This window comes from Myxocyprinus asiaticus, chromosome 19, assembly GCF_019703515.2.
Source record: "Myxocyprinus asiaticus isolate MX2 ecotype Aquarium Trade chromosome 19, UBuf_Myxa_2, whole genome shotgun sequence".
Classification (NCBI taxonomy): domain Eukaryota; kingdom Metazoa; phylum Chordata; class Actinopteri; order Cypriniformes; family Catostomidae; genus Myxocyprinus; species Myxocyprinus asiaticus.
Window position 1 is genome coordinate 17,122,473 of NC_059362.1, and position 288,358 is coordinate 17,410,830.

General features: G+C 39.0%; 5 protein-coding genes, 1 long non-coding RNA gene and 1 pseudogene across 6 annotated transcripts; 3 read left to right on the forward strand and 4 right to left on the reverse strand.

Moving 5' to 3' along the window:
* The first annotated feature begins 20,339 nt into the window (after window positions 1-20,339).
* LOC127410370 (ubiquitin carboxyl-terminal hydrolase 24-like) lies at window positions 20,340-190,067 on the forward strand. Its single transcript, XM_051645590.1, has 68 exons — window positions 20,340-20,406; window positions 45,978-46,211; window positions 86,238-86,712; window positions 100,916-101,084; window positions 106,629-106,696; window positions 106,822-106,965; window positions 107,586-107,708; window positions 111,856-111,891; window positions 112,159-112,224; window positions 115,867-115,932; window positions 116,163-116,237; window positions 118,509-118,667; window positions 118,756-118,870; window positions 122,770-122,873; window positions 126,193-126,300; window positions 126,391-126,486; window positions 126,832-126,993; window positions 129,673-129,780; window positions 129,890-130,039; window positions 132,890-133,021; window positions 134,553-134,664; window positions 134,909-134,985; window positions 136,126-136,266; window positions 136,377-136,430; window positions 136,514-136,629; window positions 139,790-139,856; window positions 141,326-141,436; window positions 141,777-141,875; window positions 147,608-147,781; window positions 148,334-148,419; window positions 148,920-149,028; window positions 149,446-149,604; window positions 150,409-150,506; window positions 150,896-150,991; window positions 151,367-151,595; window positions 151,683-151,845; window positions 152,430-152,585; window positions 153,161-153,231; window positions 153,377-153,537; window positions 155,976-156,037; window positions 157,408-157,599; window positions 157,692-157,806; window positions 157,919-158,063; window positions 158,156-158,275; window positions 158,424-158,549; window positions 159,614-159,712; window positions 159,807-159,889; window positions 160,162-160,303; window positions 160,392-160,511; window positions 160,624-160,844; window positions 161,353-161,477; window positions 164,358-164,499; window positions 164,587-164,737; window positions 169,161-169,256; window positions 169,388-169,491; window positions 170,217-170,330; window positions 178,615-178,825; window positions 179,039-179,128; window positions 179,249-179,351; window positions 181,919-182,040; window positions 182,129-182,242; window positions 183,190-183,255; window positions 183,341-183,407; window positions 184,500-184,578; window positions 185,295-185,370; window positions 185,815-185,901; window positions 186,012-186,122; window positions 186,831-190,067. The coding sequence occupies exons 3-68, from the start codon at window positions 86,431-86,433 to the stop codon at window positions 186,891-186,893; spliced, it is 7,788 nt and encodes a 2,595-aa protein (XP_051501550.1). The 5' UTR covers window positions 20,340-20,406; window positions 45,978-46,211; window positions 86,238-86,430; the 3' UTR covers window positions 186,894-190,067.
* LOC127410421 (uncharacterized) lies at window positions 78,472-80,546 on the reverse strand. The gene is made up of 2 exons (XR_007892119.1): window positions 79,690-80,546; window positions 78,472-79,437 (listed from the first exon to the last, which is right to left on the reverse strand). It is a non-coding gene; the product is annotated as an uncharacterized LOC127410421 (long non-coding RNA).
* LOC127410416 (biogenesis of lysosome-related organelles complex 1 subunit 2-like) lies at window positions 80,613-85,170 on the reverse strand. The gene is made up of 5 exons (XM_051645673.1): window positions 84,975-85,170; window positions 83,957-84,073; window positions 81,964-82,083; window positions 81,562-81,666; window positions 80,613-80,942 (listed from the first exon to the last, which is right to left on the reverse strand). Exons 1-5 carry the CDS (start codon window positions 85,120-85,122, stop codon window positions 80,911-80,913), a joined length of 522 nt encoding a protein of 173 aa, XP_051501633.1. The 5' UTR covers window positions 85,123-85,170; the 3' UTR covers window positions 80,613-80,910.
* Window positions 190,068-194,295: 4,228 nt separating the features above from the next.
* Window positions 194,296-202,210, reverse strand: LOC127410482 (proprotein convertase subtilisin/kexin type 9-like; annotated as a pseudogene).
* A 4,142-nt stretch (window positions 202,211-206,352) lies between these two features.
* LOC127410415 (barttin-like) lies at window positions 206,353-217,895 on the reverse strand. Its single transcript, XM_051645671.1, has 3 exons — window positions 217,719-217,895; window positions 217,344-217,426; window positions 206,353-207,084 (listed from the first exon to the last, which is right to left on the reverse strand). Exons 1-3 carry the CDS (start codon window positions 217,893-217,895, stop codon window positions 206,814-206,816), a joined length of 531 nt encoding a protein of 176 aa, XP_051501631.1. The 3' UTR covers window positions 206,353-206,813.
* A 27,767-nt stretch (window positions 217,896-245,662) lies between these two features.
* Window positions 245,663-262,257, forward strand: LOC127410387 (delta(24)-sterol reductase-like). The gene is made up of 9 exons (XM_051645633.1): window positions 245,663-246,139; window positions 246,388-246,543; window positions 246,739-246,844; window positions 253,571-253,689; window positions 254,661-254,924; window positions 257,713-257,856; window positions 258,962-259,159; window positions 260,938-261,116; window positions 261,291-262,257. The coding sequence occupies exons 1-9, from the start codon at window positions 245,909-245,911 to the stop codon at window positions 261,442-261,444; spliced, it is 1,551 nt and encodes a 516-aa protein (XP_051501593.1). The 5' UTR covers window positions 245,663-245,908; the 3' UTR covers window positions 261,445-262,257.
* Window positions 262,258-269,106: 6,849 nt separating this feature from the next.
* On the forward strand, window positions 269,107-280,795 carry LOC127410412 (transmembrane protein 205-like). Its single transcript, XM_051645669.1, has 4 exons — window positions 269,107-269,243; window positions 270,527-270,676; window positions 270,826-270,989; window positions 275,960-280,795. Exons 2-4 carry the CDS (start codon window positions 270,571-270,573, stop codon window positions 276,260-276,262), a joined length of 573 nt encoding a protein of 190 aa, XP_051501629.1. The 5' UTR covers window positions 269,107-269,243; window positions 270,527-270,570; the 3' UTR covers window positions 276,263-280,795.
* Window positions 280,796-288,358: the final 7,563 nt, after the last annotated feature.

The window sequence follows — 288,358 nt, forward strand, 5'->3', positions numbered from 1 at the left end:
AAAAGGACACAAAAGTATAATTCAGAAGTCTGATAAATTATTCCACGAGACTCCATGACATTGTTATGAAAGGATACGATAAGGTTTGGTATGAAACAAACTGAAATCTGATGTATTATTTAGTAAAAATGTTCACTGACCATTGGTCTCCTGTGTAGTAAAAACCTGAAAATTCCACCAGCGGTGAGGTCTTAAAAAAAAAAAAAAAAAAAAGAAAATTATGTCATTATTTCATATTTCATCCTCATGCAGAAAATGATCACACATTGAAAATAAAAGATATATAAATACAATAGAGTGTATTGTAAAGATAAATGAAAATTAATAATTGTAGCAAATATTTTTCATATTAAAAGACCATAGCTCTGCCATTTGTACAAATATAATATTCCTAGAATTAGGAATGGGATTCCTGCTGCTGACATTGTTAATAATTTTCCTCTGAACACATGGTTCAGTGAAAGAGAAAAAGTACTGGAGTTACAGGAATCAAATAGAGTTACTTGCCATTTGGCTGAGAAACTTCAGCATAAGACATGGTTTAATTTGTTTTGTTAGAATGATAATCTGATTATGCTTGCTGACGCTTCAAGAGACGTCACAAATCAAATGGCATTAACAGTCGAAACTTCTATTGCGACTCATGTCTTTGTACAAATTTTACCTCAATGGAAAATATACCTTCATAAATTGATCCAGGATGAATAAAGAATTTTCCAGAACTCCATGTGGCAGCATATATGTGGAAAATCTGAAAATATGTCATGATAAATCACAATGTGTCGTCTTGTTTTTGTGATGCTGTGGGTTTAAACAAATATAAGCTACACATGAGTCCAAATGAGTCTGCCAGACTGAATTGAAGGCTATTGATCATTGGTGAAGTGCTCCTATACCTCAAATGTAATGAATTTTGATAATATAACACTACGACAACACCTAAAAAACTTCAAATAAATGGCCAAAGTGTAGTGTTCTGCTGTAGTGTATCCATGCTGTATAAGTGATTTATTAATCCTATTTATTCTTTACTTTGCTATTGTTAATGTAGGCTATGTATACAATATGTAATATGGGGAGCACCGTCTCATAAATTTTGAGGAGGGGCTTATTGAACAGATTCAAATTGTATTCATTATTTAGTGATAAACTTCTCTTCCAGTTAGCTGTTGATCCTCTTATGGAATCTGAACATACAAAAAAATTGGTCTTGATTCGATAAGCCTAAGTGGTCGTAAAAAAAGAAAAAAGACACCTTTGGTATTCATAGTCAAAACTGATCGATCATTGAAAATGAATGGGAAAGACCAAAAAAAAAAAAAAAAAAACAACAAAAAAAAAACATTTAACCATCAAATACAATCAATAAATCAGCCACAAAGCAGAAAAAAAAAGAAAAAAACAGACAGAAATTACAGGGTGAGACTCTAAAACATCCTAAGTGCAAAACATACACACCCACTTACACACACAGACAGAAATTACAGGGTGAGACTCTAAAACATCCTCAGTGCAAAACATACACACACGCACACACTCGCACACACAAATAAACTGGTGAGACTTTAACACAATGCTGTTTTTTTTTTTTTTACATTTGTCAAATAAAAACCAATAAGTCAGCTACAATGGTAAACATACACACTCAGAAATTAAGGGTTGATATGATAAGACAATCACAATGCATAACACACATACACACAGAACCAGGGCATCAATAAATGGAGCTCTACAGCAATCATTTGGTCATTGTTGGCATTACAAGTCATCTGTTGTTTGGTTGCTGATGACAGAAATCTGACACACTAACATGCATACACACACACACACACACACACACTCACACACATGTTTGCAAAATATTTTTACTATAGAAAGTTTGAAATTACAAAATGTTTACTCTGATTCTTCTGTTTTATACTCAAATTGAATTTTCAGAATTTTCGAGTTAATTTCTGTTTCTCTACATTATTATGCATTTACTTTTAGTTATTACATTTTTATAATTTTTTATAATTTAACATAATTTTTTACATTTTACAATATTTTATAAATAAATTATTGGTAGAAAAATGCTTTTTCAGCATCTTCTCTTTGTAACACCATGGTCAGGTTTGATGACAAGCATAATGACAAAAACTGTCACTTCAAATTAATTTTAAAAAGCTAAACTTTGACAAATAATTGAATGTTAATGTCTAAATATATATCCAAATGCAAATCTGGTGATAAAATATAAAATTAGGTTACAACAAGTCATCAGACTACACAGTAGGTGGCTACAGCCATGATATTTATATTTTGTTCACCAGATGGCAGCAATCTGCCTCCAATTTGTCACATTCTCATATTTTCTTCATGTTTCAACTTATAGAAGTGTAGGTTCTGAATTTTTTTTAAATAAAATCAAAAAATGTGCTTATGTGTATATGCAAATGAATGGTGAAATTTGAAATTTATGTACATGTAAATAAGATCAAAATATCATAAAATCTCAAAAGAAATGCATACTTTTGTTTTTTTTTTACTTCAGGGAAGAAAACATTGTTTAAAAAAGGGTTACACATCTAAACCTTCCAGTCATAAATGATCATGAAAGCCAAAGGAAAGTGCAGTTTTTGAATACCACAGGAGGGTTAACCACTGCAACCAGATCAGTGAGTCTAAAATATTAAATATAAGTCTAAATATAAGTAGCTGTTAACCACTGCAACTGGATTAAATGTGAGAAACCAGATCAGTCTGATTCATGAACAAACCATTCAGACTAGTTTTGTGAACTAGATGAACTGATTCATTGAACAAATCTGACTCAAAAGAAAGATTCGTTCATGAATCAGACATTGCTACTTCTCTTATGAACTCTCACAAATGTGCCGGCTAGGGCAGATACTTGGAATATAATGCATGAGTCATACTGTATGGAATCCTTTTATGATACTTTTATAGTGCTTTTCATTTTGGGTCTTAACAGCTCCAGTTTTCATTTATCTTCATAGAAAAGAGTGGCCAGGATATTAATCAAAAATTCACTTTTTGTGTCCCATGGAACAAAGTCAGTAATACGAGTTTGGACCAACATGAGGGTGAATAAATGAAAAGAGAATTTTCATTTTTCCACCTGTTGATGGGAAGGTTTTACAGAACAAGACATAAGGAAAGATGTGTGAATGTACTAATTGCATCTTACATTTTTCCACTACCCTTTCTTCAAAGAACTTCACTCTCAGAGTGTGGAAGTCTGGACCAGGTCCTGCCAGAAACAAATCCATGTAGAGCTCTGGACGTCAGAGCTGTTCCAACTTCTGAGGGTCACTTGCCGCCGTTGTATTGTTCTGCTTTTACTTTCTGGAAACTTCTAATTCACCTGGAAAGCACTAACATCCTTGCTGCTAAACTGAAATCCATCTGGCATCAGGTCACTGCCAGATTAGAGAGACTATAAACCAGTTATTTATTAAGAAATCAAGAACTGCAGCAAGTTCATTACATATTACAACCAGCCTATGCAAATATTACATCATGTTGTTTATGAGGAGCTCTAACTGTGAGCCATTCCCACGGGAGCATTTAAAGGGTATTAAGTGAAAAGGTTATATTACACGGTGGATACGACCTCCATGATTTCCACATACCCAGATAACAACTGGAATATGAGATGCTATGAAACTGGATCTTCCATAATTAAAACAGCGGAAGACATTGGTCGACCCTCTGAGCATTCCAATTTTCATCCGCACAGGTTCCTGTTTTGTTTACTAATTTTAAAGACAAATCTATAATTGTGGAAAGGCATGGGCAATGAAAGGAAGCTGCGCTGTTGAGTGAACTCTCAAACAAAACAGCAATTTTAGAACGTTCCTCCTCATCCAACAGACAATGGCAGGAAAACAGAGAACGTCACACTGGGGATAGACAGGGTCAGCTCAAGGCAACGACACACCCTCAGTTTCTCGTCCTCTCTCTATTTGTATATACATACAGTACATGGCCCTGAAAAACTGTCTGCAAGAGCACTGAGTGCATTCATGACATGGTGCTAGTCTCTTATCCTGGGAACACAGCTGACTGAGTGTGTTTATGAATTAAATGTGTTTGTCTTAATGTCTATATAGATAGACATGTCTTGCAGCTGTGTATTTGACTTTGCCTCCATCTTATAAAGTGAGATGTTTCAGAAATCAGCTTGTATACGCTAACACGTGTCATATTAAAAAAGATAGTTCACCAAAAATGAGTATTAAAAAATTTAATTATTTACTCACCTTTATGTCATTCCAAACCCATATGACTTTCTTTCATCCTTGGAACAACAAAGGATAAGTTGTATGATAAAGTTGGTTTCTCCTTTAACTAAAGGAGAAATGTCTGAGCTGATCCTTTCCATGCAATGAAAGTTGAAGGGGACTAGGGGCTGTAAATCTCCAAATAGCACAAAAAAGGACCATACAAGCATCATAAAATAGTCTATATGACTTGTGTGCTATATACCAAGTCTTCTGAAGCCGAATGATATTCATTTTTTTCTTGTGTGTGTGCATGTATGCATGTGTGTTGGAAAGAGAGAGACAGAGAGACCTCAAGTTGCCTACTTTTCAAAAGAATTTGATGACAGGATGTACCAGCTTCGCCATGACTGACTACACTTAACCTCGGGTCTAGTGGGGTCAAAGATCTTTTCTTTTCTTTAGTACACCCTGATCTGTTAGTGTAGTATTTACTTTAAAATTACATAATTTCATTATTGTTTGTTTTCCACAACAAAACTGACAAGATGTCGAGATGTGTAATTATTGGTCGAATTTAACTGGAGAAAGTTCAGTTTGTACTTGTGACTTCCTGTTTTGAATTTGAAGACACATGTCGATCACAGATCGAACATGTATGGCACGTAGGCCTCGGAATGTTGCTATGCTGTTTAATGTTTCCAGTGACCAAAAACAGCTTTACTCCACCTTTTTACTCTTTTTTCGTACCTCTGAACTGAATCTGTTTAATAGGGATCTTAGGGGGGAAACTCAAATCTTGCCATCCTTCTCTGGAAAGAAAGAGTCTGAACCAACAAAATGAGAAACACTTTATAATTGTTTGTTGACCCTTTACAACAAGGTTCCATAATATTAGATAATGCATTAGGCAACATGAACTAACAATCAACAATATTGTTTTACAGCAGTTATTAATCTTTGTTAATGTTTGTTAATAAAAATACAATTGTTCATTTTTAGTTCATGTTAGTTCATAGTGCATTAAAACCTGTTGATGCCCATTGACCCCACCCATGGGTTTGACTTTACTTTGCTTAAATGTTAACATATACAAATTTTGATTAAAAAATGCTTTAAAGGTATTGTTCATTGTAACTTTATATAAACTAATGTAATCAAATGGAACCTTATTTTGTTTAGTGTTATCAGTTGTTTATACTCTGAATGACTTAACATCTATCCTTAATTCTTTAATAAATTGCACATACTGCATGAAGGGGAGACCAAAGGCCGTTGTATTATTTAGATTTTCTTTTATAACTTACAGACTTCTACAAATCGTCCTAGAATGTTTTAGTACAAGAAAAAATATTGTGTCAAAGTAACTGTACCATTAATAGACTTTAAATGAGAATGACTAGATCATAATATCTAATTTAATAGTCACTGTGTTACAATTGAGCCTGTTACAGCAATTCTGTAGGGAGAAATTGTGAAAAAAATAAAAATGAAATTGTGCTCAGTGATGTCACACAATGGCAGTTTATGGTGACTACATCTTCAAGCGTCAAAAGGACACAAAAGTATAATTCAGAAGTCTGATAAATTATTCCACGAGACTCCATGAGATTGTTATGAAAGCATACGATAAGGTTTGGTATGAAACAAACCAAAATCTAATGTATTATTTAGTAAAAATGTTCACTGACCACTGGTCTCTTGTGCGCGTTGAGTCCACATGAGTCTGCACGCAAGCTTTAGAGCTGTTTGCACGAGAGCAACAGTAGTTACGCAGCATGAGCAAGATGGGGCTTTCAAGCGAAAACTTTTTGTTTCACTTCAACAGGACCACCGGTGACATTAACAACAGAAAACACAACATAGCTGAACAAAAACCTGAGAACAGAACTTGCAAATATGTCTGAAGAGTTTGTAGTGGAACAATAGATGCATTTCAATGTCCAGTCCTCAATCAAAAAGTGTGATGGAGGAGGCTGAAGGTATGGCTACCAGTACTGCCGCTCCCTACATGCATATTACACAGTCTGAGTAGGCCACCAACTCCCTAGGGGGGCACCATCTTACTTGAAGGGCAACCAGAAACTCCACCGGCTGCCCTTACTCGCACATTATAATTTATTCAAGGACCCGAAAGCAGTCATGGAACACAGACAACCGCCTTGCGCTCGCAACACGCATCACATTTTGGACCGGCAACAAATATAGAAACCAAGCCAATTCCTGTTTCTCCTCGCAGCTGTTTAGGACTAAAAACTCTGATTAACATAGAAAAGATAACTTTTATTGCATGTCTTTTGGTGTAGGACATGGTGTGACTGCTGCTACCTTTAGCCCCATCTCTCTGTTTGATGGGGACTGCAGTTCAAACAAATAAGGCTAGACATTGAAAAGCATCTATTTTTTCACTACAAACACTTCAGACATGTTTGTAAGTTTTGTTCTCTGGTTTGTGTGCAGCTATGTTGTGTTTTCTGTTGTTAATATCGCTGGTGGTCCCGTTGAAGTGAAACAAAATGAGTTTTCATTTGAACGCCCCATCTAGCGTGTGCTGCATAACTACTGATGCTCTCGTGCAAAGAGCTGCAGACTCATGAACATGCACAGGAGAATAACGGTCAGTAAATATTTTTTTACTAAATAATAGATTAGATTTCAGTTTGTTTTGTACCAAAACTTATCGTATGCTTTCATAACAATCATGAGTCTCATGGAATAATTTATTAGTCTTCTGAATTACACTTTTGTGTCCTTTTGAGGCTTGAAGAGGTGGTCACCATAAACTGCCATTGAATGACATCACTGAGAGCTAAACATTTTCACAATTTCTCACCATTTTTTAGAACCCTAACCCTACCCTACCCAAGGACGGATTAAGAACTGAGAGGCCCATGGGCCGGTACACCATGGAGGCCCCCATGACGTGTCACTACGTTCACCTTATATAAATGACGCATGCCAGATTTGGTTGGATTTTTCAAATTGACAGAAGAAAGTTTGGAGCAATGTCTTACATGGCCAATCCAAAATCTTGCGTTATTAACAGGGACGTGCACGGTATTCTAATACCAAAACCACTATTCGGTTATTCTGCACGTGTTTAGAGGTCTTCAACCTGATCTGCGTCCGATGGTAACCAACAAACCTACAGGTTTTGGTCCAGGTTTGGGTCAGTTTTTCAAGTAGGCTATAGGGCGAGTTACAGGCTGTTCACATGTGCGTCGAGGCCATGTAAACACACATTGGACAGACGTCTTTGATCGTTGTGCTACAACTCACTGTTAAGTTTAAAATAACTTAATATTTATAAACGCATCTCAAGACACTTGCATTCTGTTTTACAATTTGTTGTGCAGGACCGTTGCATTTTTTTAAACACTGTTAACTTAAAAAGAATTTCAATAATTATTAACACATCTCGAGACACCTGTATTATGTTTAACCATTTGTTGCACTGCATCAAGCTTTTTCAGCGCTGGTGTCACAAATCGACATTCTGATGAAGTTCAGGTTGCAAAGAGGACTTAATGTGACTGATACACATGATTCCAGATTGTTTTTCACCTGGCGAAGTTTCAACGCTTGATAAACGATGAGTGTTTTCCCCCTTTTGCTCTGGTGTGCAGACAGTAAATACACAAGTTAAATGCTGAATCATTTAAAAATCAAAGCATCCCGAAGGAGTCCTATAATCCATAGTGTTCGCTGCCTCATGGAAAGTGAACCTGCCATTACGCATTTTCCATTGATGAAGAATAGGCCTACTATGTTGCAGGCAGTGACAGAGATTATTTTTGTTCGACTTTAATTTGATTTTATCATTTGAAAATCTATGTATTGTGCTATATAGGCTCATAGCTCATTGTGCACTTTATTCCCTGCTATCTGAGTTTGTGTTTGATGCATCCATGGCAATAAACTTAATTCTCGAGTCCCGACAAATAACAGAAACAGAACTCTCGCAGCTAACCAAATATTTCAAAAGGTTACTGTGCACATAGTTAGGGTATTAATGCACCTTTCTCTTTATCATCATTGAACATTAAATGCATGCAGGACTTAAACATTTTAAAGTCCTCTAAACGGTTGCACAAATTCTGTCGCTTATATGAATTTACACCATCAGCTTTGTACACAGCCATGGGAAACTGCACCTTATCTTTGTGTTTGGAAGCGTTTTGTAAATCAGACGCTGATCTCTGTAGTCCTTCAAATAATTGCTCTGCACCTATGAGACGCAGATTCCCTGAGCGTGCACACGAGTGCCTGTGCTCACGCTGCTGTTGTCCAGCACGTATTCGACCGAACAAATGGTATTTCACATAAGGCTGACATTTACATGGATTTATAATAGATATCTCAAAATAAGTCAATAATTGATTTAGAGCTCTGGGCCCTTTGGGTTTAGAGGCCCCTGGGCAACGGCCCAATCGGCCCGGCAGTTAATCCATCCCTGACCCTTCCTCGTGAATCTTGTAAGAATTTTGCAGAACAACATGTAGTTACACAATAAGTACAAGATTTTGTATGCATTTTAATGTTAGTACATACAGTAGCAAGAAAATATGTGAACCCTTTGGAATTAGCTGGTTTTCTGCATTAATTGGTCATAAAATGTGATCTCATCTTGATCTCAGTCACAAGTATATACAAACACAATGTGCTTAAGCTAACAACACACAAACAATTATAATCTTTCGTGACTTTATTGAAAACATCCCATTAAATATTCACAGTGCTGTGGAAAAAGTAAGTGAACCCTTGTATTTAATAACTGTTCGATCCTCCTTTGGCAGCAATAACCTCAACCAAGCATAGCTCTGGATTAGACCTGCGCAACATTCAGAAGGAGTTTTGGACCATTCTTCTTTACAGAACTGCTTCAGCTCAGCCATATTCCTGGGATGTCTGGTGTAAACGGCTCTCTTGGGGTCATTCCACAGCATCTGTATTGGGTTAATGTCTAGGCTCTGACTGGGCCACTCCAAAAGATGGATTTTCTTTTTTTGAAGCCATTCTGAGGTGGATTTACTTCAATGTTTAGGGTCATTGTCCTGCTGCATCATCCAACTTCTACTGAGCTTCAGCTGGTGCACAGCCACTCTGACATTATCCTATATTTTGATAAACTTAAGAATTCATTTTTCCCTTGATGATGGCAAGCGTCCAGGCCCCAAAGCAGCAAAGCAGCCCCAAACCATGATGCTCCCTCCACCGTAATTTACACTTGGGATGATGTCATGTAGGTATGCGGTGCCCTTTTTATGCCATGCGTATTGCTGTGTGTTCAACCCCAAAAAATTCAACCTTAGTTTCATCAGTCCACAAAAAATTTTCCCAGTAGTGTTGTGGAGTGTCAAGGTGGTCTTTGGCAAACTTCAGGCTCGCAGCAATGTTTTTGTTCGAAAGCAGCGGCTTTCTTCGTGGTTTCCTGCCATGGACACCATGCCTGTTTTATGTTTTCTGTATAGTAGACTCATGAACAGAGATCTTAACCAGTTTCAAAGATCTTAGCTGTCACTCTAGGGTTCTTTTTGACCTCATTGAGCATTCTGCCCTTTGAGTCATCTTGGCTGGACTGCCACTTCTTGTGAGAGTAGCCACAGCACTAAATTGTCTCCATTTATAGACAATTTGTCTAAATGTGGACATATGAATATCTAAATGCTTCGAGATAACTTTGTAATCCTTTCCAGCCTTCTGCAAATCAACAATTCTTGATTGTATGTCTTTTGAGATCTCTTTTTTGCAAAACATGGTCCACGTCAGCAGATGCTTCTTGTAAATAGCAGACTCAAAATGTTTTAGTGCTTTTTATAAGTCAAAGTAGCTCAAACCTACACCTCCAATCTCATTACATTAATTGGATGGCAGGTTTGCCAACTCCTGACTGTAATTAGCTTTTTTTTTTATGTCATTAGGTTTGGGGTTCACATGGGGTTTTTCCAACCTACACTGTGAATGTTTGAATAATGTATACAATATGTACAAGAACAATACAATAATTTGTGTACAGATTCTGTTTGTTTCCTATTGTAAGTTAGATGAAGGTCAAACCAGATTTTAAGACAAATTTATACATAAATGCAGGTAATTCTAAAGGGTTCACATACTTTTTCTTGCCACTGTAGTAGTTAAAGGTACCTCATATAAAGTGGGACCAAATATTTTAATGATTTAATGATCATACATATTTTTAAGAATCACTTAGGTTTATTTTACTTGTATCATGCTTAAAAACTGTAATCTGCATACTCTAAAGGAACTTTCACAAGATTAGCATCAGCGTTGCCAAATACATTGAACTCTGTGGAGTGAAGTGTCAGCTTTTGTGTTACCCCTTTGTGGTGCGTTACGTTTCTGTCAAGCATTGTAACGCAACACTCAAAGTAAAAAAAAATTCACCTTTGACCCTGTTGCCGCAAATGATTACCGGGCAATTTGCATTTACTGTATGCAAAGTCTGTCTTTGCAATGAAAGGTCCAACTCGAACATAGCGATTTTCACAAAAACATTTTCCTCAATAATCATGTCTTTTAGAGTACAAGGCAACAAGAACATTTTTAAAAACTGTCAAACTGTCAATGTCTTTTTATTCATAAATATTTACCCATTGCTTAAGAACATCTAGAGAACTCAGTTCTTCAGTTCAGAACTAATTTAAATTTACCCAAAACATCTGAAGACCTTAGGATAAACAAGTCTTCTTATTCTCTTTCTGCAATGAATGTATCAAATCAATTGTCAGGACTTTTTCTCCTCTAAGTACGAAAACATGTCTCCATGTTTTCTGTACACACCTTCTGCTTTTTTGCCTTGCAAACTTAAAAGCGCCACTTGACGATGTTTTTGAGTGGTGCACTGACGCCCTGACGCATGGGAAGCCCTTTAATGTGTGACACAAAATGCTTTTTTTCATTCTCTTAGACCAAAAATGATCTAACCTAGTAAAATTACTGTTGTAAAAATGAAAGTTTACACTCATTAATAGACACACGTCTTATTCTATGCTTTTAAAGTCAGGTGTGTAAACAGATTTGACATCATGGCATATATTTGATGATTGAATTAGTAACTTTTACAGTTTTGGCCCACCAAATTATGATGTTAGGTCCATTTTTTAAGATTAAACTTTTTATGAGTTTCCTTCAATGAAGTGGTTAATACTTACATTCTTATTAAGTAAGCCATCAGAATTATATGCATTTCTTTTAAAATTACATCAGCTACTACCTCTTATTACATCAGTGGTGACTTAGACCATGCCCTCTCTGTTTAACAACTTCCAAAAGCTCCAGAGTTGAGTGGAATCAGACCTTGCAGCTTTATGGGCCCTGCATGGAGCCTATGTAAGCACATATTTGCGTGTGTATGTTTTACTGTAATTCTCTTGAATGATAGCATAGGCTAACCAAAGAAACTTTGTAAAAGTCATTAGACTGCTTAGAACCTAAAGAAATGTCTACTTTCTTGCAGCGACCCCACTGTATAATAGCATATAACAAATATAACCATAACCAGTTGTGTGAGTTTGGGGCAGGACTATCTGTTTTTAACTAATAGCAGAAATTTGCAATTTGCAGGTCTTTTTTTTTTTATGCTAATGATGCAGAAATTAACTTTTAAGTGTGTTACATTAAAGAAAATATACAGTTACTCTGTTTCAGATACTGTGATTTTTTGACCAGCTTCACATGAAAGGATACAACATTGGGTAATAAAATATTCTGCACATGACTTGTGTGTCGGTCTCTTTCACATAATCTTATCTAAACTGTGACCCAAATATGTAGAGTGCAGCTTTAAACACAAGCAGATCTATCCCATGTCTCAAAATTATCAGCTGTTTTCTCACTCCTCTCCTCTGTGGAATCCAGAAAGCCCCTGAGTCGAGCAGCCAATGACGTCTGTTTAGTGTTTGGAGCAGGTTCTTCAACCACCAGGAAGAACAGTCAAAACAAAAGCATGTACCAACACAAACAGATCAATCTCAATGACGTAGTGCCAGCAAAATGCCTCACTGCTGTTCGTTGGGCTCTGAGATATTGCTAAATAGAATTTAATAACATGGGAGTGGTCCATTCAAATGTTAAACAACTGATTAATTTTCTTTACTTTATGCCCGAGAAGTGCTGCTTCATCTAATCAAGAAATTTTCTGACAGAATTGAGAAATGCCATTTATAAATATTCAACTGTTTTGCATTGGATTGGCAAATAGGCATGGTGAATATCCTGCAATAACAGTGTTGAGACAGATGTACATGTAAAACATCAACTAATATGGCATTAAAATGTGTCATCAATAACTACATGACTCATTCTATGAGTAGAATTGTATTTTATTATGACTTTGATACTACTGCAAAGATGGGTGAATAATAGGGTGCCTGACAGATGTAAATGAGCAGAATACAGACAAATGAATGATGTTTAAAGACATACTGTATCTCTAATGTGAACGTGTAAATGGCTTCGGCTGCAGATGGCACATGTACTGTATGAATCAGCACATCAAACAACAACATGAATGGGCACTTAAGAGTATGTGACAAAATTTGGTTCCTTTTATAGACTAATTAAAATAAAATCACACAACATTGTCTTGGAAAATGCATCTACACAAACGATCATACAGGTGTAGGTTAGTTTACACAAGCTTTGAATGCCATTGTGTTCATGTTGACTGATCTTACAGTAAGTAGCCCTAGCCCTGGTCTACGCTGTCAACCATAATCTCAGTACAGAGTTTGATGTTCAACCCATAACTCCAGAAATCCTTTATAACATAGGAAATCCATCAGGCCGTCATTTATGACTTGTTTAACCTTTCCATGCCATCACCTGTTCGAGTGATAAGATCAGGTCATAAAATGGTACATGAACAAGTACAGCTGAACATGCAAGAATGTTTTTCATCGCTGCTACATTATAAAGTGACTAATGATGGTGTCAGTTTATATGGAGAACATTCCATTCTACTGTATATGCATTAAAAAGTTTGTTTGGGTCAGAAATAAAAGGTCTAAATTTTATCTAAAAGTCTAAAAGTTTCAGAGACAATAAGAATGTTCCCTTAGCACGTTACTTTGTTAGAATATTGAGACATATTTTGAAAATATGGACTGTGTTTTTGCTGTGCGTGCATCATGTATTAATATTAGCTCATTATAACACTCAGTAAGCATCCGTCAGCAGTCCACACTTAATCAACTATCAGTTACACTATGTGCCCTTAAGCTGGTATTTGATACAGTCATTGGATAGACCATCCCTTTGATTTCCATGCCAAGGGTTTCAGGTCTCATCCTATGCATTACACCTGCCTAAGATGACCACCTATCATGTGGCATTTTATATCCCTGTTTGAAAAAAGTGTGGTGTGTTGAAATGTCTTTCCTAAGTTGTTTAAATTGTTTAACACATTGCGTTTGCTTAAATAGTTGTGGAAAGTCTCCAAATTCATCCAGATATAGCATGACCTTTGCTCATATTCTGCAAACATTTAAACCACTGCTCGTTACACTTTAATTGGATGTAATCTAAATGTAGTACCCTGCATTTTTTCCTGAGGACTTATTAGTATTTTAGAGAATTCGAAGTTTGATGAGAATATTGCAACTTAAAAAGATTACATATTTTCTGCAAATCTACGTCAACATTGTGGTGCATTGAAGATGAGATGTAAACTTTAGAAATTCACTGTTTACTTTTGCATGTTTGAGTCTTGTAGTACAAGAGTCGGTGGTGTTAAGCAAAGCAATGTAGCAATACCACAGCTTACGTCACGAAAGCAATGTCCTACATTTCCCTAAACCTCAATAGCTATTTTCAAAATTTGCTATGCCATTGTAAATCTGTATAGGTACCCTGGGATATATAATGTAGGCCTTCAATTTAAAAACTTAAGTGAAATATACTGGCACATTTTATACTCTGTGATTGTTTTCAAATATTTCTAATGCTTGCATATGTTTAAATTCTCACTATTCATATCTATCTATCTATCTATCTATCTATCTATCTATCTGTCTGTCTGTCTGTCTGTCTGTCTATTTATTTATCCATACATCCATCTATCCGTCCATCCATCCATCCATCTATCTATATAAAATGTATGTCTGTCTATCTGGCTTTCTGGCAATTAATTCATTCATTTATTTGTCCGGCATACTTATATAAGCTTTTTGGCTGAATTAACCCTTAAATTAATGGGAATTTCACCAAACCCTCTTACTGTACATATTCAGGGCCTTTAGAAACCAAGCACACATATCTATCATAAATGGATCTACGAAATGCCCAGGTAGTGTCAAATTTTCTGAATATTTTCAAAACAATTACACTGTAAAAAATGTCTGTAATTTTAACAGTAAAAGACTGTAAAAATGCTGCAGAAAAAAACAATAATTGATTAACGAATATTTACTGTAAAATATACAGTAAAAATTTTAAATATATTTTAAAAGACAATACAGTGTTTACAATAAAATGTTGTAAAAATAAAAACATTTGATGTAAAAAGTATGATTTTCCTGTATAATTAATGGTAAAAATGTACATTATGTTTAACAAGAGAGTACATGTATTTTTCTACAGTAAATTATTGTTAAAATTAATAATCTGGCGTTCCTACGATTCCTTGCATGATCCATCAGATTTCATTATATTTTATGGGAATAGTTATGTTTCTTCTTATTTTTAATATCGGTTACATACATTGGGGTGTTCTGTGTTATATTTGATATAATTTAGTTAATGGTTATTGCATTATTTTAATTTCACATGTGCTACCCTGATGGTGTTTAGTGTTTGTGTGAGTGACACTGAGCACTGTCTTTACATGTTTATTGGTCATTGCTCCTGGAAGAGCCACTGTTGGTGAACTTCATGTCATCATGTGCTCTTCTGAAATTACTATGGTGATTAACAATACATTATAAAGTAAAAAGCTGATTTTTACAGTTTCAGAAAGTTAATATCAAATTTATGATGTTTTTTTTTACATGATACGCAACATGCTGTCAAACACATATTGAGCAACACATAACACATAATCTACACATAAAATACACATATGTATTTTCTCAGGCACTTTTTGAGTCTAAATAGATGCACAACTTAGTAAACCCAAATGACAATAGCCACATACTATCCATGTGTTACACATGTTATAGTTTATTTCCATGTTGTTTCTTTATTAAATAGCAATGTCAAATGTTAATCAAGTCAATCACTAAAACAACAGTGTCACCTTAAGTAAGAAATAGCATGTATATTATGTATGTGTACACACATATGGAATACTGGTAATTCACTATAGATAATTCACTGTTGCACAGAAAATCAATGAGATATAGTATTTATTTGTATAAATAAAGTTCAAATAATTATTGAAATAATAAAAGAAATAGATTTCCTGTGATAGTAAACTTATATAGATATTACAGTAAATTATCATAAAAATATAATTTATGGAAGTGAAAAAAACTACACTCTTACATAACTACAGTATGGTCTCTACTTTTGGTACTTAATCCATTATAATAATTTTTTTTGTGTGTGTGTGTGTGTGTGTGTGCTACACTATTTATCAGGGAAAGATTGAGGAATACCAAAGTGTTGTGGGCGTAACTCCAAAAAATGGATGTGGTACAGGGGGTGAGGTCCTGGATCACTAAAGACCCAAGGGTTAAAGGTAAAAAACTCTAGAAGGGTCATTTTCTACCATGTTTCTTATGCAGTGGGTAAAGTTGTAACACAATGTTACATCTGTCCCACGCTAACCACCTTGCATCTTTGCATGATTTTCTCAGTAACCTTGCATCCTAGCATGTCTCAAAATATGTTAATTTTAAGTAGACAAATCAATTATTACAACAAGCAAAGTGTTTTTCATGGTCAATCAGGACTAATGTTTTCTTCAAATAAAAATAAAAAAATGAAAAGGTAATAAGAAAAGTACACTCAGTTGTAGGATTTGAAATGTTAGGATTTTACTACCAAACACCAGTGTTTAAAATGAGATTAACCTGTAAAAGTTGTTTACATAAATCTCAGAGTAATATTTTTAAATGAATTTATTTGATTTTTGTGGGCGCTTAATCTCAACAAATGTATTTAAGGTATTGTAAAGAAATATTCCAAAACAGTAAGTCAAAACAGTGCATGAAGACTATGTCTTGAGATTCATCAGATAATATTATTTCCTTCTTGAAATGTTGTCTTCAGTACAAGCAGAAATTTCTTTTTCCTGTTTTAAATTTCACTCTGCATGGGGCCTGCTTAGGGTTTTCAGCCAGCTCTGAGACAGCTCTCAGGGATTTTTTTTTTTTTTTTTGGTAAGTATAGGGCTGCCAACATCATTGAACAAACAGTCCAGAAATATGTCCCTTATATTTCAGTTCTCATGACAAAGGTAGCCTTAGTTGGTTCTACAGGGTGAGCCTCTCTATTATAATGTCACAGTGGCACCCTCCTTAATCTGTGTCCTGCAGGGCATATGCAGTTTGAAACCCCTCCCCAGGTCAAGCTTCATTCCTAAATCGAATGTGTTCACTGCTCTTACACATCACATTCATTGTTGGAGAACACAACAAGAAACATGTGCGTGGCTACAAATGCCACTCCCCCTAGACATAAGTGATTGGTGAGATATGAGCCCAATTAAAAACAGGCTGTTTCAAGACTACAGGGCAAGTGGACTTACCCCAGGTCGGGGCTCAGTTTTGGGGGTTTAAGACTTAAGACGAAGGCATGCATCTGGTTCAGGTTAGTGTTGCTGTATTTATGGCTGGTGTGCCATGTCTGAGGTAGAAAAAATCAAGTTATCCATCAGGAATAGGAGGCTTCATCTTAAACCCGAGTCCTTCAATGTCACCCTCTATGTGAGCCCACAGGTATCTGGGATCGTATGATATCCAAGAAATTCTGTTTTGATTGCATAACGATTCCCTCATCTATTCCCTTTGGACTGAGACTGGCTGGAGAAGACAATCTGTAAGACAATCTGTAAGGCAGAATTAGCTTGTCTCTCTGAAAGAAAGTCATATGGGTTTGGAATGACATATGGGTGAATAAATTATGACAGAATTTTCATTTTTTGGTGAACTATTACTTTAATAATAAAAGTTTGAAAAAATAATATTGCATACATAGTTTGCTTATTGTTGCAACACAAAGTCAAGAGTATCTGAGGTGAGAACAATGAAATGAGGTAAACACAAATGTAAAAAAACAACAAAAAAACATCTTCATTCACCCATTCATTGAGTCATTCAAGTCCTGGTGATTGTTTTTCAACACACACACAATACATGCGGTATGCCAAGTGTTTACTCTGATTCTGCCCCTCTCCCTGGGAGACCCTGTACTCTACCATGCCAGCGTGCTGCAGGCTTTAAATTCAGACGGCTCAATCACATGTCTGCTCTCACCCACCATCACTCCTATAATTATTAGTTTATATTATTTGTTTGCTTTATTGTGACATTAATTGAATTCCGATCATGTTGGCTTTAATACATGATTCTAAATTGTAATTCCCTGCTCCTGCTGCTCTGGCAAAGTTTGGCCAACAAAATAGATACTGAAACAAACATGATTACACAAGAAAATGACAGTTTGCTTCTGAAAATACCCTGAAATCAACTTCATACTGCTGATTAGCGAGACCGAGACAGGTTTTGGTCCCAGGAGAAACATGGGAGTAATCGTGTTCGCTTAAGCAAGCGTTCACTTGAACAGGTTACATTTTCTCTCTAAAATTAAATTTTTACACCACTGATGGTTAAGCTTAGAGTTGGGGTTTGGGTTAGAGGGTAAAGTAGATAAAATATGCATTCCTGATGACTGTATAACATCATTTGCAACTAAAAATACAACTCGCTTCTGGCACCACTCTATGGACATTTTACCCAGAAACTGGAGCTCACACATGCCCTTACATTTAACAATTCCAGCTTCAGCCACTGAGTGGCAGTGATTAGAATTTTGTTAAACAGACCAGATTTAGCAGTAAATCTTTTGACATGCTATCACCAAATTCACTCTGTAATCAGTCTGATTTAAACTTGCCTTCACTTTGTCCGCTTGGCTACACTTGGTTTCACTAAGTGTGTTGTAGCTTATTTGCATGTGCTGTCTGCTTTGATTTAGCACCCAATTTATCAACAGAATTATGCAAATTTTATCCATGTCTTTTAAAGCGATCCAATCAATTTTGGGTGAGAACAGACCAAAATGTAACTATTTTTTCACTGTACATCTTGCCATTGCAGTCTCTAGGCACAATCATGATTTTAAGCTCGATACACTTTTTAGTGTTTGACGCATGCACAGAGTGCTAGATGGCGCTTTGAAGATTAATCGAGCTTGAAATCATGATCGCCAAGGAGGCTGAAAATGTCAAGATTTATAGTATAATTGATTTACATTTTGGTCTGTTCTCACTCAAAACCGATTAGATTGCTTCAGAAGACATGGATTAAACCACTGGAGTCTTATGGATTACTTTTATGCTGAATTGATGTGCTTTTTGGAGCTTCAAAGTTTTGGACCCCATTCACTTGCATTGTGTGGACCTACAGAGCTGAAATATTCTTCTAAAAAACGTTGTTTGTGTTCTGCAGAAGAAAGAAAGTTACATATCTGGGATGGCATGAGGGTAAGTAAATGATGAGAGAATTTTCATTTTTGGGTGAACTATTCCTATAACTATGAAATATGACAAAGAATATCTTTTAAATTAAATGTCACACATCATATTATTAAACCAAAGATATAAATGGTGAAATTGAACATTTCTCTGTTATGTTTTCTCCAGATAGCTCACAAGCTAATTGATCAGCCTTTTAGCTTAGCATCTTCTTCTACTCTTCATTTTCATCATGTTTCTCCACACTGTCACCACCTAGTGATATTTTGCGTAGCGGTATATTTAATGATTATGCAAAATGTCATTTTTTAAATCTTTGTGTTTAGGATTAGAGGTAGGGATAGGTATTGTGTAGGGTTGCTACAGGACTCCAAATAAACACAACAAACACACTATGAATATGACATCCAACTGTCGCAAGACTGCAGCATTTCGCTGGTCATTTGAAGGGGGTGTAACTTGTAGTGGGCGTGTCTTGTAGTAGCCTTGCAGGATGCAGACAGACCCTTCTCGATTTAATTGTGCCAGGCAAATGGAACAGAGTTTTGTGAATAATCTATAATGAGCATTATTTACAAATAAAGGAGCCTTGTTTGCAGAGAAGAGAATGACAATGCCTTAATTTGAACACTAATTGAAAAAAGCAACACTAATTCAGCACATTCAGTGGCTGGTTAAACTGGATTGCGAGTGCTTAGTGAATGCAACACAAGTTTTTGCCCTTAAATACCACACATAAAAGTGGTGCAACTTCAGTGAACTCACCTCTTACCTCTTGCCAGCCTGTTCCCAACCCTGCAAACTCTTACATGTGTGTCATGGCCAATTTCCTTGAGCTTCAGTGGTTGGGCGAGAGCCAAGCATGTGTGTATCCCAGAGTTCCATTGCCAGGACGAAGCAGGTACACCTTTGTTGATCCTTCCCTGCTAATAATGTCAAATATTATTCCAGCCTTTCCTCATCTCTTTCCTCGTCCCTGTTGTCTCTTTCGTAACCCTTTACTGCTCTTTTTTAAAGAGAGGTATGTGTGTGTGTGTGTGTGTGTGTGTGTGTGTGTGTGTGTGGCGGGTTTGGGTGGTTTACGAGGACATTTTTGTTAGGTTACAAACTGGTAATTACAAGGGTATTATGCTATAAATGTGGTTTGTGAGGACATTTCTAGTGTCCCCATAATTCAAATCGCTTAAATAAAACATACTAAACAATGTTTTTTTTTTTTTAAATGTAAAAATGCAGAAAGTTTTTTGAGAGGGTTAGGTTTAGGGGTAGGGGATAGAATCTATAGTTCATACAGTACAAAAATAATTATGTCTATGGAGAGTCCTCATAATGATAGCTGCACCAACATGTGTGTGTGTGTGTGTGTGTGTGTGTGTGTGTGTGTGTGTGTGTGTGTGTGTGTGTGTGTGTGTGTGTGTGTGTGTGTGTAATTAGGTAACTATACACCAGCAGGATGTATCAGTCTTGTTATTCTTGAGAATGGGCTGAGAGGGAGAAAGATTGTGGCATGTGACTCATGTTTAAGTAAGCGGTTTTCTTTTGTTTACTTTGGATGAAAGGACTAAATATGCAATATATATAGTTTATGTCTGTCAATTATTATTATACAACAGTTAGTTAAGATTGTAATCTGGTTGGACAAGCTGTGTTCCAAGAGCGCTGCTGTTTAGTATACTGTAACATCACTGGGATGCTTCACTGTTTGTATCACTTAGTTTGTCTGTGCTTGTAGCATTTCAGACAGGCTGTCAGTCAGCAAATTACTAGGCAACACAACATTGTAGATCCTGCTTTGGCCTCTTTTGGAACTATTTTTGTTGCTGAGCAAAAAATTTGAAAAATTGAAAAAATAAAATTAGTCTTAAATGTACTGTATGTTACTCGATATTAACCTCGTTTATAGAACTGTTGTATAAAAGCAATATCACACTCACAAAGATGCTGTTGTACTGAATATTAGCAACTAGAAATCAAGAGAAAGTGATTTCAATATTCTTGGTGCTTTGTTAATGGAACAAAACTATCCTTGGCCTTGCAAGGCATTTTTACTAGACTAGGCTGAAAGCATTACTTTAAAGTGACACTTTCTTGTTAAATAAAATGAAACCAATCATTATGGTGTATAAATATCTATGCTGGTGTCAGTAACAAAATGCCATTGTGCATGTGTCTGTGTGTTCTTTAAAACTTGAGAGGTGTTGAAATATTCCGGGCTTGCCTAACAGTATGAGTAATAGTGCTGGGGTGCAGAGGCCCTGCTGTTTGTGTCTGTCATGCCAATATGCTGGCTTTTAGATTTGGTGGTGGGGGGTTGGCCCTCGGGTAGCTCCAAAGTCATATCCAAAGGCATTCTGAAGTGATCCAAAAGCTCTTTTGGGATTGTACATTGTACAGAAAAGGGATTTAGAACCAGTTTGGCAATTTCATGGGCTTCATATGCAACTGAGAAGCATATGTCCTGATATAAACATTCCCTGTCCCCATAGTCCATTGTTGACATGCAGCACTATTGAGGGCAATTAGCAGTTATCAAGGAATATTGTCTTCATTATTTTTTCCTCAAAGACTCCAACACAGGGCTACATAATGTGCATCTATCAAGCCTTGAAAGTCAATTAGCTCTCCTAAGACAGAATGATAAAGGAATAGTTCACAAACAGATGATCATTTTGTCATCAATTATTCAGCTTTATGTTGTCCTAAACATGCAAGACTGACTTTCTTCCATGGAACACAAAAGAAAATGTCCAAGCTGCTCGTTTCCATACAATAAAAGTGAAAGGGGATTGAAGCTGTTGAGCTCCAAAAAAAGTACTATAAAAGTAGACCATATGATTTGTGCACTATATGCCAAGCCTTCTGAAGCCATACAATAGCTTTGTGTAAGGAACAGTCTGAAATTTAAGTTGTTATTTACTAATAATTTTACCTTCCGCTGTAGCTCTCAAGTTTCATGTGTGCTTGCCGAGTTGGCGCACCAGGTTTGATGTCATTGCTTCTCAACTTCAGTAGACTTAGAAAATAGTGCACAAGTTGTATAGACTGCCTTTATGGTAAATATGATGCTTCTTTGAGCTCGACAGCCTCTGTCCCTATTCACTTTCACTGTATGTAGAAGTAGATTTCTCAAAATCTGTGTTTATTTTCTTTGTTTCAGTCCCTCAGCTTCTACACAACCCATGGAACACTTATCCAAAGTCAGACAGGCTCTTAATTAGGCTTGGGATCTATGTATTTTTCATGAATCGATAATCGGAAGATTTTCCTGATGATTATCGATACATATCAAGATTTTTTACAGTTTTAAATTGGGCTGCTCATTGCACAATAGTTTTTGTCTTTTCAAACATATTTCTTAACACAATATTTCTCTACAAAGGTACGTACACACCACCAACGTTCCACGTCAAAATTCTGCCGTGCCACGGAGCGCAACTTAGTTTTCCATTAAATTCAACCAAAATGATTATCAAAGGACAAAGATTATTTACTCTAGCTATCACTGGAAATATATTGTGTAAATGTATCTTTCATATAGCCTACACAATGTATTATCAGTTACAAGTATGTTTTTTTGTGGTTTGGCAGCTTGAATGAAAGACCTATTCAAGGCTACATTCAGAGAAATTGCATGTTTGCACAGTTACACAAGTTTCATACATTAACCTGCAAACTCATCAATGACACTTTGTTCATTCTTGAAGAAGTACCAAAACCTTCGTAACTTTGGACTGCCATCTGTTCTGCTGCATCAGCTCATCTTCTATGTTGTGATACCTGTGCCTTTCCTGACCGCAACCGGCTTCAGTAAATGTTATATCACCCTCTTGTGGTATCCTAACACTATTACGCCAGACTGTTAAACAGAAGGCCAACTGAGTAAATTGGAAAGCACACAAATTGGGCTTCTAATTAATTGTAATATATCAATGTCACAAAAATATAGCGATGAAATAACGTGCCAATCAATAATCAATTTATTGCTATTTTATGACATCACTACTCTTTATAGAAGCCCAAAAGACCATAACTATAAAGCTGGGCCCCTGTATTGAGTGTCTTTGGTGTTTGTGTGTAATAATGTGTTTGATGTTGTGAATAATTGGCTTATAGACTAGATGCCAACGTTTGTCTATTCAAACACAGAAAGAAGCTTTAGTGCTGTTTCAAGAATGAGTGACCAGCTCTAAACTCCCTGAAACTGCTCAAATTTCATAATTTGCTTGTTGTTGTTTGTTTACCTGTTTCATGCAGTATGAGTTTGCATCTCATTATGATTGAATGCAAGTTAATGGTCTACATCTTTTAATTTAACAGAAAAAAATGACCTCACCCTGGTGCCTTATCAAGTCTCTTTTATTTTTTTAGCGGTAAAACACTGCAGGAAACAAATAATATTTGGCTTCTTACGGTTTCCTTTGGCAATCGTTTTCCTGTAGTGCAAACATGCACAAAGGGAAAAAGTTCCCTTGATGTTTCATTTTGCAGCCCATGGTGTGTGTTTGTGTGTGGGAGTTTGTCCTGGGGCATTTTGGATTCACCTAGTGGTCGGAGTCCTTGGGACCTCTTTAAACACGGTGTGAAGACAAAAGAGACGCCTTACATCAAAGACGCATTCCTGGTGTGTGCTTGGAGTAGACATCATACCAAACATCCTCAGCCAAACAGCATCACATGTAGCCCAGCAGCCTTCTGTCTCTGAACTAAGATGAATACTAACAAGAGAAGGGACTCTTAAAGAGGTACCATAAGATGTAGGGTTTTTGTGTGACCTCCACTGACATTAGGTCATCTTGGTCACGTTGTGGATGTAATAAGAGGCCAAATGAACAAGTTTTGAAGCATTTTCTTTAAAGTTTATGAAGGCGAATATGTAATGAGGTCAGAAGTTATTTGAGTTCACTTGTTTTAGTGGAATATGAGAATATGGTTGAAATAAAAATTGTCATCATTTACACACCTTCATGTGATTCCAGACCCATATGACTTTCTTCTGTGGAACATAAAAGGAGAAATGTTAAAGAATGGACTTTCTGAATCCATTTAAATATGGTTTGAGGTTTGACATGGACTACTTTGATGGAAATGTAATGGTGCTTTTTTTTCAGTCCCCATTCACTTTCATTAAATGGAAAAGTGTGGTTACTACATTCTTCAACATTTCTCCTTTTGTGTGTCACACAGGAAAAAGTAATAAGGGCCTGGAATGATACGAGGGTAAATAGATGATAGCAGAATTTAGATTTTGGGGCAAACTGTTGCTTTAATTCGTCCATGTGAAAATACCATGTCAAGACTTAATTGCAAAAAGCTGGTTAATCAAATGACTTCACCAATTACCCATATGGAGTCACCCATGACTGCAACACAGTGCTAATCAAAGAACAATGCAGAGCATTGCAATTAGTTCTCATAAACAGACAAACAATGTTTGTGCAAAGTATGTTAAATGTCATTATCAGGAATGCACACTGGTTTAAATCAAACACTGGTGTTGAATGGGTTTTAGTGAACTTAATATCCCTGTCCCTGTTTTTCCTGTGATCCACTTAACAGATTTAATATGCTCTCCAAGCTTTTGCTATACAAGACACTATTTGTGTTTATCATGAAATGCCTATGCTGATTTTTCTGTGTTGTATGACACACATGCAAATTCTTTGGAAAAATGAATTTCTGACAATATGTTTGGATTTAAGCATTACAACTGATGAAGAACATTTAGTTGTAATTTAAATTATATTGACAGATTGGAGTAGGGGATTGGGGGGTAAGGATTGTGTTTAATCTGTGGATGTTACAAGACAATGTGCAAAGGGGTTTTATCATAGCCAAAAATGCTTTTGCGTTTTGCTGTTTCAGCACTGGTAAGAGAGAAATGTGGTATGGCATTGTGCCTCTGGAAACACAATAGAGACATGATTGATGAGACAAGTCCTTCGTTTTAGCTTGCAGGCAAGGCAGAAGCAGAAGAAGTCTTAATCCAAATGGATTCTGTAAATTGTACAATTGTTCTTATGTATGATATCGTCAAGCAAACAAGAGCTTTAAAATTATCATTGACAACAATTATTGGCAGGTTTACAAGGTCTAAAATGGTTGGCAATTGTCTGAATATGACTTTGAAAAAATAGAAGTCTCTGAGGCCTTCAACGGCTAGTGTTTCGACAGTGATTGTTACACAATATGCAATTGTGTTGAGCTGTTGAGGCATGAGTGGACAGACCTTGAATGTGGTCTCTGCAGGCTGAGGGGAACTTTGGCACAGGGAACCAACCAGAGGAACTGGAGTCAGGCTTTCAGGCTGGCATTATATCCCCCCTTGCTTCTCTACTGTCTTCTCATATATCTCTGCTACCTCATTGCTGGACTGGACTGTTGCAGATTTTTCATGACTCTAGGGGCCCACATGTCCAGGGGGAATTTCAAGTTGGAATGAAGCAGGTCTCCAAAAATAAAAGCATTCAAAAAACTTAATGAAATTGAGGAAAACCTTTCCACACAATTAAATTAATAAAAAAATAAAAAAAATAAAGAAAATTACAAAAAGAAATAAAGAGAACAGGTTTGTTCTAGTAAATTGAATGGAAAAGAGAAGTTCACCCGTTGAGTAAGACATGTTTATCAGGAAAGAAACAAAGAACTGCTCACCATAAAAGCAATAAAGGAAGGTTTTTAAGAAAGGTGAGTTTATCGAACAAGTCATATTAACCCTTTAAGCTCGGAATTTGTTTTAAAAGATTTTCTGTTTCAGTGGCATGCCCAAAATTAAAGGCTTATAGCACCACAGAAAAAGAAAAAAAAAAGGCAAAAGAGGGTCAACTGTTTGATATCATTTTAAAGAAAACTTAAATAATAATAATGAAAAAGACTATGATACATGTTGAGACTCTCAGCCTAAGAAACTGCTGAAAAATCAAGAAATTTTTTTTCTTTTTCTTTTTCTTTTTATGATTTGACATATTTATCTGGGTGTAAATAAGGTGGCTCAGAAAAACTGCTTTTGTTTTGTTCCTAATTAAGTTAACTGCAACTGAGAAATGTTTTGTTTTGACACAAAAAAGCAATACAAAATTATAGCATTACATATATATTTTATCCTAGTGTCAAAAATCATCTCCAAGTGTCCAAAAGCCTCTCCAAACAAATAAAACATGATAACTGTACACAACAACTAATTACACTTTAAATAAAACAATGACTAAAGATATGCTCTCTCTCCCCATACCTAAGAAGGGACGTTCAAACATTTTAAACGACTATAGGGCCATTGCATTGACTTTTCACATAATGAAAACTCTGGAAAGGATTGTGTTGGGTCGCCTCAGACCTATGGTGAGAGGCAAAGTGGATCTCTTACCAAGAAAACATTGGTGTGGAGGATGCCATAATTTATCTATTGCACCGGGTCTATACTCATTTGGATAAGGCTGGAAACTTGGTGAGGATTACTTTCTTTGACTTTTCAAGCGCTTTTAATACCATAAAGCCAAAGCTACTGGGGAATAAACTGAAGACACTGCAGATTGACTGTTCCCTGATAAGTCTGATTTATGATTATCTCACTGGCAGGCCACAGCATTTTCGGCTGCATGACTGTGTGTCAGAACAGGTAGTCAGTAATACTGGGGCTCCACAGGGGATGGTCCTGTCTCCCTTCCTATTTCACTTTACACATCAGTGATTGTAATGTGTGAAAGGGGGTGAAGATGGAGAGTACAAAGGAGTAATTAGTGATTTTATTGACTGGTGTGAGCAGAATAATTTAAGGTTAAATTGAAAAACAAAGGAGATGGTGCTAGATTTTAGGAGAAAGAAGGAACTTCGCATGCCAGTTTCCATTAGGGGAGAGGAGGTTCACATGATACAGTCATAAAAGTACCTTGGAGTTTACCTCGACAACAGGCTCGACTCGACTATTAACACACAGAACATATATAAGAAAGGCTTTCATGTATTTGCCCTTTTATTTTTATTTTTTATTTTTTTGATGCCTTGTATCTTCTAATTTGTTGTATTGTCTAAACTGCTTGCCCTTTTTATTTTTCTACATATTGTCATTGCTGCAAGTGCAAATAAAAACTAAAGTAAGTGCACATGACTGCGTCATAAAGGATTCCACCTCTATGGACACACAACTAGTTTTCTGACATTTTTTTTTTATTATTTATAATTTTGAGATAGGACATATTTAGAATTTTTTGAAGTATATGGGTTTTCTAAACAAAGTATAATATCACATGGTTCTAAGTATATGGTTTGCCATGCACACTTACTAGACCGTCTCATTCTAGCGCTGAATGCTGAGGATGATTCTAGCCTACAGCATCAGAAGGACTGGTCTTATCAGGACACAGCCTTACTAGGCTGCAGCCTTCCATTTGAGAAGCGCCAGAGATATCATTAATTTCCATTCTGTGTCATTTGAGCAATCATTGAGTCCATCATGGCCCATGATTTTCTCTGCTGTGCAACTACCATTCCTCACGTCCATTTTTCACCAATCTCTGTCTTTGCTTGTCTTTCTTACTCCCACTGCTCTCTGTTTCCTCCATCTCAGTCTATTCCTATTTTTCTTTTATGTGATCTCCCTATATATGCCTTTAGGTGCATGTAAAGCATGTGCTGTATTTTGTTTGGTTATTCTGAGAGCACCCAATCTTTCTTTTCACTTACCATAACTACATTATTATCAGATTGGCACTGAGCACAGACACAAACACAAACACAGTCAACAGACAGCATATTCTGTTGTTCCATTTTAAATAGATGGGATTCAAAGTCTTTCATCTAGCACTAGAACCACTTACCGTTTGATCCAGCAGTAAAATTATATTGTCTTAGACCAACATCCTCTAACAAGCAGCTCAGGAGCATTTAATCAAAGAACATTCAACTACTAAAAACCTCAAAAGACAGACACTGTAGCGTAATATGGTTTGCATTATATGCGAGTAGGGATGGAAATCGTAGGAATTTAACAATTATTGTTCTGATTACAATTCTAGTCATTTTGAAAACGGTTCTGGTCCCTAAACATTTCAATTAGGATTGCTTTTTCTTGATAACATCACACGCGACTATTGCTTTACGGAGAGCTTGTGACCAACTAGCTAAGTCTTGCATTAAGAACAGGTGGTGTAACCAAATTAAGCACTGACTTATTTACAAACTAACTAGTAGTTACTAAGCCCTTAGTGTGAACTTTACGCCCAAACCTAAGTGAGACCTTATGCACTGCCCTTGCAACCCTACCCTGATCCATCACAGAAGGGACAGTTCATTCCTCGACAAGCTTTTCAGTTTACAGAGATCTCATTGTCTATATTTACTTATCTCTGTGTCCTCAACTGGATTTGTCATTCACAGTGGGTGTACTGTATGTAAGAGAGGTATTGTTGGATGTACATTATAAAAAGCCCACAGGAAGAAGCGTTGGTGAAGCAGCCATAATGATAAGCCAATACTTCACCACCATCTGGCTTTATAATGGCAGTTGAATGTGAAGTTTGTATAAAGTTCTTTGTTATAAGATCACCATCTGGAAGAAATGAATAAATCTAAAGCATAAAAGAACTTGTTTGTTGTCATCCCCAGCTGAGCAATCTTTCAGTGAACGTGTTTAGTGTATTGTATAACAGAGCTGGACAATATTGTGGGTGCTACGCTGGATTGTTCAGGTTCCGCAGAAACTGAAAAATGCCAGAGACCCTGGAAATATGGACAGCAGAACCAGATGTATGACTATAAATCATGTATAATTCAAGGAAAATGGACGCTCATATTGGGAACACATATACATTGTAGGTGGTTGTGGTTTTGAATATATGGTGGCTCATAAAGGAATTGTGATTTAACCTCCTGAGACCCGAGCGTGATTGCTGTGTGCATTTTCCATTTCCCTTTTTGATTTGTAACTAGTTGCACCTAATAAACATGCAAAAAAAAAGTTTTATATTTTTCTAGAGCAAATCGTTTTTTCTAAAACTGTATGGCCAGATTTGTGGACAGCGGGACTAAGTTGTGAAATTTTAAATAATACCAAGCTGTAGAAAGTTCGATGTGTTTTTTTCCAGGAGTGTTAGTTATTCATGTTTTTGAGACATTACAGACATTAAATCAGAAATTAACATAATTAATTCTGATTCAAAGTACTGGCCAGCACAATCCAATTACTGCCAACCATGTTAAAATAAAATTATTCATTATAAATTCTAAATCCATGTACTGATTACCATTGTCCCATGTCTGCCAAACATGTTGTGTAGTCCAAACATCATCTGCAGCCTGAAACTGAACTTTTGATAGGAAGTTTGGAATGAATGTACTTAGCTGCATAGAGAGCTATAGGATGCTTCCTTGATCCCTACTTAGTGAATGACTTAACCTCCAGTGTTTGTCTGTCTGTACTGGTCTCAGAACAGTTCGTAAGAAAGCAAGTCACCCCAGCAGTTCCCTGCGCCGGTCCTTCTACCTACGGGTTTGAGGCAGCGTCGGTTAGCACTGGAGGCGATTTGGGGACCTCAATGGGACCACCTCCGCCAGGTATCCCCCCACAGACCTCCCATTCCCCAGCACGCTCGCTTGCCCCGATTGCGTGCTCGGACAAGACCGCCGGCTCGTCTCAGGGCGAGTTCGACCTCTCGTTCCGAGCCCGGGAAGTGGATGAGTTATCGAACTCAGCATCGGAGAGCGGGCTCATCCAGTCAGATGCGGAGGCTTTGACTGCCCTTCGGGGATGGTCGCCCAGTCCCAGGCCGATGCGGAAATGACGGACATGCTTTCCAGCCATGAGCATCGGGCTAGAATGGGACCCTCCACTCCCCCCTGAATCCTCGCGGCTCAACGATTTGTTCCTGGGCTCAGGGTGCCGCCCACTGCCACACCCCTCCCCCATTCCTTTCTTCCTGGAAGTGCATGAGGAGCTGACGAGATCGTGGGAGGCACCTTTTACTGCCCGGTCCCGATCTTTCAGCTCCCCCGCTCTCGCTATCCTCGATGGCGGAGCGGCCAGGGGGTATTCGGTGATCCCCCAGGTGGGCCTGTTTGGCGACACAATTGAGGACTTTGCCCAGCAGTTTTTGACAATGAAAAAAGGGATGGAGGCCTTTCAACATATCCTGCCCCGGTGCGGCTTAAGACTCCGCACCCCGTCTGCTTGTCGCCAAGGGCATCACCCTGCAGCAGCAATAACACCGGCTCCGCCGAAGCCCGCTCCTGTGGCCTGGCTCCGGCGTGGAGCCCTCTGCAGGAAACAGACGCCACCCGTCTCGCGGCCGGCCACTAAGAACCCGAGAAAGACTTCGAAGCACCCCTGAGACGGGCAACCCAGGGGCGAGGAGACCCACTTCTCTAGAATTGGTGAACAGACCACTCCATCCCCCACTGGAGGGGCGGGAGGAGAATATTTTGTCATTGCACGCCCCAGAGACTGCAGTACCCAGAAGTTTGACAAAAGAGTGGTTTTCTCATTTCCTGGGTCACAGGTCTGGTGCGCACGCCCATCGTCACGACCACCATCTACCGTCCCGCTTTTGCAGGTATGGCGCTCCAGCGGCGGACCCCCCGCCCCTGTGCACCCAGCTGTGGCACAAACACGCCCACACAGGGTTGGTTCCGGTGGACTACGGAGATGAGGTTCCTCCTCCCCCCTCGGCCAATCTTATGGTGGGCGGCAGGAGCCAGGTAAGTGCTTCGATGTCCCTGGACTCAGCACGGCCACGGGGCTCGAATCCCCTCGATGTGACACCTCGAGCTCCAACCCGTCGCGATGGCTGGTCCGGACCATCCGACTCGGCTACGTGATTCAGTTCACCAGGAGCCCACCCAGGTTCAGTGGCATCCGCTTCACCTCAGTGAAGGGCGAGAACGCTGCTACCTTGCATGCGGAGATCGCTACCCTTCTGCGCAAGGGCACGATAGAGCCTGTCCCGAGATGAAGAAAGGGTTCTACAACCCTTACTTCATCGTAACAAAGAAAGGCGGTGGGTTGCGACAAATTCTGTACCTGTGAGTACTGAACCAGGCTTTGCACAGACTCCCGTTTAAGATGCTGACACAAAAACGCATTCTAGCAAGCGTCCGGCATCAAGACTGGTTCACGGCAGTAGACCTGAAGGACGCGTACTTCCACGTCTCGGTCTTACCTCGACACAGACCCTTCCTGCGGTTTACCTTCCAAGGCCAGGCGTACCAGCACAAGGTCCTGTCCCTGTCCCCTCGCATCTTCACGAAGGTCACAGAGGCAGCCCTTGCCCCACTAAGGGAAGTGGGCATCCGCAACCTCAACTATCTCAATGACTGGCTGATCCTAGCTCACTCTCGAGAGTTACTGTGCGCACACAGGGACCACGTGCTTCGGCACCTCAGCCGATTGGGGCTTCGGGTTAACTGGGAAAAGAGCAAGCTCTCCCCGATTTGGAGCATCTCTTTTCTCGGTTTGGAGTTGGACTCAGTCTCGATGACAGCACGCCTCACAAACGAGCGTGCACAGTCGGTGCTGAACTGTCTGAAGGTGTTCAGACAGAGAACAGCGGTACCACTGAAACACTTTCAGAGGCTCCTGGAGCATATGGCATCCTCAGCAGTGGCCACACCACTCGGGTTGATGCATATGAGACCACTTCAGCACTGGCTTTGGACTCGAGTCCCTAGCATTTTTACAGGCAGGAATTCCCCTAGAGAAGGCCTCCAGGTGCATCATGGTTACAACAGCTTTCAGAGACTTTATATGGAGTTAGGATAAAAATAAGCCGTTGATCCAGGGCAAGCACATGTTGGTCCGAACGAACAACACAGCGATGGTAGCATACATCAACCACCAAGTCGGTCTACGCTCCCATTGCATGTCACAACTCGCCCGCCATCTCCTCTCTGGAGTCAGCCATAGCGGCCATGTACACCCTCAAGGTGGGGGGGACAGCCACCCCACCAGCCTCTCCTGCAGGAAAGAAAGCACTGACCCAACTGCGCACCTCTGGGGGTCTTCACATCGGGAAGAACACCAGTTAGCAAACAGACACCACTGCAAGGCATACAGGCACCTCGTAGAGGGAGCCCTAGCCTGAGTGATCATGTCTACGGGGATGGTAGGCCACTTAGGTCTTCCGCATCGCATCCAAGGGCCAGACATGAACATTCCAGAAGTCTGGTCGCGGGTGCCAGATGATGCCCCATCCCTGAGAAAAGAGAACCCTCCTCAGGGGAATTCGCCAGGGAGGGGCTGTTGCGAGGAGTGTGAGGTCTGAGACCCAAGTCTGGGTGGGCCAGTAGGGTGCCACTAGGATGACCTGCTCCTCGTCCTCCCTTACCTTGCACAGGGTCGGTCTGCTGACTCCAGAGGAGGAGACAGCGGGCGGGTTGCGACATGTGACGCGAGTGCCAGCCACCTTGGCGACTACCGTATGCTACCATCACTGTGTTGTCCGTCTGGACCAACACGTGCTTGCCCTGGATCAACGGCTGAAGCCTCCGCAGGGCTAGCAACACTGCCAGCAAATCGAGGCAGTTGATATGCCAACGCAGTCAGTTGTCTCTGTCCCATTGCACACGGCACCCCAGCCATGCTCGGAGGCGTCTGTCATAACCACAACGCACCTGGGGTACTTGCACTAAGGGGACTCCTGCCTGCAGGAATGCAAGGCCCGTCCAAGTGCTGAACAGGTAGCGGCAGATCGGCGTGATGACCACGCGATGTGTGCTGCGGTGCCATGCCCATCTCGTGACTCAAGTCTGATGCCAGTTCTGAAGCGGTCTCATATGCATCGACCCGAGCGGCGTGACCACCGTCGAGGAAGCCATATGCCCCAGGAGCCTCTGAAAATGCTTCAGTGGGACCGCCGTGCTCCGCCTGAACTACTTCAGGCAGTTCAGCACTGACTGTGTGCACTCGCTTGTGAGGTCATAGAGACTGAGTCTAACTCCAACCCGAAAAAAGAGATGCTCTGTACCGGGGAGACCTGCTCTTTCCCCAGTTGACCTGAAGCCCCAACCGGCTGAGGTGCCTGTGCACCAGGTCCCTGTGCACACACAACAAGTATCGAGAGTGAGCTAGAGCCAGCCAGTCGTCGAGACAGTTGAGGATGCAGATGCCCACTTCCCTTAGCAGGGCAAGGGCTGCCTTTGTGACTTCTGTGAAGATGTGAGGCAATAGGGACCGACCGAAAGGGAGGGCCTTGTACTGGACGTTGAAGTACGTGTCCTTCAGGTCTACCGCCACAAACAAATCCTGATGCCAGACGCTCGCTAAAATGCGTTTCTGCGTCAGCATCTTGAACGGGAGTCTGTGCAAGTCCCGGTTCAGAACTCGCAGGTCCCGAAATTGTGGCCATGCTGAGTCTGGGGACATCGAAGCAATTACCTGGCTCCGGGTACCCACCATAGGACCAGTCAGTGACAGGGGAGGAGAGAACCGTCCTCTTAATCCATCACATCCACCCGGGCCCACCTCCACAGCCTCGTGCCTGCCATAAATGTGCAGTGTCCGGTGACCCCAATAATGATAGCCGTAAACAACGGCTGTGTGACCCAGGAAATGAGGAAACCGCTCCTTTTCTGAACATGTGGGTACCGCAGCCTTTTGGGCATGCGGCGAATCAAAGAAAAAACAACAAAAGATTCTACTCCAGGCGCTGCACCGGGGGATGGAGTGGTCTGCTTACCATCTCTAGGCCTGCAGCAGGTCTCCATGTGCTAGAGTCGCCCATCTCAGGAGCGGCTAGAAGCCTTCCTCGGGTTCTTGGCGGTGGGTCCAGGCTGCAGCAGAGCTGGTGTCATCGCCGCAGATGGGGTGCGGGATCATGATCCACGCTGGGGCAGGATATGCTGAATAGCCTCTGTCTGCTTCTTAACCACCGAGAACTGCTGGGCAAAGTCGCCTTGGCTCGGTGCACCTGCAGGAGACCCATGACGTGCAGGGCAGAGGCGGCCTGTCGCCAGAGATGACGTAAACATACAGGCACTGGACGGGTGTCTCGGGAGTTTCCGCTAAAAGTGGCGGCATTTTGCGGGTAGAGGTGCACTGCAACCGCCTTATCCACCTGAGGAATCGCTGAGTACCCCCTGGCAGCCCCACCGTCGAGGGTAGTGAGAGCGGAGGAGTACAGAGACCGGGTCCGGGCAGTGAAACGTGCCCGCCGTGACCTCGTGAGCTCCTCATGCACCTGCAAACCCAGGAACCAATCGTCAAGCCGCGAGGGTTCAGGGGGGAGTGGAGGGTTCCACTCTAGCCCAACGCTCGCAGCCGCCCCGCCTGTGACTGGGCGACCGCACACAGTCAAGTCCTCGGTGTCAGACTGGACCAGCCCGCTCTCCGATGCTGTGATCGAGAGCTTATCCACATCACGAGTGCCGAATGAGATCACGAACTCGCTCTGAGACGAGCCGTTGGTCTCATCAAAGTGAGGCGAATGAGCGTACTTGGAAATGGGAGGTCCATGGGGGGTTACCCAGCGGAGCGGCTCCCATTGGGGTCCCCAAATCACCCCCAGTGCTAACCGACATGGCCTCAAACCCGTAGGTAGAAGGACTGAGGCGGGGAGCCACTGGGGTGGCTTTCCCTCTAACGAAGGAAAGCCGCGGCCGCAACATTGCCATGGTCATGCTCTCGCAGTGAGAACATAACCCATCCACGAACGTTGTCTCCACATGGGCAGCGCCCAAGCACGTAAGACAGTGATCGTGGCCATCGGAAGCGGAGAGGTAATGACCGCAACCAGGAAATAAACACAGACAGAGAGACAACTTTAAAAAGACGGTCTCTGTCAGTGCCACTCTTTTAGTAGGGAAAATATACTCTTTTATTGCAAGAATATATACTCTTTTAGACTGTCGAAGCGCCCAGGGGCATTTTCTGCACTCCACCAGTGCGTGAGGGGGAGAAGCTTCTGTAATGCGCTGTAAATCCAACAGCTTTTGTAGAGGTGAATGGATCTGCGGAGGAATTAAGCTCGCTGAAATACAACCACTCGGCTCCGAAGAGAAAATCTGAATGAGTGGTTGCAAGCCAGCTCCTTTTATACCCGTATGTCCGGGGGAGTGGCATGCAAATTCCATGCGCCAATTCCCATTGGCCTTTTTTCAAAGATCAGAGGTTTTTCGGGCTCCGAAGAGTGACCGCTAGTGTCACTACATCGACACAACATCAAGTGAGTGACAGATAGGGAACATTAGTTAATGCACATGAACTAACATGAACTAACAATTAACAATATTATTTTTGTTAACGAACATTAACAATGTTAATGCTTATTACATAAATGATGTAAAAAAATATTGTTAATTGCTTGTTCATGATACATAATGCTTTAATGTTAACAAATGGAACCTTACTGTAAATGTTACCATTTCTTTTTCAACAGTTTATGCAGACCATGATGTGTGTTTGCAGTGAATTATTGGCTTAGAGCATAAAACCATCAAATGAATTATTAGCTGCTGAGAGCACAATATTGTGTAGTTAATACATTTAAATGTTTGTTTGTTTTACTTTTGTATGATAAACTATTTAGGGACTGTGTTGGGTCACCACTTGATGTACAATGTTAAATCTTCATCCTGAAGCAAAACCAGTTTAGAACAACTGATTTAAAGTTTGAATTATATTTTAATCTATTTTTTCTTTTATTTTTCCTTGTTTATCTCACAACTGGTCTCCACTGTAAACCAGCACTGCTGAATCATGCACTGGTCTGCTGTGTTTGAGTGTGAGAACACAGCTGTGTAGGCATTACTGGGTCAGCTGGACATGCCCTCTCTCTGCCCAGGTTTTTAAGTTGTTTTGTGTTTCCTCAGGTGTTTTCCTGCTTTGATGGTTGAGGATAAATGACTTATAACATCAATAAACTCTGAGAGCAAGCACTGAATCAGCCTCATCATCATGTTGAACAAGTGTGAACTGTGAATCCAAAAAAAAAAAAAAAAAAAAATTATTTACTTGCAACTGTTTCATGAATATTGCAGATTATTCTCAACCAAAGTTCTTTTCCTGCATATGATGGAGTGCACAGTTGACAAGGTTAGGGAGAAGAAACAGAATCTCTTGAACACGAGTGCAGCTGAAAATTTGCAAGTAATACGAACCACATGTATGAAATTTTTATTTAAGTGGTAATACATGAGAAAGCTTAAGCTTCACCTTTTCCTGCAGGCTGTCTGTAACTCAACCTCTCCACAGCTACTCTTCAGGCAGGAGAGGTGGATGTTCTGGGGGATGTGATGAGGTCAGTCTCTTGCTGAAAATAAAGACTGTACTCAGGTACAGCTGACAGAACTCATGCCATTACAACATTTCCTTCTCAATGTCTGGATCATGACAATGTGATCTCATTCGTATTTGTACGTAAAATTTGTACGTCATGTATTCAGATAGAAGACAAAGGCAGGCCTAACACAGTTGTAAAACCTAACTAAGGTGCCCACATAACAAGTCATAAATCTTACTGATAAAACCATGCCAAAATCAAACAAAGGGAGTCCAAAACAGACTACAAACCCATGAAGCCTTGCTCAATAAAGGATCGAACTCTCAACTCCTATTGGATGAGGCACACGACAGAACGCACCTCAACCATGACATCATCAGGAGTAGAAATACCTCTGATTTGCTTCCAGCAACTGTGCTCGGCGTGTGAAGATGCAGCTCATCGCTGCTCTCAGGTGCAGCCTCGTGGCACAAGGAAGTAACGTCCGACTTGAAACTGTGGCCATACAATCTCCATCTCGCTGGACGAGTTGAGATTACTCTGTGTTCCACCGAACACTCTAACGGATCCGCAGGAGACTGCCGAGCAATCCGCATCTTCATCTGTTTGCCTGCAGAAGTGAAGAAAGAAAAGATTTCTCTTCCATCTTCAATCAAGTCGACGTTGCTGATTTCTCTGCCAGCCCGCCGAGAATCAGCAGCTGTACCGCCCGCCGACAGAGCGAGGAAACGGCCTCCCGTCATCACCCAAGCCTCGAGGAACCGAGTCGGAGTTAAAGGACAGATGAACACACATTCTGCGTCCTCACGCGATTCAAGTAAGAGGTTTACGTCTGGGCAGAGATAGAATATTATAGTGTGTTATTCTTGTGTATCAAGGTTATTGCTTGTACAGTTTACGGACCGCCATGTCCACTCATTGCTAATACTCATGGTATTATTTATCACGAATTTGATTTGCTGTATTGTAGTCCAACCACATTAGACTGTTGTGCATGTCTGCAATCACGGGTGAGACCGGCAAACTGAGTTTATCCATTAAAGAATCAAAGACCGCGGGACGGTTTACGAGCCGTCCACTGCGTCTCTGAGTGATAAACTAACAGCTGCTTTCTCTCCGACGATCACGAAACCGGCTTTGGGGCCATCACTTAATTCTCTCTCTCTAACCACACACACTAACCACACACACACACACGTGACCCCTCACAAACATTCTCGCACACATTTTGGCTAGTAGATAGCTTCGTGATAAAGCTCAACTTTGTCCCTAAGCTATCGTACAAGCAGATACACGCGGTAACTGGTAGACACCATTGACTGGTTTCTCTCCACCCACATTCGCAGCCATATTCTCTGGCCGGAAGTCTCGCGTGACATACTCTCCACGAGAGTCACGTCCGCCATTTTGTGCACGTCCCTCCTTACACACATACACACATAAACACACACACACACACACACACACACTCGCTTTCACACACACACACACACCCTCATGTGTTATAGGATTATTTGGATTTCCATATCTAATCATATCACTGTTTAGTTTGTAGTTGTAAGTCGGAAATTTATTGACTGCATTGTATTAATTATTAATTGATATTACTGCATAAATAAACTTTGTTATATTACAAAGAGAAGTGTTTTGGTTTGTTTTGCATACACTGTCATGCTGACGGGATGTCAGTGCTCTGATTCAAGCCTTCATTCATTGTTTTTTTCCCGAAAATCGATATTCTTCGGATGTCGATTTTCCTCAGAAAACAATCTAATATTGAGACTGTTATACTATCTGGTTATTAGTCCCTGATTCCAGGGTGGTGCCCCGTCAATATTAATCCTTGTTAATATTCTATTGATTTTTGACAATTGATAATTATCTTTGATGATTGTTGAATTTGAATGATCAATATGCTAGTGTTAATTTTCATCATTGTTCTATTGATTTTAATAATTAATCATTATCTTTGATAATTATTAGTTATTGCTAATAACCAAACCCGCTCCTAAACGTAGCACACTACATTTACTGGAGCCCCATATGAGGTTTTAATGAGTTAGATTCAATTAATTAATTTAAATATTAATTAATAACTAAAGAAATAATTACCAATTATTTCTGATAGTAGCACCGATCTAAACAACCAGTAAAGCCCTACAATATTTTACATATAAAGTCCTACGAATATGAATTAGATCAACCTGGCTACAGAGATCATTCTGATGGAATACTGTATAGTAGCTCAAATGATAAATTTGACAAAAATATTGTGCTTATTTTTTCTTCAAAATTTTAATCCACATGATGATATATTTTATAGTACATGTTATTTTGTTTAAATAACTTTGTTTCAATGGCAAAAGTTTTTAATAGTTTCTGTAATCTGAAACTGCTTCTCAGACTTTGATTGATCAAAGCATAAAACTTTGATCTACATATTGGCCATAGCGCCAACTTTTAATACAGACTGGTTAGTTGCTGATTATGAGTTATTGCTTTGGAGAGTACCCATTGGACATGGCATTAAATCAGTGTTCCCCAGCTTTCCACAGCACCATTAGTAATGCTCAAGAACCCCTTAATCGACACAAAATACAAAGATGTTTACAAAAGACTACATATCATTTAACATTATCATAAATACTGAATACTATTAGTGCTGTCAGTCGATTATTATTTTATTTTTTTTATCGTGATTAATCACTGAATTTTTTGTAGTTAGTCACGATTAATCGCAGATTTGGAAAGTGCTGAAATTTGAAACTATATATACTTTTCCTGTAAAGATGCATTTATTTCCATCTTAGGAAAGAAAAGAAAATAATATGTAACAATATAATGCTTTATTAAAATTTTCCAAACAAAGGCTTCCACAATATTAAGATAGAAATGCACTAAAATAGCACCAATTCAACTAAAATGTTTCCCAAAGTCTAATTGAGAGGTTGACTACTTGAAAGAACTAGTCCCAACATAGATTGCATATTTGTTGCAATAGGCATTAAATCTCTTAAACTCTCATCCTACACAATATTAATCTGCCGGTAGTCTGTGACTATGCGCTTTGCTACATCATGAATCATGAAGCTGCGTTCATGATTCGCGTAGGCCATTACACAAGAAACAACATGAGCCCAGTTTAAATTCTGTTTGGTCCAACTGCATCTTAATTATACAATAGAGTGTTGCCAGGGCACTGCTCAATGAGGTGAGGTAAAATAGGTGCGGAATATTTCTTTCACATATTGTAAATTAAAAAAGCTTAACATGTTAATTTTTCTTAATTGCGATTAACGCATTTACCGTTCATTCTGACAGCTCTAATTATTTTGATCACTCAGTATTGGTTTAATCTATTGACATCCTTATTACGGATGGGTATTGATCAAGATTTCCCAATTTGATTCCAATTCACATGCTCTCGATTTGTTTCGATACTGATTTTAATTAATTTGGGTATATTTCCGATATAATGTCCATATTCTCTCTCAGCTAATGCTTTTATTTATACAGGGAACAGGAGCTTGGTACATAACATTAGTTTATCATCATTTTGGTCCCATTTTAGCTACAAATTCCATGTCTTCCGTATATAAATTTTATGTCTTTGTATTGCATATATACATATTGTTAGAAGTTTATTGCTTATATGCATAATCTGTACTATTTACAAGTACAGCAATGTTATGCACATGAAGTGCAAAAATGGTACTGTCTCTTAAGAACTGTGGCAGTTTACTTAACATCAGAAGTGTTTTGTTTGAGCATAAGACTGAAATAACAACATCTGCGTTTTTACCATAGGAGAGAGTGTAACAGTCAACTAGCATGTTACTACAGTAAGTCACCATTTGAGGATACCATAAAAAAATGGGTTGAGCTGTAAACTGAAACCTTGTCTACCTGTCGCAATACTTTCAGTGTCTTCTCTTATAAAACAAACACTGGCCAAAAGTTTGGAATAATGTACAGATTTTGCTGTTTTGGAAGGAAATTGGTACTTTAATTCACTAAAATGGCATTCAACTGATCACAAAGTATAGTCAGGACATTACTGATGTAAAAAAACAGCACCATCACTATTTGAAAAAAGTCATTTTTGATCAAATCTAGACAGGCCCCATTTCCAGCAGCCATCACTCCAACACCTTATCCTTGAGTAATCATGCTAAATTGCTAATTTGGAACTAGAAAATCACTTGCCATTATATCAAACACAGTTGAAAGCTATTTGGTTCGTTAAATTAAGCTTAACATTGTCTTTGTGTTTGTTTTTGAGTTGCCACAGTATGCAATAGACTGGCGTGTCTTAAGATCAATATTAGGTCAAAAATGGCAAAAAAGAAATAGCTTTCTCTAGAAACTCATCAGTCAATCATTGTTTTGAGGAATGAAGGCTATACAATGCTTGAAATTGCCAAAAACCTGTAGATTTCATACAAAGGTGTACACTACAGTCTTCAAAGACAAAGGACAACTGGCTCTAACAAGGACAGAAAGAGATGTGGAAGGCCAGATGTACAACTAAACAAGAGGATAAGTACATCAGAGTCACTAGTTTGAGAAACAGATGCCTCACATGTCCTCAGCTGACAGCTTCATTGAATTCTACCTGCTCAACACCAGTTTCATGTACAACAGTAAAGAGAAGACTCAGGGATGCAGGCCTTATGGGAAGAATTGTAAAGAAAAAGACATTTTGAAACAGAAAAAAAAAGGTTATAGTGGGCAAAGAAACAGACATTGGATAACAGATAATTGGAAAAGAGTGTTATGGATCTTAACCCCATTGAGCTTTTGTGGGATCAGCTAGACTGTAAGGTGCGTGAGAAGTGCCCGACAAGACAGCCACATCTATGGCAAGTGCTACAGGAAGCGTGGGGTGAAATGTAACCTGAGTATCTGGACAAACTGACAGCTAGAATACCAAGGATCTGCAAAGCTGTCAAATTGGATTTTTTGATGAGAACTCTTTAAAGTAGTTTAAGAAGTTCTGAACATTTGTTTCAAATTGTAATAGCAATTTTTCACATTTTAATGTCCTGACTATACATTGTGATCAGTTGAATGCCACTTTTGCTGAATAAAAGTACCCATTTCTTTCCATAAGAGCAAAATCTGTACATTATTCCAAACTTTTGGCCACCAGTGTACATTTTACTCAGCACACTGAAGCATCCTCTCCATAGATATCCATTCAAAAAATGGCCTCTGGTCTCCTCGCCAGTGTACCACCCACTGAATGTCTATGGGACCACCAAGTTAGGCATTATGTTGCTAACCTTGTAGGCTCCCCTTAGTAGAAGGGCACTAGTAAAGCGCAGTTGCATGGCTTCTTTTACGCATCCGTGCTACATGCTGTATGTGTAATTACAATTAAATGCTTTAAGCACATTTTAAAGCCTGCAATATATACAAGCCAAGAATGTTTGAAAACTGAACTGAATAAAACATCTTACATATCTGCCCTAAAGGTGTAGTCAAAGCTGGAAGTTTATGCTAAATGAACAACAGTGTATGAAAACAGATGACATAATTTATCTTAAATGTTTTCCTCATGAAATAATCATTTGACCTACCATCTTATCTTAAATGCACATGTTGTTACAATGTAATAGCACATATATAAGCTGTCTATTGCAACACAATTGTAAATAATGGGTGCAAAACTTCAAGTTAATGAGCTTATGTAAGTGGTTGCCTCATAACTCTACCTTACAAAATTTCTTGCCACCAGAGAATTGTCTTCAGGTACATTTCACTGTTGGTGAGTGGCCTCTGGCCTTGTGAGGTAAATATTTGATCAGAAAAGCAAAATCAATCCAGGTTTTTGGTCAGTTTTTAATACCCTGTTTCTGTGACCCTGGCTATGCAGTGAGTCTAGCAGGCTTTACTGGAAATCTCCCCTTTGGTTAAAATCAGTGGGAGCCAATCAACTGACACTGAAGTCTATTACTCAACATTATAAATTATTAATGTCATATTTCTCCCCCTGAAAACATCAATTTAAAGTGGTTTTTGTTTATTTTTTTATAGATTTTCCTCTGTGGGGTAGGTGCTCTCCAATCTGAACAAATCTGAGCAGTTACACACTATTTCACACTGTTTTGATTTTGCACAAACTTGTGGAATCATGTTTGTCATTAAAGCAAAAAAGTGAGGCACACCAAAGACTAAGAGATTCTTGTATTAATTTACAGTTTTGGAGAATATTGTAATGAATTGTAATGGAAAAATATTGTATTAAATGTAAGTAAAATAATAGCATTATTAGTAGTCTCAAGACATTTAGGCCCAAGTTGCTATACAAATGCAAACATTCAATAAATATTCTCACTTTTGCCCTGTGTGTAAGACACACAATTTATCCTCATCAATATACTTTTGTGTCTATTCACAAATTTACACGTAACTACATCAGTAAGCTCCTTAAGCTCCTTGTTTTTCCACATCTCTTACATTAACACACCTAATCACCTTTGTCCTCATGCCCTAAAACTACAAAAACTCTGAACTCTTTTGGTAATTTTTATCATGCAGCAATGTGCAAAGTTGATACTTTCGGTTGGAGGGGTCAGTAGAAATGTAGATGTTGCATTACAGGTTCTGCTGTACTGTTACATAGAGAACTACAATTTATGTCAAGAAGGCCATGGTCAGGTACCCCTTTTCTTGGAATGGTAAGGCATAAACACATCACTCTTCAGTTGACTATCTAAGAGCTCAGTGCCCCGGAATTTCATCGTTCAGGATTGTGGGAACAGCATACAAGACTGGGAAGACAAGCCTGGGAATGCTGTGATGGGTGGCCTCATCCAAGGAATTTGTGCTTAAGAAATTGGCTTGAATCCCCAAGGGATGTTTGTGGAATATGATTAACATACACAGAACTGTCTCATATTGCACAAGATTGCAACTGGATTCTCATTTACACTCTAAAAAATGCTAGGTTATTTTTTCAACCCAAATGCTGGGTTGGGCCTGGTGGGACATTTTATTGGGTTATTTTCTCTCTGTTGGGTAGTTTTGGGTTGTTTTGGTGTAACCCAGCTATATTCAACCCAGTTGAAACTATACACCCCACCCCCGATGCGACAAGTCAAGTCATTTTTATTTGTATAGCGCTTTTCACAACACACATCGTCTCAAAGCAGCTTTACAGAAAATAATGCTTTAACAGACTATGAAACTGTAACATCTATAAAGTCTTACAGTCATCATTGTGTAGTTTGATTAAATATGATTGTAAATTGTGTATAAAAATAAATCATTAAATAATTAAATAATAATTGTATTTAGAACCCCAGTGAGCAAGCCGAAGGTGACTGTGGCAAGGAACACAAAACTCCTTAAGATGTTGGTTAATGGAGAAAAATAACCTTGGGAGAAACCAGGTTCACTGTGGGGCCAGATCCCCTCTGGCTAATCAGCATGAATATAATGCCAATATTAGTTATTTGTGTGCAGTGCAAGTCTTGATTTAAAATATGTAAACTAAGTAAGTGTTAAGGTCCAGTGTTTAAACAAAGATTTGTATGAACTTTAAGATTAATGTCTTTGAAGTCCATCCTGGATGAACTGCAGAAGTTCACATTGATGCGTTGTCCTTTGTTAGTTGGCTGATGAAAGCTTTTGTTGGCAATTAACCCTTACCAGCCGGAGCATTCAAATTTGGGAACAATTATTCCCATGGTTCCTGTCTCAGTATCTTCGCCGTCCAATCACCGATTTTATTTCTGAAAACTGCCAGATACTCATGACAATATAAGCTAAAAGCACATATGATTGGTTAAGGGGTTACTGGGCGTGAATAGTAAATGTGTCATCATCAGGGTCATCCTCCATTTGCCTGAGCGAAGCCAGAGAGGATATGCCGGGAGATTAACTCCAGTGTTGGACTTACTGCTTCAAATTTAAAACTGAGGCGATCTTTCGAGGTAAGGCAAGTTACACTATATTGCCAAAAGTATTCGCTCACCTGCCTTTAGACGCATATGAACTTAAGTGACATCCCATTCTTAATCCATAGGGTTTAATATGATGTCGGCCCACCCTTTGCAGCTATAACAGCTTCAACTATTATGGGAAGGCTTTCCACAAGGTTTAGGAGTGTGTTTATGGGAATGTTTGACCATTCTTCCAGAAGCGCATTTGTGAGGTCAGACACTGATGTTGGACGAGAAGGCCTGGCTCACAGTCTTCGCTCAAATTTATCCCAAAGGTGCTCTATCGGGTTGAGGTCAGGACTCTGTGCAGGCCAGTCAAGTTCTTCCACACCAAACTCGCTCATCCATGTCTTTATGGACCTTGCTTTGTGCACTGGTGTGCAGTCATGTTGGAACAGGAAGGGGCCATCCCCAAACTGTTCCCACAAAGTTGGGAGCATGGAATTGTCCAAAATCTCTTGGTATGCTGAAGCATTCAGAGTTCCTTTCACTGGAACTAAGGGGCCAAGCCCAGCTCCTGAAAAACAACCCCACACCATAATCCCTCCTCCACCAAACTTCACAGTTGGCACAATGCAGTCAGACAAGTACCGTTCTCCTGTTAACCGCCAAACCCAGACTCGTCCATCAGATTGCCAGATGGAGAAGCGTGATTCGTCACTCCAGAGAACGCGTCTCCACTGCTCTAGAGTCCAGTGGCGGCGTGCTTTACACCACTGCATCCGACGCTTTGCATTGCACTTGGTGATGTATGGCTTGGATGCAGCTGCTCAGCCATGGAAACCCATTCCATGAAGCTCTCTACGCACTGTTCTTGAGCTAATCTGAAGGCCACATGAACTTTGGAGGTCTGTAGCGATTGACTCTGCAGAAAGTTGGCGACCTCTGCGCACTATGCGCCTCAGCATCCGCTGACCCTGCTCTGTCATTTTACGTGGCCTACCACTTCGTGGCTGAGTTGCTGTCATTCCCAATCGCTTCCACTTTGTTATAATACCACTGACAGTTGACTGTGGAATATTTAGTAGCGAGGAAATTTCACGACTGGACTTGTTGCACAGGTGGCATCCTATCACAGTACCACGCTGGAATTCACTGAGCTCCTGAGAGCGGCCCATTCTTTCACAAATGTTTGTAGAAGCAGTCTGCATGCCTAGGTGCTTCATTTTATACACCTGTGGCCATGGAAGTGATTGGAACACCTGAATTCAATTATTTGGATGGGTGAGCGAATACTTTTGGCAATATAGTGTATTTAACATGTGTTGTCAATATTTTCTATTGAAAGTCAAAACGTTTTAGTTACGAAGCATTTGTTTTTAGGAGTAATGCTAGTTATTTCTGGAAAAAATGACATGACCATCAGCGTTTATCGGACAGGCAGCAAGCCTCTATTTTTAAGCAAATTTCTGTGAAACTTGCTAAATAAACATTAGCTAGCAATACTATGTACAATTTTAGCTAAATATCAATAACTTGTTTGGCCAATTTTGTCGCTTGTGGAAGATGGTCAAATCTTTTTAGTTACAAAGCATTTATTTGTAGGAGTAGCGCTAGCTAGTTTTTTTCTGGAAAAATTGACGTGACCATCATCGGCGAGACTCTTTTTATATCAACCTTTTTTCGCCAGTTTTTTTTTTTTTTTTGATGTTCAGACCTGCCTGGAAACTGGCCTGCTAGTTAGATAAGTTATCTAGCTTGTTGATTTTCCCATGTAATAAAAAAAATGGTAGACATCTTTCTATAATTTAGCAGATAGCCTTACCCATCCATCACACAGACATGATTTTAGACTGTGTGTAACTTCCTGTTCACATGGAAAGTGTGAGAGGGCTGTCAGTTGGACATTCTGCTTAGTCTGCAAGCCTTTGGTGACTATTCAGTGTATGGATTTGTGAAGAACACACTGCTGGCTACCAATTGTTGTACTTTTTTTCTGTTGTAGAGATGGATAGAGACTATGGCTCACTGCTCAGCACCATCAAGAGGAGGAGGCAGCTGACTGCTGATAAGCTTAGGTTCATAGCAGAGGAGGACATGGCTTATGAGGGCATGAGCACACAGGAGGAAGATCTGCTGGACCAGCAACTACTGCAGGAAGACCCGGAGCATGAGGGGATGGAGGATGAGATGGAACCTGATCCCCAGCCAAGACCATCAACTGGATATGTACAAATGTGTATGTATTGTTTGTTTCTATTTCTCATATGACTGATACTCACAGTAACACTAACACTGTTACTCTTATTATTTTGAGTATGGCTAGCCATTCTCGCACAGGTCCCAATTCAGCTAGAAAGCGTAAATGCTTCCCTGACTCTGTTTCTTATCCCTTGTATTCTCCGGTCAACCTCCAATTTGATGTTGCGAGAAATTGACTTTTTCATGCTGTTTTTTACTTAGGCTGTAGTTGCTGAGATATGCAGCTTTACAAACTGTCAGGGGTGGGAGCTTGTCCTAAACTGTCCATCATATTCCAGCTACCAAGGAGCTTGGATGGAGGTGACCCCCGATGAATTTGACAAATTTCTTGGGTTGCTCATTTACATGGAGTTTTCAATTCTCCCTGATTCCCATCGTCATTGGGGAACCAAGTCACTTCAGGGCTCGTGGGCGAGGGGATTTATGTTGCGCGAAAGCTACAAGGCTCTGTTAGCAGCTCTACATGTTGTAGACCCTACCACAGAGGATAATCAGGATCACCTTAGGAAGTTGCATTATCTTATGGACCACCTCAAACCAAAATGCCAGCAGCTCTTTCAGCCTAACCAAAATCTAGCAATAGATGAAGTATGGACAAGTCTAAAGCTTGGTCAGGATTTAAACAATACATGAAGGGCAAGCCTACTCGGTGGGGTTTTAAATTATGGGTAATTGCAACATCAGACTTGGGGTATACTCTCGACTTTAATGTTTACACAGGTAGTCATGATGGGCGTGTCACTGACTTGGCCACCAAAGTAGTTGAATCGTTACTGCAGCCATTCAAAGACCAGGGCCACAATGTTTGGTTTGACAACTTTTACACATCCCCAGCTCTTATGGTTAAATTGTTAGAAATGGGAACTAATGCCTGTGGGACATGCAGAGTGAATCGTAAACTGTTTCCTGCAGAATTTAAAGACATCAAGAGATGGGAATGCAAGACAGCATATGAGGTGGTGTAGGATTGAGGGGAATATACTTGTAATTCAGTGGAAGGACACGTGTGCAGTTACATGCTACTCCAATTTCCACAATGCGAATGGCTCAACCGAAATTACTAGGTTTGTAAAAAATGATGGCGACTGGACAAAAGAAGTAGCCCCCCAGCCCACTGTCATCAGCGATTATAACAAAAACATGGGCAGTGTTGATAGGTCAGACCAAATGATTAAATCTTACGATGTCCTACAAAAAACTCAGAAGTGGTGTAAGACTCTTTTTTCCACTTCATAGACATTGCCGTCTTCAATAGTTTCATATTGTTTAAGGAATGGCAACACATTCATGCGGCACCAGGGGATGAGCGTAGACCTGTGAACTTAACCCAGATAGATTACAGAGAAAACCTGGCTCGTCAGCTGGGAGGTATTGATATTCACACAAGTTTCCCTTTGCATACACTAAAGCCTGTAGTCCCTCCTTCGTCATCACTCCACACAGACCATGACCCTAAATTTGAAGAGTCCTCTAAGAGATGTTGGCTATGCTATCGGAAAAGTAGGACTGAAAACATATATAAAATAATAATGTTGCATGCCGGAATGTAATGGCAAAAGACTTTGCTTGGTTCACGATAGAAACTGTTTTCAGTCTTGCCACTCAGCTGAGTGTGACCAGTTACGCGAAGAGGCCTAGGTTGGGCTGTGTTTACTGGTGTTGTTGTCCTCCACCTCCCCTCTTTTCTCTCTCTCTTCTCTCCACAGGTATTGCAGTTGTTGAGTATTTATGAATTTATATATATTCTGTTCCTGCACTCTTTATTAAAAATGTATTTACTGTAGATATTTCGTAAGTTTGCTGTGTAATTCGTGTGTAATTCTAATGTTCAAATTAAATAAAGCGTCCTGATTACTTGCGTAACCTCCGTTCCCTGATGGAGGGAATGAGACGTTGTGTCGATGTAGTGACACTAGGGGTCACTCTTGGGAGCCTGAGACACCTCTGGTCTTTGATAAAAGGCCAATGAAAATTGGCGAGTGGTATTTGCATGCCACTCCCCCGGACATACGGGTATAAAAGGAGCTGGTATGCAACCACTCATTCAGGTTTTGTGCTGAGGAGCAAGGACAAGGTCCGTCCATTTCAGCGGGTAGTTCAGCATTGTGGCAGGAGGAACACAATGTCTCGTTCCCTCCATCAGGGAACGGAGGTTACGCAAGTAACCAGGATGTTCCCTATCTGTCACTCACTCGACGTTGTGTCGATGTAGTGACACTAGGGGTCCCTATACGAAATGCCACAACTGGCTGAACTGTGTTATGTGAACTGGGGTTGTGTGACGGGCAGACCACTGTGTGCCTCATAGCCAGCACACCAGGTCGACACGTAACCTCCCCCAACATAGTTATGAGTGTCGAACGGCCCTTTGGGCAAAAGTCGACTACCCAAAAGATAGAGACAGGCTAACCCAGTCGTGGCCTCTTTTCCCCTTCTTTTTTTCCACTCCCTAAAAAGAAGGGGGATTATCTGACTGGGCCACCAGGTCTAGTCGGGGGGTGTCCCAACCAAAAGGGGAGGACACTGCGGAGACCACACCTCGCCCAAAGAGAGGGGGGGATATTTAAGTGGAAAAATACGTCACATAGTCTTTCCGACTATGTGGAGAGTCTTCAAGGTAGATCCTACCCAACGGGGGAGGAGTTACTACAAACATGGAGACTGGGGCAGAGGGGATCTGCCCAAGGAAGACACAGTTTGCCAACAGGGAAACGAATTAGCGGAAGATATACATCGCATGGGGTTTCCCTTACAAGGAACCGCAACATGCTGAGCACCTACCCAGAACAGGACTCTTAGTTAGCACGTGTACTGGGCCGGCAGCAAGTCTCTCCGAAAACTCAACTGCCACAGGGCTCGGAGGGAGTCAACCAGGGAACATAGTTTGTGAACACTACTGGGAATCAATGGCGCACATCTTCAGCTCAAAAGAGGTGGAAGGCGCTATGTGCAAGCGATACACCCAGCCGCTTATCCACTTGTATTGCGTGCCACTACCTGGGACGAAACCGGTTCCATCCGGAGGTTGTGTTGCCCAGCCTGCTGCTCTGCAAATGTCTGTTAGAGAGGCACCCCTGGCCAGGGCCCAGGAACCCACTACACTCCTGGTAGAATGGGCTCGTAGCCCTACCGGGGCAATGAGCCATTGGGCAATCCTCTGCTTGGAGACAGCGCTTCCTTTCCGCTGTGCACCAAAGCAGACAAAGAGCTGCTCAAAGATCCTAAAGCTCTGCGTGCGATCCAAATAGATGCGTAAAGCGTGCACCGGACACAGAAAGGACAGGGCTGGGTCTGCCTCCTCCTGGGGCAGCGCTTGCAGGTTCACCACCTGGTCCCTAAAAGGGGTGGTGGGAACCTTGAGCACATAGCCCGGTCGAGGTCTCAGGATCACGTGAGAGTAGCCCGGACCAAACTCCAGGCATGTTTCGCTGACAGAGAACACTTGCAGGTCTCCCACCCTCTTGATGGAAGTGAGCGCAGTCAGGAGGGCAGTCTTCAAGGAGAGTGCCTTAAGCTCAGCTGACTTCAAAGGCTCAAAGGGGGCTCTCCGTAGACCCTGAAGAACTACAGAGAGGTCCCATGAGGGAGCGAGATGCGGTCTTGAGGGATTCAGCCTCCTGGCACCTCTCAGGAACCTGATGATCAGGTCGTGCTTCCCTAAGGACTTACTGTCGACTGCGTCGTGGTGTGCTGCTATGGCAGCAACGTACACCTTCAAGGTGGAAGGGGACAGCCTCCCTTCCAACCTCTCCTGCAGGAAGGAAAGCACTGATCTGACTGCACATCTCTGGGGGTCTTCCCATCGGGAAGAACACCACATAGCGAACAGACACCACTTAAAGGCATACAGGCGCCTCATAGAGGGGACCCTAGCCTGAGTGATCGTGTCTACCACCGCGGGTGTAAGACTGACACAGAATTGTTTGCATCACTTCCGGGAAAGTCAAAGAAGTCACAAAACTCTCACACAGAGGAGCATCTCCACCTGAGAAAACACACCTACTGATTGGGGACCATAAAACGCAAATCACACTCACATCTGCTCTCTCTCTCTCTCTCTCTCCCTCTCTCTCTCTCCCTCTCTCTCTCTCTCACCTCAGGTCACTTTAAGGACACTAAAAACTAAGTTATGACTTATCCTGTTCTGTAATGTAAAAGGTTTTCTGATCATACATGTTTGGTATCATTCAAGAGGTCTCAGTGCAACTGGTAAAATAGTCTCATTCCATTTCAGCAAAGTCAAATCACAAGTAAGATTTAAAAACTTAATAAAATACAGTATTCTATCCGGGGCATGCCCCTCCCAAGTCTCACACAGAGACCAGATGCTGTATGCAGATTAGGTGTATTCTTTGTAAACATCAAACAACCTACTCAATCAAAGGTCGACTTACAACTCCCTAAATTGGAAACCAAATCCTAAATAACATCAAACATGCACATCTGAAATAACAATGGAATTGTTTGGTACTTAAGGAAGGATGGCAGAGAAGCTCCGGGAATCAGTAAATCAGATTTCCCATGCTTAGTCGTTTGCACGTAGTTTTTTCACTACCAGGTAATTGCAATTTGTATTTCTTATGTTTGGTAAATGTTTGAATGGAATACAACTTTAATTATATTATTATGCTTGGTTCACTGATAGCTTTGAGTTTGATTTATTATTTTAATTGGAATTTTTGAATGTATTACTATTACCTGGTAAATAAATTGTTATTATGATTCATTCTAAAGGACTGTTTTCTAGTATATTTCTTGTTAACTACAAATCTATGGTCAGAGTTGGCTTAATTAAGCTACTTCAGAAGTAACCCATTAGTTAAGTATGTAAAAGGCTAAATGGTAAACCGAGAATCTATAATAGAACTTAGCCAAGTAGAATTAAATGGGAATACTAAGGGTAGGACTGAGAATCTGTAAAACAGAACTTAATTGACTGGGACTAAACGGTAAACCGAGAATCTATTATAGAACTTAGCCAAGTAGAATTAAACGGGAATACTAAGGGTAGGACCGAGAATCTGTAAAACAGAACTTAATTGACTGGGGCTAAACGGTAAACCGAGAATCTATTATAGAACTTAGCCAAGTAGAATTAAACGGGAATACTGAGGTAGGACCGAGAATCTATAAAACAGAATTTAATTGACTGGGGCTAAACGGTAAACCGAGAATCTATTATAGCACTTAGCCAAGTAGAATTAAACGGGAATACTAAAGGTAGGACCGAGAATCTGTAAAACAGAACTTAATTGACTGGGGCTAAACGGTAAACTGAGAATCTATAATAGAACTTAACCAAATAAGACTAAACGGATAAAGCCGAGAACCTATAAGGACTTAGTCTAAAGCTTCCTAATATCTGAAACTGATGAATTTGTAGTTAAAGGACTTGTGTCCGGCCAGCACAGGACCCAAATAACATTGAAATAACAAATGCAGTCTAGAAGAGAGAATTACTAAAATTCAGAGCATTGATACATCAACGAGGTTTTTCATAATTGGAGTCAGATGAAATAAAGAAAATAATTAATGATAAGATTAATAAAACATGGAACTCAAATTAAATAATCAAAGTATTATTTAATGTCGCGCATGATAAGACAGAACACGCAGGAGACCTTCAGCCACGCCATTGGATACCGTCCTTGGACCAGTGGGTGACTTCCCCCTTACAGGGCCAGACATGGAGATTCCAGAGGTCTGGTCGCGGGTCCCAGATGGTGCCCCGTCCCTGAGAAAGAAGGTCCTTCCTCCAGGGGGGGTTGTCGCAAGGAGCGTGAGGTCCAAGAACCATGTCTGGGTGGGCCAGTAGGGTGCTACCAGGATGACCTGCTCCTCATCTTCCCTGACCTTGCACAGGGTCTGTGCAAGTAGGCTTACTGGGGGAAACGCATATTTGTGCAGGCCAGGGGGCCAGCTGTGTGCCAGCATGCCTATGCTGAGGGGGGCCTCGGTCAGGGCGTACCAGAGCGGGCAGTGGGAGGATTCTTGGGAGGCAAACAGGTCCACCTGTGCCCGTACGAATCGACTCCAAATCAGCTGGACCACCTGAGGGTGGAGTCTCCACTCTCCCCTGAGTGTAACCTGCCGTGACAGCGCGTCCACTGTAGTGTTGACGTTGCCCGGGATGTGAGTGGCTCGCAGCGACTTGAAGTGCTGCTGACTCCAGAGGAGAAGATGGCGGGTGAGTTGTGACATACAACGAGAGCGCAGACCGCCTTGGTGTTTGACATATGCTACAATTGCCGTGTTGTCTGTCCAAACTAACACGTGCTTGTCCTGGATCAATGGCCAAAACCTCCGCAGGGCGAGCAGAATTGCGAACAACTCGAGGCAGTTGATATGCCAATGCATTCGCGGGCCCGTCCACAGGCCGGCGGCTGTGTGCCCATTGTAAACAGCGCCCCAGCCCATTTTGGAGGTGTCTGTCATGACCACGACGCGCCTGAAGACCAGTTCTAGGGGAACACCTGCCCATAGAAATGAGAGGTTGGTCCAAGGGCTGAAAAGACGGTGACAGACTGGCATGATGACCACACAGTGTGTCCCGTGGCACCATGCCCATCTCGGGACTCGAGTCTGAAGCCAGTGCTGAAGCGGTGTCATATGCATCAACCTGAGCGGGGCGGCTACCGCTGAGGATGCCATATGCCCCAGGAGCCTCTGAAAAAGTTTCAGTGGGACCACTGTTTTCTGTTTGAATGCCTTCAAAGAGGCCAGCACCGACTGGGCGCGCTCGTTCGTGAGGCGCGCTGTCAAAGAGTCCAACTCCAAACCGAGGATAGAGATGCTCTGAACCAGGAGGAGCTTGCTCTTTTCCCAGTTGATCCGAAGCCCTAGTCGGCTGTGGTGTGAGAGCACCAAGTACCTGTGTGCGCACAACATGTCCCGAGAGTGAGCTAGGATTAGCCAGTCGTCGAGATAGTTGAGAATGCGAATGCCCACCTCCCTTAACGGGGCAAGGGCTGTCTCTGTGACCTTCGTGAAGACGCGAGGAGACAGGGACAGGCCGAAATGGAGGACCTTGTACTGATACGCCTGACCCTTGAATGCAAACCGCAGGAAGGGTCTGTGTCGAGGAAGGATCAAGACATGGAAGTACGCGTCCTTCAGGTCTACTGCCACGAACCAATCTTGATGCCGGACGCTCGCCAGAATGTGTTTCTGTGTCAGCGTCTTGAACGGGAGTCTGTGTAAGGCCCGGTTCAGTACTCGCAGGTCCAAGATTGGCCGCAACCCACCGCCTTTTTTCGGTACGATGGAGTAGGGGTTGTAAAACCCCTTCTTCATCTCGGCCGGAGGGACAGGTTCTATCGCACCCTTCCGTAGGAGGGTAGCGATCTCCACACGCAAGGTAGCAGCATTTTCGTCCTTGACCAAGGTGAAGTGAATACCGCTGAACCGGGGCGGGTGCCTGGCGAACTGAATCGCATAGCCGAGTCGGACGGTCCGGATCAGCCATTGTGACAGATTGGAAAGCGCAAGCCACGCATCCAAGTTCCACGCAAGGAGGACAAAGGGGACAATGTCCTTGGACGTACCGGCAGGTGGGACCTCGCAGCGGGGCAGAGCTCGAGGTGCTACACCACGTTGTGGCCATGCTGAGTCTAGGGACATCGAAGCACTTACCTGGCTCCTTGTGACCAGCCCCAGAACAGCCTGGGATGGGGGAGGAAGAGGCCTGTCCTCGTAACCCATAGAGACTGCCACATCGGGGGCAGCTGTGTGCCACAGTTGGGCGCTCAGGGGCGGGAGGACCACCGCTGGAGCGCCAATCCTGCAAGGAAAAACCCATGGACGGTAATCGTGATGACAACCGTGCACACCCGGTATATGACCCAGGGAAGAAGGAAACCGCTCTTTTGCTGAACTGTTGGGTACCGCAGTCACTTGGGCATGCGGCGAAATCAAACAAAAAGGCAAAAAAAGATTCTCCACCCGGCCCTCCACCGGGGGATGGAGTGGTCTTCTTACCAGCTCCAGGTGAGTGAGTTTCTTCGTCCCTGGGTCACCCATCTCAGGGGTGCTTTGACGACCTCCGTGGGTTCTTAGCGGCCGACTGTGAGACGGGTGGTGTCTGCTTGGTGATGAGCAGACGGGGTGCGGGATCTTGGATATGCCGATAGCCTCCGTCTGCTGCTTCACCACCGAGAACTGCTGGGCAAAGTCCTCGACGGTGTCGCCGAATAGGCCAGCCTGGGAAATGGGGGAATCAAGGAAACGTGTCTTGTCGGCCTCACCCATCTCAACCAGGTTGAGCCAAAGGTGGCGCTCCTGGACCACTAATGTGGCCATCGTCCGCCCGAGAGACCGCGCCGTGACCTTTGTCGGTCGCCGAGAGCAGTTCCTGCATCAAATCTGGGGCGGAACTACCCCCGTGCAGTTCTTTCAACGCCTTGGCTTGGTGGACCTGCAGGAGAGCCATGGCGTGCAGGGCAGAGGCGGCTTGTTCAGCAGCGCTGTAGGCTTTAGCTGTCAGGGATGATGTGAACCTACAGGGCTTGGACGGGAGCTTAGGGCGTCCACGCCAGGTGGCGGAGCTCTGCGGGCATAGGTGCACCATGAGTGCCTTATCCACCAGGGGAATCGCCGTAAAGCCCCTAGCCCCGCCAATGAGGGTAGTGAGGGTGGGGAAACTGCAGAATCGGGGCCGGGCAGTAAAAGGTGTCCCCCACGATTTCATCAGCTCCTCGTGCACTTCTGGGAAGAAAGGCACTGGAGTGGGGTGTGGCTGCTTTGAGCGGCGAAGCGAGCCTAGGAACCAATCATCGAGCCGTGAGGGTTCAGGGGAGAGTGGAGGGTTCCACTCTAACCCAACGCTCGCGGCCACCCGGGAAAGCATGTCCATCATTTCTGCATCAGCCTGTGACTGGGCAATCATCCCCGAGGGGGGGAGCCCAGCTGAGGCTTCTGCGTCCGACTGGACAAGCCCGCTGTCCGATGCTGCGCTCGAGAGCTCATCATCTTCGCGGGCTCCAAACAAGAGGCCAGACTCGCCGTGAGACAAGCCGGCGGACTCATCCAGAAGCCCGACTGGGGCAGACGAGCGTGCTGGGGAATGGGAGGTCCAGATTGCTTTTCTTACGAAAGCAATCTGTGACCGCAACGTTGCCATAGTCATGTTCTCGCAGTGAGAACATGAACCACCCACGAACGCTGCCTCCGTGTGGGTCGCGCCCAGACACAACAGACAGCAATCATGACCATCCGAAGTTGAGAGATAATGACCACAACCAGGAATAACACACAATCGGAAAGGCATCTTTAAAAAGACGCATCTTTAAAAAGACGTTCTGTGTGTGCCGCTCTTTTAGAGAAGTATACTCTTTTAGAGAAGTAAACTCTTTCAGAAAATATACTCTCTTTTTTGTGCCGAAGAGCCCAGGGGCGTTCTCTGCAGTGCACCAGTGCAGAGGAGGGAGAAGCCGCTGAAATGCGCCATCAGATCCAGCAGAGGTGAATGATAAGTAGAAGTTCAGCTTAGTGAGCATGACCGTTCGGCTCCGAAGAGAAAATCTGAATGAGTGGTTGCATACCAGCTCCTTTTATACCCGTATGTCCGGGGGAGTGGCATGCAAATACCACTCGCCAATTTTCATTGGCCTTTTATCAAAGACCAGATGTGTTTCGGGCTCCCAAGAGTGACCCCTAGTGTCACTACATCGACACAACGTCGAGTGAGTGACAGATAGGGAATGTGTGTTTTATTGAACACATAAAATGTATATTTCAGTGTTTGTGTCCTTCAATTTCAGATGCAATCTCAATTTATTATTACAGGTGCTCAAAGGAGTATTTGAGGAGTGGTAATGTGAAATGTATCTTAACATTCTAATGTTTGTTTTATTCCATTTTCCCACTAATCACTAGAATGATCATAACTTTTAAACAATAGATTATATTTCTAATCTGTCTGCTATTCTACATTGCCCACAAAATTATTTATATCCCATACACTCTAAGTTTCCCTCTAGCTTGTAATTAAAATGGTTGAAAATGCAATTGTCTGATGAAGTATGGTGGCCGGAGAAGATTTTTTAAAAATTGCTGTGTGAAATCTTATTGATAAAGGATGATTAGCTTTAAATAATCATACATATATTTATATCATTTGAAAGACCTAGTTCTTCTCTTCAATATGGTATATACAATTCAGGTGTGTGATATTTTATGAATATGAATGTAATATGAATATGGATATGAATATCATATTCTGGCACAGAATGGAATTTTCGGAATTTTGGGCTCAGGCTTTAAAGGGTTAATTGATAGTCTATGTATTCCATTTCAAGAGTGTAGTCCATCACTAGACCAAGGTGATGCAGGCAGAGATCAATGAGGTGCATCGCAGTTCAACCGGCAGGTCATTTTGGTGAGGTTCAGTGGGGTCCATTCTAAGTATAAGTTTCAGGCAGTGGCATATTAAGTATCCGATCTCTTACAGATGGAGTTGGCATCAGATCATCCTCTGAAGTCCATCATAAAAGACTGAAGTGATGTCTGGCTAGCACTGGCTGTAGTTTGTCGTTGTCACTCAGTGACACGTAGCAGTGGAGTATGACACCAAGCAAGAATGGAGCTGGATCTGGCCGGCTCTGGTAACCTCGGGATATGAATCCCGAGGTTGAGACAGGGAAACAAATAGAATAATATTAGCATAGATGAGATTCAATTTATTGCAGAGTTATAGATTATGAGAAATGTTTCTGGTTCCGACAGACCTAACTAAAGCAGCCTAATTGTGAGTTGATGGAAAAATGAGGTATATGCCTGGCTAAATAGATGAGTCTTTTGTCTAGACTTAAACTGAGTGTGTCTGCATCCCAAACAGTGTTAGGGAGACTATTCCATAGTTTAGGAGCCAAATAGGAAAAGGATCTACCTCCTTTTGTGGATTTTGATATTCTAGGAACTATTTACAGGCCAGAATTTTGTGATCGAAATGAACATGATTGGAATATAGCATGACAGAAGGTCACTTAAGTACTGTGGAGCTAGACCATTCAAAGCTTTGTATGTAGTTAACAGAATTTAAAAATTAATATGAAATTTAACAGGTAGCCAATGTAACGACGAAAGAATGGGGCTAATATTTCTTGGTTCTAGTCAGCACGCTGCATTTTGAACTAATTGAAGTTTATTTATTGAACTTGCAGTACATCCTCCCAGTAATGCACAAACAAAGGACAGATTGGTATCAAATATAAAACCTAAGTTCTTCGCTGTAGAAAACAATGTAACAGTACATCCATCGAGAGTTAAATTATATTTTAGCAGCTTATTTTTATTGGCTTTTGGTCCAATAATGATTACTTCTGTTTTGTCGGAATTGAGTAGAAGGAAATTTCTGGCCATCCAATCTTTGATTTCATTGATACACTCTGTTAATTTGGAGAATTGTACAATTTCATCAGGTTTAGAAAAAATATAAAGTTGGGATCCTCAGCATAACAGTGGAAACTTATTCCACGATTCCTGATAATATCTCACAGGGGAAGCATATATAAGGAGAAAAGCAGAGGCCCTAAAACTGTCCTAAAGATAGTGAGGAGTTAATAAAATTAAGAAGAGGTTCTGAGATTACAGGGAATACCTCTTTTAAGAGCTTGGATCTAACATACATGTTGTGGCTTTTGATCTTTTGATTAGTTGTGTTAGCTCTTCTTGACCTATGACCTAAGTTTTATTTTATACGTAAAGAAATTCATGAAATCATTATTATTGTGCTGCGATAGAATATCTGGTTCAGTCGATGCTTTATTCCTAACCAATTTAGTCACAGTACTGAATAAACACCTAGGATTGTTGTGGTTATTTTCTATGAGTTTGCTATAATATGCTGACGTGGTAGCTTTTAGTGCCTGTCTGTAGCAACAAACACTATCCTTCCATGCACCGTGAAATAACTCTAATTTTGTATTCTTCCACTTGCACTCCATTTTCTGAACTGCCCTCTTGAGAGCATAAGTGTGATCATTGTACCATGGTGCAGGGCTTTTTTCTTTAATTTCCTTTAATTAAAATGGGGGCGACACTATCAAGAGTGCTAGAGAAGACAGTATTTATATTTTTTGTTATTACACCAAGTTCTTCCAGACTTTTTGGCTTACTGAGTATGTGAGACAATTTTGGAAGATTATTAGTGAAGCTATCTTTAGTGGTCGAAAGAATAGTTCTACCGGAGCGATTGCATGGTGTAGATTGAGTGAAATTAGCTGACTGCAGCAAACAAGAGACGAGGTAACAATCCGAGATGTCATCGCTCTGTGGTAGAATTTTTATAGTATCAACATCAACTCCATATGACAAAATTAAATCTAGCGTATGATTATGGCAATGAGTTGGTCCTGTCACGTTGACTTTTTGGATCATCTTCAGGAGTAAGCAGTTCTCAGCGTGGACATATTGGAGGATTTATTCGGTGAAATAAGGTTTGTGTCAGTGTTTTTAAAAATAATATCATTACTGTACACCACTTTCGTCGAACGTCATGCCTGACGACTCAGCCCATTCGTATCTCAGAGTGAGTTTTCGTTTATATGCAGTGTAAACTTTTCACACAAAAACACGGTTAAACGCCATGTGGTCCTGTGCTCAAAGATTCAGCCTGTTCATTTTGCATAGGGAGTTCTTTTAAAATTCAGTAAATGTCATTTTCACTAGAATCAAGTGTTCTACCCTCGAATGCTGTGCGGGCACACGCCTGTAGATTCACCCGCTCGCAACACTGGGCAAGCTCAGTAAAATACAGCATAAACCATCCTCATATGAATCGTATGCACTGAACGCAGTACGGTCCCGCACTCGAGGATTCAGCCCGTTCATATCGCAAAAAAGGGGGAGGGCTCTCACTTTAGAGCAGCTTTAATCACTTCATTTGAATGCAGCATGGGCTCTCCCATTCAAATAAAGTGAAATTCACCACGTCCAGGCCATGGGCTCTCCCATTAGAATTGCAGTATAGGTCTCCCGTTCAAACACAGTATGACTCTCCCATTCAAACGCAGTATGGCTCTCCTGTTTGAATCGCAGTATGGCTCTCCCATTCAAATGCAGTACGGCTCTTCCATTCAAACGCAGTATGGCTATCCTGTTCAAACGTAGCATGGGCTCTCCCATTCAAATCGCAGTAAGAGCTCTCCCATTCTAATGCAGCGAGAGTCACCACATCCAGGCCGTGTGCTCTCCCATTCTAATCGCAGTGAGGGCTCTTCCGTTCGAATGCGGGAGGACCCCCATCCGAATGCAGGCTGAGCCATGTGAACCTTACTTCAGTAGGATGCAGGATACACAGCAGAGTAAATCATTTACACGAATCAGATCAACAAAAGAGGCCATTCAATTTACATTTTCAACCTGCCGAATTAGTCCGGAAGCCCTCCTGTTCATACCGCTGTGAAGGCCCTCCCACTTACGTGCATTCAAGGGCTCTCCTGTTCAAAACGCAGTGAGGGTTCTTCCGTGCGAATGCTGTGTGAGCTAACTCACTTTTATTTGTATCGTGGGCTCTCCCATTTGTATCGCTGTGAGGACGCCCCCATTTGATCGCAGGATCCGTGGGGTTAGCCCGTTCGCTGCACGGGCCCCTCCCATTGAATAACTTGCATAAAGTTGAGTCCGGGACAGGGCGGGCCTGGCTAAGGTGGCAGGGGCCCGCTCCCCTTCCTCCAGAGGTGCTGGGGGGTGGCCTTCCAGCCACGGGCATTGCGGAGTCCTCCAGCACAACAGCAGCTCCGGTGAGAGCTCATTTCCATGTGGCAGCAACCGCTGCCACATGGAAATGTTTCTGCAACTGTTTCTGTAGTGTTTCCGCCTATTTTCACTCTATTCATTCTCTACCTATCCTGTAGCTCCCAGTTTCCTATCCCCCAAGCAGACCCTACCATGAGGCTGCCTCCACAAGTGGCAACTGCTTGTCGTATCATCTGTGGTACTTCTGCCCCTCTCAGACACAGGCTTACATCCATGCTGCGATGATTTCTCCAGCATCCCCCCAACACCCCAACTCCTCCAATCTATTCATTAAAAACTCAACAAGTCCAGGAGGGAGCCTCGAGCCCTCCTCCAGGGATAGCGAGCCAAACACGTTTACACTATCCTCATGGTAGGATTACATTAACTTGCGAAATACTGAATACTATTTGAACAACAGTTGATCTTTCTGAGCAACTCTTAAAGTTGTCATTTCTGTGGCACTAATGTCACCAATTGGAATTTAAAAAATTATGTTTTTAAACATGTTTCCCCCGAACATCTGCCATTGGTCAGAAAACAGATTTTCCCACCCCAGACTCACACCATTGGTTAAGCCAATGTGTTTACGCTTTCAGTCAGGGTTGGGGAGTAACGAAATACATGTAATGGGATTATGTATTTAAAATACAAAATATAAGTAACTGTATTCCACTACAGTTGCAATTTAAATAGTTGGTAATTAGAATACAGTTACATTCAAAAAGTATTTTGATTACTGAAGAGATTACTTTGCATTTTATTGTCATTTGTTTCATTTAATATTTAGTCCTTTCAGATGGAAAACATTTATACATATAAATGATGCGATCCAAAGTGCATTTGAACAGCAGTGAAACACTTTCTTATGATGTGTTACATTCATACGAGCAGACAGAGAAGTACGTTTGAAGTAAGTTTGGAGCAGAAGAAATAGAAATAAACCTTGTGTAAATTGTCAGCTTTACGCTAAGCTAAAATGCTATTTCTAGCCATTTTACATGCACATGTTACCAGGCACGATTGTATTTTTTTATCAAGAGAATTCATGTTAATCATAATTTCTTTTTTCTAGTAAGACCTTTGATATTAGGGCAAAAATTTTATTCTTTATAATAATTTTTATATTGTTTTCCTGTAAAAATATCTATAAATCCTTAAAACAAGATCAATTTGATTGATCTTGTTTTAGAAACAACACTGCATATGATATTTAGGTTTTTCAGAGAATGTATTTTTAACATGTGTATTTTGTCTTACTGTACTGGCAGAGTTTTTATAGTCAAAACATGTGAAAAAATCTACCAGTGCTGAAGAAGTAATCAAAAGTATTTAGAATACATTACTGACCTTGAGTAATCCAACAGAATACATTGCAAATTACATTTTACAGCATGTATTCTGTAATCTGTAGTGGAATACATTTAAAAAGTAACCCTCCCAACCCTGCTTTCAGTGGCTTAATTATAGTTGTCACTGCATATAAAGATGGCATAGGATTAAATATTTTTACATTAAACAATTACAGAAATCACCTTTAAGGATTGTTTATATAAAAAAAAAAAAATTCTTCTACTGTGTCTTATTCTTTTCATATCAATTTTCTACATTTGTTCCCAGTTGTTTCTGTATGTTTTTGCAGAATCAAGGCTCTCAGCTGGTAGAAATGTGACATGTGGCTTTAATGTCGCTATAACAGCAGATAAACAAATGATCACAAATAGTGATCAGTGTGTTTGTTGGGATGATTTGGACAGCTGGTATCCACAATGAGCTAATAAAGCATCAATTAGTGGTCTGCCTCAGTCATGGTGATTTCCATAAAACTAAAATCCTTCTTTCTCCCAGACTGCTTTGTGATACATTTGACCATAATCCCTTTGCTGTATGTTGTTGTGAGGTCTGGGAGATGGGGTCCTGGTGCTGTTATTCAGTCAAATGTACTTCATTAAAGTCTTTTGCAGCAATTTTTTTTGTTTGTTTTTTTAATTATTATTATTATTTACATGACGTTGTTGCAGTTATACAAAATACATGCATGTAAGGGATAATCCAACCAGTCATTATCGAAAAACATCCTGAATGGATGATCGGGGCCCCAACTGATATTATAACCGACACTTATTATACAGCTACTAACCAAATAAATAAATACATGGGCATGAATTATTGATTAGAATTAAAAGTATTTTATTATTTTGTAGATTAGTTTAAAACCTCTGCTAAAAAAAAGTAGGCCATTTCACCATAGGAAACAATTGGCCTAGCAACAAGATGAACACTGCAACAATATTGCAATATTTCTTTATTATTATTATTATTATTATTATTATTATTATTATTATTATTATTACATTACAATTTATTTGAAATCTGAGTACATTTTTCTATGGACTAGTTAGCTAACATTTCCAGGTACAATAGTAACTGTTACACTAAATGTTCTCTCTCATTCACCTCTTTGTGTCTCGGTTACCGGTTCTTTGTTCTTCCAAGCAATATTTTCATTCTCTTGCTTTAATTGGGGACTCTTGGGCTTCTAGCCAATTATTGAAGGTTTTATGCTCATCATATACATTCCATAAGTATGACATCCCGCATTAAGCCTATTCTAAATTGTTGAATAGGCTAACCCATTGTTGTTTTAAGCTTATATTACACAAATCATTTGCCTATACCATTAGGTGCCCCTCAGCATTATTTAATATTATTTGGCAATTAAAAACAATTGCAAAACGAATCATATGACAAAGTGTTTGACATTACTCTGTTACTGGAAAAAAAATTATATATATTATTTGCAAAAATATTAAACATAGTTCTGGTAAATATGCAGATGCCCGGTAGGCCCGTTTGTTAATCGTCCATGAGCACTGGTATTTTGCCATGGACTACAGTCAAATATATAGTTTAGGGGGCATTTTAGAAAAAAACATATTTGACCGAATCAAAGCATGCTAGAGAGCTGTTTAATAAGCTTCATGAAATATATGGGGTACTGCATGATTAATACTCTATGCTAGTTGTGTGCATGTGTGTTTAAATACAGTGTGTGCCACATTGCTCCTTAGTGTTTCACATTACCAAAATCAGCAATTAAAACCTGGCCTTGACAGTGGCACACAAATCAAAAGCTTGTATGATAAAGTCATGCAATCCATACCTCTGGTGAGCAGCCCCTTCTAAGATTCTGTTTTCCTGGGAGACCTTCTTTCAGCCAGACACAGTGGAACTTGCACTGAGAAAGAAACCAGATACTCAACAAATCTCTCGAACACCTCTCGCTTGGTCTTTGCTCTCAGCTACATGCCTGCCAGCCTTATATTTACTGATTTCTTAGAAGAATGATCTCAGTTTTTGTCTTTACTTTTCTGTTTTACGTTTTTGATCATGTCAAAAGATGTGAGACAGAACATTCACTATAATTTAACAGAGCTTACATCCATATCCTGAACCACATTTTCCATGTGTATAAAAGGGGCATGTCACATTCAACATGGATGCAGTTTATGCACACAGTAATGTACAGTAAGTCCATATTTCTATTCATCTAATTCATTGCATACAGTCCATTTACACTACTAACGTCTTATGAAAGTGCTATCTTTGTTTATATTGCTGGTGCTTGAAGGAATGGACTATGTAATAGGATGCAGATGCTGCAATAACTGGAAAAGAACCTCAGGATTAAATTAAACTTGACCCAGTCGAGTAGAGCCTTGCGCGTGCAATATCGCCAAACTCACTTGCACTTATGACTTATGGCATAGTGCTGTGCTTAGCTCTAGTGCTCTTAAAATAGGGTCCACTGACTGTCAACGCAGGCTTTCTGAACAAAAACTCAATGCCACCCACTGGCTTGAATGAAAATCTCGGCCCATAGCTCTCTGCACGTTGTTTCATTTCAGTTTGAAATGCCACAAACATAAGCAAAGTGATACAAACAGTAAAGCGTCCCAGTGCCGTTGGACTCCTATATCAGCACTCTTGGAATGCCTCTTATCTAATCAGATTTGAGGACTGGAACTAACTGTTGTATAATAAACTTCAGTTCTGGTCCTCAAATCTGATTGGACGAGAGCATTCCAAGAGTGCTGATAAAGGAGTCTGTAGAGCCGAGGAGGGCGGGGCTGGGCTGGAATGAGACACACCCGGTCCCCAGTCAGCCTGATGGGGCGCGCGAGGGATAAAGGCAGCTGGGGACGACAGTTCGAGAGAGAGAGAGAATTACAGACAGCTGTGCTGTGTGTTTTTGGTTGTGTGTTTTGTTTGGATTGTTTATTAAATTATTATTTATATTATTAAGCCGGTTCTCGCCTCCTCCTTTCCACCGAACCCCCTTACAGAGTCATAACAGCATTGGGACCCTTTACTGTTTGTATCACTCCGCTTGTGTTTGTGACATTCAAAACTAAAGTATAAGAATGTGCAGAGAGCTAGAGGCCGAGATTTTCATTTTCATTTTTTTTTTTTTTTTAGCTTTTCTGTCCCTTGGTACTGTCCGCTTTCATTGAATGGAAAAGAGCAGCATTAATATTATTTGCTTTTTGTCCTCCACTGAAGAAACAAAGTAACATGTTTTTGGAACAGCATAAAGGAAAGTAATGACAGAATTAGGCTGGTACTAAAATGTCTCAGGATGTCTTAAGGGCTGCTGTGTCTATTTGAGAGATAGCTTGATAGAAGTGCCTCAGTAAGAATCTCACTATCCTTTAGAGAAGGGTTGCTCAATCCTGTGCCTGGAGGTCCTAAAGCCTTGAGGCTTTCTGAGGTTCCTGAAGACTTTAGTTCCATCCTTGGTCTACTCTGTCTAACCTGCAAGTGCTTGATTTGCTGGTTCAGGTGTGTTTGATTATGGTTGAAGCTAAACTCTGCAGTAAGTTGAATCTCTAGGGCCTAAAGGGGTCTTTTAAACTCAAGGCCATCAAGGTACAAGGCGGTTAGCAAAACCACTTTGTGCTTGCAGTAGATTTGGACACATACATTAAGACCGAATGTAAAAATTTGGATGCCCTTACAAAAAATCGAGAGTTCTGACAAACTTGCTGCAAATTTCCCACTAATTTTTTGCACATGTGAATGAACTTCCGATTCACCATAAATGTTTTACCAGATATTTGAAGCTCTTCACCGGTAGTGGTGAACCTACAGCAAACCTTTGGCGACAATGCAGATTGTTCCGCAATGCTCATTTGCGTGTGAAAAAAATTAGTGACGAATTTGCAGCAAGTTTGCAATTGTGGGTCCCTCTTGATTCACTCATGATGAGAATTCTGGGACATTTCAGTGTGCAGAATCGCACTGACTGCAACATACATTTTGTTGTTTAGGATCATGCCATCATGTATTATTACATGCATCATATATGATTACACCCCATACCCTCCGTTATATCAACTTTATATATTTACATAATGACTTTCCAAGGTTTCTAGCAACAGGTTTTTTGCAAACCATCCTTTGCCTAGTGAGAGCAATGGCTTCCAGATGTCTTTATTGTAAAGATAAAGTACCTGCTTGAATGCCTCTCATCTTCAAAGCAGATTGCAGAAGGAGGCCAGTTCAGGCAGATGCTCAGGGCATTACTGAGTGTTCTCCTCTCATATGGGCTCATCTACATAGGTAAACAACCTGGGTGGTTTGTTTATATGGGAACAGAGCAGCTTGCCACAATGGTTCACTGAACGCCCATGGCTGTTTCTCTGAAGACCTGATTTACAGCCCATTAAAATAGTTGTGCATTGAGCGAAAGAATAAAATGGAGAAAGATAAAGGGGCAATTCTGTGCCCTAAGAAATCAGCTTGCATCTCCCCTCTGAGACACATTTGTCACGGTGCCCATTGTGTAAGGAGATTTACAGGCTGCTCTATATTTGTTAGCACCAAAACACAATGATCTCTGGATCTCTGAAGATCAATTGAATGGATAACAGAAGCAGGCTGACCAGCTGCTCAGTGGAGGAATCTGCCATGAAGGGCATTATCAGGTATCACACAATGCACTTTGATGAATTAGTGTGAATAGTTTTTGACAAAACCACAACTCTGGCCTGAGATGATCATATCTCTAACTATTTTCCCACATTCTTGTTGCCATCATCTTTATTGTTTTGTTGAAGCATGGTAAGATGTTGATGGTTTGAGACTGTATTCAACTGTGTCTTAAACTGTGTATCTGTGATTAAAGCTACAGTATCTCTTCCATATAAATCTGATATTTTTTCCTAATCTTACTATTCATGGACAAGTGATGAGTGAAAGGACATTTTGTAAATTGTTTGGTTTCCATTTTTTTTCTCGCTGTATCATGCCGGGCAGCCCTACGCAAATCTCATTGCTCCAAAAATAAGGGTTTCATAAAAAATCAAATATCTTCTTGGCGGTACAAACAAATGGATTAATTTCTGATTATTTTACTCTGGATAGGGGCACCTGGCAGGGTTGTCCTCTTTCCCCATTATTGTTCTGTCTTGCCCTGGAACCATTAGCAGCCGCGATAAGAAAGGAGGATGATTTTCCATGGGTGGTGGTGGGAGGTGTGGCACATAAGCTTTTGCTTTACGCAGATGATATTTTATTATTTGTCTCCGACCCTACTAGATCTATGCCTTGCCTCCACAGAATTAATAATTCCTTTTCTAAGTTCTCAGGACAGAGTGAATTGGTCTAAATCCGAAGCTTTGGCTCTGACAGCGTACTGCCCGGTAACGGCTTTTCAGCCGGGTGCCTTCCAGTGGCCCAAACAGGGCATTAAGTATTTGGGTATTTTATTCCCAGCAAATTTGTCTGATTTAGTTAGAGTTAATTTTGATCCCTTAATAAAAGGTTTTTCGAGCGATGTGGGCATGTGCGCTTCATTACATTTATCTATGACTGGGAAGTTGAATGTTATTAAAATGAATTGTATTCCAAAATTCAACTGCCTGCTACAGTCTCTCCCTACAGATGTCCCCATCTCTTATTTCAAGTAATTTGATAGCATAGTGAAGTCTTTCATTTGGATTAGTAAACGTCCCAGATTACACTTCGATATGTTACATAGGCCGATTGACAAAGGTGGGCTAGGCCTACCCAAGATTTTGTTTTATTATTATGCATTTGGTCTCAGATATTTGGCTCATTGGTCACTTCCACCTCAGAGAGCCCCTCCCTGGTTTTGTATTGAACAGGACGTTCTTGCCCCTATTTCGCCATTGCAAAGCCTTTCTATCAAACTAACCAGAGAAATTAAGTTACACCCTGTTATCTCACATTTGCGCTCGGTATGGACAAAAGTGTCCAGAGTGTTTAATTCTGACATTTATTTAAATGTTGCTTTGAGCATATGGCTGAACCAAAAATTATGTATTAATAAGTCTGTCCTGCTGGACAGAGTGGATTGTGAGGGAAGTTAATACACTCTATGACCTATATGAGAGTGGAGTGTTGAAGTCTTTTGAAAATATGGTTCAACATTTTGGGATTCCCAGATCTCAATTCTTTAGGTATTTACAGCTGCGTCACCTGCTCTGTACTATTTTTGGGAGTAGCATACACCCCCTTAAAGTGGCAGATACTCTGGGAGTGGTGAATACTGCTTTTGGAAAAGGTCATGAGGCATCAGTGTATTACTCCCTGCTAATTCAGAGTCTGAGGGGCAGAGATCAACGTCTCTCAAGAGATTATGGGAGAAAGATTTAAACTTAGTATTGGAGGAGGGAGTGTGGGCTAGGATTCTAAAAAAGTCTACATCTAGAGATGCAAGTGTGCAACTTATGCAATTTACAATTTTACATCGATTCTATTGGAGCCCCTCTAGATTGTATAGGCTTGGTCTTAAAGACACACCCACCTGCTGGCGATGCCAATCAGAAGATGGAGACACAACCCAAGTTTTTTGGTGGTGTGTTAAGATCCAAGATTTTTGGTTGAGGGTTCAGAGATTTATGTGTGACGTATCGGACACTCAAATTTCGTTTTGCCATTAATATAGTCAAGCGGTCATTAATATAGGGGATAAATATATAAAAAATTGGGTCCTAGCCAGTGTTATGATCGGCAGGCAGGTCATCCTTTGGGGATGGAAGTCGGCTGGAGCACCCTCATTTCAGGAGTGGTGCATAAAGATGGGCAGGGTGGCGGTATAGAAATGTCATATAGAAGGCAGGGAAACTTGGAGCAATTTAATAAAAAATGGGGCAGCTATTTGGCATTTTTGGAAGGCAATCGGGGAGGGGACGTGGAGAGAGATGTCTAGTTTTAAACGTGTGTGTGTGCGTGTATATATATATATATATATATATATATATATATATATATATATATATATATATAATTTTTTTGTGTGTGTGTGTGTATTATCAAGTTGTATCACAGGGAAATTTGTTGAGGGTCAGAGTGGGGTTGATTATTGGGAGGGCGAAAGGGAATTATGGGGGTTAAAAGTTGATTCGGTGTATATTTGTTTGCTTTTCTGTTTCATGTGTTTGAATCAATAAAAGTGTTAATCAGAAAAAAAAACAAAAAAAAAAACAAGATGAGCGTGAATTAGAGGTTACATTTTTGCTCTAAAATTTTATTTTTACTGCACTGATGGTTAGGTTTAGGGTTGGGGTTTGGGCTAGGGCCTATGGTTAATATAATGTTCATTCCTTATGACTTTATTATATTATTTACAACTATAATTAGCTTTTGGCGCCACTCTGTGGACATTTCACCCTGAACCTGGAGCTCACAGTGCCCATATATTAAACATCTCCAGCTTCAAGCACTGTTCAAGCACCGACCGATTTCAGCAGCAGAACTTTCGACCTGCTGTTGCTGAATTCACAGTGCGATCCAATGGGCCAACATAGATAAGTGTTAGTAACAGCATGCTATGTCCAGTTTTACACTGAGGTTACGGGAACATACAGTATCTAGGTCAACCAAAAACAGTGTAATCATTACCCTTTGTATGAATGCTTGCATGTACTGTGTGTGTGAGTCTCTTCCAATTGCTATCACCCATGAATGGGCCCCACTCCACGTTCTCTTACCCTGAGGCTTAAGAAACATGCTCATTCATTTATCAGTAATATGTGTGGTGGAAAAAAACTGAGTATTTCATATCACCCTCAGAAAACTGATGGACAGACTGATTCAAGATAATAATAAAAAAAGAGAGAAAAAAAGCTAATAAGGCACAAACATAAATAATGGTCTTGCACTGGTAGGGGGATCCCAGCTTATCACAGCAGATGTGTTTGATTATGCTGGCCTGGTGGGAGGGATGCATTATAACCCCCTTGCGCGCCTGTATCCCCAACACTGTACATCTAATGGGATGAAGTCAGGCTTGGTTGTGTGCTTGTGCGTGATGGGGAAAGGCAGGGGTAGAATTGGTCTGGTGAAGAACTACAGGACTGTCTGCTTCTTATTAGGGTGAAAAGTAGTTTGGTTCTGGTCTAAAGGATCCCAATATCCTCTCTTATAATCCATTCTCTCCTGCCGAAGGGTTCCAGCTGTGGGTCAGTGCTGGGAGAGGGCTACTCTGTGACCTTTAAAATCACAAATGTAATTTAGTGCAAGGAGCTATATAATGGCATTGCAGACATAATGTATTTAAATAAAACTGTTATTTAAATACATTATAATAATATTTATAAATATTATTTGTAGTATTTTAGTAAGTCATTTTAGTTATATTACTATGTATTTACTTAAGTACCGTGCTAAGCAAAGAAAATCATTGAGTTACACCAATGAACTACATGCATTTAATTCATACTTAAGGCCTGTTCACACCAAGTCCGGTTTTTCGGTGTGATTATTCATTCTGACCGAGCTTTTGAATGGGAACAATGGATTCCTATGGCGCTATTCACATTGGGTCTGACAAATCGTCCACTGACAATCTGAAGGTTTTTGTTGTTTTTTTCCGGAGAGTGGTCAGATTTTTTTATTTATTTTTTTTCAGTCAGTCTGCGATGAAAACTGTCTGACCAATGTGATACAAGCTTTTTATCATTTTTTCAGAGTCGCTGCAGCTGCTCAATCCAGCATGGTGCTAATCAACTGCCAAACACACCCTGAAAATTATTTACTTAAAAATAAATAGTTGCAGTTCATGAACGCTTCGTACTGCAAACATAAACACGGTCTGTTTTTGAAAGTCTGCTTATGGTGTTTTGTCTTAATGTACATTATTTAGTATATTACTGTGCATGTTATATTCTCATGGCATTAAAATAGCAGCGAGGTTCGGCAATTGGTTTGCACTACGTTTATGATGGTTTATTATCCTGGCATTAATCCACACATTATAAAAAGAGAAGTTGGCTTCGGGCGTCCGTTTGGAATATACTCGCAGAAAATACATGTGCAAATAAATATGCAACAACGCTCTATACTCATCTCAGTCCTCAAAATGCATCAACACCATGGAAAGAAATTAGGTAAATAAATACTTTAACAGCATTCAATATATTAATCTCTAGCATTGACAGCTGGGCAGGGCAGGAGATTGGGAGAAATGTTTGTAGAACAGCGACAGCGCTGCCTATGGTACAGTGGGTGAAATAATTTTTTGTTTAATTTCTTAAGGACTCTGTGTGTGTAGACCTTTCGTCAGAAGCTCCTGTCACAAAATCGTCAAGGATTTGGTGTGAACATGCTTTTAGTTTTGAGCTACTTGTCACATAGTCATTAGTGTTGCTTTTTCTTTGGCAAGCATTACTATTGCTATTGCTCATCCTTATAAAGTTAGGAACAAACTTAAGTGTAAATAGAAAGTACATGCCCAATCGGATAGCAATTGGAAGCATCCTAAAATTCAAAACCATTGTTTTCAATGGTGTCCATCAATGACAGCCATTCCTAAGAGCAACTGAGTGCCACTCACATAGTTTTCGATTAAATTTGACCCAAAGTCAGGGTTCTCAGTCAGACTAACATTAGCTAACAAAATAAATAGTACTGCTGTACAGTTGTGTCCTAAATCGCAGGAATCTGCACTATTCTACACCATTTTGTGGTGATATTCTTCTTCAACTGAAGAAGAAAAAAAAAACGAGGTGGAATGTTGGACACTTCATGCTCTCAGCGCTCGCAGCTTGCCCTACGTAGCAAGCAAGTGGCAGGGTTGCCTGGCCGTGATGCTGGCCTGAAAAAACCCAATTGTAAATAATGGCAAATGTGGCAACTACCAAAACATCTGTGAAGCTAGCACCTCACAAATGTGAGTTTAATGCTTTACCATCACCCCACGTTGTGTGAATATGTGCATTTTTTGTTGAAGTGTTGAACTGAGTTTGGCTAATATGCTAAAGCTAATGGCAACACATCAGGGTAGGGTTGCACCAGCTGTGCGTAAGCTCTCACGTAATTTGGGACGTAAAGTTCACATTAAGGGCTTAGTAACTACTAGTTAGTTTGTAACTAAGTCAGTGCTTAATTTGGTTGCACCACCTGTTCTTAAGGCAAGACTTAACTAGAAGGTCCTAAGCTCTCCGTAAAGTAATGCGTAGTTGCATAATATGATGTTTACTTGTACTGATCCAAAAAGAAGTCTTCAAATTTGTACACAGAAGCGTTAAACAGCCGTGATCTTCAATTTGATCTTGTTACGGTTGTTGTTCAAACCTTGTTTGCTCACATAAGCTTTAATAAATTAAATCCTCATTAAAATACGATACGTAATAAAAGAAGATTTCATTAATGATATATTTAGCTTATGTAAATAACAATATTCAATAACTGTATCTAAAATAAATAAGGGGTTGTAAATAAATACTAATACAACAGGCTGGAAAAATACACATGTATTCATTTTAATATCTTATATATTTCTTATATGTTGAAACTTGACACTGGGCGACACATCCTGAAAACGGCATGGTTAGATCGGTTTCATGATGAAGAGCTGCTTAAAAGTACTTTTTTTCTCTCTCGTAAATGTAAATGAGTGTAAATGCCAACATCATCATATATGTTGAAAGGACTGAAGCCTGTCACAGTCTGTTGTGAGTCTGTTTTTTTATTCAGTCCATTACTCATGGACTGAGGCTTCTGTAAATATTTAGTTTATATGTAGCGTTACATCCTACCTAAATTTAATGGTGCAACGCTCAAATATTTAGTAGTGTATAAATTGTGACTTAGTGCCTATTTACACCACAACTAGGCTAAGTTTGAACTTACGTATAGCTGGTGCAACTGGCCCCAGGTGTATTTGAAAGGAGTTCAGATAGGAGTCAGGAGTTGATTTTGAACGCTCACATGTAAAGAATTACGAATTCTATGTGTGATACCTGTGCTTTGTCTTGACGCGATGTGCCATGACGCCTCTGTGCGAACCCATTATTTGTAAATAGGCCCAAAGTGTTATCCTGTCATTTTTGCTATGTTTTGTCATTTCTTTTAAAGTTAAACTTATCTTTTGATTATTGTATGTTTTTAAAATAATTTTTCTTTCATGACTGATATGTCTGTTAGCTCTTTGAGGTCCTCTAAAACACTAATATACAATAGAGTTCAGCTCTAAACACTCAATAAGGATTGAAGGATTGCTGCTGTTTGCCAGTTAATTCTTCCAAGAATAATTAATATGATCCCAGTTTGGAGGAGTTTGTCTAAATAAAGTAACATAATAATATATTATGATGAAGCAGATATCAGCACCTGATGATGTTTGTGGGTGGATTAAGGTATCAATCCAAACATTCCAGTCAATCTCTCTCATACTCTCTTGCAGCGATTTGGAGAAAGATATGATATGATGGTCCAATCACTCAACTCAACATACAAACACATTTAATGCCTATATGTAAACAACATTCACCCTCCCTCTCTCTCTCTCTCTCTCTCTCTCTCTCTCTCTCTCTCTCTCTCTCTCTGTCTTTCTCACTCACTCAAACACACGCACAGTTCCTCACTGCATCCCAGGGGCAGGACTTAAATTTATGTATGTTTATTTACTTCAGCGCAAGCAGTCTCCTGTGGTCCCTTAGGGATCAGCATTCCCAGAGGAAAACCAGGAATTTCTTTAGCCACAGAATCAAACACCCAACCACACAATTCCAAGAGTTCTTTATCACTCCTCATACAGTAAAAGTGGGTCTATCTGGGATCTTAATTTCAGTGTTTTGTGAAAGTCTGTGTGCTCTAGTTTCTTGTGCATGCTTAATTACTTTTCTGCCCTGCCTTTTACTTAGAACTGCATGGCTGTTTCCTGGTATTTCAAGGGGATATCACTGTATTTTATGCAGTATATATAAAGTATGTGAGCAGTGTGGAGTGGAAGCGGAGCAGAGAGCGGTGTTGCGTGAATTTGTCAGACTTATCACACTTTGAGTTAGACAACAGATGGTCGAAAGTTCTGCTGCTGAAATCAGTCTGTGCTTACCGAACTTTTAACCACTGCCCACACCCTGGCCAAAGCTGGAAGTTTTGTTGAGGTGAAATGTCCACAGGTTGGCACCTAAAGCAAGTTGTATTTTGAGTTGTGAGATACAGTCAACAGAAATGCATAGTTTAATAACCATACAGCCTAACCCAAACCCTAAACCTAACCGTCAGTGGAGTAAAAATGTAATTTTAGAGTGAAAATACAACCTCAAAACGGTGCTCATTGTTTATGTAAATGCGATTACTTCTTGGTTTCCACAGGACCAGAACCCTTGTCTCAGAGATTGTAGCACCACCGGGAAAGGTATTCATGTCTTAATTGATGCAAAAATGTCTGAAAGGGAATGCTGTTTGTCAGTAATTCAGCAGTTTGATTTTAGGGTGCAAGAACATTTGGAACCAACATGTTGTTTTACTTGTGATCATATTGGATTTTGCCTAGATCGAGAAGCATTTTTTTGAAAGTCAGAGTGTCTGTGTTGTCTCTTGCTTCAAGATCACTCCAGTACCACTCCACCATGACCATAATGGAAGTGGACCACACACTGTAAAATGGTAAATGGCCAGTTGATCATCATAGACCAATGTCTGATTTCTCTATCATACTAAGACTTAAATGGATATTTCAACCAAAAATGAAAATTCTCATTCTCATTATTTATACAACAACAACAACAACCAACAGCATAAATAAAAGCAGCAAATATATATATATATATATATATATATATATATATATATATATATATATATATATATATATAAAAGAAAAGTATGACAATAATGCTGCAATTTGCATAATTTATTAATGCCCACTGCGTGCTAGGAATCCAAATATGTGAGCGTGATGTGCATAGTTCTCCAGACTTTGACTTTGATTCAGCTAAATTTTTTCTAAAAAGTTTAGCCAACAAAAACTAGTTATCTCAACAAAATCAATCCCGGGCAGTTATTCTAACTCTACATTTTAAGTTATCATAATTTAAAGGCAAAATCATTATTTTATTTTTATAGTGTAATGTAAGAATTTACAATGTGTAAAACGCAGTGTTAATAGACTATAAGCAATTGCACAAACATGATTTCATTTAACACTTACTGAATCCAGATGTTCATGATATATATTTATAAAAACATATGAAACTTTACAGTGGAGCAGTAACTGGACACAAATTTTGCTAAAGAGGGAACTCGGAGCAAGGATTCTCACACCATTGAGCAGAGAGCAAGTCAGGAGTGGTAAATGGAAAACCCAGAATGGAGTTCTATTGGAGTGATTACAGAATGCTTTGAGAGAGGATAGGAAATCTCTTCCACTACACTCTCATACTCTTGTTTTATTTGTTTGTGTGCTGTTCTTGTTTACAGACTCTCTTGACTTCCAGGGAGAGTGCAGATTGCTCAACATGCTCTGGAGGTTCAAGGCCATGACTTAACAAATCTTCTGATGAAAGGCAGCATATTATTAGCAACACACACATGGCCCAAATTAAATACAACTGTCGGATGGCAGGTCATACATCCAGCACGGTGAACCAAATGTGCACATGTGTTTAGGTGTACAACAGCCAAAATATTTGGTGTTGTATCAGGTGGACACTCACCATTGAGTGTTCATGGTCCAGTTGTCTTTAACTTAACAAACTTCCCCCATTTGCGCAAACATAATTTTTTTGGAAGATATATAAGACAAGTGCATTAATTTGCTGCAAACAGAGCATGAATGTTGAACTTAAGATTAAAAATATATTTATATATTTAAATATAAAGTCTTGTGTGGAGAAATATGTTTCGCCTCATCTGAATGGTTCGTGAACACCGCATGACTTTACATATTCTCTGTTTGTTCTGAGTCTATTGGTGAAAAATCTATTGAGGTTGGGGGAGTTCATGCATGTCACACTTGTGGTATATTAATGTGTTTTCTGCGGCTGAATCGGGCAATCAGCCATTTACAACACAGAGTGCCTTTTCTCTTAGACATATCTAGTCTTTCTTTCACTGAAATACACTTTAGATAGTTTAAGCACAGACTTTGGTGTTCAGTTTTGAGTGAAATAATCGTCTTTTCAACCTTTTTGTAGTGTTATGACATTGTCAGTATTAAAGGTGAAGTGTATAATTTCTGCACTAAAGTAAATTCTCCCGCTTGCCATTGGTCACTCAAACAGATAACCCAGCCCCAAATTTCGAGAAGGATATAGCTGCAGCCAAATCACCATCAAAGATATAGGGAGCCCCCAACCTAACCCTTTCCCTAACCCTTTCCTTAACCCTGGAATTTGGCGCAACCCCCTTTTGGAGTACCATTCCCCTTTCTGGAGTAGCCCCGCCCTCTTTTGGAGATTTTGCCCCATTTGGAGATCTTCAGCCTGCAGCTGTACCTACCTGTCAATTTCCCCCGTATTTCGGCATGTATGGGCACGTGTGACCTCCTGTTTCCAGGTGAAACATCTACAGAGTGACACCAAAAGCATGTTGAATGTTTAGTTGTAAATTATGTAATATATTTAACAGGAATACATATTTTATCAACTCTACCACCTAACCCAAATCCCAACCCTAAGCCTAACTGTCAGTGAAGTAAAAATACAATTTTACAGTGAAACTGAATCACACTCACCATGGTTCATGTACAGAGAGCAGAAAGCACATGGGATTAGGCATTTACGTAATTTAACATTGCGTAATTTGCTTTTAATTGTTTTCATTAGGCTGTAATGGGTCATTTATTAGCTGTATTACAGAAAGTTCCCACCTGCCATGATATAGCATATATGCCAACCAATATGTGTAAAGCATATAGATGTTTTAATGTGTGATTCTCCAGTTTCTGGTCCTGAGTAATGCCAGGAACCCGGTTTTGGCAGCATTTCAAAGCAGTGCATGGCAAAGTAAAGCAGGTTAGCACAGCTGACTTAAATAAAAGCCCCGGAGGCAACTGGAATATTAGCACCACTCAACACTAATTACACCTCTCTAACATGGCTCATAATTAGTCTTGTCAAAAAGAAATGTGATTATTGGAGAACTATGTATTTTCACATCCATACAAATGGCAGTATCCATGACCTCTGCTGCTCTGGCCAAGATTTGCCCCCAGCCCCCATCCCTTCAGCAAATTAAGTTTTCATTTTTGGGGTGAAACATCCTTTTAAGTACTAGTGAAACAAGCAGAGAGGATGCAGAATGTCTAATCACTGGGCATGTCTCATCACTGAAGACCGGTTATGGCATGAATCCTTTTGCACAACCCCATGAAGCAGAGGAAGTGTTGATTAATGATAAGTGTGCTTAATTACTTTTCCTTTGCTTTTAGGTGAGTGTTGTAAGCAGCACTCACCATTTCTGAGAATTCAGGATTTAATCACTGTATACACACAATGTAAATTTTAGTCACATCTGTGAGTGTGGGTTAGTGACACACAGACATTTCCATAGACCCCTCTGTGACCAACTGTGTGTTTTTCAACATTGTGGCTGATTTATTTATTTTATTTGACAAATAAAAAATAAAAAAATTGCTCTGTTTTTAGACTTTCCCATTCATTTTCTATGGTCGGTCAGTTCTGACCACGAACAGCAAAGGAGTCAATTTTTTTTATTAACATTAAGACTTACAGTATCATATCAAGTCCAATTTGTGTGTGTTTGCACATGGATTCAGATGGCAGTGGAGGAAAATTCACAAAGTCTTGTAACACTCAGATAAACGAAACCATTTTTATTACATCTGAAAACGTTATTTCGTTCAAAGACGACCAAACAGAATAAGTCATTCATGACCTAGTTCTTTGTTATAAATACAAAAGTAACAAAGGAAAAGCAGCATCTGTTTGTGGATAAAAGGACACAAGTGGGCAAGGAAACATCAAGATCAGTTCCAAATAACTACAACAATAAAAACCTCACTGAAATAATTATAATAATAATGAAAAAAGTGTATAAAAAATCAAACCTTTCTTTGAGTCTCATAACATTTAAGTAAAAAAAATTATAATAATAACCACTTCTTTAAAAAAATTGAGAAAACCTGCTATCGGTGAGACGAGGCAGTCTTCAGCTTGGCTCAGTGTCAAGTATGTTTAAGTTTATTGAGTAAATATATCAAGGGAGAAAGAATATCTCTGCAGGTAGGCAATAACATTTCACAGTGACATTATAAACAGGCAAGTGTAAGTGTGTGGTCACTCTTTGGTGTGGTAAAATTCAAACCTTGGCTGCTTATATTTTGTTTTATCAGTGCTTTTGTAATGTTAAGGATTATGAGAAAAACAGAAAGGCAAAGTGAGGAAGATAGACATAGAGGTGTATTGATGGTTTACTTTGAATAAACTGATAGGACAAGGTAACTCCTTATAAACAATTTCACATTGTAAAAATAACAAAAAATATCAAAACACACATTTTACGTAAAAGAACTGATATTATATTGTGTACTTTAAAAGGCTGGGTCTAGAATATGTCTCAGCCTTATAATGGCTTGGTTGAAAACAGTTTATCTTGTTCATAAAGTACATGAAATGGCTCCATGTTAATTATTTTTGGTATCCTGACATTAAAGCCTCAACGCACGATACATCTGCCATTATCTCTGTGGATGAGCACCTCACCATATTTGGCTCTGATCTATCAGAGTAGCTTACAGTCAAAGTAAGTTTAAAGGTTGAGTCAGGCTATGGTAATAGTGTGGACTTAGCCTGCCATCTGGTGGTTGCTTAGAGACAGGATTTCAAAAAATTTGCATCCTAATTGAAAACATATCAGGTCTATATGGTATGAATAAACTCAAAGATGTGACTAAAATGTGACATAAAAAAATAACAAAACAAACAAACAACAAAAAAAAAACAATCAGTAATTGAAAACCCCATATAGGCTGACCAGTATTCTGAATTTTGGGGGGGACATGTCTGTGGGCCCTTAAACTGATAAAAAAAAAAAAAAAACGGCTTAACCCTCCTATGCTATTCAAAAATGGCACCTCCTTTTGGTATTTTTGATGATAAAATTTTTTCAACCAAATGATTATTTGTCAAAGTTTAGCATTTTACATTTGATTTGAAGTGTCAGTTTTTGCAATGTCATTATCCTTGTCATCAAACCTGACCATGGTGTTACAAAGAGAAGACACAGAATAAGAATTTTTCTACCAATAATTTATTTCAAACATAAAAATGTAATAAATCAAACTAAATTAATAATAATGTCAAGAAAATTAACTTCATGAAACAGAAATGAACTGCAAAATTCAGAAAATTCAGAGTATAAATCAGAAGAATCAGAGTAAACATTTTGCAGTTTCAAGCTTTCTATAGTTAACATTTATTTTGCAAATGTGTGTGTGTGTGTGTGTGTTGTGTGCCAGATTGCTGTCATCAGCTGGAAAACAACAGATGATTTGTAATGCCAACAATGACCAAAAGATGGCTGTAGAGCTGCACTTATTGATGCCATGGTTCTCTGTGTGTGTTCTGCATTGTGTTATCGTCTCAACCCTTCATTTTTGAGTGTGTATGTTTAGCATTGTGGTGGATTTGTTGGTTTTAATTGACAAATGTAAAAAAAAAAAAGCGTGTTAAAGTCTCACCAGTCCATTCGTGTGTGTGTGTGTTTTGTATTGAGGATGTTTTAGAGTCTCACCCTGTAATTTCTGTCCGTTTTTTTCTGCATTGTGGCTGATTTATTGATTGTATTTGACAAATCAAAAAAACAATTGCTCTGTGTTTTGGTCTTTCCCATTCATTTTCAATGGTCGGTCAATTTTGAATGCAAAGACCAAAGGTGTTGCTTTTTTTACAACCACTTAAACTTATCCAATGAAGCCCATTTTTTTATTTTTTTATTTATTTGTTTTATGTTCAGATGGCAAATGGAGGAAAAGTCACCAAGTCTTGTACTGCTCAGATAAAGGAAAACATTTTTATTAAATTTAAAAAATATATATTTTGGTCAAAAATGACCGAATAACCACAGGAGGGTTAACCCCAGACTTCATCTGCTCATTTGAATGACTGCACCATCCATAATATCTAAATATGAGTGGTCATGGCTATGATTGTTAGGTTGCCAGTTTTCAAGGATGCACAAAATTTCATGTTTATCTGTGTGAAAAAGGAATAAAGGTACAGTAAGAAACACAATGTTTGCTTTTCTGCAAAATAACATTTTTTGTTAAGGTACAGCTTTTGAAAATAATTACACAGCAATACAAAGACAGGTGAAACTTTTGCTTTTCTAAATGCAAACACAATAATAATAATAATAATAAATCATTAAGTGACCATTTAACAGACATGCTATGTAAATCCTCAGCAACATATTTAACAAGCATTAAATATACTGTACAGTTTTACCTGTATTCGTGCCTCTCGAAACCTTAGGCCGTGTCCACACAATACATTTTTGGTTGAAAACGTTTGGTTTTCTATTTCCCAAGTTTGCAATATTAGAAAGTTTTTTTTCGAAAGTCTCCATTTTCGGTGGAGGAAAATGCTGCTCCAGTGTGGATGAGAGGCATAAACATAGCAAAAATCAATGTGTTTTCAATCTCAATTGAAACCAGTTGTTGTTTTAGAAGTATATCGTTTTATAAGACCATATTTCAGAATGATTGCTGCAAGCATGGCCAACATTATACTTCTGCCCTGGGGCATCTTGCTTGGATTTTTCAAACCAAAAACTTGACTTCTGATTAATGAGCATTCAATATGTGAATTCAGTACTTAAAGGGATAGTTCACCCAAAAATTAACATTCTCTCATCATTTACTCACCCTCATTCCATCCCAGATGTGTATGACTTACTTTCTTCTGCAGAACACAAATGAAGACTTTTAGAAGAGTATTTCAGCTCTGTAGGTCCATACAATGCAAGTTAATGGTGGCCAGAACTTTGTAGGTCCAAAAAGCACATTAAGCAAGCATTAAAGGAACCCATATGACTCCAGTGGTTAAATCTATTTCTTCAGAAGTTATATGATAAGTGTGGGTGAGAAACAGATCAATATTTAAGTCCTTTTATACTATAAATTCTCCTCCCTGCCCAGTAGGTGGCGATATGCACAAATAATGCGAATCACCAAAAACAAAAGATGAATGTGAAAGTAAAAGTGGAGATTTATAGTAAAAAAGGAGTTAGATATTGATCTGTTTCTCACCCACAATTATCATATCGCTTCTGAAGACATGGATTTAACCACTGGAATCGTATGGATTACTTTTATGCTGCCTTTATGTACTTTTTGGACCTTCAAAGTTCTGGCCACCACACACACCATTCATATTGAATGGACCTATAGAGCTGAGATATTCTTCTAAAAATCTTTTTTTATGTTCAGCAGAAGAAAGAAAGTAATACACATCTGGGATGGCATGTAAATGTTGAGAACATTTTCATTTTTGGGTGAACTATCCCTTTATAATTTCTTGCTGCACTGTCCATAACCTATGTAGAGGCTATGACAATCTCATAGTGTGTAACATACATTTATGTGTGTTGATATCATTACGAAGAACTGTTTTAAAGGGGTTTCTGGTCCTCCTCGTGTACACACACACACACACACACACCACTTTTCACCGCTTCTCCAGTTTCTTAAACTTGGCCTCTGTGAATGAACACACATAGAACCATTACAATTTAAAATTTGTCAGGAAACATGCACCCCCTAAACAACAATGTATTTTTCTGTAAAAAGGCCAATACAAATGTAATTCAGGTGTATGACTAACATGCACATACATTAAAATGTAAAGGAGAAACAAAAACAATACTTAGAATAATTCACTACACATCTGTGTTATTATATGAATGTTATAAAAGGTGAGGTCTTTTATAGAGCACATTTTACAGATGGTTGACCAGACATCAGAAAAGAAACATAAGCATCTAGTTTGGTCTGATAGCGCCATCTAATGTACATTTAATCATCAATGTTCAGTGATCAGTTAAAAGGTGAAGTGTGTAATTTCTGCACAAATAATGATAGTTCTGATAGTGCTACAGGTCCAGAGTTTTTACACTCCTCATGAAGTAAACATAGCAATGACTAACTTATAGTGGTTTCTGCACATTAAGCTGGGATAGTAGAAATTATTTGAACAAAAATTTACAAACTTCCCTTTTAATCATTTGAAGGTCGTGAGGTGTCTATATAAAAACATTAAGAAACATAAAAACACTTTTAAACCCAGAGTACTTGTATATAGGAAGCATTTTGTACTTACCCAGTTTCTTTGAGTATGTGTCTAGTTTATAAGCAGCCTGCTCTAGAGCTGTAACCTGCTCCTCTATCTGATTAATCTGATCCAAGTAGGGCTGCAAACTGGCATCTAAAGCCAAAAATAAGAACTGATGTTAAAGAGAACGTACTTTAAAGTGATAAACATTTGGTTTGGAGTTTAGTATATGTGCTAACTGAGAACATTTTAACCCTTTTTATCACTATCAGCATGCAGAGAAAATCACTGGCAGTTTGAGTGCTGCTGTAAATATACTTCCTACAGTTTTTTTTAAGCAGAACAGTGTGATGTGACAATCAATATTACAAAAAAAAACGTCACTTAAATGTCATATTTAATTAATATAAACAGTAAGATCTGTGACAGTGTATGCTAGTGAGAACTCACATTTCTGATTGAGGTCTTGCAGATTGCGGCTGATGTTGATTGATATGTCCTTCATCTCCATGTACTTCAGACTGGTGAGCTTGTTCATGTTCTCCAGGAGTTTATAGTCCTCGCAGGTGGCTGAGTAAACAGCAAAAAAAATAATACTAATAATAAAAAGGAAAGGAAAAAAATGACTGATCATAAAGATGAAGTCAGAAGTTTACATACACCTTAGCCAAATACATTTAAACTCAGTTTTTTATAATTCCTGACATTTAATCGTAGAAAACATTCCTTGTCTTAGGTCAGTTAGGATCACTACTATATTTTAAGAATGTGAAATGTCAGAATAATAGTAGAGAGAATGATTTATTTCAGCTTTTATTTCTTTCATCACATTCCCAGTGGTTCAGAAGTTACCATACACTTTGTTAGTATTTGGTAGCATTGCCTTTAAATTGTTTAACTTGGTTCAAATGTTTTGGGTAGCCTTCCACAAGCTTCTCACAATAAGTTGCTGGAATTTTGGCCCATTCCTCCAGACAGAACTGGTGTAACTGAGTCAGGTTTGTAGGCCTCCTTGCACGCACACGCATTATAGTTCTGTCCACAAATTTTCTATTGGATTGAGGTCAGGGCTTTGTGATGGCCACTCCAGTACCTTGAATTTGTTGTCCTTAAGCCACTTTGCCACAACTTTGAAGGTATGCTTGGGGTCATTGTCCATTTGGAAGACCCATTTGTGACGAGCTTTAACTACCTGGCTGATGTCGTGAGATGTTGATTCAATGATATCCACATACATTTTCCTTCCTCATGATGCCATCTATTTTGTGAAGTGCACCAGTCCCTCCTGCAGCAAAGCACCCCCACAACATGATGCTGCCACCCCCATGCTTCACGGCTGGGATGGTGTTCTTCGGCTTGCAAGCCTCACCCTTTTTCCTCCAAACGTAATGATGGTCATTATGGACAAACAGTTCAATTTTTGATTCATCAGACCAGAGGACATTTCTCCAAAAAGTAAGATCTTTGTCCCCATGTGCACTTGCAAACTGTAGTCTGGCTTTTTATGGCAGTTTTGGAGCAGTGGTTTCTTTCTTGCTGAACAGCCTTTCAGGTTATGTTGATATAGGACTCGTTTTACTGTGGATATAGATACTTGTCTACCCGTTTCCTCCAGCATCTTCACAAGGTCATTTGCTGTTGTTCTAGGGTTGATTTGCAGTTTTCGCACCAAACTACGTTCATCTCTGGGAGACAGAATGCATCTCCTTCCTGAGCGGTATGATGGCTGTGTGGTCCCATGGTGTTTATACTTGCGTACTATTGTTTGTACAGATGAACGTAGTACCTTCCGGCGTTTGGAAATTGCTCCTAATGATGAACCAGACTTGTAGAGGTCCACAATTTTTTTTCTGAGGTCTTTTCTGATTTCTTTCGATTTTCCCATGATGTCAAGCAAAGAGGCACTGGGTTTGAAGGTAGGCCTTAAAATACATCCACAGGTCCACCTCCAATTCAGTACACCTCCTATCAGAAGCTAATTGGCTAATTGCCTAAAGGCTTGACATCGTTTTCTGGAATTTTCCAAGCTGCTTAAAAACACAGTTAACTTAGTGTATGTAACTTCTGACCCACTGGAATTGTGATATAGTCAATTAAAAGTGAAACAATCTGTCTGTAAACAATTGTTGGAAAAATTACTCGTGTCATGCACAAAGTAGATGTCCTAAACGACTTGCCAAAACTATAGTTATAGTCATAACTAACTGCGAAAAATAAAGAAGTTCTCCTCATTCACCTAAAAGACTATTTTATGACTTTCTGCTAAAATATCTTAGTTAGAAGAGTTAGTGCGGCTATTGCAAAACCGTGATTATTTTCATAAGGGATACTAAACATTTTAGGCATACACAAAGAGCCATTAAAAATATTGAAGAAACCAGCTTATGACTGTACATGTGTGTTGAAACAGAGATGAGCCATGTTATTATTCTCTTCTTATTACCTGTGAGCTCTCCATGTAAGAAAACTGACATCTTGTCAAACATGTCTCTACAGAGCTCATTGATATCAGGTTCAGCAGGCTCAGTGGCCTCTTCCGCAGTCTCCACTCCTCCATCATCTGTAACAGACAGCAAACACATAAAGGGATAGTTCACCCAAAAATTAAAATACTCTCATCATTTACTCACCCTCATGCCTTCCCAAATGTGTATGACTTTCTTTCTTCTACTGAATACAAACTAAGATTTTTAGAAGAATATCTCAGCTCTGTAGGTCCGAACAATGCAAGTAAATGATAATCAGAACTTTGAAGCTCCAAAAGAACATAAAGGCAGCATAAAAGTAATCCATAAAACTCCAGTGTTTTAATCCATGTCTTCTGAAGCAATCCAATCAGTTTTGGGTGAGAAGAGACCAAACTGTAATTCCTTTTTTTTTTTTTTTTTACTTATCTTGCCATTGCATTCTCTAGGCAAAACACTAGATGGCGCTAGGAAGTGTAATCAAGCTAGAAATCATGATCGCCAAGGAGACTGCGGATGTCAACATTTATGGTGAAAAAGGAGTCATATTTTGGTCTGTTCTCACCCAGAACGACTGGATCACTTCTGAAGATATAGATTTAACCACTGGAGTCTTATGGATTACTTTTATGCTGCATTTATATGCTTTTTGAAGCTTCAAAGTTTCTGTCACCATTCACTTGCATTGTGAGGACCTACAGAGCTGAGATATTCTTATTCAGTAGAATATCATAGAGAAAATCACATCTGGGATGGCATGAGGGGGAGTAAAGGTTGAGAGAATTTTCAGTTTTGGGTGAACTAACCCTTTAAGATGCACCTCGAAACCTAGTAAGCTGCCTAGCTATACATCATAGGCACATCCAGGATGTGCAGTATCCCCAATGCCCAAAATACTACTATGACAGCCCAGCTACACGCTTTACACAAAACAAACCCTTCTTTTTGTCAACAGTGACTTGCACACAGCCTGACTTGTTTACAAGAGGAACTCACTGTTGTTGCTGGGTCTTTTTGGGGCAGGTGCCTGACTCTCTGTCCCGTCGTTTATACCCGCATCTATCCTGTGATCGGGCTCGGTAAGTGGAGCGGGTGCTCTAGAGATGCTTTCCATCGCCGCGGCCTCCTCACCCGTTGCAGCCATTTTCACCTCACATCATCACATGACAAGAACCACTTTCACGTGACTGTTCATTTCCTCTTTTTTTTCTTAACACGAATCATTCAAAATATGGTGAAACGAAACAAACAGCAGGCGTATTGTTCATGCCTTGAAGTTTCAGGTGTATTATTAAGACATATTTATAAATGTATAAATATTGCATGCTCAGACTGGTTTCTCCTCTGTCTTAAAGACTTACTTGACTAAAAGATTAGGTTATTAGGGTATTCATTAATAAAGTATGTGTCAAAATACGTGATTTTACACAGAGATAAAGGTGGGGCTGTGTGAAGTAGGCGAGGCAATGCGATTTAAAAAAAGTGAAGCAAAGAACAATTAGTTATTTTAATTGTATTTCCGGTCTAATGCCTTTCAAAATAATGAATAATTACTAGACTGGAACTGCCCTCTTTCTTTTTGTGCAGCATGTATGTTATACATATGCACGGAGTGGGGAAATATTTCCAAAAGTATGAGATTTGACTTGGACTTTTATAAATATTAACTGAAAATTAAGGCAAATATAATTATTGTTCAAGGTGATAAATAACAATCAACTATTAAATCTGAATCAACTCATACCTCTTTCTAGTGCGATTTATTGGTGCTATTCAGATTCAGGATCTTGAAAGTCTAACATACTCAGCATAGGCCTACTATATGATAACCTGCATAGACTATACTTAATTTTCCCTTAAGAAAAATGTAATATAGTTGAATTGCATTATGCAGTGCACAGTGAACCATATTTTACTTGTTTTCATGCACAGACTATTAAGGGTCAGGGATATATTTTATTCATGCTTTGCTCTGTATGGTGATTAAAACTGATTTATTTAAGTATTATGCAAAAGCACGTTAGCATTTGTGAGTCGGTTAATTGCATTATTATTCAAGTACATTATTTAAAAATGTATTGTTTATTTGATGAATACAAATAAATACTGTTTTTATTTATATATATATATATTGTGTGTGTTCATTGTCACTAAATAATTATGATGTATATTTATTTACATGCTTTTTTTTTTTTTTTTTTTTTTTTTTAAACTACGCGGCCTTTATTTTGAAAAGTGGTGTACTCTGCTTCCTCCTAGAGAGCTATCGGTGTCGCCAGCTTCACCCAGGCCTGGTGTTGCCCACTCTCAGCCCCGCTGCCCTCCGCATGTTACGGGAATCCATCGTGACAGGATACCAGCAGCACCAGTGACTGTAAACATGGCGGCGTGCACAGCCAGATGCCTGTGCTATGTGCCTCCTTACTGAAGCCGCGATCATCGACACACTTCCATGATGGAGACCGAGGAGGAGCAGCACATGACCACGCTGTTATGCATGGGCTTCCCAGACCCGGTGGCCATCCGGAAAGCCCTGCGCCTGGCCAAGAACGACATCAACGAGGCTGTCGCGCTGCTCACCAACGAAAGCCCGGGACTCGGATACGGCTACGAGCCGATGGAAAGCGGCCCTTCCCCGGGCTCCGGCCACAGCGGCGACGGCGAGAACAGCGGGCGCACCGGGACCGGGGGATTTGATCCTCCTCCTGCGTATCATGATGTCGTGGAAAGTGAGGTACGAGTATAAAACCCACACATGTGTGATCATTTGCATGGGCGGTAAAGGCGGAACCACCGGGGCTGTCAAAAACAGGACTGAAAGCCGCGCACACGCGCCTTTAGCACATCTTCATGCATTTGCAATGCCTGTTGGGCAGACCACCTGATGAGGTTTAGGCCCTGATTTGCCAAGACATTCCCCCTGAACCAAGTGACCCATGTGCATGCATTACTAGATAGTAGTAATAGCAATTAATTTTGCTGCCATGCTTCTGGTTATTATATTGTTTGATCTTGGGGGTTGGGAATTGCAGATTGCCTTTAATTGCACGAGCATTTATAGTTTCCTCCTCTGTGTCTATATGCATAGTGCATGTTGAAAGTGAAACATTCAGCCAATGGAGTGTTATACACCCTGATCAACGATTAAACCAATAGCTTTCTTACTATGCCTAAACAGCTGTTTAGCAATGTGCTGGAAAAACAGGAAATGTGTGGCTGGGGTTGAACAGTGACAGGTTGTTGAACAATCTCTTAATTTGACATCTTTCTTTTATGTTAGTTCTGTATTAAAGTCAGTGGACAGTGGGTGAGGCGATGCCCTTTAAAATGGAGCAATATTGAGTGTGGTGCTTGGTTTGATTTAAGATCTTCAGAATTACAGCTACATGTGTGTTTATAAGTCTTTAGTATTTCTTGATCTGGACCTGTTTATTGCAAACAAGTAGCACATGATATGTGCAATTCAGTGATAAAATAAAACAGGTCTGGTTTTGCAAGTGGGAGTTTTGTACACATTAATCATGGATTAGTGCAGTGTGATATGAGGCCATCAGTCTTTGTGATTGTTACCCAACTGTTTCTCTCATGGCTGCATTGAACTATTGGTCAACCGCAATCAGAGACCTTCACCTCCTGAGTGCTGCTGTGGGATTTTAAATGTCCACACTAGCCAGTGCTTTCTGCTTATTTTAGTGTGTATGCTAAAGTCTTTTTAATGCATAGTTGTTAATACATTGTTAACATTTTATATATATAGTATTGTGCCAGTTCCTGATGGATAAAATCAAGTTCCATCCTACATTTTCTTCTCACTGAGTATCCTGTATCATTCAGAAATACAGTTTGTAACATTACAGAAGTACTATGATTTGTGAACAAGTTTTCACGTTGACAGCATTACTTTAACCACGGTTTATATGCACTAGTTTTTTGGACAATCTTTTGTCTACGGATTAGTTATAGAGATGAGTTTATTTTGAATAGGGCACATATTGTTTTAGGGATGTGCCAGGGTGGTCGACTAATCAACTAGTTGTATCAACTATGCTGCCTTCATGTGCTATCTGAATTATCCTACTTCCCACTTCTGAAGTACGTCGTGTTCAAGTGCTTTGTTGTCGGAAAGAACAGGAAACGTGGTCGACGCCAGGTTTATTCTTACATGTTTCTCCAGGAACTTTTATTTTGACACCATAATACATATTACTCCGTTAGCTTGCTGACGATAATGGAATTTTGGTCAAATACAAGCTATTTTCATGCTGTAGAAATCTACAACATGCATAGAATGGTTGCTGATATACATAAATGAATATGACCAAAACTGCAAGCACTTAAAATTAGCTGTATTTAGAAAAATTAATAAAACCTGTCATACTGTACTCTCCTCCATCATGTTGAAAATTTAGGACTGCTCCCATCTTGGAAACTCTCAGAGTTTCCCAGTGGTAATTAAGACTTGAGGGGTCGTTCATGTGCAACTTCCGAGTGGGATACTCGTATTTACGATAATTCCGATAGCACGTGAAGGCAGCATAACATTAATATTTGTAGTGGTGGTGGTTTTAATGGGGGGAATTCTCAATTTAAGATACACAACTTCTTGGAGAACGTGCTTGCATGATGATAACTTGCTGTGCTTAACAGTGAATAACAGTGGCTGTAAAACCCTCTGCAAGAAGTTTAGTCTCTTTTAATGCTTCTTTTTATGCGCTTTCTAAAAACAGTTTAAACTGCTTAATGTAGTGAACTAGATGTGCACCTGCAATATTGGCTGTTTCTCAATGTGCGTTCTTTTGAGTTCTTACATTCTCGTGGACTCATTCGACGTCATAATCCACTACCGAGGTTCAATTCCAGTACTCAAGAACGCAAGTACCGAGAATGCATAAAATTACCCGGATGTGTTCTTAATCAGGCCGAATATCGAGAATGAATCGGATGGTGATTTGTGAGCAAGAACCCGGTACTACAGTGGCAGGAGGATATATATTGTGTTTTACCCACTGATATATCAGTGGATTTACCTCAAGAATTTCCCGATGTAAAATCGTGAAAGTCTGATGTCTCGTGAGAGTCGTTATACTTCAAATTTGTTGTTTTGTTGGGCATCATTTTAATATAGTAATAAACACAATAAAGGAAACGAGTGTTCACAGACTTTATTCTTTTAACGTGTTACTAGTCCTGGAAATCCTCACTGGTGTGATGATATTAATGTTGTCACTGGTGTGTGATAATGCCAGTAGTTCTATTAATGGTTTCAAATGTGCTGTGACGGTTAATTGAGTAACAGGAAGATCGCAGCACATCTCAAAGCTCGCAAAATTCTACATCCTCCTGTCCATCCCAAGTTCGTTCTTCCAAGTTGGCTTGACAAGACCGGTCTCGACGAGAATGCAAGTCTGTTCTTTGCATTCTTAGAATTGAGAAACACCCATTATCTTGCAGGTCTGCGAGGATCACTCTGAAAGGACTCTGGTTAAATTAGCTTGGTTTCCATTCACATATTTGTATGCACATTTTGGGTGGTGGTCGACCGATATGGGTTTTTTAATGGCTGATGCCAATATCCAGAGAGCAGGGTGGCCGATAGGCCTATAGAATGCCAATATATCACACAATTTAATATAGTAAATAACAAACATAAAATTGCTAAAAATATATATATATATATATATATATATATATATATATCTTATTTAGCATTATATTTACTCAATTTCACACAAAACTTTAACTTGTAAAAAAGAATGAAAAAATATTGTATTTTAAATGGTAGATAGCAGTTTCTTCTGATTTCTGTTTAGTCATCAAATTTTAGTAATATATTTGCACATAAAGAAATTGTTAATATGTTAGAAAGAAGGAAATAACAGTGCACACAGTAGTCCAGCAACCATGGATGGCATATGTCCACGTTAGCCATCGCATTTTCTCAAAAAAATTCAGAATCAAACCAATCGTACATGCAGCGCATAATGAATATGATATTTACTTATAGAACACGTGAAGCACTTTAATTTGAAGTTGCACTCACACGCTCGTGCGGATCCAGCAAGAGCAGCAATCTCCTGACAGTTTAAACAGCCTGGATCGCTTGCTTGGATTCTCACAGACTGACCGTCATGATTTGTGAATCAGAGGAACTTTTGATCCTGAAGATTTGATTCTGGCTGATAGAACATGCACTAAAGAGGAAGATATTAGATGAGCGCTTGACGGGACGAAAACGCTGGATTTTGTGAGGTTTGTGAATTACATCTGTTTAAACGAGATATCTGCATATTTGCAAATGGTAAATAATAGAAGTATTATTGATATATGCCTTTTATCATTAGAAAAGAAAGTTAACGTTGACAGGGAACTGCTGTAGAGAGGCTGATAGAATAAGTGCTTTAGAGGTAAATAAATGAGTGCTCCACAGGATGCTGGATCGGCTCAAGTTTTGTGAGGTTTGTTTATTACATCTGTTTAAACGAGATATGCGCATATTTGCAGTCGGCATATGGTATGATTTTTATTGATATTTGCCTTTTTATCATTTGACTAGACAATTAAAAGTTACAGGGAACTGTTGAGGAGAGTGAGGGAGAATGAAATTGGCTAGCGCTTTAACATTAATATTATGAGCTCAAATACGTCTGCCGGACCATTTAAATGAGACTGTGTTGCACACAGGTCTGTTATTGTAGTAACACGATGGCACGTAACAACAAAACGAACCGTGACTGGTAATTTACATGTCCCAGTCGCTTCACCTGCAAGCAGGTGATTTTTGGCACCCTCAAGAAACAAATAATCCAAACCGGAAAATGTATCGGCCAATGCCAATAATTAAAAAAAAGTCAGAATATCGGCCGATATATGAGTCGATCACATAAACATTGCTGGATGGTACACCAACACCAATGGTCTGTTTGATCGGTTTTGATTTTTGTGACGCAACTAACACAAAGTATTCAAGCCTGTGCCTTGCTGCTTTGTTGTCACTTGCTCTTGTCACAGGTTGCAAGAACCATGTATCAGGTCTATAAATAGAGCAAGCAGGCACACTGATCCTTGGGTCTGGCTTGATCTGGAGGGTACTGGAACACAACAGACGGGGCCTCCAGTTACCCAGCCACTCCGCCCTACACTGAGCAATACAGCGGGGAACAACAAACAACATAGTCAAATCACAACAGGCAGGATCACATGCACAGTTGTTGAGGTGCATTCTGGGTAGCGCATGAAAGGGAAAAACATTCCCTGTTGCTTGGATATTGCGCACCTCTGTCCTCCTAAGCATACATTTAGGGATGGGTTGCGATGGTCAAATAGTCAATTAGTGAGGTTGACTAGTTTATCTAGAATTTCTCTTACAATTTTTGTTTTTGTTTTGATGATTTCAGCGGTGGTGCTTTTAATTATTGTGCTTCAGCTGTTAGACTGTTTGCGTGGTAAAACACTCCTGGAAATGTCTTTGGCTGATGTCACCATATCATCGCGTGATGTGTTTTGAGCACTGTGCTTTTAAAATGCTGTGTCAAGTTAAAAATAATCCAACTTTAAAAAATACATCTCGAGGCCCCTGCATTCTGTTCCATTCCGTCGTGCTCTGTCTAGCTGTTAAATAGAGTAATTATTAGGGGTGTAACGATTTTTTGTTACCAGCCACTTCAATAATTACAGCCACCTTTATCCGATTCATAGGTTATTCTCAATCCAAGTACAGTAAAATGCGAACTGCAGCGCTCACGTAAAGATCAAAACTGTTTGCAGGCCACTGACATAGAAAAGATGAAAACTCTTCATATGTGCGTTCTTTGAGAAGCGCTCGTGCTGCGCCCTTGAGCGACAGAGCTGCTCTTGAACATCTCAACAAAGGGCAAATTAGACATGCTTATCGTTTGCTTTTCTTTCGTCTGTTCTTCAAAATACAATCAAATGCATTTCTTAAAGTGTGCATCTTTATGTATAAGCAACGACATCACTTGTCAAATGTCACTCTTGCCCTGTTCAGACTTGGTATTAACATAGGTCTCTGGAGATCCAATCACAAGTGGACAGTGCTAAATACAGGTGTGAACGGGATACGAAACGTACAGGTCGCCGGGAAGATGAGCTAAATTGGCTGCCACTGTTCAAAAAGTACTCTTCTTTTTGTTAATGTCTGACCACTTTCATATCGCCGGCTTTATCTTGACATGTGTACTGGTTGATAGAGGTTCATCGTGTTACGCAGTGCTTAAGTTTTGTCATGTCTTACTCCCAACTGCCAGGGTTTGGTAAAAATCCAAAAAGCACATATTTTAGATTTTAGTTTTGCTGGAGGTAGTAATCGTCTCATCCAATTTACATGTGCTGGTCTAGTACCGCTTAGGTGATTGAAAGCCAACTTGCGTCGCTTGATAGGGTACACTCAAACTTTCAAAGTGCTGAATAATATTAATGCGGATACAGCTGCATCGATACACGCTTCGGCAAGGAGAACATGAGAATGCTGTGTTTCCCCTAGGATTTTTTTCAGCAGCGGTGCTATTGTGTGTGCGTCCACGAGCCTACAAAGCCAGACATGTACTCGCTCGTGTCAGTGTAGGAAAAGCTTTAAGCGACATTTGAATCATTATAGATGGGTTATTCATGTTCGCCTTGTCGTGTGTGTTAACTTACTGGGAGCTTTTGACACTTGAAGGGCTCTGGAAGCCCAGATAGCTGTAGTAATAATGGTCAGTCTGATAATGAAATGCAACAACGCAGAAAGTTAAATAATTGCACTTTTTTATTCAACATAAATATGTAAGGGATAATGTACAGTCAGCTGGTTGTTATTGCAAAATAAACCCAGACAGGGTGATCAGGACTTGTATCACCCTGAATGTACATTATTTATTCTACTTATGACATGGCTACTAACAAAATAAATAAATGGACATAACATATGATTTTAGGGATGGGCATTCATCAGTAATTTGGTATTCGAATATTTAAGCTCATAAAAAAGGAATACTTGAATATTCTATTATTTAAATGAAGGTAATTAATGAGAAAGAGACGTTGTAAAATAATTTTTTTAGTCATAAAGGATGCATCACCATATAAAAAACATGTTTCTAATTATATCCAAAACAAGCTTATATTATGTCCTGTTTTTTTTTTGTTTTTTTTTTTTTTTGTTGTTGAAAACATTTAAACAAGCAATGCGTGAAAACAAAAAAGTATAGAATGAAAGCATTTAAACTCATGCAAAGAGAAGAAAAAGAAACCTCTAATAAAGTAGATGGACGCAATTAACATACAGGATAAATATAAACACTCGAAAAATAATAGTTGTGTTTATATTGTATCATGTTTTTGTTGAGAAATACAAGCATATCCACGTGCTCAGTAAACTATACTCATTTGTAAACACAAGTTTAAATGATGGAGTGTCCCTTACCTCAGCTAGCAAAGTCTTTCTCGGATGCCATGTTTGTTGTTTACAGAAGCATCGCGGGGATTGCGTTGTTACCGGGACGCTTTCTGTCGAGCTGCACATTTATGGGAGTAAAGAGTACACCGCTTATACAGTATATTTAAACAGGAACCCAGCTTTCTTGCAGTAAGCCACATCGCAATAACTCGCTTTTTGGTGTTTATCTAAATGTACTGACAGAACGGTTTGCTCATCAAATGTGATCAACTTGTGTCCACACTCAACAGCGCCACCCAGTGCATTCTGTTATAACTCCCAGTTTTAGTTGTGTGTTCAGGATTTAACATGCATCTCACTGTATATATGGTCAGCAAAGCAAAACTTTGCGAAATTCTAATAGTATTTTTACTATTCGAATAATTATTGCAGAATGAATACTCGAGTATTCGACTATTCTTGCACATCCCTACTTGAAAGAGAACTTGCCATAGAAGTGGCCAGTACACACTAATGTCTGCTATAGCATTATTGAAAATGCAATGGCTACTTGCGTTGTTTCATGATTTGTGTTTTGACACATTTTAGAACGCAACAATGCACAATATTGTGCTTGCTTAGCTAGAATTGCTGTGTTATGTATTTGCATAGAGTATGTTTTGGCTTTAAGAAGCGATTTGAGCAGGGTCAGGTGTACACAAAACCAGCCTAATTTACAGGGCTTACTTAGGATTGATTAGTCGACTAGTCATTCAGGCAACCCACTGCTTATTTGATTTCAAAAATATGTGGTTTGCACATCCTTATACAAATCCCAGCTTTTCACACAGGCAAGGAGCATCAGGAGTAATTAGTTCACACATTGTGGAGGATTAACCCTCTGAGGTGGTATGTTCAGCAGGCAACAGGGGCCATGTGCACACACCTCACCCCATTTGTACCATGGCAACAGGTTTGGAATGTGCCATGTAACCTTACCTTGTCCCAAAGGCCAGAGGCCTCCTAACAAACACAAGCTCTCTCTATCGTCTCTCTAAATCACTGCACATCAACAAAACACCAGCCCTACATTCACCCTGTTTGTGACATACACAATTACAAATTGTAAAAGCACATTAAATGTGTTTTGCAATTCCAGAGCGCACAGAATGTTTGCTCTGCAAAATTATAATTATCTCAATCACCATGAGTGAACTTAATCCTACATGGAAATGTGAAGTGCAGGACATAACAAGAGTCCAGTTACATGCTTGCATGTTTATTTCCATAGTCAGAGACACCCTTATTCTAGACTGCATGGAAACTGTGGTAACACTTTACAAAAAGGTTCCATTCGTAAATATTACTTAATGCATTAGCTATCGCAAACTACTATTAACAATATATTTTTACAGCATTTAATTATCTTTGTTAATGTTAGTTATTAAAAATACAGTTGTTCATTGTTAGTTCATTTTAGTTCATAGTGCATTAACTAAATTAGGTCTAATTTGGTTAACTTTGGTTTTATTTATTTATTTTAGGGAGAATTTTTTTCAGTGTTTTGTCGGATGAAAAGTTGACAAGGTATGCAACAGTGTAACCCATTGAACAGACTATACATCTATCCCCTTTTTCCTTTCATCTTAAGTAAAAATGTGGTTGACTCTGATTCAGGTCAGTTGAACCCCTTGTGGCAACGCTGAGAATGCAACTCCTTCTTGCGTTGCGTTGTGCTCTGTTGAAACATTTCAGAATGCAACAGTGCTCAAGCTTGTGTAGTTAGAAGGTTTTGCTTCTGATGGGCCGAACCCATCATCAGATTTGCCAATAATTGCAGCTTTCTAAAAAATTAACACCTGTCATTTCAGTAACAAGGCAACAATTATATTTAATGAATAATTTCTTGAGACAACAGCCTGAAGCTATAACATGACTTTGTCTTTCATCTGAATTCAGCAGCCACAAGTGTAAATGACGATATCAATATGACAAGTGTCAGTAGCTGCCTTCTCTTGTCAACATTTAATTGACATCAGCAAATATAGATCATGAGAGAGTGAAACATGTATCCGTACTGGAAAGTTATGTAAATGTGTCTTATGTGGGTTGTAATTTGCATATTTGTCTCCTCAGGGCACTGGGCAGACTTCAGATATTCAGATTCAAATTTTCCAGTTTTCTGATTGTATAGTCTTGCTCGTTATTTTTATTTTTTTGTGATCAAAAGGTTAAAATAAGATCCAGATCAACTTCCATGGTCTCTCTCTCTCTCTCTCTCTCTCTCTCTCTCTCTCTCTCTCTCTCTCTCTCTCTCTCACACATGGACACATACTCTCTTCTCTAAACCCACACAGTGCAGGTGGTGGTTTCTTCCACCAGAGAACAGAATACGTGATTTGTTCGTGTTGCCTGTTCTCTGCTTTCTCAGCTCTGTCCGTCCCTCTCACACTCTGAGCAGCGTGTCTTATTTCTCCTGCACACTGAAGCTGTCAGACTCCGTCAAAGAGATCTTTTACGAATCACTGCTCTACAGCTGTTTAATGCTCCATCTCTGTTAGATTGGCATCACATGAGAGACATGCTTTCACGTAGATAACTCTAAGCTGTATGCCCAAGCCTGGACAAACTTAAAAACACATGTCGTTGTATGCTAATATGTTTTTCATGCCAAACAAGAAGTTATTGTCACTGTTGTCTGCAGTGACAGACGGATATATTTGCCAGACAGATTAATCGGCTGATGTTTGGCCTTTCTGAGTTTCCAATTAGTCAGTGTGCTGACAGAGTTGCTGTGCTTTAGCTGTTTGACAGTTTACGCTAGGGCTGCATGATTGACAAAATTCTTATTTGTCAATTATAAATAGAATTTACACACAAATCATTATTTTGTGTGGGGGTATCTGCATGCAATATTCCTTATGAAGGCTACAGTACAAAATAAACAGAACTGTGTTCCTGAATTAAATTATTGCTGTTTTATACATCAGCAGACTAAATCAAGACAGGGTCCGAAATTAACACCCGCCAAGCGCCAAACACGGGTACATTTTCTATTTGGCCGGTGAATTTCGCGGCGTCACACGGCACTCTGGCGGGTGCTTTTTACCTTTCTATCAGTTTGTGCAACTTGTAAAAGCTCTTATTAGCTAGTAGTCCCACTGCTCATCGATAGTCTCAATGCTGTGTGTCCACTGGCATGTGGTGAGCGAAGTTGGATTCAATGCTTTAATCACATCATTATATGTAAGCAAAAGATTAATAGGTCAACACTGTTTGTATACTTGGGCATTTGGAAATGAATTTGGCATATTTCCAACTGTAATCGTGCATATTTAAGATGATAGCGTTGCTTGTGTACTGAAAGCTGATAGACAATACGCAGCAGCTCTCTGGCATGGTGAGCGGGGCTAAGCGGATTTCTTCCATATCACTGGACATGTACCATTAGCAGTAAATCTTGAAGCAAGTTGAAAGCAATAGGAGCTTTCATGCCATCAGGATGAAGTGAGGAACCACTCTTGGATTTCCAGTGGATGTGCAAGTATGTTTTAATTACCCACTACCACCACATGTTACAAGTTCTCTGGTAATGATCGCATTATAATTCAAACCGACTGATTTTCATGACATCCGGTTTCATTAGCGGTTCTATAACGTTCATTCTTCCGGCGATGTGGACAAAAAAACAGACTAAAATACTTTGTGTTTCCTGTATTACTATTAAGCACCACAGCAAACCTCATTGCTACTGTATCTACAGCTCGAGATGAGACATAAAGCACTACCAGTAGACTGGTTTTCCAAACAAATGATGCCATCAACGGCTTATTCGCATGAACGATGACATGTCATGACCATTTGTAAATCACGATGGCAATGCGCTCGTCGGATGGTATAGGTGTGCGAGAGTTTGATGTGACTGGCTCAACGAAAGGCTCAACCATGGTTCACAATTTAGGGGGCAGCGGTGGCTCAGCGGTTAAGGCTCTGGGTTACTGATCAGAAGGTCAGGGGTTCAAGCCCCAGTACTGCCAAGATGCCAATGTTGGGCCCTTGAGCAAGGCCCTTGACCCTATCTGCTCCAGGGGCGCCGTATCATGGCTGACCCTGCACTCTGACCCCAGCTTAGCTGGGATATGTGAAAAAAAGAATTTCACTGTATATGTGCAAATGTATAATGTGTGATAAATAAATACAATAAAAAAATATTTTTAATTAAAATTAATTACATTAAATTAATTCTTCAAACACAGTCCTGGTTAGTCGAAAGTGCTTCACCCACAGATCATCGTTAAAGTGGGTCCTCACAATCCAACAGAACTATTTTGAGCACGGTCGCACCTAGGTATATGGAGGCTGTCGGCGAATGGGAACAGCCATTTGAGCCCTCTTAATGTGAGCTGATTGCACTTATTCTGAGGCGTCTCCTGGCTGCATTTAATATCGTAGTGTACAATTACTTTATTACAGCAAATACAACTCTCCCTGAAGCAAAGAGGCCATTCAGCTGCTCCATGACAAAAAGGTGGGCTCCCTCAAGATAATGCGCATTTACAGATCATGGAAATTGCGTGATGTTTCGCATTTCTTTAGTTGAATTTTCAGATATGTGCATTAAAAATGCGAAACATTTTGATGAAAACCCAGCTTATGTATTTCTTTACTTTATAATGAAATTTGTAGTTACAGAAAAAGTGGTTTTGGTGCATCCATAATAATAACATTCAGAATTAAATTATTCCAAACGAAGTCCAATTTAAAAATAATCATTTTCGGTAGAGCTGCAACTAACAATTATTTTGATAATCGACTAATCTAATGATTATTTGAACGATTATTCGAATATTCGGGCGATTACAGCAACGATTATTCATTAGCCCTTAACTGACTATTCAGCTTGTGCTTCTAGTTAAAAGGTTATATTAAATGTGATTACTAACCATAAAGAGGACAAAATCATCTTTTAAAAATACCTCTAAATGACATTCACTGAATTACAAGGAAAAATAATACTTTGATTTGTATTAAGTTTAATTCATTAAAAAATTGCGTCAGAAAAATCAATTATCATCAAGTGTTTTTGTCTTGTTTTCCATTTAAAATGGAAGAAGCAACATATAAGATATTTAGACTTGCTTTCAGGGAATGTATCTTGAATATAAAAATGTTTGTATAAGTGTATTTGTTTTTTTTTTCACTTGTTCATACTTCTGCCAGTGCAGTAAAGGCAACATTTACTTCAATATATATTCTCTGAAAGCAAGTCTGATTATCTTATATGTTGCTTCTCAGTTAAATGTATCTTGCTTTAAGTATTTTTAGTAAATATATTAAATATTATATTCAACATTCTCCAATCACATTTTTGCTAACTGCAGCGAATGAGTGTCTCCGCGCGAGAGGGTTTATCAGCCAGGAGAAGTCTGAAACTCTCTCGCGCTTTTTTTTTTCAAGTGACTCATATAAGCGGCTATGACCGCACAGAGAAATGCCATTTTCGGAGTTTGTGCTTATTTACACGACCCGCTTCCTTATTATTTGAACTTTAATAAAGGATTTATTAAAGATATAATGCCAGGGTTTTTCTTTTTTAGATGCTCTGACAGGCAAGTTTTGCTCAAGCGGAACGCCAGGTACGGCTCCACCTTATTTCACGTTAGGACAACACAGATTCTGTATTTACTTATTTTGTGTTTTTGTATTATAATTCCCTCATACTTTCTGATCTATATCACCTCAAGCTGTTTGGAAAGTTTAGAGTGCGTCTGGACTGTGAGCTGTGTTTTCTTCCTCTGCTCAATAAGGAGCGAACTGAAGTGTCATCATTAGTGTTTCAGATGATCTCATGTTGTGTTAAATGAGATCAAACGACCATTCTATTATGTTTTCGATAACGTCGACTAATCGTTTCAGCCCTAATTTTCATTTTTTGCCCAGTGTGTCCAGAATTTTCGGTTTTGGTCAAGAATTCTCATTTCGGTGCATCACTAAATCTTACGCCATGAAAATTTTATTTATAAGACAGTGCCTCTTAAAAAAAAAGTAGAAAATACTTCAACTTTCAAAAATATGTCTCGAGACTCCTGCTTTCTAGGCCATTCCGTAGCACGTAAAAAATATTTATATCCATCATTTAAGAATCTGCAGTAGAATCATTAGGCAACATTTTATTTAAGATGTATATAGGCTAGTTTTATGTTTTGAAATGACTTAGGAAATCAAATGAGCATGGCACATCAGTGATCCATCTGCCTATGAAAAGCAGCTGAAATGGTTTTGTAGCCCAGCATATCACAAACCTAATAAAATGCTATCGTGCACTTGCACAATGACATACAGTTGTCTGTGTGACCCAGATATTTTCCATCATTGTGCTCCATCATATTGTTAAAGTTCCTGAGTAAATGTGCTTTTATTTAATCATAGTACACAATACAGTCTAGTCTAAGCCTGACTTATGTCACAGTTGCTGCTCTTGATTTGAGCTCAGCTTAGTGTTAAACCTGATTTTATAATGGCTCTTAAATAAGTAATTGGTAACAGTTGAACTTCAGTTAGGTAGAAGAACTTTAATTTAACCCTTGAACTTAGACCCTGCCCACAGGGAGGTATTCACCCCAAACCGGGTCCAAAACAGAACTCTGATTTTCCTCTCTGAGTTGGAAAATCACTCACTTAAGGACTTTGGGACAACCACAGACATGTGACATTCGCCAGAGGCAAGAAAGAGAGAAGGTGACTTTCACTGTCTCTTGAACTGTTTGCACATTCACATATTCCACTCACTCAAGGGCAAACATATGTCTTGTATACCAATATTCCCCTGCCAGAACTGTTTGCATTGTGTGCAGCCCTTTATGCTGTAATCTACTTCAATGTGGACGCTGATAATCAGAGAACACGCATCTAAATATCTGTCCATTAATGTTGCAATATGTGCTGCAGAACTATAAATAAATAGCATTTAAATTCAACAGCCAAGAATATTTCCTTTTGCACTCTACCAAAACACAACAAATCTGGTGCTGTTAGCCACTGAACTAAATTCTTGGACAACCAAGCTCAGATTGCAGCATTAATTATAAATACGAAAAAGATGATGTAGATCAGTTTTTTCCCAGCAGGCATGTTCTGACAGGGTTGCAAACAGTGGGGAAAAAACAAAGCTACTGTAAATGCAAATAATATAATACAACTAACCATATACAGTAATCGTGCCTAGATAGGATTGCAAAATAAAAAGGCTTATACAATTTGAAAAGGGAGGACAAAACATTAACCATATATTTTGTTGATGTCTACAGTATTTTAGCACAAATTATGCTGTCACTTGGTATAAACTAGCCAAATTAGGCAGATGCCTACATAGACAGATTCCATAGCATACCCTCATCCCCAAAAACATTTGTCTCAAATGTGTCAAATGTCTTTTTGTGATCAGAGAGCATGAAGTGACCAAGTGTAATAAGGCCTTCAAGTGAAGTCGGAAATATCGTAATTACAAGAAAAATTCCAACTAATCATAGAATGACGCATTGCTCTCTCTTTCTCTCTCTGACAGAGGAGTAATGATGAGAATGGAAACTGTTCTGGGAACAGTATGGAGTTTCCCACCACTAATCTTTATGAGCTGGAGAGCAGAGTGTTCACGGATCACTGGTCCATCCCGTACAAGAGAGAGGAATCACTCGGCAAGTGCCTCATCGCCTCCACCTGCCTGGCCCGACTGGGTGAGTTCTGATGGTTTCATGTGAATATCAGGAAGTTCTAAAATTGTTATTTCTAGGGCTGGGCATTGATACAGATTTCCTAATTCAATTCTGATTCACAAGCCCTCGATTCGATTCCGATTTCAATTCATTATTTCAGTTATAATGTAAAGTTTGCTTGCATATGAAAGAATTTCTCTCTCAACTAATGCTGTAGGTACATTATGAAAATATAAATTGTACAAATTATATGTTATCATTAGTTTTTCATCATGTTGGTCACATTTTATGTGATATCTTGAAATTGCATATATTAAATTGCATATATATATATATATATACACACACACACACATATATATATATATATATATATATACACACACACACACATATATATATATATATATATATATATATATATATATATATATATATATATATACACACATATATACAGGTGCATCTCAATAAATTAGAATGTTGTGGAAAAGTTCATTTATTTCAGTAATTCAACTCAAATTGTGAAACTCGTGTGTTAAATAAATTCAATGCACACAGATTGAAGTAGTTTAAGTCTTTGGTTCTTTTAATTGTGATGATTTTGGCTCACATTTAACAAAAACCCACCAATTCACTATCTCAAAAAATTAGAATATGGTGACATGCCAATCAGCAAATCAACTCAAAACACCTGCAAAGGTTTCCTGAGCCTTCAAAATGGTCTCTCAGTTTGGTTCACTAGGCTACACAATCATGGGGAAGACTGCTGATCTGACAGTTGTCCAGAAGACAATCATTGACACCCTTCACAAGGAGGGTAAGCCACAAACATTCATTGCCAAAGAAGCTGGCTGTTCACAGAGTGCTGTATCCAAGCATGTTAACAGAAAGTTGAGTGGAAGGAAAAAGTGTGGAAGAAAAAGATGCACAACCAACCGAGAGAACCGCAGCCTTATGAGGATTGTCAAGCAAAATCGATTCAAGAATTTGGGTGAACTTCACAAGGAATGGACTGAGGCTGGGGTCAAGGCATCAAGAGCCACCACACACAGACATGTCAAGGAATTTGGCTACAGTATTCCTCTTGTTAAGCCACTCCTGAACCACAGACAACGTCAGAGGCGTCTTACCTGGGCTAAGGAGAAGAAGAACTGGACTGTTGCCCAGTGGTCCAAAGTCCTCTTTCAGATGAGAGCAAGTTTTGTATTTCATTTGGAAACCAAGTTCCTAGAGTCTTGAGGAAGGGTGGAGAAGCTCATAGCCCAAGTTGCTTGAAGTCCAGTGTTAAGTTTCCACAGTCGGTGGTGATTTGGGGTGCAATGTCATCTGCTGGTGTTGGTCCATTGTGTTTTTTGAAAACCAAAGTCACTGCACCCATTTACCAAGAAATTTTGGAGTACTTCATGCTTCCTTCTGCTGACCAGCTTTTTAAAGATGCTGATTTCATTTTCCAGCAGGATTTGGCACCTGCCCACACTGCCAAAAGCACCAAAAGTTGGTTAAATGACCATGGTGTTGGTGTGCTTGACTGGCCAGCAAACTCACCAGACCTGAACCCCATAGAGAATCTATGGGGTATTGTCAAGAGGAAAATGAGAAACAAGAGACCAAAAAATGCAGATGAGCTGAAGGCCACTGTCAAAGAAACCTGGGCTTCCATACCACCTCAGCAGTGCCACAAACTGATCACCTCCATGCCACGCCGAATTGAGGCAGTAATTAAAGCAAAAGGAGCCCCTACCAAGTATTGAGTACATATACAGTAAATGAACATACTTTCCAGAAGGCCAACAATTCACTAAAAATGTTTTTTTTATTGGTCTTATGTATTCTAATTTTTTGAGATAGTGAATTGGTGGGTTTTTGTTAAATGTGAGCCAAAATCATCACAATTAAAAGAACCAAAGACTTAAACTACTTCAATCTGTGTGCATTGAATTTATTTAATACATGAGTTTCACAATTTGAGTTGAATTACTGAAATAAATGAACTTTTCCACGACATTCTAATTTATTGAGATGCACCTGTAAATATATATATATATATATATACACACACACATATGTGTATATGTGTGTGTATGTGTGTGTATATGTGCACTACCGTTCAAAAGTTTGGGGTCACTTGCCTGAAAAGTTTCTCATGATCTTAAAAATCTTTTGAAATGTTTGAAATTAGTTTTGTAGACAAAAATATAATTGTGCCAACCTATTAATTTATTTAATTACGAAACTAAAATTTTATAAAAAAATAAAAAAAAAGTTTTTGAAATGGATGACTTGGACCGAATAATAAAAAAAAAGCAGCTAATAAGTGCCCAGCATATAGATGGGAACTCCTTCAATACTGTTTAAAAAGCATCCTAGGGTGATACCTCAAGAAATTGGTTGAGAAAATGCCAAGAGTACATTTCTGCAAATTCTAGGCAAAGTGTGACTACTTTGAAGATGCTAAAATATAACATAGTTTTGATTTATTTTTAATTTTTTTTAGTCACAACATAATTCCCATATTTCCATTTCTGTTATTCCATAGTTGTGATGAAAAGAAATAAAGAATGAGTAAGTGACCCTAAACTTTTGAATAGTGTGTGTGTGTGTGTGTGTGTGTGTGTGTGTGTGTGTGTGTGTGTGTGTGTGTGTGTATATATATATATATATATATATATATATATACATACACACACACACACACACACTGGTGGCCAAAAGTTTGGAATAATGTACAGATTTTGCTGTTTCGGAAGGAAATTGGTACTTTAATTCACCAAAGTGGCATTCATCTGATCACAAAGTATAGTCAGGACATTACTGATGTAAAAAAAAACAGCACCATCACTATTTGAAAAAAGTAATTTTTGATCAAATCTAGACGGGTCCCATTTCCAGCAGCCATCACTCCAACACCTTATCCTTGAGTAATCATGCTAAATTGCTAATTTGGTACTAAAAAATCACTTGTCGTTATATCAAACACAGTTGAAAGCTATTTGGTTCATTAAATTGAGCTTAACAATGTCTTTGTTTTTAAGTCGCCACAGTATGCAATAGACTGGCATGTCTAAAGGTCAATATTAGGTCAAAAAAGAAACAGCTTTCTCTAGAAACTTGTCAGTCAATCATTGTTTTGAGGAATGAAGGCTATACAATGTATGAAATCTTCAGTTTTTTGGCAATTTCAAGCAAAGGTGTATACTACAGTCTTCAAAGACAAAGGACAACTGGCTCTAACAAGGACAGAAAGAGATGTGGAAGACCAGATGTACAACTAAACAAGAGGATAAGTACATCAGGGTCTCTAGTTTGAGAATAGACACCTCACATGTCCTCAGCTGACAGCTTCATTGAATTCTACCCGCTCAACACCAGTTTCATGTACAACAGTAAAGAGAAGGCTCAGGGGTGCAGGCCTTATGGGAAGAACTGCAAAGAAAAAGACACTTTTGAAACAGAAAAACAAAAAGAAAAGGTTAGAGTGGGCAAAGAAACACAGACAATGGACAACAGATAATTGGAAAAGAGTGTTATGGATCTTAACCCCATTGAGCTTTTGTGGGATCAGCTAGACTGTAAGGTGCGTGAGAAGTGCCCGACAAGACAGCCACATCTATGGCAAGTGCTACAGGAAGCGTGGGGTGAAATGTCACCTGAGTATCTGGACAAACTGACAGCTAGAATGCCAAGGATCTGCAAAGCTGTCATTGCTGCACGTGGAGGATTTTTTTATGATAACACTTTGAAGCCTTTAGACAATTTGCCAATTAGCTTCTGATAGGAGGTGTACTGAATTGGAGGTGTACCAGTGGATGTATTATAAGGCCTACCTTCAAACACAGTGCCACTTTTCTTGACATCATGGGAAAATCAAAAGAAATCAGCCAAGAACTCAGGAAAAAAAAAAGATTTGGAAGATTTGGAGTCTGGTTCATCCTTGGGAGCAATTTCCAAATGCCTGAAGGTACCACGTTCATCTGTACAACAGTATGCAAGTATAAACACCATGGGACCACACAGCCATCATACCGCTCAGGAAGGAGACTCATTCTGTCTCCTAGAGATGAACGTAGTTTGGTGCGAAAAGTGCAAATGAATCCCAGAACAGCAGAAAAGGACCTTGTGAAGGTGCTGGAGGAAACGGGTAGACAAGTATCTATATCCACAGTAAAACGAGTCCTATATCAATATAACCTGTAAGGCTGCTCAGCAAGGAAGAAGCCACTGCTCCAAAACCGCCATAAAAAGCCAGACTATAGTTTGCAAGTGCACATGGGGACAAAGATCTCACTTTTATGAGAAATTTAATCTGGTCTGATTAAACAAAAATTTAACTGTTTGTCCATAATGACCATTGTTATGTTTGGAGGAAAAAGGGTGAGGCTTGCAAGCCGAAGAACACCATCCCAACCGTGAAGCATGGGGGTGGCAGCATCATGTTGTGGGGGTGCTTTGCTGCAGGAGGGACTGGTGCACTTCACAAAATAAATGGCATCATGAGGAAGGAAAATTATGTGGGTATATTGAAGCAACATCTCAAGGCATCAGCCAGGAAGTTAAAGCTCAGTTGCAAATGGGTCTTCCAAATGGACAATGACCCCAAGCATACCTCCAAAGTTGTGGCAAAATGGCTTAAGGACAAGAAAGTCAAGGTATCGGAGTGACCATCACAAAGCCCTCACCTCAATCCGATAGAAAATTTGTGGGCAAAACTGAAAAAAGCATGTGCGAGCAAAGACCTGACTCGGTTACAATAGTTCTGTCTGGAGGAATGGACCAAAATTTCAGCAACTTAGCGCGAAATGTGGTCGCATATGCGAGTGATTTACTCGCATTGTAGAGGGTTGCCGCATAAAGTAAAAGATCGATCTTGGGATATCGAGATGCATCAGAAAATCAATATTTTTACCCAGTCCTAGTTATTTCCATGCCTGGAAATGTTATGAAAATTAGTCACATCTTAAAGTCATGGAAAAGTTGTGGAAATGTATCTTTGTGAGTGTTTGTGTAGAGTAAATCTAATGTGATAACATCAGTCTGTCCTTTGAAAATCTCATTGGAGACCTTCATATGCGTGTGTAAGGAGCTGTTCACAACGAACGTGCATTTGCGTCCATCTGCGCTGTTTTTTTCTTTATAAACATAGAGAATATAACATTACTAGACAAACGTCTTTGACCGTTGCGTCGTGCCTCTTTTTTTTTTTCTCAGCATCTCTCACAGGAGCGCCACGTTTTTTTTAGATGCAGTGTCAAGCTAAAAACGTGTCTCAACACACCTGCTTTCTGCTCAGTTTGTTGTGTTTCATCTAGATTTTTAGCGCAAGAACATGTTCTGTTTGAGAGAACCTCAATTTGTTTACAATCTTTTATTTTTAATATGGTTCCTGACATAGAAATTAAAATCTGCCCAGCAATATCTAAACAATTAATTCAAAATAATCCTCATCCAGTAATCTTGATTAACTGAAAATGTTATGGAAATTAATTTGTCATAAAGTGTGGGTACCCTGTGGGTTGCATACACTAGAAAGAAATGTCACATATGAAATCTCTTTTCTCTCTCTAGGCTTGGCTGATGCAGATGAGAACTGCAAGAGATTCATGGACAGGTGCATGCCTGAGGCCTTCAAAAAGGTTTGTGTTTGTGTGGATAAGCAAGGATGTAAAAATGATACAGACTATCAGGTTTTGTTAGAACATTTTAAGAACAGCAATAGATATGATGACATGAATAATTAATATGTTAAACTCTCCTTTAGTTGCTGACATCGAGTGCAGTGCACAAGTGGGGAACAGAGATTCATGAAGGCATCTACAACATGCTGATGCTGCTGGTGGATTTAGTAGCTGAGAGAGTCAAACAGGACCCCATACCCATCGGACTCTTGGGAGTTCTTACTATGGTACACACCAGTGTTTCCTACTCCATCACCAAAACAACCCCCCCCCCAATAAAATTCTGAAATTTCGACATTCGACAACTTTTTATACATAAACTATGTACCATTTATGTATACTGTGTAGACCTTTTATTACAACAACACCCTAAAACTTTGTTGCAGATGTGTATCTTTTACTACTCATTGTCATATAAACAAGCAGTTAATGATTAGACTGATTTCAGTTTCACTTACCTTACAAATCAGCATTTCTAACATTGGTTTCACGTTTACATAACACAGTAAAGGCGAGTGATTTATCTTTGCGGAATTTGTGAAGAAACGAGTCTGACCGATTCAGTCTATGATTCACGCAGTTCACTCCTGTGCTCTTTTCAGATTTGTTTGGTAATCTGTTTAACTGTTAAACTGTTGTTATATTATTTCACACACACCAGGCCTTTCTTTCTTGTGACATACAATTCACTTGCTCAACTAAAATATAAAATTGAATTTTTAAAACACTAGTAACATTACCAGTAAAAATGCTAGTAACAATGCTAAGCCTCCTCAAAATGTCACACCATAGCTTAATTGGATTAACTTGCCATAAAACATTGTTCCTTGTATTATGTTATTAACAGGCTTTTAACCCTGACAATGAGTATCACTTTAAAAACCGGATGAAGGCCGGTCAGAGGAACTGGGCGGAAGTGTTTGGAGAGGACAGTATGTTTGCTGTATCTCCCAGCACCAGCTACCAGAAGGTATTCTATATGTTCATGTGCTGTGTGTGTGGGTGTATACGTATGCATTTGTGTTTGTCTTTTCATGGTCTAATTGACATTCCAAGTTAAAGAACAGAAAAACTGGTTTTGTAGACTACAGCACATATGTTTTGAAGGAAAATGGCACAGTGCTTTTTTGCCAATAGCAGTGTCACATCCCGAATGTCCCTGCATTTCAAACACACTAAATAATGCCTTAATTCAAAACGTAAAATTGCAAAAAGGTCTGTGTGAGGGTTAGGATTAGGGTTAGGGGATAGAAAATATAATAAGCTCAGTGTAAAAACAATAGAAGTCAATGGAAAATCCTCGTAATGATTACCAACATGTTTGTGTGTGTTTTTGAATGTAGGATAATGAGTGAAAGCGTCAGGAAATGTAGGAGAAATGAATATGGTAACTGTTTTGGTTAGTGGTTGACTGATATATCGGCGTGGCCGATATTCCGAAAAATTTTCCCATTTGGCCGATTAAGCTCTGAGAATCGCCTGCTTGCAAGTGAAGGAGCCAGCTGAGATACTGTATGTAAATGACCAGTCAGTTAATTTTGTTGTTAGTGCCATTGTGTGATAGAGTGGTGTGCAACAGTCATTTAAATGGTCCCACATATCAGATCTGCGACAGATGCAGTTTCTTGTAACTGTTAACTGTCTTGTCTAATGTTAAAAAGGCAAATATCAATATGCAGATATATCATTTAAAGATTTAATTCACAAACCTCACGATACTTGCGCAAATCCGTTTTCTTCCTATGGAGCGGTCACATATATTCCTCTTAAGCTCTGACTTACGAATGTTTCGCATCAGTCAGTCCGTGATGCTCTAAGCAGGCAATCCTGGCCCAGTAATCTGGAAGCGGTCAAGAGATTGCTGCTCTCGTTGGATCCGCATCATATCAAAAGAGCAACTTCAAAAAGCACTTCTAAAAGCGCTTCATTTTCGCTACAAGTAGATGTCAAATTCACTGTGCACTGTGTAAAAGGGCCAAACTAGTAGTCCGATGTCAGATTCCAATAAAATGGCTGAAGATTTCTACCTTGTTCTGTCTTTTCTGAGTGCTTAAGCAAAAACACTTATTAATTTGCACAATATCATCTGGTTTGGCTGCCTACTGCTTGCTCATAACCAGATGATAGTTTTATTTAGTCATGTTTCATACAACTTTCTAAGACGGTGATAAGCAGTGACTGGTAGTCTGACGTGGTTTTCTGCTATTCATAAGCTCCAGTAATGATCATTATCCTGGACATAAGTTTGCGGTAACAAAAGGCGTCCCTCGAATCTACCGGTGATAAATGATTTCAGAGGAATACCGAATAAATCAAAAAGTAACAATTTATTTGCCAGGTAGGATTTAAAATGTAAGTTACAAAATCAATCAAAGCCAATTTCACACATGATCAGAATAAACAAACATTCTTAAAAATAAAAGACAAGTCAAAGAAACATACCTGGTAGTAGAAAATGACACGCAGCGATAAGTGTGGGATATCTGACTACAGACTCCCCGAGTTCCTTGCCAACCTTCCTTAAATAACATTGTGTACCAAATTAATTTATCACACTGTGGTGATATTCAGGTGTAGATTTCTGCTTTTGTGAGAGAGTTCCGATGTTGTCTGAAGTCAAAAGTTCTTTGTTATTTCATGAATTGATGTGTGATGGGCTATCAGACATCTTGGCATCGGCCTTACAACAATATGTACAATTAGTTTGATTCTGCCTTTTTGTGAGAAAATGCGATTGCTAATGTACACATAATAGCTGTGGTTGTTGTTTCCTTCTTCCTAATGAATTACAATTTCTTTATGTGCAAACTAGGGATGATTAAGATCAATCGATAGTTTTTGTAAATAATTTGATCGATTAAGCTTATAGATCGTCAATTAATCAATTTCAGAACAAATGCGTCTAGTAATCATGCCAGCAGACGTTGAAAAGACTGTCCATACAATCATCCTCTGCTAGAGGACACATTGCCGCTTGCATGTTGCCTGTCAAGTCTTGTTTGCAGCGCAGAAGAATAACTACACAGACGCACATCCTTCACTTCCTCTGTTGTAAAGATGGAGCGTGCTCAGTGTAATCAGGTTTAGTGCGTTTCTCTATAAATCAACATTATGTTTTTGGGATACAATATAATAGTTGTATTGAAGTATAAATTCTCATATGAAAACGTATATCCCTAGTGCAAATAATTACTAAAATGGGAAGCTTAAAGGTGCAATATGTAACAATTTTCATGTAATATTCACCTTTTCTTTGCCAGGCTTGTAACGCAACTTAAAAAATGAGTCCTTCCTGGACTTCCTAGGTTGCCTATTAAAGCCTGTAGACTGATTTTCATGCGAAGGGAGCGGGTCGCTTTTGCCGGGAAAATCCAAAGGATGTGACATTTATGCGCGCTCCCAAAAGCCTTGCCTCAGTAATAGCTTCTCTCTCTTCCGCGTCAGCAGACAGTCTGCAACACTAGGTAACGTTATCTTAGAGATGCAATCCAGCAAACATCTGGCTCCCAGCACAACACTGACTCCTACACAAACTCTGAGAAAGCCAAAAAAACATTTATCTACTGAATCCCATTTGGCTAAGCGGGAACGTGATCGTGGTCGAGCGAAAACTGAGTGAACATCGGCAGGGCATTTGATCCCTGGAGGGACCTTCGTTTGGTTTTGGGGATCAAAAGCGACCCTGAATTGGCGTTCTTCTTATTGGACAGGTAAGCTTACATAACTGAAAAGCATGTGAAATATAGTGCCGTAAGGATTGATCTGTGTAATTTTAGCTAACTTGGTCTTGCCTGCTAATGCTGATGAATTGCAAGCTACCTTGCTTCGTAACTTTCAAATAATTTCAACGATCTTCTCTTTATACTAAAAGTCAGGTATACAGAATAAATTTAATCAAATATGCTGGTTTCTTATTCGTAGTACAACATATAACATACAAAACATACAATAGTACAACATAACTGCAGTGCAACAGTAAACTGTCTGGTATAGTTTGGTAGTATGTAGCTGTATGTGTGTATCAGTATTCTATGTTAGCTGATAAGTAGTTTTAGTTTAGTCTCAAAGTTTGTAGTAAAACAATCATAACTGTGTAATTTTAATTATGCTACCTCATCTGTCAGCATGATGCCAGTGAATCACGTTCAGTCTCTTTGTACGTTACGACGCTGTTTTGGCCAATGCTCGCTCGTGTCCCTATGGAGTGTGTGCTCAAGCAATAGGTAGCTGGCTGCAGTTCACTTAACGGCCACAAGTGTCCACTCATGTTAAAGAGAGTGAAGCTGAAAGTCCTCATGATTGCTCAAACAGTCTCTATCGCTCAACACAACGTCTGATTGTCACGACTCATGTTACATCACGTATACTCAGATTTGTATTTGCATGTTTATTTGTTGTTTCATTTGTTTTTATACCCGTTTGCAGTCTCTTTATCCTCTCCGTGCTTACAGTGCAGGGAGTTAGAATTACTACCGTAATTACTCTAGAAAATGGGTAACTTAATATTCATACACGTGTCATTCTTACACATTTTTGAAAACGGCATATTCATGTGAATGACATCATGAAAGTTTAAATTCGTGAATGCTTAGAATTGCCAACAACTCACCCTCCAAAGGCCACTGTCATGCTTCAAGGGCTGAGCAGAGAAGCAGTGTAAGTGTGATTCCTTGTGTGCTGCAAAAAAGATCTGCCCTGATTCTAGGCTCGATTGGCCATTCGCGATTTAAGATGAATATCGGACGATTCCGATCAGTGGCCGATCGATCGGTGCACCCCTAGTTATATCAGCCTATCGGCCACCCTGCTCTCTGGATATCAACATCGGCTATTTAAAAAAAACATACTGATCGACCTCTAGTTTTTGTGTCTAGTGTTTTAGTGTTTGTGTATTTGTACGAGGAAGAGACGTGTTAACTGCACAGCAATAAAGAGAAATATATTGAAAAATTAAATGAGTTTTACATTGTTAAATATTCTCAGCATATCCTCTTATATAAAATGAGATCTTTTGCAATGAATGAAGAGACTGCATAAGGAACCAAATTCTTACATTTCAGAATGTGCAGTAGTATTTTTAACTAGCCATAATCTGTCTTTTTGTTTTGATTGGACAGGAGCCTCATGGCTGGCTGGTGGATCTTGTGAATCAGGTAAGTTCCTCAAATACATTTTTCATGTCGATTTATTCACATAATTGCTAAGTAGATGTGTAATATATGGGATGATGTACATTCAGCCAGTCCTTATCGCAAATTAACCCCTTCTTGGTGATACAAAACCCTCATCACCTGCCGTTATTTGTTTTGTAATAATGACTGACTGACTGTAAGATATCCCTTACTTACCTCTCATTGCCCCAACTGACAAAATCTGTCCTGTGATCAATGTCTCTGTTTGACTCTTGCTTTTATCTGCAGTTTGGAGAAATGGGAGGCTTTACAGCAATTCAATCCAAGCTCAACCAGGAAGAGATAGAGATTGGGGTAAGACTGTAATACATGCAGTGAACAGAATAGAACAGAACAGAACAAACACTGTTCCTTAACCACTACATCACATACTAAATGTAAAGGTGTATGTTGGTTGTGTACAGGTTACAAATATCCCAATTATAAAGAAGACTGATAGTCTTTGGTTAGTGAGACCTTTGAGCACAGAATAATGGAATGGCAAATAAATGAACGGATAATTCTTGTGCCATCAGATGTAGAGAGACATGGAGCAATAGAGTGTTTGGAAGAAGAGAAGCAGAATGAGTAAGATGTTGAAGCAGAGAGAGAGAGAGAGAGAGAGAGAGAGTTGAACGAGGGCAGATATTCTATTATGGTGCATGTGCTAAAGAGCTCAGGTTGCATTTATCACCATCCCAGAGAGCATCCTACACACAGCAGGGAGTGAGAAAGAGAGAAAATGAGATGACACATTCATTTCTATTGCTGGAAAAACAATAGACCATTTATTAACACACACACACACACACACTTACAGAAATTATTTTAACCACCATTTTCTTGTCAAACACTCTCAGGTAGGTAATGGGGTCATCTGAAGAACTTTGAGAAGTGATTTAGTGGGAAAATGTCAAAGAATTGTACCATACACCCCTAACTCACCAACTAATAAAGTTTTATAGATACAGTGCATTCAGAAAGTATTCAGGCCCCTTCATTTATTTCACGTTTTGTTATGTTGCAGTCTTATGCTAAAATGCTCCATACCCCATAATGACAAAGCAAAATGTAGATTTTTGATAATTTTGACAAATTTATGAAAAAGAAAAAACTGAAATATCACATTGACATAAGTATTCAGATCCTTTGCTATGGCACTTGAAATTTAGCTCAAGTGCATCCCATTTCTCTGGATCATCCTTGAGATGTTTCTGCACTTTGATTGGAGTCCACCTGTGGCAAATTCAATTGATTGGACATGATTTGGAAAGGCCATTTTTTGCAAAAGTGGCTTAGGGACAACTCTGTGAATGTCCTTGAGTGGCCCAGCCAAAGCCCAGACTTGAACCCAATCAAACATCTCTGGAGAGACCTGAAAATGGCTGTCCACCGATGGTCCCCATCCAACCTGACAGAGCTTGAGAGGATCGGCAGAGAAGAATGGCAGAAAATCCCCAAATCCAGGTGTGCAATGCTTGTCGCATCATACCCAAAAAGATTTGAGTCTGTAATCGCTGCCAAATGTGCTTCAACTAAGTACTGAGTTAAGGGTCTGAATACTTATGTCAATGTGATATTTCAGTTTTTTCTATTTAATAAATTTTCAAAGTTATAAAATATCTGGTTTATGCTTTGTCATTATGAGGTATGGAGTGTAGATTTATGTGATTTTTTTTTTTTTAATTTATTTTTTTAATCATATTAGCATAAGGCTGCAACATAAAATGTGAAAAAAATGAAGGGGTTTGAATACTTTCTGAATGCACTGTAGATAAACAGACATACAGATACATAGAGAGACAGTTAAATACATACACAGAGAGACAGACTGATGGATAGATGCTCAGAAATGTTGGAGAATTCGATAGAGACAGAGATAGACACATAAACAGAGAACCAGATAGACAGACAGATAGTTAGATACATGTATGACATAGAGGTTATGAGTGTTGGTGGGGCTGATAGAAAGACAGATGCTTATAATGTTTGACAGTGGTGTCCACTCTATGGTGGTATATTACTGACAAATGTCTTTGTAAAAAAAAAAAAAAAGCACACTGAATTGCACTAATAGAAAAATATACGCATTGCATGAACAGTTCTTGCATTTTTGGGGGATGCAATGTCAAATGGTTGTACATTTAGGCAGTGAATATTTCAGTTGTAAACATTTTGCGTAACATTTTGTCATTTCGTCTCTCTGCATTATATTTTGCTTTGCAAATTCAGTGGTCAAAATTTGGTTGGAAATTCAACCTTGTACATCCTGGCATTGCAGGAAAAGCAGTAGAGTGCCGATGCACAATCTTCACTTGCTGCTACTAGGCTTCACAGCTAGGTAGTGTATAAATAGGGTGTTGATGAAGACCAATTTGCAAAGTGAAATATATTGGACCGAATACTACCTGTCAAATAATAAAGATTTTAAAAAAAATAAATAAAAAAAATAATAATATTTTGGAACTGAAAATTGGAAGGTGAATATTTGACATTTAATATACTTCCATAATGCTCCCCTTTAATACAAGTGTGTAAATGCTCCCCCTTGTCTGGGAGCTGTGAAGCCGCATTGTTTTTGGTTCTGCCCGCTTGTCTTTTGAAGGTGGGCATTAGCATGTTGGGGGTGTCATGACTGAGAGATAGAGCTGGCGACAGGGAAAAGATGCTTTGATTTAGGATTTGCATATTAATAGCCTTAACACAGGAACAGGAAGTTGGAGGCGAGCATCGGGAGGGAATGTTTTTCAGTGATACATACGACCTGCTGTGGCCACGTAAAGACATCTCTGCTCGATGGTCACCAGCTATGTTTTGCTCTAAACCATGAAGGGATTCTCAGGCTTCAGGAACAATTTAAGTGTCATTAAAGTGAGAAAACAAGAGACTCCACTGACTAGACTGATTCATTCACTCTCTCCAATGGAAGAGAAGTCATTTGATGCTGTACAGAGGAGTGATTCATCAGTGATGTGTGTCTGCTGGCATACAGCTCTGACGAGAGAGAGAGAGAGAGACCCCCAGGATGTTGTATAAATGTTGTTTAAATCCCTGACTTTGTAATTATGGCTTAGTGTTTTTATCAAGTGGCTCTGTATAAGCATTAAGAGGCTGAACTGCACTTAATAATATGCAGGAAGCAATATTAGTTGTCCTTTACATTGCTACATCTGTTGATAGGCAAATATATCGGCTTGACCAATTAATCGATTATTAATCAAACCATTTTGAGATTATCGGCACTGGCTGATAGGTGTCAGCTTCTCCTTGTGTCAGTTCCAAAATTGACCAACAGCCTTATGAAAGGATAATAAAAAATAAATTAAAATTTGGTTTTCATATATATTAATTTAAACAATATAATATTTTATGTTGCATTTTAGCAAATTTGTGTACATCACATTTGCTGTCATTGCATTGCACTGTATTCATATTAGCATTAAATGATTTTCATTGACTAGTCATAAACGGGTTACAGGTCTGTTCTGATAGGGTAATGGACGGCAGCGCAAATACAATGCTAAATGCAATTATTAAAATGCAACTAGCCATATAATCATGCATAATTAGGGTAGTAAAATAAACAGGCTTATCAACTTAAAATGGACAAGAAAACACTTCCCATATCTTTTGTTGTTGACATCAAATGCTACGCCTGTAATCATATTCTATGTATTTTGGTGTCACTTGGTAGAAGCTAGTCAAATTAGGCTGATGCCAACATGCACAGGTTGCATGACATGGCCTCTTCCTCAAAAAACATGAACAAAATTATGAAATGTAAAAGAAAATATGACCCACAATTCATTTAAAAACAGGTTTACCTATAAGTCTTTTAAATCACACTTCTGTAGTTATGCATTTACAAAACCAGTTGAAAACCAGTGAGGTACAATATCAGCCAATGTACGAAAAGAGGTTAGAGTTAAATATGTGTGTGTATGTGTGTTTCCTCAGTGTGTATCTGCTCTGGTTCAGCCGCTCGGTGTGTGTGCAGAATACCTCAACTCCGGCCTTGTGCAGGTGAGTGTTGCCAACACTGATCTATTCTCACCTTATCTGTTACATTTGCTACCTGTCTGCAATCCGTCAGTTTCACCTGGTGTTAATTGCTGAATCGTAAAGGGAAAGTCAGAATCAACATGTTTTATTGGTATTAAAGGTTTAGAACAGTGACTCCTGGAGAAATTGTGCAGACACTTATGTGACCTGCAGTAGCTTAAAGAGTGATTGGTTTATGTTGTATTCTGTAGCCCATGCTGGACCCGGTCATCCATAAGATGATCACATATGTGCAGAACCTGGAGGAAAAAGACCTGAAAGACAAGGTAAGGCATCTGCACTGCTGTACACATTCATATTTAAACTGGTTTTGGAGAGAATTTCACTGCTTTAAGCCTGTTCACACCAAAACTGAATAATTTTGAGACTTTTCAGCATCCCTGTGAACCCCAGCACACAAAGTGTGAAAACATGGTTTTTTGTTTTTTTTGGTAAATTACCAAAGTGCAATTTGCTTACTTTTGTGTCATTTATTAGCATTAAACATGGCGTAAACAGGCCCTGCAACAATGCAAAAAAATGCAACAATGCAATAAACTTCAAATCAGTCGGGTTATTCTCTGGGTTTGACATAAAATCTTGAGGGCACAACACACGTGCTCACTGAATAATCCCCAAGACAATGGTGTTTGCAATGCAAAACCACAGTAATGGGCAAAAATCTATGTGTACCAGTAATTTCTTGCTACAACTGTTAATGACTTTTCTTCAATAATTGAAAACCAAATACATGACCTTACACGCTCATCTTATTAAGCATAATCAGTGTAAGATCGTGCATATAAATGCTCTCTTTAGCCACTTTTCCACTATCAGGCTATCAACTGGCCGGACGGGGCCAATAGCCTCGGACCTCGAGCCGTGAGACCAAAATCAATCTGTGTTCCCACCATCGGGCCAATAGCCCCACAGCGTTGCTCTAAAACCCACCCTTAACATGCACCCTGGTGAAAACATCACACACCCCGCCCATTTCACAAGCAAAAGTGAAGCTCAAGCTGAGGTATCATGTTATCTAGTTATCTAGAACAGTGCTTCTCAGAATTTTTAAGCCAAGTACCTCCTAGTCACCACCAGTGTTCACTCAAATATTTTTTCAGCATTCAGCAGATATTAATTTTTAACATAGTCTTAAGGATTGTGAACAACATACACAATGCCATATTTGATTAATATCAATATTCCTGTAGTTTACACAATCAGCAAGAGTGTGTTTCTAAAATCAAACATACAATATTAACATTTAGAAGTTTTGCAATCCAGTTCAAACAAACTACTATATATATTTAAAAATGTGGAGCTTAGGCATTGCTAGACCCTGTTTTTCATCTCAGCCTAAAATTATACAGCTAGCACCATCCTTAAAAATATGTGATAATGTGCATGTGATCTATGAAAACAGTGGCTGCAGTAAGCTATCTGAGGTTCATTTTACTCTGAATCATGCCCTTACCAGTCGTTAACTTTAAAACTTGTCAAACTAAGTATTTTCCTTCCCTCTAGTCATAGGCGGACACGGCCATAGGTGACATAGCGGCAATGTTCGTCACATAGTGCTGCCTTGCGCACAGCTGTCAGACGCGCACTCCATTTCTCTGTTCTTCATCCGAGCAATCTTCCAGTGAAATCAAAAACAAAATACAGCCAAATACAACCCAGTGTCTTTGAGTCAAAAGCACTATTTAAGATCATAGACTAAGGAATTCTGAGAATGTGTAAAATAAACGGAATGATATCTTGACTTGTGCGCATCAGTATTTGCTGTTCTGTTTTCTGCATGGGAATAATATTGTGGTGTGCGCAACGAGAATGTTACCTCCTGCACTGCCGATGTAAAGAAAAGAAAAAGGTCTTAAAGATATTACAATTGTAATCATACATTAGAAATAAAACATGGAAAACATTTAATACAATTTTTTTTTATTTTATTTTTTTATGTAAATATCCTAGATCGTGCTGTGTACCATTGGTGTTACGCGTACCACAGTTTGAGAACCACTAATCTAGAATATTGAGTTTATATCGTTTGTAAACCTTAGCTAGCTAGCAAGATTAGTAGCTAGCACCGACTGTAACTGCCATGGTGTCCCAAGTGGTCTCTCCACTAACAGCGGGACGATGTCCCAGCGCACCGTCCATGATCTCCACGTTCCTTTGAGCACTGCTTTATCCATTGTGCATTTTAACAGATTTGTACTGTACCCTTAATTACATTTTTTTTTTTTTCCTAATCTGTACTGTTGTGCGCTGGATACACAACCTGGCAAGTTTGGCAAAACTTCACCTTTGACATTGACCCCACCTCTAAATTCCCAGTTGGCCTTCTTTGGCCCAAGCGTAATTAGTGGGCCAAGGGCCGTTGACCCCGAGAAAGCCCCGAGGAGGCACGATGAAGCCCTGGAAGTGACAGTGAGAACGCAACTGGCCCTGGCACGCACTAGCACACCCTCATTTGGCCAGATAGTGGAAACGTGGCTAATGACTTACCTTGGACTCACCCTTTCTCTCTCTGTATTTATGTCTTGTTTTTCTCAAAGCGTTTGGTGAGTATTCCAGAGCTCTTGTCGGCCATTAAGCTCCTGTGCATGCGATTCCAGCGGGAGCTGGTTAACGTCGTGGATGACCTTCGGTTGGACATCCTCCTCCGAATGCTCAAAACCCCCCACTTCAGTGCCAAGATGAACTCCCTTAAAGAGGTTTAACATTCTTTCCACAATTTATGCAGTGGAGCTTAAATGTCTTGTTTTTTTATTCCCTTATGTTGACTGCTCTGTGCTCTGTTAGGTCACTAAACTCATTGAGGAAAGTACAGTTTCCAAGACTGTGAAGAACGCCATTGACACAGACCGACTCCTGGACTGGCTGGTAGAAAACTCAGTCCTCTCAATAGCTTTGGAAGGTAAGACGATCCCTTGTCCAGTTTAACATATGCACAGTTCAACTCATATTAATCCCAGTGCTTATTATTCTTATTTTCTTGACCTCCTTACCTTAAGAGGGAAATATCATGGAAAAGAAGGATTTTATTGCTTTTTTTAATGACCACTACAAAGGTCTTAATGGTACAGTAGCAAAAGCCTGATTCACACATACTCTTTGAGCGGGGCATGAGCAACGCAGTCCTGTTGGGCTTTCAGTGGGCTTTACAGTGGCTCTGTCTCTTCTGTGAGACAGATCTGCCACTGTGTGCAAAAAAGAAAGTTATCTCTAGATTCCTACAGCAAATATGGTCTTTCATAAGGCCATAAATTATAATTTTTGATATCGTCTATCGTTGTGGCCTTGCAAATCCAAATAACATAAATTGTTGCTTTAACCACAGTGGCGTTCAGGGTGAGCCGCGTCGCAAAAAATGGGCTCAACGCCGAAACAATCTGCTCACTGCCGCGTCTGGGATGCTACACCTTGCGGCAATATAAAGGCTGTGATCTCTTAGTATGGGTGCCGAAATTAAAACTTTTGAACCGTATGTCCTAAAATCATGGGGTTGGTGTCTGTGGATTCCTTAGGTCATGCGGACTTCAACGATACCAGTTTTTCCCATATCGGCTATACTGCCTCTCCACCATATTGACATTTAAAAAATATATATATATATATTTTTAAATACTGTACATTGTCGGATTTCAAAGAAAATTGGTTTGGGTAATCAACATCATGTCCTGATGATACTTGAGCAGTTTGGAGTCAGCGCCTCCTATAGTTAAAAAAATAACCCACACTTGTGTGCTGACTCTAACCTCAGTCTCTTTGCCACTCAATAGGCATGTCAACTGAGTGGCTCAGTGTGTTAAAGCATTGATTTATAGTTTGCAAGGTTGTGAATTCGATTCCCAGGTGGACCAGTGTTAGAGTTGATGTTATATTGTACTGGAGATCTTTGTATTGTTTACTGAATAGTTGCAGGGCTTATTACAGATAATTTCTGTTTGCAGGTTTACTTCTTATCCTCCTTTGTCTTAGTGTTGTTCTGATATACAGTATATGGGAGTGATATCTTTTGAAAGGTGTGAGAAGTTCGGAGAGAGCATCACATGTATTTCAAAAGAACACGGTCTGTTTAGCATTGTTATCATGCTACATGCTATGATAGCTGGTCGGTTAGCATGCTAACTTTAGGGTTTTCTGTATTTATAAGGCTATTTGATCACAATGCTATCCATAGGGCAACATTAGCTTAGCATGCTAATAAGTTAGCATGCTATCCAATGCATTTGTAATGGTATTTGATCACAATGCTATCCATAGGAAACATAAGCTTAGCATGCTAATCAGTTAGCATTTTCCAAATCAGCCATAGAGTCTCCGCTATATTGAATAAAAAAAAAGAAAGAAAAAAATGATAAATCTTTATGAAAATCAGTGTGTTAAAGCACTGGTTTATTGTTCAAAAGGTCGTGGGTTCAAATCCCCACCTCTGCAAGTCATTCTGTTAAAAGTTCTGGTGAGTTTTGTATTGGCTTAATGAATGGTTGCTGAATTTGATCTCTTTTGATCCCAGCGGCTGAGTGGAGCAGTAGTTAGAGCCATGAAATGTCAAAAAGAAGATTCCCGGTTGGATCCCCACCTCATCAAGTCATGCATTACAAATGTGTGTAGTTGTGGAGATTTTTGTATTGTGCTTACTGAATGTAGGCAGGGCTTTTCCCCCAAAAAATGTTGATTTGCATATTTAAGTTACATGACTATAAAGTTGATCATGGTAAACTCTATGCTCGGCTGTCATTCCTCTAAGCTTGGTATGTCTCTTTGTTGACTGCAATGTTGTGGCTGTGTGGTGTAGTGGATAGCACACTGAACTGTGGAACGGAAAGTTGTGGGTTCAGATCCATCCATGTGATCTGTGCTTGCTCTTTGAGATCTTTGGGTTGTGCAGTGGTTGCCATGCTGGTGCTTGTCCCCATAATTGCTGCTTGCAGCTATGTTATTAAATATTATTATTATTATTATTATTACGTTGAATCTTCATTTTACCATACAGTAGTAATATATTTCTGTTGCAGTTTCTTCAGTTTCACGCTTTTATTATGGTGGAAGACCGAGTGAAGCCCCTTCAGTTTGTATCTTTAAGCAAAGAATTCTGTTGAGCAAATTATGGGTTTTCGGTCACCCGTTTAGTCATGCTGTCAACTTTTGGGCCATGTGTAGTGTTTTCATAATCAATCAAAGATTTTGTGACTGAGTTGAAGATTTGATTGCTGGCTTAATGTAATAAACATATGAATCCATGAGAGAGGAGACCATGCTACTAAATCGATTGTGACGTTTAATATACAGTAGTTAGATTTTAGGCCTAATCTATGAATTAAGAATGTAGATATAAACATGAAATTAGACAACCCAAACAAGACCAACACTGACTGATACACAAAGCACAAAGAAAATACCTGTACAGTCCAGAAATGAGAAATATAACAGATATGTTATGAGGATGATATGAAGTAGACCGTTTTAAATCAACGGCTCTGAAAATAATAATGGCCATAGTGATTTTGCTTCCTTTCATATCTAACGGCATTAGCATTTCGAATTAATGTTTACGTTTTGAAACATTGCCTAATTAGGCTAAATGTTTACTTGCATTTTGGATACTGAGCAGCTCAGATTTCCAGCCATGTGCATAACCGAGGTTTAACAAAGTTTGTTACATTTCCTTAAGTGCTTCATCTCAAAAGGCGAAATAATAAGAAAAATGCCCTTTTTAAAAATATTTTTATTTTTATTTTTTTATTTTTTTTACTGTGGGAACAATAATTGCGCTCTGTCCATTTCGAGTGTGCATGCACACTAAACAGTGTCTACGCTGCACAGAGAGAGATGGATTTACAGTCCAATTAATTAATTAAAATGTTGCACAAGATGTGCAATCCCACTACAAAATTCATGAAGTGGTCTCTTTTTCCCTGAAATTTCCTACACATTGGTAATTGATGCTGCTAAGACACTTGGTAAAGACCGAGGACAGTTCTAGGAGCGCGTGCTCAAGTTCTGCGTGCTCTTGTGCGCTCACGCGACTGACTTGGAGCGCCCAGTATATTATGCGCTCACGCGTCTTTACAATCTAAATATAAACACGCTCGCTTGTCCCCGAGTGCTTGTTTAGAGGGTTTTGTTCGCTCTGTGTATTTTTTTTTTTTTGGTGCTCTCACTTGTTGTCTGCTTGCACTAATGTTATAAATGGAGCACTGGCCCAATCGGGAAAGTGAAAGTTCTAGCAGCTGGCCCGAATCTCTCTCACACTGGCCCTGGGCCATCGGGCAGTCCTTATTGTCGAGCCCTGCAGTGGATCAGCAACAGGCTTCACACATTCACTTTGAGGCATGCAGCACATGCAGACTGTACATTTATTGAATGAAATTTCAGCCTTTTGTGGTTTATTAATCACACTAGGGCATATTATGATTTTCATTTAAATAATTTTGCTTTCATTTTATACCAAATAGGTCAAATTCCGTGACACTCCGCGTTTCATCATTAATTCCATTTTACGTTTGGATTCTGCAGTTCCATCCATGTTTTCCACATTAAAGAAATCATAGGGCCCTACTAAGACAGCATAGAAACTTCCTTATGTGGATGCACACACTCTTGTACTGAGTGAGCATCTATGTGTTAAAGTGTTCATTAGCCAGAATCTCAAACTGTCGCTTTGTGCTTGAAGTGACTCTGCCTTTCACCTCACCCACTCATTTGTGTCATCTCTTTATTAAATTCTAAATTTATTAAATGCCTCTTTGACAACTTTCTCTTTCCTCACTTTCTCTCTTAATCCCTGTCTCTCTCTTTCTGTGCTTGTAGGAAACATTGACCAGGCCCAGTACTGTGACAGAATAAAGGGAATCATTGAACTGTTGGGCAGTAAGCTCTCATTGGATGAGCTCTCCAAAATATGGAAAATACAGGTGAGCTCGGTTTTTCTAGATATTCATCAGATCATTGTTCCCAGATCAACTTCAACCCAGATAGCACACGTACATCTCCGTCTATTTTAGATATTTTCATCTGGAAAGCATCACAATCTAATAAACATCTGCTAAATATCCTAAAAAGATCAGATTTACAAACACTTTAAATCATAAATGTCTCAGACATTTGTTTAATGTCTCATTGACATCCGAGACATACTTATTGACATACATCTTGTAGACGTATTGCAGATGAGTAAACAACATCAAAAAAATAAGTCTTCCAGATGTAAACATATGCCTCAAATAGACGTCTGGCTGATGTAAGTGTATCAGGGAAGCCACACACTTCTGATATTGCTTCGTCACAATCCCAGTGTGGAGCTGAAACTGTTTTAAGTTCATAGCAGCACAAAAGAGATTTGCTAGCCCACAGAAGCCACAAATGTTTTGTTTCGGTCTTGTTTTCCTATCTTAACAAATCTTTAGTTTTTCTTGAATAATCTTGAGATAAAAAAAGATAACTTACCAGTATTAACCCTTTAAAGTTGGATTTTAAACTCGCCGAGAAAAAATTATCAAAATGTTAATAACTACAGTCTTCACCAACACAAAATAGGTATCATTTTAAAACTGAGAAGCTGTACTTTACAATGCATGTAGGCATTATGACCAAAACTGAACAAGTGCTTTGAAATTTGCAGACAAATCAGAAGTGTTCCATTTTGATAATTTATTAACAATTTTGCACTGTATATATTTTATTGTAATCGGTAAAAACATCTGAGCAACTGATCAAATACCCATGTGTCATATGTCCTTGAAAAGCTCTCAAAGATTCAAATACAACGAGCCTATTTGTTTTACTCACAGACAAAAATATAGCGAGTAATAACTAATTACATGTCTTTGACAAACATGTTACATGTAAACAGGTATTGCTTATAAGTTGCATTTTTGCTGATAACTTCACAAAAAATAAACGGAACATAAAATATCATATACAGTTACTTGGAGGGAATTCCCGTTAAAACGAGCCCACACACAACGTAATTGGTTGCATAGATCATAGGGTTGCACGGTATACCGGTACTAACGAAATATTGCGATACCAAATTACATTTAAATGGTACGATATTATCTTGTTAATTTCGGTACCATATTGAAGTATGCTGCCATTAGCTAAATGTAATGTAACGTGAGAGTTTTGAGATTAAATCGAAGTCCATTTGAAAATAATAATAAAAAAGCCTCTGTATGGCCAAGTGTGATCATTAAACAGCAGAAGGATGTAATTTAATTAAATAATATACAGTCACATACGCCGCATGCCACAGTATGAGAGGCGCCCCTCTGCTCTGTCATCTCCTTCACACACACACAGGCACTCATTTGAACGCACGCATGCACACACACAAACACACACATAAACGCAACACACACTACTAATGCTTGATTTTCATGCAGTGTGTCCAATAGTATCCATCTGCAGAGCCACAGATCAGTGTGTTTAGTGTATAAACGGCTGTGAACTCTCAAATGAACTCTTTCATGGTTGCAGCTCGGAGATTTCAGCTCGCGAGTCACGGGAAGCTTGATATAACAAATACTTCACATACAGGAGGAACTTCAAAGATCTTTCAAAATAAAAGTCACGCTGAAAAGAGAGCTCTATTCAACTGCTTGCGTGAAATTTAAGACATTACAACAGAAAAATATTACTACTGTATAGAAGTGTACTATTCAAAGCAGTCGCAATAATACTCATTGTAACAATAATATAATATTAAATGATTATATTATTAGTATTATTATCTGTAAGCAACATCACATAAGCAAATGTACTGAATATCAGTATGTTGTGATTCAAACTTGGCAGCCTTTTGCCTCTGGTAATCAGATTGTTTTCATTTAATGTTGTCATTAATACTGTAAAGCTCTGTTGTGCATCTTTTTTTATTTTATTTTTTTATTTATTTATTTATTTTACCAAAAATAATTGTATATTATTTTGAATAGCATTATATTTTCATTTGATTCAAGCTGTACAGTATGTATTTGATTAAACACAATTTGAACATTTAATTCAAATTAAAAAAAACATTTAACATGGAATCCAGAATTAAAACAGAAAAGGCATAATTTGTATCTATAAGACTTTATGCAGTTCTTTTTGTCAATAATTTTCTATGTAATTTCATCAAAACCTGAGTTTTTTTTATTTGTTGCCTAAGTATCGAGTTAGTATCGATACCGAGGTACCAGGGCTGGTATTGTACCGAAGCCAAAATTTTGGTATCAGAGCAACCCTAATAGATCATAAGATAATCAAAACGAAGCACAATGTGCACACATTGCATAATGTGCTATCTGGCTAAAAACACATTCGCTTTCCTGGATCCGATGACTTCCTCGGAAATGATGTAGTACGTTGTCCATTGCATTGAACACTAAACCAATCATATTAGGATTCAGATCGCTGCAACTAGAGGTGGAAGTCATCTAAATATGGGCAGAGAGGATCGTCCACTCTAAATACATACGTTATGGCCACCAGATGTCACCAAGTACATGCCACAGACTCAATGATGACTCAAATGACACAGAATGGAACTCAATGAGATCTCATTACTCATGCCAGCATGCTTTGGAAGGAGAGCATACCTTTAGTCATTGTTGTAATTGCATGTGTAAATAGTTTATATGTACAATTATGTTTTATTTGTTTGGAGAGGTTTTGTACACTTGGAAAAGTTTTGGACACTAGGATAAATTATTTTTGTAAACTATAACTTTTGATTGCTTTGTTGTATCAACACAGAATTTCACTCCATTACAGGTGACATGATTGGGAACAAAACAAAAGTTTTACAGAGCTACCTTATTTACACCCTGAGATATACAATGTCAAATCAGAAAAAAAGTAAATTTTTGGCTCAAGTTTTTTGGGGATTTTTCTTTACACATTGTATTTATATTATTTCTATATTTTCTATATATTGAATTATTGTGTATACTGAAACACGCTCAAAGAGCATGTCTACCAAAATGATGAATGGCAGAATAAAGAAATGAACTGCATTAGATGATTTTTTTTATTTTAATAGCTTTTTGTTAGCTGGAGGGTTTGCCCATTAAAAATTGGTTTTGCTCAAAAAAGTAGAGGAAATATTACCAGTTCTTTACAAACCTTTGCAATGTAAACTTTTTTTTTTTAGTTGTGGCTTAAAAAGGTCTTGTTAAACTGGAGTTTGTAGAATTTGGCTATATACAGTATGTGTGTCCATTAAGTGTATGTGTGCTCTTTTGAATCCAGGCTGGCCAGTCGTCCACTGTGATTGAAAACATCCACACCATCATCGCCGCCGCTGCCGTCAAATTCAACTTCGACCAGCTCAGCCACCTCTTTGTCCTCATACAGAGAGTAAGATCACTGCAGTGTTGTTTGTCTTCACCTTTGGAGTCTTTAATCTCTTTGAGCTGTGTTCTGTGACAGTGTTATGTGTGTTTTTAGAGCTGGGAAGTGGAGAGTGATCGTGTGAGACAGAAGCTTCTGAGTCTGATTGGACGGATCGGCAGGGAGGCTCGCTCCGAGGCGACCACCGGAAAGGTGCATGTCTATTTCCGTCACTTTTTGTGTAGCAACTGAAAGTTGTACTTTACGCCAGCTTACATCTGCCTAGCTGCTACTAAACTACATTTCTAAAATGTGACAATCTGATGTACATTTCTTATATAGTTTCATAGCCTTACTGAAAACTGACTCAGTAAGTTACGTTATTATTGTTCATACCTTTGCTGAGAAAGAAATGTAGAGACCGGAATTCTTGGTACTTTAAATGAATACCCCTGCACTAGTTAATACTTAGTAAACTGATTGACCATCTCTTTATGAACACTGAATAGTTTTGGGGTGAAAATGTTTCTGTGTGGTTTTGTGTCGTGTGTTTGTCAGGTGTTGGAGGTATTGTGGGAGTTGGCCCATCTCCCCACGCTGCCCACCACTCTAGTGCAACAGGCTCTGGAGGAGCATCTCACCATCCTTAGCGATGCATACGCAGTCAAAGAAACCATCAAGAAGAACTACATCATTAAATGCATTGAGGACATCAAGAAGGTGAGCTAATACCATTGCTCCCACAATACCCCAAACTCTACCCCTCCTGAGGGTGCAATACTCTCGGCATGAGCATTTTGAAAAGTTTAACTTTGTAAAGGAGCAACAGTTTTGAATGACTAATCTGTTCTTTGTATTTTTTTTTGCTTCTATCAATGAACATTGCGAAAAATGAATTTGTTTTTTTCTGTCTTGTCTTACAGTAAAAATATCTTAGCAGCAAATTTGTATAACATAATACTCAATTTAGCTTCTCAAATTAAATGTTTTTTTGTATTTTTAGAGAAAATATCTTGAATTGAATGGTGTAATCCACTTACATTTTGTAAATATTTATGCTTAAAACAGGTTTTAACCTCCTGAGGCCTGAGCATGACTGCTGTGTGCACTTCATATTTCCCTTTTTGATTTGTAACTAGAAGCACCTAATAAACATGCAAAAAAAAAAAAGCAAATAGTTTTCCTAAAAATGTATGGCAACATATATGGACAGCAGGAATAAGTTGTGAAATTTTAAATAATACCAAGATATAGAAAGAGAGTTTTGTTTTTTTATCAAATTGTTTGTTTCCAGGAGTGTTGGTTATTCATGTTTTTGAGATGTTACAAACAGTACATCAGAAGTTAGCATAATCAATTCTGATTCAAAGTAATGGCCAGCATCATCCAATCACTGCCAACCATGTTAAAATTACATTTTACATGATAAATTCTGAATTTATGTACTGATTACCATTGTCCAATGTCTGCCAAACATGTTGAGTGATCTAAACATCATCTGCTGCATGAAACTGAACTTTAGACCGGATTTTAGGAGTGAATGCACTTAGCTGCATAGAGAGCAATAGGATGCTTCCTTGCTACCTGTTTAGTGAATGACTTAACCTCCAGTATGCTGTCTGTCTGCACTGGTCTCAGAACAGTTCGAAAATGCTCCTTATTTTCATCCTAACTCCATATAAAACCTCTGAAAGCAACATTTTTCAGCTTTTGGATGAACCCATTGATTCTCAATGTGATGTAAATAAAGGATTGCTAAGGAAAACATGCGTTTAACTACACATTAGTTAACATTGTGTTTAGAAGTGTGGCGCTTCGCAATAAATCGCTAAAAATGTCATATCTGATGAAACTAGAGACTCTAACCTTTTGACTCAAACAGGTTTCAGTGTAAAAACTTAATTAGCTTTCTTACCAGATGTAGTTTTGATAAACTCTGCTGTGGTCGGCGCCATGTTGTTTTGTCACATGACTCCATATGTCGAAAGTTTAAACCATTAATGACAGCCCAGAGTTCCCTGAACTGAGATCAGTCAGTATAAATGAATTTAAATTATACGTTGCGTATAGCGAAGCCAAAATACAATGTCCACACATGTTAAGTAAGTAAGGTTAAGGATGTTTAGCTATTATTACAGAAAAAAACAATAGAGGTCCCACCTACTGCTATAGTTTGAAATAATATTTAGTATTTATTTTCAGTTTCAGGAATTTACTTGTTTAATTGGATAGATATTTTAATGGAAAACAAGACAAAAATACTAATTATGAAATTGATTATTAAATATGTATTATTTTTTTATTTAATTATGAAAAGCCATTTCTGGCTTGCTTCTAGTTGTTTGAATTGGAGTGAGGTTCTCAAACTTTTATTCCACCCCTCTGCTTTGCACTTTATATACTGAAGATTATGGCAAGTAAAACACAAAATACACACTCACATAGAAACACAATTACACACATTTTCAAGCTTCCTGGCTTCTCTCTCAGTCTAGAATCTGTGCAGTGGGCCATTTTGAGAGCTGATCTCAGAGTTTAAAGGTGCTGTTCTGTCTCTTGCAGTAGAAATACATTTTTGCACTCTAATTTCAGCTTGCCTCACCTCACCTCACCCCAACACACACACACACATTTGATCAATCTTTGTGCTTCCACCTCTGGTGTGATTTGGGTGCCGTTTACCTGCCGTCTCTACACTGGCATATGCTCTTATTGGCGCTCACTGAATACAAACTGAAGTTTATTTCTTTAGATACAAATACAGAAGGAATCAAAGTCTCCCAGAGAGACACAGGTCTCTTTTCTTACTGGCTCCTGGGGCAAGAAGAAACCAAGCTTTTTAGCACGTTCTAAAGTAAGAGAAGACCCAACACTGACCAACCGTAACTCAATCTCACAAGAACAGAATGTGATTTGCAAACTGATGATTGCCAATTGGTTTATGGGGTAGGACTGTAAAGATCTAAGATATATGTGATTTACAAAGGGCACTTCTAGGGTTTGCTCTCTTGACTGTTGACTGTTGGCTTCAATCTGTTATTGGACAATTTGCAACTTTGATCAGATCAGAGACTAACCAAAGTCTGGGTTGATGGATGGAGATTCCAAGGCATAAATGTGCAGTGTGTGATATGGCTGATGTTATTAAAGGGTTAGTTCACCAAAAAATTAAAAATTCTGTCATCATTTGGGCTGGTAAGCTTCAAAAATGACATAAAAGTACTGAAACAGTAGTCCCTTTGGTCATGACATTGTGCACTCGTTTGAAGCCATACTATAGCTTTTTGTTAGGAACAGGCCACGATTTAAGTTATTCACAGAATTTTCATTTTTGGAGTGAACTATCCTTTGATGCTCCATCGCTGCATCGTTTACTCATTGTATCTGTGTGTATTGTAGTCATCTCAGCAGAGTAATCCTCAAACGGTCTGGGTTGTTCCAGCTTTAAGACAACTTCATGAGATCACACGGTCCTTTATCAAACAGACCTACCAGAAACAGGACAAGGTGAGTGTATACAATGTACCAAAGGAGCATATAAAATGTTAATCTCATCCCTGATGCTTTATAAAGTTTTATTAACCTGCAATATTCTTTGTAACATCTCCTCTGTTAGAGTATAATCCAGGACCTGAAGAAGAACTTTGAGATAGTGAAGCTGATCACAGGGTCTCTGGTGTCATGTCATCGCTTGGCTGTGTCTGCCTCTGGATCAAACGGTCTGTCTGGATCCACGCTGGTGGATGGACGATACTCCTATCAGGAGGTGTGCCAGGGTACCCGCGGGTCCTTAAAAAGTCATAAATGTACTTTTTGTATTTAAGGCCATAAAAAGTCTTAAATACACTGCCTGGCAAAAAAAAAAAAAAAAAAAAGTTGTCGCCGTTTGGATTTAAAAAAAGCAGATACTTAAGAACCTATGATTGGATCATTATTGCAGTGATTAATATGTTTCAGCTGGCAACAGTTCTTTTAACCCTAACTGATAGAGTGTGTAGCTGCTCATTTCTTAAACAACCATGTCGGACGACGTATCATGTGTTCATGGAAAAATTTTACTATGTTTCAGAAGGGACAAATTATTGGCCTGTATCAAGCAAAGAAAACAACTAAGGAGATTGCTGAAATCACTGGAATTGGGTTAAGAACTGTCCAATGCATTATTAAAACCTGGAAGGATAGTGGTGAACCACCGGCTTTGTGGAAGAAACGTGGTCGGAAAGAAATCTTGAATGATCATGATCGGAGATCACTAAAATTCTTGGTGAAGTCACATCGTAAATAATTGACAGTAGAGCTCACGGCTATGTTTAAGAGTGAAAGTAAGAGCATTTACACACACACAATACGACGAGAACTTATTGGACTGGGACTAAACAGCTGTGTGGCCACATGAAAGCCACTTGTTAGTGAGGCTAATCAGAAAAAATGACTTCAATTTGCTAGAGAGTATAAAGATTGGACTGTGGAGCTATGGACAACGGTCATGTGGTCTGAAGAGTCCAGATTTACCCTATTCCAAAGCAATGGACGTGTCAGGGTAAGAATGGAAGACCATGAAGTGATGCACCCGTCATGGGCACCACTGTACAAGCCTCTGGAGGCAGTGTTATGATCTGGGGTTTCTTCAGTTGGTCACATCTAGGCTCAGCAATGTTATGCGGCAATAAAATGAAGTCCGCTGACTACCTGAATGTACTGAATGACCAAGTTATCCCATCAATGGATTTTTTTCTTCCCTGATGGCACGGACATATTCCAGGATGACAATGCCAAGATTAATCAGGCTCAAATTGTGAAAGAGTGGTTCAGGGAGCATGAGGAATAATTTTCACACATGAGTTGGCCATCACAGAGTCCTAACCTTAACCTCATTGAAAGTCTTTGGGACTTTGTGGTTCGACTCTCCTGTCATCAGTACAATATCTCTGCCAAAAATGAATGCAACTCTGGATGGAAATAAATGTTGTGACGTTACATAAGGTTGTTAAAACAATGCCACAACGAATGTGTGCCGTAATCAATCCTAAAGGCAGTCCAACAAAATATTAGAGTATGTGTCTTTTTTTTGGCCAGGCAGTGTTTCGTAAATAAATGACAAGAAGTCTTAAATTTCGTTTATGAGGTCTTAACTTTTGGTGCGTGAATAGAGGAGATGCTTAACGGAATCTGCACGAGAAATCGGCTCTTCGCGTCTCTCTCTCTCTCTCTCTCTCTCTCTCTCTCTCTCTCTCTCTCTCTCTCTCTCTCTCTCTCTCTCTCTCTCTCTCTCTCGTGCAGCCAGTATTTCGCAGCTCATGCTTGAGTTTAGTGTGAGTGCACGCAGGGAAGTGTAATCAAGTGCATTTGTACTGAACCTGTGATGTTACAGATGTATGAACCTTCATAAATCTATTAATCCAAAATGTAAATGACGTTATATTGTGTCTCTGTAAATGAGTGATGTGATAAACACTATCGCTCCTGTTAATAATCAATATAGCTGTCAACGTTGCAATTTTGCAAGTGAGCGAGGTTGGAGGGTCTTGTTTAGACTCCTTTAAAATTGTGGTGCTTCCTTATTTTACAGCACCTTTGACAAGAAAGGCAGTATAGCAAAAATGCTTTGTGTAAAGCTAACAGAACTACACAGCTGCAGTGTTACATCTGTTACATGTCTCATCTCCATTTCTGTAGAGTTCCATCTGACATATACAGGTATTTTCTCTGCCATGTGAATCAGTCAATTTTAATAAGTTTCTAATAATATACATAATATTAATATAATAATAATAAATATTTAACTATCAATTATACACATAAAATGAAAATATATTATCTATCTTTGTTATATAGTATATAATCTGTTTTCAATATACATCTTAACAGTATTGACTTGTACTAATTATACTGATGAAAATTGTCATCTAGAGTAAATTCTAGAGACTGTTGTGTGTGAAAATCCCAGGAGATCATCAGTTACAGAAATACTCAGACCAGCCCATCTGGCACCAACAATCATCCATGCGATTATCTAATCAGCCAATTGTGTGGCAGCAGTGCAGTGCATAAAATCATGCAGATACGTCTCAGTGATTTGGGGCGTGGCATGATTGTTGGTGCCAGGTGGGCTGGTTTGAGTATTTCTGTTACTGCTGATCTCAGAGAATGACCAGACTGGTTCGAACTGACAAAGTCTACGGTAACTCCGATAACCACTCTGTACAATTGTGGTGAGAAGAATAGGGTTAGCGCTGTTTTGGCGGCACGAGGGGGACCTGCACAATATTAGGCAGGTGGTTTTAATATTGTGGCTGATCGGTGTATATATATGCGTTAATTCAATTATCAATACATTTCATTACAATTCTCAATGCATTAATGTTGTAACTGCGAGATTTGGTGAGACGTTCAGAGGGAAAGTTCAGTGTAATTCAGCATTGCCTATGGCAAGCAAATATGCAAAAGAAAATCAATTTGTGATTTTCTAGTATTATTTTTAATAGTTGATTATTTGGTGCTGAAAGAGTACTCGATTAATTGATTACTTGTGCACATCCCAATGATGATTGGTAAGAATCCAGAAGAGAAGTTTTTGTCTACATGATTAAATATTTTTTTCCCCATCTTTTTCAAGTATTTGGAGGGTCACTTGAAGTTCCTTGCGTTCTTCCTGCAAGAGGCCAGTCTGTACCTTGTCTGGAATAGAGCCAAAGAGATCTGGGAATGCCTGGTGTCCGGCATGGACGTGTGCGAGCTGGATCGAGAGGTGTGCTGATTATATTCACATCATTTCCATTTGAGTTTCCAGGGTCCAAATCTAATTTGTGAATGTGCCTATTGTTATATATAGCACTGTATGTGTCATAATGGCCATTTTGGTAACACCCCTGGGCAGCTATTTTCAGGGTTCCCGCGGTCATGGAAAACCTGGAAAGAAATCTGGGAATTTTACATTTATGATTTCGAGGTCATGGAAGTTGACAAAATCCTAAAAAGTTATGGAAACTTCTATAGTGAATTTACATTTTTCTTTTAGTTAAGCTTGGCTTTGTGAGTGCAATCTATAAAATGATTATTATAAATGCTTCCAGTCATCACAAATGAGTGGTACAGCTCCTTATCTACTTCAATAGAGAAAGATATCTCTTATATGCAACATGGGTGGTCAGAAAGAAAATATTCAAGATCTGTATTACAGTACATTGTGTTGAAGGGAAGTTGCCACTGTTTTAATTGAATTTGATATGTTTTATGCTGCTATCTTTTTAATTAAATGGGTGTGGCATTTGGCATTATAGTGCTGTGATATTGAAAAATGTATTGACAGTTGACTAATTTTGCTGGTGAAAAACAATGCTGGTCTGTAGGACGGGGTAAAAGTATCGATTTTCCAATGCATCGCAATCTTCGTTTGAACAATTTCTATATCTTTATTCTATGCGCAACCCTCTACAACACAAGTAAATCTCTCACATATGTGAACAAATATTGCTCTATGTGACTAAAAATGTCCATGATTAGCCACTGGCTGGTTAACTTTCAGATTTCACTCACCAGTGATTGAGTAGTATAGTGGTGAAGAACTTCCGCAACGACATATTTTCATTGCGTGTTGAGAGTAAAAGTTTGGTTTGACTCGTTCTGTGTCCAAAGACGAGATCAATTTGTCACTGAATAATGTCTCTAAGTTCAGTTCTTTACAGTCAGTTTTTGATTAAAAACAACACAAAAAAATAAATAATAATAATTCTAATCACACACAGCACAGATGCGCTAAATAAACCATCCTCTCTCGTTAATACGTGCCCACTGGCTGATGCCAGTAGTCTTAAAGAGACAGTACCGATTAAGCAGGTGTTCTACATATCAATGTAAATACTTGTAAATACTACAAATTATGCAAGTAAACTATAAAAATGTAACAAAAAATATATTCAATATAATACATGCAATTTCAAGACATTAATTGATGGAATATACTGAATGTGAACATTTTCCAAAAGCTAAAATGTGACCAATATGATGAAAAAATAATTTGTAAAATGTATGTTTTCAAGTTGTTCCTAGAATTGTTACCTAGAAGGTTAGAATGTTCCCTGTATAATTACCAGCATTAGCTGAGAGAGAATTTCTTTGATATTAAGCATAATAGATATTGTAACTGAAATATACCCATATGAATCAATATTGAATCGGGACCAAATCTAATCTGGAAATCTGTATCAATACCCAGCTCTACTGATCTGTTTGGGTATTAGTAGTATTTTTAAATGGGTTTCATTTCTCTCATCCTGCAGATGTGTTTTGAATGGTTTACTAAAGGACAACATGATCTAGAAAGTGACGTTCAACAGCAGCTCTTTAAAGAAAAGATCCTCAAACTGGAGCCTTATGAGATCACTATGAATGGTAAGCGTTTAACCACAGCTTTCACTCACTGTTTCCACTGAAAGTCACAATATTACCACATCACATAAATATAGAGCCATGGAGTGTGGCACGTCTTCTGTACTGAAATTGTAGCAGGAAGCCACTGTTATATTTAACCTCACATTAAAGTGGCCTCATTAGCTGCATGGTGCGTAGATACAATACGTGCAGTGGCTCTATGTGTGAGTGAGTTTTTTTTTGTTGGTTTATTGCTGTTTTACAGGGTTTAACCTTTTCAAGACCTTCTTTGAGAATGTGAACCTCAGTGACCACCGTCTCAAACGGCAGGGAACACAACTGGTATGACATTCACTCTCTCTCAAGAAAACAATATTGTAATAAAATTAGAGCTGTCAAAATTAATGCGTTAAAGCATGCGATTAATTTAAAAGGTTTAACGCGTTTATTTTCACGGTTTAATGCATTTACCGTTAATACAGCATAAACACTGGTTAGAAGGGTGGAAACTTTGCGATGTGTCCGCCCGGAGTCATTACACTGACGCACACTTCACAAACACACGAGACAGCCGTGCCAGTGATCAAATGATGGAGAAAGGAGCTCTTGACACTATTTGTTGTACAAAACAAGCCCAGATGGGACTTGTGATAGAAAATAAGTATTTTTCAGCCTAAGTAAGGTGCATTTTAATTACCACAGAAGCATGCCAAGTCTTGACTATCACCAAAACGCAGAATGAGAAGTTTTTTGTCTACAAGCTCTTTTCATGTGAAGTTCAAAGCGGCGCTTGACACTGACGTTGATGCCCTGACGCGAATCGTGAATGCGGCTTCATGATTGCTGTAGCAAAGCTGATAACTACTGTCTACCGGCAGATTCATATTGTGGAGGATGACAGTTTAAGAGATTTAATGCTCACTGCAATGAATGTGCAACCTATGTGGGGACTTGTTCTTTTAATTAGTCAAATTCCCAATTAGTCTTTGGGAAATGTTTAATGTTACTTGAATTGGTGCTATTTTAGTACATTTCTATCTTTATACTGTGGAAGGCTTTGTTTGGAAAATTTTAATAAAGCATTATATTGTTATAAATTGTTTTGTTTCCTGTCCTAAGAAGGAAATAAATGTATTTTGATAGGAAAAGAATTCTATTTAGTCAGATTTCAGCACTTCTGTTATTAATCACAATTAACTACGAAAAATTATGTGATTAATCGCAATTAAAAAATGTAGTCGACTGACAGCACTAAAACAAGTATTATATGTACAGTATGCCTTGACAGACAACAATAAAATTAGTTTGTAGCACATATTAGTGGTAGACTGATATATATCGGTCAGGCTGATATTTGGCTTTTTGAGCTTTTTGTAAGAGCATCGGTCATTAACTTTGATATTGAGTTGGCCGCTACTTATTGTTAAGAGTTATTGCATATACTGTGCCATTATAGTTATCTTCATCTCATGTGTCTCTCAGTGTGTGGAGCGATTGGATGTGACTGGGATGGACTTCATCTGGAGAATTGCAATGGAGTCTCCAGACGAGGACATCGCTAACGAAGCCATACAGCTCATCATTACCTACAGCTACATTAACCTCAACCCCAAAATGAAGAAGGTCAAAAGTCACACACACAACCTTGCCAGCTCTCAAATACACACAGTTTCTCAATGCTTTCTAACCTAATAGCTCTTTTTGTTATTTTCTTTGTATAATTTCTCTTACAGGACTCTGTGTCTTTACATAAGAAGTTTATTGCTGATTGCTATAAGAGATTGGAGGTGAGTGTTAGAATGTGAAATACCATCATGTCATTTGTTGCCTGTGATGATGATTTTAAAACTCCTCTCACTATCGTACACAGGCTGCTAGCTCTGCACTGGGTGGCCCGACCCTCACACATGCTGTTACCCGGGCAACCAAGATGCTGACAGCCACTGCTATGCCAACAGTCGCTACATCAGTGCAATCTCCATCCAGGTATCAGGATAGCTTTGGCATAGTTGACAATGTTGGTCAGATGTTGTCTTCATATAAACTGAAAAGGCTATATTTATTGTATTTATATGGTTAAAATGACTTTTAAAGGAATAATTAAACTAAAAATGAAAATTGTATCATTATTTACTCACCCTCATGAGTTTTACTACAAGAACAAAATCCCTAAAAAAAATTTTTTTTCTGTTGACAAAATTTTGCCGTTGAACTTGGTATGAATAGTTTTAGTCCAAAAATTGTTTACGAATATTTTATACTTTCACGTTTAGTCACATCAGACTGAGAACAGGCCGGAACTGATCTAAATGTTGTCCTGAAACAGTTTATTGAAACAACTTTGACCCTGTTTACCTGTTTACAAGATGCGTCTCGGTTGATCCGATCACATGTGGTCAGGCGAGACACATCGCTGTTTACACCCGGTCACTTAAATGCGTCTCCTGTGACCACGTGTGATCGGTTTCCGAGGGGATGGTCGATGATTTCTTGACAACATATATCAATCGCTTTGTCAGTGTGCTACTGCATGATGATAAACCGCTAAAAATGTAATAAAAGACAAAATGCTCAAATAAAACCGTCGTACTGTTTCTCCCAGATGCAGATGCAATTTAATCTAAGCTTGTCATCTGTGTCCCTGCATGTTGATATCAGACACACTGAAAAAAATCCAAAAAGTTCTCGTGCTGTATTCCGTGTATGTATTTGATTTGACGTTTTTTCCCCTTTAAAACTGCTTGTAATCTGCAAAGTTTAAACACTTGTTTTAGCGCAGCTGTTGATTGACATGTGAGGGGTGGTGCTTCACTGCTGTCCGGAACATATTCAGGATGGATTAGCGTTTACACCTCAAATATGATGTGGTCAAATGTGTTTTTGACTACCTCAGTATGTGTTTTTTGTGATCCGATCACAAAATGTTTTGCACCCTGTTTACACCTGTATTGAACGCTGACCACTTGTGATCGGATCAGCCGAAACACATCTTAATGGCAGGTGTAAACAGGGTCTTAAAGGAATATTCCGGGTTCAATACAAGTTAAGCTCAGTCGACAGCATTTGTTGCATAATATTGATTACCACAAAAATTTATTTTGACTTGCCCCTCCTTTTCTTTAAAAAAAAAAAAACTGGGTTCCAGTGAGGCAATTACTGTACAATGGAAGTCAATGGGGCCAATCCGTAAATGTTAAAATAAAATACTTTATAAAAGAATAAAAGTATAGCCACAAGACACAAAAAATATGCATTCTAACATGATTTTAGTGTGATAAATTGCTTACTAACCTTTTCTGTGTTAAATTATAGCCGATTTTACAACTTCATTGCCATGATGATGTAAAGTCAATATACCCTAAAGCGACTGTAAAAATGACAATTTAAACAACTATACAGCTCAAATAATACATGAGTTTTAACAGAAGAATTAATGTAAGTGCTTTTATAAAATTATAAACTTCACATTTCTGCCTGTAAACCCTCCAAACATTGGCCCCATTCACTTCCATTGTAAGTGTCTCACTGTTACCTCGATTTTTTGCTTTTTTTTTTTTTTAAAGTCGGCATGAAACGGAATTGTGACCAGCTTTACTTCCATATTGTGACGTATTTCCAAGTGAAACAGCTTATCGAACAAAAAAATTTAGGGTGGGTATTTGAATTTATCCATTGGTTGTTGATTGGATTGTAAAAATATGAGCGTTGCATTGCAGAACGGAGGCAGATGTGAATGCAAGTTTGCAGTGGACACACACACACACACCCCTACAACCGTGCTGCTCGAGTCAGAGCTGGTTATCGGTGAAATAGAGCAGCGATCAAAACATATTTATTATCAAACTGACAACATAAATGCAAGAGTACATCGCGGTCTTTTCTTACGAAGAGGCTGTAGCTGTTGAAAAACGAGTGAGTAAAAGATAACCATATTTTAACGTTTTGAATCACAATGCACTAAATATAAAGGGAAAAAACACTTGTGCTGTGCATTACAAGATAACTGCAATCAAAGTTATAAATAAACACCAGGAGCATCCGAAGTGTTGTATTCATTAGTGATCACCTCAGCAATTCAGGTGCGAAATGTCTCATACACAACCGCGAATTCGCCATTGTTCCTCCTCATTCGAAATGTAAATTCAAGCTAGCAGACCCGTAACCAAGGAAGTTTGGGTTAAGGAACGATAGTTTTGAAGGAAAACATACGAAAATACACCTTGCCATCTTCACCAACATGCGATTGATGCTTCGTTCAACTCTATGCAAGGTTGTGGCATTTTTAAGAAAGGGGCAGGGTTTAAGCGGACTAAATGATTGGAAAAGTCCTGCATACGTCACCAGAGAGAAGTCTGTTGTTTCACCAGAAGATCGTGTTATTACATATGCATGGATGAATCGTTCACAATAAGATCAATAACATAGATGGGATCAATGAACATACAACAATAGATGGGGTGAATTTTCATTTCATGCCGACTTTAAAGGTAGGGCCTGGGTAGCTCAGTGGTAAAAGACGCTGGCTACCACCCCAGGAGTTCGCTAGTTCGAATCCCAGGGTGTGCTGAGTGACTCCAGCCAGGTCTCCTAAGCAACCAAATTGGCCCGGATGCTAGGGAGGGTAGAGTCACATGGGGTAACCTCCTCGTGATCGCTATAATGTGAAAAAGAAAAGGAGGGACGATTCGAGATTATTTTTTGTGGCAATTAACATTATGGCACAAATGCTGTCGATTGAGCTTTACTTGTATTGAACCCGATATTTTCCTTTAAAAGCTGAGTACATAACTTTTTCAATGTTAAAATACTTTCTCCTATCCCAGCTTCATATGTGACATCTATCTATAAGGAAGCCATTCACAGTTTGATTTCCTCAAACTGTTAACACTGTCTCTTTGGCGCTGTAAAATTTCTCTGTTTGTTTTGCTCGACACAACAACGTTAACTCAACCAATGGCGTGAGTTGGTGGCTGTTCGGATAGATAGGTGGAGTGCTTGAAAAAGCTGTTTGAAAACATTGTTTTTTGGTGGTGAAGAAATTACACACTTCAGCTTTAAGATTGACATTAGTTTTCAGTGTGGTTACTCTGGCAGTAGATGACTTGAGGTGATAAGTCACCAAATACATACCCATCTGTGTTCTCAGGTCCAGTAAACTGGTGATCATTGAGAGACTGCTGTTATTGGCTGAGCGATATGTCATCACAATTGAGGTGAGAGCTGATACGAGCATGCACATACTCCTGGAAAGCTCATATTGTTTTATTTATAGGTCATAAACAGTACACTTAGAAAGACATATATTAACACACACTTCACAGATAGTATGGGAGTAGTATGTTCATTTGAGATTATTTACAGTTTAGCTCTGCTTGAAAGCAGCAATCGGACTCCGGCATAACGACAGATTTTGCTTTAATAGCCGCAATTTGTTCAAATATTTAGATTTGCAACTGCAGAGTGCTAAGGTCTGGTTACTGAAAGCTGGCATACAGTCTGTCATGCTATTTACAATATTCAGGAATAATCATCCCAGGAATTTGCAGAAGTGATCAGATACGCTGTTGATTCCTCTGTGTATTCAGAAAGAGACATTTAGCCAACTGTTCAGTCTAACAGACACTAATTGGCCTGTTATTGATAGTCATTTGGAACAGGGAGTGCTTTTTAAACTGTAGCAAATTTGTCTCTTCAATAAATTTGAGCGAACCATGTAAAATGAAGCTCAGAATATTGCTGGCATTCATTACCCCAATCAGTGAAATCCTTATGGAAAGATTGCTTTAGAATAGCTTTATTGAGGTAAGACATGCAAGAGTATTACAACTCAGCAGCTTTTATGTCCACAGGCACACATTGACTGAAGATTGTAAATTATTATTATTATTTTTTGTGGCTGTGCCTTAAGAATTTTTTGTGCATGTAAACACTCCGAAAGACAGGTACTGCACCTTGAAATGCTAAATCAGATGGTTCCCCCATAAATGAAAATTATTTTATAATTTCCTCACCCTCATGCTTTCACAGATGTGTATGACTGTCTTTCTTCTGCTGAACACAAATTAAGATTTTAAGAATATTCCAACTCTGTAGGTCCATACAATGGAAGTGAATTGTTACCAAAATGTAAAGCTCCAAAAAGCATATAAAGACAACATAAAAGTAATCCATATGACTCCAGTGGTTAAATCTATTTCTTCAGAAGTGATATGATAGGTGTTGGTGAGAAGCAGATCAAAATGTAAGTTCCTTTTTACTATAAATTCTCCACCCTGCCCAGTAGGTGGCGATTATGTAGAAAGAATGCAAATTGCCAAAAACAAAAGAAGAATGTGGTAGTGAAAGTCAAGATTTATAGTAAAAAAGGACTTAAATATTGATCTGTTTCTTACCCACACCTATTATATCGCTTCTGAAATATGGATTTAACCACTGGAGACTTATTGATTACTTTTATGCTGCACTTATGTGCTTTTTGGACCTGCAAAGTTCTGGCCACCATTCACTTGCATTGTATGGACCTACACAGCTGAGATATTCTTCTTAAATCTCCATTTGTGTTCTGCAGAAGAAAGAAAGTCATACACATCTGGGATGGCATTAGGGTGAATAAATTAGAGAATTTTCATTTTTGGGTGAACTATCCCTTTAATGTCAAGCCCTGAACCTGTATCTGTTTCAGGACCTGTATTCTGTTCCTCGGACTATTCTACCTCATGGAGCGTCTTTCCACGGCCATCCTGTTACACTGCACATCACTTACGAATCTACCAAAGACACATTCACCTTGGAGGTAATGTCACATGCATACACATACTTCCTAAAGACAAAACACTTTCCATTTTGGCAGTCGCAGCACACACATGCAGATACTTTGGATAATGTTTGTAAGCAGAGTTTATGTGAATGGAGAACTTGACAAACATTGTCCCTATTTGGAGTTTGAAGGAACATTTGAAAGATGGCAGGTGGACAGTCACTGTGAATGTAATCTCTTAGATAATTGTTCACTCTGCTGACAGGTATTTGCCTTATATGCATGCACTGACCAAAAGAATCCTTTTTTAGTGTGTGTGTGTGTGTGTGTGTGTGTGTGTGTGTGTGTGTGTGTGTGTGTGTGTGTGTGTGTGTAGGCCCACAGCAATGAGACCATAGGTAGCATCAGATGGAAGATAGCCGAGCAGCTCAGCTGTCCAGTGGACAATGTGCAGATATTTGCCAATGACAGCATGGTAAGTCAAACACACACTGTGATCCAACACAGTCATATCCGAGCACTGCCCAGGTGCCAAACAGTCCTACAAGACAGGCCAGGACTGTGGCTGTGAGACTGTAGCAGTATTATGAGTGCATATGGAGCATTTATTCTCAGAAATGTATTTGTAACAGTTAAAATACAGGCAAGGAGGAGACAGGAACTGGCTGAACATTCAACATAAAGTTTTAATGTCAAACTTAACTTAAAACAACATAAAGCATAAACGAACACAGACACACATACAGTGTGGCTGCATGCATCTCTATCTCTTGAACTGGCAACTCCGGCTCCCCTTTATCTCACTCTCCCGCTGATCAGCTGATTCAGCGCCGGCCTTGCACAGCATGGCCACACCCTCCTCGTCACACTCCTCCCCTGCCCGAATCAGGCGAGGACTCCGTGACAGCAGATCCCTCCTCCCTCCTGGGTTTCGGCACCACTGTAACAGATAAAGGACGGGCAAGGAGGCGGCGGGAACCAGCTGAACAGTCAACATAAAGTTTAATAAGAAACTCAACATTAAACAAACAAACACATGCAACGCTGCCACGTGCGTCTCTCTCTCCCTCAAACTGGCGCCTCCGGCTCCCCTTTATCTCGCTTTCCCGCTGATCAGCTGATTCAGCGCCGGCCGTGCGTCGTCACGGCCCAGCCACGCACTCCTCCTCGTCACAGTATTGTATTTTTAGAGAAATGATTCAGTTATAACAAATCTTGATGGAACAATACATTTTGCTTTGTAATGTAAATACGTTTTGATTGTTGTAAGACCAATATATCAGCCAATAATTTGGCATTTTGAGGTTCCCAGCACCATCCCATAACTTTGTCTGAATACTGTATGTAAGCGAGTATTTTTCTGTCACCCTTAATGTTCATTTCCCCACGACTACGGAGGTAAGAATGTCACATTCAGACAGCTACACTGCACTTTTTACATAGAACAAGCACTTATATGTTGAGATGTGGGGGTTGTATTTTGAATTTTAGGTTACAATGTTGTGAATTTTGTGTTAAAATGTGTACCAGACATAAGTCATTTTGTAATTATACGAATATGACGTCATATGGATAGAATAGGCTACATGGAAATTGTACATTAAAAAAGCTAAAATAAAAAAATAAATAAAAAAAAGATATACATTTTCACAAACTATATAGCCTATACAGTTAAGTACAGAAGTTTGCATACCCCTTTTGTTTTTATAAGATTCCACATCCCTTTCAGAATGTATACAAATACACTATAAGAGATAAAATATTATATTTTTATGTAATACTGCCCTTCAAAAGCTACGTACCACAAAATGTACTCTTATTTACACAAATCATCCTGTTCAAAAGTTTGCACCCCTTGGTTCTTCTTGCGTTGCCGTCTTGAGCATCAGTAAATGAACTCAAATGTGCAGAAGATGTTGAGTAACCAAATAATTGCACAGTTTTTATATATATTTTATTTTTTTTATTTTTTTTTGACATCTTCACTTCTCAAGACAAAGCAGGGACTTTTGAACAATTATTACACAAACAGTCACAGGGAATGTAAACTTCTGAACAGGATAATTTGTGTAAATTCAGTTATTATTTTGTCTTGTGGAATATAGAGTTGTGCTCAAAAGTTTGCATACCCTGGCAGAAATTGTGAAATTTTGGCATTGATTTTGAAAATATGACTGATCATGCAAAAAAACTGTCTTTTATTTAAGGATAGTGATCATATGAAGCCATTTATTATCACATAGTTGTTCAGCTCCTTTTTAAATCATAATGGTAACAGAAATCACCCAAATGGCCCTGATCAAAAGTTTACATACCCTTGAATGTTTGGCCTTGTTACAGACACACAAGGTGACACACACAGGTTTAAATGGCAATTAAAGGTTAATTTCCCACACCTGTGGCTTTTTTTAATTTAATTTATTTATTTAAATTAAAGTTTCAAGGAACACAATACATGAACAAAAATGAGCTGCATGGTTGAGGGGAAACTTGAATGCTGCTCTCTACCAAAAAATCCTAAAGGAGAACATTCAGTCATCAGTCCATGAGTTTAAGCTCAGGCGCAACTGGATTATGCAGCAAGACAGTGATCCAAAGCATAGGAGTAAGTCCACCTCTGAATGGCTCAAAAGAAGCAAAATTAAAGTTTTGGAGTGGCCTAGTCAAAGTCTTGACTTGAACCCAATTGAGATGCTGTGGCAGGACCATAAACGGGCAGTTCATGTTCGAAAACCCTCCAGTGTGGCTGAACTAAAGCAGTTCTGCAAAGAAGAGTGGGACAAAATTCCACCACAGCGTTTGGTTGCAGTTGTTGATGCTAAAGATGGCACAACCAGCTATTAAGTTTAAAGGGGCAGTTAGTTTTTCACATGGGTGATATAGGTGTTGGATAACTTTTTTGCTTCAATAGAAAAATATATATATTTTTGAAAATTGTATTTTGTATTTACTCAGGTTGCCTTCGTTTGAAGATCTAAAATAATTTTGTATGAAAAATACACAAAAATAGAACAAACCAGGAAGGGGGGCAAATACTTTTTAACAGCACTATATATACTATAATAAACATATGAACAAACTGGTTATGTCTAGTATACTTGTTTTATTTTGTTTGTTTATATATAGCTATAAAACTAAATGGACAAATATAAGGAGTACAGTTTGCCTGTGCACTGTTTGAATTTCAGACATTGTGTGTGTGTGTGTGTGTGCGGGTTCACAGGATGACCGCGATTGTGTTCACTGTGAGTATACGAGTTTATAAACTGTTATCGTGGTGCTTCTGTGACAGTTTGGCGGTCTGTTTCAGAAAATAAATAATCATATGCCTGAAAAGACTGTTTGAGTTGTTTGTGTGAATGAAAACCGCATATGCACCTAATAAGGAGAAGGCTTCGTGCATGGGATGACCACCCTGTGTTGACTGGGAGTGAACTGATATTGTGGTATTTTGGTGTCAATTTGGCTTTCTGTTACATAAAACAAGGGTATCATATGCTTGAAAAGACACTGAGTAGCTGTTTGTGCAACAAATGACAATCGCATAACCACTAATGTAAACAAACATGGCCGCACGCATTGGATGACCTTATTTGATGTGTTGACTGTGCATATATGAGCTGTACACTTTTTACCTTGGTACTTTGGTGACCATTTGGATGTGAAAGGAGTAATGTAACTGGCTGTTGAAGAAACACATACAGTGCATCCGGAAAGTATTCACAGCGCTTCACTTTTTCCACATTTTGTTATGTTACAGCCTTATTCCAAAATAGATTAAATTCATTATTTTCCTCAAAATTCTACAAACAATATCCCATAATGACAACGTGAAAGAAGTTTGTTTGAAATCTTTGCAAATTTATTAAAAATAAAAAATGGGGAAAAAAATCACATGTACATAAGTATTCACATCCTTTTCTCAATACTTTGTTGAAGCACCTTTGGCACCAATTACAGCCTCAAGTCTTTTTGAGTATGATGCTACAAGCTTGGCACACCTATTTTTGGGCAGTTTCTCCCATTCTTCTTTGCAGGACCTCTCAAGCTCCATCAGGTTGGATGGGGAGCGTCGGTGCACAGTCATTTTCAGATCTCTCCAGAGATGTTCAATTGGGTTCAAGTCTGGGCTCTGGCTGGGCCACTCATGGACATTCAGAGAGTTGTCCCGTTGCCACTCCTTTGTTATCTTGGCTGTGTGCTTAGGGTCGTTGTCCTGTTGGAAGATGAACCTTCGCCCCAGTCTGAGGTCCAGAGCACTCTGGATCAGGTTTTCATCAAGGATGTCTCTGTACATTGCTGCATTCATCTTTCCTTCGATCCTGACTAGTCTCCCAGTTCCTGCTGCTGAAAAACATCCCCACAGCATGATGCTGCCACCACCATGCTTCACTGTAGGGATGGTATTGGCCAGGTGATGAGCGGTGCCTGTTTTCCTCCAGACATGACGCTTGCCATTCAGGCCAAAGAGTTCAATCGTTGTTTCATCAGACCAGAGAATTTTGTTTCTCATGGTCTGAGAGTCCTTCAGGCAGGCTGTCATGTGCCTTTTATTGAGGAGTGGCTTCCGTCTAGCCACTCTACCATACGGGCCTGATTGGTGGAGTGCTGCAGAGATGGTTGTTCTTCTGGAAGGTTCTCCTCTCTCCACAGAGAAACGCTGGAGCTCTGTCAGAGTGACCATCGGGTTCTTGGTCACCTCCCTGACTAAGGCCCTTCTCCCCCGATCGCTCAGTTTGGCAGGGCGGCCAGCTCAAGGAAGAGTCCTGGTGGTTCCAAACTTCTTCCATTTACGGATGATGGAGGCCACTGTGCTCATTGGGACCTTCAATGCTGCAGAAATTTTTCTGTACCCTTCCCCAGATCTGTGCCTGGATACAATCCTGTCTCGGAGGTCTACAGACAATTCCTTGGACTTCATGGCTTGGTTTGTGCTCTGACATGCACTGTTAACTGTGGGACCTTATATAGACAAGTGTGTGCCTTTCCAAATCATGTCCAATCAACTGAATTTACCACAGGTTGACTCCAATCAAGTTGTAGAAACATCTCAAGGATGATCAGTGGAAACAGGATGCACCTGAGCTCAATTTTGAGTGTCATGGCAAAGGCTGTGAATACTTATGTTCATTTTTTATTTTTAATAAATTTGCAAAGATTTCAAACAAACTTCTTTCATGTTGTCATTATGGGGTATTGTTTGTAGAATTTTGAGGAAAATAATGAATTTAATCAATTTTGGAATAAGGCTGTAACATAACAAAATGTGGAAAAAGTGAAGCGCTGTGAATACTTTCCGGATGCACTGTATGTGTGACGCTACTCTGCGGGGGCCTGTTATTCACTGTCATATGTGTGATGGTACATATGAAAGGGTTAAGGGTCATTAGAAAGCTGAGATCCTCCCCTTTGTGATGAGATATATATATAACCCTTTATCATCAATAGTCGAAAACATACTTTTCTTATGATTTGGTTAGCATGCTTTTCATGCTGGACTGCATATTTTGTTCTGGATTTCTAAGATATAACATTATATTCAGCCAAGCAAGCTCACAGAAAAGTAAAAAATGGCTCATTCTTCAGTAAACTGCCTAAGGTAAAAGCAGATATGAAGTTTTTTTTATTTGGGGCTCACAGTAGCAGTGATCGGTTATCGTTTATATTTGATGACTTACAGAAATCATATTTCACTTTGTGATTCTTTTGAAAATCTTTCAGATTGTGGTATTAGGGCAACAAAATAAACTGTACAGTCACATTCCTAAGAAAGAGAGCTTTCATTTGATACATGACTTGTCCATTTAGGTGCTATGTGAAAGACTTTTGTTTTCATATAAATGTTTCTACCTCATTACCTCTAGGGGACGCTTTGTTGCGCGCAAATGTTTTGAGGCCTTATTTTGTTATTTTATGTGACATAAATGCAGAATGGGCTATCTCTGGAAAGTTCAGATTCCAAGATTTAAATTATACCCCATATGTCTGACTTATGTATCCAGGGACTTTCGAGTTTTAAGCGTAAACTTTTTTCACGATATAGCGCCCCCCCTTTGGACCTGCTGGCGGGTCCGTAGAGTTTAAGTGGTTTTAACAGAGGTCTGAACTTCAAACACATTTTAGTTTTTCTAATTTTTTTACTTAATGACCTACTTGCATGTAGCGTCTACTTAACCCTAACAGCGGCCTTCTTGAACATATTTGTAGCTGACGATGAATCGTGACCAGAAGCTGTTAAATCAGCTGGGTTTCTCTGACGAGCAGAGTCTGACAGTGAAGAGCTCAGGAACAGGCACTCCATCAGGCAGTTCAGCGGACAGCTCTGCCTCAGCCAGCTCCAGCAGCAGCGGGGTCTTCAACTCAGCATATGCTCTTGAGCAGGTACACACACACACACACACACACTGATCTGACAGCGAAGTTTGGATATCACTTTTTTAATTTAATACTCCCTAATGGAGCAAGTACACTCTCAGTATCTCAAACACAAGCAGAAACTTTGCATTATTAAACAATGGTTCTCTAAATTCTGATTTGGATGAGGCACATTCGGGTTGCATGATAGGGTTAGAAATAGCCTACCATGAATTAACTATATTACTTGATGGAAGAAGTGTCTATTTTGTTAACTGTTTATTGAATATTGGTATCTTTTATTTATCGTATTGCTGTGACCGCTGTTTTATAAAAGTGACAAACCATGAAAGGCTGGGTGTTACCATGTTTTACAACAGGTAAGAAATGTTAACAGTATTTTACCCATAGTAAAATCACTGTAACACTCAGCCTCCTGTCGCTGTTGCTTTATTATTAACCTCTTCTCCCCTGTAAACACATACCTGTCTGTGTGTGTGTGTGTGTGTGTGTGTGTGTGTGTGTGTGTGTGTGTGTGTGTGTGTGTGTGTGTGTGTGTGTGTGTGTGTGTGATTGAAGGAGAAATCTCTTCCTGGTGTGGTGATGGCGCTGGTGTGTAATGTTTTTGAGATGCTTTATCAGCTGGCCAACTTGGAGGAACCCAGGTAAACAACCCACAAACCCTCTTGGCTATATTGGTATTTGTAGATAATTTCAGTCTATGGTTTTGCTTAGAGCTGACAAAATTAATGTGTTAATGCATGTGATTAAAAATGTTTAATGTGTTAGTTTTTCTTAATCGCAATTAATGCATTTACCAATTTTAACATTAGATTCTGACATTTTATTCTGCTCAGTGTGAGTGCTGAACACTGGTTGGAATAGGGCAGAACATAACATTACGGAACATTATACTGATGTATACACAACAGCGCTAAAAGCAGAACAAGATGTTCATCGTTTTCAGAATGGCATACTACTCTTACTGTTATATATAGATATGTCAGAAGCAGTAGTAGTATGCCATTCCAGACATAGAGAAACAGACCAAAATTTAAGTCCTTTTTTACTATAAATCTCCACTTTGTGTTTTTTTTTTTGTTTTGTTTTTTTTATAAATCAGTTGACATGTAATAACTGTGTGGATGTCTTTTTTCCTGCCCAGAATAACTTTACGTGTAAGAAAGTTATTGCTGCTCATCCCGACTGACCCGGAGGTGCAGGATGCCCTCGATAACTTTGTGCCAAAAGAGTCCAGCGTCTGGAGTCACCAGGTATCATCTGAAACATTAGTTTTCAACCATTTTGACTCCAAGGCCCCCAACTGGCCAAGACAATATTCACAGTCCTTAAATTAAGCATACAATATTGAACTATAAAATCATTTTGATGTAGCTTTTTTTGGTCATTACATAATTCCCATACTTCCATTTGTGTTTTCAAAGTTTTGTTGACTTTATAGTACTTCTATTGTAAAATGTGGTAAATAGTAGTAATAAAGTATGAGTAGGTCACTTTTGACTGGTAGTGTAGGTAAAATCGAATGGTTTCAAATCTGTACACTGGCTAGATGACAACATTTTGAGAGCGGTAACAAACTTATGTGACTGTGTGTTTGTTGTAAAGCAGGGTGAACACCAAGGATGATATGCTCTAGCAGATAGTAAATAAGTATTTCTTTCTCCCTTTAGAAAACTTTGTTTACACTGGGGTCTGGTTCTCAAGCCTCTAAGTCTCCGTCGCTGTCCAGTAAACAGCAGCATCAGCAGAGTGCAGCGTCCATACTGGAGTCTCTGTTTCGCTCATCTGCCCCGGGCATGTCTACATTCAGAGTGCTTTATAACCTAGAGGTACAGAACACATTTCTTGTTTTGATGTTAAAATACTTTCTGCTGTCCCAGTATCACATACTGAGACAACTATAAATAAACCAGTTAAGGCTAAGTCAAGCATCACTATTACAACTGTCATATTTAGGATTAGGGATTTGAACAAACTCCAAACCCTTAGTATTAAAATTCAGCACATAACTCGTTCTTCACCGTTGTGTTAATACTTTTCTAAGCTATCAGTCTACAATTTTCAACTGGTGGACGGGCAAAAAAACTGCAGAAAAACACCAAAGACTTACATTTAAGGAAGTAGCCGAGCCATATCTAGGGACAAGAATATCATAGAGACTTGGAGTTGTGCTCTTTTGACTTGGGACAGAAAGCAGCCACCAAGGTCATTCTAGCAACGCATTAGCAACCACCCTGAACCCCCTAGCAACCACATAGCAACATGCTAAAAACCACTCAGAACACCCTAGCAACCGCATAGCAACACCAAGGCAAACGCTTCGATAACCCTAGCATCAACGCACCAAATTTTGCATGGGCAAGCATAAAAATCTAGTTAAGTTTGATGACGCTATTGGCACAGATATTACTCTAATGCAGGGTTTTCCTGCATAAAATATTTTTCAAGTCATCCAGGTTCTTGATATGCATTCTCCAGAGACAGGAGAGCGCAAGGCGGCTCACTTACGTGGGTCAAACGGGCTTCCCTCATTATCGTGGTGCAGTAATCCACCGGTTCTTTGTCATTTTGGGTCTGTGACTTGTCGTTTACACCTGCTTTATACACACACTTACCCCCGTCTCTTCTCATAGGTTTTAAGCTCTAAGCTGATGCCCACATCTGATGATGAAATGGCAAAGACCAGCGTCAAATCTTTCTGTGAGAACTTCCTCAAAGCTGGAGGTCTCAGGTAGTGGTCTGCTTTTTACTCACAATTCCCTCCAGGACCTTATCATTTTAAACATTGTGTAGACTTAAAGTCTATGACTTATGCCATCATTTACTTACCCTTATGTCTTTCCATGCTATTATGACCTTCTTCCGTGGGACACGAAAGGTTAATTTTTGAGGAACATCCTGTTCACTCTTTTCTGTAGAATGGGCCTCATTCATGAAATGAATGTATGGACCTACACATCGTCATACACATCTGGAGTGGCATGAGGGTGACTAAATTATGAGAATTTTCATTTTTGGGTGAACTACTCCTTTAATAGGGCTGAATGGTGTAATCATTAAACTGAGCAGTACACCATCTCTCTCTCTCTCTCTCTCTCTCTCTCTCTCTCTCTCTCTCAGTCTGGTGGTTAATGTCATGCAGAGAGACTCCATCCCATCTGAAGTGGACTATGAGACCAGACAGGGAGTCTATTCCATCTGCCTGCAGCTGGCCAGGTGCAATCTCATTTATCAGTCTAGCTAGTCTAGTCCATCTGCCTGCAGCTACTTTGCACTCTTTGTCAGTCTCTGGAAACCGTAGTAAGCTGCCTACCTGGGCATTGTTTTTTGGCATCGTAGGCAATGCCAAAAAATAGTACAAAATACCTCGTTTTGGCCAGATTCTGGCAGCGATTCACTGATGTAGTTAAGTAATGTTTGCGGTCTTGAATTCACCCTCCTCTTGACAAAATCCAGTCACAAGTGGTGTCGCATTTGTGACACGTTACTACCAGTTGTAAACATGGTCTAAGTGTTTATGAAAGCATGTTGAAAAGCATCCTGATAAGCACCATTTAATTTTTCATACTAGCTCTTTGTCTCCCCTTGTAGGTTCCTGCTAGTAGGGCAGGCCATGCCCAGTATCTTGGATGAAGAGTTGAGCAAGGATGGTCTGGACACTTTGTCCTCTCGGCCGTTCCGTAATGCGGGGCGGCAGAGCGGTCGACAGCTCTCTGTCTGCGGAACGCCAGAGAAGTCCTCCTACAGGCAGGTGTCCATGTCTGACAGATCGTCCATCAGAGTGGAGGAAATCATACCAGCAGCTCGTGTCGCCATACAGGTGCGTTAGAGTTACCGATGCATTTTTAATTTTATCGAAAATTATTATTTTCTGCTCCTCTCTGACTTCTCGGCTTTGTCATTTCAGACAATGGAGGTGGGAGACTTTACATCCACAGTGGCGTGTTTCATGCGGCTCACATGGGCGGCGGCTGCAGGTCGATTAGACCTAGTTGGCAGCAGCCAGCCAATCAGAGAGACGACCAGCTCACTCCTACCACTTGGTGTACGCAGCAGGGTCAGCAGCACAGGTGAGGCTCTGATCAATACAAGAGATATGTCAGGACAAGTTTGTCTAGATTTTTTAGCTTTAGCTTGCTATTTTTAGCAGGGATCGTTCACCCAGAAATTATTCCAAATCATGTTGTTCCAAACCCCAATTGCTTTCTGTCTTCTGTGGAACACGAAAGATGACAGCCTCAGTCACTATTTACTTTCATAGTATGGAAATGATCCCATGTAACTGAATGGTGACTAAGGTTAACATCTCCTTTTGTGTTCCATGGAAGAAAGAAAGTTGCAACATGAGCTTGGCATGTCAAGCTAAAAACAGTTCAGAGTCCATTCTGTTGCACTCCATCTAGCCTTTTTTGAATGCAAGAAACTGTGAACGCACCTTCAGAAACATGTCTGAGCACTGTCTGGTGGCCCCTAATCATTCAGGGCTTCCTTAAAAACGACTAATCAACTAATCGTTCAGACAATCCACTGAATAGTCATTTATGAAAATATGTAGTTTTGCACATCCCTAATCAATAGTGTACATCTTCCTTTCGCTCTCTACATGCTTCTCAATGTTGATGTCTGTGTGTGTGTGTGTGTGTGTGTGTTGTAGGAAGTAACTGCAGCTCTGGGAGTGAGGGAGAGATCACCACATTACAGGCAGGAATCTGCGTTAAACAGCTGTTTGTGTCGATCAAAGACACCATCATTGCACGAGAGGCGCTCTCTTTACTCGTCACATGCCTTCAGTTACGCTGCCAACAACTCTGTAAGAAAATAAACACACACACGAGAGGGAAGCCAGTGTTTTTGAAATAACTTAAACATGTTTGGCTATGTACAGAATTAAATATTGGCTTAATACATTTCTGAATACTGTGCAGTATAAAGAGTGTATACACTGCAGTGACGTGCACAGACCTAAGCAGGGAGAGGGGTTGTGCTGCCAGCTTCAGCCTGCCGCTCTTAACGGCATCTCCGCTCGACCAAAAGTACACATTTAATTTTATGACTGGCACCTTTAGATTTATATAGCCCCCATTCTGTGCACGTCAGTGATACTGCTGCGTAATTATTATTTTTTTATTGTAAGTGAAATGGTAGGCATCATTAACGTTTAAATGTTTCAAACAGTTGCATGCTACATTGTCGTGGCATGACCTCATGCACACAAACAAATGTGCAACCTGTGCACAGTATACATACTGTATACTACAGCAATAGTAGGATTAGTAAGGAAGTATACTATTCTAAACATAGCAACAAATTCATCCCACATACATATGAAAACTTCACTCTTTTGCATACATACTTTTGAAATCACTCTTTTTATTCTCTTTCAAGCTTCATTTTACGCTCTGCCTTCTGTGAATGATTTCATCATTGATATCCTGCTAGGGTCGCCCAGTGGAGAGGTCAGTGTGTGCATTGTTGCAGTCCTGTTTGATGATCTATTAAACTGTAAGATTACACTCTTCTTATTAAGTATGACTTCTGAGATACTGTTCCTCCTTTTTTCACATTTTTCTCTTGCACTCACAAACAAACACACACACACAGATCCGACGTGTCGCTTGTGATCAGCTGTACACTCTTAGTCAGTCGGACACGTCGGCATACCCTGATCTCCAGAAGCCCAACCTCTTCCTGCTAAAGGTGGTTCTGACAGCTCAGCTTCCTCTCTGGTCCCCAACCAGCATCATGAGGGGCATAAACCAAAGGTCAGACACACTAAATGTGCATGCTTTATCATATAACACCTGTTTAATCAATACTCACTACATTCAGTGCCTATAGACAGTCATCATATCTTGTCAAAATCCTTATCATTTGTCACATTACACCCTGCAAATTTAAATAAATTCAATATAATCTTTTCAAGCTGTATTTACACATTATAACCTTCAATATCAAAGTGAAAATAGCAATTCTGAATAATTATAAAAAATGAATTCGTAAAATACCTGGTTTAGATAAGTGATCAGCCCTCTAAGAGTAGCTATTACAAACTTACTCAGGTGCAACCAATCAGAGCCGTGACTAAATCCAATGGAAAACCTGTGGATGAACTTGAAGAGAGCAGTCCATCGCTGTTCACCCCGCAATTTGACTAAACTCTAACAATACTGCAAGGAAGAATGGGCAAATATTCCCCAATCTAGATGCCTGAAGCTATTAGAGATCCAAACAGACTGATGGCTGTCATTAAAGCAAAATATAGCTCTACAAAGTATTAAATTCAGGGGTATGATCACATTTTAACCCTGTTATTCTAGTTTTTCATCTTTTACATGTTTTTGGAACTGCTGCCTTTTTGGTTACTTAAATGTAGAAAGGCAAAATTGGCAAATAAAGCTGGGCATTTTTTTTTTTTTTTTTTTAATGGGTTTTGATTTCAGGCTGCAAGACAAAAAAAAAGTGACTATTCCAAAGGTGTATGATGATTTTCTGTAGGCACTGTAAATACAACCATGAACTCGCTTTATTTATGATATTACTTTATACTTAATGATGTTATAAATGAGATGATAAACTGTTGTTGTTGTGCACAATAATTTGAAAAGAAAAGGGTTTTTTTTTCTCTCTCTCTCTATCTCAAATACTGTTCACAGAGAAACGAGTTCATTGTCCAGTGAATTTCTGTCTTTGGCAGGAAATACAACAAGTTTTTTAAACAAGAAATTTACAGAAGAGAAGTTGAAGATCAATTTGGACTCTTAAGTCACACTGAAAATGTACACTGGCAGCCAAAAGTTTGGGGAAAATATACAGATTTTGCTGTTTTGGAAGGAAATTGGTACTTTAATTCACCAAAGTGGCATTCAACTAATCACAAAGTATAGTCAGGACATTTCTGATGTAAAAAAAACAGCACCATCGCTATTTGAAAAAAGTCATTTTTGATCAAATCTAGACAGGCCCCATTTCCAGAAGCCATCACTCCAACACCTTATCCTTGAGTAATCATGCTAAATTGCCGATTTGGTACTAGAAAATCACTAGCCATTATATCAAACACAGTTGAAAGCTATTTGGTTCATTAAGTGAAGCTTAACTTTGTCTTTGTGTTTGTTTTTGAGTTGCCACAGTATGCAATAGACTGGCATGTCTTAAGGTCAATATTAGGTCAAAAATGGCAAAAAAAGAAATAGCTTTCTCTAGAAACTTGTCAGTCAATCATTGTTTTGAGGAATGAAGGCTATACAATGCTTGAAATTGCCAAAAAACTGAAGATTTCATACAAAGGTGTACACTACAGTCTTCAAAGACAAAGGACAACTGGCTCTAACAAGGACAGAAAGAGATATGGAAGGCCAGATGTACAACTAAACAAGAGGATAAGTACATCAGTGTCACTAGTTTGAGAAATAGATGCCTCACATGTCCTCAGCTGACAGCTTCATTTAATTCTACCCACTCAACACCAGTTTCATGTACAACAGTAAAGAGAAGACTCAGGGGTGCAGGACTTATGGGAAGAATTGCAAAGAAAAAGACACTTTTGAAACAGAAAAACAAAAAGAAAATGTTAGAGTGGGCAAAGAAACACAGACATAAGACAACAGATAATTGGAAAAGAGTGTTGTGGATCTTAACCCCACTGAGCTTTTGTTGGATCAGCTAGACTGTAAGGTGCGTGAGAAGTGCCCGACAAGACAGGCAAGTGCTACAGGAAGCAAGAGTATCTGGAGGATTTTTTTGATGAGAACTCTTTGAAGTAGTTCTGAACCATTTTTTCAATTTTTCACGTTATTAATGTCCTGACTATACATTGTGATCAGTTGAATGCCACTTTGGTGAACAAAAGTACCAATTTCTTTCCATAAGAGCAAAATCCAAATGTATGTAAATGTAAGTGTCCTTGCATTAGATAACAATATTTTACAAAAAGAAGTTTGTTGGGTTTGAAATCAAACAGTAGCTTTAGTGTTCAAAATTAAGAAGTATTTGGATACTTTTTGGTGGTTAAACGTTAGTATGATATGAAGTGGAATAGTAACTATGGCCAATATATCAGTCTAATGCTACTTTCAACTGTAAAAGGCCCATGAAAAAAAAAACAAGAAATTGTTTAGGCTTTGGAAATACCTAGGAAACTTGAAATGAAGTGAAATGAAGAATATTTACTGAGGTAAAATTATTATGATGTTTTCTTTAGGTTGCTTTCGCAGTGCACAGATTATTTTGACCTGAGGTGCCAACTCTTGGATGACCTGACTAGTAAGTAGTGTTCTGCCTTATTTCCCAAACATGAGGCTTCAGATATCAATATAATTTGTGGGAGTGTCATTTGTGCTTTTGTTCTGCTTAACTAAAATAATTTGAGAATAAGGTAACACTTTATTTTAAGGATCCACAGTAATGCACTAGTAGTTAAGCATGAATAAGACATTAATTTTCAGTTAATTAAATGTAGAGTAAGGCTATCTTAGCCATAATTTACAACTTATTAAAAGTCTTATTTTTGTGTAGAAAGTAATGTAAATAATGCTCAGTTTCTAATTAACTGAATAGATAATGAGGCTATATTATCCATCTACCGGCAACTATTGCTATCGGCACCGATTAATTGGTAAAACCGATATATCGGTCTACCTCTAAACCTAAACTAGTAACTTGATAAAAAGTGGTAATCTAACAACATGAGTAGGTAAAACTATTACTTCAGAACAGGGGGTCAAGTTGTCTTTGATACAACATTTAGTGTATTGGTAACAACTTAGTACCCCAAAATAATTAGTCATAAATACTGTCTTAATATATTTGGTAACACTTTACAAAAAGGTTCCATTTGTTAACATTACACCGTCTACACCGGATGCGGGCGGTGCTTCGCGACACGTCAGAAGCAGTGGAACCCCATTATAATCAATGATGCTGTCTATACTGGAAGCGTCCGTTGCGGCGTGTCCATCTCGCTGACAGTAAACGGGTGTCCCGTTCCATTTTGCGCTGCACATGCTGGCACTACTACAGCCAACAAGTAAATGAACTAACAATGAACAATTGTATTTTTATGTCAGTTCAAAGTGCATTACTTACGTTAACATATACATACGTACTACTATAAGTTGAAATTAACATTAACCAAGATTAATAAATGCTGTAAAAGTATTGTTTATTGTTAGTTCATGTTAACTAATGTTAACAAATGGAACCTTATTGTGAAGTGTTACCATATATTTATATAAACTTGAATACCACCTAATAAATACAAAACAAACCAATAAAATTTGCACTTTAGAAAAGGGGGTCAATAGTTTTTAATAGAAGATTTTATCAGTTGTAAATCGTTTGTTATTCCAATACTAATTAGCTTCAATTACTGTCTTAATATTGTTTAGTAAACTTGATTTAAGATGGATCTCTAAAATAGTGCATTAATTACATCACTTTCTACACAAAAATAAGACTTTTAATGTGTTTTAAATTATGGGTAAGATAGCCTTATTATGTATTCAGTTAATTAGAAATTGAGCATATAAAATTAGACGTTTAATAAATTAGATTATGGCTAAGATAGCCTTACCAATAACCTTTAGATTCCATTGGAAAGACTCAGTTGTTTGATTTGTTTCATTTGTCTTTAGTGGCTGAGATGGAGCAGCTTCAGATCAGCCCGGCAGCCATGCTGGAGGATGAGATCAGCTGGCTTGATAATTTTGAGCCGACTTGGACCAGCGAGCTGGAAACAAGCGAAGCTGATAACATCCTGCTGGCCGGACACCTGCGCCTCATCAAAACCCTGCTGTCCCTCTGCGGCAGCGAGAAAGAGCAGTTCGGTCAGCTACTCAACTTGAATTTATTTCCAGATAAATATGACACAAATATGGAGATGTGGAGTAGAACAGTTCTTGTGTTTCATGTGTTGCAGGACCATCTCTGATCTTGCAGCTGTTGGACGACTTCCTCTTCAGAGCATCTCGAATCATCCTGAACAGTGACAGCTCGTCTAGCACTACCGCATCTATCCACGACTTCCACCCAAAGTTAGAACAAACACACATTTTGCACACTGACATAGACGTCTTTGAAATTGCCTGTAGCTCAACCCAAACTTCTATGTTTGTCTGTCTGTCTTTTCATCTGTCTGGCTCTCAGGTGCAGTACGGTAAGCAGTCGTCTGGCGGCCTATGAGGTTCTGGTCATGTTGGCTGACAGCTCTCTCACTAACCTGCAGCTCATCACTAGTGAACTCTTGTCAATGCACCATCAGTCAGACCCCTCCCTCACCAAAGAGTTTGACGTGAGTCCCTTCATCACTCTATATCAGTCTCACTCTCGTGTTGAAGGTAGAGTAAAAAATGAATATTTTTGTTATTGTTTGTGTTTTGTCAGTATCTTCCTCCTGTAGACAGTCGTTCTGTGTCTGGCTTTGTGGGACTGAAGAACGGTGGTGCGACCTGCTACATGAATGCAGTGTTCCAGCAGCTCTATATGCAGCCTGGTCTGCCTGAGGTACATGTTACTCCACTGTTACTCCACTAGGTGATGCCCTAAGCTTGGGTAAGAGTGGAGTGCATTGCACAGAGAATTCCTTCCTGCTGTTTTACTTCATATTGTCATTATTAAATGAAGGGTTTTCTTCGTGTGTGTGTGTGTATAGGCTGTGTTGTCAATTGAAGATGATGCAGAAAACCCAGAGGAGAGTGTGTTCTGTCAGGTTCAGTCTCTGTTTGGTCACCTGATGGAGAGTAAACTGCAGTACTATGTACCTGAGAACTTCTGGAAGGTTAGATTTACATTTTGTCTATGCATTTTATCATTGACCTTGGTATTGCTAGTGCCATGCTCTACCAACTGAGCAAAAAAAACAGGCAGACACTGATTTGTGCTTCATTGTCAAACTGTTTATTTGATCTGTAGTTTATTAGCGACACAAGAAAATTGGAAAAGACCATTCTTTTTTATTCTCTCAATACACAAGTTGCTTAATTTATAGAAGTAATCTTTTTGAAGTTAGACATATGAAAACAATAACATGCAAAAACAGCAAATTTCCCCCTGTTTGATCATCAGAATTAAAGGTTTACCCACAAATGAAAAATCTCTCATTTACTCACCCTCATGCCATCCCAGATGTGTATGACTTACTTTCTTCTGCAGAACACAAACAAAGATTTTTAGAAGAATATTTCAGCTCTGTAGGTCCTCACAATGCAAGTGAAAAATGTAAAGCTCCAAAAAGCACATAAAGGCAGCATAAAAGTAATCCATAAGACTCCAGTGGTTTAATCCATGTCTTCTGAAGTGATCCAATCAGTTTTGGGTGAGAACAGACCAAAATGTAACTTTTGACAACAGCATTCTCCTTGGCGATCATGATTTCAAGCTCGATTACACTTCCTAGCACCATCTAGCGCATGCCTCAAGCACTAGGAAGTGTAAATGAGCTTGAAATCATGATCGTGCCTAGAGACTGCGATGGCAAGATATACCGGTACAGTGAAAAAAAGAGTTACATTTTGGACTATTCTCACCCAAAATCGATTAGATCACTTCAGAAGACATGAATGAAACCACTGGAGTCTTATGGATTACTTTTATGCTGCATTTATGTGCTTTTTGAAGCTTCAAAGTTTTGGTCACCATTCACTTGCATTGTATGGACCTACAGAGCTGAGATATTCTTCTAAAAATCTTAGTTTATGTTCAGCAGAAGAAAGAAAGTCATACACATCTGGGATGACATGAAGGTGAGTAAATAATGAGAGAATTTTCATTTTTGGGTGAACTATTCCTTTAAGGCCAAGTACTTGATCAATCTCATCACATGGGTATTGTGTTTTGACGCAGATCTTTAAGATGTGGAATAAAGAATTATACGTGCGAGAACAGCAGGACGCCTATGAGTTTTTCACCAGTCTAGTGGACCAGCTCGATGAACATCTGAAGGTACAGTTCACATGACCCCTATGTATATGCATATACGTAAGCATGTATCAACACACTGACGTTGGTTTCTAATATTCATGTTGGCTACCTTTAGAAAATCGGTCGAGAGCAGATCTTCAAGAACACATTCCAGGGGATTTTCTCTGATCAGAAGATATGCAAAGACTGCCCACACAGGTACGCATTAACAGCCTGTATGAAGCTTTAATCATGTCTTCAAGAAATAATTTACCCAAATTCCCAATTCTGTCATCATTTACTCACCCTTATGTCATTATAAACCAGTATGACTTTAGTATTTTCCTTGGACCACAAAAAGAGAAATTTAGCAGAATGGACATTGGACATGCTAGATAAGTCCTTTTGTGTTTCACGGTAGAAAAAAAAGTTATATAGGTTTAGAGTGAGGAAATAATTGGCTTGTGTTTGTGTTCGGTTGTGGTTTACAGGTATGAGCGTGAGGAGACGTTCATGGCTTTGAACTTGGGTGTGACGTCGTGTCAGAGTCTGGAGATTTCTCTGGACCAGTTTGTTAGAGGAGAAGTGCTGGATGGCAGCAATGCTTATTACTGTGAAAAGTGCAAAGAGAAGGTACATTTGTGTGTTATGTCTTTCATAAAAGACTTTAGGGAATTGCAGTTGTACAGTGTACAGTGCGCTCACACTTTCTGTGTTGTAGAGGACCACTGTGAAGCGGACCTGTATAAAGTCTCTGCCCAGTGTGCTGGTCATCCACCTCATGCGCTTTGGCTTCGACTGGGAAAGCGGCCGGTCCATCAAGTACGACGAGCAGATCAGAGTAAGATCATAGTTTCAAGTGATAACTGTTTTGTCTGTTATTATTTCTTTGATTAAGCCATTTGAATCCACTTAGCAAATCTCAGAAATATGTGTTCATTCTGTGATTTAAGTTCCCCTGGATGCTGAACATGGAGCCGTACACGGTGTCAGGAATGGCCCGTCAGGACTCGAGCGCGGATCACGGGGAGAACGGGAGAGGGGGCGAGGCTGGCTCTGGAGGATCGCCTCGGAAGAAAGTTACCATCTCTGAGAACTATGAACTGGTGGGAGTGGTGGTGCACAGTGGACAGGCCCACGCAGGACACTATTACTCTTTCATCAAAGACCGCAGGTGAGAGTAATTTATGCCCCAAAGTTTAATACTTGGGCCTAGGGTTTGTTCAGATCCCTAATCCTTAGTAAGAGCAATAGTGATTGCTTGCTTTAGAAAACACCATTAATTACCACATGCATCAAAATGTTCCTCAAGACATGTACTCAAAGTCCCAGATGGCTTGTGTTTATAAAGTTCTGCGGAGTGTCTATTTCCGTAATATAGTCTATATATAGTGCATAGACATACTTCAGCGACCACAATCTCTGAAACATGGGTTTTATGATACTGGGTGGTCTTTTTTACCCTTTTGTGGGTGTATGTATGTGTATTTATGAGTCTCTGGCGGGCCTGTGCTTCTGTTTGTGGCCAGAGTGTTTTTATGATCGGCTTTAACTGTCCCATATGCTTGGCAGCACGATGCCTTGTAACTGGAGCGTTCTTTCAGGGATCGAAAGGAATGTCGGGGCGACCACTATGAACTAAGCAATATCTGTTTCCACATTCCTTTTGTCTTGTCTTTTAGGGGTAGTGCTCGAGGACGCTGGTATAAGTTTAATGACAATGTTGTAGAAGAGTTTGATATGAACGATGAGACTCTGGAGTACGAGTGTTTTGGAGGAGAGTACAGACCGAAAGTGTACGACCAGTGTAAGTTGAAATCCATATAAATACACCAACGCAGCACATACTACCCTTATCCCAGATGGGTTTAAATGCCACTTTTGATGTCTTCACAATCACAATGACACTTTGGGTTCCTGTTAAGATTTTATATTTTTAGACTGTAGAGACAGAGCGGTAGTCAGTTTGACTCATATTCACACTTTTCCAATTAATGGTTTATTAAAAATCGGGTCTACCAAAAAATGCCACCATTTGATCTCTAAAGAAATTTTTTTTTTTGCATAATCTAATGCCATAAATATGAATAATAATTATTATTATTATTAATGCCAATATTTTTATGCCACACATTTTGTGTATATTAATAATAATATATTTTATTATGATTATTAAAGGAAAAATGTGGGTTCAATACAAGTTCAGATCAATCGATAGCATTTGTGGCATAATGTTGATAACCACTTTTCTTTAAAAAAACAAAAATCAAGGTTACAGTGATAGACTTACAATGGAAGTGAATGGGGGTGAATTTTGGAGGGTTTAAAGGCATAAATGTGAAACTTATAATTTTATAAAAGCACTTACATTAATTCTTCTGTTAAAACTCATGTATTATTTGTGCTGTAAAGTTGTTTAAATTGTCATTTTGACAGTCACTTTAGGGTTTGTTGACATTACATGGTCATGGCAATGAAGTTGTAAAATTGGCTAAACTTTACACAGAAAAAGTTGGTCAGTTAACATGCATTTTGTTTACGTCTTGTGGGTATACTTTTGAAATATATTTATAATATAAATATATTTTAATACTTTTGACCACACGTTTTCTGTATATTAATAATTATATTTATTATGATTATTAATGCCAATGTATTTATGCCACACATTTTCTGTATTATATATATTAAATAGGATTATTATTATTAAAATCATATATTTATAATGCATATTATGTTTATATTGTGTAATCTAAGGATTATTTACATTTCAACATTCCTTTTTGTTTGGCCGATGCTTTTATGCAAAGCAACTAACAATAAATTTAAGCTTTACATTTCATCAGTATATGTGTTCCCTCGAACCCATGACCTTAATGTTGTTATCACCATGCTCATCCAGTTAAACTACAGATTATTTAGTTATTATTGTCAAAAGTTCAAATAAAGCAATAATTAAAAAATTGTTGTACATCAGTTATCGGACACAAACATACAGTTGAAGTCAGTAGTTTACATACACTTAGGTTGAAGTCATTAAAACTTTTTTATTTTTATTTTTTTTTTTTAACCACTCAGATTTCAAACTGCTCAAAATTAAAGCAAACTATAGTTTTGGCAAATCATTTAGGACACCTAATTTGTGCATGACACGAGTAATTTCTCCAACAATTGTTTACAGACAGATTGTTTTACTTCTACTCACAATTCCAGTGGATCAGAAGTTTACATACACTAAGTTAAAAATGATGTCAAACCTTTAGACAGTTAGCAAATTAGCTTCTGATAGGCTAATTGGAGTCAAGTGGAGGTGTACCTGTGGATGTATTGTAAGACCTACCTTCAAACTCAGTGCCTCTTTGCTTGACATCATGGAAAAAACAAAAGAAATCAGCCAAGACCACAGAAAAAACATTGTGTACCTCCACAAGTCTGGTTCATCTTTGGCAGCAATTTCCAAACGCCTGAAGGTACCACATTCATCTGTACAAACAATAGTACGCAAGTATAAACAGCATGGGACCATGCAGCCATCATACTGCTCAGGAAGCAGACTCATTCTGCCTCCAAGAGATGAACGTAGTTTGGTGTGAAAAGTGCAAATCAATCCCAGAACAACAGCAAAGGACCTTGTGAAGATGTTGGAGGAAACAGGAAGACAAGTATCTATATCCACAGTAAAATAAGTCCTATGTCGACATAACCTGTAAGGCTGCTCAGCAAGGAAGAAGCCACTGCTCCAAAACCACCATAAAAAAGCCAGACTACAGTTTGCAAGTGCACATGGGGACAAGGATCTTACTTTTTGGAGAAATGTCCTCTGGTCTGAACATTATGTTTGGAGGAAAAAGGGTGAGGCTTGCAAGCCAAAGAACACCATCCCAACCGTGAAGCATGGGGGTGGCAGCATCATTTTGTGGGGGTGCTTTGCTGCTGGAGGGACTGGTGCACTTCACAAAATAGATGGCATCATGAGGAAGGAAAATGATGTGGATATATTGAAGCAACATCTCAAGACATCAGCTAGGAAGTTAAAGCTAAATGGGTCTTCCAAATGGACAATGACCACAAGCATACCTCCAAAGTTGTGGCAAAATGGCTTAAGGACAACAGTCAAGGTATCGGAGTGACCATCACAAAGCCCTCACCTCAATCCAATAGAAAATGTGTGGACAGAACTGAAGAAGCATGTTCGAGCAAGGAGGCCTACAAACCTGACTCAGTTGCACCAGTTCTGTCTGGAGGAATGGGCCAAAATTCCAGCAACTTATTGTGAGAAGCTTGTGGAAGGCTACCCAAAACATTTGACCCAAGTTAAACAATTTAAAGGCAATGCTACCAAATACTAACAAAGTGCATGTAAACTTCTGACCCACTGGGAATGTGATGAAAGAAATAAAAGCTGAAAGAAATAATTCTCTCTACCTTTATTCTGACATAAAGAATAATTAAAATAAAGAAGTGATCCTAACTGACCTAAGACAGGGAATGTTTTCTACGATTAAATGTCAGGAATTGTGAAAAACTGAGTTTAAATGTATTTGGCTAAGGTGTATGTAAATTCTGAATTCAACTGTAATTGGTGTTGGCCATAAAAAATTATCTGTACTCGTATGCGCTTGTATGATCTCCACTAGTTCTCTACTAGAAGAGTTGATCTCTGCTCTAATGTGTTTATATGCTATAGCTAATCCATATCCGGACATGCGGCGGCGCTACTGGAATGCTTACATGCTGTTTTACCAACGGATCAGTGACCAGAACTCCCCGGTGCTACCTAAAAAGAGCCGGGTCAGCATCATGAGGCAGGAGGCAGAGGATCTTTCACTGTGAGTTGATGACTTATCTCCTGCTCAATGAATATTTGAATTATATGGATGTGCATAAATGTTCTGATTCTCAATCTTTCCTCTCAGGTCAGCCCCCTCCTCTCCAGAGATCTCACCCCAGTCCTCCCCACGGCCACCCAGAGCCAACAATGACCGCCTCACCCTGCTCACACGGCTGGTCAAAAAAGGAGAGAAGAAGGGGCTTTTTGTGGAGAAGATGCCAGCCAGGATCTATCAGGTAGAGTTTAATGGCCTGTTCATACCAAGTCCAGTGTGATTAAATAATAAGAAAGTACAAAATATGTTTGCACAAAATCTGTTTACACCTGATGCTCCATTTGTTCATATCTGAATGAACTGATCCAGACTATTAAACATCTTGGAATAACTTCTTAAACCATGTTTGAGTTAAAGGTATTTACAAAGGATGTCCATGATTTAATGTACTGATTCATCAGGATTGGGAACTCTGTTGTTTTTACTAAGATGGGAGTGTCTATTGTCTGGATGTGTTACGTACATTACAAAACCCATTGAAATACACAAAAATAAAGGCGTCGAATTTAATGAAAAATATTTAATCATGTACAACGGTTTCACATGAATCAGTTAGATCATCAATTATGAATCAGAAGTTACATCAATATATTTTTTCCTCTTGGTTTAGCTCATTAATTATTTGTCAAAAAACATAATTTGTTCACATAATTTCAACATATTGGAACAAAGTAATTTTTTATTTAGCCTCAAAGTTATTTTACATGTGTCCCTAACATGATTCATGTTTTAGTTTTACATAATGTTTTTACACATTGCTTATGTATGTTATAAAGTTGTTCTAGTTAGCTAACGTCTATCTAGAAAAAGCACACATTAGCATGCTAAATGCTAAGTAGTATTTGCTACTTGAGTAAGCAACATTCCTCAAACTAAGCAAATGATTATCCAGCGTATCAGAATTGGTTCTAAATTCCAAAACAACAAGTGTCCCCCTTTTTTTTTTTGCTCAAAAATGCATAACATAACACTTAATTTCAACATTTTTACTCTCCGCATCAAATCCCATGCAAAGCATGCTGGGAACTACAAATCCCCTTGCCCATGTTACTGAAAAGACTTGATTGGTTCACATTCATAATCTAGTAGAGTGCACATTTTAGATCATTACATTAATCAAAAGCAAAGAAAAAAGTTTAGAAGAGAAACAGTTCTGTTGTGTAGATCACAAATAATATGATTTAGTAAATCGGAAAACATTTTCCCTTTGCGTGTGTGATTAATGTAAAAATAAAAAACAACAGATCATCTTTTCGGCCTTAATAAAAAAAGGAGTGCTTTTTTAAAATGGAGATGTTTTTGTCATGTAGCTTGATGTGAATAGGTTTTTACATTTACCACTAAAAACATATTTTGTGGCTCATCTGAATATCTCCGTTTATTAGGGCCCGAGCACCGAGGTGCGAGGACCCTATTGTTGTTCTAGGCGTTTATTATTTTTTTCCCAAATGAATAGCATTTTTGAGGGCCTAAACATACTCAAACTCATGAGACTTTGCACACACATCAGAAGTGGCGAAAATTTACATCTGATATGGGTTTCAAAATTAGGTGTGGCAAAATGGCTCGATAGCGCCACCTACAAACTTTCAGCGATGTGCGTTTTACGCTACGTTTCACCTACACATACGAATATCGGTACACATGTGTAACATGCCAATACCTACAAAAAAGTATCTTGGACCCATGCCCTAAACTCAACAGGAAGTCAGCCATTTTGATTTTTCTCTTCAATTTTTGCTCAGTTTTTGCCATTTCCAGGCCTCGTACTTTAACGAACTCCTCCTAGAGATTTCATCAGATCTACTTCATATTTAGTTATTCAAATGTAAAGGCCTTGGCGATGCTAAATTGCGAAGTTTTGAGTTTTCACTGCACGGCGTGGCCATGACGGTCTGACAAAATTCTATGTTTCGCCATGAAACAGGAAGTTGTTGTAACTCATACATACAATGTCCAGTCTGCCCCAAGCTTCACATGTTTGATAATAGTCCCTGCCTGTATACATCTACATGCCAATATTCAGTTATAGTCATAGCGCCACCTACTGGCAACAGCCAGTTCCAGGTCTTGTATTTTAACAAACTCCTCCCAGAGATTTAATCAGATCAACATTATATTTAGTCAGTCTTAATCTAAAGGCTTTGGTGATGTTAAATTGCAAAGCTTTTGAGTTTTCGTTGAAGGGCGTGTCCGTGGCGGTCCGTGATGAGTCACATTTTTGAGGCCTAAACATGCTCAAACTCATGAAACTTTGCACACATCTCACAAGAGGGGAAAATTTACATCTGATACTGGTTTTAGGATTAATTGTGGCGAAATGGCTCAATAGCGCCACCTACAAAATTTCAACGAAGCAGCCCTCACGCCACGTTTCACCTACACGTAAGAAAATCGGTAGGCATGTGTAACATGTCAACACGTACAAAAAAGTCTCTTAGAACCATATCCTAAACCCAACAGGAAGTCAGCCATTGTGATTTTTCTCTTCAATTTTTGCTCCGTTTTTGCCATTTCCATGCCTCATACTTTAACAAACTCCTCCTAGAGATTAAATCAGATCAACATCATATTCGGTCAGTCTAATCTAAAGGCCTTGGCGATGTAAATTGTGAAGCTTTTGAGGTTTTTTTTGAACTGCGTGTCCATGGCGTCCTGAAAAATTTCGATGTTTCGCCATGAAACAGGAAGTTGTTATAACTCAAACATAAAATGTCCAATCTGCTACAGACTTTACATGTTTTATAAGAGTCCCAGCCTGAACACTTCTATATGCCAATATTCAGTCATAGCGCCACCTACTGGCAACAGGAAATGACATGTTTTACACTATGATACACTCTTAACAACATTTAAGTGCTAAAAAATGCTAAAAAAAAATTGGCACAACAGCCCCAACGTGCACCAGGGTGCGAGAGCCCGTTCATCGCTGCTTGCAGCTTTAATTAGGTTTGCATTGCTGTGAAAAAGTATTTACCCCATTCTGATTTCTTCTGTTTTTGTGTGTATCTCATACTAAATTGTTTCAAAAATTCAAATCTTAACAAAATTAATGCAATCTGAGTAAACAAAATAAATAAATACAGTTTTTAATTAATAATGTTATTTATTGAAGCAAAAAAAGTTATCCAATACCAACTGGGCCTGTGTGCAACAGTATTTACTCCCATAGTTACTAAATCCCCAAATCTATGAAACTGCATTCATAATGGGGTTCAGCTGGACTAGACACACCCAGGCCTGATTACTGTCAGCCCTGTTCATTCAAATAAACACCTAAATAGAACTTTTTCAGCAGCATGAAGTTGGCTAAAAGGTCTCACCCAGCAGCACACTATGCCAGAAATTATGAGGAAAAAGGTGACTGAATACATCAGTTTGGGAACGGTTTCAAAGCTATTTCCAAGGCTCTGGGACTCCAAAGAACCACAGCGAGAGCCATTATCTCCAAATGGAGAAAACTTGGAACAGTAGTGAACCTTCCCAGAAGTGGCCGACCTTCCAAAATTCCTTCAAGAGCACAGCGACGACTCATCCAGGAACTGCAGACCTCTCTCGCATCAATAAAGGTCACTGTTCATGACTCCACTATCAGAAAGACACTGGCCAAAAATGGCATCGATGGAAGAGTGGCAAGGCAAAAACCGCTGCTATCTCAGAAGAACATTAAGGCTCGTCTGCCAAAACACACCTTGATGAGTAGAAAATGGAACTGTTTGTAAGACACGTCTTGTACGTCTGGCATAAATGAAACACAGAATTCCACAAAAAGAACAATCATACCTGTGGTCAAGCATGGTGGTGGTAATGTGTTGGTGTGGAGATGCTTTGTTGCTTCAGGGCCAGGGCAACTTGCAATAATTGAGGGAAACTTGAATTCTGCTCTCTACCAGAAAATCCTAAAGGAGAATGTCCGGTCATCAGTCCGTGAGTTGAATCTCAAGCGCAACTGGATTATGCAGCAAGACAATGATCCAAAGCATAGAAGTAAGTCCACCTCTGAATGGCTCAAAAGAAGCTAAATTAAAGTTTTGGAGTGACCTAGTCAAAGTCTTGACTTGAACCCGATTGAGATGCTGTGGCAGGACCTTAAATGTTCAGTTCATGCTCGAAAACCCTCCAATGTGGCTGAACTAAAGCAGTTCTGCAAAGAAGAGTGGGACAAAATTCCACCACAGCATTGTGAAAGACTGATCTCCAGTTATCGGAAGCCTTTGGTTGCAGTTGTTGCTGCTAAAGGTGGCACAACCAGCTATTAAGTTTAAGATGGCAGTTAGTTTTTCATGTGGGTGACATAGGTGTTGGATAACTTTTTTGCTTCAATAATGAATATATATATATATATTTGAAATGTATTTTGTTTTTACTAAGGTTGCCTTTGTTTTGTTATATCTCGTTTGAAGATCTAGAACAGTTTAGTATGAAAAATACATAGAAATAGAAGAAATCAGGAGCAAATACTTTTTCACAGCACTGTATATACGATACTGTATAAATGAGAGAGAGTGTCCAATGTTTATATCTTCTCAGCTGATTATTGTTTTGAGGGATTTCACAAGTGTTTAGGCATGTCTGACATACACTCCTGGTTGTTGGATGTGTAGATGGTGAGAGATGAGAATCTGAAGTTCATGAAGAACAGAGACGTATATAACAGCGATTACTTCAGCTTCACTCTGTCTCTGGCCTCTGTCAATGCGGTAAGCTATTTTTCTTCTTTGTCGCAGGTAAGATGAACTCTAAGCATTCGTTTAACAGTTGCCCCATCTGTAAGCACTTTACATATATTCCATCAGATCATCTTTACACTTTACCTTTTTCTTTCTCTCAGACAAAGTTGAAGCATCCATCGTATCAGGCCATGGCGCAAACCAGTTTGCAGCTAGCCGTCCAGTTCCTCTTCCACACGTACCTGCGTACTAAAAAGAAACTCAGGTGGGACACTGCTTTCTGTTCATAATACCTAAACTCAAGACCTGTTTATACCTAGTCAGAATTTTGGGCATGAAAAACATTGGTCGCACTTTATATTAGATGGCCTTAACTACTATGTACTAACATTAAATACATACAAGACTGTGTAACTACATGTAGTTCTTCAAAATTCCCACATTTGCTGCTACTGAGGTTGAGGTACGTGTAGGTTTAGGAGGAAGGGTAGGGTTAGGATTAGGGGTTAGATTTAGGTTTGGGTTAAGGGTTAGGTTAGGGGTAAAGTTAACAGTGTAACTACAAATGTAAGTAAATGCAAGTACTTTAAATGTAATTACAATGCAAAAGCATGTATGTACATAATAAGTACATTGTGTGAAATGGTTAAGTACATAGTAGTTAAGACCTAATATAAAGTGGGTCCAAAACATTTTACTGATTTACTAATTAATGAATGCCACTTCTAAAGAGATAAAATATATCATTGTATTATGAAAACCTACTTTAACTTTCAGACCTCAGAACTTTTTTATTATTCAAAAAATAGATCAGTTTATCCAGTTGCTTACAAAACTCATCTTCTCTATCAGAGAATAATGAAAATTCATCATTGGAATATTTTGATGCTAAAAATTATTTGCAAATATTTTATACTTTTGTGCAATTTAATTGCATTGGACTCAACATTATGTGGGAAGTCTGACGTCTGGACCTTGATTTTCTCTTAGGGTGGACACAGAGGAGTGGATCGCTACAGTGGAGGTTTTGTTGTCCAAGAGTAGCGAGGCGTGCCAGTGGATGGTGCAGTACCTGGTGGCACCTGAAGGACGAGAGATCATCAAGTGAGTGAGAAAGATCAAACACAAACAAGATAAAGTGTCGTGATTGACCGATATGTGTTTTTCAATGGCTGATACCAATATATAGAGAGCAGGATGGCCGATATAAATGCCAAAAAAAACTTAATACAATTTAACAACAGCAAATCAGATGTACACGAAATTTCTAAAGTGAAACAAACACTTAATTTGTATATAAATGTGCATAAACTTAAAAAGAAAAAACCTTGAAAACAAAGTTTTCACTCTCCATTGACAAATCTATTGGTAGATTTTGGAACTGTCACAAAGGATTTTTAAAACTTCTGTTAATCAGCCAAGCAAACAGTTATTGGCCGATGCGTTTATTGTAAAATAGTCAAATATCTGCCGATTAATCGGCCTGGCCGATATATATCGGTCTATCATTAATACAGTGGTCCCAAAAAGTATTTGGACACTTAAGGCACACTTTAAAATGTATGAATGTCATTGTATTAGATGATAAAAAATGTAATCAAGTGGCATTTATCTAAAAGACTTATAGAAGAAGCACACTTTCAAGCAAATTTTTCACAAAAAAAAGTTTGAAATTATAAAACAAAAAGAAAAAATGTTGAGCTGTCAAAGTTAACGTGTTAACGCATACGATTAACTAAAAAAGTTTAACTCGTTAATTTTTCATATTTGATGTACAAAACAAGTCCTGATGCGACTTGTAATATAAATCAAGTATTGTACTTTGCAGCCTCTGCAAGGCGCAATTTAATTACCACAGATGCAAGTCAAGTCTTAAGTATCACAAACATGTAGAACGAGACGTTTTTGTTTGCAAGCGCTTTTAATGTGGAGTTCAAAGCGGCACTTGACGCTGGGTTTGATGCCCTGACTCGAATCTTAAATGCAGCTGCACAATTACTGTAGCAAAGCATATAGCGTTAGTTTGCTGGATGATACATTTTTTGGAGGATGAGAGTTCAAGAGATTTAATGTGCATTGCAATTAATATGCAACCTATAGGGGACTAGTTATTTCAATAAGTCAATCTCCCACTTCTAGACTTTGCAAACGTTTGTTACTTATATTGGTGATATTTTAGTGCGTTTCTGTCTTTGTACTGTGGAAGGCTTTGCTTGGAAAATGTTAATAAAGCATTAATGTTACATTGTTTTGTTTTCTTTCCTAAGATGGAAATACATGCATTTTGATAGGAAAAGAAGTATATAATATATAGAGCAAAATGTCAGCACTTTTAAAATCTTTGATTAATCGCGATTAACTGTGAAACATTATGCTATTAATCAAGATTAAAAGATTTAATCGACTGACAGCACTAAAACTAAATATTTGGACACTTTCTGGTTGTCAAACATTAGATGAACATGTCCAAAGTTAATACGATGAACTACACCAATGGTTACTCTGCAAGGACACCTGTGAACAAGAGGGGAACTGACTTAAAACATCCACTAAAAATCACTTAGACACCAGTTGATTGAAAGTAATTGCGAAAATGGCTCAGAAAAATAAAATTAGTTTGCTGATACCACATGGTTTGAAATGTTATTATCCATGCAATTAAATTAATTAATTGGGATTAGTTCACCCAAAAATGTAAATTCAGTCATTGTTTACTCACCCCTGTGTTGTTATAACCCTGTATGACTTTCTTTATTTTTCTTAACACAAAGGGAGAAATTGTGAAAAAAAATTGTGTTCAGTGATGTCATACAATGGCAGTTTATGGTGACCACCTCTTAAAGTTTCAAAAGGACACAAAAGTGTAATTCAGAAGTCTAATAAATTATTCCATGAGACTCATGATAGTTATGAAAGCATACGATAAGGTTTGGTGAGAAACAAACCAAAATTGAATGTATTATTTAGTGAAACTGTTTACTGACTGTTGATCTCCTGAGACATCAAATCAAACTTGCACTATTATACCTTATAACGCTATAAAAAAGTGTCAGTCAAATATAAAAATCTTGAAGCAGTTATTGAAAACTGTATAAACATTTATTGAAACATTTCTACGAACAAATTTAGATGAATGATCATAAAATATATAACATAAAAACTGTCCTAGTGAAAAACTGTGCTCCTGTAATAGCATTTAGAGTATAAAGTATTAGCATTATCTTTTCAGAAGTTATGGTGTTGTTAATCATTTTAGGGGCTGTTATTAATTTTCCGTGTTTTAGACCGGTGATTGGTGATCAGCTCAGTTCACGCAGCTCAAGCAGGGAAATCCCGAAGACCATGCCTTGATTAATTAATACATTCTTTCTTGATTATTCTTTTTGAAAACATTGTTAGTGGACTGTTAATGTCTTTTTTTTTTCATAAAGAGTAAAAAAGTTACAATCATTCAGTTGTTGTCATAATCTTTTTCTTGTTGTCTTCGTTTTTTGTTTATGAAATAATAATACCCCTATACATTTTCGTCATAACCTTCGTTAACGAGAGTAACACAGAATACAATGGTTTTCAAATAACATTAATAATTTGTCATCAATCTTTCATGCATACACTGTTTTGACATTACTTCACAGGGTGGGCTGGAACGCCGACAGGGGGTGCTGCAGCACCCCTGCTTCCCTCGGCAATGTCGTTAGGTAACATTCCTGGCCAAAATAAAAAAAAAATTTTAATTGGCTCATGAGATGTTGGCTTTAATATACTGTTATGAGAATGTTTTTGGACTGGTGCCAGTTCACAGCGGACAGAGTTACCTGCGCTATCCTGAAAAATAAAAAACAAGCGTTCGATAGAATGTACCATTGCTTGTCACGGTTGGTTAGGACAAAAACTCTGATTAACATAGAAAAGATACCTTTTATTGTGTGTTGTTTGCCGTCAGGTTAGGACACGGTGTGACTGGCTGCCTATAGCCTCCTCTATGTTTCTGTTTGATTTCAGAGTACTCTGTTTAAAAAAAATAAGGCTGGGCATAGAAATGCATCAATTCTTTGACTACAAACTCTTCAGACATGTTTTGTAAGCTCTGTTCTCTGGTTTTTGTGCAGCTGTGGTGTGTCCTGTTGTTACTATCGCTGTGGCAGACCTGTTTCTAGATAAAAAATAACCAGTTTTCGCTTGAACGCCCCATGTCGTGAGGGGGCTCCGTGAACTGTTGCCCTCGTGCCCTATCTGAGAAGTTTCACTAAATAATACATAAAATTTTGGTTTGTTTCTCACTAAACCTTACTATGCTTCCATAACAAACATGAGTCTCATTAAATAATTTGTTAGACTTCTGAATTATACTTTTGCGTTCTTGTGAAGCTTGAAGAGCTTCACCATAAACTGCCATTGTATGACATCACTGAGCGCAACATTTTTCACAATTTCTCCCTTTGCGTTAAAATAAGGAAATAAAGACACATAGGGTTATAATAACACAGGGGTGAGGAAAAAATTACAGAATTTTCATTTTTGGGTGAACTATCCCTTTAAGTTTCCAAATACCTTTTGGGGCCACCATACATTTTAATTGGTCTGGATTAGTAAACAGTTCTGTGTTGGAAGATAGATTAAATATCTCCAGCAAACATTCCAACCACAAGCAATAACCCACAAGCGGCATGAAAAGCTGTAACTCGCATCAAAAGACCATATATTTAACATGTTCTCATTTTTGTGTAAGCTAGTGCTCCATCTCCCAAAGCCAACCGGGATTAACACCTGAAGTTGCGTGGTTGTAAGTGTGTGGTCATAATCATTCCCACAGCAGCACTCAGCTGAAAATGTGCGGGATATGTACACAGCTGCTTTCTGTCAACCTGAAAGGTGGGCCAGTCATGGAATGTTAAGGTGTAGAGCCTGTTGTGTGCTGTTTCCTGTAAGCTTGATCTATAGATGCCTGGAATGTATGGTAAGAGGGTGAGGTGCTTCCAGGTTGTGAGTGGGGCTAATGGTGAGGTAATGTGGGGTGGTAGGGGGGCATGGTGCCCTGCTTCAGGATTGGCTGGTTCGTATCTGATGGTAGGGCTACCCTGATATCACGACACACCTCAGACAAAGCCAGGGAATTTTCTGGATTGTTTTATGTTCAAGCCCTGACATGCTTCTTGTAAAACAAGCAACCTTTAAACTTATCAATTGAGCCCTGGAGCTGTAATTTCACGAAAACCTTTCTCCCTGGAGGGAACAATACAATGGTTATTATGTGTTCACAGTTATTGTATCTAGCAACATCACAATTTTATCATCTTGGCTCTTTCTCCTATATTTTCTCCATATTTTGGATTTAGTTTTTCTGTTAGGAATATTCTGTTCGGCACATCTGCAAAGCGATATATGTACAATATTGCATCCACACCCTCAAAGACTGTTGATTCTTGTGCAGAGCAGATACAAAATAGTAGTGTTGAACTAGTGTTGGTGGCAAACCCAGTGAACAGTTTATGATATTAAAGGGACAGTTTACCCAAAAATGAAAAAGGCAAAATAAATTTTAGCTTCAGTCACCACACCTTGTATTTGTATGGTAATAAGATGCAATGAAAGTTAATGGTGAATGATGCTAACATTCTTGCCTTAAGGATAGACATTTCAGTAATCTTGTAGTCAAGTACTCTAACACTAACTAGAGAGTTATTAATTTCTTGAAATTTAGAATTTAAGTTAGTAAATAAAGAATATGTCTCAAACGAAAAATGTATAGCCTATTGGGGTTTTCACAAATGTCACCCTTATAGCGGTTTCAAAATAAGCTAACTTTAACAACCTTTGGACCTGTTTTACTAATGAAAAAATAAGCACTTTGCAGAAACAACAAATAAAAAAAAAAAAAACATTTGCCCTCTCACATATAAACATACATTCCAAGTCTTCTGAAGTGAGATGATCACTTTAAATAATGATAGATTTTGTATTTTTGGTTGAACTATTCCTTTAACATTAAGTTGTATCAACAATATTTAGGTTAGAGAAGCCGTTTCATTATTGCCCACGGCAGGCAAAGGCGCAAAGGAAAATCAATTTACAATATTGTAGCGTTTTTAATAGTTGAATATTTAAATTAGGGCTGGGAGATTTAATATGTTAATTTCTACAATTAATAGTTGACTGTTTAACGCATTAAAAAGAATTAAAGCAATTATTGCAGTATCCGTGTTTGTTTGTTTGTTTGTTTTTTGGGTTTTTTTACTTCCTAAAACTTCACTAATGTTTTTCCCAACTTCCTGTGACTAAAATTGGCACATATACATTTCCAGGAGGTACACGCTCGACTTGATTGCACATCCTAGCACAGAAACTGATTTTGTGGAGCAGTGCATGGTTATTCATGACACGCATGTCCCGGGCATAATAAACACTGGAGCGGATTTACTGTACTGAGAATGGAGACTTCACCCGTAAGTGGTGAGACAGGTGTGGGAGAGATACGAGCAAGCTGCCGTATTAGCCCAAAAACGCATTGTCACTGTCATCAATTGAGAGAGTGTGCAGCAACTGAACGGCAGCCAGAGAAAATAATAGTTAAAGTGTTCAGTTTGATTTATATCTGTATGTTTAGTTTCTAATAATGCTCAGTATAAATTGAATTTGCCCATTTGATCATATTATTAAAAGGTCCATTGGAAAATGGAAGAATATTTATTCAACTTTTAATTACAGCATGTCCACTGATTTTATGGCATGTATACCTGTATCAAAGATTTATACCTGTAGAAATGTGTCAGATTAACTCTATTCGCAAAGGACTTTTTTTTTTTACATGTACATATTTAAATAATTATAATAAATGATGACAAACCATTTTCTTGCAAGTCCTCTAAGACAAAGTATAAAGTAAATATATTTATGATTATATTTTAATGTTGGTTTTAATGTACCATTTATCATGATTAATCGTAATTGATCACAAAAAACTGGCCGATTAATTAATTTATTGATTCATAGCCCTAATTTAAAGCTTTCGATTATTTGTGCACATCCCTATTTTGCCTAACATATTATTTTCTGTTCTACTGAATAAAGAAAGTCATACATGTTTATAACAAATGCCTTGTTTATCCTCGACGCTGCTGCTTGTTTGCGAGGTCGCGTCCCTCATTTTGTGCAGTCGTGCACACTTCAATTTTTGTAACTCATGCAGACCAGTACATGCGGCGCCGCATTAAAAAATTAACGACTTCGAGGCAACATTGGCTATATTGTTAAACAGATACAATGCAAAAAAAAACAAACCAAAAAAAAAACAATAAAAGTTATAATAGTAATAAAATAAATAAAAAGAGGGCTTTCAAAAGACAAAGATCATTAATCTGTTAAGTTAGAAAAATTAAACATTTTAACAAATCTTTATGCTTTATTATTTTTACATAACTTTAATAACATGATAACATTGCAGTTCTTTCAGAAAAAAAATGACCATTTCATCTTATGGATAAAGAATCTTCCATAAGTAGAAATATAAGTTTGTTGCTCTTTATTACAAAGGTTCTTAAGACTTTTACAATGCCAAAAAAAAACAATAATAATAATAATTGGGGGGGGAAACTAACACGTTAATGAAAATTAATTCATTTTGCCTTTTTCATGAAACATGAGCAGAACAAATTTGTGTGTAAATGCATGCTTATGTAAATTATCCCATTTAAATGAATGCCATAATTTACACAATAATTGTTTTACTAACGATTTACACACAAATTTGCTCTTCTCGTGTTTCATGAATAGGGCAAATTTACTCAATATTCATTAACGTGTGTTAGTTTTTTGTCTCAGTCACTACACTGCATATTTTAGTTTGCATATCTGTAAGAGTATTACAACATTAAAACCACCTGACTAATATTGTCTAGGTCCCCCTCGTGCCGCCAAAACAGTGCCAACCCGCATCTCAGAATAACATTCTGAGATGATATTCTTCTCACCACAATTGTACAGAGCGGTTATCCGAGTTACCGTAGACTGTCAGTTCGAACCAGTCTGGCCATTCTCTGTTGACCTCTCTCATCAACAAGGCATTTCCATCCACAGAACTGCCGCTTACTGGATGTTTTTTGTTTTTGGCACCATTCTGAGTAAATTCTAGAGACTGTTATGTGTGAAAATCCCAGGTGATCAGCAGTAACAGAAATACTCAAACCAGCCCACCTGGCACCAACATTCATCCATGCGATTATCTAATCAGCCAATCGTGTGGCAGAAGTGCAGTGTATAAAACCATGTAGATATGGGTCAGGAGCTTCAGTCAATGTTCACATCAACCATCAGAATGTGGAAAAATGTGATCTCGGTGATTTGGAGCGTGGCATGATTGTTGGTGCCAGATGGGCTGGTTTGAGTATTTCTGTAATTGCTGATCTCCTGGGATTTTCACACACAACAGTCTCTAGAATTTACTCTGAATGGTGCCAAAAACAAAAAACATCCAGTGAGCGGCAGTTCTGCGGATGGAAATGCCTTGTTCATGAGAGAGGTCAACAGAGAATGGCCAGACTGGTTCGAACTGATAAAGTCTATGGTAACTCAGATAACCGCTCTGTACATTTGTGGTGAGAAGAATAGTATCTCAGAATGCAGGTTGGCACTGTTTTGGTGGCAAGAGGGGACCTACTCAATATTAGGCAGGTGGTTTTAATGTTGTGGCTGATTGGTGTAAATGGGTGCAAGCATTTCAATGCATATTTTATAAGCATAAAATATAGTAGTGGTGCATTCTACACCTTGAATGTTGCAGAGACTGTAGCATTGCTCTTTATTTTAAAATTGTTTTGTATAGTTTGTGTAAATAAAATGTAATACTATAGCATATCTATATGCTTGTATACATTTTTAGGAGTATAAGGTCAATAAATATACTATTAGCATTTTTAAGGCATGATACAAGTATTTGTCCGGTGCCTTAATAACAAATATAAACAAAACCAGGTTTAAGTTTGAGGCTTTTATTGCAAAGATTCTTGTAAAGGTTTTTATGTCGTTGTGATCTGACATTGTTCCAGCAAACTACTACTACTCACTACTACTTTCTGCTGATTCAGATGATATTTTCTCTGGGCTTTCCCCTGTCGTTTCACAGAATAGTACAAAGGCAGATGCGTCAAGTATAAACGGCTCTAGAATTTGGGGAGGTGTGTGCGCAGTCTGCATGTTACCCCCTTAACGGGATAGCTGGCTGCGGTGCCAGGCGAAAGCATAAACAAGGCTTAAATTATGAAAAAGAAATGTCGTTTTGGGCGAGCTATCCCGTTAAGAGGGTAACATGCAAGAGTTACAGTATAATAGACGAATGTGTTGTAAAAGGTGTTCAGGTCTTTAAATCTCTCTCGATCTCTTTCTCTCTCTGTAGGATCTGTCTGTTAGAATGCAGTGTGCGGGAGGTACGTGTCGTGGTGGCCACCATCCTGGAGAAGACCCTGGAGAGCGCTCTGTACTTCCAGGATGCTGGGCTGGACTGTCTTTTGGACATGCTGCTGTCCCTGTTGGATAAAGACGTACCGGACAACTGCAAGAACTGCTCTCAGTATTTCAGCCTCTTCAGTAACTTAGTAGCTCAGAGGGTGAGAAAGATCAAGCTGGCCTTAATGGGCACCAGCCAGTTTATTTTCTTTGCTTTCTGTCAGAATATTTAGGGAGTGACCATTATGTATTTTTTATTACACCTTTATTACACCCTTTATTACACCATGCAGAGTTAAAGACTGCTAATTTCTTTAAGCAAAGAGAAACATGTTTTCAACGGACACATTTAAATGCATGTTTTCACTTTTCAGGGCTATGGGCCGTGTCAACTGCTGCTCAAACATTCAGCCTATCGTCGCATGCTTGTCTTCCTGCTGGGACCCAATAGACAAAACAACCAGGTACTACAGACAGCCTTTGTTCTGAATGTTTCCCTCGTTTTATGAAGGTTTCTATTGTTATCCCACATTTTCTTAATCAGTCTGTTATTCACTGTCCTACACATGCTCTCTGTGTTTCAGCACCGGCGCTGGAGTTCAGCACAGGCTCGGGAGTTCCTGCATCTCCACAACACTCTGGCCCTGATAGTGCTGCACACAGACCTCACTTCTCAGATGACAGAGAGTAAGAACACACTAAGATGTAGGCTACACTACCAGTCAAATTTTTAGATGCACCTACTCATTCTTTATTATTATTTTCCCCAGTTTGGGATAATATTAAGGTCATTAAAACTAGAATTAAAACAAATGGACGGATGAGAATGATGTTGTTGTGACAATTTTTTTTTTTTTTTTAAACAAGTCTCAACTATTTTATATATTTGAGCTTCTTCAAAGTAACCTTGTCTAGATTGGAGGGTTTTTTAAAATGTTGATGCCAAGGACCCCCAAATTTGATGATCCCCATACGAGGGACCCCATGTGTGAGAAAAGTAGGAAACATGATATTATAAAGACTTCTTGTTTGCAAGATTAAATAATTTGCTTCTATATTGTCATTAACCAAAATAAATTATTAAAATATTATCTAGAAAATATTTACTAAAAGGGATAGTTCACCCAAAAATTAAAATTCTCTCATCATTTTCTCACCCTCATGCCATCTCAGATGTGTATGACTTTCTTTCTTCTGCAGAACACAAACAAAGATTTTTTTAGAAGAATATTTCAGCTCCGCAAGGCCATACAATGCAAGTGAATGGTGACCAGAAATTTGATGTTCCAAAAAGCACATAAAGGCAGCATAAAAGTAATCCATACGACTCCAGTGGTTAAATCCATGTAGTGATATGATAGGTATGGGTGAGAAACAGATCAATATATAAGTTCTTTTTTAATATAAAGTCTCCTCCCTGGCAAGTAGGTGGCGGTATGCACAAAGAATGTGAATCGCCAAAAATAAAAGAACAATGTGAACATGGAGATTTATTGTTAAAAAAAAAAGACTTAAAGCTACACTATGTAACTTTTTTCCCTCTAGCGGTTGAAGCATAAATCTGCAAGTTACTTGCTGAGGAAAAGTTTACAGTTGTGATTAGGCACTGCTTTTCTGGCTGATGAATCTCATGATGGTTTGAGGACTCGGAGATGACTTGCAGAGCGGAGTCATGACGAGCTACGTATTGTCATGTTGATAATATGTTATTCACTTAAAAATGTATAACCAAAATATTACTTATTTTGATGAAGGTAAACAACACTCCATTATATTTTAATTTGATTATTAAATCGTTTTATCCACTACACAGTACACATTTACATTTGTAATTTGTATTGTTCTACACATAATTTTAAGAGGTGAAACTCTGAAATGAGTCCAGTTGAAGACACACTATATTTATATTATAATCTACAACCTCAGTGGACAATGCAAGTGAACCGTCATACTACAATAGTAGTCTATGCACTGCAAACAGTAAAAGACTGTAATATAAAAATGCAAAACGAGGATTTAATAATGATGAAATATTTTATTGAACATGAAAAAATATGCAGAAATATGCAGTATAACAATTATAATTATAACAAATAAATTGCTTATTTGGAAGTAAAGTTACAACAGAGAGATGGTTACACGCTAAACAAATTAATAAAGATTACTCTGCTATGAAATCGGTACATTATAGACAACTTGAGATGAGCATAAATTCATGGGGAACCACCTTGTACATATAGTGGCTTTTTAGATCTGTTTAAACATCTGCAAAAAGGATCAAATGGCAAGTGTCCATACACTGATTTATTGCTCAAAAATATAGTTTATTGGCTTACACTTGCATGCAACCTCAGGCAAAGATGACGGCAGACACAATTTGGGAATCTCGAAACTGTAGCAATGTTATAAAATACTCAGAAGTCATAAATATTAGTAAACATGTAATAGTAACTTCATTGAAAAAAACGAGACTTATAAGCACGTTGCGATCAGTACACATGTGTAATGTTTGATTCATTAATGCATGACAAACAATATAAGCTTTCACAACCCTACCACAAACATCCAAGCAGTATAGAAGGTAAACAACTTCGCCAAACAGTAAATTAGGAGAGTGACTTCACTCCGCTGCTGTCTTGACTCCTGAAACCACGACTGGACTGATTGAACAGCTGGCGCACTGGCTTCCCGCTTCTCAACACAGCCGGACCTTCTTTCTCAGCTTACGGATATGATGTAAATACGCGAGGACGAATGACGTATGCCTGCGATTAATTCCCTTAAAATAACAATCATTATTGTAGGCTTACTGTAGTGAATATATAATATAGACGTTAAACTGATGTCCTTTTTCATGGTTTTGAACATGGATTTATGTATTCACTCAATAATTAACTTTTGTTAATTGTAACCAAAAAAATCTTACATGGTGCAGCTTTAAATATTGAATTGTTTCTCACCCACACCCATCATATCTCTTCCGAAGACATGGACTAAACCACTGGAGTCATATGGATTACTTTTATGCTGCCTTCATGTGAATTTTGGACATTCAAAGAGCTGGCCACCATTCACTTGCATTGTATGGACCTACAGAGCTGAGATTTTTCAAAAGAAATGTGTTTCACAAAAAAAAAAAAAAAAAAAAAAAATCACTCGGGTGTGTTCAAACTTTTGACTGGTTTTGAATGGTTCTCTAATTGTGAATGATTAGGTAATGGTGATGTTCTAATGCTGTTCTATTGTGTGTTCAGCTCCAGGAGTGTTCAAGCAGAGTTCCTTGGGTTTGGTGGCTCCATCTTCTCCACTTCTGCCTCTACATCCAGACATCAACACACTGCTCTTCAAACCTGATGGCCAGGCATATCTCATGGAGGTAATATTCTCTCTCCCTCTCTCCAACCATTCCATTGCCCACCATCTGGCTTTGTTATTCACTGTTGACTGAGGCACATGTGTTTCAGGTGATGTTTGCCATGCGTGAGCTGTCTGGCCCATTGTCATTTCTCATCGAGATGATCACATACTGCTCATTCTGTAACGAGCCTTTCTCACTGGGAGTTCTGCATTTACTCAAGGTTGGTACCCTAAAAAATACTCACAACTTCCTCTCATGTAAATGCTAGACAGGGTTATTATAGTTTTAAAATGTCGCTGGTTTTTAGATTTATTATTCATTTTGTATTTATTTAGCTTCAGTTTAGTTTTAGTTCATTTGAATTATTCTTAAATAGTTTATATTTAGTTTGTATCTTTGGAAAGTGACCAGTGTTGTTTGTATATAGTTTCAGTATTAGTTGTAGTTTTCATCCCTTAGAACAGCAGTGTTCCATCTGCTTATGACAACACACACAACGCTTTATCAGAAAATTCAGCAAGTGGCAGCGATGTCATTTAAACGTCCACATCTTGTCAAAATAGGTGATTTTTTTTTTTTTAACAATATAAAACAATGAAAGTCTAAAGTCATGCCTGGGAGATTAAATCATCCAACACAACAAATTTTTCACTTTAAGTTTAATGTCATTTTTCATTCGTATTTTAGGGGGCATTTATGGTTTGTCATGTTTTCGCTCTTTTGCAAACTTCCATATTTAACTTATAGACTATCCATCCTTCGGATGAGACGTTAAACTGATGTCCTGACTCTCTGTGGTCATTAAAAATCAGAGGACACCTCTTGAAAAGAGTAGGTAACCCCGGTGTCCTGGCCAAATTCCCCCCCCCCCCCATTGGTTCTTATAGGTCATGGCCTCCTAATAATCCCCTTTCATGAATTGGCTCTATCACTCCACTCTCTCCTCTCCACCAGTAGCTGGTGTGTGGTGAACGTACTGGCACACTATGGCTGCCATTGCATCATCCAGGTGGATGCTGCACACTGGTGGTGGTTGAGAAGAGTCCCCTGTTCACTGTGTAAAGCGCTTTGAGTGTAGAGTCAGAAAAGCACTATATAAAAGTTTTTTTCACTGCTTGTTTTCATCTTCATAATAGTTTTTGTTAACGATAATTACTTTGATTCTAGAATCACCTTGAGACGGCTCCACCTCATGAACTGAAGAATGTCTTCCAGTTGCTCCTAGAGATCCTGGTGAGGGATTGATGTGTGCCATTTTAAATACCATTCTTTAATCACAGTTTAATGGTGTAATAATGGTCTTCCTTTAACCTCTCAGATGGTAGAGGACCCTCTGCAATCCCAGAGACTCAAATATGCATTTGAATCTGATAAAGGCCTTTTGGGTAAGAACAACACCATGTGTATCTGTATTGCTTAAAGGGATAGTTCACCCAAAAATGAAAATTCTCTCATCATTTACTCACCCTCATGCCATCCCAAAAGTTTTATGACTTTCTTCTGTTGAACACAAAGATATTTAGAAAAATATCTAAGCTCTGTAGGTCCATACAATGCAAGTGTATGGTGGCCAGAACTTTGAAAGTCCAAACAACACATAAAGGCATCATAAAAGTAATCCATATGACTCCAGTGGTTTAATCCATGTCTTCAAAAGTGATATGATAGGTGTGGGTAAGAAACAGATCAATATTAACAGGGATGTGATTCTTCCGGTTTAATCCGGAATTCCGTATTTCCGACCTAAAAATGTGACCCGTGTGAATTGTGTATTTGTATAATTCATTGGGGATTCATATGTTATCGCCAATATCCTGTCCAGTGCGTTCTCTGTCAGCATTTTTCTTACAAACAAGTGTCATTCAACCTTCCCTCAGAACAACTTTACTCACTCAAACTTCACAACTGCTTCTGCATCACGCACACACTTTTTTTGCGAACGCGCGAGACGGGGGCTTCTGCTGTCCCCCACTTTGCTCACTACATTTTCCCTGATTTAAGTCCTTTTTTACTATGAATCTTTACTTTCACATTCTTCTTTTTGTGTTTTTAGCAATTCACATTCTTTGTGCAAATCGCCACCTACTGGGCAGGGAGATTTTATATTATAAAAAAAAAAGACTTCAAAATGTATCTGTTTCTTACCCACACCTATCATATCACTTCTGAAGACATGGATTTAACCACTGGAATCGTGTGGATTACTTTTATGCTGCCTTTATGTGCTTTTTAGACCTTCAAAGTTCTGGCCACCATTCACTTCCATTTTATGGACCTACAGAGCTGAGATATTTTTAGAAAAATCTTTATTTGTGTTCTGCGAAAAAAGAAAGTCATACACATCTGTGATGGCAGGAGGGTGAGTAAATGTTAAGAAAATTTTCATTTTCGGGTGAACTATATCTTTAAAACTCCACAAAATAGGCAGTATTGGTTGATTAAGTTGATTTGTGCTAACGTGTGATTCTCATTAACAGCTTTGATGCATCAGAGCAACAATGTAGACAGCAGTCGCTGCTACCAGTGTGTTAAGTTCCTGGTCACACTGGCTCAGAAGTAAGTCTAGAATATTGTTGCAAAACTAGGTATGCACTGATACCAAAATGTTGGCCGATACGATAATAATTGGCTGATAATTGCTTCATGTTATGACCGATAACTGATATAATGGCAACTTTATAAAATCTATATGCTTTGCCTGTTTTTAACTAGCAAAAATACTCTCCACTCAACATGAAAGCACATGCTTCCTTTGAAATTGTGCTTCACAAAAGAATTCACTGTTTGATTTGGAAGTACAATTAGCTTGTCATTGCAAAACAAACCCAGACAGGGTGATCAAGATCCCAACAGGAAGGCACTTATTGCATGTCAAATAAATGGACATGAAATATTGCTTTGAGTTCAGTTTATTTTAACCAGTGAGAAGCAAGAGACTGTTGGAGTGATATGAGAGACAAGAAACTAACACATCTATGTGGGAAATCGGTTGCCTAGGACAGCGGTTTATTATAGTATTTAGTGGCCAGTAAACAAAAATATTTCACTACAGAATGCCATAATTGACCAATCACAGTTGAGTATTCTAGATACAGTATATTAATTTTATCTGCTTTAAATATCGACCTAATCAGATCGATTCAAAAAACTATGTAAAATATACATTTTCCACCAATATATTGTGCTTCCCTTGATAAAATGTGATGAATGAACTGACTTTGTTTTTTGCAGTGTATGTGGGAGATTAAGTGTTGTGTCTGTGTTTCTGTTAGGTGTTCTCCAGCTAAAGATTATTTCAAAGAGCTCTCAGGACATTGGAGCTGGGCAGTACAGTGGCTGCAGAAAAAGGCAAGAGGCTACACAAACAAACACACACACACACACTCATTTACTAATTTGTAGGGCTGTTGATTTAACGTGTTAATTCAGTGTGATTAATTATATAAAAAGTAACGCAGTAAAAAAAAATTACACAATTGATCGTGTCCCCGGACTGTAATAAGGAATATTCCTACCATCAGAGCAATTCAAGCTTGAAGTACTACCTGTTTTCAGCAGAGGGCAGTGAGCGAAACTCCAGCTGTATAGGGAACATGCAGCTGCAGAGAACAAACCATGCACACTCAGGCTTGATTCACTCTAGCAAATATTTATATATGTGATTTAATTCCATTAATTAATCATAATATCGTAATTAATTCAATAAAAAATGTAATCGACTGTCAGCCCTACGAATTCCTTCACTGAAGTAGCAGCTGGTATTATTTTATTCCCTCCATCTCCTCTTTTCAGATGTCTGAGCACTACTGGACGCCTCAGAGTAACGTTTCAAACGAGACGTCCACGGCTAAAACCTTCCAACGTACCATCTCAGCACAGGTACAGGACTGCACTGTCAGTTAAACTTACTTTTCATTAAAGAGGTGAATTACTGCTTGTGTAATGCTGCATGAAGTTCAGTGAATGATGTTTTGTGTGTGTTTGTTTAGGACACTCTGGCCTACGCCACAGCTTTACTTAATGAGAAGGAACAATCCGGCAGCAGTAATGGTTCAGACGGCAGCCCAGCCAATGAGAACTCAGACAGAAGCCTCAGACAGGTACTTTATCTCCTCTTGTAGTCCATGTCTGTGAGCTTTGAGGTCAACTGTATGCTAGTAGTGTGCTAAAATGATATATGCATTTTATAGTTACAATCTTTTTCTTTTGGGAAATGGACCAAAACAATTCATGACTCATCTTGCACTCATGAGCATATCCATATTTTTGTCTAATAAAATGCTTATAGAATGCGAATGCCCCTTCCCCTAAAACCACCTGACACAGAATAGCAATATCAAATAGCAAATGATGGTGCTCTGATATTGCGATATACATTTACAGTAGGAAATAAGGTGGCAACAGCGATATGGTAAAACATTCCAAAGTTTAATAAAGAATGACATTTATTAAAGGGATAGTTCACCCAAAAATTAAAATTGCACTTTTATATTTCATGTTTCATCCCAGTTATTACACGCCAAATAAATAAATGAATGTACATGAAATATTGATTTGAGTTAAAATAATTTTATTATCTTACTAATATGAGGGAACAGAAGCACATCACATAAGTAGGAAAGATTACTTATATCCGGATGACCAGTCTAATATCATTTTGAGCCCGAATGTCTGACCGTTATTCAGAAATATTTGTCAGCTTAATGCTGCAATTGACCAGTCAGAATCATGTATTCCATAGAGCTGTGTAATAATTTCCTATATATCATATATTGATTTTACTGATTCATTGTTCCTCTCTTTCTCAGGGATCAGAATCACCAATGATGCTGGGAGATTCCCGGAGTGACTTAGAAGATGTGGACCCCTAACTCTCCTCATTGTTTTTACACAAAAAACAAAAACAAAAAAGGTTTCCCTCCAACAGAAAGATGTTGTGGACCTAAACAGACAATCAGAAAACTGCATTTGATCTTGGGACTGTAATTGGAGTGCCTGCAACAACTAACAGACACCAATCTTCAGGTCGCCTCGTCAGAGATGCAAACATCTAGTTTTTTTTTTGCCGGTGGTCACTGGTTAAAGCCTGGCTGTATGAAAAGAGTTCAGGTCTTGCAAGTCATTCAGATATTACATCTGACGAGTTCTGTCAGGCAAATGGAACAATATACAAATGGAGGGTTTTGTTTCCTTGAATTTTTTTACATAAAACTACAAGATACAATGGTGCCAGAAGGGGTGTTTTAAACTAAATCTGTTAGCGTATATTTGCCAATGTAATTAAGTAGATACTGTTCATGAGAAATGTAAAGATGTGTTCCATAAATGTAATTTCAAATGTAAAATAATATTTTTTAAAAATCCTTTACTGATTTCCTTTTTTCTTTTTTTTTTTTTTTCTTTTTTTTTTTTTGGAACAGTTTGAGGGGTGCCTCAAATCTATTCAAAGAGGAACTTGCCAAGTCTTTGAGAGTCAAATAATCACGCCCTTTTCCCCCCTTTCTTTCTTGCTGGTATTTTTTTAATGCACTTTATATTTGAATTCAGTTTGTGACAATGTCCTGATATGGAGACAATTGGACAGTCATGTCTGTCGCTGCTCTCTGTCCATCTTTCACCTTGATTTCTTCACTGCTGAAGATCAAACAGCATGTAGGGAAACTAGGCTAGGTGTCCAAGACAACACAAGTGTATACACGAGTGGTAGGCAAGAAATATGTCATTGGGTGGCAGATATATTGCATCAATAAAGATGCGTCCTAAGACACATTATGCAAGCACTGTCTAGGCCAACACACAAACATGGTGAAATCAGAGATGTATGGCACTGTAAAACACCTTTTCTTCTTTAAGGAAAGATGATGCGTGCTACAATCAGCAATTGCCTGTATTATTGAGAAACTGTCTCTCACTATTTCTGTCTGTTCTGATGTTGTCATGTGCTGATTTCATATGATTTGGCCGAAACAGATGTCTGTGCAGACCGTAGTTGGCCTGCATTTGGAGGGGTGCAGTTTAAAAGCAAGGGACTCTGTACCGGCCGTGGTTACACTTTTCAGGGGTTAATTTTGCCAAATGTAGCTTTTTTGATTTGTGTGCTTGCATCTTTCTGTTTGATCTGACTTACAACTTGTGCACAATGCAAATTGGAAGACAGTTCTGCTGGGGGAAAAAACAGCTTAAACCAGCTTAAGCTGGTTTACTGGTCTGTTTGCTGGTCTTAGACTAGTTTGGGGCACTGGTCAGGCTTGGATACCAGCTGGCCAACCTGTTAAACCAGCTTTGCCAGGCTGGAAGACCAGCTAAACCAGCTCAAAACCAGCTTACCCAGGCTGGGAGTACAGCTAAAGACCAGCTTGGTCAGGCTGGGAGACCAGCTGAAAACCAGCTTTGCCAGACTGGAAGACCAGCTTATACCAACTAAAACAAGTAAACCAGCTTAGGCTGGTGTGAGGTGTGTGTTTTTTCAGCAGGGACAATGAGGATTGGGCAGAAAAGGGGGTGAAGGGTGAGAGGAGTGAGAGTTAAGAGATTGTTGATTGATGGGTATTTCTCACAAAAGCAGTAATGTGCCTTTACTCCACTCCTCCCCTCTACTGCTTGTGTCCTCACCTTCAGTCAAACCAGTGGACAGTGTGCTACAGAAATGCCTGAACTCACTCATTTTGAAAACAACGCACATGCATACTCGCACGTTGGAATGCAGAGGTGGCTCGACTGCACTCACTTCAGAGTGCCATATGAGGAAGAAAACTCATCTAGCGTCTCAAGGTCCCTGTTTAAGCCGTGCATGTAATTTCTCTTTCACTGAGTTGGCAGGGTGATTCAGCTAATGTGTGCTGCTTATTTTTGGTTTTAGAATAGACTAGAACACTTAGTGACATTACTTAAATGTTTACAGCGAAAGGACCTCAAAACCACCACACACAAAAATGTGCTGATTTGCGGAACCATTTGTGCTGCTTTTTATCTCACATTCATCTGGTTATTTGCGCTTCACTTTCATGAAGCATTCATGTTGCTGCTTTTCTCGTTGTGCTTCTTTGCATGTCTGTCCGTGTATGTGTGAGAGACTCTTGCTGGGAAAAAAAACAACAACAGCTTAAACCAGGCTAAGATAGTTTGGTGTTCTTTTCTGGTCTCCAGGCTGGTCTTAGAGGGGTTTTGGGCACTTGTCAGCTGGTTAGGCTGGTAAACCAGCTGAAGACCACATTGGCCAGACTGGGAGACCTGCTGAAAACAATCTTGGCAAGGTTGGGAAATTAGCTGAATACTTCATTGACCTGGCTGGGAGACAATCTAGACCAGCTGAAGACCATCTTGGTCCATTGGAAGACAAGCTGAAGACCATCTTGGTTAGGCTGGGAGACCAGCTGAAAACTATATTTGGCCAGGCTAGAACACAAGCTGAAGACCACCTTGGCCAGGCTAGAACACAAGCTGAAGACCAGCTTGGCCAGGCTAGAACACAAGCTGAAGACCAGCTTGGCCAGCCTAGAACACAAGCTGAAGACCTCCTTGGCCAGGCTGGAAGACAAGCTGAAGACTAGCTTTGCCAGGCTAGAAGACAAGCTGAAGACCACCTTGACCAGGCTAGAAGACAAGCTGAAAACCACCTTGCCAGGCTAGAAGACAAGCTGAAGACCACCTTGGCCAGGCTGGGAGACAAGCTGAAGACCACCTTGGCCAGGCTGGGAGACAAGCTGATGACCACCTTGGCCAGGCTGAGAGACAAGCTGATGACCACCTTGGCCAGGCTGAGAGACCAGCTTAAACCAGCTTAGGCCATGTCTTTACCTTTTTTAACATTTTCTACACCTGTAGATGCTGTACCAACTACTCTGTAGATCTGTGATCAGGCTTGCGTTTTAAGCTGGGTGTCAGGACAGGGTTAAGAATTTGTGAAATTCTCATTCATTTCTGCTGTGAGTGTGTATGATGTGTAAAGGAATCTGTAAGTGCATGTTAAAACCACATTTTAAATTGTACATCAGAGTTTGACAATGAAAACATTTGATATAAAAAGATAAGACTGGAATGCGCAACCTTTCATATATTGTGTGTTTTTGTCTGTCGAGTTACTGTCTGACCACAAGTAGATTTTTTTCAAAATTATTTCTCAAGGAACGTTGTTTGTATAAAACAGGAAATGTTAAATAATATATATAAATTTACAAAAATAATTGTACCATATTCTAAACAGTGCATGCATAATAGTTGGCAATGCATAAATGGTTTAAAAATTAGAGGCTGATCTAAATGCACAGTGAATGTAGTCACTGCTTAAAAAAAAAAAAAAAGACAGTTTAATTATCAGTTTTTTCTGTTACATATTGTACAAAATTAAGTTCTGCCTGGCCTATAATAACATGCACATAGGATCATATTAATGTATTCACATAGTTTATGACCACTAGCATATATTGCAAAGCCATTAAAGTATACATATTTATATACTTGTACATTAAAAGGTATCAAGTCAAATTAAAATGTAATGTTGGAGGGAGAATGTGACATTTTCACAGATTTACTTTGAAATCAAACAATAATTGGTGCCCCTAATTTTTGTTTATGAAAACATACTGTAAAGAACTTCACAGCAGAAGGGACGGAGGACACAGTGAAGCGGGTTTTCCAGGCTCAGGTAAGACTTTCAGGTAAGAATCGGCCACTTCAGTGCTTTACAACTTCACAAACTCATCAGCTTCACAGGCACGTAGTCACTTAAACACATTAGCTTTTACAGGCACATAGTTACTTAAACACATCAGCTTTAATAGACAGGTGTTAAACATAATCTAGCTCAGGTACAAGCGCCCTTACCGCTTTCTCTCTGGACAGACGCTTGACCACGCCCCCGCTGCCACATATCCCCACCGCCCGACTCAGGCCGGGGAGACATCCGGCCTGTCTACCACTCCCCCCCATTTCTGGAAAGGAAGTTGGCGACAGCCATCTGTGCTCCCGGTCTGTGGACCACCTTGAACTTAAACTGCTGAAGAGCCAGATACCAACAGGTGACCCACGCATTGGTATCTTTCATGTGGTGGAGCCATTAGAGTGGGGCGTGATCCGAGCAGAGGGTGAAGGCCCGCCCCAACAGGTAGTACCGGAGAGTGAGGACCGCCCACTTGATGGCGAGACACTCCTTTTCTATGGTGCTCTACTTAGTCTCCCTCAGCGAGAGCTTGCGGCTAATGTACAGCACCGAGCACTCCTCCCCCAACACAACCTGCAAGAGTACGGCCCCCAGCCCTCTGTCTGATGCGTCCGTCTGCAAGACAAAAGGGAGAGATAAATCGTGTCAATGTAAAAGCGCCCCCCCCCCCCCCCTGCGTGAATGCCTGTTGACACTGCTCCGTCCACTGGACCGGGTCTGGAGCTCCCTTTTCAGTGAGATCAGTCAGCAGGCTGGTGACATCCAAATAATTAGGCACAAATCTCCTATAATAGCCAGCCAGCCCCAGGAACTGTCTCACCCCCTTTTTGGTCTTGGGGCTCATGCAGGTCGCAATTGCAGCAGTCTTGTCAATTTGGGGACGCACCTGCCTGTGGCCCAAGTGGAACCCCAGATACCGTACCTCCACCCGCCCAATCGCGCACTTCTTGGTGTTTGCTGCGAGTCCCACTCGTCTCAGCGATCTCAGAACCGCCCTCAGATGCTGCATGTGCCAGATGCAGCGGCGTAAATCGAATGCAGTCTGAGGATTCAGTCCATGAGACGCTGAAACGTAGCCGGGGCTCCAAACAAACCGAACGGAAGTGTCACAAATTGGTGTAATCCAAACGGTGTGGAGAAGGCTGTTTTTTCACGGGAAATTGGTGTCAAGGGGATCTGCCAATAACCCTTTGTCAAATCCAGTGTTGAATAAAATCGAGCAGTGCCCAACTGATCAAGCAACTCATCTACGCGAGGCATTGGGTATGCGTCAAATTTAGACACCGTGTTGACTTTTCTATAATCCACACAGAACCGTACAGACCCGTCACTCTTAGAAACTAGAACAGCCGGGTTGGACCAATCGTTGTGGGATTCCTCTATTACCCCCATATCGAGCATTGCATCCAATTCTTCCCGGACAATTTTCTTTTTGTGCTCAGGCAGTTGGTAGGGACGGCTATGTACCACCACCCCCGGCTCGGTCTCGATATGGTGCTGGATGAGGTTCATACGACCCGGTAGAGGGGAAAACACATCTGCAAACTCCTTTTGCAACTTGGAAACTTCTGCAAGTTGATACGGTGAGAGGTGGTCTCCGCACGTGATCGGGGTGAAGTGATTGTGTTTTGTATTCACCTCCGGACTGAGCTCTGCCCTCTTAAGAACTACTGTAGCCATCGTCACAGGAACCGCCTCCCTCCACAATTTCAGGAGGTTGAGGTGATATATTTGATGTGTGCCCCCTCTATTGGTTTTCTTTACCTCATAATCGAGATCCCCACTCGTTGTGTGACCTCAAAGGGCCCTGCCACTTGGCGAGTAATTTGGAGCTCGATGTGGGGAGTAATACGAGTACCTTATCTCCCGGTGCAAATTCCTGCAGCCGCATTCCCCTGTCATACAGTTGGCTCTGTTATTCTTGAGCTTGGAACAAATTCTCCTGTTAGTTGCCCCAGAGTGTGGAGTTTTGCTCTGAGATCAAGAACATATTGAATTTCATTCTTACTGTTTTAAGGTCCCTCCTACCAAGCTTTGCATATGACGTCAAGCACACCGTGCAGGCGCCACCCATACAGCAGCTCGAATGGGGAAAACCCAGTGGAGGCTTGCGGGACCTCTCACACTGTGAATAACAGGGGATCGAGCCATTTGTCCCAATTTTTAGCATCCTCGTGCACGAACTTACGAATCATGTTTTTAAGGGTTTTATTCAATCGTTCCACCAGGCCATCTGTTTGTGGATGGTAAACGCTGGTGCGGATCGATTTAGTGCCCAATAATTCATAAAGCTCGCGTAGTTTCCATGATATAAAGGTTGTGCCCTGATCGGTGAGGATTTCTTTTGGAATCCCCACCCGGGAGATTATCTTGAAGAGTGCCTCCGCAACACTACGTGCTGAGATGTTGCGCAGGGGCACTGCTTCCGGATATCGCGTCGCATAATCCAACAGGACTAATACAAAGCAATGTCCACGTGCTGACCGCTGTAATGGCCCGACGAGGTCCGTTCCAATTCTCTCGAAGGGGACCTCGATCAATGGAAGGGGGCGCAATGGCATTTTTGGGGTGGCCGGCAGATTCAGCAGCTGACATTCACGGCAAGCCGCACACCACCTGTGGACATCGCCGCCAATGCCCGGCCAATAAAAATGGGCTATTAGACGGTTCAGTGTTTTTCTTTCCCATAGATGACCCGCCATGGGATTATAATGAGCCGCCTGGAACACCATTTCCCGACAGCTCCACGGTATTAAGAGCTGGGTTGCATCTTCCTTTGTTTGAGCGTCCTGCATCACTCTATATAACCGCTCGTTTATAATTGCGAAATAGGGATATGAAAGTGTGACATTTGGCCAGAGATGCTGACCATCAATCTCTCTCACTTGGTCGAAGGCGTGCTTGAAGGCTTCCGGGTCGGCTTCCGCCCCCATCTTCAGAAGCGTGGGTGGGGGCAGGGGGCTATGGTTGTCCGGGGTCGCGGCTGGGGCTCTCTCCTGGCTGAGGAGGCTCCGAATTGCATGCCGGTCCTCTGCTTGAGCTCGTAGGATCTCAAATAACCAGCGGTCTTGGTCTTGATGAAGCTCAAGCAGGGATTGTTGGTGCGTCTGGTGTAGGCCGGCGAGGGACTTGAGGATCTCGGCCAACTGCGAGGACTCCATGGGGCGTACTTCAGGTTCCCGGGTTTCGGCACCAGTGCAAAGAACTTCACAGCAGAAGGGAAGGAGGACACATGGAAGTGGGTTTTCCAGGCTCAGGTAAGACTTTTATTCAGCCACTTCAGTGCTTTACAACTTCACAAACTCATCAGTTTCACAGGCACGTAGTCACCTAAACACATGAGCTTTTACAGGCACGTAGTTACTTAAACACATCAGCTTCACAAATACAACAGAATGAACGCAACAGCTTCAGGAGCACCATGGCCTTCCTTGTGCCAGACTCACTTTCTCTCTGCTGGTGGCGTGGCTGCTTATACACCGCTCTCCCCATGCTTACTGGAATTAGAGACAGGTGTTAAACATAATCTAGCTCAGGTGCAAGCGCCCTTACCGCTTTCTCTCTCTCCGGACAGACGCTTGACCACGCCCCCGCTGACACACATACAAATCCTCTTAAATATCAGGGTGGTCTTCAATGGTCATGCTGTTGATTGGCTGCTGCTTGGAGGGGCGGTGCCTGCTGCAGGTGGCGATGACCACAGCTCCTCTATCTCCTTCAGATGTATGAACTACACAGGTATTTCCAAAAGCATATGCACCGTGAGTGACAGAATCATGTGTGAGAGCCTGACAGCCTGTTAGTGTCCATGAATCCTCACACGTAACCACCTGTAAGAGAACCAAGCCATACTGTATGATGTAGGTTTTTACATTTCACTGTTCATGTACTTTAAAATCATGGTGATAAAAATGCACAGTGTTACAAAAGATTAAATGGTCTGTGACTTGCTCTAAAAACCTTATATTTATCTTAGAATTAAATTGTGACCATTGAGAACCATTGTTTCTAAACAAAATTTCTATTCACAAACTTTAATTTAGCTCTGTCAGTCAATAACATTTTTTAATTGCATAATTTTTTGTAGTTAATCACAATTAATCACAGATTTTGAAAGAGCTGAAATTTGACTAAATATAATTTTTTTCCTGTCAAAATGCATTTATTGGCCTCTTAGGGAAGAAAACAAAACAATATGTAACAATATAATACTTTATTACCATTTTCTACATAAAGCCTTTCACAGTAGATAGAAATACACTAAAATAGCACCAGTTTAAGTAACATTAAACGTTTCCCAAAGTTTAAGTGGCAGTTTGACTAATTGAAAGAACCAGGCCCCACATAGTTTGCATATTCATCGCAACAGGCATTAAATATTAAATCTCTTAAACTCTCATTCTCCACAACATTAATCAGTCAGCAGATTGTTACAGCAATCGTGAAGCCGCATTCATGAGAGCGTCAAGTGCCGCTTTGAGTTCCACATTAAAAGCCCTGGTTGACAAAAACGTCTCATTCTGTGTTTTGGTGATAATTAAGACTTGACGTGTTTCTGTGGTAATTAAAATGTGCCTTACTTAGGCTGAAAAATACTTGATTTCTACCACAAGTTCCATCTAGGCTTGTTTTGTACAACACATAGCGTAAAGAGCTCCTTTCCCCATCACTTTATCACTGACACTGAATCATTGCTGTGTGTGTTTGTGGTGTGTGCATCAGTGTAATGACTCCAGGCTGACACATCGCAAAGTTTCCACCCTTCAAATCAGTGTTTATGTTGGTAAATGCGCTAACTGCGATTAAGAAAAAGTAATGCGTTAAACTTTTTTAATTAATCGCATGCGTTAACGTTAATTTTGACAACTCTAATAAAGTGATATCTAGCTAATGGCATTACTAACCATTGATGGCCTCAAAAACATGCAATGTGTTAAGCCAAAATGTTTATTTATTTACTAATTGACCCTAAAATAAATCTAACTTATGTAACAGTAAAAAAAAAATTGATAGGAGTTAAAGCACAGTCTGCAAAAGAATGCAGCTAATCATGTGTAGTTTAAGCCTATAAATAGTAAAATGTGTTTATTGTGTTCCAAATGGTTTTGTGATACAATATCATTGAGTGAATGGAAACTTAATGTCCTGCTCGCTAAAACCCGTTGGGTCGTATTCTTTCAGCCGGCACTCCAGAGTGGGGGCGTGGCAACAGGAGGCATATGACATCACACCCCTTCTAATTTTTGTTTCAACAAACAGCTTCAACAGCAAAAAACATAATTTGATATTCTGTACTTTCAGAATTTGGACATCCACCTGCTGGTGAATCTCCAAACTGCAAATGCAGGAACTGAATTTGGACTTTGCGCTGAGTTAAGAGGTGTTATTGAAACGTCTTGGCGCAACAGCCAAATTCTTTGGAAACTAGCAAATTGCGCTTTGCACCACTTTATTTACATACAATACACCCACAGTTTGTGTGCCTACACCTACAGTAGCGCAAACACTCCCACCCATGCCCAGTTGCGCTTTGCGCTGGCACGAAAATTGCACTTAGAATTAGCATTCTCACGAAAATCGGATAAGACATTGGGCACGGTCATAGCGCGTTGCTCACTCATGGAAATAGAGCCCAGAAAGTCACAGATGCTGGCGAAAGACCTTAACTTTATTAATTGAATTAATTAATTTCCACCTGAATTTGCAAACACTGCTGTAAGGCATTGCTGCAGTGTGAAGGCATCTGTCACTTGTGAGCTGGTGGTCTGTGCTAGGACATTCTGCATCCATTCCCCTCTGAGGACTCTCCACATCTGGCACTTAGCCTTATGGCCTGTGCAGCATCGAGCTACAGCATACACACCTTGCCCTCCATTCCTATTGACTGCAACACACTCTTTCTGTCCTTTTCAATCCTGTTAGAGAAAATGACTAAAATTTGTCCTTTTCTGATATACTCTGGTGAGCAAAAACTTGATTTACATGAGTTTGAAAAGTGAAACTGTTTTGTATATTTTGTGCATATCTCTGTAAATACTCCATTCTCTCTTTATCAATGATACTCACCTCTATTCTCTCTCCAGCTCACTCTCTGTTAAATGAGAAACTAGAACAGCTCTGCATCTCTTCATCGAGGTGACAGCATGCACCAGCTGTGGAAAAACTTGAAGCCCCTGACCTCTCAGACCAAACAGAGCGACAGAGAAGCTCCTCCCCATGACAAAAAACACACATCATCAACCTCATGCAAAATACACACAGTTATAAAATGGTTCCATTCTCCCAATCTGATTGGACGAACAGCATTCCAAGAGTGCTGATATACAGTCCAACAGCTCTGAATGCTTCACTATTAGTATCATTCCGCTTTTCCATGTTTGTGGCTTTTCAAGTAGTAGTGAGGATTTTGATTTATCATTCATTCACTGATTCGTTCAGTGACCAATTCTGGACATTGCATGTTTACTCCAGTAGGTGGTGACAATTGTGTGTCTTTTATGGTAGTACTGAGTCATTCAATCATTGACTTAACTGATTTGTTAAAAAAAATAATGGAAGTGAACGAGAATGATTCATTCATTTAAAAGATTTGTTCAAAAACACTGATTTGTTTACAAACGAAGTACCTGCTTTGGCTTCTTTTAGAACTATTTTCGCTTGTGGAGAATAAATGCATGAACTGGCTTATTTTTGTCTGAAATGTAAGTTATTGAATATTATTTACTTGTTTGTTGAACTGTAGTGTGTACGCAATAACACACTTGCAGTTGTGCTGTTTTTTCGTATATATTACCTGAGGTTCTCTACGGCCAACTCAGAGCCATGTTAATATATGGAACAACAGCACTCTTGCTTGACCAGCTACACTAAAATATTATTTAGTATGACTACATCAACCTGACTACATTAGGTAACACACCAACAACAGTAATTTTCAATGGTGAGTTTAAATAAAAACTACTGTCACTATGGGTTTAACTTCAGGGATTTCTTGCAACTGTCAGCAGATCAAGTAAAAAAATAGCACTTTAAATTAACAGCTGCATGTAACCACATTATACAGTTTAAGAATTAATTCACACCAAACGTGTTTTTGCGTTCCTCTGTGAGGTTTTCATTGTAAACATGCACTGGACAGATGTTTTTGCCACTGCACTGCTTTTTTTCAGTGTCTCACGCAGGAGCGCCGCATGACATGAGGAATCAAATTTTCCTTGATCTTTTGACATATAAGAGGTCATTGTACTATAAAACATACTGTAAGTTTCAGAACTCAAAACTTCTTCCTCATTGTAAAAAGAGCATTTGTTGAAACCAAGCTGCCAAAATGACTCATTCTCTACTTCATTCACATTGTGATGTCACACTGTGGAAGAAATTTGCATCTGACTGCCTCCACAACAATACATCAGCGCCTACTTTTTCCTTCAACCCACACATGACTTTTTCCTGTACTGACGGATCCCCAAGTGTGAGTTCTTTTATGCACGCTGTAATAAAAAAAAAATAAAAAAATTATTACCTTACACTTCACAACAGATGCACTGGAGGACTGATTATATATCAAACATATAATGTGATTTTTAGACGTTTATAATGTTTGATTATAATCGATAAGATGTCATCACGTACGTGACTGCCGGCTATGCGTGCCGCCATATTGTTTACATTGCAATGCAGCATGGGATACTGAGTTCATCAAGCATAGAAGGTTCTAAAAACCTAGCCCTTCCACTTGTTGCACCGGACGTGGCCAGAATGAGTGATGGATGGAATGGGAGAAGGCTCAAGTGGACTAACTTGTTTTTGCATTCTTTGTTTGACATCAGAAAAAATGGCCACATCGCTGCATCAAAACAGTGTGCTCTGATGGTAACGGCTTTAAACTTTTATTTAGTGATTGTCTGAATGTTTGTAACATAAAAAATAAAGTTATTGTGATGCTATTGTGAAAGACTATCTGAGCAGCTGGTTCATTATGACAACCGCTTCAGTCGCTCTCTGCTGGTTTACAGCAGCACGAATGCAGATCGTACCGGTTTGATCCTACACCTCTGAGCCCAGAATTAGTGTAATCACACCATGTACTGTCAAGTCTTAAAGGAGAAGCAGCACCAAAAAAAAAAGAGTGATTCTAACAGAGGGTCAGAATGAGGGTGGAAAATGATCATGTTTTACAAATAAATGGGTGTTTTTGTGCAAAAAAACATTATTAATATTATAAGTGAACCTTAAGGAACATATTCAAATAATAAAAAAAGGCATGTCATACCCCTTTAAATGTCGTGTTATGTTTAAGTGCCTAAGCTGGTTTAGCTATTAAATATACAGTTAATGAATAAATCTTAACTCTTATTCTTCAGTGATCTATTGTTAATGTTAATGTATTGAAATCTGCTAATTACAGTATAAAAATGATCATTCAACAGACTGTAATATAAATCTAAATAATTACTGTTATTTTCTGCAAGTCACAATATTCAGACATTGAACCCCTGAACTGACCACCATATTGGATGAAGTGAGATGGTGGTTCTGGGGCAGAGATTCTGGATTAATGGCCTGTTTCAGTGAATGATAGAGAAGTTGTTGCACCTCAGTAGAGCTGAAGTTTGGACTAAGATTCAGGAGCACGGCAGCTATACCTGAATACACAAACCATGACCAGATTGAGTTATAAGACAACAGACAGCTGTTAATAATGGACTGATAAAATATACTCTCATCCAAATGAAAATATGTTTCTGATACTGACCCTGTGTATCATGCACTTGACATCATAGCTACACATGCTTTTAGTTAAAGTGCACAAGGAGAGAAAAAAAATAGCTAACCAGTGACGTGCTGCTGCCTGTGATGTTCTGCTCTTGGTGGTGAAACAGGTGGGGCAATCACTGGATGCACTGATGATGTCATCACCAGGTGCCAACACATCCACACAACAGACAATATTAGTCCCTGTCGTCCCTGTGCTAAGTGGCTGATCAGCAAAATTAACTGCCCCTACCGTTATCACCTGCAGAAGGGCATCATAGTGGAGACCGGAAATAGGATGGGAAAAAGTGGAAAAATCGAACCCGGGTTGTCCCCTGATTTGTCATTATACCTGCCAAAGCTCCCGATATGGTGCCCTTGTCTTGGCAGTTCAGAACCCGAATGTAGTTTACACTGGCACCTCGAGCCATACCCGAGTCCCACCCACTCACCACGCCTGTTTTGTGCGTGCCATGAAGGCTCGTGGGTAGAAGACTGGTGGAAGTGATGGACATATGATACTTATTAATGTAAGTAAAAATTACTTCTGATTGTGTCTTCTAATTCTCTGATTTACCTTCCTGTGAACTCTGACTCCCACCTGTGCACCATCATCTACATACACACAAGCATGCTGGATCAGATGAGATACCACAGAGGGGAGAATGGGGAACAATGGAGCTTATGGCCCCTTGTGTAAAGTTTCAATACTTTAGTTCCATAAAGACTCCACATTTACACACTGGCTAGAAAAAGCATTGTCTCTTTTGGATGTCAATAGAGTTATGTTAATGTGCTTAATGGGAGGAATGGTGATTAAGAGCTCACTGAAAGGTGAGTATTTTCCAGTTTCGTGTTTGTTTGGAATGATGCGCTCCAAGTTCCAAGGGATGCTCTGGGCAAAGATAGAGGAATCCTCTTCAATGTATTCACCATGGGGCAGCGTTACTGCCTGCCCAAAGCACAGACAAAGGAATCAAAGGGACAGACACTGTATGCAGTGGCAAGAAAAATTATGTGAACCCTTTTGAATTAGCTGGTTTTCTGCATTAATTGGTCATAAAATGCGATTTCATCTTCATCAAAGTCACAAGTATAGACAAACACAATGTGCTTAAGCTAACAACACACAAACAATTATAATCTTTCATGTCTTTATCGAACACATCCCATTAAACATTCACAGTGCTGTGGAAAAATTAAGTGAACCCCTAGATTAAAGATGTCAACAAAAGCAAATTAAAGTTAGGAGTTGGCAAACCTGGCATCCAATTAATGAAATGAGATTGGAGGTGTGGGTTAAAGCTACTTTGACTTACAAAAAGCACTCAAACATTTTGCATTTGATATTCACAAAAAGCATCTGCTGACGTGGACCATGCCTTGCAACAAAGAGATTTCAGAAGACCTATGAACAAGAATTTGTGCTTTGCATAAAGCTCGAAAGGATTATAAAGTTATCTCGAAGAGCTTAGATATTCATCTGTCCACAGTTAGAGAATTTGTCTAGAAATGGAGATGATTTAGTACTGTTGTCACTTTCCCTTAGAAGTGGCCGTCCAGCCAAGATGACTCAAAGGGCACACCGCAGAATGCTCAATGAGGTAAAAAAAGAACCCTAAAGTGACAGCTTAAGACTTGAAGGAATCATTGGAACTGGTTAAGATCTCTGTTCATGAGTCTACTACACAGAAAACATTAAACAGGCATGATGTCCATGGCAGGACACCACAAAGGAAGCTGCTGCTTTCCAACAAAAACATTGCTGCGTGCCTGAAGTTTGCCAAAGACACCTTGACACTCCACAGCGCCACCGGGAAAATGTTTTGTGGACTAATGAAACTAAGGTTCAATTGTTTGGGAAGAACTTGCAGAACTACATATAGCGTAGTAAGGGCACCTCGTACCAACATGAAAACATAATCCCAACGGTGAAGCATGGTAGAGGGAGCATCATGGTTTGGGGCTGCTTCGGGGCCTGGACCACTTGCCATCATCGAGGGAAAAATTAATTCCCAAGTTTATCAAGATATTCTACAGGATAATGTCAAGGTGACTGTGCACCAGCTGAAGTTCAGAAGAAGTTGGGTGATGCAGCAAGAAAATGACCCTAAACATCTAAATTAATCCACAACAGAATGGCTTCCAAAAATGTGGAATGACCTCAAGAGAGCCATTCATACCAGACATCCTAAGAGTGTGGCTGAGCTGAAGCAGTTCTGTAAGGAAGAATGGTCCAAAACTCCTTCTGAACTTTGTGCAGATCTAATCCGCAGCTACAGGAAATGCTTGGTTGAGATTATTGCTGCCAAAGAAGGATCGACCAGTTATTAAATCCAAGGTTTCACTTTCTTTTTCCACAGCACTGTGAATGTTTAATGGGATATGTTCAGTAAAGACAAGAAAGGCTATAATTGTTTGTGTGATGTTAGCTTAAGCACATTGTGCTTTGTCTATACTTGTGACTTTGATGAAGATGAGATCACACATTATGACCAGTTAATGCAGAAAACCAGCTAATTCCAAAGGGAGTTATTTTGAAATTTACTTACCATGTGAAGAACATCACTGCTCATTTTCACCAAAAACACGTGGAAGGCTCAGAATCTGAATTATTTTGATCAGGTATCCCCGTTTTGCGGCTTTTGCGTGAAGTAGTGACGACAAAAATGTCAAACAAATCAAAACCTTCTTATATTTAGCTTTTTCAAAGAAGCCACCAACTACCCAAGATATCAATCTGGGATGCCTTTTAACCCCTGAAGACAGTTGCATGGCATCAATTTTTAGAACACCTTTCAAAAATTTTTACAAATATATTTGGGTCACGCTCAGAGACTCTCATGATATAACACTGCTGACAAAACACAAAATTTAAGCACTAAAAATACAGTTTTCAGTTATTATTCATGTTTGACATTATAACTTTTAGACAGTAAGTATGGAAAGTCATCATATTAACTTTGGTGTTGCTCTCCAACATGTGACAACATGTTTTTGTGTTGATAGTGCAAAGCAATCCAAAGACATAGCATTTGGACCAAGGTGGAAATAGGAGACTTTCATTTATCAAAGTGTCCTAAAACTTCTCCAAGCAGGTTTTATTGAACATTAAAACAGAATAACTGAAACCTATGTATGCAAAAATCTAAAAAAAAATATATAAATACTTAAACGTCTATCAACTAAGTACCTAATAATGAAATTCAGTTCTCATGGGCAGCTTATTCCATCACTACATAAAATGTGCATTGAGCGCCTTCTTGTGCTCATTCTATGTGCGCTCTGGCTCTGTTTACCCTACGTGGGATAGTGATTCCTTCCAAATATGGAATCTAACACTTTCTAGATAACCAATGAGGACAATCTGACACATCTATGACACGAAGGATCATGTTTTAGTGATCCCAGAAAAAAACGTTGCCATAAAGATGCCATTAGTGATATCCACCATAGCAGTCCTGATGACGCTCTTTGACTAATATTTCAGGATCTACTCATCATATTACGTCGAGTGTGGACTTGTTTGATTCGGAGCCATCTGCTGTAAGTTGCAATATGCCATCTTTTATATCATGTTTTTTTTTTTTTTTTTTAAAGTTTATGAAGTTATAAACCAAAATGTGACGATAATTCTGTTTTCTCAGTTTATTATACATGTGGATTTCACATGCTAATAGAGCACAACAGTCTGGTTCCGGAAGTAAAAATCCAATTCATTTATCCCATAGACAAATTGATTTGCAACGATAACTTATAAACCTTTAAAAACAGACCTACCGTGAGCTAAGAAGTTGTTATACTTCCGTTGATGCCATCCATCTACGTTATTTCAACTTCATTGTTTAAAAATCATGTTTGATAGCGTAATTCATGGTAAACAACTACATTACCAATGGTACAGCAGAGAAGGATCCACCAATCAGAGAACCGCAGCCAACGAACCCGCGAAATGTGCCTTGGAGTGACTGCCCATGACGCAATGTGAATGATGTAATCGAGTCCATCTCCCTTCACCCTTAAACTGCTTACAGGATATATTTGTACATACTGGAATATTTTGCAATAAGCGTAAAATATATAGTTTCTATACTTATAATCAACAACCTAAAATCAATAGTTTTATATATTTTCATTGTTTTTTATTCAATGACATCATTCGCAATGATTCATGGGATTTTGGTTTGTGCCCTCATGAAAGATGGTAAGTACACAGCCTTGTACCTTTATGTGAATGTCCGATTTTCAAATACTTTTTTGCCTCAAAACAAATTTTGTGATTTTGTGATTCACCTCAGAGCTGGTTGGTTTGGTTCATGGCTTAAAACTCTTTTATGAAGGATTTTATAAAAAGTCTATGGAAGAAATTAATGGGGACCCATATGGCTGAAAAAAGTGGGCGGTTACTGTTGCGCTCTATACTCACTGTAGTTTGATCTCTGAGTGAAACAAATTTGCTTGTTGTATTTTACTAATCAAGAGCTTTCCTAAAGATATATGACACATGACAGTGTTATCTTTTTAATCTTTTTACTGGTTATAAATATGATTGATGCAATCGCAAATTTGCGAATTATGAAAATCGAACAGTTATCTTCTTTATCAGCAAATTTAAAAGCAGTATTTTAGAATTTCTCATATCAGCTATATTCATTGAAAAGATAAGAGTCTAAGCTTTAAAACAACACCTATTTTGTGCAGATCAACAAACTGGTTGTTGGGTATATTTTTTCGTGATCAGCGCACCCTCTCGGTCCCTTACCGGGCTGCTCCGGGTGTAAAAGTTTTTTTAAAAATAATAATAATAATAATAATAATAATAATAATAATAATAATAAAGGCAAAGTAATTCCCGTTTTTTTTTTTTTTTTTTTACTTTTCTGCTGCTTTTCCTTCACTGTCCATCTCATTCATTTAATATAGCCTAATAATAATGATCAATTAAATAATATTTCAGTTTTGTATAAAAAAATCTTATATAGGGTACAAGGGGGGCTGAAGGCCCCGTGGGTTAAAATGCACATTTTATTTTATTTTTCCAAAACACTAAATAGCAACACAAACTACCAGCACTTTCCTAAACACTTGTTTGTAACTATACACTGCAAAATATTCCTGATACATGAGATCATTGCATTCAATGTCTAAAGGTTGATTTGGGGGGAATGTGATCTAATATTTAATAAATTTCAAAATGTTGCAGATTTATAATGAGAATCCCTGAAATTTGCACATTTATTTTGAGCCAAAATACATACAATATTTGACATTTTCAGTTTTAAGAAGATTAAATAACAAAATAATAAAAAAAAATTATAACTGTCCAAAAAGTAAAAGGTTAGTATTTGGGGTAAAAAGCCCCCCTGTTGCAGGTGCTAAAGGCTCCTATAAAACATTGATTTGTTATTAAAAATGTTCAAAGTGGGCTCAACATGACTGATCCCATCACAATGGAGATTTATTTGTTTATAAAATACTTGAGACATATGGAATGCCAAATGTGATTTCACGCGTTCATGCGTTTTTAAACGTTTAACTCTTGTTAACTTGAGACGGCGACTAAAACACGTGGCGCTCTTGCGCGAGACGCTGAAAAAACAGCGGGACGCGGCACTACGGTCAAATACGTCAGTCTAGCGAATGTTTACGTGCAGACGGACGCAAAGACGCGTTCGGTGTGAACTGCTCCTTGGAAAGTTTACTTAAACTGCACGGACTTGTAACATTGTAAATTAAAGTGTGAAGTAGTTCATACATTTTTAGCTCTGTCCGACTCTATATTTAGGCTATATCTTACAGGCTTATTTTGTATTTATTATTTTATGCTATTTTAGTGATAATTGTCGAAATCTGCCTTCATCAGTGTGCAAAGTGGTGTTTCTAATTGCTTTATTTATACATAAGCTGAATTGCGTTGCATACTGTATCTTGATACAACGCAATTAATTATATACCGGGTGCATCTGAGCAAGTGTTGCGTGTTTCAGATGCTGCTCTTATCATTTTACCAAATATGGCTTCACGTCGTCATCTGTCGGCCAGATAGTGGTACTGTTAGGCGACTAAAAGAGTCATAATTAAATTAAACACACAAAAGACAGTATATAATTTACTTGTATTTGCTTATTTGTGCATTCATTTGAAAAAGACGTGGAGGCTGTGTCTACATTGTTGCTCTGATGCATCAAAGCTGTGAATGAGAATCACACGTTAACACAATTCAATTTAATTTTCCAGTACTGCCTGTTATATGTGGAGACTTAAAGAGATAGTTCGCCCAAAAATGAAAATTGTCTCATAATTTTCTCACCCGCATGCCATCCCAGATGTGTATGACTTTCTTTCTTCTGCAGAACAGAATTTAGAAGAATATCCCAGCTCTTTGGGTCCTTACAGTTCAAGTGAATGGTGTCTAGACTTTTGAAGGAACAAAAAGCACATAAAGGCAGCATAAAAGTAATCAATTCGACTCCAGTTGTTAAATCCATATCTTCTGAAGCAATATGATGTGCGGATGAGAAACAGATCAACATTTACGTCTTTTTATATTTATTTATTTAATTTAACCATAAAGCTCTACTTTCAAAATGTGAAAGAGAAAGTAAAAGTGGAGATTTGTAGTAAAAGTGAAAGTGGAGATTTGTGGTGAAAGTGAAAGCAGAGATTTATGGTTAAAAAAAGGACTTAAATATTGATCTGTTTCTAACCCACACCTGTCATATCGCTTTTGAAGATATGGAACTACTGGAGTCGTGTGGACTGCTTTTATGCTGCCTTTATATGCTTTTTGGAGCTTCAACGCTTTAGTCATTATTCACTTGCATTGTAAGGACCAACAGAGATATTCTTCTAAAAATCTTTGTGTTCTGCAGAAGAAAGAAAGTCATACACATCTGGGATGGCATGAGGGTGAGTAAATGATGAGAGAATTTTCATTTTTGGGTGAACTATTCCTTGAAGAGTCTCTTATAAAGAAGCAGCAGAGTCAGATATAAATCCTCAGAGCTCCTCATTCCAGATTGTTCCTCTCTCAATGTCCTCTCCATGGTGATACGAGCCAAGGTCACCAGTGTATTTATTTTATCACCTAATGTTTAAACTTTCCAGCTTATTTTCCTGAGAGTGGAGCAATTATCACATGCTTGTGACAAAGTCATGGCCAGTACTTGTAACATAAACATGCCTCTGTTAGGATTATTTCTTATATTTTTATAATTAAAGGGACAGATCACACAAAATGTGAAAACTTATACATTCACACATGAACATTTTGTTAGAAGTTATAGCTATCTTAAATATAAATGACAAGGTGTCTAGCCAATCTTACTTTATGTTAAATAATGTGGATGTTGATTTACACATATATAATCAAACTGAATTATTCACTGTCCAGCTCTGTATAGTAACATGAGTCCTCCACTTTCCCATAGTACATCTCTTTGTCAGAGTCTGGTTCTGCATTTCTTTTATCTGGCAGTGGGGTGCTGGAGCATGCCAGGTGTGTGCTGGAAGAGCTTTGAGACGTGTGGATGACAATGGCATGCTCATTGTGTTTGTTCTCTTCATAGAGTTGTGGATCTGCTGATATTACAACTTCTAGTTTTTCATCACAAAAGCCAGCCACGGGAGCTCTTATTGGTTTTGTTGGACTGTAACAGGAAAAATAAATGTCAGACTAATGCATATAAGAGATATTTAGACAGAAGATTACTGTAGGTCTGTCTATTTTATTTCTTTAAAAAAATTTTTTAAGATGCCTTTTGTTCATTTACACATTTGAATATGCTGTTTAGCCAGTGTGTTAAATGTCATAGTAACACTTTACAATAAGGTTCCATTCGTTAGCTATAGTTAATGCATTAGGTATCATGAACTAACAATGAACGATATACTTTTACAACATTTATTAATCTTTGTTAATGTTAGTTAATAAAAATACAATTGTTCATTTTTAGTTCATGTTAGTTCATAAGTGTGTTAACTAATGTTAAGTATTGTTCATTGTTTCTTTATGTTAACTAATGTTGTTAACTAATGTTTTATTGTAAAGTGTTACCAATACCACAAGTTACAAAGTACCAGATTAGATCAGTTGTACTTGCAAAACAGTATAGTTTATAATAGGTGTGGTAAAATATTGTTATTATAAAGGGATGTTAAGATATTATTAATTTTACTGACAACCAGTTATGCACATCCACCCAAAGTGGCTTATTTGTTTTTATGTCTCAAGTATGGAAGTTATTAACATCTTTATTGACTGATTATGTGCCTATTGCATGCCATTTTATTACACTAAGACTTTTTCATACAAGAGTTTGGTCCTAACCAGTGTCATGATCGCCAGACAGTGGCGATTTCTCAGGGCCAGCAAAGCCTTCTCTGCTGGCCTAACATGCCAAATAAATAAATATTTTTTATTCTTTCATTCTCAATCACCTTTTTGCCTATTTATTTTTAATCGCTTTCCACTCTTAATTAATCTACAAACAAATAGAGAAAAATCTGAATTTATTCCTTGATGCTTACAAGCAAAGTGTTACAACTGTTTCACAAATCACATGTCCGAAGCAGCGCGTGAGATTGAGCTCCACCCCCTCAGGCCTTCAGAATTTCCACAGAATCCCTCAACAGTGCAAATGAAAGAGCAACTAAAGTCAGATTCATCAGCCAATCAGATTTATTTGTTCTTGGTGGGTGTGGTCTTTAGGATATGTTCCGGTCGAGGCCTTCTAGCTGGCCCTGAGTGACGCAATCACGCTTTAAGTGATGTAGGTAATTTGAAAGCGAAAAGCGTAAGATCAAGCTGTCTGACGAGTTGGCTGTCATCACCATTGAGAAAGAGATCCTTATGGATTTAAAAACACGAGATATTCTGCATGACTGTGTGATTGCTTAATTTATTAAACAGGAAAGGAGGACTGATTTTTACTTCAAGTAAATTGGTAAGTGCTTTTTGCATTGTTATAGCAACATCAGGAGTTTTCTAAGTGTAAATTAGGCTGCTTGAGCATTCAGTGTCAGTTCTGAAAAGTAGTGCTGCGTTCCATTCAACTTGGAAAGTCGGATTTTACAACTTCCTACTAGGAAAAGTGCAATGGAATGCATCTTAAAGTCAGAATTACAACTTGTAGGCTCGTGCAGAAATGGTCAACTCCGATTTCGCTGAGATGAAGGGGCATGATGTCACACAAACATGTCGACACTCAGGGAGATATACAAAAGAAGTGATAAACATTCACTTTATTAAGTAATATCGATAAATGAGTTCGTTTCCACATTACATGATATTAAAGCTTGTTTAACAAACGCCTGCAGAAACAGGTGTATAAAACATTATAATCTCTTTTGATAATCGTACACCTGAAGCACAAATGCTTGCGCTGCAATACTGTTTATCAGTTGGGTTGCTAGGAGACATCTCTAATTAGAGTCAAACCCCTGCTAAGCTAACGGGAGTGTTGCAGTTCCGAATATCAGAGAATGGAATGCATTTATGGTCGGAGATATCAAGTAGGAATATCCCAAATCCAACTTCAATGGAACGCAGCATAACCTTGTACCCTGACGAAACAAAATTTATTGCAAGCAACATTTAAATCACAAATACTATTCGATAGATTTTTCCAGGTATTATAGACCTCCTTGGTAGATTCATATGAAAAATTATGATTTTTGAATGTCTGTTCGGGAGACGTTCATTCACAAACAGTCATGATGCAGTTAAAATTAGACTTGCTTGAGCATTAAGTGTTGTTTCAAGTTCTGGCTTTCGTGCGTGGATGTGTTTTTAAAATGTCAATTGGTATTACTAGTTAGCTACGGCATAATGTATGATGCCCAAAGGCACAGGGTGTCTTTTTTTGTTTGTTTGATTTTTCCCCTTTTTCACCCAATTTGGAATGCCCAATTCCCAGTGCGCTTTTTAAGTCCTCATGGTCACGGAGTGATTCGCCTCAATCCGGGTGGCGGAGGACGAATCCCAGCTGCCTTCACACCTGAGACCATCTACCCACGCATCTTATCACGTGGCTTGTTGAGCGCGTTGCCACGGAGACATAGCGTGTGTGGAGGCTTCACGCCATCCACCGCGGCATCCGCGCTCAACTCACCATGCACCCCACCGAGAACGAACTACATTATAGCGACCACGAGGAGGTTACCCCATGTGACTCTACCCTCCCTAGCAACCAGGCCAATTTGGTTGCTTAGGAGACCTGGCTGGAGTCACTCAGCACGCCCTGGGATTCAAACTAGCGAACTGGTAGAGGCATAGGGTGTCTTATTCATTGTGAAACTGTGTTTTCTTAATGGCATGAATCGCACTGAAGGCCTAAACTATAAATGCACGTACAACCACTGTCACCAGACAGATAGTTTTAAGGGGATGGAGGACAGAGGGAGAGCCCCCACTTCAGGAGATGGGGAGGGTGGCGGCTTTTGAAGAAGGGTCATCTAGAAGAATGGGGAAACTGGACTCGTTTGTGGGGAAATGGGGCAGATAATTAAGATTGTTAATATGTGTGATGTGTGTGTGTGTGTGTGTGTGTCTATAATCATTTATGCCCACTGTGATGTTGTTGAGGGCCAGGGTGGGGTTGGGGATTGGGAGGGGTAATAGTGGGGGTTAAATATTGATTCTGTGTGTATATGTTTTGATTTTTTTTGTGTTTAATATATGAATCAATAAAAAACTGTTAATAAAAAATAAAAAAAAGACTTTGTCATAGAGCACAGAAGCTGAACAGTACACCAAGTAGCTCAATTTCTTTCCTTTATTAAAAAAAAGAAAAATGTGTGTAGAGATTTACTATGAAGAACACAATCATATCCTAACTGCATAAAAACATTGACAAGGCTTGTAATCATGTATTTACTGGATTTATGTTTCATCTGTCAAAGCGTTTCTAACAGTTTTTTGTTTAGCTGTAGAAACACGATGTAGCAACTCTATTAAGCTCCCATGCAAGGAAAGTTCCTCAATGACATTCTATCTTTTAACTCACAACAACATGTATTAAGATAATGCATCATAAGAAAGTGTTTCACTGCTGTTCAAACGTTCCTCAAATCGCATCATTTATATGGATATACAGGTGCATCTCAATAAATTAGAATGTCGTGGAAAAGTTCATTTATTTCAGTAATTCAACTCAAATTGTGAAACTCGTGTATTAAATAAATTCAATGCACACAGACTGAAGTAGTTTAAGTCTTTGGTTCTTTTAATTGTGATGATTTTGGCTCACATTTAACAAAAACCCACCAATTCACTATCTCAAAAAATTAGAATATGGTGACATGCCAATCAGCTAATCAACTCAAAACACCTGCACAGGTTTCCTGAGCCTTCAAAATGGTCTCTCAGTTTGGTTCACTAGGCTACACAATCATGGGGAAGACTGCTGATCTGACAGTTGTCCAGAAGACAATCATTGACACCCTTCACAAGGAGGGTAAGCCACAAACATTCATTGCCAAAGAAGCTGGCTGTTCACAGAGTGCTGTATCCAAGCATGTTAACAAAAAGTTGAGTGGAAGGAAAAAGTGTGGAAGAAAAAGATGCACAACCAGCCGAGAGAACCACAGCTTTATGAGGATTGTCAAGCAAAATCGATTCAAGAATTTGGGTGAACTTCACAAGGAATGGACTGAGGCTGGGGTCAAGGCATCAAGAGCCACCACACACAGATATGTCAAGGAATTTGGCTACAGTTGTCATATTCCTCTTGTTAAGCCACTCCTGAACCACAGACAACGTCAGAGGCGTCTTACCTGGGCTAATGAGAAGAAGAACTGGACTGTTGCCCAGTGGTCCAAAGTCCTCTTTTCAGATGAGAGCAAGTTTTGTATTTCATTTGGAAACCAAGGTCCTAGAGTCTGGAGGAAGGGTGGAGAAGCTCATAGCCCAAGTTGCTTGAAGTCCAGTGTTAAGTTTCCACAGTCTGTGATGATTTGGGGTGCAATGTCATCTGCTGGTGTTGGTCCATTGTGTTTTTTGAAAAGCAAAGTCACTGCACCCGTTTACCAAGAAATTTTGGAGCACTTCATGCTTCCTTCTGCTGACCAGCTTTTTAAAGATGCTGATTTCATTTTCCAGCAGGATTTGGCACCTGCCCACACTGCCAAAAGCAGCAAAAGTTGGTTAAATGACCATGGTGTTGGTGTGCTTGACTGGCCAGCAAACTCACCAGACCTGAACCCCATAGAGAATCTATGGGGTATTGTCAAGAGGAAAATGAGAAACAAGACCAAAAAATGCAGATGAGCTGAAGGCCACTGTCAAAGAAACCTGGGCTTCCATACCACCTCAGCAGTGCCACAAACTGATCACCTCCATGCCACACCGAATTGAGGCAGTAATTAAAGCAAAAGGAGCCCCTACCAAGTATTGAGTACATGTACAGTAAATGAACATACTTTCCAGAAGGCCAACAATTCACTAAAAATGTTTTTTTTATTGGTCTTATGATGTATTCTAATTTTTTGAGATAGTGAATTGGTGGGTTTTTGTTAAATGTGAGCCAAAATCATCACAATTAAAAGAACCAAAGACTTAAACTACTTCAGTCTGTGTGCACTGAATTTATTTAATACACGAGTTTCACAATTTGAGTTGAATTACTGAAATAAATGAACTTTTCCACGACATTCTAATTTATTGAGATGCACCTGTATGTTTTCCAACTGATTAGTCAAAACATTAAATGAAACAAATGACAATAAAATGAAAAGTAATCTCTTCAGTAATCAAAATACTTTTTGAATGTAACTATTCTGATCACCAACAATTAAATTGTAACTATAGTCGAATACAGTTACTAATATTTTGTATTTTAAATCCGTAATTTAAATACTTAAATACGTGATCCCATTACATGTATATACATGTATATATACTCTGTTTATACATTCTGTATATACTGTATATGACGCTGGTGTGTCTCCATACATTTTATGTTAATGCTAAAAGGTGTGAAAATAAAAACTCATGTTGGATTGTTTACCCGGCTCCCACTTCCTCTTCAAGAAGAGAGTTAAAGAACTTGTCACAGTGGTGCTGAAACCCGGGATTGTTTGGAGGAAGGCCGCAATCTTCAAGACCCTTGCTGACATCCACCAGGCTCAACATCAGGCTCTGCTTGAGCTATGCAGGGAACAGAATCATCAATTCCAGGTACTGGTCCAGGCTCAAGCAAAGGACCGGCAGGTGTTACGGAGCTTGGTACTCCAGAAGGGATCTTCCCCCCTGACAACAGCCATGACTACGGCCACGCTCACTAAGATAGGACAGCAAGATAACCCAGAGCTTAAATCGAACTGTTCGAGCAGACAGCCGAGGCGTGGAAGTGGCCGAACTCTCAGTGGGTGGTCCACTTACTGCCGCTGCTGACTGGGAAAGCCCAACTCGCTGCCCATCAACTTCCAGTCAACAACCTCCTGGTGTACGGGGATCTGAAAAGAGCCATCTTGCAGCAGTTTGGCTGTAGCCCGGAGCAGCATTGCCAGGGCTTCTGGTCACTTCGTGATGCCTGCCGAAAGTGGATGCTGACTGAAGATCGCGATGCCAAGGAGATACTTGATCTGGTGCTACTGGAGCAGTTAATCGCCTGGCTACCAAAAGGGACAGCGGAGTGGGTCCAGTGCCACCGACCGGCGTCACTGGATGGTGCGGTCCAGCTGGCTGAGGACCATATGGCGGCGTATTCGGGGGCCGACGAGCCTCTCTCTCTTTCTCTGTCTCTCTCTTCCCTCCCCCTCCCCTCATCCTGTTCTCTGGGAACCGGGTTTGCGGTAGGAGTTCCCCGTTTCCTGGTCCCATAGGCCATTCATCCCACTGGTTTCCCCTAACCCTTTCCGCTTTCTCCCACTGGTAAATCCGCTGCTGCAGGTGTGGGCGTGAAGTCTGGGCTGGTCTGCTGGAGCTGCGGGAAACCTGGGCATTTCCAGGACTGTTGTCCCACGATAGAGGTGGAGACATTGGTCCGGGTCCCCGACGTGCCACTGGCTGCCCCCGATCGAGCAGGAGCATACCGGATATTAAGGGGGTACATATCAAGCCTTGGTGGATTCAAGTTGTAATAAAACCTCCATTCACCAAAGTTTGGCTCAATCCGAGGCTTTGGATACAAGCCGGCAGGTGAAGGTAAGGTGTGTGCATGGGGATAGTCACGATTACCCCTTAGTGCCCATCACTATTCAATTCAAAGGGCAAAAGCATAGAATATAGGCAACAGTTACTTCCCGCCTCACCCATCCACTAATTTTGGATACAAATTGGTCAGAATTTACAACTTTATTGAGGGGAATTTGTGTGGATGGGTCCTGTAACAAAGTGTATCGGTGTGTGGGATTCGCTGGCTGGCGAGGCGAGCTGGGGCAGTCTACGTCAGCTCCACGTCAGTATGACACATGGGAGGGGCCCGCCATTAGAGGATTCCCTGCAGGGGATTTCCCTCTGGAGCAGACATGAGATGAGACCCTTAGGCACGCTTTTGACCAAGTGAAAATGATTGATTGGTCAACGCCTCCAGCCAAACGTTGCACTCACATATCCATATTTTTTGATTATTAATGATCGGTTGTATCGAGTGACGCAGGACACTCAGACAAGGGAGGATACAACCCAATTGTTAATACAGAAGAGCCATCGGAAGCCACCCCAAGAACGCCATTGCACCCCCTTCAATTGATCGAGGTCCCCTTCAAAAGAATTTGCATGGACCTCATCGGGCCATTAGAGCGGACGGCACGCGGGCATCACTTTATGTTGGTTCTGGTGGACTACTAAACGCGATATCCGGAAGCAGTGCCTCTGCGCAACATTTCAGCACGAAGTGTTGTGGAGGCACTCTTCAGAATAATCTGAAAGAAATCCTCACTGATCAGGGCACGACGTTTATGTCAGGTACACTACACGAACTGTAAGAATTATTGGGGATTCAATCGATTCGGACCACCCCCAAATGGATGGCTTGGTCGACGCTCGAAATGATGGCTTGGTAGATGCTCAAAATTGGGACAATTAGCTTGAGCCCCTGTTATTTACAGTACAAGAGGTCCCGCAAGCCTCCACAGGGTTCTCCCCATTTGAATTACTGTACAGGTGTCGACCGTGCGGCGTGCTCGACATCCTATGGGGAAATTTGGAGGAGGGACCTTCAAACAGCAAAAACAAAATTCAATACGTTCTTGACCTGAGAGCAAAACTGCACACACTGGGGCAATTAACACAGGAGAATTTGTTCCAGGCTCAAGAATGTCAAAGCCAAATGTATAATAGGGGTTCTCGGCTACATGAATTTACACCAGAAGATAAAGTCCTTCTATTACTCCCCACATCGAGCTCTAAATTACTCGCCAAGTGGCAGGAGCCCTTTGAGGTCACACGGCGTGTCTGGGAAATCGATTATGAGGTTAAATGAACAGATAGAGGTGGAGCACATCAGATTTACCATGTCAATCTCCTAAAACCATGGAGAGAGGTGATCCCTTTGACACTGGCGACGGTGGTTGCGGAGAGGGAGGAGCTCGGACTGGAGGTGAACTTAAAAGCCACCGATCGAGCCATCTGAGTCACCCGGTCACTTGCGGAGTCCACCTCTCACCTTCACAAGTCACGGAGGTTGCCAGGTTGCAAGGAGAATTCTCCAATGTGTTCTCGCCTCTTCCCTGTCATACGAATCTCATAGAGCACCATATCAAGACGACCCCAGGGGTAATGGTACGCAGTCGTCCCTACCGATTACCCGAGCACAAAAAAGTGGTTCAGGAAGAATTAAAGGACATGCTAGATATGGGAGTAATAGAAGAATCCCACTGTGACTGAGCCAGTCTGGTGATTCTAGTCCCAAAGAGTGATGGCTCAGTCCGGTTCTGTGTGGATTATAGAAAGGTCAACGCGGTGTCTAAATTTGATGCATACCCAATACCTCGGATTGATGAACTGCTCGATCGGTTAGGTGCGGCTCACTTTTATTCGACACTGAATTTAACAAAGGGATAGTGGCAGATCCACTTAAATCCCATGTCCTGTGAAAAGATGGCATTTTCCACACTGTTCGGATTACACCAATTTGTGACACTTTCGTTCAGTTTGTTCGGGGTCCCGGCTACGTTTCAGCGGTTCATGGACCAAATCCTCAGACCGCATGCTGTATACACTGCTGCCTATCTGAATAATATCATTATTTACAGTAATGATTGGCAGTGGCACCTGCAGCATCCAAGGGCTGTCCTGAGGTTGTTGAGACAAGCGGGACTCATGGCAAACCCAAAGAAGTGTGCAATTGGGCTGGTGGAAGTGCAGTATCTGGGCTTCCACTTGGGTCATGGGCAGGTGCAGCTCCAAATTGATAAAACCGCAGCGATTGCAGCCTGCCCGAGACCTAAGACCAAAAAGGAGGTGAGACAGTTCCTGGGGCTGGCTGGCTATTATCGTAGGTTTCTGCCTAATTATCTGACCGTCACCAGCCATGGACAGAGCCGTGTCAGCAGGCGTTAAAGCAGGTGAAAGCTGCACTTTGCGGTGGGCCGCTCTTGCATTCCCCTTACTTCTCTTTCCCTTTTTTGTTGCAGATTGATGCATCAGACGGGGTTGGGGGCTGTATTATCCCAGGTAATGGAGCGCCCCATGTTGTACATCAGTCAGAAGCTCTCAGTGCGGGAGACGAAGTACAGCATGATTGAGAAGGAGTGCCTGGCCATCAAATGGGCGGTCCTTACCCACCAGTACTACCTCTTTTGGAGGGCATTCACCCTCTGTTCGGACCACGCCCGATCCAATGGCTCCATCGCATAAAGGATGGTAACCTGTGGATCACCTGTAGGTATATGGCTCTCCAGCCTTTTAAGTTTGAGGTGGTCCACAGGCCAGGGGCGCTGATGGCTGTGGCAGATTTCCTCTCCTGAAATGGAGGGGGGAGGGGGGACGGGGTGTGTAAGTCACAGGCCGGATGACTCCCTGGCCTGAGTTGCCAAAGGGGGGAGAGACGCACGTCGCTGGCTGTGTCTCTATACATTTTATGTTGTGCTGAAAAGCAAGTTGTTAATGCTGAAAAGTGTGAAAATAAAAACAAACATTGGATTGTTTACCCAGCTCCCTCTTCCTCCAAGAAGAGAGTTAAAGAACTATATAGCTGTATTATGTTTTTTTTTTCATTTATTACTGTATCTATTCATTTTTGCAACCCTGTTACAAAAATATGGGATATGTCTAAATAAAGTTCATAACCCTGATTTGTGCGATTTTATTTGAATGCAATAAACATTAAATAAACATCAAACTTTTAATAGACAATATTTGATGAATTCTTGATGACGCTTTCCACTACAATTATACAAAAATGTAAAAAAAAAAATTAGATGAGATTAATGACTTTTCTTCCCACCATGCTATTACTTTTTATGTCACAACTGTGTGATTATTATTATTATTATTATTATTATTATTATTTTTAGTAATAGGTTTGCACACAAAATGTGGGACACTACTAAATAGTGTTTACTACTATTAATTTAATATCAATTCAATAGATTATGTCAAAATTATGAAATTATTGTATGATTTTAATTGTTGGACAGAGTCAAGAAGGTCAAAACCTCTAAGGTGGGTCTGAAAAAAGTGATATTAAAATATCAGTGATATTTAAAACTAGCTACTTTTCATGCAAAATTTATTTTATGTTTTATAATATGTTTTGTTTTATAATAAGTTTATCTAAATAATTCGCACAACAAAAACATGGTGTTTGTGCCTCTAATGCTTAAAACATTTGAACACCAAAGTGTACCAAAGTGGAATCCATTCATTTAAAAAAGCAAATGTATACTTTTTTAACACCAGAAAACAATTGCAGTGTTTCTTTTCAAGTACAACTGAGAGATTTAAAATACATTTTATTCTGACCTTTTTTCATCTGATCTTCCTGCACATGAGTCCTGTATTTCAGCCCCACAGAGCTCTTCCTTTTCTGGTATTATAACAGTCACCTAGAGGACATAATGCAACTCTTAACAATCTAAAACAATGCAAACACCATACCATCTTTGAGCATTAATAACCTAAAGTCTGATGTTGTGCTTCGACAACTCTTCAAAACACTCCGTACAACTCAAAGCAGTCAATGTACAGTCAATTTTGTTAAGTTAATAAATACTAAAATGGGCTAAATCAAATGCTCTTCAAACACAATAATCCTCTGATATGAAACTCTAATGAACTTAAAGACAATATAAGTTATCCATATATTACCAGACAATAGTGAAAGCCCACTCTGCCTACCCTGGGGTAACACTGACACACGGACCAGACTACTCCCAAGCCCATCAATAGGACTCCTATAGAACAGAACGTGGCAAACACCTGTGGCTCTTCTACATCCATCATGAACAGACCCAACGCCACTAACGCCATCCCAAGAACGATGAGCCCATAGCGGTATGGCTTGTTCTCTGCCATGGGTTAAGGATTGGAGGTCAAGCTGGGGTAAAGTTAACAGAGAAAAGTGCAGGGAGTGTGGAGCTTTATGGCTTCGTCCCCATAGAGGTTAAGGAAAACTGGGAGGGCAGGAGTGAGTGGCAGGACTCAGAGCCAGTAAGGAACAAGATCTGCATCACTAAACCTGTAATAGGCCTCGGTCAGGTGACCTTCCCCCAGGCAAAAGTTGCATTGGCTTGATCAATCTTATGACGTTTCTTTGTAGAAAACTGGAATTTTAATGATTTAGCACATGAGAAATACAAGTACAACAACATATAAAGACTTTTGGTTTGTCAAAATTTTTAGTTCACAATATAAAACAACAAGTGTTTTAGTGTCATATATTGGTATGTATGCTAAGGTAGTAACAAAAAGGAAAAGTAATACCCTTGTTTAAAAGTAACAAAACAATGTTTAACTGACAAAACATCACTGAAAATATACTTATCCAGCATTAATAAATCAATATAACACAACTGATTTTAAAATAATACCACACGCATACACACAAAACAGAAGTGGTTACTTGTAGGCCTTAGTGACAGTGAATGTAACAATTAGAAGAGAGGCACACTTCCTCAATTCTACATTATTAAACGAAATAATTTACACCTAATATAGAAACAAAAGATACATTTCTAATCCTTCCTCAAAATAATGAAAATATTTTTAATAAAGTAATCATTATAAAAGCTCATAGCACAATTCAATATTTGGTTCAGTTTATAGGGTGCATAATTAACAAGCAGTGTTGGGAGTACTGTGTTACAAAGTATTTTAATAGGATCTTTATAAATGCATTCCGTTTATTTTGGTTATATCTGTTAGATAAACTCAAATATAAACATGTACACATACAATCCACATACAAGCAATACATTTGTAGACACATGAGCAGACACACGCACATCAAGAACGATACACACATTTTGAAAAATATATTGAATTTATATATTATTTACTTGTTATATATTAAATTGGTATTATTTTTGTTGTAACTTTGATGTTGTTTTCAATGGGGTGTCATATTTGTAGTGTTGTTGGTTTGTAGGAGCTCTAGAAGATAACTTTGAAGTAATGAGCAATGCAATTACTTTATAGAAAAAGTAATCAGTTATCATATTACAATTTTAGAGACATAATTAGTAAACTGTAGTGGATTACTTTTTTTGAATAGCTTTCCCAACACTGATGTAGAGGTACTTACAGGCATTATAATGTAATATAGTTACGACCTGCTGCTTACAGTAACTATGGCTTCTTAAACATACCATCTTTGTAACATTTGTCTTGTGTTCAGGACTTACTAGTTACTAGATTTCCATTTCATCATATCCACAAATTTACGGCTGAAAAAAGTAAGAGTAAGATACAAGGCAGAAGCATACTTTACGGAAACGAAGATGCTTCTAGATATGCAAGCTCGATTTTGTGAATTGTTGCGTTTTGTAAAATGTGTCAGACTGCACTTCATAACAACGCAAGTACGTGTTGCATTTTTAATGTTGCCTCAAGGGCCGTTATAGTGAACATTAGTGTGAACTTTCTGCTTCTATGGTAAGTTTTCCCTTTGAAGCCAATTACTGTCATGGCAGAACAACAGTTTGAAGAGAATATGGCTCAGCAAGTAAGGTGAAGTCCATATATTTCTAGTAGGGCTGTCAATTTTGCACGTTAATTGTGAGATTAATTATATAAAAAAATAATGCGTTAAAAAAATTAATGGAAATAATCATTCCACCGTACCATAATAAGGAATATTCCTACCATCAGAGTAATTGGAGCTTGAAGTACCACCTTCATGTTTTCACAAGTCCCAGTCAGCAGGGGGCAGTATGCACAACTCCAGCTGAACAGCAAAGCGCAGCTGTACAAGCAACAAACCACACTTATGGACAGCATAAAGCTGGATGGAGCAACTATGCGTCCAGGAATCTGGAGACATGGTGTTGCTGATGCTACTTAATCTTAGTGAGATGCTCCAAAAGCATCGGTCTGACACATGTAAATAGACGTGTCCTCAGTGAAACTTATGTTCAATAATATGGGAATCTAAATTATTATATATATTATATATAATATTTCAAATTATTTAAATATAATTATTTAACTATTTTTCTTTCTTTTCTTTGCAATAATTATGTGATTAATTTGTGATTTTACTCTGGTGAATTTTTGGGCTGCCACCTGCAATTTTTTACTCTCAAATTTAAAAGCTCACCATTCACACATACTGTGGACTGATTGCAAAACATTGGTCTAATTTTTCAGAAAACTCCCCAAATGAAGAGACTCCAATTATTCATAAATAATATTGTGTGTGTTCATAATCATGATAAACAAAGTTTTAAAAAATATATATCATTGATGTTGTAAGCATGTAATTCTGGTTCTATTCACTCTATCTCACTTTGAAAAGTCTTATTTCTTTCCACTTGATGGCAACAAGCACTGGAAAGAATAATCTTTTCTCTGTCACATTCCATCACAATATACAGATCTGAAATGTAGGTGGCGCTCTAACGCATTTTAGCCCTCACAGATGTGCTCGTCCATAGACATTCAGTCTAATTTTCAGTTCATGCACCACCTCCATTGTTTCATCGAATATCTCGGCTTCTGAGTGGACTAGAAGCTTAATCTAGGTGTCATCAGAGAACTGAGACACTCTTCTTTGCGATGCTATATACCATCAATATATACATATTTTAAACGTTTTGAACATAAAAAAAGTTCGCGTTAAAGCACCCCCTTTGGACCCGCCAGCAGGTCCACAGAGTTTAAAGGGATAATTGATGTATAGAACGCACATTAAACACATTGAACCGGACCAAAGAATGCCCTGGCAAATTTTGTATGAATTTCACTTTGACCTATAAAAGGAGACTTTTCCGTGATAGAGAAAACCAAAACAGTTGTATTCCAAAAAGTGTCTACTGCAGCATTTTGTAAGATTTTCCAAGTTGTGATGTCTGAAACTAAATACTGTTGTTGGAATAATAAGCCCATTGTATTAGTTTCTTGTCACGCAAGGCACTTCATCATCTTGAAAACATATTAAAAAACAAGATCCTAAGATCAGCCTTCGTTAAAAAAAACCTTCTTTCCTAAAGTTACATTTTATTTAGGGTTTAGTCCTTCATTAACACTGGCTTTTCTCTGAGTCGCTATCCACAGCAGTGGTTATAGTTGGTCAATAGCTGTAGTGGTCTTCATAACAGTCTCATAGGATGGTGGTGGCTCTATTTGCCAGGGAGGAGGGGTTCCAGGCAGGCTGAGTTCACTGGGTTCTGAGAGGGGAGGCAACTGGGCTGCACTGCTTTGCTCTTCTGTAGCCCTACGGATCCTATCCAGCCTCCTGGAGAAAGGGAAAAGCTCATAAGTATTTTCATAACGATCTAATTTGTACTGTATTTGTGGCTTAATTATGCAATTAGCAATATTTAGGTAAATCAGGAATATTAAAAACAACACCCTTTTTCATAAAGAAACCACAGTATCTATGTCTCGGTCCAATCATGCACATTTGTAAATATTTTAAAACTACGTAGATGATGGAGCCTTGGCCCAAGTGTTGCCAGATTGGGCAGCGGGTTACTGCCTAATTTGGCTGGTTTAGATTGAATTGTGCAGTGGAAAACGTGCATTGCCAGGTAGACAAAATTTGAGCTCAATTACAATGATTTTGGTTTTTACAAATATAAATTTAAGAAATTTCATTGCTTATCTAATCTAAACAAAAATTACAAAATTAAGAAATTACAGTCAGTCAAATGAAGGAAAACTGATTGACATAAAATTTGTTGACCATTGATTGTTTTTGGCTAGAATAGGCATTTAAAGATGCCGAAGGAGATGCTTCATAGGATTTAGCACTTAAGGCGTGGTCTCATTAACCTTTGCACAACGAAATTCCGTGGGCGAAGAAGGCATGGTTGGATGTTGAGCACGTGTGAAACCAGCAAAATGTAACTGCGAAGTAGCCTCTTTTTAATATTGCACTTTACACTCTGGGAGAGTGAAGTTCAAAAGAAACTTGCTGCTAAAATGATATCCTTTTCCATTTTAAATATTCGGTATAGCTGTGAATGAGGCACCGCCCACACAGAGGTCACTGCCAAACCAAGCAACTTTCAGTTGGTCAACACGGCGAATTCACCTGTCAAAGTTTGCTAAAATTGAACTCCACGTAAAATCTGTGAGGGGAAATTCACCACCGGAAGTCCATTGCACGAAATTAACGATCGCGCTGATTTCCCTTTGAGATGACTGTATTTCGCCCATGGAATTTCACTGTGCTCACTCTCCACATATTTAATGCTCAAGTGCAGATAGCAATTGTGTGACACTACTTTCACTACTCAAGAAATCACATAATATTACCACTCGTTCAGACTGATCACACTGAGAATTCAGCAACAGAAGGTTGAGAGTTCTACTGCTGAAATCGGTATGTGCTTACTGAAATATGAATCACTGCACCGTGTGGCCGAAGCTGAAAGTGTTGATTAGGTGAAATGTCCAGAAGGTGGCGCCCAAAGCTAGTTGTATTTTTAGTTGTAAATTATGTAATACAGTCAACAGGAATGCATATTTTATTAACCCCTTCTCCCTAACCCAAACCCCAACTGTTAGTGGAGTAAAAATGTAATTTTACAGCAAAAATGCTACCTCTGAATCGGGGCTCATCATTGTTTATGTGAATGTGATTGCTTCCTAGTTTCCATCAGACCAGAACCTGTGTCTCTAATGTTGTTTCTGCAATGTGCTATCAGTAGCACCACAGATAAAGGTGAACACATTTGAATTGATGAAAAAATGTCTGATGGGGGATGGGGTGTGTCAGTAATTTGGCAGAATGGCTTCAATTTCAGGGTACATGAACATTTGGAAGCAGCATGTCGATTTCCTGTGTGATCATGTTGGCCTGTTCCTGGATGTGCACACAGGCCTGAACATCAGCTGCATTTAGTCCTGCCTGACAGCTGTTTAGGAGCTTTTACTCTTCTATAGGCTAACTTAACTGACTGTACATAGTTTTACAATTATGTTAAAGTGGAAATTTGGAATGACCCATGACATAAAAAGGTAAGTAAGATTAAACAGACTATTTTGACATATTAATTCATAAGTTATTATATAGATTCCAAAATGTTTTTTGTTACTCTTTAGGCCCTTTCCCACTGCAGGAACAAAAGCCCATTTAGGTACTTTTACTCGGAACTACTACTTTTTGTCATTTTGCACAGAATGCTATAGTTCCTCTCAGCTGTTTAGATGGACTTTTTTAGTTTTTAGCTCCTACTCAGGTGTAAGTACTTTTTGGAAGAAGAGGGACTGTGGGAGGTGTTGCAACCTGTGATTGGTCAAACATGCATGATCAAAAGCAATGACAAGTGCAAAGAGTCAACAGCCGCCATAAGTAAACAAACTTGTAGCTGCTAGCCTGCTACTCAGAGGATTGTGCTAATTTTCCAATTCCCTTAACAGAACTACCATAAAACCAACAAAGTATCGAAAGAGTATCGCCTGTTTCACATATTATGTGTGTGCGAGGGGTTACAATGCTGCTACGTGACTTATGCAGGAGACGCACTTTGAGTTTTCATCGCATCTGTACTGTGTAACTGTGTGTACTGTGTGACTATACAGAAAATAAAGTTATTTCTGGATTACTACATTGTTTTTTTTTCCTGGGATAATGGACATAAATAATAAGATGCTTACCGAGAGTGAGTAATTGAAATATATTATAATCTTAACCATCATGAAATCTAATTTACGTGAGGAAAGTGTTGTGTGTCTGTTAATTTCAGTCAATGAGTGAGTATTTCAGTACAGCATTTTATGTTGTCATAAAAGCCTTTTTTTGTTGTTGCAAATGACTGTGTTGATAAATAGGTTTATAGTGCATTTTCAACATGTTTTCTGCTGAGTTCAGAGTATGCTAACTATGCTGCGTGGTCAAAATAGGCAGAGCACCTCATCTCTCAACTCACTGCAGCTTCAGGGATGCAGCACCGTGCAGCTCACGTGGCCAGTATAAAGACTGTAACCTGAAGACACAATTTGTGTAAAACACCCCTAAAAAAGGGGGTGCTTCAGCAGCTGCTAGAGAATCGGCTGGCGGAGAAGTGCGCTTTTCATGCATAGTCAGTTCCGTTCCTGGGGTTCATCGTTTCGTCCGAGGGAGTGCGCATGGACCCGGCAAAGGTTAGAGCCATCTCCGATTGGCCAACCCCAGATTCTCACAAGGCATTGCAGAGGTTTCTGGGGTTTGCTAAGTTTTATCGGAGGTTTATTAGGAACTATGGCCAACTCGTCACACCTCTGGCAGACCTCACCTCCACACACACTGACTCTGTTGGTCCCCACGAGCTGAGGCCGCATTTTCAAAATTCTAAAAGGAGCAGTTTTCTACCGCACCCATCCTCGTAACTCCCGACACTGCAAGTCAGTTTGTGGTGGAAGTGGGCGCGTCTGAGGTTGGTGTCGGAGCAGTCTTGTCGCAGCGCTCTTCCTCGGAATTACGACGTCGGCAACCGAGAATTATTGGCTGTCCAGTTGGCCTTGGGCGAGTGGCGTCATTGGTTAGAGGGTTCGGGGGTACCTTTCGTGGTCTGGACAGATCATAAGAACCTAAAATATATTCGTAGCGCCAAACGCCTCAACTCCAGACAAGCTCGCTGGGCACTATTTTTCACGCAATTTAATTTCATCCTGTCTTATCGCCTGGGCTCTAAAGACGTCAAGCCCGACTCCCTATCTCGATGTCATGATCTGGCCCCACCGGATACCTGCCACTCACGTGGTGGGCATGGTATCCTGGGAGGTGGAGGCTAAAGTCCGTGCTGCGCTACGAAACAGCGCCCCCTGCTACGTGCGGGGGGGATGGGGGGGGGGATGTCATGCTCCTTTGAGTTTGCCGGTTTGTTTTGTATGTTTTGTTATTTTCTCTCCCTCATGTTTCGCAGGCGCGGCCAGCATGCATTCCCAGGGGAATGCTCATCATGACACTGATTATTTGTTGATTGGTGTGACGTAACTAACCTCACTCTCTCTACCTAGTTGGTCCTGTCTCATGTATCTGTTGGCTGCCCGCGTGTCGGGTGTGTGGTTGCCTTCCAGTTCGCTGCATGTCAGCTGGGTTTCCACGGATGATACCTCGTCTTTGGCCGCGTGTCGGGAGCTAGATCGCCCTACCCTGCTGGGTGTCGTTCTGCACCTCACTAAGCTTCAACGGAGGATTCCACAAATCTATTCCTGACTTCCACAACGCACACACTCATTCTACGAACACACTCTTTATGGATTTCCCCAGGCACGGCCACAGCACGCGTGCTTCTCTATGTCATCTCTCCCCGCTGCTGCAGCCGGTGCCTGGATCCTCGACATCCACAGTGACTGCTCAAATTTATTGTAAATAAATCATTTGAACTGTTCCTCTGCATTTGGATCTGTTTGTCTCGCTATCGCTTGTTACACCAGGACTGTATGTGGGAAAGGGGGTTTTGAAAAATGTGGATCCATCTATGAGTTTAAAAAACACGGCAGAGTGACGCAGAGTGTTTACCATTCCCTTAAAACTACTGTACTTTGGTCACAAAAAAGACGAGGGGTTGGGAGAAGGGGGGACCCCTAGGCACTGATTTGATGGCTTCAGCATGTTGCAAGAAACAAAAATCCCCTCTCAAGCCCTCCCTCCTCCTCCACCTTTCTGGGCTTGTGTACAATGCTGATTGCTCTGTTAACATTTATGCTCTGATTAATCAGAATGAGCCGCTCTAATCCCTTTGATGTTTTGATTATCCTATCTTCCACACCATGATTCTCCACAAAAAAAAAAACAAAAAAAAATTCTACCAGGATCTTGTTAGTATTTACATGACAACGAGCCCTTACTCTTTCTCTCCCTCTCTTTCTTTCCCTCAGACATGGAACACTGAAAGAATTTGGTGCCCAACAGCTGCTCAGTCTTCACTTGGTCTGTAAACATTAGCTTAACTTAACATTTTATCTCAGTTTTTCCATGAATAACATTACAGAACAAAATTTTGTTAAGTGTTGAAACATTTAAAATATTTTCTGATTGCTCTGACAAAAGGGAGTCAGTAAGTTTACACTAATAAATCATTCAGTATAACATTGTTGAATGTACAATGAGGAGGATAAAAATATTGATTTTACGATGCATTGCAATCTTCATTTAAACGATATCGATTCTTAAATCCCAAGATCGATCTTTTACTCTATGCGCAACCCTTTACAAAAATGAGAGGAAATCACTTGCATTAGCAACCAATTTCTGCCCTATGCGACTAAAATGTATATTTTTGGCAACTGGCTGGTAAATGTTTAGATTTCATTCACCAGTAATTGTGTAGTATAGTGGTGGAGTATTCAGCTGCGAGATCTTTTCACTGTGTGTTGGGAATAAAAGTTATTCCATATAATGTTTGTTCAAAGATGAGATTCACGAAACCCATTCGTCATTGAACAATGTCTTTTTTAATACCCTTTGTGTTCTCTACAGTCAGTTGTTGATCATAAACTACAAAAAAGAATCATTTAACTCTAATCACGCATAGCACAGATGAGATAAAGCCGTTCGAGTCTCTCTCGTTAACATGCAATTATCTACAGACACTCTTTATAGAAATGCTGGTTTTGTTAAAGAGACAGTACCGGTTTTTAGCATGTTTTTAACAAATCAGTGTAAATACCTGTAAATAGTGCAAATTATGTCATTAAACAACAAACATGTAACAAAAAAATAATATAAGAAATATAATATCTTATTTATTGTTTGAATACATGGCTTTGTTCATTTTAAAAAAGCCAGAATGTGACCAAACTGATAAAAAAAATTTATCTATTTATATAAGATTATCAGTGAACAGCGACTTAAATTTGGGTCTGTTCCTCATACAAAGCGATCATATACATTTAAAAGACTTGGAATATAGTGCACAAGTTATATGGACTACTTCTATAACACTTAAAAATAAATATATAAATAAATTTAAAAAAATCTCCTTCCACTTCCATTGTACGGAAAAGAGCTGCTTAGACATCATGCCTAAGATCTCATTTTGTGTTTCACTGAAGAGAAAAAATAGTGTGTGAGAGTGAATACATAATTTCAAAAATGTTATTTTGGGGTGTACTATTGTGCTGACACATTGACATAATCTTTAATCTTGTTGACATTGTTCATGGTCTACACCTCTTACATTACAAATCAGAATCTCATAGCAAAAGACATGCTGCATATACTGTTCCTTATCACTTACTATAAAGAGGAAAATTTAAACCTTGCATTCCTAACAATACATTGGACTTTCGCCCTAAAAAAATAAATTTAAATAGTGACTGCAACAGTTAGTTTATGGACAGGGCGCAGACCCACCATGTCTGTCATCTAAGACTGCAAACTCTCACTTTCTTCACTGCTGACCTACCTCTGTGATAAGAACATTTGTTATTTCTGCTTAGCCTTAGATTTCAAACTGAAAGTGGACCAAGAAGAGACAGAGAACCTCCTGAGTCTGCCTGTTTATCAAAACAGAGATACACTGATTATATACAAATCCACCAATGAATGAATTATTTTTCAGCATTCTTATGGTAAGGGTTTTTCAAAGCCCCTAATTACCCTAAAATTTAAACTTTGGTGAATAACCTCCCAAAATACCAGGTTTTTTAATGTTCTGATTTGTTTTGAATATGTTTTCCATCTACACCGATGAGCCAAAGCATTATGACCACTCACAGGTGAAGCGAATAACGCTGATCATCTCCTAGCAAAGCCACATGTCAAGGTCTGGGTGGATTAGATGGTAAGCGAACAGTCAATTCTCGTAGTCAACGTGTTGAATGCAGGAGAAATGGGCAGGAGTAAAGACCTGAGTGACTTTGACAAGGTCCAAATTGTTATGGCCAGATGACTGGGTCAGAGAATCTCTGAAACGGCAAGGCTTGTGGGGTGCTCCTGGTCAGCAGTGGTGAGTACATACTGACAGTGGTCCGAGGTGGGACAAACAACAAACTGGCAACAGAGTATTGGGCACCCAAGGCTCATCGACGCACGAAGGCAACGAAGGATATCCCGTCTGGTCCGACAGTAGGTCTACTGTGGCATAAGTCACAGAAAATTTTAATGATGGTTACAGGAGGAATGTGTCACAACACACAGTGCATTGCACCCTGCTGCGTATGGGGCTGTGTAGCTGCAGACCGGTCAGAGTGCCCATAAGGACCCCTGTCCACTGTCAAAAGTGCCTACAATGGGCATGTGAGCATCGGAACTGGACCTTGGATCAGTAGAAGAAGGTTGCCTAATCCGTTGAGTCCCGTTTCCTTTTACATCACGTGGATGGCCGTGTACGTGTGCGATGTTTACCTGGGGAAGTGATGGCACCAGGATGCACCGTGGGAAGACGACAAGCCGGTGGAGGGAGTGTGATGATCTGGGCAATGTTCTCCTGGGAAACCCTGGGTCCAGCCATTCATGTGGACATCAATTTGACACAAATGCCACTACCTTAACATCACTGCAGACCAGGTACACCCCTTCATGGCAATGGTATTCCCTGATGGCAGTGGCCTCTTTCAGCAGGATAATGTGCCCTGCCACACTGCACACATTGTTCGGGAATGATTTGAGGAACATGATGAAGAGTTCAAGGTGTTGCCCTGGCCTCCAAATTCCCAGATCTCAATCCTATTGAGAATCTGTGGGATGTGCTGGACCAACAAGTCCGATCCATGGTGGCTCCACCTCGTAACTTACAGGACTTGAAGGATCTGCTGCTAATGTCTTAGAGCCAGATAACACAGGACATCTTCAGGGGTCTTATAGAGTCCATGCCTTGGTGGGTCGGTGCTGTTTTGGTGGCATGCGGAGGACCAAAAGCATTTTAGGCAGGTGGACATAATGTTTTGGCTCATCAGTGTATACAGCACTGCCTCTCTTTCTGTCTCTTATTTACACAATGTTCTAAAAACCTGATTTATTTTTGGTTTCACCCTTGCATCTCTTTCTACTTTCTACTCAATATCTGGTGCCACATTAGTCTAATAAAACCCCTACAATAACCCTGTAATCTTTCCCTAAACTTTGGCTGGCAGGATCTTAATAAATAAATAAATAAATAAATAAATAAATATGTCATCATTTACTCACCTTCATGTCATTCCAAACCTTTGTGGAATGCAAAAGGTGTTAAGCGCAATGTTAAGGCCCAGATATACTTCATACGAAATCGAAGAACGAATAGGTATGATATAATTTAGAACAAAATCTGGCCAAAAAGAAGGTATTTTTGCATTCGTTCCGGTGGTTCGTAACAGCTCACCTGGGCAAACTTTTAGGAAAACTTCTAACCAATTGCTAAACACCTTCTCACTGTAATTGGCCACGTCATTGGTAGGTGTGACCTAGAGCTCCACCTACTACTTTGTTTATGCTTTTCAGTCAGTATTCAACAAGAACACACCATGTAATGCCATTTTTTTTTTATTTTTTTTTAATTAGTCTACAAAAGGAATCAAATCTACTCAAATACTCTCAAGTGCCCATTCACTTATGGGTCATCTGCAGTGAAAGCAATTCACACATCTTCCCAAAGTAAGATATGCCTTCTTTTTGTCTGTATTCTGCACGTTAACACTTTTATACTCATCTTTGCAGTAGTATCAGTGTCATCATAAATTACAATAACAGAGTGTAATCGGTGCATATTATGGCCACGCATAGCGTGTTAGCCCATTAGCGTCATGAATTCACAATCTAAATAAGACAAATAAAACATTTTCTAATGCATATATATTACTTTAAATCATCATCAAGTGGTTAAAACAGCTTCTTTTACTGACCTCAATGCAGACCAGACCACAGACCGACAGGATTAGTGATCTCAGAAACGGTCCTGGTAGCTGGTGTCTGAATATTCGCAAACAGTATACCGTTGCTCAGCTGTTTAGAACTTTTTTACTCCGGAACGAAGAATGAATAAGAACTTCTCTGGAAGTATATCGGGGCCTTTTGTCTCAGTCACCGTTTACTTTCATTGCATCTGAATGAGACTGAGGCATTCATGCTGCCTAACATATCCTTTTGTGTTCCACAGAAAAAGGGAAGTCATACGGGATTGCAACAACATGTTCAACTATTCCTTTATGTTCAGAATGTTCAACTATTCCTTAAACTCTTACCTTTGCACAAAACTGGTTCAATATTTTAGTCTTACCTCTGCACAGCAATGGCTTGATGGTGGGTGTAGCGAGTGCCCGTTCGTGGGTGTAGCAGGAAGTGTCCTGGCACAGCAACATGGCTGGATTTTATGACCATGCATAATGCATGGATGAGGATGAAGAGGCCCAGGCACACCATGACCATGCCAATGAGAACAAGGTACAAATGCAGCATGATCATGGTGAGGACCAGGCCTGTTACCACAAGCAAGATGCCCAATGAAACTTGCCATCTGTGCTGGAAAGACATATTGTTTCTTCTGGCTACGCCATCATAAGTATTCACACTATCTGCCTCACTTATAACACCAGGCATATCACTAGACATGTATTAATGAGAGTGCAGGTATTTGTTTGAAGCTCACAGAGCACAGCACAAAAGTCCACTCCAGCCGTGGTGTCAGCTCACATCCTTGGAAATCCCAGAAAGAGAATGCAGACTGCCCTACACAAAGAGCAGAAAAACTGTTAACTTTATACGACATAGACAAATACAAATCGAGAAGATAACATTTGTAATGTGACAACATAAAGAATTTAAACTAAGCACTGATTTTAGGTTTAGGAGTAGGGTTAGGTTCAAGGTAGGGTTAAGTTTAGGGTTAGGTTTAGGAGTAGGGTTAGGGGTAAGGTTAACAGTGGAACTATAGATGTAATTAAATGCAGGTATTTAAATGTAGGTACAATGCAACAACAAATATGTACATAATAAGTACATTGTTCATCAAATGCTTTAATACATAGTAGTTAAAGATACCTAATATAAAGTGGGTCCAAACATATTAAAATGATTATAAAGAGAGTAAAAGCACCAAGTCTGCAAGCCATTATGGTCACACTTCACATTAAGGTTCTATTCGTTAACACAACTTCTACAGTTAAAAATGTATTAGTATATTTTGAAATTAACATTAACCAATATTAATAAATGCATGAATGAACAATGAACATATTTACTATGTTATATATACAACATATATATATATAAATATATATATATATATATATATATATATATATATATATATATATATATATATATATATATAAAAGTCTTAGGCACTTGTGAAAAATGTTGCGTAGTAAGGATGTCTTCAAAAATAATGCCATACATAGTTTTCATTTATCAGTTAACATCATACAAAGTCCAGTAAATATAAAAAAACCTAAATCAATATTTGGTGTGGCCACCTTTGCATTTAAAACAGCCCCAATTCTCCTAGGTACAACTGAACACAGTTTTTCTTGGTTGTTGGCAGATTGGATGTTCCAAGCTTCTTGGAGAATTCACCACAGTTTTTCTATCTATCTATCTATCTATCTATATATATATATATATATATATATATATATATATACACTATATTGCCAAAAGTATTCGCTCATCTGCTTTTAGACACATATGAACTTAAGTGACATCCCATTCTTAATCCATAGGGTTTAATATGACGTTGGCCCACCCTTTGCAGCTATAACAGCTTCAACTCTTCTGGGAAGGCTTTCCACAAGGTTTAGGAGTGTGTTTATGGGAATTTCTGACCATTCTTCCAGAAGCGCATTTGTGAGGTCAGACACTGATGTTGGACGAGAAGGCCTGGCTCGCAGTCTTCGCTCTAATTCATCCCAAAGGTGCTCTATCGGGTTGAGGTCAGGACTCTGTGCAGGCCAGTCAAGTTCTTCCACACCAAACTCGCTCATCCATGTCTTTATGGACCTTGCTTGTGCACTGGTGAGCAGTCATGTTGGAACAGGAAGGGGCCATCCCCAAACTGTTCCCACAAAGTTGGGAGCATGGAATTGTCCAAAATCTCTTGGTATGCTGAAGCATTCAGAGTTCCTTTCACTGGAACTAAGGGGCCAAGCCCAGCTCCTGAAAAACAACCCCACACCATAATCCCCCCTCCACCAAACTTCACAGTTGGCACAATGCAGCCAGACAAGTACCGTTCTCCTGGCAACCGCCAAACCCAGACTCGTCCATCAGATTGCCAGATGGAGAAGCGTGATTCGTCACTCCAGAGAACGCTTCTCCACTGCTCTAGAGTCCAGTGACGGCATGCTTTACACCACTGCATCCGACGCTTTGCATTGCTCTTGGTGATGTATGGCTTGGATGCAGCTGCTCAGTCATGGAAACCCATTCCATGAAGCTCTCTACGCACTGTTCTTGAGCTAATCTGAAGGCCACATGAACTTTGGAGGTCTGTAGCGATTGACTCTGCAGAAAGTTGGCGACCTCTGCGCACTATGCGCCTCAGCATCCGCTGACCCCGTTCTGTAATTTTACGTGGCCTACCACTTCGTGGCTGAGTTGCTGTCATTCCCAATCACTTCCACATTGTTATAATACCACTGACAGTTGACTGTGGAATATTTAGTAGCGAGGAAATTTCATGACTGGACTTGTTGCACAGGTGGCATCCTATCACAGTACCACGCTGGAATTCACTGAGCTCCTGAGAGCGGCCCATTCTTTCACAAATGTTTGTAGAAGCAGTCTGCATGCCTAGGTGCTACATTTTATACACCTGTGGCCATGGAAGTGATTGGAACACCTGAATTCAATTATTTGGATGGGTGAGCGAATACTTTTGGCAATATAGTGTATATATATATATATATATACATACATAAAGCAGTTAGTTCCAGTCCTTGAATCTGATTGGACGAGAGACATGCCATGAGCACTGATGGTCTGACACCATCAGCACTCCGATGCTTCACTGTGTGTATAACTCCGCTTGTGTTTGTGCTGTTCTAAAGGCAGTGCAGATGTGTTTTTTACATGTATTTTTTTGACATAACATATGATAGCCAGCAGGTGGCGGCAAAAGATCATTTTTATGTGTAATATGAGCTAGTTAGGTAATGTGAAGTGAATCCGCATCAGCCAGTGTTTACATACAGCACTATATGATCGCTTGTATTACTACTACTAAAGCTAGGAAATAGCTTTAAACGGCTTTTAACGAACAACTTCAGCATTATGGCTCATCACAGCTAGGAGACACAACAGACTGATTAATTACACAAACTGAAGGCGCTTACCTCTTATTGGACTTTCCACATTGGAGTGGACACACTGTTTAAAATGGAGGACACTACGGTTTCTATAGTGAAAAACTGTTGTGCACCGGCTACCATGAAATAGGGAGAAATACCCCCGCTTGGACCGCTACTTTTCCACTGAGAAAGCTGATCTTAGAAAGCTGACAGCATCTCTGCTTGGGAGTGGCAACAGGTGATCCACACACTCTGTCTCTCTCTCTCTCTCTCTCTCTCTCTCTCTTTCTCACACACACACACACACACACACATCCATCCTTGTTTATCCAATAACTTATGTGAAATTTTTGAATTACTAACGAAGGCTTGGATGCATAATTTGGTTTGAACCAGCAACAGCAGATTCTTATCTGCCATGTAATAAAGTAGTTCCATGCAGAAATGCGTTTTTATGACCGTACTCAGTTTTTCCTAATTTTTTTAAATTTACTTGTTCATTGAACTGTTGTATATAAGCAATATCACACTCACAATCGTGCAAATTACCTATGGCACGAGACCGCAGTGCTGATGTAGGGCCATATCACACTCTTGCTTGTGTGATATTGCTTAAATATATATATATATATATATATACACTCACTGAGCACTTTATTAGGAACACCTGTCCACCTACTTATTCATGCGATAATCTAATCAGCCAATCGTGTGGCAGCAGTGCTATGCATAAAATCATGCAGATACGGGTCAGGAACTTCAGTTAAAGATCACATCAACCATCAGAAAGGGGAAAAATGTGATCTCAGTGATTTCGACCGTGTCATGATAGTTGGTGCCAGGTGGGCTGGTTTGAGTATTTCTGTAACTGCTGATCTCCTGGGATTTTCACGCACAACAGTCTCTAGAGTTTACTCAGAATGGTGTCAAAAACAAATCTAGTGAGTGGCAGTTCAGTGGACAAAAATGCCTTGTTGATGACAGAGGTAAAACGGAGAATGGCCAGACTGGTTTGAGCTAACAGAGAGGCTACAGTAAATCAGATAACCGCTCTGTACAATTGTAGTGAGCAGAATAGCATCTCAGAATGCGCAACACGTCAGGCAATTTATTAGGACCAAAGTGTTCCTAATAAAGTGCTCAGTGCGTGTGCGTGTGTGTGGGTGTGTGTGTGTGTATAATTCATGTTAGTTCAAACTGCTTTAAATAATGTTAACGAATAAAACTTTTAAAATTAACAAATTTATTAGTATATATTATAATTAATATTAACCAAGATTAATGAAATGCTCTAACTGTATTGTTCATAGATAGTTAATGTTTTCTAAAGCGTTAACTAATGTTAAGATGTACAACCTTACTGTAAAGTGTAACCATGACTATTAATTAAAAAAGATCAAATAATATTACAGCACTAACAAAACAATGAAGAACAAACACTGGAATTCAATTTAAACTATAACAATTAGCTATCCTAATCAAATATTATGATAACAGAATATTAATATTTTAATAAATAACTTATTTATTAGAATATTAATATTTGATTCATATAAATGCACATTTATTAATGTCCTCATATGAAATGCCTACCTTGTCTTGTTGACAGAGTTTCGAGTTGCGTTTGTTAAAAGCATTAAGTTGAACATCAGTGGATGATTGTTTCTTCTAATAAACTGTCTTTAACAGATCTATAAGCGCAAAGAAGCTCTGCTTGTATCATTATTACTCATTTCATGTACGCTCTTCACTTTTATCACGGAAATCCAGACGCGGTCAGCCATTTCCGCCGCGACTCCTTCATGGAAACACGAAATTTTACCAAAGCTATTACTATCAGTAGATATGTCATCTATTTCTATCTCTGAATGCACGTAAACATAAAGAGGAAGTGGCAGCGTTTATGGGCGGAGGTTGATCTCGCATTACCGATAAGGAAATCGACAAATCCTGTCTGGGCGTGGAAGAGTCGAGCGGGAATCTGATGGGACTCCCGTCCCGTTCTGAGATTTCTGGCATTAAGTTGGATTAAACATTATCAAATGTTGCTGTCACAGTGTGCGAATTATCGGGGGAAATGGGACCACACGCCCCCCACCATCGAATTTCTTCTTGACCATAGATGGCACTAAATCTCATTTCAACACAGTTATTGAAAGGCTATGCTATGCTCTTCTTAAATTAGATTTTTCTTCTCAACAGTGTGAGATTGATTCCATCAGAACAATTCCATCAGTTTTTATGATAACTGATCCATTTTTTGATGATTGGATAGTAATAGTAATCTATGAATTTATTTTAAATATTGGATATAATTTTTTTTTTTTTTTTTTTTATTAAGAATTTGTAGACAGTTATTCATCTAGATTTGTGGGGTAAAAATATTGTTTTAATTTTTAAGTGAAAAGGTAAAGTTAAACCCTTGGGGTAAGATGACACCCTCAGAATTGGGAAAGAAGGACCTCAGTGTCCTGTTGTTGCTGGTGTCATTATTATTTAATTAAATAATTGTTATAATTCATGGGGTTATTATTTAATAATTTCATGAATTAGATGTATGTAGATGTATGCATATTCATTATTCACTATAGTCTATATGGGCAAATTAAGCGTAATCATTCAATCTGAATTCATATAGTCTGTTACTATTGCTACAATTTGAAATGTCAAAATGTATAATTCTCCATAGAATATTTGATTTAGGATTTTACCTTCATCTTTCCATGCATACAGTACACATTGCAGTGCAATGCAATGCATATACAACAACTATTTACAGTACACTAAAACTCTTTTAAATCCACACTGTACTACCACAGCAACGTCAGATCAGATCAAAAGAAACATCAGTCCTCTCATAAACAGCCACAGCATATACAGAAATATAGAATATAGAAATATTAAAGCACAGAAGTCTGACAAATGAGAGATTAAGGAATACAAGCATGTTGTGGCTAAACTGTTAAATTATTGATCTCGGTAGAGTTCTTGGAAATAATGAGAATATGTTTGATGTTCCCTGCATTCCCAATACAAACAGCACTTTAACTGTAAGAGGTTTTGGACCAAGTTCTCCTACTGCCGTTACTTTACTTGTAGTTTTATCTGAAGATTAGGGGTTAAAGGGAAAGTCATCGTTTACTCACCCTCATGTTGTTCTACACTTGTATTACTTTCATTCTTCCATAAAACACAAAAGGAAATGTTAGGCAGAATGTTCGCTCTCAGTCACCATTCACTTTCATTGTATGGAGAGAGAAAAAAAAATGAATAGTGACTAAGGCCCAAACATTCTACATAACATCCTCTTTGGTGTTTCATGGAAGAATGAATGTCATACAGAATTGGAACAACAATGTCAAGAGTCAATGATGCCAATTTTTTTGGGATGAATTATCCCTTTAAAATAATCAGCATTTGCTCCATAACTGGAGTGCAACAGTTTATACTAGGGCTGTTGATTTAAAGGAATATTATGAGATTTGTGTTAAACTTTCTTGAGGTCATGGTTTATTTTTTCAATTATTTTTATTATAATTTTAAAGGCCTATTCTTGTATATTTACAATTGTATTTATGATTTCATTTTGACTAGTATTTTTCCACCAGTTGTCGCAAAGTGATTTTTAAGTCACTGCCAAAGGGGCCGGTGGAACAAATTGGAGAGAGTAAAATGTCTGGATTTAAATAGATTTTTTTGACCACTTCGTTAATTTTATTATATTTTCGCTTCATTTCAAGTGTAATTTGAATTTAGAAATAGTTTTGGTTTAATTTTTTCATGTTTCAATAAATTATGTTTTCAAAATTATAAACGACCAGTAGAAGTGAAGTATATGCCAATTCAATCACTGTTAATAAATATTAGCCATGATTTGTGTGTCAATAGTGAAAATGATTAATAATACTTACACTCTCTGTAATTTAACTGAGCCTACATTCATATGAACAACATGTTCCGTGCATATAAAAGGAGAGTGTTCAGTTTAACAAGGATGCAGTTAATGCACAAAATAATGTAAGTCCATATTTCTATACTTCTAATTCATTGCATACAGTCCATTTACACTACCAACTTCTTATGAATGTGCTGTCTTTGTTAATATTGCTGGTGCTGGACAGGGAATGGACTGTACAGGATGGAGACGGTGCTGGAGAAGAACCTTCGAACCCGATTAGCGCCTTGTGCGCACGATTTCGGCAAACCCACTTGCGCCTAGACTTAGCGCTTGCTTGCACGAAAATACCAAAACTTGCCCACTGACTGCACTAAAGCATTGTGTTGCGCTTATCGCTTGTGCTCTTAAAATATGGCCCTACATGATTTTAGTGTGAGAAAATCACTAACCTTTTCTGTGTAAAGTTATAGCCAAATTTACAATGTTGCCACGACGATATAATGTAAACAAATCCTCAAATTACTGTAAAAATTATGAATTAAACAACTTTACAGCTCCAATAATACTGTCATGTTTAATGTGTTTTTGATCATGTTTTGTGTTCATGTCTTGTTTTGGAAGTCTAGTTCCCGTTCTATAGTCATGTGTTTCCTGGTCATGTGATATCCTGTTTCCCTCCATGTTCATGTGTCTTGTTTTCATTGATTTATTGCCTTGTTAACTCGTTATCAGTTCTAGTTTGTCATTGGTTTAAGTTTATTAGTCTTGTTATCTTGTTTATAGTTCTGTCTGTTCATTGGTTGTCTTGTTACCCTTGTCCACGTATTTAAACCCTCATGTTTGCCATGGTCCTTTGTCAGGTATTGTTAATGTAATGTTGTTTCCATGTCATCCAAGTCAAGTCAAGTCTATATTTTGTTCACGTTTATGAATAAACTGCACTTGGGTTCTTCACATCATCATCTTCTTTGTCTGCCTTTCATTGCTTGCCAAGCTACGTTACAGAATACCTGACCCACACTATGGACCCAGCAGTTCAGCTCATGCGCCTACGTCAGGGGAATTGTCCCCTGGAGGATTATGAAGATGACTTCTGCGCTTTGGCCAACCAGGTTGGGTTTAATGGGATCGCCATCAAACACATCTTCCGGTCAGGCTTGAATGAGCAGTGATCTCTTTGATGCCTGGCAGTCGGAGTACCTTCAGTCTGGCGCAATACATCGACTTTGCCCTGTGGATGAGTGGTTCTTCTTTCACTGTAGGAGAGGCTGATGAGGAACTATGCACTCCTACAGTGGTCGCTGAGCCAGAGTTCCCCGTCATGGCCGCCGAGCCAGGGTTTTCCGACATGGCCGCCGAGCCAGGGTCCCATGTCATGGCCGCCAATCCAGGGTCCCACGTCATGGCCGCCGAGCCAGGGTCCCACGTCATGGTCACTGAGCCAGGGTCCCACGTCATGATTGCCGAGCTTGCGCCATCTTCTGCCCCAGATCATAATTCTACTCCATGCCATGTCACAGCTATGCCTCAGCCTGCTCCATGCTATGTCACAGCCATGCCTGAGTCTGCTCCATGCCATGTTACAGCCACAACTGAGTCTGCCTCATGTTATGTCACAGCCACGCCTGAGTCTGCTCCATGCTATGTCACAGCCATGCCTGAGTCTGCTCCATGCCATGTCACAGCCACGCCTCGGCCTGCTCCATGCTATGTCACAGCCACGCCTGAGTCTGCTTCAAGCCATGTCACAGCCACACCTGAGTTTGCTCCATACCATGTCACAGGCAAGCCTCAATCTGCTCCATGCCATGTCACATCCAAGCCTCAGTCTGCTCCATGCCATGTCACAGGCCGGCCTCAGTCTGCTCCATACCCTGTCACAGCCTTGCAAGCCTCGTCCATCCCAGAGCCAGCGTTGCAAGCCACGTCCATTCCAGAAGCAGTGCTGCAAGCCTCAGCGGCCACATTATGCCATGTTGCCATTCCTACCTTGTCATGCCATCTCTCCGGGTTCCCAGTTCTCCAGATTCGCCCTATCGAGCCTCTCACGCTCCACCTTCCATGGCTCCGCCCCTCGAGCCTCTCATGGCTCCACCTTCCACTGGCTCCGCCCAGGTCTCATGCTCCACGCCCTGTTTTCGCCAGGCCATGCTCCACGCCCTTTCTCACAAGGCCACGCCTCCAGGACCCCGCCCCTCCCCAGCTCCCTACTAAACTCCATGTGTTTTTGTTTGGCCGTCGGGAGCCGCCCCTTTTGGGGGGGATATGTCACATTTAATGTGTTTTTGTTCATGTTTTGTGTTCATGTCTTTTATTTTGGAAGTCTAGTTCCCGTTCTATAGTCATGTGTTTCATGTCATGTGATTTGCTGTTTTATAGTCATGTGTTTCATGGACATGTGATATCCTGTTTCTCTCCATGTTCATGTGTCTTGTTTTCATTGGTTTATTGTCTTGTTAACTCGTTATTAGTTCTAGTTTGTCATTGGTTTACGTTTATTAGTCTTGTTATCTTGTTTATAGTTCTGTCTGTTCATTGATTGTCTTGTTACCCTTGTCCATGTATTTAAACCCTCATGTTTGCCATGGTCCTTTGTCAGGTATTGTTAATGTAACGTTGTTTCCATGTCAAGTCAAGTTAAGTCAAGTCTAGTCTAGTTCATGTTTATGTTTTGTTCTTGTTCACAATTATGAATAAACTGCACTTGGGTTCTTCACATCATCATCATCATCTTCGTCTGCCTGTCATTGCTTTCCAAGCTACATTACAAATACATGAACTTTAACAGTAGAATTAATGTAAGTGCTTTTATAAAATTATAGGCTTCACATTTCTGCCTTTAAACTCTCCACAAATTGGCCCCATTCTCTTCTGTTGTAAGTGCCTCACTGTAACCTCGATTTTTGCTTTTTTTTAAAGAAAAGGAGGGATGAGTCAAAGTAATTTTTGTGGTAATCAACATTATGCTGTCGATTTTGGCTTAGCTTGTATTGAACCCGGAATATTTCTTTAAGTTGACACAGCGTTCTAAAAGCACAGCGCTCATGACTAGAGACACTGAAAACTAGTGAAACGTGATGCAACCAAAGTGAGATGCTCCAAAAGTAAAACAATTAAAAATAGTGCAGAGAACAGTATGGCAATAATGGGTTATGTGCAATAATATAGAAATAAAACAAATAATACTTTGACTTTTAAGACACTGTTTGTATTGTAGAAATGCTTAAATTGTCTGCTGACACAACATATACAGTGCCTGTATATGATGTAATGTATATGAATTATATATTATATTTATAATTATTTTAATTATTATATACTAATACTTTCTTTATTTTGGCACCTTTCTCAGTAAATATTGACTTGCAATTAATTCGATTCATTAATCGGCACATCGTGTAATTAATTTGATAAAAATTTTTTAGCGATTGACAGCCCTAGTTTATATTAATATGGAGTTATATGATATAGTAGTACATTTCATGCCAAATCTGAAATAAGAACAAGAAATGTGACTCTGGTTTATCCTTTAGTTAAATGAAAAAGGACAGTACAACATCTCAAATAAACTTTCTAGCATGCTCACAAACTGATGCTCACCAGAACTCAGTAGATTATTTATTGTCTTTGCCGTTCACAGGAAGTACAGTAATGGCAAAGCATGGTGAAATACCCAAAAGTGCCCTTGTTAAAAGATGAATATCATTATAATGAATGAGTCAGAGGAAGAAGTGGCTGTGAATGTCATGTTTTATAGTGTTCCAAACAAAATCAAGAGAGCGTTAGTTCGTCATTAAACCCAGTAATGTTGGCTGTGTGGTTTTCTCAAGTTGTGCTACCATTATCAGGCACCACAAAATTTGTCTTATTGATCTCTTTGGACAGATATTTGAAGTGATCTGGCCCTGTCATTTTAGTTTTGAGCCATGTGCTCAAATTCATTGAAAGCATCAGATACAGTATTTAACACAGAGGTTCACCCTGAGATTTTCAAAAATAAATACATATACAACAAAAACACTTTTTTTCGGTGTCAGTAATCTAAGCTGTTATCAGAAGAGTTTAAATATCATGCATTTTACAATTGTAGGAACAAGGTAAATCTGGTTGCAATATAACATTATCCTGGCAAACATCTATTACAGTGGCTAAGGTATGCTTCACACATTATTACACACACAAGAACATTTTCTAGAATTTGAGTGATCAACTAAGTCAGGATGTTTTCACACATGGTTATGTTTTGTTGATGTTGTTTTCAAGTGTAGAATACAGTAACTTGAATTAAAGTGCACTCAGTAATTTTTTGTTTATGTTGTGCTGATCGATGTGGCAGTTGTCTTGGACTTATGCTGAAACCTGGAGTCTTCATCATAAGTGAGTGTACACCGTTTTAGACATATTTTTCAAAAGTACTATTCATTTCCTGATCTATAAAAAGTTTTTATTGAGGGACAAATTACTGAGTGCACCTTTAAAGCTTCTCCCTCTTGTAAAATGCATTTCATTTCATGAGCAATTCATCACTTGTTGCCAAGTGCTCCTATACAGATTTATATATTTAATAAAAACATTTAATTTGAGAAAAAGCATAGTATTCATGGCATTTCGGTCTAAATAAGGCTGTAAACACACAGTTTACAGATATTTCCCCCCAAAATTAAAATCCTGTCATCATTTACTCACCCTCATGTTCTCCCAAACCTGTATGACTGTCTTTCTTCCATGGAACACAAAAGAAAATGTGGCAATATGTTAGTCTCAGTCACTATTCACTTTAATAGCATCATTTTCATAAAATGAAAGTGAATGGTGATTGAGGCTGTTATTCTGCCTAATATGGAAAAAAGAGTGACATAAAGGTGAGTAAATGATGACAGAATGTTCATTTTTGGGTAAACTATTCGTTTAAGATCAGAAACTTCTCAAGAGGCACAGTTTACACTCTCAGCAACCTGCAGATTGTTGGTGTCTGTTTTGGAAGTTCACATGAGTTTCTTAGTTCAGACGTCAAAGATGACAGATGTTAAACCTCAAAACTGATCTCTCGTGAGCGTCCAAACAGGGGTTCAGTGAGCAGCTGTGTATCCGAGTAGCTGCGTCTCAGGTGTGTGGAGCTTCTAGTTGTTTTGATGGCCACCTCATAAGGCGGAGGAGGTTCCATGTCCCAGTGAGGTGGCCGAACCCGACTGGTAGGGCTGAAGCATGTTGGCTCCATGGGGGGATAGTCCAAATCCTCACCATACCCACCTCGTCTCTGCACAGTCCTTCAAAACACACACACACACACCAATGCACTAGTAATAATAAGTTCAAACTACAAAATAAATATGAGAGACTGGGCTAGTAGTCACACTTTTTACTCCAGTGAGTATTTTTAAGGGTAGGTTTATTTGTTAAAAGTAACTTACTGTATAGGAACCTACCTTAAAGGGATAGTTCACCCAAAAGTGAAAATTCTCTCATTATTTACTCACCCTCATGCTGTCTCAGATGTGCATGACTTTCTTTCTTCTGCTGAACACATTTTTAGAAGAATGTTTCAGCTCTGTAAGTGAATGGTGGCCAGAACTTTGAAACTCCAGTAAGCACAAAGGCAGCATAAAAGTAATCCATACGACTCCAGTGTTTTAATCCATGTCCTCAGAAGCAATATGATAGGTGTGGGTGAGAAACGTATCACTATTTGAGTCCTTTTTTTTTAACCATAAATCTCCACTTTCACTTTCACTCTCTTCGCTCATAATTCTTTTTTTGTTTTTGGTGATTCTCATTCTTTGTGCATATCGCCACCTACTAGGCAAGCAGAAGAATTTATGGTAAATAAGGACTTAAACATTGATGTTTCTCACCCACAATTATCATATCAATTCTGAAGACATGGATGTAACCACTGGAGTCGTATGGATTACTTTTATGATGCCTTTGTGTGCTTATTGGAGTTTCAAATTTCTGGCCACCATTCACTTACATTGTACGGAGCTACAGAGCTGAACATTTTTTCTTAAAATCTTTGTTTGTGTTCATCTGAAGAAATAAAGTCATACACATCTGGGACGGCATGAGGGTGAGTAAATGATGAGAGAATTTTCATTTTTGGGTGAACCGTCCCCTTTAACGCATTTCAGTTTCATCACAAAATTCCGTCAAATTGAATTGAGAAAGTTTTCATTTTTTTCCATTTTTTATTTTTATTTTTTTTATTAATGTAATATTATTAAACAGTACACACTCATTTTGATGGAATTTTGCTGTGAAATTGAAATGTGTAAATCTTAAAAACAGGCTAAAATATTTTTTGAGTGTAGCTGACTCTTGCCCGATTGCATGTTAGTGTGTTTGTTTGTTTGTTCACTTGTGTACCCAACATCTATGGCAAAAATATGATGCTACTGGATGTTTAGTTTGGAAGGTTCAACAAAATGATTCTAAGTAAAGACCATTTTGAACCAGGTGTTTGAAGCCAACATACAAAATCAGAGCAATCTGCGTATTTTGATTGTCGAAAACCCTTATAGTTACTGAGGGGTGTCCCCTATATACAGTATATAGTTTTCAAAATGACATTTGATATTGACTATTGAGCTGGATAAAAGGTGGTCAACTTTACACGACCACTAGAGGGCATTAAAAGGCTTTTCAGTATCAGATAACAGTACAGCGGTGCTCGGTTGAGTGGCAGCAGTTGTTAGACTTCTCCACTAAGTGATTTTTAATGACATCTGAGGTTGGTAAAGAGAGAGGAAAAGAGAGATGGAGCAAATCCGGGGGGGAGAGAGGGCTGTGGATGGAAAAGTAAAATTATGACCACGGTTTCTCCTATCAATTCCTTTTACAGTGTGTTAAAACACTTAAAATGCGAAGAAAGCGTGTGAATTACATTCAGACTTAGAAAAAAGATCTGCATGAAAACGTATGAATCACTTTGGACATTATGATGATTTTCTGTGTGTTTCATCAGAGCACACTCCACTTACCCGTGCAGAAAGACGGACTGGGATTCAGGGAAGTGGTTTCCGGCCGGTGGGGTGAACAGGACTTGACTGTAGTCGTGGCTGAACTCTTCATTATAAGGCACCGGGTTTCTCTTACCGTTCATCGCCCAGAAGAGTCCTAATATGAGCATCACCGCCCCGAGCACCACACAACACATACTGAACGCCTGGAGTCGACTTTGATTAGAAGTTAGAAACGCGGTGGAGCCGCCGGTGACAATCAGAAATACTCCGATAAAAATAGCGCCATGATGAAGGGAAGGCATAGTGTAAACTCGTGTAATCTGGACGAGTCTTTCTCTATGTGGAAGGTTCAGCGCGCATCGTCCAGCTTGACTTCAGGATGACATCGAGACTCCAGCGTAAATAAAGTTCCTCAAACGACGAATGAGTCTGCATTGAGGGAAATTGCATGTCCTTGATGTCACAATATACGCATTATATGACTTGATTTAGGCACTACTAGTGACTAGTTATATATTAGAATATTCTACTATAATTAAAATGACGCACATAAGCATTTTCAACCCCTGACAAATCAAACAAACAGACTCCCGTTACTTGATCTAAGCGGTGAGTTGCTCTGGAGCATCAGGTTCAGTCCATCTAACAGCTGTCAGTGAGCGCAGGCGCTGCGCTGTCAAACTCCTCTATGATGATGAGCATCATTAGAGTTCACGCCCCACCAAAGAGCCGTCTGTTGGCCAGATGCCTATTGACATGACTTAAATAAGACTTATAAGGTCATAATCTCCTTATTTGTTTTACATGGTGATCCCTGAACTTTTAAAAATTGATTTTCCTCCAGAGAATTGGCGGGTTAAAATGAAAACCCAGCTGATAAATACATTCGTAGTAGCCTAAATCAATGTGTGAGAATCTAAGATTATTTTGCCAGCTAAGCTGTTTAAAAAGTTTGCCAGTTAAATATCACACACGTTGTGTGTAACTGCAGTGTTGTGATGTGCCTGCTGCATTATAACAAAGTCTCTCTAGCAAGTCAGTCCACTGTCGGCGATCTTTGGAACGCTCCCGGGACGCTACTTCCAGTCATGAAAGTAAAGCTCTGATCTACTTGAACGGAGAAAGACAAAATCTCAAAAACGGTTAGTCAAGATCACGATCAAAGAACATATTTCAAATCAGCAATAAAATATGACAAAAAGGAATTATAAATTGTGATTCTTAACCTCATATTATGCTAAAAACCGCAATTTTCCCGGCTTGTATAGCTAATGCGCATGCGCATTCTAGTGTTGATTGAAAGGCGATGTCTGTATCTAAAAGGTGATTGGCTCTTTTAACTGTAAGGCGGGGCTTCCTTTCTACATCCATTGACCGATGTGCGCTCAGAGCTCCTTGGCTGGGCGTTCCAATTTCTCCCATTCATTTCAAGAGAAGTGGCCCGTCTCTGCTAAATCATCTCTGACAATTATGATCCTTTCGCACTCAGTCAATGGTGTGACGGGGTTTCTTCCTTGTGATTGGCTTAAGAGACGGTACGCAACCACTGGCGTCTTCTGTATTGACGCGCCATTGGCCAATCACCGCGTGTTAGGGGAGGGCCTTCGAAGTCCACCTGGGCAAGTTAAAAAAAGAATGAGAAATGTAGACATCAAATCGCGCGCTTGCTAAGGGGAAACTCTGCGCACGAGGAATAGGAGAAATAGCATAATCGTTTATTAATATAGTAATACTAATTTATCGGACCGGTCGGGAATGTGTTTTTATTTTCGTCTGTTGTAAAGACACACACACAAAAAGGATTTGCAAAATCAAAGACAAGCAACAATAATTTTTATTTTTCTATTTTGACGTCTCGCGATTAAAAAGTTGTCAAAATGGACCCGTTGTTATATTTGGGTGGGTTAATTGTTCTGTTTTTAATATGGATAAAAGTGAAGGGCTTGGAGTACGTGATAGTACACCAGAGATGGATCTTCGTTTGCCTCTTTCTCCTACCTTTATCCGTCATCTTTGATGTGTACTATTACCTGCGCGCGTGGATGATCTTCAAGATGTGCTCAGCGCCCAAGCAGCACGACCGGCGGGTCAGAGACATTCAGAGACAGGTAACAGCACAACCTCAACTCGCATGCACTCTGTCAGTCTTTTCACATTACTTTAAACATGCATGTCAAGGTGCAACACTTTCCATTGTTGTGCAGTAGTTTAAGTTTAAACTATCATAGTAATGCATCTGCTGTAGAAGAATATTTGTTTAGAATAGTTTATGCAGGATCAGTGGGAAATAATGCATTCTGCATACGCATAAATGCATACAGTGCAATGCTATTGAAAATGACATTTCATTTTCCAGGTACGAGAATGGAGAAAAGAGGGAGGGAAGAAACATATGTGCACAGGTCGCCCTGGATGGCTGACTGTGTCTCTCAGGGTGGGAAAATACAAGAAGACCCACAAGAACATCATGATTAACATGATGGACATCCTGGAGGTGGACACAAAGCGACAGGTGGCTGATGTCATTCTGGCTCTATATGCTTTTTTTTTTCTTTTTTTTTATTTTTATTTTTTTACATAATTTCAAAATGTATTGAAAAAGTATTAGAATTAATGCAAAATAAAGTGAGGAAATATGAAGTTTATAATGAAATGTAAATACATTCATATAAAAGTGCATTTAATGTACCTTCACCATTTTTTTCAGGTGGTCCGTGTGGAACCTTTAGCTAACATGGGTCAGGTGACTGCGCTACTCAACTCTATTGGATGGACATTGCCTGTGTTGCCTGAGCTTGATGACCTTACAATAGGTAGGTAGGTAGGTTGTGAGAGAGAACACGCAAACGAATGTCTCTTATCCCTGCAGCATGCAATGAATGGACATATACATTAACATTTATTCATTTGCCAGATGGTTTTATCCAAAACATTTTCTGTGGGTGAAAAGAAGTCTTTGAAGTTGAGTTATGCATGTTTGTAACCAGGTCTCTGATTAAGACAAAAGTTCATTCATGTGGCATGAAGTAAAATGCATCTAAATCAGTTTTTTCTTTTTGTCACACCCCTTTCTAAAATGTACATTTAGTCATTTAGTAGATGCTTTTATCCAAAATATGAGCAATTCATCATATAAAATCCTACAATATCTGCAGTATCGCATTGCATTATGTCAGAGTGAACAGTAGCTGTAGCTTGCTTGTTGTGTCTCTGTTGTACTGGACTAGTGGCTGCTGTTTGCCAAGAGATTGAACTGAACTTCACTGACTGTTAAAGGAAAAGCTCACCCTAAATTGAAAATTCTCTCATGCCATCCAGTATATGTTCTTTCTTCTGCTGAACACAAATGAAGATGTTTAGAAGAATATTTCAGCTATGTAGGTCCATACAATGCAAGCAAATGGTGACCTAAACTTTGAAGGTACAAAAACACATAAAGGCAGCATAAAAGTAATCCATACAAATTCAGTGGTTAAATCCATTTCTTCAGAAGTGATATAAGTGTGGGTGAGAAACAGATTAATATTTAAGTCCTTTTTTACTATAAATCTCCAATTTCACTTTCACATTCTTCCTTTTGTTTTTGGCGATTCACATTCTTCGTGCTTATCGCCACCTAATGGGCAGGAAGGAGAATTTATAATAATAATAAAAAAAAAGACTTAAATATTGATGTTTCTCACCCACACCTATCATATCACTTCTGAAGATATAGATTTAACCACAGGTGTTGTTTGGATTATTTTTATGCTGCTTTTATGTGCTTTTTTTAACTTCAAAGTTCTGATCATCATTCACTTGCATTGCTGTAGAAGAAAGAAAGTCATACATATCTGGGATGGCATGAGGGTGAGTAAATGATGAGAGAACTTACATTTTTGGGTGAGCTATTCCTTTAAGGTAATCTTTGTTAACAAGTGGCTACTTCAGAGCCATTCTGAAATGACAAAAACCTTCACACACCCCATCTTAAACTGATCGCCTGGCACTAAATAATGTTGAATAATAATAATAAAAAATTCATCATTCGTAATCTTTCATTTACAGTAGCAGACGCATAAAGTACTTAAAAATGCAGGCAGTTTAACAGAGAGGATTCAACATTGTTAGCAGTGAAGTTATGTTAAAAGATATGCATTTTCTTTCAGCTTTATGTGACATTTTCTGTTGAATAACCACAACTGGTTTTAATTGAAAATAACAATGAAAACTACATGCGTTCTTTCACTTTCTACTGTTAAAGTTACAATCTTCATTGAAAAAAAACAAACAAAAAAACTTTTTGTAACCTGTAATTGTTACATGTTGTAAAAATAAATAATTTCTTGAACATAAAATGAATAAAAAGCAAATTCTGCTGCACATGAGTAATGGCTGGGACACATGAGGAAAGATTAAAAGGAGAAGACGTAATGGTGCACAAACTTTATTAGTTCTCATGCATATAAGTGCCAGGTTTAAATATGCTGAAAAATGAACAAGATTTGAAAGTTTGGGCTGTCTCCATGGGACACACCCCACACCTTGAGAACCATTGATCTAGATGCATTTGAACATTTTCTAGAGGACCACATTCAGCACACTGTAACCCTTCTCTCTATTTAGATGAAGACTGTATGTCATCTCTGACCTGTTTAAGCCGTCCCTCTCCTTTCCCATCTCTCCCTCTCTTTCTACATGCCTTGCAAGGGATTTGTTTAATGTCTCGAAGCACTTGCAGATATTCCCTTTCTTTAAATCGAGCATAACATTCTCTCCTAATCGATATTGTATGTTGTGTGTGGTGCATCAGAGGCTGCTGCTAATTAGGTTATAGATGAGCATAGTCCCTGTTTCAATGAGATAGATTAGATTAGGACGGATATGGGTCCTATTGCTGAAAGTGTTTATAGATCCCAGAAAAGAGTGCTCCTTCAAATTCATTTGTTAGTCTGCAGAGACACAGTACTTTGTAATAAGACAAGGGAAATGTGTGTTGTGTTTGCAGAGTGTTGGACGATAAGAGATATTTCTGGCCACATGTATTGATTCCCATATCATGGAAACTTTAGGTATCAAAAAACTAGCTTTGCACAATATCATTTCTAAATGAGCAGTTTGAAGTTGTGCCTCTGTAATCAAAGGTCAGTTATTTGGACTTTTGACTGTTCCTGCCTGTTGCAGTACCTTGCAGTTATGTTTGTCCCTAGTATGTTGCGCATTTCACTTCTCGTCAAGTGATGAGGGAAAAGACGTTTTGTTAATAGCATGGTTTCTGTTTCTACGGCGTCATGCTGGAAAGCCTCGCCCACTGTGATATCTTATCTGTCCAAAATCCAGCTCCTCATAACTCTAGTGCACTTTAAAGACTAAATGACTATTTAGTTTAATTAACTGGGTTTTATCAATATATTGGTGCCGATATTTGCTTTTTGGAACTATTGGTTAAAGGCAAAAATCAATGCCAATAGATGGCAACAGTTTTTTAAAAATTATTATTATTATTATTCCTCTGTTTATTATTATAGAATTCCTCCAGCGCTGGAGGATTCTGCAGTATAACACCTGAGTTATATAAAGCTAGTGATGAAATAAAAACACATGAAATTGGAATTTCATTAATCGGGTTTTACCGATATATCAGAGCCTATAGTTGCTCTTTGGAACTATCAGTTAAAGGCAAAAATCAATAGCGATAGTTGGCAACAGTTTTTTTTTTTTTAAAATAATTATTTTTCTGTTTTAGCCGCTGGAGTGTTTTACTGTATGACAGTGGTCTCTAGTGGTGAAATAAAAACAATCATTGACTCCACATGGAGTTTTTTTTGTACCGCGTGTCTACGCAATGTACAGAGCCGGGCACTTAAGAAGCTGATTCAAAACATAGAGAAAAGCCAAGTTATGTGTACAGTACATGTTATCAGTACATAGTTATGGAACAATAAGTCAATCATATAGGACAGCCAAAAAAAAATTAATAGTAGGATTTTGATAATTAATTTGTTTTTTAACTAATTTCTGCATTAGAGAACTGCATGTTTGCCGACAAGGTGGAGAGGATGCTAACATTAGCCGTTTGAATGGTTAGAACAATGTCAAAATGTCAAGGACGCTCACCTTTCGTCTTAATTTGCTGTTTTGAAAAGTCACTTATGGTTTGTGCAGATCCAATGAGTTTTTATTTTTGGGGGTTGATGCAGAGATTCTTTTGTTTACTGAGATAAACTCAGCAGCTCTTCCATAGGAGAGCGCATAACAGTCAACGACAGTAAGTCACTGTTTGCGGAAACCATACAAAAGAATAGGGAGAGCCGATATCATGTCGCAAAATTGTCCGTGTTTTATAACACATCAATTTTATCGTAGTAAGCTCCACACATACGTAGTTTACTCCAAAAGGATTGTTTATTGTAAAGGCCTGTTCACACCAAACCCGTTTTTTCAGTACGAATCAAGCTTTTGTACGTAACAATAGATTCCTATGGAGTCCGACAAATTGTCCTCCGATAATAAAAAGTGTTTTTTTAATGGAGTGTGTTCCGATTTTTTTTTTTTTTCTTCGGACTGTGATGAAAACTGACTGACCAATGAGATAAGAGATTTTTGTCAGTCGCTGCAGCTGCTCAATCCAGCGTGTTGGTGGCGCAAATCAACTGGCAAACACAGGCACTGGAAATTAAATACACAAAAATGAAGGGGCCTGGGTAGCTCAGCAAGTAAAGATGCTGACTACCACCCCTGGAGTCACGAGTTTGAATCCAGGGTGTGCTGAGTGACTCCAGCCAGGTCTCCTAAGCAACCAAATTGGCTCGGTTGCTAGGGAGGGTAGAGTCACATGGGGTAACCTCCTCATGGTCGCTATAATGTGATTCGCTCTTGGTGGGGCACGTGGTGAGCTGTGCGTGGATGCCGCGGAGAATGGCGTAAAGCCTCCACGCGCTATGTCTCCGCGGTAACGCGCTCAACAAGCCACGTGATAAAATGCGCAGATTGACGGTCTCAGATGCGGAGGCAACTACGCCACCACGAGGACTTAGAGCGCATTGGGAATTGGGCTTTACAAATTTACAAAAAAAAAAAATACATAAAAATAAATAGTTGCAGTTCATGAACGCTTGGTACTGCAAGCATAAACCTATTCTGTTTTTGAAAGTCTGCTTATGGTGTTCTGACATAATGTGCATTATTTAATATGTATATCACTGTGCCTGTTATATTCTCATGGCATTAAAAATAGCAGCGAGTTTCAGCAATTCATTTGGACTAAGCTCGAAGTAAAATCCCATTAAAAGATTTGTTACATGCAATGTTTTAGACAAACGAATTGCAGTACCACACTGCTATTTTTATTACAAGTATAGTATAACAAAGTATTGCAATCATTTAAATAAAGAGAAGGCAGAGAGCCAGTATTTTCTTTTGTATTATTTTTAATCTATGCATATTTTATACTAAACTGTTATTCTTAATGTACATTATTGTATGTACATTAAGTATTTATATCACTGTACCTTGTGTTATATTATCCAGGCATTATAAAAAGAGAAGTTGTGTTCTGGAGTCCATTTGGAAGATACTCATAGATAAATACATGTACAAATATAAATAGGACATACAGTACTGTGCAAAAGTTTTAGTCACTTGTGAAAAATGTTGCATAGTAAGGATGTCTTAAAAAATAATGCCATAAATAGTTTTCATTTTTTCAGTTATCATCATACAAAGTCCAGTAAACATAAAAAAACCTAAATCAATATTCGGTGTGACCACCTTTGCCTTCAAAACAGCACCAATTCTCCTAGGTACACCTGGACACAGTTTTTCTTGGTTGTTGGCAGATAGGATGTTCCAAGCTTCTTGGAGAATTCACCACAGTTTTTCTATCTATTTAGGCTGTCTCAAGTGCTTCTGTCTCTTCATGTAATCCCAGACTGACTCAATGTTCAGTGGGGGGCTCTGTGGGGGCCATGACATCTGTTGCAGGGCTCCCTGTTCTTCTATTCTAATCTTTTCTATTTGCAAAAGTAATGTTTGGGTGTCTAAAATGTATTTTTCCTATTGACACACTAAAGCTGAAGATATAAATAACCATCTTAGACAAATGGTTTTGTGAAACATCTTAAGTGCCTAAAACTTTTGCACAGTACTGTATATTTATGCAACAGGGCTCTATACTCATCTCACTCGCATAAAAAACAGATTAAATACTCCTCAAAATGCATCAACACCATGGAAAGATCATAATTAAATGGTTATGCCAAATGAGATAAATAAATGCTTTAACAGCGTTCATTCTATTAATCTTTAACAGCTGAAGGTGCAGGGAGGAGACTGGTATAACAACAACGCCACCTACTATACATGAGTGAAATTGTTTTTTTGTTTAATGTTTCGTGTTCGTCTTGCAAAATTGTCATGGATTTGGTATGAATAGGCCTTAAAACATGTTAAAGATTAGCTTTCAGGCAGTCAGTTCATTAAGTGATGAGCTTTTTCCTCACAAAAGCAGTTTATTCAGCAAACTGAAGCGTCTCCTCCATAGACATCCATTAAAAAAACAGCTTCTTGTCTCCTCGCCAGTGAAATGCCCATAGAAAGTCTATAGGACTGCCGCGTTATGCTATTTTATACTAAGCTTGTGGGCTCCCCTTAACAGAGGGCTCTTGTTGATGAGGCTCCAATTTGTTAGAGTAGGTAATGTAAATGAGCGCTTCAAATAGGTTTTCTTGTTAAGTACTGTTGCTATACGTTAATCATAAGATCATGTTAATATTCTTGTTGATTTTGACTGACATTGTCCCTAGAGAAAAGGAAAAAAAATGTCTTTATATCCACCTTTTTCCTGAAAGTGGAAGATGTTCTTAGTGGAGAAAGTGATGTTTAGAGTATTCAGTTGTCAAAAATTGTCAAGAAAAGCTTTTGGCTCCATAGTGTTGATACTTTAGAGAGTTGCGATCAGCTTCTTTTGACTGTGACACACTAGTCAAAGTTTAAGGAGTGGGTGAATGTCATGAAGCTATGAACTGAGGTTAGTTACGTTGATATCATTAACTGCTTCTAGTTGTTGTGATAGTCAACAACTGCACAAGTTGAGCTTAAACAAATTTTTACTCCAACGAACACTTAAAATGGTTGTTGTTCTCCATCTGGAATGCTCGTATTGGAAATTTCTTATAAAGATCTAGAAAACAGTCCAGCCGCAATTCGATTCGTAATGGTGCCGTTCGGTGTACCGGGCTTGTTCATTGTTAAAATATTGTTTTTTTACTTTCTAGTTATTATTGGGATTTTGGTTACACAATAAACTGCATCTGGGTGTTTATTCATTTTGAACTCTTGTCTGTATGTCTGTGCCTGTCACAGCAAAGAAAGACTAAGATTTATTGAATGTTAAAAAAAACTCATCCCATTAATCAGTTATCTCCCTTTTCCAAAAGCTTAGTTTTGCAATGTTAAATATTACATTTTGCATTCAATATTCTTAATTAATCTTTTGATTTTGTCATAGTATTACCTATGTTATAAATATATAAAAGACTGGTGTGTCATGTTTCTTTCAGGTGGGCTAGTTATGGGAACAGGCATTGAATCTTCATCTCATATCTATGGCCTGTTTCAGCACATTTGTGTGGCCTATGAGCTGGTGTTGGCTGATGGAAGTCTAGTCCGTTGCAATGAGGTGGGTTTTTTGTAAAAGAGATATGTGATAAGCTGCACACACAGACTCATGGTTGGCATCACATACGTGTAATACTAAATACTGTTCATATCACAAATCACTATATGGGTTAGAGAGGCAAGGACTCAAGTGCAGGGTAAGGATGGGCTTTAATAATAATCACGAAATAAACTATAAACAGAAAATACCCTGCAAGGGAAAAAACACAGTTCCGCAACTTGCAGGAATTCAGTGTCAGGGCTGAAGAAGGGGAGCCTTGAGGTCCAGGCTCCAAACAGGAATCTCCAGGAACACAGACCGACACGACCATCCACACGTACCTATGACAACCGACAACAAACTGGCACAGGACAGAACACACACGGAGATTAAATAGGGAAGGAAATCAGGAGGGTAATGAGGCAGGTGATGCAAATTAACTAATAACATGGTAACCAGGAGGCAGGGCCAAGACGTGAGACAGGAGAGCACATGGCAGACAATCCTGACATAAGTCATGCACTCACACTAAACAAATGACAAGACAGAAGAGCACGTGGCGAACGAACACAATCATAAGCCATGTGCTCAACACAAACACAGAACATGGATGTCAGGATCCCGTCACCAACCAACAAACATGACTCTCCAAGGTGACAGGATCCTGACAGTTCAATTATAGTCAATTAGAAAGAGAGGAGAGAGGATGTGTTTGCTTGTCTGAATTGAGTTTGCAATTTTATAATAAGCCTTCACTCAAGGCATAATTTAATCTTCATTATTTGTTTGGTTATATTTAGAAAGGTTTTACACAAGGTTTAAAATAAAATGCATTATTTTTTTTTATTTCTGAGTGAAATATTCCTTTAAAAATGAATGCAGAGACAGACCCAGTAACTAGTTTGTAAATGTCTTTATGTACTGACATGCATTTATTTAATGCAATAGAATTATGTTTGTAATTTTGTCATATTTGTCTTGCCTGCTCACAGAAAGAAAACCCTGACCTGTTCTATGCGGTTCCCTGGTCCTGTGGCACTCTGGGGTTCCTGGTGGCAGCAGAGATCCGGATCATTCCAGCTCGGAAATGGGTGAAGCTACGCTATGAACCCATAAGGGGCTTGGATGCTATCTGCAAGAGGTTTGCAGAGGAATCAGTCAATAAGGAGAACCAGTTTGTGGAGGGACTGCAGTACTCTCGGGACGAGGCCGTGATCATGACTGGCACAATGACGGATGATGCAGAGCCTGGCAAGGTGATAATGAATATTCTGTTAATGTACAAGTTTGATGATGTACTTGCACACTTCTCCATTAAATTTCATGTTTATCAGGAAAATGTTTACAACTGAAAACCAGTAGGGCTATCAACCGATTAAAAATTTAGTGAATTAATTATATAATATGCTGATTAATTAATCAACTTAATTGCATATGTCAAAATTTCTTGAGAAAAGCCACAAAATAAAGATTATTCAAAGACATTACATTAGTGTAAAAGATAGGGCTTGGTAAAAATATTGATTTTCAGATTAATCGCAATCTTCATTTGAACAATCCTGAGACTGATTCTTAATATACCAAGATCAGTCTTTTATTCTATGTGTTGTCTCAGCTTCAGACGGCACACCCGTGGACCGCCCAAAGTCCATTCTCTAACCATCTGATGCATATACAGATTTAAACAGATTGTGTTCTCACATTCTGCATTATTAAATGTTAACTTTATGATTATTAGTAATATTAATATTATTATAATTCATATACATATACGCATATGTTCAAGACGGCGGCGAGTATGGCTGCTGCATTGCGAGCTCCGACCCAATATTGCAGTTTTTGTTTGTTTTGTCTACAATTCTTATGTTTTTTTGTCTTGGATGTTGTCTGCCTTATTGTCTACGATAGACAAACACTTTTGGACATAGGTTCTGCAATAGCACACCGAAATCCGGACTTTAAATACCTCAATACCGACCTGCTGTTTACAAACACGACAGCGGAGCCATTTGTCTGGACAGCCCGGCTGCGGAAACGTAGCCGGAAAAGGGGAAGGAGAGCCGGCGTTCCCGCTGCCTCTCTCCCGGATGAGCTTAATACTTTTTATGCTCGTTTCGAGGGAAATAACACCGCCCTCGCGGAGAGAGCTCTCGCGGCCGAAGCTACAGAGGTTAGTTCACTCTCCGTCTCTGTTGCGGATGTAACCCGATCCTTCCGATGGGTGAATATCCGTAAAGCCGCGAGTCCAGGCGGCATTCCGGGCCGTGTCATCAGAGCGTGCGCGAACCAACTGGCTGGTGTTTTTATGGATATTTTCAACCTTTCCTTCTCCCTGTCTGTGGTCCCCACATGCTTTAAAACGTCCACCATTGTGCCTGTACCAGAGCAATCAAAAATCACTTGCTTAAATGACTGGCGTCCTGTTGCTCTGACCCCCATCATGAGCAAATGCTTTGAGAGGCTAATCAGAGATTATATCTGCTCTGTGCTGCCTGCCTCACTGGACTCACTGCAGTTTGCTTACCGCAACAACCGCTCCATTGATGATGCCATTGCATCTACAATACACACTGCTCTCTCCCACCTGGAAAAAAAGAACACTTATGTGAGAATGCTGTTTGTAGATTCCAGCTCAGCATTCAACACCATAGTGCCTTCCAAGCTTGATGTCAAACTCTGGGCTTATACAGCTCGCTGTGCAGCTGGATCCTGGACTTCCTGTCAGGTAGACACCAAGTGGTTAGAATGGGCAGCAACATCTCCTCATCACTGACCCTCAACACTGGAGCCCAGCAGGGCTGTGTTCTCAGCCCACTCCTGTATTCCCTGTACACACATGACTGTGTGGTAACACACAGCTCCAATGCCATCATTAAGTTTGCTGATGATACGACGGTGGTAGGTCTAATCACTGACAATGATGAAACAGCCTACAGAGAGGAGGTGCACACTCTTGACACGCTGGTGTCAGGAGCACAACCTCTCCCTCAACATCAGTAAGACCAAGGAGCTTGTGGTGGACTTCAGGAGAAAAGACAGAGAACACAGTCCCATCACCATCAATGGAGCACCGGTGGAGAGAGTCAGCAGCTTCAAGTTCCTTGGTGTCCACATCACTGAGGAACTCACATGGTTCGTCCACATTGAGGCCATTGTGAATAAGGCTCATCAGTGCCTCTTCTTCCTGAGATGGCTGAGGAAGTTTGGAATGAACCGCCACATCCTCACATGGTTCTACACCAGCACTGTAGAGAGCATCCTGACTGGCTGCATCACCGCCTGGTATGGCAACAGCACTGCCCTCAACCGCAAAGCCCTGCAAAGTGTGGTGCGAACTGCCAGACACATCATCGGAGGTGAGCTTCCCTCCCTTCAGGACATCTATACCAGGTGGTGTGTGAGAAAAGCTCGGAGGATCATCAGAGACTCCAGCCACCCAAGCCATGGGCTGTTCTCACTGCTACCATCAGGCAGGCGGTATCGCAGCATCAGGACCCGCACCAGCCGACTCCATGATAGCTTCTTGCCCCAAGCAATCAGACTTTTGAACTCTTGATCTCTCACGATCAATATACATCAGCACTGCACTTTATTAATCTTACACTGGACTGTCATAAATTATATTCTCTCTAAACAAAACACTGGCAACTGACTATCAACCGACAGCCTGAATGTCAATACAACACAATACAATTTTTTTTTTTTTAGTATACTGTGTATTCTACATTGTGTGTATTGTATACTGTACATTGTATATTATTATTTGTATATTGTGTAATTATGTGTATATTAGATATGTAAATTGTGTTGTGTAAATCTGATGTTTATTGTAAATTGGTATATGCCTCATCACTGTCATGACTGCTATGTTGCTCGGAACTGCGCCCAAGACTTTCACCCCCTGTTGCACTTGTGTATATGGTTGTGACAATAAAGTGATTTTTATTTTATTTTATTGGAATTGTACTAAATTAGTGTGTTAAATTGACAGCCCTTATAATCATGACTTTTCTCTTTCTCTCTGTCTTTCTTTTTGTCTGTTAGACCAACTGTATAGGTTACTATTACAAGCCATGGTTCTTCAAACATGTGGAGGGGTTCCTCAAGGAGAACCGTGCTGCAGTGGAGTACATTCCTCTCAGACACTACTACCACAGACACACCCGCAGTATCTTCTGGGAATTGCAGGTAAATTACTCCGAAATACTGCATTTACAAACAGTACTGAAATTGTCCATGTTTGTGTTTTTATGTATATTTGCTTTGTGTTTGTGGTATGGTATAGGACTTCTATTAAAACAGCCTGTTGTTGCAGATTTCTACTTTCAATTAGGCTTTGGTTTGTTGTGGAGATTTAAAGTGTATCTGGCTCAGAGTTTGAGACACTTAGTGGGCCAGACACTTCCTTCTCTATGGGTTCCATTAGCTTTAGCATTGTTCACTTGTTAAATAATGCATAGTTAAAGAGACAAATATCCTTGGCTTCCATCTTAATCAGGCCACATCTTTCTTTCTCACTCACTCACATCCTCACACACAGTTTTGAGGCAATATATCCAGTAAAGCACCGTATCATGCCATTAGCTATTGGAAAATATAAATGGCCTGTTGATTAGCTATCCCATTCTCACAGTACTCAATAAATAATTAGTTCTTGCTCAGATGGTCAATGGTTGGAGAAGGAGTGTACTTTGTCTTTAAAACATGACCTTTTTGATCATGACAAATGGCGTACATATACACTTACTAACTAATAGTAAAACTATTGATTCGTCAGATCATTTCCTTTCTTTTACTTTTTCATCAGAGGTCATCCATTTATTAACTCTCTCAGACCTACAGTTTCTTTCTTGTGTTGACGTATTTCCTATTGAAACAGGACGTTCCTGTGGTAAATATGAAAAGGATAAACCCCCCCACCCCCGGTATGTCACAGCCATGAACCATGATTTGCTACTTGAAATAAAGTTGCAAGTCATATTTGGGGGAGGGACATTCTCATTCTAAAAGGGATTTGATAGGACACAAATCTGTGTATGCAAGATGAGTCATCAATATTTTTGGTCTGTTTTCTCAAATGAAAAAAAAAAAAAGACTGAAAAGTTTACAGTCAACTTTTAGCATAATAATAGCATATAGATGGCTTCAAAGGTAACTGACATGGGCTAAAAGCCACAAAACTCTAATAAATATTATTTATATATCTATATATATATATATAATATTATAAACATTATATTATTTAATAATATTAAAAAATGTAATAAATAACACTTTTCCATGTGGTTTTCAGGACATCATTCCATTTGGGAATAATCCATTGTTTAGGTATGTTTTTGGCTGGATGGTTCCTCCAAAGATCTCCCTGCTGAAGCTCACTCAAGGAGAGACCATCCGCAAACTGTATGAGCAGCACCATGTAGTGCAGGACATGCTGGTCCCTATGAAGCACATCAAGACCGCCATCCTACGCTTCCATGATGACATACATGTGAGGCACTCAAACACACACACACGCATGCTGAACATGATAAAGAAAACTGATAATCGTTTTTTTTTATAGATGATACTGAAATATTTGCTGTTTTATCTGTTTTTTTATGTATTTACAGTGGTAAGAAAAAGTATGTGAACCCTTTGGAATTACCTGCATTTATGTATAAATATGTCTGAAAATCTAGTTTGATCTTCATCTAAGTTACAATAATGAACAAACACAACCTGTTTTAACTAATAACACAAGGATTATTGTATTTTCCTTGTACGTATTGAATACATCATTCAAACCTTCACAGTGTAGGTTGGAAAAAGTATGTGAACCCCTAGGCTAATGACATCAACAAAAGCTAATTAGAGTCAGGAGTTGGCAAACCTGGCATCCAATTAAACAAACGAGATTGGAGGTGTGGGTTAGAGCTACTTTGACTTATAAAAAGCACTTAAACATTTTGAGTTTGCAATTCACAAGAAGCATCTTCTGACGTGGACCATGTCTCACAAAAAAAGACATCTCAGAAGAACTACGATCAAGAATTTTTACATTGCATAAAGCTGGAAAGGGTTACAAAGTTATCTCAAAGAGCTTAGATATTCATCTGTCCACAGTTAGACAAATTGTCTATAAATGGAGATGATTTAGTACTGTGGCTACTCTCCCTAGAAGTGGCCGTGCAGCCATGATGACTCAAAGGACACACCGCAGAATGCTCAATGAGGTAAAAAAAGAACCCCAGAATGACAGCTAAAGACTTGAAGGAATCATTGGAACTGGTTGACATCTCTGTTCACAAGTTTACTATACGGAAAACATTAAACAGGCATGGTGTCCATGATTTGGGGCTGCTTCGGTGTCTAGACCACATGCCATCATCAAGGAAAAAATGAATTCCCAAGTTTATCAAGATATCCTACAGGATAATATCAGAGTGGCTTTGCACCAGCTGAAGCTCAGTAGAAGCTGGGTGATGCAGCATGACAATGACCCTAAACATCAAAGTAAATCCACTACAGAATGGCTTTAACCCAGACCTTAACCCCAATAGAGATGCTGTGAAATGACCTCAAGAGAGCCGTTCACACCAGACATCCTACGAATATGGCTGAGCTGAATCAGTTCTGTAAGGAAGAATGGTCCAAAATTCCTTCTGAACCTTGTGCAGGTCTAATCCGCAGATACCGGAAACACTCGGTTGAGGTTATTGCTGCCAAAGGAGGATTGACGCATGCGGCCGCACTGCATGTGTGATATTAAACTTTACGTTGACTGTTCAACCGGTTCCCGCCTCCTCCTTGCCCACCTTTACCTGTTACACCAATTAATGCAGAAAACCAGCTAATTCCAAAGGGTTCACATACTTTTTCTCACCACTGTATTTATTTTAAATCTAATCTAGGGATTGATAATAATCAGTAATATACAGTAGAAACTATGGAAAACTGTTTTGAGATGTGACATGAAATGCTGTTTGAATTGGAAAACAAATCCCATAATAAGATAGTATCTGTTTCCAGTATCAGTCAAATCAGACCAATAGCACTAATTTGAAAAACAATCCTATATTGGTATGGTCACATGATGCATAATGAACCCCTAAAATAAACCTTTACACGTAAAAAAAAAAAAAAAACACACAAAAAAAAAACAAGTACAGCTTTGCAGTGACATGCAAAAATGACACAAGACTGCCCTTATATTAACCGTAATTACACTGCATTAATCTCAAGTTGTTAGAGCTCCATCAAGAAATGTAGTTTTTATTTGTGTTGTAGGTGTATCCTCTTTGGCTGTGTCCCTTCGTTCTGCCCAACCAGCCGGGAATGGTGCATCCTAAAGGAGATAAAGATGAATTGTACGTCGATATCGGAGCATATGGGGAGCCCAAAGTCAAACATTTTGAGGCCAAAGCTTCCACACGCCAGCTGGAGAAGTTTGTCAGAGAAGTTCATGGGTTAGTTATCAGTTTTAATCTGTCCATTGTTTGTTTGGACCATGTTCACGAACAGCTGTACTTAAAAATCTGCCCTAAATTTCAACATATTCAGATTTTGAAATTCAGTTTCTCTCATTGTAGATATAATATGGTATTGTGTAACACAAGCCTTACGATTTCCTCCGTCTCTAGATTCCAGATGCTTTACGCTGATGTGTACATGGAACGACAGGAATTCTGGGAGATGTTCGATGGCACATTATATCATAAACTCCGACAGCAACTTGACTGTAAAAATGCATTTCCTGAAGTCTATGACAAGATTTGCAAGTCTTCAAGACACTGAATTCAGAACATGTGAGCAATAGAATAATTAAAATAACTTTACAAGCCTTAAATTGGTGCAGATGCACATTTTGGCCAAAACCAATACTTCAACTGAAAATCAGCCCCCTTGTCATATACCTGTATTTGAGATATATGACAGAGTTAACCAAAACTAAAGGCCCAGGTTATTGTTAAGGTGATTAATACATGATTGAATAAACATTGTATAATGCTGAAAAGATCAGTAGTTTATGTACAGTCAAATATGAATATAAATATCAGTATATATGAATTAAAGTTTTATGATGTGTAACTATTTTAATCTGTGTTAACTAATTTGTTAAGCATTACACAGGATAACATGATTATTTTTGTTAATGTTATTAATAAAAGTTGATGGTTACACATTATTATTTAAAACAATTATTTTCAACAATCTTTAGAAGTAAAAAAAGAAAGTTGTTCTCTATTTTCCTATATTGTGAATGTTGCCTACCTCGCATTTGAGTGTCTTAACAATACCTAACATAGTGATTTATTTCTGAGGCATGTTCAAAGGGATATATTGTCTACTAAACAACATTAAAGCACTTCTCAATATAAGCCTGGCACAATTTGTGAATGTATTTACCATTCATTTGTTTGATATTGTAACATTCACAGTCATATATTTGTGGTAATGGAAGTACTTTTTATCATTTGTACAATTATAGATACTCTCAGTTATATAGGTTAGTATTCGGTCTGTGAACAAAACCATAAAGCCTTTGTCTATAAGACACAATGGGGTCACAAATTAAATGGGTACCAGAGGTTAAATGCTTTGAGTGGACATATCTGTCTTTTTTGCTGACTTCAAATCATGCTAGTCTCATTCAATAGACCCTAATTCATCTTAAAGGAGATATGAGCTGTACATTTAACGCGTTAATTGCAATTAATTTTATTAAAAAAATATGCGTTAAAATAAACTGTATGCAATTAATCATGTCCCCGGACCATAATAAGGAATATCATCTGCTTTCAGCAGGGGCCAGTAAGCGAAACTCCAGCTGTTTAGGCAACACGCAGCTGTACAGAGAACAAACAAACTCAGGCTTGCTTAGAACTAGTGACAGCACAATATGAGAATGTGTTCTTGCGTGCAAACACAGCTGGATGGAGCGCAATTTTGAGACTTTTTTTCCCTATGTTTCAAACAATGTTTAACTTGACACAGGGACCTAAAAACGCTGTATTTATAATGTATTTATAATGCAACGCAAACAGTGAAACACTCCAAAATTGTTCATCTGTTGCATGTGTACATTGACTCTTATTTTAAGGGAAAAGCCCTTAAAATAAATCTATCTCAGACAGATTGACAAATTCAATTGCAAAATGGATTACTGTGGACTTTAGGTCAATGATAAGTTTATGTTTGATAATATGGGAATAAACATTATATTGCCTTCTAAAGCCAATTTTTTTCTGCCATAGTAATGTAATGTATTTTAATTGTCTGAAATATATTTATAATTATTTAAATATAACAATTTATAATTATTTAATCATTATATATTGAATTATTGTTATCTGAGGGCCTTTCTCAGCAAATGCAGTTTTTATATATGCAATTAATTGCATTTAATTTGAATAATAAATTGCACATTATGTAATTATTTTGAGTAAAACTTTGAAATGATTGAAAGTCCTTGTTAAAATACTTTCTCCTACCCCAGCTTGATATGCAGAGACAACTATAAGTAAGCCATTCATAGGTTGATTTTCCTGAAAAGTGTAAACACTAGTGCTATCAAACATTGCTTTGTTTTTGTTTTTTTGAGCATACCGATCAGCCCGACATAAGTTTGGCTCAAACATTTGTGTGACCTTTGGGCAGGACAATCTGTTGACCAATGGCAGATGGAGAGGTGTTCAGGAAACTTATCTATAACAGGTTTCCTGAAGCACAATTTTCTATTTTCCTGAGAAATAGTTCATTGCGCCAAGACCTTTCAGCACCATGTCTGTTTGTAGTGCAAAGACTAAACAGTTCATGCATTTGCAGTTTGGAGATTCCACAACCAGGTGGTAATAAAGTTAATGTTCAAACTCTGAAAATACAGTGGAACATCAAATTATGTCCATGACAATCACTGTTGTAGCCGTTTTATGAAACAGAAATGTGTGAGATTTGTGTTAAACTTTCTTGAGGTCATGGTTTATTTTTCAGTTATTATTATTATTACTATGTTTATATTTACAATTGTAACTATGATCTAATTTGTATTGGTATTTTTCTACCTGTTGTCATAGAGTGGTTTTTAAGTCACTGCAATAGGGGCCGGTGGAAGAAGTTAGAGAGGAATGTTTGGATTTGGGGAGGTGGTTATATGTGATTTATTTATTTATTTATTTATTTTATTTTTTTGACCACTTTGTTATTTTGATTATATTTTTTAAGTTTGAAGTGTAACTTGAATTTAGAAATATTTTTGGTTGAATTGTTTTGTGTTTCAATAAATTATTTAATTTTTAAAACAAAATCGACTGGTAGAAGTGAAGTGTGAGCAAAAATCCCTCAATCCACAGCCTAACCTGAAGACCCATGCAGTCACTGCTAATACTAGCCATGATTTATGTCAGTTGATCAATATGATTAATAATACTTACATTCTAATTTAGGCTAACAGAGCCTACATCCAAATCCTGACAAGAAACACATTTTCCGTGTTTTCTATGTGCTGTTTTTGTTTATTATGCTGGTGCTTGATGGGGAATTGAATTTATAATAGGACGCAGATGGTGCAATAACTAGAGAACCTCAGAATTAAATTGTATTTGACCCAGCCTATTCGCATTTTGCACGCACAATTTCACCAAACCCACTTGCGACTGGACTTAGCGCATGCTTTCATAAAAGTACCAAAACTTCATGGCCATGCCCATTGACTTTGCACATATGACTTATCGCATAGTGCTGCGCTTAGTGCTCTTAAACTAGGGCCCAGATCGAGGGTTTGTGTCAAGTCATTAATTGTCATCTACTTATCTTTGAATGTATAAGCAGACATCTCTAGACACTCACAGATCACTCCTGTCATCCCAGCAAGCATCAGCATGTCAGCTCCCTTCATTCATTTGCTCCCAGATTCAGGGGACAGAGAGACCGGTACATGGAGAGCACGTGAGGTCGCTCCAGCTAAAAAATGTTTAATGACTGGTTGCATCTAAAATTTCTAGTTGGCTTGAAAAAAAGTCCTGTAAATGAATGAATTTGAGTTGTGGTGGTGTTATTTGGGCTCAGACACAAATACATTTATTTCTGCATCTTTAAACAGATTTTGGAGGTGGAACAGCAGTACAATGTTTAAATGTATGCATTTGGCAGGCACTTTAATCTAAAGCACCTCACATTCAGGGTATTCAGTACCAATTATTAGAATGTCTGTTTTCTGACTTAATGAACTAAATATACATGACAGATTAGGTCATACCAATAAATGTATTTTTTTATTGGGTAGATAAAGTAAAAATAGGTTCTTGAGGAAAAAATTGCAGGTCATCAACCCTTACATCTTGCATTTCTCCTTCCCAGAATTGGGCTTGCACCCATATGCAATACTGGCATTTACAACAGGAATTGCTCTGTGACCAAGTTATCTTGATATTAAGCAAACTGTTCATGTATTATAGTGAGATATGCCTCTCAAGAAGCTGAGTTAATAACAGCCTTTAATGTTACCATTATGAGAAAGATGGTCTCTTGAAGCAAAGAGCTCAATTAATATGCCATGGAGATGACAGCTGAACTGGGTGTTGTCAGTCATAATGTGCTGTGATCATGTTACAGGGAGCCGTTAATGTTCCTCTGGACTGGAGGACCTTCCTGTTGCCTCTAGATGGATTTCTTTAAGTGTGATTGTGTTCTGTTCTCACTTCAACACAACCACACACGCATTAAGCTGTGAGCACTGATTTTAACACCGGAGGAAAGAATAACAAAAGTCCCATTAAAAGATGTTTTAAAGGACTAGTTCACCCTAAAATTAAAATTCTGTCACAATTTACTCACCCTCATGCCATTCCAAACCAGTTTGACTTTCTGCTCTGTCTTTTTAAAGCATACATAATCCTTTCAAATTATAATGACTCAGTCTCTTAACCGTTTTTGTACATTTTTGGGTAATAAACAATTATCAGCTTTATACATAATCTGAACAATGTTATATTCCACAAGGTCATTAAATGTCAATGTATGTAATTTTACAAATAAATGATTTGATAAAAATGTGATGTGTATGTAGGCAGTTCCCCAAACTGCAACACAGTACATTATGTAAGGAATAATAATTGCACAATACAATGCATATAATGCCTTACCATTTAACCTATCCTTGACTGTAATTGATTTTGCTACCCTACATTTCAATGAATTAATATGCGATTTCCAACATAGTTTTTCATCAATTATAACTCCTAAAAATGTCATTTATTTTACTCGTTCAATTTTTGTATTTTCAGTTATTATTTGTCAATCTGTATTGATCTCTTTATTAATAAATATCATGTATTTTGTTTTTCCAAGATTTAAGTAATGACATTTACTCATGTTTATTCTATGTCTATCACATAAAGGAACAGATGTTGTAAAGATATTAATATAGAGAATATTGTGACTCCATATACTGTGGATGGACCCTTGGCTTTCATATGCAATTGAAATGTCTCCCTCTAGTGACTGAAATATCTACCTTCATATCACATCTTTAAATCAGAATCAGAATGAGCTTTATTGCCAAGTATGCTTACACATACAAGGAATTTGTCTTGGTGACAAAAGCTTCAAGAGAGAAATAATTAAAAAAAAAATACAATATAATACAATCTGTTATATACAGATAGTGCAATGTAATGTAATGTGCAGAAGAGGTAGGATATGTGAAATAAATATAATTGACTAAGCTTGTTATTGCACATAATTATTGCTCAATGGGGAAGTTTTAACTGTTCATGAGATGGATAGCCTGGGGGAAAAAATGTTCTTGTGCCTGACGGTTCTGGTGCTCAGAGCTCTGAAACGTCGGCCAGAAGGCAACAGTTCAAAAAGGTAGTGGGCAGGGTGAGTCTTTTCCTCACTCTGGAAGTGTATAGTTCTTGGAGGGTGGGAAGGGGAGAACCAATAATCCGCTTAGCAGTCCAAACTGTCCTATGTAGTCTTCTGATGTCCGATTTGGTAGCTGAACCAAACCAGACAGTTACTGAAGTGTAGAGGACAGACTCTTCATTACTCCCTTAAATCTTTTAATTTTTATGATGTACATAAATTTGGTTTCAATGGCTTTCCAACAAGTTGACTGGCCCACCGGAGAAACCCCCAGTGCTCCCTTTGGCCAGTCCATCTTTGGAAACCACAGATTTTTTTTCTTGTTCTTCGGTTGTCCATGGTAATTGCTCTAATCTCATGCCCTGAACAATTGTTAAGCAGAGCAGCATGATAACAGTGGAGAAAGCACACCAGAGAATTTACACTGTCCTTTGCTCATTCACACCCATTAACTAGAGACCAATGGCAGGGTGTGTACTAATTAATTCACCAGTTTGAACATGTCCTGTAAAGAGACTGTGAGAGTGAATGTTGTGCTTTTTTCTGTGATTATTTACAGTCAGAACAGCTTTAATTGAGGTCTTTACCAGGTCTTAGGTAATAGGGAACTGCTTACACATTAAACCTTTTTAAAAACAAATTATACAAATATATTTCAATAAATAATGAAAGGAGTATTTAAATAATAATGATAATCACGCAAAAATATAATATATATAAGGAATAACCCTGCTGCCTGGGTTGCAAATTGAGCCCCTAAACTTTTGTTCTGCAGTTTTATTTTCTGTAAAGAGAGGACTCCGAAACAATTACAAAATAGTAATAAATGCCATATCACTATGCTAATATTTGATTATATGTTATCATTGATACTATTATGAAAACCAATGTAAGTGTAATATACACTACAGTATCCTACAGTCAGTGTATTGTAATTTGTTTTGGTGCTGTTGGCACCAGTCCAACACAGCACAACCTTAAAATAATCATTTGTTCTTTATGTCCCTATGGATGGGCTACTTTTCACTTATTTCTTAAAGGGATAGTTCACTCCAAATTGAAAATTCTGTCATCATTTACACACAATGACATAAATTTACCCTCATGTCGCTCCAAATCTAGTAGGCTATGACTTCATGAAACTCAAAAGGAATATACAGAATTACCGCCTCAGTCACCATTCACTTTCATTGTATAGTAAAAATATGAAATAACTGAGACTAATATACTACATATACTGTAGTACATGACATCTCATTTTGTATTCAGTGAGTAAGACAAAAAGTCATATGGGTTTGGAACAAATAGAGAGAGAATAAATGATGACAGAATTAAAAACATTTTGGTGAACTATCCTTTTGAATCACGGTCAACATTGACTTTCAGTGATTATGTTGGATCACATTATCTCAGAATTACTGTAATTACGAGATTCCAACTTTTAAAAAGTGTTTACATCTTCTAAGAACTCAAAATTACAAGTTGTAAACTCTATGAAAAAGCTCCGATCTGACGGTAGTGACGTCATGTAAAAAGAGCCAATATGGCAGCAGCCTCAACAATTGAAGTTAGTGAACACATAGAGGTATTTCTCTTGGATATGACATTTTATTATGCCATTGATACCTGGAGCATTTAGAAAAAAAAATAAAAATCGTAAACATTTTGCGAGAACATATAGAGGCGAATTAATGAATTAATGTAGTGATAAATATATTTGGCTGTTATCAACAACAGAGCCCTTTTGGCGTTATAAATGTAGCCATAAAAACGACTAACTTACGAGGACGTGAATAATGCTGCTTTCACATGCTGTCGGAGTTACTGTAAATACGAGGTGTTGCACGTAAATGACCCCACAAGTCATAATTGGCTAGGAAATTCTGAGGTAATTTTGATACCCGAGTTTCCGAGTTGGGAGGGGATGTAAACTTTCAACATGGCGGAGGAGAGTACGGTTTCTGTAGTGACTGACAGGTTTTATTCTTTTTTTTTTTTTCAAAATACAGCTAATTGTTAACGCTTGCCGTTTCGGTCATATTCAGTTATGTATATCAGCAACCATTTGATGCATGTTGTTAATTTTTACACTGTGAAAATAGCTTGAATTTGACCACAATTATGCATTAAAGTAATATGTATTATGGTGTCAAAATAAAAGTTCCTTAATAAATATATATGAATAAACCTGCCGTCCTCCATGTTTCCTGTTCTTTTCGACAACAAAGCACTTGAACACGACATACTGGTAATTACCACTTCAGAAGTGGGAAGTAAGATCATTCCAAAAGCACATGCAGACAGCAACTCTACCAGTTGCCATCTCAAATTTACAGTAATTCAGATATGACATGAAACACACCAATAATATCCAGCACCAGCAGCTTGGACATTCTGCTATAAATAACTTTTTTTGTGTTTCAGTAAAGAGATAGAAAGACATACTCGTTTGGAACAACATAAAGGTGAGTAAATGATGACAGAATTGCCATTTTTGGCGATTATTCCATACATTCCATGTATAAATCACGCCCCATCACTCTAACTGCCAATAGTAAAAAGAGTACGCATAAGCCACGCCCTTCGGCCTGACCTGACTGCCAGTGGTATGAACGGTACGAGTCAAACTGTAGGACCAGGTTCTTCCTTTATCGTATATTCATGGTGTGCCTCGGGCTGTGACGCGCAACCGGCCACCGAAGAATTACATAACCTCGGGTGACCGTCCGGTGAGTAGATCGACAGCATGCATGTGTCATTTGCTGTACTGATATCCCTTCTCTCATAACCTACCATAACCTATGTGTTACGACCAATGTGCGACTTTCACATGACGCTGACCGAAATGTAAACAACGTTGACCTCTCACGTGAGCTTGTCTGTCTTCGAGTTCTAATTGGTGCCAATTTAATTATCAGGTTGATTTGACACTGTTGAAGAGAGTTTCTTCGCTTGAGCGGAAGTTTTGGACGCCGTTTCTGTTGTCTCAAAACCCAGTGAGCTGCCTATATTGACTGCATTTTTAAACATCACAGGCGTAAAAATGCAGTCTAGTTAGTAGTTTACTAGGTTTTGTGGCACAGCCCGTTTTCTGGACATGGCGTTAGTGAAACACTTGCGGTTAATAGTAGATGTTACTTTGTTATCCCACCGTACTACATTCAGTTAGTCAGTGTAACAGATAAGATTTATATTAGGTGGCAGATATTATTTAGGAAAGTTTGTACTGTTATGGTATACACTCATACACATTTGGGTGAAAGGTGAGCGCCTCCACCTCTTTTGTTTATAACGCAGGGTGTGAGCTGTAGTGTGCATCACATCAAGTATGCAAAATGACTTAAAGGTACAGTTCACCCAAAAATGAAACTTCTCTAATCATTTACTCACCCTCATGCCGTCCCAGATGTGCATGACTTTATTTCTTCTGCAGAATAAAAATTGAGATTTTAAGAAGGATATCTCAGCTCTGTTGATCCATACAATGCAAGTGAATGGTGACCAGAACTTTAAAGGTCCAAAAAGCACATAAAGGCAGCATAAAAGTAACCCATAAGACTCCAGTGGTTAAATCCATGTCTTTAGGAAGGGATATGATAGGTTTGGTGAGAAACATCAATATTTAAGTCATTTTACTATAAATTCTCCTCCCTGCTCAGTAGGTGGCGAAATGTTCGAAGAATGCGAATCGCTATAAACAAAAGAAAAACAATGTGGATGTGAAAGTGAAGATTTATAGTAAAAGGGACTTAAATATTGATCTGTTTCTCACCCACACCTATCATATCACTTCTGAAGATATGGATTTAACCACTGGAGTCTTATGGATTACTTTTATGCTGCCTTTATGTGCTTTTTGGAGATTCAAAGTTTTTCTTTCAGTCTTGTGTTAGACATTGACTTGACCTTTTCTGAGCTTAACATACTTCAAAACCCATGCATGCATAAATAAGGCCAATGGCAAATGACAAATAAAATGATCTGTGCATTTTTGTGTTGCAAATTAAAACAGAGTAAAAGTGAGTAAAGGAGGTTTAAGGACATTGTGGCCGGCCCATGACAATGTCTACAGACAGAGAGCCTTCTGTCACTGCTAAACTCCTCCACCTCATCTTTCTCTCCACCTTCTGGGGAATGCAGATATGGGTCACCTTCATATCAGGTAAGCTTGTGGTCACACAGATACTTCAAACCTCCTTTCATAGAAATATATCTGGGGCTTATTGTAGTTCTGAACGAGGTTTATAAGTGATTTGCATAGTCCTTAATGTTGATTGAATTTATTATTTATGACTGTTATGTTTTATTCAGGCTTTGTGATGGACAACCATCTAAACCGTCACACGTTTGGCTTCATTCAGAGCCGGCTCTTCCCGTTTTACCTGCATATTGGCTCAGCTTGTGCTTTCTTCAACCTCACTATCTTTGCCATGTATCACCCCAGCGACCTGATGGATGACAGAGAGGCCTTCCAGGTACTCAGAACATAATGTTCCCAGAAGTACCATGCCCATGAGCCAAATGGACTTTGAATGCAACAAATGTTTATTAGTTGCGCAATTATTGTAAGTATAAAAAAAAGAAAACTTTGACTAAAAGGCTATGGCAGAAATCACACACATCTCTAATTTTGGTCAGTCCATTCGAGTGACACCTTTCGCACATCATTTGCTTAAATCTGAAAGTTTTGTCATCATCATCAACCCACCCTTGTGCTGCTCGACACTCTTTTGACTTTTTTTCCTATGGAACACAAAAGAAGTAATCAAAATCAGAGACTAAAAACGGTTCAAGGAACGAAAACCGAAAATGAACAACATTTTATAGAGAACGTAACCGAAAACTGGAACAAAGTTATTTTCAATTGTTCTGGAGTGAAAACTTTATTTTTAAATGCTAGTAACCGGTTAATTTTTTTTCTGATATTTTTTCATGAAACTAAAGGCCAAAGGTTTTATCACAGTATATTTTTGGAACTACCACTGCATGTTGCCTGAAAAAATAACATGTGCTTTGATCCTGAAGGAAACTGCTGCATCACACATTTCTTTGCCTGATTGTCCGTAGTGGGAATCGCATTCTCTGAATGAAGACCTTTATAACAACTATGTATAATTACTACATACAGTCATGGGAAAAAGAAAGTACACCCTCCTAGAATTCTATGGTTTTACGGATCAGGACATAATAAAAATCATCTGGTCCTTAGCAGGTCTTAAAATTAGGTAAATACTACCTCAGATGAACAACAACACATGACATATTACACCGTGTCATGATTTATTTAAAAATAAAACCAAAATCGAGAATAAAACTAAGTACACCCTTACTGCTTCCATAGGAATTAAGAGGTTAAGTAGTAGCCAGGTGCTGCTAATCAAATGCCCTTGATTAACTGATCATCATCAAGTGTGACCACCTCTATAAAAGCTGAAGTTTTAGCAGTTTCTGGTCTGAAGCATTCAGGTGTGTGTTAACACAATGCCAAGGAGGAAAGACATCAGCAATGATCTTAGAGAAGCAATTGTTGCTGCCCATCAACCTGGGAAGAGTTATAAGGCCATTTCCAAACAATTTAAAGTCCATCATTCTACAGTGAGAAAGATTATTCACAAGTGGAAAACATTCAAGACAGTTGCCAATCTTCCCAGGAGTGGACATCCCAGCAAATTCACCCCAAGGTCAGACAGTGCAATGCTCAGAGAAATTGCAAAAAACCCAAGAGTTACATCTCAGACTCTACAGGCCTCAGTTAGCATGTTAAATGTTAAAGTTCATGACAGTACAATTAGAAAAAGACTGAACAAGTATGGTTTGTTTGGAAGGGTTGCCAGGAGAAAGCCTCTGTTCTCTAAAAAGAACATGGCAGACCGGCTTCGGTTTGCAAAGCTGCATCTGAGCAAACCACAAGACTTCTGGAACAATGTCCTTTGGAAAGATGAGACCAAAGTGGAGATGTTTGGCCATAATGCACACAGCGCCATGTTTGGCGAAAACCAAACGCAGCATATCAGCACAAACACCTCATACCAACTGTCAAGCACGGTGGTGGAGGGGTGATGATTTGGGCTTGTTTTGCAGCCACAGGACCTGGGCACTTTGCAGTCATTGAGTCGACCATGAACTCCTGTATACCAAAATATTCTAGAGGCAAATGTGAGAGGCCATCTGTTTGACAGCTAAAGCTTGGCCAAAATTGGGTCATACAACAGGACAATTATCCCAAGCACACCAGCAAATCTACAACAGAATGGCTGAAAAAGAAAAGAATCAAGGTGTTGCAATGGCCCAAAGTCCAGACCTCAACCTGATTGAAATGCTGTGGTGGGACCTTAAGAGAACTGTGCATAAACAAATGCCCTCAAACCTCAATGAACTGAAGCAACGTTGTAAAGAAGTGTGGGATAAAATTCCTCCACAACGATGTGAGAGACTGATAAATTCATACAGAAAACGATTACTTGAAGTTATTGCTGCTAAAGGTCATTCTACAAGCTATTGAATCATAAGGTGTACTTAGTTTTTCCACACATGGCTTCTCCATTTTGGCTTTATTTTTGTTAAATAAATCATGACACGGTGTAATATGTCATGTGTTGTTGTTCATCTGAGGTTGCATTTACCTAATTTTAAGACCTGCTAAGGACAAGATGATTTTTATTATGTCCTGATAACGTAAAACCATAGAATTCAAGGAGGGTGTACTTTCTTTTTCCCATGACTGTACATGCACGGCTAATATACAAGGGAAACATTGTTAGCGGTAAAAAGTACATTTCTCAGTTATTTCCAAGTCTTCGCTGAAGTCTTTACCACACTGAAAAAAAATTAATTGCTTATTTTTGCTTATTGGCTTGTTTTTCCAGACCATGTTACTTGTTTCTCTTGCGAGATCTGGCAACACTACAATTGGTATTTCACCCACCCCTTATAGCACAGAGTACTATCATTTTTAAAAGAACATTATTAACCATTCTTTTATTTTGTTCTAACCGGTAACTTTTTGGAAAAGAGGCTGCAGAACTTCTGAACCGGAACGAAAAAATACAGTTTTTACTCAGAACGAACCGAAATGAAAACATTTCGTTTTTAGTGCCTGATCAAAATGTCAAAGCTAGGGATGGGAATCTTAATGAATTTATTGATTCTGATTCTTCTTAACAATTAACGTTCCATAACTATTCTTTTAGTGCTCTTGAGGAAGAAATATTTAGAAATAAGCAATGCAATTCTTATTGAATTTACTGCCCTCAGCAGCCTGTGAATGGTGAAAGGATTTCATATTTTAACAGAACAGATTTTTGCACAATGTGTGTTTACTCAGACTTTTTAATAATTGTATTAATTCATACATTTTATTAAATATGTACGCATCTGTGGACCATCCTGACAATGATGTGAAAATGATGTCACAGTACCAGCTGCTATTACACCTTGGTCACACAGCGTGTTTCGTGTTGTGGATTCAAAAGAAGCAGCTCATTAGAGTAATATATTTGGGAATCAGACTACAATGGTTACACTGAATGTTTTGAGATCTAGATTCCAAAGAACCGGCTCATAAGAGTAATTTCTTTCAGCATCAGACTACACTGGTCATGCTGTATGTTTCACATTGTTACTTTTAAAGAACCAGCTCATAATAGTCATTCTTCCGGGCATGAGACTACATTGGTCACACACTGTGTTTTGTGCTGTATATTCAAAAGAACCGGCTCACAAGAGTCATTAGTACGGAATCAGACTAAATTGGTCATGATATATGTTTCGCGCCACTGATTCATTAGCAGCATTGCAGTGCCGCTGAATGGTAGCACAGGAAACACTGTCAGTGTGTTTTAGAATGGTGACCTCATAGTCTTTAATCAAAATGTGATAACTTGCTCTTCTGGTGAAATGACTGACTCTTCGCTGCTGACGTATGCGAGGGTAAGTCAGTGTTAACCCCACCCCTTCAAAAGTCATGTACACAAACCTGTCGACAAATTCAGAGACGAAAAATGTGTATTTTGACTGTTTTCCTCAAACTCCCGTACTTTACCCCAAACTTCCTTGGTTACGGGTCTGCTGGCTTGAATTACATTGCGAAGGAGGAGGAATAATGGCGAATTCGCGGTTGTGTTCGAGACATTTAACGCCTGAATTGCTGAGGTGATCACTACTAAATACAACACGAGTCGGATGCCTCTGGAGTTTAATCATATTATTAAATGGAGATATCTTGGGATGTACAGTACGAGTAAGTGTTTTTTTCCCCCCTTTAGTGTATTATGATTCAAAATGTTTAAATATTGTGATCTTTTACTCGCTAGTTTCTAAATGGCTACATTCCTCGTCATAAGCAAAGACAGCAATGTACTTGTGCGTTTATGTTGTCAGTTTGATTAATTTCACCCGCTCAAGCTGCAAAGTGGAAGGGGTGTGTGTGTTGTGTCAACTGCAAACTTGCATTCAGATCTGCCTCCATTCCAGTATGCAGCGCCCACTTTTCAGAATCCAATCAACAACCGATGGATTAAATCAAGTCCCGACCATACATTTTTTTTCTTGTTCGATAATCCGTTTTACTCGGAAATACGTCATTATACTGAAGTCGGTCGCAACTTCCGTTTCATGCCGACTATTAAGGTACAGTTCACCCAGAAATAATAATTATCTCATCATTTACTTACCCTTATTCCATCTCAAACTCGTATGATTTACTTTCTTCTGCAGAACACAAACTAAGATATTTCAGTGGAGGTATGATGTGAATATATCCATACAATGTAAGTTAATGGGGTACAACACTTCCAAGTTCCAAAAAGAACATAAAGGCAGCATTAAGGTAACCCATACAAATCGAGTGGTTTAATCCATGTCTTCTGAAGCAATACGATCGGTTTTGGGTGAGAAACTCCTTTTTGACTATAAATCTTAACATTGCAGTCTCCTATGTGATCATGATTTTAAGTTCAATTACACTTGCAGAATGCTATATATGAACCCCATTGACTTACATTGTATGGATATAAACACATTTTCTGTGTATTAGGAGGCAGTGGTGGCTCAGTGGTTAAGGCTCTGGGTTACTGATCAGAAGGTTGGGGGTTCAAGCCCCAGCACTGCCAAGATGCCACTGGGCCCTTGACCCTATCTGCTCCAGGGGTGCCGTATCATGGCTAGGGTCAGCCGTGATACACTCTGTGGAGAAAAAAAAAAAAAAGAATTTCACTGTATATGTGCAAATGTATGATAAATTAATTAAATTAATTATCTCCATCAAAATATCTTAAAATAGAAGAAAGAAAGTCATATGAGTTTGACACAGCATACAGGTGAGCAAATGATGAGTGAATTATAATTTTGGGGTTAACTATACCCATATCCTTTATGAAAGGAGGTGGATGGTAAAAAAAAAACAAAAAAAAAACATTTTGATTCCATATTCCCTCTTTTTCCTCAGATCTTCATTTATTTCGTCTGCGTGACTGTAGCCGCAGTGAATGCCCAGTGGTTTGGTCAGATGACCTCGGAAATCATGGCGGACATGCACCTGATTGAGCAGGCCTGTGGGCTGGGTCAGGATATCGGACTCTCGTCCAATCGGGAAGCCTACGCCAAGCTCTGTGAGACAGACCCCAAGTATAAACGGCTGAGTGGTCGGCTATGGTTTTACCACCTGCTGTCCTCCCTTTGTAACCTCTGCTGTATTGTATGTAATGGATACAGCCTATATTACCTGGCAGAGAACCTCACCACACTCTGATCACCTTCCTGCTTGTCCCCTCAGAGTGAAGTTATGCACTCTCAATGCAATGCAAAACCCTCAATTTGTGTCTGTGTGACTCCAGCAGTGATGAGCTACTCTCAGTCTCAGGTTCTGGATTACCTCTGACAAATCTGATCACCATTATCATTGACTCTGTCTTTTTAAAATATGTGGTTGTTTTTATTTTTAGGGTAAATCTACAGTATATTGTGTGTATATAGTTTTTTGTGTGTGTGGAAAATGGCTGTGCACATTTAAATAGGAAGCTTTCACACCTTGCTTGGTCGATGAATCACACAAGTTGAAATCAAAAACAAAATTGAGAAGTGGAATTTCTATATAAACTATATATAAACCCATGAAGGCCTTCTAGAAATGCTCATGTAATGTGTTTTCTTTAGATAAAGGGAACCTCTTTCTATCAACAAAACAATCAAATTATGTTAGATATTTAATGTGAGATTTTCCACAATTGGAGAGTCCCTTTGCTCAATTGGAAGCTTTTGCAGTTTTGAACAAAATGGCTCTGAAGCGCTGCTGCTTACATAGACAGCATTTTTGGACTAAGTTTCGAGAGACAGCCCGTTTTCTGGACTTGGAGTAAGAAATGTTATGGATACACGATCTTGAGGTATGTTTTAAAAGTTGAGTCATGCTGGCTTTAAAGCACAGTGTTCATGGAGCAAGATACTGTAAAAACAGCGTGAGATGCGACGCAATGGCCGTATTCATCAGCATGTACGTAGATCAACAAAATTTTAAGTTTTTATTGCACAAAATTATCATAGTTCTCACATTGCTCACAGAAGGTGATTGAAGTCTTGACAGAAATTGTCTTGAAATTGAAGGTGATTGGTTTGCTACAAAAGCGATGCTATGATGGCTATAGCAGCGGTGCTTTAACACGGATGAATTAAGAAAGGCTATTCGAGAAACTACTCGAGAGTTTCGGTGCAGACAGTCTAACAGACGCTAAGGCACAGCACTGTCAGCTCACTAAAACACTCTCAGAGAAGTTGCAACCTGTGGTGAACAACTAGCTGACCATCCTGACTATTACTTTAAGGCATAAATGATGTCTGAGCAGTTCTAGTTGCTCTACAGCAGTGGTTCTTAACCTTTTTTTTGATGAACGGCCCCCTACTTTATTCAAGGGTGGTGATGTAGAATTCTGTGCCGAATTTAAATGGTTTCCGCTTCTTGTGCCTTCTCACTGATTCTCGCAAAACTGCGAGTTTAAGAGCTCGAGCTTTAAGTGCTTTGCCCTCGTGCTGCTCTGTCCATTGAGCCATATCCATCTACAGAGTCATACAGGTGCATTAGCCGAGGTTTTGCCTCCGGCTGTGTATTTGACGCTGCTAAACCAGATACTTCAGATGCATCGCTAGACTTGAAAATCAGATGAACCGTGGTACAAATGCAACCCGTATAATTGAGAACCAACCGATATACTCCAAGTCTAGATAAACGTTTTTATGCAAAGAGGAACTTGACAATAGATTTTATTATTATGACTGATAAACATGCCACATTTGTAACTTAATGCCCCCCCTCTCTACTAATTTGCTCTCAGCGCCCCCTGCCATCCTTTGAACACTTCGTGGGTGGCGGTACCGCCCCCGTTGATAAACCCTGCTGTAGAGAATGTGGACATGCATGTTATACAGGTGTTAAGATTGCTTCCAGCTGGCTCACAAACACACATTCTTGTTTTTGTTTTTTTACTGAGACTGACAATGTATGCAGTGTAGTGATATACAGTGGCAAGAAGAAGTATGTGAACCCTTTGGAATTAGCTGGTTTTCTGCATTAACTGGTCATAAAATGTTATCTCATCTTCATCAAAGTCACAAGTATAGACAAACACAATGTGCTTAAGCTAACAACACACAAACAATTATAGTCTTTATTGAACACATCACATTAAACATTCGCAGTGCTGTGGAAAAAGTAAGTGAACCCTTGAATTTAATAACTGGTCGATCCTCCTTTGGTAGCAATAATCTCAACCAAGTGTTTCCGGTAGCTGCGGATTAGATCTGCACAAAGTTCAGAAGGAGTTTTGGACCATTCTTCCTTACAGAACTGCTTCAGCTCAGACATAGTCTTAGGATGTCTGGTGTAAACAGCTCTCTTGAGGTCATTCCACAGCATCTCTATTGGGGTTATGGTCTGGGCTCTGACTGGGACACTCCAAAAGGTGGATTTTCTTTTTTTGAAGCCATTCTGTACTGGATTTACTGCAATGTTTAGGGTCATTGTCCTGCTGCATCACCCAATTTCTACTGAGCTTCAGCTGGCGCACAGCCACCCTGACATTATCCTGTAGGATATCTTGATAAACTTGGAAAAACATTTTCCCTCAATGATGATCATGATGCTCCCTCCACCGTACTTCGCCATTGGGATGATGTTTTCATGTTGGAATGCGTTACCCTTTTTACTCCATATGTAGTGCTGCATGTTCTTCCCAAACAATTCAACATTGGTTTCATCAGTTCAGAAAACATTTTCCCAGTAGCGTTGTGTCAAGGAGTCTTTGGCAAATTTCAGCCGTGAAGTAATGTTTTTGTTGGAAATCAGCAGTTTCCATCATGGTGTCCTGCCATGGACATCATGCCTGTTTAATGTTTTCCTTATAGTAGACTCATGAACAGAGATGTTAACCAGTTCCAGTGATTCCTTCAAGTCTTAAGCTGTCACTCTAGGGTTCTTTTTTTTTACCTCATTGAGCATTCTGCGGTGTGCCCTTTGAGTCATCTTGGCTGGATGGCCACAGTACTAAATCATCTCCATTTATAGACAATTTGTCTAACTGTGGACAGATGAATATCTAAACTCTTCGAGATAACTTTATAATCCTTTCGAGCTTAATGCAACACAAACGTTCTTGATCATAGGTCTTCTGAGATGTCTTTTTTGTGAAGCATGGTCCACGTCAGCAGATGCTTCTTGTGAATATCAAACGCAAAATGTTTGGGTGCTTTTTATAAGTCAAAGTAGCTCTAACCCACACCTCCAATCTCATTTCATTAATTGGATGCCAGGTTTGCCAACTCTTGAATAACTCTCTCAGTTGATGTCATTAGCCTTGGGGTTCACATACTTTTTCTTGCCACTGTATATGTATGTGTATCTGTTAGCCTGGTTTATGTACTGTATTGTACTTTTTAAAATAAGACTGTGATTTGCTGTTAAAACATTTGATTACACTCTGTATGCATGGCATTGATCTTTTTAATTAGCCAGTTTATCTCCTGTTTGACTGCTTTTCCATGCTGTGCCTTTCGCAGGTGTTAAGCAACAGCAAACAGGACTGCCTGGGTGTGTGCAACATGTAGTGTGCCTAACAGGTATCATAGTCATCAAATGTGCATAAATTTGTGGGCCACAAACAGTAAAATGTGCCTAAGTAATGTGTTAGTCATAAAATGTAATATGGTTTGACAGGAAGCATCATTGTCTAACACTGTAGCAACACCTTGCTTTGGAATGTACCACCTGTATTCAGTCACTTTGCACTTGTTCTCTCTTTCTATTTGTGTTTCTACCTTTCACACACTACATCCCATATACTATGTTTATATTCATAACAGTTACAGTGCCTTGTGTAGAGTTATCCTCCAGGGTTTTTTCTAATGTATGACATTAAACATTGTCCATTAAGATGCTGGTGAGGCTTTGGGTTAGTCCCTTTAATTAGGGATTAAATGACCGAAGTTCAGGTATGAAACTCTACATGGCGCAAGCTGATAGGTTCTTTGAACTTGTTATCTGTTAGCCAATTGGCTGGCTCACTTGTGATATATTAAGCCAGTCAGCTTGCATGATGTATGCTGATAGGTCTTTTGACATGTAATCGGGTAGCCAATCAACTTGTGAACACTCTCTTTCTCTAACATTTAAATTGCTCCGTTATGCAGACAAGCTGGTTTCACTGCAGTGCAGAGATTTTCTCTGAAGTCCTCCTCTTTCACAGCTGCACCTGTTTAGATCTGCTACATGGGGATGTTATGAATGTATAATGGTGCAGCAACATGTCCACACGCTATGTCTGTGTATGTTATAGAAGTAACAATCCTTCTTACTTGCTCTACAACAGCTGCAGCAGCAGTGTAACAGATCTAGACCTGCCAATACCAAAATCCTATCAATATGTCAAACCAACATTAACATGCTAAATCTCATGAGAGTTGTCATGAATGAACTACACTTAATCAGTGCAAATGATCCGGCAGCTACAGTGACTCCATGTTAATGGTTATATTTACTGTTTTTGTGCCTAATACTTTGTTACTGTATTTCCTGGGATTTGTAGCTGAAGCTTGATTTTCTTTCTGGGTATGATTTTAGTAGATGAAGAAATTTTGTGTTAAAAGGTTTTCATTCTGAATGAAAGGTAGATAATTTACATAGAACTACTGTAGTGTCTAAACATGTGATCAATGCGAAGCTATTTATTTGTAATTGTGCTGTCTAACAGAAAGGGGTTAAAAGTTTATTTTTAATAAATGTATGAAATTGTATAAACAGTCTTACGTTTTGTTGTTGTTGTTGTTGTTAATATTAACAACATTTAAATAGCAAATCTGAGTTAAGTCTACTTGCATCTGGTTACCTTAACATAAATAGGTAAGTTTATTCTATATGAACACCAAGTTAAGTGAACTTAATTACGCAAGTTTTGGAGACGTTTTTACTCAATTAAATAAAGGGAAGTAGTTTACTCAATCAGTTGAGCAGAGTCAACTTATTAGGGTTTTCAGTGTATATGTAATGCATAACAATGCCCTTTAGCCATGACAATATTCACAAAATACAGAAAAAAATACATCCACACAACTCAAAATGTAAGCTTATTTATTACTGACATTTTGGCTTACCAGCCTAAATAAGGCTTGCACTTTGACTTGTGCAGTTATAGTTTTGTCTGTATATCTTTATGCCATAACTTGCAGCTTGAAATCAAAGGTGTACATTTACTTTAGTGTCTTTTCAAAAATATTCACAAAACAACCCAGCCTCTCGAACCTTTTTGGTATACTTTTTGGTAAAATAAATATATAGTGCCTTTTTATAGTACAAAAAAATTTAAATTGTGTCATTACCCTTAAATCACTCAAATCCTATATGACTTTCTTTCACCTGTGGCGAATACAACTATGTTGCAAGTTGGATGTGAATAACAGCGAATGTCATTGGTTCTTGCATGTCTTATGACTAAATGTCAGGGCGTCCAACATGCAAGGTAGATGCCATTTTTGCATATTGGCCTCATACTCAACTCATCAATGATATGATTTGAGAGTAACTTAAATTTCGGTCTATTCATCAAACAGTGATCATATGGCTTCAAAAGACTGGAATATAGTCTGAAATATAGACTGGAATATTGGAATATAGTGCACGAGTCATATATACTACTATTATTTTATTTTTATTTTTTTCCTCGACTGCTTGACAGTCACTATTCACCTTCATTATATGGCAAAAAGCCATATGAATAAAAAAAATGATTAATACTTTTTTTGAGCTCCACGGAAGAAAGACGGTCATACAGGTTTGGAGCAGCATCAGAGTGAGTAAAAAAAGACAACAATTTTCATTTTTTCAAGCATATGATAACTGCTTAGGCACTGAATAAACTCCATTTTGTGTGTTTAAAGTGGATAGCAAAGTCACACTTGTCCCAGTGGTAATCTTGAAGCCAGTATAGAGCAGTTGCGTGAATGTAGTACGAATTTCTGTGGATGAGATTCACTGTGTCTGTGATGGTGTAAAATGCCAAAATCCCAGCATAGAAATCAACATAAACGCCAATGCTATGAACACATTGCATTTGGGGAATCAAAGTCTCTTTTCCACTGTGCCAGAATGCATATGTATCCTCAGAGCACACTAGACTCCAGGACAGGGCACTGTGTCCAAATGCACATAGAGTATTTTTTCCTTTCTGGCTTATCTCCTCATAGGACACGGCTATGTGCACCGGACCTTTCTCGCTCCACTCTGCCTCAAAGTAACAACGGCCAGACACGCTTTATCTGCACAGGACTTGGTGATAGATGTTAAACCTCTCTGGGTGGTCAGGAACGCACAGAGATGTTTTGCTCTCTGCTCTCCGAGCACACACTGTGGTGTCTGTGAGCTGTGTTGAGGTCTAGAGTCAGGAGTCCTGAATCTAAAATGCAGACACAAATTGCAGTTGTTGTTTTATTGCCGATTGTACTGATTTCATGTGTACATGTGCATGTTTGTGTCTGTATTACTGCTCCCTAACTTTGGGCTCAGGGGTTGGAATATATTTGAGGTTTGTAACTAATAAGAAAAAAAGATAAACAGTACATACATTTACTAGGTACACATGCATGATTGGTATTTCTTGCATCTCAAATGCCTGTGTTTGTTTTCAATAATTAAAACGGATCAAAAAGAGGCGAAAACACAGTTTAGAGGAAGTCAAAGTATAGACATTGATACTTATTTCACCCTTTTTATTCAAAGATAGTGAGCTCTATATATTTCCATTAACTTTTGAAGTTAGAAGTAACACATTTAGAATGGACATATCCCCCTCACTTTTAGAAATGACTAGATTGCCTGTCAGAGATTATTTTATTTATTGAGATAACATCCTCTGCGGCTCTATCATTGGCGAGTATTACGAAGGTACTGCCCATAGTATGTCAATGGGACTGCTGCGTTATGCTATTTTATGCTAAGCTTGTAGACTCATCTTAGAAGGCTCTGGTGCTGTGTCTGTTTGTAAAGTGTGCGTCACTGTAATGACACTGGGCGGACACATTACAAAGGTTCCGCCCTTCACACCAGTGTATATAGAATGATTTTAAAGGTGCAGTATGTAAGATTCAGAAACCCTTGTTATTAATGACACCTGTGGCCGTTAAGTGAACTGCAGCCTGTTGCTCGTGATCATGCGCATACACTATATAGGGACCAAAACAAAGAGACTGAATGTGATTCACCGGCATCATGATGACAGATGAGGTAGCATAATTATACAGTTATGATTGTTTTACTACAAACTTTGAGACTGTATATTATATTTGATGCTCCAGTGCTGGAACAGGGCTAAAACACTGTGTGGATATAGGTCTGACTATGCGAGACTGTAGTTTGAAGTAATCACTTTTCTTTGCATATGTCGGTGTTAGCTAGCTAGCCAGCTTTATCAATAGCTGTTAGCTAAATTTGGTGGATTGGTTTGTAGCTATTTATAAAATAGACTGTACATTATAAATATATTGACACAATTCAGTATTGATGTGATTCCATCACAACTGACATTTTGATATATCAATGTGCTATTGTTTTATAATAATAGATTGTATATATTTTCTGTATAACCAAGTTACCTTACACTAATGAATGGGTCTTTTTGCATTATTTTGAACATTGTCTAGCATTCATTTCATGTGTTATTGTAGTTTACCTTGCTGAATAATTACAGATTAACATTGTTTATGACAGTTACTGTGCAGACAAGATCAAGTTAGCTAAAATTACACAGATCAATCCTTATGGCACTATATTTCACATGCTTTGCAGTTATGTAAGCTTACCTGTCCAATAAAAAGAACGCCAATTCAGGGTGGGTTCTGATCCCCAAAACCGAACGAAGGTCCCTCCAGGAATCAAATGCCCTGCCGATGTTCACTCTAGTTTTCACTCGACCACGATTACGTTCCCACTTAGCCAGACTGGATTCAGTAGATAAATGTTTTTTTGTGTGTTTTTTTGGCTCACTCTGAGTTTGTGTAGGAGTCGGTGTTGTGCTGGGAGCCGAATGTTTGCTGTACTGCATCTCTAAGATAACGTTACCTAGTGTTGCAGTTTGTTGTTGCTGTTGAATAGTGGAAGAGAAACTATTACTGAGGCAAGGCTCTCGGGAGTGTGTATAAACGTCACATCCTTTGGATTTTCCCGGCAAAAGCAACCCGCTCCTTTCGTATGAAAATCAGTCTACAGGCTTTAATAGGCAACCTAGGAAGTCCAGGAAGGGCTCATTTTTTAAGTTGCAAGCCGTTCACACATTGGCAAAAAAAAAGGCGAATATTACATGAAAATTGTTACATATTGCACCTTTATAAACATTATGGTTATAGTTATCATTCTTGGTGTGAATGGGCCATAAGTCTGATCAGTTAGAAAAGACAGCAACCGGGGTCAGAACAGTCTGAAGGTCTGTGCCAAGTTGGTTTGGAGTTGCTTGAAAGCTCTAGGAGGAGTTAGATACTGAATTGATGGTCTTGATTTAGGGATAAAAAAAAAAACAAAAAAAAAACATAACTATTTCTGTAGAATAACAGTATTTTTACTTTGTCAAGCCAACATAATAATAAAAAATAAGAAACATAATTCCATAATCAAGGATTTAATGTCATTAGAATTATAACCTCCATCTTCTCCATTAGACTCTTCACCTCTTGGGTGTAATCCACTCACCCTGAGAGAAAGTGTGGCTTCACTAAGCTGCTGTATCTCTGTCCTGCGCTCCTTTATGACTTGCTGGCATCTCTTTTGGGATTTCTTACGCTCTTCCTTCAGAAATGAGATGATATACACATGAAGAAAGACAACAAGAAAACACACATTTCACAAGCCAACAAAACAAGTAATTTAATAATTTTAAATGCCATTAATGCAACTCCCAGAAAATTAGCTATCAATATATGAGTACCAGTAAATGTGATTGACAGCTTAAGCAGCCAGTAAAATATAGAGATCTTTAATAGATTTTTCGTTAATAGTTCACTCCAAAAAAGTATGGGTAAGGAGCTTCAGTTAATGTTCACATCAACCATCAAAATGGGGAAAAAAATGTGATCTCAATGATTTGGACCATGGCATAATTGTTGGTGCCAGGTGGGCTGGTTTGAGTATTTCTGTAACTCCTGATCTCCTGGTATTTTCACACACAGCAGTCTCTAGAGTTGACTCAGAATGATGCCAAAAACATCCAGTGAGCAGCAGTTCTACAGACGGAAACACCTTGTTGTTGAGATCAGTCAACGGAGAATGGCCAGACTGGTTCGAGCTGACAGAAAGGCTACGGTAACTCGGATAACCGCTCTGTACAATTGTGATGAGCAGAATAGCATCTCAGAATGCACAACACGTCGAACCTTGAGGCGGATGGGCTACAACAGCAGAAGACCACGTCAGGCACTTTATTAGGTCCATAGTGTTCCTAATAAAGTGCTCAGTGAGTGTATATATTTGTATATATACTCATATTTAAATGTACAGTGACCCAGAAAATTATTTGGACACTTATACCACACTTTAAAATGTTTGGATGCCATTGCATTAGAGTGGAATCTGCAAATAAATCATGCTAGACAATTTCTCAGAAAGAAGTTAACTTTTCTGAGCCATTTTTGCAACTTGTTACTTTAATTTTAACTGTAACCAACTGGTCTTCAAGTCATGTATGAAGTTAGTTCCCCTAAAGTACTCTGCTATACTTTTAAACGTAATTTTAAACAGTATATCCATTGTTTGATCATTTAAAACCTGACTTTAATTTTTGAAATTATTTTGAATGAATATTTTTGTGTTTTACTTTAAAAGTGTGTTTGTGCTAAATTTCTTTAAAATTCCAATTGGTTTGTTATTTTGTTATCTAATGCATTGGCATGCTAACACTTTACAATAAGGTTTTATTTGTTAACATTAGTTAACAACATTAGTTATGAACTAACAATGAACAATACTTTTACAGCATTTATTAAAATTGGTTGTGGCATGGGGGGCGTGGTCATGTGTCTGTCTGCGGGAGAGGGAGAGCGGTAAGGCTCGTCACCTGTGTAGTAATTACTCTAACACCTGTCTCTCATTATAGTGATGGCGGAGAGAGACCTGATAAGGCTCGCCAGAGCTTGTGGTCTCTCTCTCCCACTCTGATGCTCTGGCGTGCCTTCTTAAGTCTCCCTCCGCCATCACTATAATGAGAGACAGGTGTTAGAGTAAGTACTATGCAGGTGACGAGCCTTACCACTCTCCCGCAGACAGACACATGACCACGCCCCCCATGCCACATTGGTTAAGGTTAATTTCAACATATACAACATTTGATTTTAAAAATGTATTACTGTGTTAACATTAGTTAATGCACTGTGAACTAACAGTGTGAATTAACTGTGAATTAACAACTGTATTTTTATTAACTAACATTAACAATGATTAATACAAATCTATTGTATATTGTTAGTTCATGATACCTAATGCATAAACTACTGTTAATGAATGGAAAGTGTTCCAAATGGCATTAATGCATTTTTGAGTGCGGCGATTTCAGTTTACAAACACAGTTTGGGGCCACTGTACTGATCTGTTTTAGCATTAAGTAATGTTTGGTAAATACCTCACAGAACAAGACAAGGTCCTACTTTTCCTTTGCAATGTCTTTATCCATCATAACTCCTTGTATGGCATTGGAACCGATTCCAGTGCGTCTCAGTTTCTCGACAACTTCAGCAAACAGTGTGTTTTTGGAAAGAAATATTCAATCTGTTTTGGAAAATTAAGTATTGTTCAGATGGCTGTGTTAATTGTTATTAATGAACTTAGTTTAGAGGACTGTATCAGATCAGTTGAGAAAAACTAAATTAAACAATTAATTGATGAAACAAAATGTTTTTTATAGGATACAGAAAGCCATACAATATAGCAAAGAAAGTCATTTTGTCTCTGTGGAGCAAAAAAGCAAGGCCTCACCTCCCAGCGTGGTTAACAGAACTTACCTCCACCCTACATTTGGAAAGAATTAGGTATAGCCGGAAACACAACTCTATTATATAAAATTGGGAACCTCTTATTTGTTGACCAACAAGGACTAACAATGCTTTTTGTTCGCATGTAACAACTAACCTGTATCTATTGTAGAATATTGCATTAATTTGTGGTTATTTGCCATATTCATTTAACTTTTTGTTATTGTGCCAAGTTGTGTATTTCCTAAACTATGCAGTACATCTGGACGGGATAGGAAGTCTGTATGTCTGTGTTTTTAATTTCTCTCTCTCTCTCTTGTCTTCCTTTTTTTATTTTTCTGTGACTTGTCTGCTCTGTACTGTGGTGTTTTTTTTTATTTTTGAAACATTTGAAATAAAATAAATAAATATAAAAAAGTGAATTTTTTATGTTTTACCCCTCCAAAAGGTAAGTTGCAACCAAGTTCCTATGTAAAGAAAATCGAAAACTATTCTGCTATTCTGAAACCACATTGGAAATGCTTTAGGGAACCCATGGCAACTAGGCAGTTATGTACATAAATAGAGTACACAGACACACAAAGTGAGAGACAGACAGACAGACAGACAGAAAGAGATTTTAGTCATTTCCATTACATCTCCAGTCCTGGAAAAGTCACATTTTTAAAACTCACTGATATTTTCAGGTTTTATCATGGCCGTGGGAACCCTGCTTAGTATTTGTGCATTGGATTGTGCAAAAAGATTAATAAATTAAATATGTAGATCTCTGCTCAGGATAATGTTGAATAAGGAATATATATATATATATATATATGTATACACACACACAGTTGTGCTCAAAAATGTGCATACCCTTGGAGAACTGGTAATATATGTACCATTTTTAAAGAAAACATGAGTGAGCAGGCGAAACACATTTCTTTTATTTCTTATGGGATTCATATTCAACTGTAGGTTATAACAGAATGGCACAATCATACAACAAAACATGGCAACAAAGAAAAAATTGAAATGACCCCTGTTCAAAAGTCTGCATACCCTTAGTTCTTAATATTGTGTATTGCCCCCTTTAGCATCAGTGACAGCGTGCAGTCTTTTGTAATAGTTGTCTATGAGGCCCCAAATTCTTGCAGGTGGTATAGCTGCCCATTCGTCTTGGCAAAATGCCTCCAGGTCATGCAAAGTCTTTGGTCGTCTAGCATGAACCACACATTTGAGATCTCCCCAGAGTGGCTCGATGATATTAAGGTCAGGAGACTGTGATGGCCACTCCAGAACCTTCACCTTTTTCTGCTGTAACCACTGGAGGGTCAACTTGGCCTTGTGCTTAGGGTCATTGTCATGCTGGAAAGTC

Excerpts from the sequence above, each read along its gene's own strand:
- LOC127410416 (XM_051645673.1), bottom strand. The coding sequence starts at position 85,122 with ATGGCTGCAACGGGTGAGGAGGCCGCGGCGATGGAAAGCATCTCTAGA. Across the intron at positions 84,074-84,974 it reads AAAAAGACCCAGCAACAACA|ATGATGGAGGAGTGGAGACT; the intron begins GTGAGTTCCTCT and ends TGTCTGTTACAG. Across the intron at positions 81,667-81,963 it reads GCAAGACCTCAATCAGAAAT|ATGCCAGTTTGCAGCCCTAC; the intron begins GTGAGTTCTCAC and ends TTTTGGCTTTAG.
- LOC127410370 (XM_051645590.1), top strand. The coding sequence starts at position 86,431 with ATGATGGAGACCGAGGAGGAGCAGCACATGACCACGCTGTTATGCATG. Across the intron at positions 126,487-126,831 it reads CCGAGGCGACCACCGGAAAG|GTGTTGGAGGTATTGTGGGA; the intron begins GTGCATGTCTAT and ends TGTGTTTGTCAG. Across the intron at positions 169,492-170,216 it reads CGTACTAAAAAGAAACTCAG|GGTGGACACAGAGGAGTGGA; the intron begins GTGGGACACTGC and ends ATTTTCTCTTAG.
- LOC127410415 (XM_051645671.1), bottom strand. The coding sequence starts at position 217,895 with ATGGCAGAGAACAAGCCATACCGCTATGGGCTCATCGTTCTTGGGATG. Across the intron at positions 217,427-217,718 it reads TGTGTCAGTGTTACCCCAGG|GTGACTGTTATAATACCAGA; the intron begins GTAGGCAGAGTG and ends TATGTCCTCTAG. Across the intron at positions 207,085-217,343 it reads GGAAGATCAGATGAAAAAAG|TCCAACAAAACCAATAAGAG; the intron begins GTCAGAATAAAA and ends TTCCTGTTACAG.
- LOC127410387 (XM_051645633.1), top strand. The coding sequence starts at position 245,909 with ATGGACCCGTTGTTATATTTGGGTGGGTTAATTGTTCTGTTTTTAATA. Across the intron at positions 246,140-246,387 it reads TCAGAGACATTCAGAGACAG|GTACGAGAATGGAGAAAAGA; the intron begins GTAACAGCACAA and ends TTCATTTTCCAG. Across the intron at positions 257,857-258,961 it reads GTATCTTCTGGGAATTGCAG|GACATCATTCCATTTGGGAA; the intron begins GTAAATTACTCC and ends TGTGGTTTTCAG.
- LOC127410412 (XM_051645669.1), top strand. The coding sequence starts at position 270,571 with ATGACAATGTCTACAGACAGAGAGCCTTCTGTCACTGCTAAACTCCTC. Across the intron at positions 270,677-270,825 it reads ATGGGTCACCTTCATATCAG|GCTTTGTGATGGACAACCAT; the intron begins GTAAGCTTGTGG and ends TGTTTTATTCAG. Across the intron at positions 270,990-275,959 it reads ATGACAGAGAGGCCTTCCAG|ATCTTCATTTATTTCGTCTG; the intron begins GTACTCAGAACA and ends CTTTTTCCTCAG.